At 32.7% G+C, this 288,358-nt stretch overlaps 11 protein-coding genes and 2 long non-coding RNA genes across 13 annotated transcripts; 8 read left to right on the plus strand and 5 right to left on the minus strand.

The window, feature by feature from the left end:
• Positions 1-23,264: 23,264 nt before the first annotated feature.
• On the minus strand, positions 23,265-34,155 carry LOC123661216 (hypoxia up-regulated protein 1). Its single transcript, XM_045596203.1, has 8 exons — positions 33,842-34,155; positions 32,043-32,185; positions 30,158-30,318; positions 29,925-30,079; positions 28,838-29,048; positions 28,075-28,307; positions 26,091-26,202; positions 23,265-25,893 (listed from the first exon to the last, which is right to left on the minus strand). The coding sequence occupies exons 1-8, from the start codon at positions 34,153-34,155 to the stop codon at positions 24,463-24,465; spliced, it is 2,760 nt and encodes a 919-aa protein (XP_045452159.1). The 3' UTR covers positions 23,265-24,462.
• Positions 34,156-39,323: 5,168 nt separating this feature from the next.
• LOC123660838 (forkhead box protein N3-like) lies at positions 39,324-73,493 on the plus strand. The gene is made up of 9 exons (XM_045595869.1): positions 39,324-39,465; positions 49,321-49,535; positions 61,454-61,551; positions 62,529-62,593; positions 68,572-68,853; positions 68,939-69,013; positions 70,117-70,305; positions 71,055-71,194; positions 73,187-73,493. Exons 2-8 carry the CDS (start codon positions 49,321-49,323, stop codon positions 71,184-71,186), a joined length of 1,056 nt encoding a protein of 351 aa, XP_045451825.1. The 5' UTR covers positions 39,324-39,465; the 3' UTR covers positions 71,187-71,194; positions 73,187-73,493.
• Positions 73,494-80,750: 7,257 nt separating this feature from the next.
• On the minus strand, positions 80,751-87,254 carry LOC123660831 (E3 ubiquitin-protein transferase RMND5B). Its single transcript, XM_045595863.1, has 8 exons — positions 86,898-87,254; positions 86,377-86,469; positions 85,879-86,039; positions 85,050-85,253; positions 83,524-83,701; positions 82,879-83,063; positions 81,266-81,417; positions 80,751-80,951 (listed from the first exon to the last, which is right to left on the minus strand). The coding sequence occupies exons 1-8, from the start codon at positions 87,031-87,033 to the stop codon at positions 80,885-80,887; spliced, it is 1,176 nt and encodes a 391-aa protein (XP_045451819.1). The 5' UTR covers positions 87,034-87,254; the 3' UTR covers positions 80,751-80,884.
• A 4,367-nt stretch (positions 87,255-91,621) lies between these two features.
• On the plus strand, positions 91,622-92,879 carry LOC123660832 (prohibitin-2). The gene has a single exon (XM_045595864.1). The coding sequence runs from the start codon at positions 91,730-91,732 to the stop codon at positions 92,627-92,629; it is 900 nt and encodes a 299-aa protein (XP_045451820.1). The 5' UTR covers positions 91,622-91,729; the 3' UTR covers positions 92,630-92,879.
• A 1,018-nt stretch (positions 92,880-93,897) lies between these two features.
• Positions 93,898-94,409, minus strand: LOC123660837. Its single transcript, XM_045595868.1, has one exon. The coding sequence runs from the start codon at positions 94,288-94,290 to the stop codon at positions 93,976-93,978; it is 315 nt and encodes a 104-aa protein (XP_045451824.1). The 5' UTR covers positions 94,291-94,409; the 3' UTR covers positions 93,898-93,975.
• Positions 94,410-97,997: 3,588 nt separating this feature from the next.
• On the plus strand, positions 97,998-139,301 carry LOC123661217 (transcriptional regulator ATRX homolog). Its single transcript, XM_045596204.1, has 28 exons — positions 97,998-100,844; positions 101,183-101,265; positions 107,613-107,800; positions 108,356-108,474; positions 108,606-108,640; positions 111,929-112,120; positions 112,476-112,581; positions 112,887-112,979; positions 113,272-113,412; positions 113,853-113,969; positions 125,058-125,224; positions 126,534-126,697; positions 127,591-127,728; positions 128,203-128,378; positions 129,166-129,287; positions 129,865-129,988; positions 130,111-130,185; positions 130,995-131,139; positions 131,770-131,938; positions 132,319-132,431; positions 133,252-133,360; positions 133,847-134,018; positions 134,669-134,881; positions 135,574-135,730; positions 136,099-136,238; positions 136,963-137,047; positions 138,413-138,525; positions 139,125-139,301. The coding sequence occupies exons 1-28, from the start codon at positions 98,277-98,279 to the stop codon at positions 139,299-139,301; spliced, it is 6,201 nt and encodes a 2,066-aa protein (XP_045452160.1). The 5' UTR covers positions 97,998-98,276.
• On the plus strand, positions 116,673-118,214 carry LOC123660839. Its single transcript, XR_006744254.1, has 4 exons — positions 116,673-116,760; positions 117,261-117,363; positions 117,760-117,863; positions 117,940-118,214. It is a non-coding gene; the product is annotated as an uncharacterized LOC123660839 (long non-coding RNA).
• A 3,863-nt stretch (positions 139,302-143,164) lies between the features above and the next one.
• LOC123660835 lies at positions 143,165-143,773 on the minus strand. Its single transcript, XM_045595867.1, has one exon. It carries the CDS (start codon positions 143,771-143,773, stop codon positions 143,231-143,233), a length of 543 nt encoding a protein of 180 aa, XP_045451823.1. The 3' UTR covers positions 143,165-143,230.
• Positions 143,774-145,150: 1,377 nt separating this feature from the next.
• On the plus strand, positions 145,151-147,844 carry LOC123660828 (DNA repair protein Rev1). The gene has a single exon (XM_045595860.1). It carries the CDS (start codon positions 145,157-145,159, stop codon positions 147,827-147,829), a length of 2,673 nt encoding a protein of 890 aa, XP_045451816.1. The 5' UTR covers positions 145,151-145,156; the 3' UTR covers positions 147,830-147,844.
• A 193-nt stretch (positions 147,845-148,037) lies between these two features.
• Positions 148,038-173,773, minus strand: LOC123660830 (tubulin-specific chaperone cofactor E-like protein). Its single transcript, XM_045595862.1, has 8 exons — positions 173,728-173,773; positions 173,528-173,694; positions 172,806-173,311; positions 172,490-172,589; positions 151,541-151,725; positions 150,099-150,230; positions 149,645-149,759; positions 148,038-149,523 (listed from the first exon to the last, which is right to left on the minus strand). Exons 1-8 carry the CDS (start codon positions 173,771-173,773, stop codon positions 149,398-149,400), a joined length of 1,377 nt encoding a protein of 458 aa, XP_045451818.1. The 3' UTR covers positions 148,038-149,397.
• Positions 173,774-189,955: 16,182 nt separating this feature from the next.
• Positions 189,956-190,839, plus strand: LOC123661218 (DNA ligase 1-like). Its single transcript, XM_045596205.1, has 2 exons — positions 189,956-190,126; positions 190,236-190,839. The coding sequence occupies exon 2, from the start codon at positions 190,255-190,257 to the stop codon at positions 190,837-190,839; it is 585 nt and encodes a 194-aa protein (XP_045452161.1). The 5' UTR covers positions 189,956-190,126; positions 190,236-190,254.
• Positions 190,840-195,326: 4,487 nt separating this feature from the next.
• Positions 195,327-200,992, plus strand: LOC123660833 (persulfide dioxygenase ETHE1, mitochondrial). The gene is made up of 6 exons (XM_045595865.1): positions 195,327-195,517; positions 196,843-196,969; positions 197,119-197,263; positions 198,465-198,679; positions 199,274-199,544; positions 200,669-200,992. The coding sequence occupies exons 1-6, from the start codon at positions 195,513-195,515 to the stop codon at positions 200,707-200,709; spliced, it is 804 nt and encodes a 267-aa protein (XP_045451821.1). The 5' UTR covers positions 195,327-195,512; the 3' UTR covers positions 200,710-200,992.
• Positions 200,993-246,483: 45,491 nt separating this feature from the next.
• LOC123660841 lies at positions 246,484-251,915 on the plus strand. Its single transcript, XR_006744256.1, has 3 exons — positions 246,484-246,496; positions 250,514-250,516; positions 251,780-251,915. It is a non-coding gene; the product is annotated as an uncharacterized LOC123660841 (long non-coding RNA).
• Positions 251,916-288,358: the final 36,443 nt, after the last annotated feature.

Consider the following 288,358-nt stretch of genomic DNA (forward strand, 5'->3'; position numbering starts at 1 on the left):
GTGACCGCAGGGCTGGCTTTGTCGCACCGAAGACGCTGCTGCCCGTCTTCGGCCTGTGTATTTCAAAGAAAGCTGTTGGATGGTTATGCCACCATCGGTCGGCTTTTTAAAGTCCAAGATGGTAGTGGAATTGTGCTATCCCTTAGTCGACTCTTACGACACCCACGGGCTATATTCTTTACTGCCATAACCACTGACAAGAAAATAATATTTTTTTAAACAAAAATATAATTAATAATATAGTGATATTTAATTGAGCTTAAGATGTTTGTAAGTTTTCTAAAATAATTTGATAATTTAATTAAACTTGTAGATATAAGCAGCTAAGCATCGCCCGTTATAATTATGACAACTAAAAATAGTCAAATTGTTTCGACACATCACGTCTTGTTTCATAATTTTAGTGCATAAAAACTCATTAAAATTACTTAAAAATATGAACCATAAAAATCTACTAACTACTAAACCGCAATCGTTAAATCTTCACATGTCTATTGTTGCCTGCTCGTTATTTTTATTCTATTTTTCAACATCATAAACAGGCAAATCTTTATGTGATAACCCTATAAAGTTCTATTAAGATGTCTATTTTATAATGGCTTATAATACGATCTAAACAATTGTGAACCCGCATACAATGAACCTTTTAATTTCCCACATAATTTTTTTCATTAAGTTGGCATAAAAGAAAACGGTTTAAAGCATTTTAAATTCTTTAGATGTGACATTAATAATGACCGCATTGTTCATAAAGAATATTGAAAGGATAATTTTCTTTGACACTTGATCGTTACTTCCATCTTGTGAGAAATATTAATAAGAAAAAAGATAGAATATAATAACTAGGAATTATTATTATTTTAATATTTTATCTAAATAAGCATAATATATTTTATTCTTATAAGCGTTTTTCAAAGTCAAAATAGTATTAGAAAACATCATCGGTAAATAAAATATAGAACAAATATAACACATATACATTCTTGTGTTTCCATATACAGTTGACATCTAAGAGGGATAAGACTTAGTAATACGTGTAAGTGGTTCCAAGTCCCACATGTTAGAGATATCATTCCCGATTCAATTGATCGAATCGACTCGCTTGATTGAAAGTAAATTGAAACTTGCAAACAGTTCTAACAAATGAGCTTCAATAGTCATATAACCAATTTTCGCCCGTATTACAAATATCTGCTTACATTTGAGGCGTACTAATAATCACTTAACACAGTATTCAGTAACTTTCTGTTAATGGCTTATTAAAGATTTTTTAATAAGTGATCAAAATGAAACGGAATCGTTCTAGAATTAAATATTTCAATATACAATTAGTAATAAGAATACATAAAATAATATTATCACTGTATATCTTGAGTAGCCTGTTAGTTTTTTTAGTTTAGTAATGAACCTGCTTTCTTATCCAGAAAATATATTATTACGAGCAGACAAAGCATACTTAAAGACAAAATTTCGTCACGACGCACTATTTAAGTAGTATAAGAAAGTAAGTTTAACTGAGGTAGGGCACAGCAGGAATTTCCTGCTCAAAAATTGGAGCAGCCCGACTGGGGTAGTACCTCGACCTTACAGAAGATCACAGCAAAATAATACTGTTTTCAAGCAGTATTGTGTTCCTGTTGGTGAGTAAGGTGACCAGAGCTCCTGGGGGATTGGGGATTGGGTCGGCAACGCGCTTGCGATGCTTCTGGTGTTGCAGGTGTCTATAAGCTACGGTAATCACTTACCATCAGGTGAGCCGTACGCTTGTTTGCCGACCTAGTGACATAAAAAAAAAAAAGTTTATTAGATACATTTTGAACTTCACTAATGGAACGCTCATAAAGTTTAAGTATCAGTATAACACTGTAATATGGTATCTATTGAACTTTACAGAAACATTGTTGAATAGCTTAACGGATTGTTACCACTCAAATAGCTATAATTGTTATTCTCGAACTATATTTGCAAGGTTTCTCGAGAAGCAACTAAATACCGAGAACCTGAGAATACGAGAGAACCCACAAAACGTTTCAGAATATAACGGCACTTGGTTTACTTTACAAATAAGTAGTGAGATCAAAATTCACAACATCGTTAAAGGAACGTGCCTTAACGCGTATTGTTTTATATACAATGGAATTATTACACTTATGGTACAGCTTGTACGAAACAGAAACTGAAAATTGAATATTCTTGATAGACATGTTTATAACAATGTTTGGATTTTTTTTTATTCTGGTGAAAAAATATGTAATAATCAAAAAAAAAGATATCGGAGAATTACTATCAATGAATAACATTTTTGTTTCCTTCCATCCAATGTTTTATCATCCTGCGAAAAAATATATATCGTTAAAATCGCCTGCCCAGCGTAGTGACTATGGGCATAACACATGAGCTTGCGCCATTTTTGGCGCGAATTTGTGTAGGCCCATAAGTATGCCCTATAAGTTAAAGTAAGAGACACAAACTAACGAAAAGATTTTGCAGCGAAACAGTGACTTCGACGAAACAAAATTTTATGATAATGGCAAAATGGCACTACCAAATATATTATATAAAAGTTAGATTTTTTTGGAATAATGGTATACCTGAACACGTACAAAACCAATTCCACAACTTCTTTTTCCAATTCGTTAGAATCCGTGGCGTCAATTTTAGCTGTGTATAACTTACTATACATAAAATGGGTGGTTTGGTCCCAAGACATTGTGAAATTAAACCTACGACTAAAAATACAAATCCAAAATACCTATAATAACGAATGTTGTAAATATGTTTTTAATTTCATACAAGTTTTAATATGTTATTTTGCTAACTAATATAAACATATATATTTTACATGCTAAGATATTTTTTGTCGTGTCTTCAATTACCATTCATGAAATACTTTTTTGTCAAATTGAACACTTGATAAACAACATAAAATCTCAAACCTATATACAATATATCCTAGCAAAACTATTTATATATCAATATTAACTATTGTTAGAATTGAAAAAGTCAGTAAGCTTAGCTTTTATTCGTGTACGTCTATGTCAATATAAACTCACTGGTAAGAAGCGCGCGTATTGTGTAAAGAGATGATTACATTTGCATAGTAACCGCTGTTAACTAATAAACAGTAACCATAATGTTCATTGAGAGTATTTAAAAACAAAAAAGTTACGTTAATTGCTATAACAAGTTTAGTGAAATCCAATAATCCTATGTATAAGTTTATTTATCTGCTAATTTTAATTGTTTCGTTTATTAGTTGGCTACATATTTTTACATGTCGTATTCACATGTGGATGATTTTACATACTATTGATAAATTATGAAGTTATAAACTCATATGCAAGGACTGCTAATGTATTGGGTAACTCCCCAATTTCACTAATAAAACAAAAACCCTTAACCCTAAACGGAGAGTTTACTTTTATTCGCAAACTAAATATGGTTTTGTAATTAGTTCAATTTAAACAGAAGGCCTGTAGTTCAAGTTAGTTAAGGCAACAATCCCGCAGCAAAACTCGGAGCTAATTTTACCAAGAACAGCAACAAAATACCGCGAGCTTCTGTAACAATACGCTCACGTATTTGTAATTTAACGGCGTACTTTTGCTCACTACCGGTCTTTTCAAATTCACAATATAGCAGATGTAAAATGCTAGAAAACTTCATATTGACCGGACCGGTTGTTAAGGAACGTAGACCGAAACTGAGTTAGAGGAAAATTGTCATGAATTGTATTTCATTCGTCTGCTGAGTCTTCTATATTCTTCAATTTATGTTGAACACTATTCGTATGCTAATTTTTAGACAGGGATTTAATATTTTATGTATAAATAAATTTAGCCACCTTTTCGTATATTTAACTGTCTGCAACATTAGCTTCGTTGAAATTAAAGTTAAGTGTAACAGAACGAAAACATTACACAGGCGTTTAACGCTCAAGACATTAGCCCAAAAACTTTCCTAAATATTCCGAAGAGGCCTTCACGAGCGCTTCCATGTTGATGTTACGGTATATTAAGCAGAAACGCTACAAACCCTCGTCTCCATTCGCAGAAAAAAAAACATTTGTGGAAAATAATTCATGAACTGTCCGATAAACTTTTGCGAACGAACTTAAAGTTACGTTAGTTAGTAGACGAAAAAAACCTCTAAAAATTACGTTTCGCCACTAATTTCGTTAATTTTTAATGTATCTCAGTAAAGCTACTATTATAGTTTCAAAAGTTATACTGTTCAATGATAAATAAATAAAAATTTTGTGCTACACTTGTCTTACTTTAAAATCTCACAATAAGACTCATCAAAAGAATTAGCTATAAGTATGAATGCAAACGATAAAAGTAACAAAAAATATATAAACGAGTCAATAAAGGAAAAAAAATAAAAAAGTGCCTGGAGGCTAACAATTTGTTAAATACTATAAAGTACCGTTACATAAATAATTCGCCTACTGTGAAACAAGAATCAAAGGAATTATAACCACTATGATTACATATACATCAATCATTTAATATTTAGTACCGTAACTTCCAATTTTAAACTTCAGCGTTTTATACTCTAACGTAAATAAAAATACTGGAGTCGTGAGAAATAGTATACTTGCCCTCAGGCTGAATAGCTACTAGCCGATTATTTGACGGCTTTTGTCTTATTGTTATTTACAATTATAACGATATAAGAGACAAAAATAAACCACAACATAAATATCTTTTTTTATGACAGTGAGTTTGTAAAAATATTTCTGCCTTTCTTTAAGTTATTAACATGCATCACTTTTATAAGTTTAGTTCGTACTAAATACATCTATTAATGACAGCATTAGAGTTAGTTTATTAACCGACTTCAAAAAAAGAAGGAAGTTTCTCAATTCGACCGTATATATATGAGTTATAAGTGCCATTTTAGTCTGATGATGGAGACGAAAGATAGTCGAGGGTACTCTTCAATGACTTATAGCAATTACCTGCTGTTTGAACTTAATTCGATTCTATTGATGAGAACTTTGCACCTATGTGAGTTACAAGTGCCATTAAAGTCTGATGATGGAGACAAAAGATAGTCGAGGGAACTCTTTAACGATTTATAGCAATTACCTGCTGTGCGATCATTTGTGTCGCAGAACCAGGTTTGATGATGGAGCCTATAAACACTCGAGGGAACTTTTTCAACAATTTACAGCAGTTACCTTTTGATGTTTGACGACCGCTTTGATATAATGGTGCATGTGCCGTGTCGGCGGCGCCTAAACACCGACGGTCGCGGGTTCTATTCCAGCTCGGAGTGGATATTTATGTTTATATAAATATTTATTTTTGGTCTAGTTGTTAATCCTTGTGGTTCTCCCAACCTAGCCTCGGAGAACACGCTAGGCTGTCAGTCTCGGTTGTTATTACGTACACCTGATAGCGAACTTTACTCATAGTATGTCGACGCGTTAGCGCAGCGGTCACAGCCCCGGCTGTTGCGCTGGCGTTAGTGGGTTCAATCCCCGCGCACGACAGACATTTGTATTGGCCATATAGATGTTTGTCATGATCTGGGTGTTTGTGCTTGTGTATTGTGTATGTTTCCGAACCCCCGAGATAAGAGAAAAAGCATCCTTGTTAGGTCTATCCATCACTAAAAATTGTAAAATAAAATAATTTTTAACAAAAAAAAAAAGCCTTCAAAAAGGAAACTAAAAAGTGAAAAATAAATTTACTTAGTACAAAGTAATTCGTATTTTGATTTAGTTAATCAGAAATGATTAAATAAATATTTTATAACTTTGAAGTTGGTGCCAAGTAAATACTACAACAACCTAGCTACAATAACAAATACAAACAACACACACACAACAAACAAGTACAAAAAATATTATTAGATATGTCAAAACAAAAACAGAATAGTAACAGTATTCAACCTAATAGTCAATGAAACAAATTATGAAAGAAAACTGAATACAACTTACGAGTAGATACTAGAGTAGTTATTGTTTTACTTGGCACCGACTTCAAAATTATAAAATATTTATTTAATCATTTCTGATTAACTAAATCAAAATACGAATTACTTTGTACTTAGTAAATTTATTTTTCACTTTTTAGTTTCCTTTTTGAAGTCGGTTTTTTTTTTTGTTAATTTAGCTGTAGAGTAGGTGAGTGAAGACCTTTAGTATGATCCCGGATTGCGAGAACATAAGGTAAGGTAGTTAATAAGTATGTCGTTTCATACAAAATAAATTATTAACGTTTATTTTAACACGCGGATTACGAAGCCTAATTACATAAAATTACATTACGAGACAACGCAAATTCATCGAATTATATGAATTAATGTACACAATATTAGGCTTTTTAAGGCTTACTTTAAGGCTTCTAACGGAAATCCGTTACAAGGACTCTGCTATCCTTTCCTATGTCACATCGTATATTTGCTTATCATAAGTTTCTTATCTAATATCTTAAGTTGTTTGATTAAGTTAATTAAAATTAAAATTAAATAAAAAATAAACTTACTAGAGGATACAATAAACGTGTTTTTTTTTTCGGCGACTTCAACATGATCTCAAAAAAATTGCACCTACATTAAAATAATACGAAGCTGTTGGAAAAAGAAGTACTACTAGCTCTCGGTCGGTTTTATTAAGTAAAGATTCGCAGGTTCTGAAAGACGAGGTGCTTTGAATTGCTGCTAAATATTACAAATTATGTAAAGCTTTAATCATTGTTGGTTTTAATAGGAATGTTTTTTGTTTTTTTCTAAAATATTATTTAATTTTTTTTTTATTATTGCAGAAACTACCTAAATTTTGTAGTTGTGTCTTTTATCTAAATAAGAACACATTAATGTGAAACTTCTGCGCGTTCGGCTTTGCTGGCGTAAATTAATACTTAACACAAAATAAAAAAAAATTATTCAATTTGCTAATTACTACTACTACTCCCTATGGCGCTGAAACCCCAAAGTGGGTCTTGGCCTCTGAGACGAGCACTCTCCATCTTGCCCGGTCCTGAGTGAGCGGTCTCTTGCCAATTATTATTATTGGCTTGTAAAGCACACAAGTCCACCTCAATTCGATCGCGCCAGCGATACTTAGGTCGTCCAACCGGGCGTCGCATCGGCGTCGGCCCCATGGTCGGCCCGAGTAAATTTTCCTCAGTCAAATCAATTTGTTAATTAAAAGTCAAATGTCGTTGTGGTTTGTGAATTGATTTTTTACGATATAATAATTTGACTGTCTGTCTATTACTATAACAATATTGACTTTAATTCCTTTTTATTGTTACTTAAATATGTAATGGCTAAAATTGCTTGTTCACTAACTGGTAATGGATGTTCAACATTATCAAAAGTTACATAATTAATGTGGGTGTTAACATTTACATATATATTTACTTTACTATTTGGTAAAAAGGTAATTAAACCAGGCCACATTCGGTGTGTTCAATACAAAACACCGAGTACGAAATCGTAGTTATTTTAATTAAAATTTGGCGTGTAAACTAGTCAAAAGTGAGTCTAAACCATTATCAAAAATATAGTTTAGATACGTTTGACGCCACTTATAGAACGACTCGTCAGTAAAGCAGATTATCCAACCATATTTGGCGACTAGTCGGCGATTAGTCGAGGATTAGTCACGCCGACCATTATTTTTCTTATTTTTGCCGAAAAGTATAGAATATTCAACCTCAAAGTTTATCACAATCGCCGAGAAAAAAATACTAATGCCATATAAATGAAATTTGGAAGACTAGACACTTGCAATATACAAGCCTAAGATACGAGATCTGTCATATAATTTCCATTACATCTGTCATACATTCATATTTCAGGAACACTCCTATATATTAATAATTATAACGAATTAAGAATACTAATAAAAAAACTACAAACAAAATATTAAATCAAATAAATTAAGTGAATTTCAAACGACTTACTGTTTTATTTTCAAATACTAGTCTTCGTCTTTAAATAGATATTTAAATGATGACATAAGTACATAGTTATTTTATTATTATTAACTTAAATACACCTTAGGTTAAGAATCACTTCTTTATATTAAACAAACCAAGTCAAACTGGAACATAAAAGATTACAATTATAACAAAAGAAACCATGAAGGCCGTCCAGTTAGCCTTTTTGCCAAAGACCAGTCGGCAAGTCAGACAGACAGACAACCTCATAGTCAGCCTGCCTCTAATTATAATACTGAAACACTACGGACATAATTTACTTAATAAAGGCTAATATATACATATATAATGATTCCAGGTAACTATAAAAATCCAGTATAAAAAGTATTTCCGGTCTGATTTGTTACATCAGAACTTTTTGATATCTAAACATAACTACAGTTTATCCTTTTCATTCGCTTCAGTTCATCTAAATATTATATTGCAAATGTTATCTTTTACATAATTCATGAATTTCTATTAAAATTAATAGGTTAAATTTAATTTGCACCTTTTGAAATTAAACGCTCATCTTTTCAACATTCTGAAAGTGTTCAGAGGTTTATTCAGAACTTTCCTATTCATATTAATTGAGTTACACGTTACAATTCCGTATCGCCAATAAGGCGAGTTTTCATAACTCTTCAAAGCTGGCATACACGTGTGGATGGCACTTAAGCACGTGCTTCGGAAAAAAACTTTGCTAATATTAGAACCGACGGCGCAATTTCGACTCTATCGGTTATACGGCGAAGAATTTTCGTAACTTCCTGTTTCACGGTGGTCCGTTTAAGCCAGGAAAAGTCGAAAGTGGTCTGATTCTGTAAATGGGAAGCAAGTTGCAGTGAAGTGGTTAATGATACTCTGATAACTGCAACGTGGTGGGTCGTGTAGAGGGCAAAAAAATAACAAATTATTTTTAATTTTCAGAAGTTATGTTATTCGGTTATTATATATATAATAAGCAGCATGGATTTAAGGAAGGCAAGTCAACTTATCTTGAAAAAGCTAAACGTCGAAATGGTATAAGTACCAGCTTATCTGAATTACGGACGACAATTAAAATTAATAACATAATTATAACATATCTAACTTTTCAGATAATTAAGCATACAAAAGACTAATAGTATAATACACTAAATGTTAGCAATACAGCATTCAACGTACACCTAAGTACACGTAATAATGTTCTAAGGTATAAAGTATCTAATTAATCGCGAAGATACCCGATGCCTTCGGCAGACATCGTCCTTCAGTGAAACCGTCTCAGATTAATCACGAGGTCTGCGACCATAAATCCTATGAGATATCATCACAATTTATAACATTTAATTGTCAGACACATGTCTACTCGCAGTTCATATTTAATCTCAAACCACTGTTATAAATTTAATGCTCTTAGTTGACATAAAATCCTACCACAATATAATTTATTCAAAGCGACATCAATCATCGCTTTAAAATTTTTCAAGTAACTTCAAATTTTTTAAATAAATGAAATAAATATAAACACAGTTTTTTCAGTATTTTCTTAAATGGAGATTGGTTACAGATGTGCCATTTTCACGGATTTTAGTACTTTGTGTTACCTCCGTAAGTTTGCAATACTGCTGTTATGCAATTTGGCATACTTTCTACTAGGTTTTTGAGGCGATGCAATGGAATATTGTGGCATTCCTCTCTTCTTTCATTTCACGTAGCGTGATTGGCGGTGGATTCTGCTTGCGTATACGTTCTCCTGGTTCGTCCCATGAATGTGATACCGACTTCTTGAAAATAGGCAATCGCTATCTGAGCTGTATGCAGGGAGGCATTGTCTTGCATAAAAACGATATTCTATGCCGATAGCCCATGTCCACTAAAAATAGACCAACGTATTCATACATTCAGAATTTTAGTGACATATCTTTCTGCAGTTAAAGTTCTATTTTCTATCACCACTAGCTCAGTGCGCCTTTGAAAAGATTTACTGCATCCGTACACAATTCTTATCTCCAGCTCGTAAATGATGATTATTTAATTCAACAGCCGTAAGAAAGCGATAAACACACATGAGTTCACGCCAATTTTGGCGCGAACTTGTGGAGGCCTATATCCAGCAGTGAACTGCGATGGTCTGAAGTGATGACAATGATGTGAGTGATGAAGAAAGCGACTTCTCAAAATTGTTGACACCATAGGGATCCTTCCGCGCCGTCTAGCACCATCTTCGGCCTGTTCCTAGTCTTTTGGAGATTGGATTCATGGATCAGTTTCATGGAAATATTTAATATTTTCGATCGACATAAATATTTGCTTTGTTTCTTTTTTATTTTCATAATTATCAAATAAAACCAAAATTGGTTATTATAATCTTCGAAAAGTCTATTATAGCAAATAACAAATTTTGCTATAAATAGAGTTTTAAAAAAAAACAATAAAATTCGAAATGCAATGACAGTTTTAATTGTAACACATTACGCATTCAACTGGTTATAGATTTTACTAGTGAATGAATCAGTGAACATTGAATGGCATTTAGTCAGCCCGTAATGACAGGATTGAAATGATAACATATACATACGAGTATATGAAACAATATAACAATTCGACCAAAATTTTTTGAATAATACATTTGCAGATAATTAGCGATTTACACATAAACATGAATCGGCGAAATATATGTACGCGAATAACTTCCGGACAATTGAACCAAATCAAGGAAGCTAATGCTTACTATACTCTTTTGTAAAATTTATTTAAAACATAATTTCATCCACAAATTCCAAGATATAATCAGTTACAGAAAATAAATTCGGTTTTCGTCCGAGAAATATCAATAGGCGAACGCACAAGAAAATTATTTAAATGTATTTGTCATCAGTCTACGAGTACTATTGTACTAAATATATAAGAATATTTAGAAAAAAGTTAAGTTTTAATAGCAATTGATTCACTTTTGTTATTGCCATGTCGGTTCAAAAATTGGTCACTATCACGTCACATACTTTATTATCACAAATCTCTTGACAATTTCCTGTTATTATTTTTTCAGGATCAAATGGACTAATGTATCTATATAAAAAAGGTAATTCAAAAACGTTGAAAAATCACAAAAATGAAATTCGTCACGATTTTATCAAATGAATATGAAACATTCGAAAACATTCAAAGTACTTCCTCCTGTAAGGAATTTGCAGGTGCAGTTTAGACGGTGACAGGGATTATTATAACAATTTATTGGTTGTTCTCCAGTTATTACCAGATTAATTGAAATATACGGTGCTATAGCGTACAAATAGCAGCAAACATTTTAACCATTACCACTGATTTAATTATTTCGACGAATGTTTTATTTTTGGAGAACTGAAATACCGCTCTTTGCATACAGAATACCTCATTAAGAGGTTTATTGATAAATTCTGATTTCATATTTAATTATTTCAGTTACCTGAATAAATTAAAACATTAACATTGGTCTTGAAATTACTGAACTCGGTGTAACCACTTTTTAATATTTAAACTTTAACAATAAATGAATATTTAAATCATTATACATATTATTTTATAATGTTTTGCAAGATATTGTTACCAGTTTGTGCGGTGAAGTTTAATTATATGTCGAATATCGAAAAAAAAATCTGAAAGCGAATGACATGAAAATGTTGAGACAGAATCTATCAAGCCACAGGTTAAACGACTCCCTAATAAAAGTAGTTTTTGTAAATATTATAGTGAAATAACATAAAATATTGATAAGACAAAAATGTACCTCTTTTTGTTTCAATTTTTAACCAACATGAGGCTATGTCTCACAAATCACGTAGGTATCTTCTTATCAACACTCACCGTGTTATAAATAATCTTAGTGTACATAATTCAACGCGAATATATTGTAAATATTGAAATAAACTAATTTTTTACATTTAGTTCTGGAAACCGATGTCTTGGGTCTACCAAAAAAATATCCTTACAGAAATATCACAAGTTATGGACCTGTTCTAAGCCATTTACGTACATGTACCTTGTAACAAATTTGTGATATTTACACAAAATATCAAGATACCAACGGAAAATTTTCTTTACCGGTGAATGTTTGCAAATATTAAGAGGCGTAAAAATGGTTTTTTTAATATTCGGTTCGTCGGCTTTGTCAATAAAATTGCTCAGTTCAGTAATGAGGTCGATGACGTGCGATCAAAACTAAGGTCAACATAAATACGTTGAGTTCAGCTACCTTCTATCAATGAATCGGTTATGAATGACTCGAGCTCCTGATTATCGACTGACATATTTTTAAAACATTGAGCAAAGCCGGAATTTTGTAAACGGATATTAACATTTAGGATTTTACATTTCCAATTTCGGGATGTAACCGGGCATTTCGCACGATATTCCATTGTTAGCTAACATCGAATGTTTTGTACGATCAGCCAAATTAATTCACGCAACTCTCGACGATCTTTACAAAACAATAGAGTCCATAACTGAGGGAAAGTATTAACGAAACTGAAATATTTACTGTGTACTTGTTTCGTAATTTATCGCCTGGACGCGTTCCGAAAACATTTTGAAAACAAAGACTAGCCGGATGGTTCGGCCGTTCATTCAACATTCCACGTTTATTCGCTAAATTGAGTAGCAATAACTTACAACATTTAAAAATTATTTGATATGTGAGTGAAGCGTAACATAACATTTTATATCTTACATGTCTATACATTCAATATTTTAAAAAGCTACGAGATCTCTCTTTTGTATAAATTTTGAAATAGAATCTCGGTCCATTCACGGAATCATTAAGGTCAACCAACAAAAGATAACAATGCGTCTTTAAGATGCTGTTCCGAGGTTAACATAGGTATTATTCCAGTTTATATGACGTACACGCCCGTACGCGTCTGCACTAGACATACCAAAATAATTTAAAAATAGTACAACAAAATATATGATCTGCTCCTAGATTACTTTGTTTCATATATTGACAAGTCCAAATTACACAATATATGTAAACACAGGCATTTAGTTGCCTATCTTAGGCACAGTCGACCGTGTAAGTTTATTAATATTTATTATTGTATTGCAAAATATTTTATTTACGAACAATGCAGCAGAAATTTGCCTACACAAATAATAATCAAACACAATCGTAAGTTTATAAAGCAGAATAAGTAGCTATTATTTTGCAACACAATACAAATTGAGTTATGTCATTGCGATTGTATTGTGTAAAAAGATGTTATGCTTGAACTTGACACAGCGTATGTACTAGGTATGTAAACGCGTCGGTAAATAAGTAGCGTAATTGAAAGAAATTCTAATTTGACATCTACTCAATAAACTTAAAATGTAACGGGTTTTTATTTTTCATTACTTCGGAAGCATATAAACATAAATAATAATTTATGGAGTCTTTAGATAGTCAATTTAAATATTTCGTAAACCGTATGTAAATATTTTTAGGGTTGCCCTTTTAATGACCTGGCGGTTATTAAGCAACGAAAGTAACTTTAAGCATTTTTTTTATATTTTACAGTATGTACCTATATTGATGATTAATAATTTTTCTGCATCGCAAACGTTTTTTTGCTTTATTTTAAAAGGTAAAGGATAATGTTACATTTTTATACTTATAACTATTTATAGCAATTTAGGCACATTTTTACTATTTAATCAGACTTTATTTATACAAAATATTATACATATTTACAATTCACAACTTAAGAACTAAATATTTACAGATAGTTTTGGTATTGGCACATTTTAAAAGTGAAGTTTAAGTTATATTGATAACAAATTGAAAAGTGTAAACAGTGTATTAGCAAAATAAACACACCTCTCAATTAATTTGCTTAATTTCATACGATTGTATGCGTACTCCAAAACTTGTTTATATAAACTTGATTATATAAGTATTACAACAATTATCAAAATAAAAAGTGATACATTTATTACTGTCAGAAAATGTTGAACCTATCTCATTTTAACGAAAATATATGAAATCTTATAATCGACTTTTAAAGAAAATATGTTAATATTGTACCTACTTTTTTTTCAACTTAAATCCGTCACACAATCGTATCGTATTAATTTTTTGTCGTTTCATCGTCAAATTCGTGTTTTTTTTTATTATGATTATAGATACCTAGTTCATTTTGTATTTTAACAATAAAGTACAGTACAAATCTGACCGAAGGGAAAAATAGTTTCATAAAAAAAAATCTGTAAAATTATGGGCGAGGCACTCATAAAAGATCTTGCCACTATCGGTACAATATTTATTAATATTTCACTTGAATATAAGTTATTTGTTGCAGTAATCTATCGGTTTTGTACCGAAAGCTTGTAAATTAATATGTAAGAGTAGACAGGCAAATAGATAGTTAAATCTAAACAAATGATTAAAAGGCATATAATCCCTGCTGAAAATTCCAATTAAAAAACGATACTCAGGAGAGTAAAGAAAAGCTAAATAAACGCGGATTTATTTTTAACGCCGGCTTATGTACCTAAGCAAGTTTTCAGTTAATGCTTAAAGTTCAAACTGTTCATTCTTAACCATAATAGAAAGTCATGAAAATATTCGTTTAATTATAATAATTATAACCTTAGTAATTATAACCTTAGTAACTTTAGAAAAAATCAATAAATATCAAAACATCCATTGGTTTTATACAGGCAACTTTGATATTAGTGTCTTTATTAAATTATTTAATAAAAATAACTTTATGATATCAAAAACATAAAGACAATATTAAGTGAGCAATAAATGTATGTTATTGATTGCTTCTACATTACGAGTAAGTACTAAGGTTAACGTCCCAACAAAAATTTAACCCTATTCCTGACCCGATGGCACTTTGTTATAAAACAATCGATTATCGTCGTAATTGTATTGATTCGGTAGTTTCGGGCCCACGAACAGCTAGCAAGGTGCGCCCGAGACGATCACGGTGTACTGCATTCTTCCAAGAGGGTCGGGAGGGATTAGGTTGCATTCTTATTTATTCTTACCGCTTTGACTGAAATATCCACTAAAACAACAGGGTCCACTTAACACATCTTTAACAGTCACCACGCCTAACTATTTTCAAACACACACGAAATATTCCTTTTTGTTTTACATCACTACCGAAAAAAAAGTGCTACACAACTAACCAAACACACAAGCGAATGACTGGAGTATAACAAGTAAACTGGATTCATTTGGCTTGTCCGTTCGACGCGGAATGCTATTGTTTTATCTCTTTCTCACTCCAGCCGGGAGATGTGCTATCTCGCTCGCTTAGAGAAAGGCGCCAATGCGCGGGCGCCGACTTCTTCCTTCGGGATGGGATTCAACAAAACAAAAGCTCTATTGAAACAAGTTACTGGTCTTGGAGCTTGTGGCCTCAGGTGGATGTCAAGATAATATAATTTTTCACACACACACTTAGTGTAACACAACTATAATTTGTGAAAAATTCCTATTTTCTTGAGTCAATCCATAGACTTAAGTATATCGATACCTTTGGGTAGAAAGGTCGTATAAACCAAAACCCGACTTTTCAGGAGAGCAGAAAAACGATTTTTTTTTTACATAAAAATTCATACTTTTTTTGTTTTTGAACTTATAAAAAAATGATATATGAGAAAGGTTCTTACAATTCTCGAATGAAAACGGTTAAATCATCAAAGCCTATCTATCTTCTATAGTTTCAAAGTTAGCTTGGATTTACGTCTAAGAAAAAATCAATTCTTGGTTAATACACCCCATGAAAATGTACTTAAAAAAAACTATATAGGTCGTATATCCATTTTTGCTAAGCTTATGGTCACATTTACTGTCGTAAAAACCCATAGATGTAGTTTTTTTTTGTATTAAAAACCATTTATAATCATAGATCAATTGAATTCTGACTAATAAACAATCATGTTACTCCCAGAATTAGTAATAACTCAATTATTATTATTCTAATACCCAATAATGGTCGATTCAAATAAAATAAAACTACCTGAAATACGAAATCAACATTTATTAGGTATATTATAATACCTTCTAAGCAACATTTACTATTAATTCAATAATGGTATAACATATCTAACAGGCTTAACATTTTTAAATTAAAAAAACAATTATAACAACACACTGAAAAGTGAAATAAAAAAATCTACTTAGCCATAAAAAAACAAAAAATATTCAAACTTCTTCTAAATTAAAGTAATCAGGCATTTTAATCATTTATAAAATTATGACTTGATAGTTTTTTTTTAAATTTTTGTACATAATTAACTGTAATTCAATAAATTATTGTATTAAGCCTTTGTTCTAAGGCTTACTTACTAAGTAATTTATTAAATTACAATTAATAAAAATAATTAAAAAACGATCAAGCACTAAACGTGAACAACTTATGTACTAAAAAGTAACTTATTTATTATATAAATTTGTATTCATAATTAGTTTAATATAACTTATGAATTGTTACTATAAATTATTTTAATTATTATTATAAAATATTTTAAAATAAATTATGAATTGACAAACACATTTTCAAAAAATAAATTTAGGTGACAAAGAATACAATTATTTAACAGTCTTGTTTTTTTTACTAAATAATAATTATTTTGCTAACGAATGAAATGTGAAATTACGTAAATACGAAAAGTTATTATTCTTAATAATAAATAATATTAATAATAAATGTATTATTCAATTAGCTCTTCCTCGTCTTCTTCGTCGGTCAGCGTAAGAGAGTCAGCCACATTTCCATGGGGTAAGTTAAAATAATCATGGTGGTACCTTTTTGGTATAATTTTATTATCACATAGACGTTTTAAATCCGTATATTTTACGTCTGATATTTGCAATTTGTTTTTGTAAAGTGCAGTTGGGGACATAGTCATTACCTTTTCATGTGTATCATTGCTTACACCTTGTTCGGGTAGTATCGCACGGCTTTTCGATCTTCCTTTACCTCTACCTTTAGATTTTTCTTTATTGCCAGATTTTTTAAATAATATTACTTTATCAGGTGACGTCTCTTCTTTCATTGAGTATTTAACGTACATTTCATTTGGACTCTTTTTCTTCAACGTAATGATTCGGATGTTTCGCATTTTCAGTGTTTTAGAAGTTTCATTTGTAAATGTCGCAGCAGTTATTTCATTCCAATTGAGAAAATCAGAATACTCCATTACATTAACATTATAAGGCCTAGGATTTTTTCTTGCAGCCTCAATGTATGTATAAGTAATACATTTAACACGTTAGGGCGTATAAGCCATTTACAATTAACGACTATTTTTACGCCCTGATTTAATATAAATTATGGTCATTACATCATAACAAAACTACAAAAAAAAAACATTCGGCTTTTACATTGAAAATTTACCTTTTTTTAGAGACTATGATCGAAAATTTCTGGGTCGTATTAACCATTTTTGTGCGAATTTCTGCATTTCGTATATACAGATCGATAGAGAAAAAAATTCTGAGAAAAATGGTATATATAACTCAATTTGGCCAAAATGGTTTATACGACCTTTCTACCCAAAGGTATCGATATAGTTTTTAATGTTTTTATTTATTGTTTGGTATTTTCAAACATGTAATATACTTAACGTAAAACAAAATAAAGAAAGTCAAAAGACAAAAAAAGTTACTATTATGTCCTTTACTTTAAGTCCTTTAGAGGGCGAAACATTCATTATAATGTGACACCATATAGCCAGCGGACTTAAGACTAAATATGACAATCCTAGGAAAAAAAATGTTATAAAACCTCATAAAACATGGACAAATGCAAACCAAAATCTTATACCGAGTAACGAGATTTATGTAGTATGTATGGAAGTAGTTTGGGAGATATGAGGGAACAGATGAACATACATACATAGGTACTGCTAAAATTATAACCTTTTTTCCTTTTTGGCGGGTAATTAGTGCAAATGTTTTGGTCGATTTTTTTATTATGCCTAAACAAAATTTACTGTTAGATAAGATTTTAAAACACTTTTGCGAATCACATAATTGTGTTTGCTCGCAAACGAAAAAAAAACCGACTTCAATTACATCGACGAGTAATACAACGTAGATCGACGAAAATATAGTCAAGTAACAACGCATTATCAAAGATTACTCAAAAAGTAGTTATCAGATCTCGATGAAATTTAAATGTGACCACATGATAAACTTTGGCTTTCGATTAAATTAAAAATCATTAAAATCGGTAAACCTAATAAAAAGTTATTGCGGATTTTCAAGAAGTTCCCTCGATTTCTCTGGGATCCCATCATCAGATCCTGGTTTCCCTATCATGGTACTAAACTAGGGATATCTTCTTTCCAACAAAAAAATAATTATCAAAATCCGTACATCCAGTAGAAAGTTATGCGGTATAATACAACGTAGGTCGACGAAAAAAGCGTCAAGTAAAAACGCATTATTAGATATAGCTCGAAAAGTAGTTGTTAGATCTCAAATAAATTTAAATGGGATCAATTGGCACACAACACCTTTCGATTAAAAGAAAATTTGTCGAAATCGCTCCACCGAGTCAAAAGTTCTGATGTAACATACATTAAAAAAAAAAAAAAATACAGTCGAATTGAGAACCTCCTCCTTTTTTGGAAGTCGGTTAAAAATCACAAGGTATGCTATTGGACCTAACTTGGAAAGACAGTCAAATTTTTAACAAACCATCCCCGCCAAATTACTATTCCAAATTGTGTTTGTATATATGTATATTTGGCAACTATTTTAGCGCAAATTGTGAATATGGCGGCAAATTCGTGTGAACTGTTGCAAGTTGAATCTCATATCATTAAGAAAATAGTTCCACATTTTTTAAGAACGTTAAACCACAAACATACCTTATTAAAGAGGTAGTAACATTACTTCGTTTCTTAGAATACACTATATTTTATCGTAATCAAGCACAAAACCCAATGAAATTATGACAAAAACTACCTGCATGTACCTTTAATGGTCATCCAACTGTAATGAATCGGTCAGCGTTTATTTGATGACTGTGCGTAGGAGCATTTCTCTTATTTACAATTTTTTAACCGACTTCCAAAAAAGGAGAAGGTTCTCAATTCGACTGTATTTTTTTTAATGTATGTTACTTCAGAACTTTTGACTGGGTGGAGCGATTTCGACAAATTTTCTTTTAATCGAAAGGTGGTGTGTGTCATTTGGTCCCATTTAAATTTATTTGAAATCTAACAATAAATTTTCGAGTTATATCTAATAATGCGTTTTTACTTGACGCTTTTTTCGTCGATCTACGTTGTATTATTATACCGCATAACTTTCTACTGGATGTACCGATTTTGATAATTCTTTTTTTGTTGGAAAGGGGATATCCGTAGTTTGGTACCGTGATAAGGAAACTAGGCACTGATGATGGGATCCCAGACAAATCGAGGGAAACTCTCGAAAATCCGCAATAACTTTTTACTGGGTGTACCGATTTTGATAATTTTTAATTTAATCAAAAGCTGATGTTTATCATATGGTCACTATAAATTTTATCGAGATCTGATAACTACTTTTTGAGTAATCTTTGATAACGCGTAGTTACTTAACTATTTTTTCTTCGATCTACGTTGTATTACTCGTTGATGTAATTGAAGTCGGTTTTTTTTCGTTTGCGAGCAAACACAATTATTATATTATTTAAGAAGTCGATTATAGTACGAACTTTATCTTTGACAATAGAAAATCACAGTAGATAGGTAGGTAGGACATTGATGGATTTTTTGACCTAGTGAATTACGACAAACTACGAAAAATTGTTACTTAATGTCAATTTTTTTCTCTAAACTATAAAAAACTTTTTTCAATGCCATATATATGCATTAGGTTTAAAATTATTTATCGAGAATTACTTACTTAATCACATAATTATGCACTTACGGCTTTTACGAAATTTAGGTTCGAGTTTGATAAACAGGTACCTATTTATTGTTATAAAAGACGTTAAGTGTGAATAAATAAAATATCAAGTGCAAAAGTTACCTTACCTTTACCACTATGTACAGCGTTTTTCCTTTTTTTCTCAAAAAGGAATTCTTACATTTTGTTATATAAATACATTTTTTTACGTGGGGAAAATCCTTCATGGACACCCTTAAGCGCGGGATCACCTTAGGGGAGTCAGACTCTTACTGAATAAAAACCACCACGTGTGTTCCGCCTATGCGCCTATGGCGGGATCACAGGGCCCTCTTATATAAATACATACTTTATCCTAACGCAAGTTTAGATTTCTCTAATACCAAGTAGTTTGTCATGCTATATGATAAAATTTTCAAACCTATTGGTTTATCTACTTTATTTCTTCTCCATTTTACGTTACATTAGCGAAATCACTTATGCTATTTTAGCAGTATTGAAAGAGTAATCATATCCAAACAAATGAATAAATAGAAATTTCAAATATATTATCTACTACAATCAAAAAGTGAAAAGGGAAAGTATAGGGTAATAGATACACCTCATCATCATCATCATTTCAGCCTATTGAAGTCCACTGCTGGACATAGGCCTCAACAACTTCGCGCCAAAAATGGCGTGAACTCATGTGTGTTGCCCATAGTCACACAATAAATACACCTAGTTTTTAAAAATTCATAGTACTGGTATCTATTATGTATTACAATGCCCAAAACTATAACAAACAGTCAAAATAAGATGGAGTACCTAACCAAGAAACGTGCTTTATTGTGTTTATCTCAATCTAAATCTTAACGAAATGCGGTACGTAAACGAAACGTGGGCGGATCCTCCGTGCACAAGTTCGGGAGCTAACACTAGCCGGTTACCTTTTTAAATTCGAACCTATATTCATACATCTTTATAAGTCCAATGGAAAAAAATTATCTTTGTAGTTACTATTTATATATTTTTAAACATATATTCATTAGGTTTGAATTAAGGCTATACATATTTTATTGATAAAAATAAAGGTACGTAAAGTGTATGGTACATTAATCATTTATGCGCATACGCACGCTATGTATCTACGTAACGTGCAATGACAATCTGCTCTAGCATGGTATATCTACTTTTTAAATTACGAGAATTATAACGCGAACGCCATAAGTGTAATGTGGCTATTACAAATGTTTGCTATGAGCGAGGATCGAACCCGCGATCGTTAACGCATCAGCCAGTGAATCAATGACATAGACGCTGTGTCAGCTCGTCTTCTAAATAACTCCTTTAAACAATTAAGGTTTCGTAGCATTATATTTAGACTTAATATCAAAACCAGATCAGTGCTGGTGCAGTACACTCCCAAGAAAATTACATAGGTAATCTTAAATCTATATTTCTTTATAATACACACTATCCTTACATTAAATTCTCTATTGTGTGGTTACGGCAGTAAAAATATAGCCACGCCCTCTCTTTCCGTGGGTGTCGTAAGAGGCGACTACGGGATAAGACAATTCCACTACCACCTTTATTGCATTCCTATGAAACGAAGTTTTGTAAGATTCCTAGCACTGTATTCAATGAGTGCAAAAGAGAAACATCGACACAGGCCGACGTATGAAACAAAAGATTTAGATTTAAAATTTAGCCTAATTTAAAGCGCCGCTCGCCCGTGACGTAGCTACTCGTAAACCGCGGATTCGTCCGAGCTGCGCGTCGTTAGAATAACCTACCTATACGCAGTTGCCGTTCTTATGTATACAAATAAACGTGTTGGCTTTGTCAGTTATTTTGCAGTTTTTTCTTTTAAATAAGTATTACAAAAACACAGAACTATTTGAGAGCAGTATTATTTGGCTGTAATCTTCTCTAAGGGGTGAGGTACTTCCCCAATCGAGCTGTTGAACCTACCGAAATAAATTTTTCGAATATCTATCATTCTAAGCTGTATGGCTACGGCAGTAAAGAATATAGCCACCCCCTCTCTTCCCGTGGCTGCCGTAAGAGTCGACTAAGGGATAACACAGTTCCACTACCACCTTGAAACTTAAAAAGCCCACCGATGGCGGGATAACCATCTAACGGCTGGCTTTGAAATACACAGGTCGAAGACGGGCAGTAGCGTCTTCAGTGCGACGAAGCCAGCCCTGCGGTCACCAAACCCCCTGCCCAGCGTGGTGACTATTCTATTTTATTGGAACAGTCTTATTTAGTAAACAAATATGGCGTACTTCCAACCACAGACAATAGAATGATATTGTAAGTATAGTAAAGTGACACAAAGAGCAAATGAATGAACAAAATTAAGCCATACACGAAAGTAAAATTCATTTAATGTTCAAATATTTAATGATACCATATTGCTAAAACTATCTCAAAACCTAATAATATATTGAATATTTTTGCTAAGGATTAGGAGAGGTACAGAATTACGAAAAAAAAAAATATTAATCGAGCATCGAACATAAAAAGCAACAAATTTATATTTCGTTTATGTGAAATGGTCGGTAAAAAAGACGTCAAAAAAAAATTACTATAAAATAGGGCCGCCTGTGTCTAGAAATAAAAATCGACCCTATTAATATTATTGTCACATTATTTGTATTTACAATGAATAAAAAACCTTGCGCTGGCGGCACACTCTCTATCATCTAAAAAAAGGACTAATAACATTGTACTCCACGAAGCTCTCATTGGGTAAGTCTCATCCTAGTCTCAAAAAAATTCCTGTGAACTACAGTAAACTTTTATGTCATTGCTATGTGGTATACTTTTATATTATATGGGATAGCGTTAAAAATGTTCAGGGTGAAATTGATATTCAGAAATATTCATAATATAAAATAAAACCTTTACAATAAACACTTGACATTTATTACGTTTTATCAGCAGTTTTTACGCTCATCATAAATAAAAAGAAAAAAACTGTAGGTATCTAAAACATAATAACAAATCGCTTTACGGTAACATTGTTTTATAACTTATTAACAAATTATGATTCGTGAATATTTAAAATATAGATATAGAACACGGCCTATTTTATCGCTCATGCTGTTCATTCACTTACTCATTCACGTCTAAAAACATTATGGCCAAATCCCTATTTACCTTATAATAAAAGATCATATTCAAAGTATTAATTATCTGTACTCTCGAAATTCGTATTTTAATAATTTCTATGTATTTAAAATGATAAATTAATATTTCTTTTTAGTGAAATAAATAGTAAGTGGAGTTTTACAAATGTCTGTAAGCTAATGTGTTGTGAAAGTGAGTGATAAATGCAGAAAAAACGTGAATTACGTATTGACAGGTGAAAACGTGAATTACGTATTGACTAAATAAGACAGTTCCAAAAAAATAGACTTTACATAGTAACATCAGAATTTTTATAGGGTTTTTCTATTAGTAAAACCACAATATTTGTTCATTTATTAATTTATTTATCTTTTTATTTGCGACTGGGTATTGAACATATTCCACCTCACAACTTTACATAATACCATACAAACTATTTCTCTGGTACCTAGAACACGTGAAAACAAATTTCACGCAGTTAATACTATTACAAGACAAAATTTACATTCCAAGATCACTCTCAACCATCAAAATAGTATACATTTTTATTTCATTGTTATTTCATTTAAATTATATATATGTAAGCCAGTACCAGAAAAACCGAACTATTCACCCTTAAAATCATTTCATTTATTATATATCACATAAAATTTTACATTAATAAATATAGTGTAATCTCGCGATCATTTTGGGGTCAATGCTGATTTATTTTGAATTGGAGCCACTTTCGACAACTCGAATAACAAACTTAGAGAATAAAAACGTTTTAATAAAAAATCAAAAACGAGACATGTTAACATCAAGCTTATTTACAAACTAAAAATTATTTGTTTAATTTAAGTTAGCACCATTTCACTGATAGAAGAGTCGTCAAAGCCAGTACAGCTGCTGCGACTTTTTCTAAATAACAAATCGAGTTCTTTACTATAATGTAAACGCTACTTTCTCGCATCTTAGTATTATTACTTCATAAATAATCGCGTTTTGGTCAATGAACAACAACAAGTATTAGGTTGTGTGAATTTTATGGATGTAAATATTTGCACTTTCAAAGGTTTATTTTAGCTGGTGTTGATTCATTCGACTTTTAAATAACGATTCGTTGTGCAAATAATTTTTAGCATGTAAATTTATTTTTTCTAATAGTCAATTTATAAGTAGAAAAATAAACTGTGGTTATCCAGTTTGAGATTTTATGTATTGAATTTAATGACGAGTTCGCTTTTTGCACAAATTTATCATTATATAGGTAATTGGTTAATATATTTAATTGAGATATATACTTAATTGAGAGAGAATGAAATTCTTATATATAACACACAAATAATAAGTTACACTTATCAAGTAATTAAGTTAAGCCTCATAACATCACTATTGTTATGTTATAGTTTAATAAATTCAATAAGCTACGACGAGAGTATCAGTGTATACTAAAAATTGTGCTTCAGGTAAATTCAGTACAAAAAGGGAACACACCACACCTAGGTTTCAAAGTAAAAAATAAATTAAAGTAAATAAATTAACTTATTCAAAACATCACTATTATAATTCGGAATGTTCAACAGTTTCTTCACTTATTTGGGGTATTTCCGTTTCTTCCCCACCGGAATCATCTTCAGATTTTGCTTCTGTCACTGGTTTCTCTTCTTGATTTTCCTCAACTTTCTCTGATTCACCATTTTCTTCAGGTTTATCCGCTTCGCCGTTTGATCCTTCCTCTCCAGCATTTACAACGGTCTCAGTTTTGTTATCACTGTCCTTCTTAGCCGGCTTTTTGGGCTTCCATATTTTCATTTTGTTCAACAGGTACTTCACTTCCCTGTCCAAATTACTCATTTTCTCTCGAATGCTATCAACAGTCAACTTAATATCTTCATTCTTTTTCAATGAATTCTGCTCTTCAATGGATTTTTCAAGCCATGATTCTGTTTCCTCGATTTTTTTCTCAAGAACTGTTATTTCTACATCAGTAAATACATCCCTTTCAGAATTTACTTCTTTAGTATAGTTCTTGGCTGTTTTAAGGAATTCTGTTGCACTCTTTATCAGATTACGCATAGCGGCCACCGCATCCGGCCTCTCTCTATGTTCCCAATGTTTATACCAGATGGGATTAGTCTTTTCTTTAAGTAATGACAATTTCTCTTCGTACATTTCGGTTGGCGCTTCGTATCCATCTTCGTAGAGCCATTCAGAGGTTTCAGAGCAAATTTTTTTTATTTCCTCTATTTGTTCAGGAGTGCCACATTCCGCATATTCTTCCATGTCAATTTTCATTTGAGCATCAACAACAAATGCTTCCAAGTTATTTAGAGCTGTTTCCCTTTCCACTCGCTTTTTATCGATGTTATTCAACTCTGTGATCTTCGCTTTTGACAACTTAAATTCTTCAGGAGATAAAGGTTCTATATTTAAGATTTGTTCCTCTGTTTTAATGGGTTCTTTCAACACAATAATCTTAGGTTTGGGCTTCGTTTCAGTTTCTGTAGCATTCTGTTTATCAGTTGATGTTTCATTTGCTTTAACAGTATCATTCTTTTCTGCTTCCTGTGTTTGTTCATCTGGCTTAACTTCAGCTTTTTCCGGTATTTCAGAGTCAGATCCAAACAATTTACTGATAGTGCTACCAATTTTAGACAAAGTGCTATCTTTATCATCTTCCTCAGTTACAGTTTTTTCAGCAACAAACTCTACGTTGACCAAGTTCAAAATACCTGAATCATCTAAATTGAAATGTGCCTTAATACCTTTGTGTTCGATATTTTCTCCTGAATTCTTTGCTAGAGCCTCGCTGACGCCACTAAGTACAACATGGGTTAGATTAAACGTTCCAATACTTTTCAGTTCATTTGAAGGTATATGATCTAATTCAGCATAATTTACATTAAAACTAAAATCACCAGTATGTTTGTTGAAGGTTATCACCTTTTTCTGTGGGTAGGGATTCATCGGACCGAAAAGGGTTCTCTTGATCTGTAACATTATTTTGTAAAATTAAATCTGATGACTAACACTAAATAAAGTACAAAAAATTGGCATTTAGTTATAAAAAAATGAATGCAATAACTTTAAACTTACATATTCCTGAAAGTAACAAAATTGTTTGTTTATTTACTTGTTTATACTATTAACATTAAATAATATCAATAAAATATTTATTTTAAACTCACCAGTTTCTCATTGCCATCGACGTGTCGTGTGAATACAACTTGAATGGGAAGGATCACAGCGTCGCGTACGTTTAAGGCAGCTACCTTGTAACCCGTCGCAAGTGATGCCGCTCTATAAAATAAAAGACGTTTTTTATTTATATTTTTGAAGTACGAAAAATAATGTTTACTTAGTTTTTAACCGACTTCCAAAAAAGGAGGAGGTTCTCAATTCGACTGTATTTTTTTTTTATGTATGTTACATCAGAACTTTTTTGACCGCGTGGACCGATTTCGACAATTTTTTTTTTAAATCGAAAGGTAGTGTGTGCCAATTGGTCCCATTTAAATTTAGTTGAGATCTAACAACTACTTTTCGAGTTATATCTAATAATACGTTTTTACTTGACGCTTTTTTCGTCGACCTACGTTGTATTATACCGCATAACTTTCTACTGGATGTACCGATTTTGATAAATTTTTTTTTGTTGGAAAGGGGATATCCCTAGTTTAGTACCATGATAAGGAAACCAAGATCTGATGATGGGATCCCAGATAAATCGAGGGAAACTCTCGAAAATCCGCAATAACTTTTTACTGGGTGTACTGATTTTGATAATTTTTAATTTAATCGAAAGCTGATGTTTATCATGTGGTTACATATAAATTTTATCGAGATCTGATAACTACTTTTTGAGTAATCTTTGATAACGCGTAGTTGCTTGACTATTTTTTCGTCGATCTACGTTGTATTACTTGTCGATGTAATTGAAGTCGGTTTTTTTTTCGTTTGCGAGCAAACACAATTATTAATATAATGTACGAATACAAATAATATCACAACATAAAAAATTGTGAAATTTTCGTAATCGTTTTAGATTAAGTATTTGGATTTCTGAAATGTAAATAAGTGACAGGTCTCATATAATTATCACGCAATAAATTAACGCTCATTGAACGACGCCCAATAGAACATAAATCCTATCATTTGCTGAAATCGAACGCGTTATTGCTAGGATCATGCCCTTTAGGGTCTACTTCACAATTTGCTGATATATCTATCGGACACATAACTAACAGATAAAATGGTATCTACTCACAGCCTTTGAAAAAGTTGCACTAATATAAGTTAGTAAGAGCCTGTTTTATCGCCTGCTGATAAATTCTATCAGTGGCTTATTTTTCATATAAAATTTATAATCAACTGGTTAAACAAGGCCTGGCTATTAGCCAATGAAGCCTCGGCAAGCCACTTGCTGTGACCACTACATAACTACTAACCCTACATAACACTACATAACTAATAGAGTATTTAAAAACATTTAAGTCAAACTACTTCTACTACTAAGAAACATGTGTAAATTATACAAGTAATACACATGGCGTGAAACAAGTAATAGCCTGTGTACAGTTAGCATTACCCATTACATCACTAAATTAAAAATATTTCACCTAATTTTAAGTTTCTTGACCATTGTATATTTCTCTTAAGATCACGTGTACTGTTTGCTTACGTACTTCTATAGTATACTACACTATCCTATCTTATATATATTCTTCAGTAGTATACTATTACTCAACCAAATGAAGTTTATTGTGTGCTTTGCTGTTGGGTTCTAGGTGAACGAGTATCTCGAGAAGATTCATGAACCTTCACTTAAAGAACTGAACTGAATCATACTATTAGTATAATAAAATTAAGAAAGATTAAATAATAACAATGTAAGATATAGATAGACACAAAAAGTAATGCTAAATAAAAATATTTTCAAAATTACACACTTATTGAAGGTAATATATAGATTCTTTTATTTATAACTACAGTGGAGACAAGCATACGTCGACGCCTACAATACCAGGAGCATTGCAACCATTTTGGCGACCTTAGACCAGACCTTCCACAGGAAACTGTAATATACTCATGATAACCTATGAATTACATTGTCTATGATAAACCTATTTCCAAAATAAAGAGCCTAGACAATTTAATCAGCACGATATTCACCTGTACACAGCACCAAGCGTAGCCGCCTCGTCAGCATTGATAGACCTTGAAGGCTCAAGACCCACTGCGGTTCTCAACACCTCCTGTACAGCGGGCACTCTAGAAGCACCCCCGGCTACAATAAGTCGGGCTCCACTACCAGACCCGGCAGCCGCGGCTACCGCTCGCTGTATCACACCAGACACTCGAGGCCACAGGTCGGAGCAAAGGGCTTCGAAGTCAGCTCTAGTCACCTGTATGTAGAATGCCCAGGGTCAAAATTAGAAAACAAGCAAAAATGACTAGCATTATAAGTAAAACCTGGCATATTACAGACTTAATCAATCTCATCATCATCACTTCAGCCTATCGGCAGTCCACTGCTGGCCATAGGCCTCCACAACTTCGCGCCAAAAATGGCGTGAACTCATGTGTGTTGCTCATAGTCACCACACTGGGCAAGCGGGTTGGTGACCGCAGGGATCGCTTTGTCGCACTGAAGACGCTACTGCGTTTTCGGTCTGTGTATTTCAAAGCCCACAGTTAGATGGTTATCCCGCCATCGGTCAGCTTTTTAAGTTCCAAGGCGGTAGTGGAACTGTGTTATCACTTAGTCGCCTTTTACGACACCCACGGGAAGAGGTGGTGGCTATATTCTTTACTGCCGTAACCACACAGCAGTTAATCTATCATAACATTATATCTAATTCTTTTGTTATTTTGCATCAGGATTTTCCTTTAATTTTTAACTTAAAGTAAAAAGTAAAGACTCAAAGAAAATTACCAAATGTTTAAAGTCCTTGTCATCCAACAAGCTCTCAATCTGTGCATAGTGTTCTGAGTTAGCTGAAAGTACAATTTTCAATCTCTCTGCTTCTCTCAACAGTTTCTCCATAGCCCGAGGTGAAGCCCTGACGTCCCCGCCTCCGTTAGCCTCCCAAGCCTTAATAAGATGCTCCCGTAACCTAAATGTCATTTCTAAACCTCCTAGAGTTCTGCAAATAAAACAAAATATTTTATTTCATATAAGATAAAATACTGCAACTATTCATCTATTATTTTTATTTATTACTAACTGCCCAGATAGGCTCCGTACTGTCAAAAGTTAATAGTAAAATGTGGGGAACATACAAAAAAATAAATTAGCTGAATTGGTCGAGCCATTCTTGAGTTATGCGCTTAGCAACATTGATTTTTATTTATATAGATACATTATATGAATACTGGCCAAAACTAAACTATAGTCATCACAAAAAAATAGGCCCGTTTGGACATATGTCATCGGGACATAAGTAGTGAAGTAACCATACAACTCGGTATTCGATACTCATGACAAATCGATTCAAGTTTGTATGAGTATTTCATCAATTTGATTATGTAGTGTAAAGTGCATTTTATTAAAATTTTGATCAGAAAAATGCACTTTACATTACATAATCAAATTGATGAAATATTCTTCTTCTTCTTCTTCTTTAAAGGCTATGGCTCCATCAGCTTTACATTAAATACTCATACAAACTTGAATCGATTTATCGTAAGTATCAAATACCGAGTCATATGATTACTTCACTATTTACGACCCAATAACAAATGTCAGAATGGGCTTATTATTTTGCGACAACTATAATTATATTTATTCAGAAAATTTGTGTCTTAAAAATTAAATTTGGAACAAGACCTATCTGACAATTCATGACCTAAACAAATCGGTTTTGGAATACAGGAATGGCCTTAAATGTACAGTTAATATTTATATATTTCTATCAGGTCTATTAATTTAATTAATTAGTAGTATACATTTTTCTCTATCTGTTTTATTTATTAAGCTGGTTGGGTTAGCAATCTTCATTTATGCTTAAAAAATGCTTTACCTGTCATAACCAACACCGATGACCTGCAATTGAGGTACTGTTTCAACATAGCCCTTCTCCTTTATTTTAACAGTTTTGTATTCAACAAGAGCAGCCTTAGTGGATGCTGCACCCATATCGAAGAACAAAGCATGCCAAGCCGTTTCATTGATTTCCTGTAAAAATAAAGTTATAAACATATTTATAAAACCATGTTGTCAAATATATCTTAAATAATGTAAATAATTACAAACCTTCCTTCTAAATATGCCATAGTTGATTGCAATTGCTGTATAATCGTTAATCAGTTGCAACACATTCAGACCAGCAAGAGATGCAGCCTCTTTCATTGCTTTTCTCTCAGCTTGGTTGAAATATCCAGGTATGGTGATTACACATTCAGTAATTTGTTGACCTAAAATGTAAAAAAAAATTGTGAATTTTCATTAATTTAAAAAAAATTAACCAACAACTTCATTTATTATTCTTGCTAGAAAACTGCAGAAAATTTTGGGACAAAAGACAAAATTTTATACTATCATACTACGTCTACATTCGTCAAAATTTATTCAATAGCTTTATCATTCAAAGTTATTCAGATGCTCATACAAAATACAGATAAATGTGAAAAAAAAAATTATATTTTGGTTTCTTACCAGTGCTTCAGTATTCAGTGTAAAATAGAAAAAAATTAAAATAAACAGCAATGAGTCAATTACTTTTATTATAAGAATACTAGCTGACCCCGCCAACGTTGTTTTGCCATATATGTTATTAACCCCATTAATAACCCCCTTATATACAAGTGTCCAGTAATTAATGGATAACCCCGCAGGTGCTTGTGGAAGGGCACAGGACCAACCCAGAAACAAATTATAAATTAATCTATCTGCAACGGTCTAGGGTTTATTTAAAAAAAAAGAAATGGAATCAAACAGCATCCGTAACCACAGAGCATTTCACCTCGATCGCCCGTTGATTCAGAGCCTAGGTGGCAAACAATTTGAACGTTTATTATAACACTACGTACCTATTTGAAATTGTTTAAATTATTAACAACACCCTAACCACCCTAAAATAAACTTTCACTGTTTTCGAAATAAAATTCTGATTTTATTATTTGTTTTGGTTATAAGAAAAATAGGGCTAGAGGAACACAAGTAGCAATAACTCAGTAATTTGACAATAAAAAAAATTGAGTAAAATACCATTTAAGAAACTTCATGAAGTAGGCATGTTTTTTAAACTATGGGCCACCTAGGTTCCCCTACGTTTTTTTTATGCCACAGGTGCTCAAACTTTATTATAAAAATTCGAATACACTATTTTTCATTTTTAAGTATTTAAAAAAGAGAAACAGTTGTGGCTAGAAATATTTTGTAATGCACGTTAGCAAGGCCAATTATCCACGGTTATTTCCAGAGAAAATCAATTCATTATTATTGAATTTGCAGCCGTAGTGCCCAAAAGTTTGAACAAAGGTATCGAATTTCGTACTTAATTTTTTTTTTTTTAAATAAACCCTAGACCGTTGCAGATAGGTTATTTTTGTATTTTTTTCTGGGCTGGCCCTGTGCCCCTCCACAAGCACCTGCGGGGTAATCCATTAATTACCGGACACCTGTATATACGACTAGCCCGTTGGCGCAGTTTGTAGTGACCCTGCTTTCTGCTCCGAGGGTTGTGGGTTCAATTTCCACCCCGAGTCTAGGTGTAATATAAATATTTATTTATATATTTATATATGTAAGTTTATTGAAAAAAAATTTAGTTATATACCAGTCGGCTGTTACCTATAACACAAGCATTAAGTTGCTTACTTTAGGAACAGACGACCATATGTGTATGTAGTAGATATCTATTGATATATTTATTTTTTTATTTATAACTGAAGGGTATAAAGAATAGATGTTGGCTAATTCTCAGACCTACCTGATATGAACACAAAATTTCATAAAAATCTGTCCAGCCGTTTCAGAGGAATACTTTAACTAACATTGTGACACGAGAATTTTATATATAAGATATATATATATATATCAGCATGAGTGTTCTACATGATATCTCTTCCCATATTTTTTTATACAAGCCTTATAGTTTCTTAAGAATTAAACTCCAAAACTGTGCAAAATTTCTTACCATGACTAATTTCAGCAAATTCCTTAGCCTTAGCTAGAAGCTGAGCTACGAGCTCTTCAGGTGTGTATTTAATGTTATCTCCGTGTATAAACTCTGGTGTGCCTCTGTCTGTTGGTGCTATTTCATAATATGGAAATCTTTCTCTGAAAAAGAAAGTTTTATTACTAGATCTATTGATTTTTTTTTTTTTGTGCAGCATCCTTTGTTTTATTACTGAAATTATACTTTTGTTCCTATATGCGTCTATTATATATCTATAGTCATTAAGCTCTATAGTCAATAATGTATAAATACAGTAACTACTGTAAAAACATACATTGAACACCTGAAATTGTTTTTCAAATTTGTAGAAACATTAATGAGACAATTCAACCTTGAAATTATTTGTTACTTACTGTACTTACTGTTACTAACACTAAAATCAATGGACATGTGTAAATATATCGTTTTGCTAGAGAGATTTTTGACACAGTTTGTATGGAGCTTATGTGATTAATTTTTACACCATTGCTTTCTATCAATTCAACTCTATTGTTAGACAATGTAGTTAGCAATGATCACAAAATAAAAAATAGGTGGAATTCTGTTCGGAACATTGAGGCATCAGAATAATGATTGTGATTATTGTATATTTATATACATAATTCTAATAAAATATTTATTTGTTAAAACATTTAGGTATTTAGCATTCAGTTTTAAGATAGTCAGGGGCAACAAGTGGGTTTTGTAACCATTGTTATAGTAGATGGACATAATCAAGATAATAAAAAATAAATAAGACCTTTATGTCAATAAGAAAAGTAAGCACATAATATAAATAATATTTAAGCACATAAATAGAGAATAAATAAAATCAACAAAGGTGAGTTTACAAAAAGTATCCTATAACTTTCCAGACTTTCAAAATGTTCCTACTTGTTACTACTATGTTATATAAGTTTAGCATTGAACTATAGGGCTATCATGTACATTAGTATAGTCCCTTGATAAAGATATAAATAAAAAAGCTTTCCAGAATTAAATAATCATTTCAAAAAGTAGTCAAAACACAAATAAGCAACACATAATAGAGTTTAAAATATTTAACCTGTTTAAACGGAGGAATATTCCAATATACTGTCCAACAAGGTTTTCTTATTTATATAAGATTGTGCTAGTGGTCTGGAAGAGATCGCTGTTTAGCGATAAGACCACCTATTGTACATTTCTTTTTGTGGATTGTTTTATAATTTTTAAACTTCTCTTTATGTGTACAATAAAGAGTAAATAAAATTAAATTAAATGTAAGTAAATTCAGAAAAAAAAAATTAAGCAAGTATAAAAAGTATGTTTAATGCCATACTTAAACATTTAGAAACATCTGGAATTTAACAGAAATGTGTACCAAATGTAAGGTTGGTTAGTTTTTTCTAACACTTTTGCTACAAAGCTATGGTTATACTGATCTTAAACAAATCGCTAGTGACTATTAACATCGTCGGAACTGCAAAATCGCATTTGGTAATTATGTACAATCGAAGAGTGTAATTTAACCCTAACCTATCTAACTTAAGAAGTACAACGTTTAAAGACAGTTTCGTTTGACAAAAAAAAAAAAAAAATAACCCTAACCTATCTAACTTAAAAAGTACAATGTTTAACGACAGTTTCGATATACAAAAAAAAAAAAAAATAACCCTAACCTATCCATACACTCCTCGATTGTACATAATATCCAGTAGCTGTTTTTCACATCCGACGTTTTTAATAGTCATGGGCGAAATATAATACCGAAAAATATATACTTGACATTTTCTTACTTGTACGCTTGCACCAGCGGATGGTCATATGGCTTTCCAAGTAAATCCAATAAGTATTTGTAAGCATTCTTTGGAAACCGAACACCCACTGTCACAGCATCTTCCCCAAATGTCCTCACATCATCTCTAAATGCGACCACAGCTGGTGTTTTTCTCTTTGACTCCTTATTCAGCACTATCTCCATAGGAACTCCAGGTGACACGATACCAACTTTCATCCATTCTGATCCGAAATCAATGGAAATCACAGCAGCCGCATCCACATACTGACTTAATAGTAAAGGTAATATCGCCAAACACAATAGTCTACACATTTTCTGTGAAAATTAATAAAACTGACTTAATACCTCGAATACCGAAAATACAATACTTCGAAATTTTAAAGACTGTCAATGCGGTATCATGTTTTACGAAAATTTGTGCACTTACGATAGTAGTAGCAATTTTATTTTACAAAAGTAAATCCACTTTCTCACTCTTATGTATTTCTTCAGTTTAGATGGTTAAATATTAATAATGCTTTGAACATTATTATTTTCAAAAAAGTGGGCCAGATACTTTAGTCCACGTCAAGTTTAACGTGTTTTCTTCTTTTTGGCTGACGACGTTATTGCCAGACGTAAATGTAGTGTCTAGAGCTTTCGTGAACGTTCTTGAAAAATTATGAATTTCATTTATTAAAAAATATTCTGTCTTGGAAAATATATAAAGTTGGTGCCTAACACATATTTTTTTTTAATTTATGTACAGCATAATTAAAATAAGAATAATTTGAATATTTAGATTTTCCTACGCGTCAACCTGTAATGTGTATCCCACGGCTGGGCTTCTCTGCCTTTTACCCATGTAGGAGAAGGATCAGAGCTTAATCCACCACGCTGCTCCGATGCAGGTTAACGGATATATTTTCTACTATGAGTAACGATCGCTATCAGATATACATGATGACAAACGGGGCCGATAGTCGAAAAAATTTAATCGTTCCTGAACTAGTTACATGCTAAAAAGTCTCTAGGACACTACCAACTACACTTAACGACTCCCCCAGTCACTTCTTATGTTGCTGTTAATGATCTCTTTCTCTCCCGGCTAGTTACTATTTCTCCATTCAGTAGAGGAAAGCAATTGTAATAGGTATTCGATAATTGGAAAACCCATGAATCTTCCCAGCAGTTACCGCTAAACAGTCTGCTCGGTATTAAAACAGCGTTTATAAATATTCTAATTAGATTAAAGATGGCCACGGAAATTTGAAATATCCGCTCAATGAACAGTTTGAACTGCAGGCCGAACTCAAAACCCAGTGGTGCACCTTTTCAGTATTCACGTATGTGTACCACACAGACATATAAGACCAGCACCTTTCTTCCTCTTATATGTCTGTGATGTACCACGACTCCTGGTGACTAAGTCGACTTGAGTCTACCAAACTCCTTGGGACTGATGTCATGGCAAATGGTAGCCAAATAACTAGACGTAACTCTTGACAGTATTTTGTCCTTAGATCACACTTTACGCACAATTCCCACACGGGCTTAAACTAAAAGCTGCCAACAGTCGACACTGCGCTCTAATCAATTCTAAAATTTGAACTATTTATTTACCAGTTTCTTATATGATTACTAGCGGACCCGGCAGAAGTTATAATACCCGGAAAACAGCTACCAAATTTGATAGTTTTCATACCGATAGCCGCCTCCTATTGGGTCCGATCGAGATAAAAACTACCCTATCTCCCAAGTTGTACTAAATTATAGACGCTTACAAAATTCGATAAAAATTGGTTCAGTAGTTTCGGAGTTACATACCGATAGCAAAACCACATATCGAGTCCAATTGTAATAAAAACTACCTTATCTCCCAAGTTGGACCAAATTACAGATGCTTACAAAATTTGATATAAATTGGTACAATAGTTTCGGAGTTACATACGGATGGCAGCGCCACGTACCAGGTCCGATTGAGTTAAAAACTACCCTGTCTCCAAAGTTAGACCAAATTAAAGAAATGCCAAATGAAAAGAAATGCTTACAAAATTTGATAAAAATTGATTCAGTAGTTTCGGAGCTACATGCCAATAGCGACGCCACATATCGCGTCCAATTGAGATAAAAACTACCCTATCTCTCAAGTTGGATCAAAATACAGAAGCTTGATAAAAATTGGTTTAGTATTTTCGGAGTTTATTACCCACATACATCGTAACATGAAATTTTTATCTATATATTAATACGTGATGCAAAAACTTTGTACCCCTTTTTACGAATATTGCGCGGACAGAGGAGTATGAAATTTTGCACACTTATAATTTATATAGAGAAGGAACGCAGAATGCTAACATTTTTTAAATTATGCATAAAAATATGTGGCGACATCTATCACGCGAAATACGAACGACTACGAAACTACGTAATTAGAGAAAAACTGACGTATCCTACATCGCGCTATCAGAGTTTTCAAAGTGATTATGTATATATACAAGATCCCGACAACAACCGTCGGGGCGCAGTAGCCCGCCAGACACAACTCCCGTCAGCAGGGCTATTCTGTAAATAACAATTTCGATATCGAGCTTCACCCGAGTGACAGCGCTCACTTCGAAAGCGAACCCACTTCACCTTGGTTTGGAATTCTGTAAACATTCCGTACGCACAAGCGATGTGAAGTGAGTGTCGAATCGAAGAGCGGCAATTTAGAGCTATGTTTATTTTATCGATATTCTTTTCTTATGACTTTATTTTAGAATATGTATAAGAATTCAAGTGTCGAATCAAGTCTCGAATTATGATGTGTGAAGCGGTAAATCCCCTTACAGAATACCGAATTCATACTATTAAATGTCAACGTTCTCACGCAACAGGGTTCGACTCGTCGCCGCACTCACAAGTGTGGCGCTACGGGACTGTCGAGTTTTAATGAATACGAATTTGATATCTCACCGCGGATTCCGCTGTCGAGACACGAAAATGTTCTTACAGAATAGCACTACAGGTTGGAGGATCCTCCCTTTGCGATGGCGGCCGAGAACTTCACAACCTATACCTCCGCATCTCCCAAACTGGTGACCCTGAGCATGAACATCAGCGCAACCTTGATCGTCATCATCACTTCCTCAAGCTTTCGAGCAGCGAGAAGCAGCCAGCATCTACGGCTTCAGCCAGCCAGCACCTACGGCTACTACGGGTATCCTGACCACCAGCATGCAGCGGACGCGCATTCCTGGTCATCACTCACAGCCTTCTCAGCGACTTTGGCACAGCACACTGCACTTCGGCCGGTCAGCAAGCAGAGACGCACTTCTCTCCTGGTCGATGCAGCAGCCAGCCACTACGCAGCACTGCACCACTCCGACTCACTGGAGCATATGCAACATCACCGCAGACAGTTCCGACTCACCGTGAACTATGCGGCATCTGGTTCCGACTCACTGGAACATCACTGGCCCGGCAAGCATCAGAAAGATCTATGGACGACTCAACCTGCTATCGACCTCCGGTCTCGGAGGGGAGTGATGTGGCGACATCTATCGCGCGAAATACGAACGACTACAAACTACGTAATGAAGAATACGTGCAAGTTAGCTTGAAGACTTCTGTGCAATGTGATTGCTGGTGCATCCGCTTGCATGGTGTGCTGTGCTACTTTCAAACAGTTCTTTTCAGAGCTAACAATCTTGTTTCACGAACATTAAAACAGTTCTTTTCAGAGATTATGTAGTTCCTGTTTCACGAACACGTCAATGTATCTTGGTAACGGTAATGGTTAAGGTTATGAACGGTGAAGGTATTTTTAAGGTAAAGGTATCAGTAAGGTTATATGGTATCGGTATCAGGTAAGTTATCTTGTAGCCTCATTGAATTACTATTACTACTTAAGTAATAATAGTTCGATGTGGTATGTAGCCACAAATACAACAAATCAATAAAAAAAATTACACACACTACCATGTGTTTGACACACACATGCATATTATTCTTTTGATTGTCAAAGTCTGAAGTCAAATCATTTAAAAAAAGGTTCTTTATTTTTTAAGTTTTTTATTGTTTTATTTAATTAAAATTTTTAATTATAAATGTTATCAACCGATGCAGAATAAGCAAGCCAGTTTGCACTATTAATATTGTACTTAAGTAGGGTATTTGGGATAATAGGAGGACTTGATCTATGGGTTAAGGAGAGAAGAATAGAGCAATGATCCACCATAAGTTGTAGGAAGAGTTTTAAAGGGAAGAAGGGAGGAGAGAGATGTTGAGGAGACAGAGCAGATCTACAGCAGATTTTGCATTCTGATGACGGAACACTCTTCGCGTCGGCGATCCATCATTGAGGATGCAGAGGTTGGCATCATCAAATATGTCCATCAATAAGGAAGAAAACCCGTCACATGAATGACAACCCCATGCTGTGTGGTGAGTATTAAAGTTTCCCATGATAAGGATAGGGTTCGGGAGAGCAAAGAATATGGAGCGTAATTGAGGATCAAGGTACAAGGGACAAGGAAGGATGAGAAATGTACAGAGAGACGAAAGAGATGTTCAGGGCTCTGATTGCAACTGCATTAATATGAGGAGTTAAGGGAGGTAAAGGGATATGGGAGAAAGAAATGGAGTGCCGGATGAAAATGACACTACCAGCATACCCGTCAGTTCTGTCGTCCCTCAAACAGGAAAAACCAGGGACTGGACAGGAATTGAAACCAGGAATTTAACAAAAAAGTTATTGTTCCGTTCGCAGAGTTATAAAATGAATAAATTTCTAAAATAAAATCCTAAGTTATTCCTTACTACATCAGCTATCTGCCAGTGAATGTCCAGACAAAATCGGTCAAGCCGTTTCAGAGATTAGCCGGAACAAACAGATAGACAAAAATTATAAACAAATGTTATTTTGGTATACGTACCGTGTAAACATCCTTAAGCATTTATTAAAAAGCGGTTATTTTAATATTACAAACAGACACTCCAATTTTATTTATTTGTATAGATAATTAAAGTAGGTACGTATCACACTGATTTTATTTGTATGTATAATATAGTAGTAATAGTAATTCTTTCAAATTTGTTTTACACAAACATTTTTAAAGATTTTGTATAAGAAACCCTAGTTCAATATATCAAATTTAAAACGCTCGTTACTATTATAATATAATGTTTACAACAATTTATAAAGTTGCGTAATAAAAATAAAGTAATATTAATAATAATAATGTTCGAACGAATCTGACCCTATTGTTCCTTTAACCCTTTCGAAGGTTGTCTGTTTTTATTCCATAAACAATGGTAACTGAAGTTAACAATACTACATAGCAGAGCTTAAATATTTGAATAAGTAAGAAATTTATAAGTATTCATATGAGACAACGTCGAGCTTTAAGTTGACTTTTATCACATATGATAATCACACAGGTACCTACCTATAGCATAAGAAAAATATTGAGCTGTCAATAATCATAGTAAAGACAAGTATAGATCATATGTTTATTTATGTAGGTTGTTCTTTAGTTTATGGTTAGATAGATTGGGTGTTAAGTGTTTGTTGAGTGTTGATTTCAAGTACGGAGGCCGCGGAATGCTGTTTATTAGTAATTTATAATTTGTGCATACAACAAACAACTCATCAACAAGGTGAGTTATTAAATTTACCATTCCTTTTTTAATGATTAGACGAATATCGAACGAATTTTGAGATATTTGAAATTTGGTTCATTAATAAAAAGACGACGCATTCATATCTATTTGCGCATTTTGGATTTTGTTCTTCCTATAGGAAATAATTGAGATCGTGTTGCGTCTGTTAACAAAACATGAAACGCTTGGTGTCGTTTACATGTGGTTCTAAAAATGTGTCGAGACGCTTAAGGAATGTAGAGAGGCAGTAGAGCTGGCGCTCCATCTAAATATGGAACTGGTGTCATGCGACTCGTATTTGCAATATCCTCTGAGGTGTAGTGGAAATTCATAAGCCCTCCAGTTATGTAATGGCCCTTCGTATTGCGCGTCAGCACGTGCATACGGCGTTGCACGCTGCGCTCCACGTAGAAGGTTTATCGCGCACGCGGTCGCACTCCGAAATCCAGTTTCCTAGCAACACGCTGTTGACGCCACTGCTGACCCAATGAATACAAAAACACATGGTAGTCATTGTTACATCACACCTACCACGCGTCAGTATTTTTGCGTATTACGTACTACTACGAAATTAGGTATAATTAAAGATAAAATAACAATTCAATAAGAATCTAACTAGGTTTGTTTTCGAATGTTCTGTGCGTGATCTTTGTGCTTGTCCCCCATTGGCATATAGTGGTAAGTAATTTTTTTTTATTGAACCATGATCTTCTTATTTAGGCCATTATTTTTTAAGATAAATTTGTGGCCTTTTATTTAAAAATTTGCTCAAAAAAATCTATTTATAATACCCAGACCTTTGTGTGACCTAGTTTTTCTTTTCTTGTAACTTTTTACTTCCTGAAGGAATTCTAAAAATAATTGTCACCTAGAAAACAAAGCTCCACTATCAAATAACAGTATGTTAAATTTAAAAAAATACTAGCTGTCCTGGCGAACTTCGTATCACCTTATTTTTTTCTGAAATATAATAATAACATAATATATCAAAATAAAATATAGCCTATCTTTTAAGTTGGATCAAACTGCACACGGTGTGCAAATTTGACTAAAATCGGTTAAGTAGTTTAGGAGTCCATTGAGGACAAACATTGTGACACGAGATTTATATATATTAAGATTTATATTAAATTTATCATTCTGTGTATTTGACATAAACTCACTATATTATGTTATTTCAGTATCAGTGATACCAAGGCCACATAATCTTTCTTTGTGATAACTAGGTCTAGATAAATTTAGGATATTGCCATCACATATAATGTAGTAAAAGTTATATAAAATGGTAATCTATATTTTTATTTTATTTGGTAGTTAATAAAAATTTGTACATATAAAATAAAAATAAAAAAATGTTATCAAACTTGCAAATTATATATCACAGACAATATTTTATTTTTAGACCTCTCCTTAATTAAACATGTTTCTTTTTAATATTTGTTATTGTTACTTAAATGTGATTTTTATTCGCGCATAATATGAAGAAAAAGTTATACTAATTGAAGTTTTTAGGGAAAAAGTAAATATTTTGTACTGTACCTTAATATTAATACATCACAATTATTGCTTATCTACCATCTTCGCATAAGAAATTTTGCTGTATCAATGAAGCAATTTTATTACAATTCCAATTTTATTTGAATTCTTCACATGTTTAATGTTTATAATTTTATTTCGATATTTTTTTTTATGTCACCAGATCGGCAAACAAGCGTACGGCTCACCTGATGGTAAGCGATTACCGTAGCTTATAGACGCCTGCAACACCAGAAGCATCGCAAGCGCGTTACCGACCCAATCCCCCAATCCCCCAGGAGCTCTGGTCACTTTACTCACCAACAGGAACACAATACTGCTTGAAAACAGTATTATTTTGCTGTGATCTTCTGTAAGGTCGAAGTACTACCCCAGTCGCATGCTCCATATTTTGAGCAGGAAATTCCTGCTGTGCCCTACACCTCAGTTGCTGTGATCTTCTGTAAGGTCGAGGTACTACCCCAGTCGGGCTGCTCCATATTTTGAACAGGAAATTTCTGCTGTGCCTTACTTCAGTTCATCAGTCATATTTTCAGCTTAGCTTAAAACAATTTTTGGTTGTTGATTCTTTAGTGATTATTTAAACAAATTACTGTATTAAATTCGTTTTAAGCCTTTTTGTTAGTCTGTTGTAATCAGCAGAACTGCAAAAGTGGCATTTTGAATGTTGCAATATTATGGTACATTTACGCCTTTTAAAACATCCATAATTTTGTTACCATAGTCCAATATTCATTACAAGGATAATAACAAGCAATATTAATTGGCTGTTTTACTCATTTTTGTATTATTGTTTTTTAAATACTGGAATGTTGAGGTCTTTTAAATGGTGTTGAAAATGTTTCAATTGTAATTTTTTATTTTAGTGAAACAGGTGTAACAATGTTTCTATTAAATTTACATAGTAATTGCAGACCGTTCCTCGGAGAGCATGTTAAGTTGTCGATTCCAGTTGTTATAAATACCTGATAGCAATCATTACTCATAGAGTAGGGAACATATCCTCCAACCCGCAGTGGAGCAGCGTGGTCGATTAAGCTAACATCCTTCTCCTACGTAAAGAAAGAGACCTATGCACAGCTATGGCATGATACAGACTGAATGCAATTGCCGGCTTGTTTTTTTTATATGAAAATTTGCACCTGCTACTTTTATTTACATACTAGACATTTCTTGCAGTTTCATCTGTATTAGTGATTTCTGCTCTTGTTCTATGATAATGAGCTGACAAAAATGTTTTATAGCTTACGACCCTAGACTCATTTCAATAAACAGACTTTCTCATAGGAAATTTATAATTTGTTATTTGCGCGTCAAAAATCCTTGATAAATAAACTTTTTTTACATTTAATAAAGATTATTTTTTCATACCATGATTGCACAAGTTTTCTCGAGACCGACATTTTATTACCTTCAAGAAACAGAAATAATACAAAGGCGCAAAAAAGGATAATATCCACGTGACTCATTGTCTATGTCCGTGTGAGACACGTATGGTGTGTAAAACAGAATGTTGACGGAAACTACACCGTCATCCAAGTCGTTTGTCGTACTTTTGATTCGTAGGTATTTTGTACCAACAATGTCTATTGACTTCGTTCATACGACAAAACAGATCGATATAATAATATAATTATGCAACAATATATGTAAATACATTTAACGCGTATCTAATTATAATATCCTGCGTAAATTTATTCATGTTTATTCGGTTTTAGTGTTTTTTTAATAGTATGAGAATAGTAAAGATGATTTCGCAAATGTCACGTAGGACCGAGAATACACGCAGGAAGGTTGACATTAAATAAAAAAAATTATACATACTTATGTGTAATTGCGGACATTTATGTCAATTAATAGATGTGGTGGCGAATTTTTTTAAAGATATGGCACCTCAAAACTTTCGCTAATGCAGTCTCAATGTTTTTTACACGGACGGAAGTATTGATTTTATATAATATTACTTGCACTCATAGTAGTTGGTACAGCGCAGCTTCGTATACCAATTGGACAGGTGCCATGTCACTTTCGTATATTCGCTTCCATCACGTTTGGAACGTTTTAATTTACTACACGCTTGCTACTCCTTGTTAATACTGCAGTACATAGACCTCTGCTGCTCGAGAGAACGATAGATACATAAACAGTTTTGCTTAAAAGTTAATATTAAAAATAGCAAAGGTATTATCATTTCCTGCCACGCACGACCACTCTATGAAACCAGCTGCCACCTACGGTATTTCCGAACCGATACGACTTAGGGACCTTCAAAAGAAGAGCATATTCCTATTTGAAAAGCCGGCAACGCGCCTGCTATTCCTCCGATGTAGCGGGTGTCTATGGATGTTGTTTTCACTTACCACCAGGTGAGCCAACTGTCCGTTTGCACGCTTTTCTATATAAAAAAGGCTATGTTATTAATGATGATTTGTAGGTTTAGGGGTTTCGTTACTCAGAAGTAAAAAAGGGGCTAAACTGTAATGTATGTATGTTTGTGTGTACGTACTACAAACAGACAGAAACCGAAATTTTCATTTAAATGTACAAAATAATATGAGTAAATAAAGCTGTATATTTTTAAGTAGTCAGTATTGAACATACTCCCTTTTTGAAACACTGTCGTAGACGTGAACTCTTTCATATGTCGTTTTATTCATAAAAGTTATATTTGGCTTGTAAATAGAGCTGTGGAATAAAATTGTAAAAAATATTTTAAATAAAATGAAGGTTGCAACTAACAAATCTCGTTCCAAGACACTTCTCAGTTACCTCATTAAAATAGAAAGGTGTAAGTTGAGCTCGTTTAATAGAATCGCATCTGATCTCAATATTACTGTCAATATCTACTGACTACCAGGGGAACAGAAATACAACCACATATCATGACTTCTTAGGTACCTATATTCATTAATAAATAATAATAAAATACGTCGTAAGTTAAAAATACGTTTCGTCGCCCGTTAGTTGATTAGCGACAAGAATAAATAAGCATTGTAATAAATTAAAATGTGAAAATTAACATTATCTAATATTTTATGTGCGAAATTGCATTTTCGTCTACCATTTGAATCAAATTAACAAACAAACCAAATTAAAAAAAAGAAAATGTCAAGTTTTTTTTACGTGTCAAGTGATCAACAAAAAGGAAGTTCGTTTTTAACCGACTTCGAAAAAAAGAGGAGGTGCTCAATTCGACTGTTTTTTTAATGTATAGTACTTTTGATTAGGTGGACCGATTTCGATAAAAAAAATAATCAAAAGTTAATGCGTGTCATTTAAATTTAATCAAGATCTGACAAGTACTTTTTGAATAATCTCCAATAATGTTGACAATTTTTCGTCGACCGTCGTTGTATTACACCTCATAACTTTTTATTGTGTGAGCTGATTTCGAATGGTTCTTTTTTTATCGATAGCTGGTTCATGCCGCCTTTAAATTTCATTGAAGTCTGATGATTACTTTTCAATAATCTTTGTTAACGCGTATTTACTTGACTTTTTTTTTCGTCTACCCACGTTGTATATATTACCTGTCGATATAATTGAAGTCGGTTTTTTTTTGTTTGCAAGCAAACACAAGTATCGTTTACTCGGATTGTAACATTTACTGTTTCACATTGAGTTGACGTAATATTTGTCTCGTCATTAATACACAAGATCCGTAAGATAAATGACGTAAACATTTATGATTAAAGTTCTGTAGGTACTCAACTACTGACACATTGTCCTAACGTATTACGCCTACATAATAAAAATACGACATACGTATAGAACACAATGTTAACCTATAAATACCAGTTTAATCTCTGATTTTGCTTGCTTGAATTCTGACACCACTGTGTCAAAATCCTATCTAGTAATCACTCGGAGATTATATATTATTGTAATCTGACCGTAAAGGAATTTAGTGCTATTAAAATTTCCATATAACTTAATTTTTATGATGTTTTGTAACTACTGAGTAAGAGTAAGAATTATTCAAAATTGACTTATCACCTATTAAATAAGACACTATACTTTTAGACGCTTGTAATTGCTACTGTTGTAATCATTCACGTCTTGAAATCGTGATAATATGATATATAGTATTTGATAATTAATAAAATAATCATTGAATAAACCCCGTTTACCAATTCCTTACCAAGTTTATAATTTTTTATCTGTATTGTGTGTGATGTAAATCTTAATTAATGATGAATGTGTACGAATAGGCAGTAAAACGGTAACAACTAACTTCAATAGATTAACATAGTACAGATAGAACACGTTATATTAATCACTTCAAATGCTGTTTATTAGTTTATGATCAATTCGGTCTGCCTAACCTATTTACTACATTGATAAAAAAAATATCGTCAACTATTAAGATACTATTTTCGGAGTCTTATGTTTTCCAACAATTTTTATTTTTCAAAGCCAGATACTATATCTACAATATAGTAAATTGTATTGAAAACTGTCATTTATAATTTAAAGTTTTCCTGTAAATATTTGGTCATATTTTTATTCATTAAGTATATTACCAAAACAAAACAACTTGTTATAAACCGTATCAATAATTCATTACCAGATAACTTATACGTTATATTATTTACTTCCCCAACAGAGAAATAGAACATTCAATGATATAGCTCATGATTAGAATAAAACAATCTTCCTTATTGCTAGTATACGGGGGTATGTCTTCAATATCATAAGTAATTTAGTTCAATTTGTTGTTGCGACTAACCTTATAAACAAATGTGTGTATTCGCTAAAAATGTAATAGGGTATTGATTCCACTGTTTGAAAAAGTTGGTACTTCAAAATGATGATTTTCCAATAAAAAGCCACAAAAAAAATGTATTACGGCAAAATAGCTTAAAATAGCGGGCTTTCATGCCATAAAATTAAATTAAATTTTAAACCTTTCTTATTTCCGCGAAAACGCTATCAGCCATTTTGGTGACGTAATATGGTTTATAACAAAAGTCGTGTATGACGTATGTAAGACCGAACTCGTTCAATACGTCAAAAGTTCAATACCTTATACATAATATACTCTTTATCGTTCAACGTTAACAGCTACAAATATTTGGTGTTTTTGTATAAAATAATGAATTACGATAGTTGGCAATAATGAATTACGATAGTTGTACTATAGCAACGATCGTTAGTGTGTAGTGTCTAGCTGTACAAATACTAGCATTAAAAAAAAATTATTAAGTCTTAATTTGGCAGTAACAAAAGAAATAAAACATAACCTAACACTTTCTAACATTATTTTTCAAATTAGGTATACCTGGCTCTTACATAAAAAAACAGTACTTATAATAATATAACAAGTAATACTTATACAAAGATGTTTTAACATTCCGAAATTCGACAGAACAAAAGTTTAGGTTACATGCAAAAAACTTTGCAACTATCATTGAAACAATTTTTGGCAGATTCGTACTATCTGCTTTTACAAAACCGGTTTGCATTTTAATAAATAGATAGGTACAAATGATATGCTAACTAACGAAAGAGCACAACTATTACTCCTTGAAGTTAAAGTTGATAGATGTGTACCTATTTTAGCTGTTTACAGTACTGACAGAACTTTGCTTTTGCACTTATGACGTCACACCATGGCGGGTCGTGTTTTAAGTCACGTGATATACAGATTAAAATATACGACTTTTAACTTCAATATAATAAAACAATAATGTGCTTTTATGATTCCAAATCAGAATATTTAAGTGTATTTCGACATAAATTTTAATTTTTATCAAATTTTATAATTTATTTTTCACTACCGAAAGTACCCTAGTAGACCTTCCTACAAAATATTTGTTAATATAATTTTATAAAAATAGTTTTTTTAAATTGTAAAACAATCGATTAAAGGAAAAATATGATGCTTAAATAATCCGTGCTAATTTATTTTCTCATCGAATGCCTATAATATAAGTCTGTTCATTACGTTTTATTTACAAGAGGGAGCAAAGAGATCCACCTATGCTCAGTCGCATGAACTATTTATTATAAAAGGATGTCTGCAACCGTTCAATTACATTGCGACACTACGGCTACTTTATATTGTATATCTATATATTTATTACGCTAACAAATATTTCTCCGTTGTACACGATAGATAACGTGTAATCATTTTTCTAACCGTAAGATAACATTTCAGCGTTTATAGTATCGATGTATTACGTAAAGTCGAAAAATATCTACAAGATCTCGGCATCCGTAAAAATTTGTTATATCAAAACGTTGTTACGTTTTGTGCCAACGACTAGGAATGTCAGTTAGTCGGTCAGTGTGCCGTAAATATAGACATGTTAGAGTATAAATATTAATTCGAAATTGTATATTGAGCCGGTGCTATATTTCGGATTGCATCGATTCATATTAATCCTAGCGAAGCAAGGTCGCGTAAAAAAAAATATTTATTGTGCTTTTTTATACGCAATTTGTACTGTTTTACTTTTCAACGTTATCTTATAATTGAAATCCTATTTATATTCTTGTATAAATTTCTTTATACGTAATTATATAATTAGCAAGTGTATATAGTATATACTTGCTATATATATATAGCCTATAAGTAGCAAAATTCTACAAATATGTAGTCGCAATAAAATAAATAACAATAGGTAATCTGTTTTAAAAAAACTGTTTGCTATTGAATATCGATTAAGTATGTTAGTTAGCTACCGCGATGCTCGGCGACGACGAGTCCTGGAAGGCGACGGTCTCCTTCTGCGAGACAGTAATGTCCCAGAAGGAAAATGACGAGCGGGTGAGAGAGAAGGCCGCCGACGAGGCCTCCGTCCGCAGGCGACGAACGGGGGTGCGTAGGAGGCGCTACTTAATACGCCTCCAGTAACGCCCCTGTGCTCCTATCGGGCCAGGATGGGAACCCGGTCCTGCTAGACATGGCGTCGTCGGGATTGTTCAGAGGTGAGCCGGACAGTCTCCATGGAGAAGTCTGGCCTTTTCGCCGAGGCCAGCCTGTCGCTAGAGGGCTCCTGTTGCCTGCAGATCCGGCACCCTCCAATTAAAGCGACTGAAGGCTCCCGCAGGGATTTGGTCGAATTGCATCCCCAAGTGTACCGACATACGGTCTAGGAATGTTTACCCGGGCGTCCTAGATATCACCCGTAAATGGGTTCTCCTGCAATACCAAAAAAAAGTATACTAACTAGCTAAAGATTAACTTTGTTACCAACAAAGTTAATCTTTAGCTTGTTACGGCTCTATTTATAGAGATCGTACGACATTTATTTTTAAAAAGTAATTATATTTTGTGCTAGAAAAAAAGTTTTTTGTTAAAAATATATGATTCAGTAAATTTTTATATTAATTTTGGAAACTGTTAATGTTATTTGTAAATGGAGATTCAAGTTCCAAAAATAACAATTACAACAAAATTTTTGCTTTACCGTTCGGAGTTTCGTTTTTTTTTTTCATTTACCAAAAACTTGAATATTTTAAAATTATTTCAAATTGCTCTTATACTAATAGTATGTTAATAAGTACCTAAATCAATACTCAGTGATGCAACAACTAGTTTGCTGGAAATTGTAAATTAGGTATTTCACGCTTTGTTGGCCACTTGTAATTAAAATTATTTTATTAAATGAAAAAATTTAACATCCGCTAACAATATTATTTTGAAGGGGACGTTTTAAGATTTAATTAGTGAAAACATATTATACAAATAATAATTATATATCTTTTGTATATTTGAAAAGTACTGGTAGGTTTGATTTTGAGTCCCAAAAAGGTTTTGCAAGAATTTTGTGTTCCAGTTTCATTTTATTTATTTCTAACAACAATTTTTATAACGTTTAAACATAAATTCATGCGTATTTTACTGAAGTTCATAGTCAAATCGCCAATAGAAAAATGTTTTGAACATTATTAAGTAATGACTTAATAAGCCCTATGCGAAATTGGTAATCCCTATACAATGATTCAGTCTGTAACGTCCCCTGCTGGGCATAGGCCTCTTTCTCAATGTAGGAGAACGATTGGAGCTAGCTTAATCTGCCACACTGCTCTACTGCGGGTTGTCGGATACAAATCAATTGTATTTTTCTTGGTGAACCAGGGATCATCATACCAGTAAATTAGGTTTCTACTGCTCAACGACATCAATTTAATTATCAAATCTTAGCAATGTATCTGACCGATAGTTGTTGTTTAATACAATAATTATGTGTGGGGCTCGTCCTGACATGCCTGGTTACGCGCTTCCAAGCTTACGCCTGCCTATCATCCGGACAGATCCTCTTTGGTAGCATATAACTAGATGTTTTAAATTATGACAATTGTCACTAGATGGCGCCGATGCGCGGTGAACGTGGAGGCTCACCGGCCAGAGCGGCCCGCGCGTCACTACCGCTCCCGCGCCGGCTCATCCGTCAGATAGCGCGTCACGTGGCCTCAAGCGGCCGCTCTCTTCGACGCCTTGAGGTCTCCGGACGCGTCATAGACAACTTCGACGACATTGACGATGGTTCCGACGAGTCTGATATGGACACCTCTCAGCCTGCGTAAGTTACATTACTTGTTAGGGGTACTGCAGAGATACGTGTAGGTATACCTACAGATTAAGTGTGTTTAAATTTGGATCTAGTTGCTACTAGAATAAAGTTTAGTTTCGTATTTCTCTAGCAAAGACGTGTACTTAATTTTACGCTATCCCATTTTATGAGCCCTTGACAACCAATCTAACTTGTTTTAGATATATTATTATCTAAACATTTTTGAATATCATATCAAAAATTGACCGCTCCAGCGGGATTCGAACCCGCGTCTCCGACTGACCGTGTCGGCGCTCTAGCCAATTAAGCTATGGAACGATGTACCCGCTAGAGCGAAATTTTTGATATGATGATTTTTATTTTCGGTTTAAGCGAACCGTGGCGCCGTCTATAGTGAGTTCTTTACAGAGACCCGTAACTATTCAAAGTTTCATATTACAATGAAAATCTTTGACAGGAGACGACACCATGCTATTATTAATACCTACGATTTTATTTTTGTGTTACCCCCACATTAGGAATTCTAAACATTTTTGAATATCATATCAAAAATTGACCGCTCCAGCGGGATTCGAACCCTCGTCTCCGACTGACCGTGTCGGCGCTCTAGCCAATTAAGCTATGGAACGATGTACCCGCTAGAGCGAAATTTTTGATATGATGATTTTTATTTTCGGTTTAAGCGAACCGTGGCGCCGTCTATAGTGAGTTCTTTACAGACCGCTCCAGCGGGATTCGAACCCGCGTCTCCGACTGACCGTGTCGGCGCTCTAGCCAATTAAAAAAATGTTTAGAATTCCTAATGTGGAAACAAAAATAAAATCGTAGGTATTAATAATAGCATGGTGTCGTCTCCTGTCAAAGATTTTCATTGTAATATGAAACTTTGAATAGTTACGGGTCTCTGTAAAGAACTCACTATAGACGGCGCCACGGTTCGCTTAAACCGAAAATAAAAATCATCATATCAAAAATTTCGCTCTAGCGGGTACATCGTTCCATAGCTTAAGAGGAAAGGGTACCGAAGAGACTTTTCAAAAATAGGTATTTGAATAAAATGTTTCTGTCGCGCTGCATGCCGCTACCGCGCCCCGCGCCATCTCCGCCCCGTTTTTTCTATGTGTGACTGTCGTGTTGTTAGTGTGCGTGCGCCGGCTATTCAGCTATTAATTGTTGACGATATTTTAGTATTCGCATCTTTCGTTTGTGATTGACTACGAGTACATATAGCGCATAGTGCTATTTTTCTGAATTTGGCTTGTTTTATTGAATTTGTTCTGCATCGTATTGCTGTGACTCGGCTTACTATTATTGAATTTCGTAAACTACTTATTATTTATGTTTTATTATTTTGAATTTGATACTCTTTGTGACTTGATACATTACTATATTTTTGTGGGTAATTATCGAAATACTTAGGTACTTTATTTATGAATTAGGTATGTAATTACATGGTTGAGGTGTGTGTAAGAATGGGTAATGAAATACATACATAATTATAGTGTATACATGTAGTACATAGTATAAGTGTAAGTATAGTATATATATGTAATGTAGTACATACACAGTATAAAAATGTTTGCCGTAGTACCTATATAATTTGTAATGTCTCATGTTTGTCGTAGTTATTAATACATGGGTATAGGTTATATATATTAATTAACATATAATTGCGGCGATATAACAATGGTTAAAAATAATATTATAAATAAAAAAAAAAACAAGAAAAGCCGCCTGCGTGAAGAACAACTATTAGAAAGTCAATTGAAAAAGCTGGAACAAGATAAAAATTCACATCACTTCATTCATTTCAATCACACCAATTTCAAACATTATGTACTGTACACTTACAAAAATCATGAAGGCGACTTTTTCAATTATTATTTTATTTATGTTTTTTTAGTTAGGCAAATTACGTAATCGATTGAATTTTTTTAAAGAGTGGTTGATTAACATGACAACATAATAATACACTTTATTGAACACCAACAGAAAATAATAATACGTATCAGATTGATTTTTAACCGACTTCCAAAAAAGGAGGAGGTTCTTAATTCGACTGTATTTTTCTTTTTTTTTTGTATATATGTTACTTCAGAACTCTTGACTGGGTGGACCGAGTTCGACTTGTACGCAAAGGAAAAAAAGCCGACTTCAATTACATCGACATGTAATACAACAAAGGTAGACGAAAATATAGTCAAGTAAATACGCGTTATTAAAGATTACTCAAAAATTTGTTATCAGATCTCGATGAAATTTAAATATGACTACACGATAAATATCAGCTTTCGATTAAATTAAAAATCATCAAAATCGGTACACCTAGTAAAATGTTATGCGGCATAATACAACGTAGGTCGACGAAAATAGTCAAGTAAAAACGTATTATTTATATTACTCGAAAAGTTGTTGTTAGATCTCAAATAAACTCAAGTGAGACCAAATGACACACACCACCTTTCGATTAAAAAAAAATTTGTAGAAATCGGTCCACTCAGTCAAAAGTTCTGAAGTAACATACATAAAAAATACAGTTAAATTGAGAGCTTCCTCCTTTTTTGGAAGTGGGTTAAAAATAGAAACCGATTTTACACGTCTATAGAATTCCTAAGTCAACAAGCTTGAACAGTGAAAGATTTAGTATAAACGAAAGAGGAGTGAGAGGGAAATTCAAGAAGTAAGCTTTCCTCAGAACGAAAACTGCGTTAATTGGAATCACTAAGAAACTTTAATCGTCGTTTTAGATAAGCAGGTACAACAGGATTAAAAAGAATAGAGTAAAGTAAGTTGAGAATATACGTATTCCCGAAGTAAGGAATTGGGTGCCACTCAGGGCGTAACTACTGCCGTATCAGCCGTATCAATGATACGGGGCCCCCTATTTACAGGGCCCCTAAGGTGTGTAAGCAAAAATTAGTAAAATGTTATCCACAATGTCACTTAATCTTGTGCTTCCTGGAAAAAAGAATAAAAAAACTGTCATACATACCTATAGAGTTTTAACTTCAGAAATGACTGAAGTCTGAAAAGCAGTCCCCTTTTATCCGAGTCAAGCGTGCGCCCAATTATTGATAACATTCTGTATCGTTTATTTCGAGATTTAGTTAATCATTATGAACAATGAATTAATCTTTTTTATATAAGAATGGGGCACACAAGCAGACGAAGCCATCTGATTTATAACGGCTACCGTCACCCATGGCCTTTAGAGAAAAGATGTAGACACTAGACGCTTTAAAACCCCCAAACTTTAGCAAGGTCATTCCACACTTTGAATGTACGCGGAAACATTGCGCACGAAGCTCGCACATTGGTTGCAAACCACTGGTGGATACAATTAGCACCACTAGACTTCTTGACATCGAAATAATGCAGAACACGACAAACGACACTGCTCATAGTGCACATTACGCATCGCGTGTTCGCACCGTGGAATGCTCGGTGGTGCTTTTCCCTCATCGTCAAGAGTTGAATTCGACGCAAAAAGAGTGCAAAGAATTTCGCTTACTTTTTCGCATAATATGCCAGAGAGCCTTCAGGTTCGCGCAATGATGGAAGTATAGACTAAAAAAGTTACCTTCGACAGCTTTTGTAAGAAACAAAAGGCATGGGTTCCATTTGGAAAGCCCAATAGTCTCTCGCCAATTCTGCTGTGTTTGAACTTTGCCCTAGCGATTTACTACCTGTAAGACCTGGAGGCAGCGTTGAATCTCTTCTTCAGGTTATGCGCCTGTGAATCCCCCATATAGATGCGGAAGATTCATAGGAATTCACTAATAGTATTGGCCTCACAGGCTGAAGCGAACGATCCCCCGCATCTATTGCTGCAGGTCAAGGCTAATAACTCTCCAGCTTGGAACTACAAGCTCTTTAAATTAGCTTAAAATCCGAAATTCAAAACATTCATTCCATTAAAGAACTCATGAAATTATTACTGATAAAATTCAATAGCCTTGCATCCAATTTTCCGGAGGTATTAACTTGATATTTTTCAAAACTAAAACTGATAAAAAATTACCTAAGGATTTCGATGGAACAGGAACAGCTACAGCAGACTACACTCACTATTGTCTATTCTAGGAGGAAGTTATAACTTATAATCAATAAATATTTATTTTAATTCAATGCAAGCATTTTTTTGTGAGAAATCTTTACCCATCATTTGCCTGCCCCCCCACTAATTTTGATACAGGGTACCAAGGTTCCCGGGGTTCCAAGGAATGCTACGCTAGTGGGGCCACTTGAGTTTTTTACGCAATTCAGAAATATGATTCTATTTGCGAAGTCCAAATACGAATCGCATAGGTACATAGATTCGACCAAATTTAATAATCTGCTCCTCAGTAATGTCAAGAAAACAACTAAGCAATTTTTTACCGATGAAAAAAAAAACAGAGGAGGTTCTAAAGTCGCTACGTACCTATATTTATTTATGTTTGACCATGCATAGCTTTTTACAAAGTATTCCGAAATTGATAAAAAAATATATTGGAAAGAGTAAACCCCGAAGTTGTTTTTCGCCTAGGAGGCGAGGAAGAAGCGCGGCTCGCAGCTTGCTTGGCATAGGCATGGGAAAGAGCAGTCCTAATTTTTTAAACTTTCTTATTGTATTTTTTATTAGTATTACGGTAATAATAATCATAATATACTATTTTGAAATCCTTGTATTGAGCCCTTGTGATACCAAAAACAAACAACACAGTTATTTACCATAATTATCATTGTTATTTGTTAGCGAAACCCTTCGTTAGCCCAGGTTTGCACAGTGTTACAATAAAAACCGCATATACAAATACGGTTTTATTGTAGTTATGAAAAGAGAAATTATTTAATTTTGTTAATACGAATTTTAGAAAATATCGACTAAAAATAACATCACTAGTGTATCGATATAATTGTCGACTATGAGGCATCACTTCGCTGGCGTATATACGTATTGCTTTGACCCTTCCCTCCCCCAGACCTATCCCCCAAAAAGCAAGAAAGGGACAACTGCAGCTCAGACCGTTTTAGGTATATAATTTTTGACCAAAACAGTGTTTCGTAGTCGACTGTTTTCTCCTCAAAACATGGCAATTTTTTAAAAAAATTTTTTTTAGAAAATAAAAGAAGACTTCGGCTATGCCCTTATGTTTTCATTTTTTTGAAAATATGCATATATTTTTTTTAATGAGTGTCTGAAAATGTACAAAAAATTATGCAATATTTCGAGTTTTTGAAGTCTCCTAATTCCTATGATAATAAGAATATGAAAAAAATCAAAACATAGGGGCATGGTCATGGCAGCAAAGAGTTCTATGTCACAAAAATATTTGATCTAGTGTCATTATCCAGGGAGAAAACAGTCGACTACGTTTGTATGGAGAAAGACCCGGTACCCTTTCCTCTTAATTGGCTAGAGCGCCGACACGGTCAGTCGGAGACGAGGGTTCGAATCCCGCTGGAGCGGTCAATTTTTGATATGATATTCAAAAATGTTTAGAATTCCTAATGTGGGGGTAACACAAAAATAAAATCGTAGGTATTAATAATAGCATGGTGTCGTCTCCTGTCAAAGATTTTCATTGTAATATGAAACTTTGAATAGTTACGGGTCTCTGTAAAGAACTCACTATAGACGGCGCCACGGTTCGCTTAAACCGAAAATAAAAATCATCATATCAAAAATTTCGCTCTAGCGGGTACATCGTTCCATAGCTTAATTGGCTAGAGCGCCGACACGGTCAGCCGGAGACGCGGGTTCGAATCCCGCTGGAGCGGTCAATTTTTGATATGATATTCAAAAATGTTTAGAATTCCTAATGTGGGGGTAACACAAAAATAAAATCGTAGGTATATTATTATCTTTTAAATCCTAGAAATGACCTTAGTTTTATGCAATCTCTAACAGTGTCAGAACAGTACGTTACTACGAAAGTACGAATACGAAACTAACTTTAAGTCACTAAGATTCAGAATCGTAGAAAGTGACATTTGAAATACTAACGGAAATATACAACAACGGCCGCTTTATATGATAATAGTAAAATAAAAAAACAAGAAGTGGACTGAGATTTATTTAAAATAATGCGTAATTTAAATATTTGTACACTAGTACAGAATTGTTTGTGTGCTAACCCTTGACCAGATTTCCATTTAATACTCAGTCCATTGATTTTGTAATTATGTCGCTCTGGCTTGCATTGCCTCGGTATACATTTTCTTTATTGCTACAAATTTCTAAGAATTAATCAGCAAAATAAGTACATTTTACTTTCAAATCGTTAACCGGCTCAAGCATTCCAAAGGCTTCTTACTTCCTCTTAACTTCGTAATTTTGAATGTTAGCTAAAATTATTTTCACCATTCCTATAAGTAATCATAAATAAGAAAATAATAATATTTAAAACCTAAAAATTGTAATTGCTACTAGTATATTTGCATTTGTAATATGATTTATTTTCTGCTAACGATAGTTATTATCTAGGATTCGAGGCAAACATACAAAAACAATTTTTTTAATATTTAGTTGACATGGACAACATTTTAAAATAATATTAAAAACATTATTCATTTTAAAATCGAAGAAAAACACAGTAAGATTTCTTTTTATAATTTTATAAATATCATTACGTATACAAGTTTTGTAAATAAGAACTTATTTAGCATTAAAAACCTTTTAATTAGTATAAAAATAATTTTGTTTGCACGCAAACGAAAAAAAAAACCGACTTCAATTACATCGACAAGTAATACAACTAGGGTTGCCAACCATACTTTATAATAAAGTATTTTACTTTATTTTTGGTAAATATACTTTATACTTTTGCATACAAATAAAGTATATGAAAATACTTTATTTTCAATCTTTACTGTGATGCGTGAAACAAGATACTCATTATGGGTACTTAACTATTTAACGGTACACATAAGGTAAAACGGATGATGGAAAGGATTTAAAATTACTGAACGAAATGTTAGATGACAGATGTGGTGTTTTGAATGTGACAGGACAGGTGACAATCTGACATTTGTCACAGATGTCACTACTCACTATCAACGATATTGTAGAAAAATTGACCGTTGGCTTTGTTTATATGCAGTTAAGGAATCAATGGTTGGAAAAATTGTTTGACCTTAGCGAAGATAACTGGCTTTCAATACTCCCTAACGTGTCCTTAAAAAATGCGGTTAAATTTGAAAATTTTGAAATGATAATTATAAAAACTAAATTACAAGACGGATTAAATGTTAAGATGCAGGATATATATTCCGAATGTATAAGACAAAAAAAATCACTAATGATGATAAAAAAATTTCAGTGAAAAGTACAGTTGAAAAATGGCAATATATACTTAAAAATGCACCTGATAGCTTACCAAATATAAAAAAAAATTCTTACTTACTTTCTGTTCCCACTACTTAAGCTTTTACTGAAAGGGTTTTTTTAGTAATGAATCTAAAGTAGCGAGAAGAGAGAAATATAGCGTCAATAAATTTAATTAGAAACGAATTTTTATTTATATAAATTTAAATAATGATTTTTAAACAAGTTTGAAACATTTAAATATAACAAAAAATTGTTAGCATGTGCTAAAGGCACACAAAAATACGTTTTTAAAGCAATAAAAACATAAAATTTGAAAAATACTTTTTTTTTCTTCCAAATACTTTATTTTTTCCTATCCAAACCATTTTATACGTTTTTTTTTGTCAAAAAAAGTTGGCAACCCTAAATACAACGTAGATCGACGAAAAAATAGTCAAGCAACTACGCGTTATCAAAGATTACTCAAAAAGTAGTTATCAGATCTCGATAAAATTTATATGTGACCACATGATAAACATCAGCTTTCGATTAAATTAAAAATTGTCAAAATCGGTACACCCAGTAAAAAAGTTATTACGGATTTTCGAGAGTTTCCCTCGATTTCTCTGGGATCCCATCATCAGATCCTGGTTTCCTTATCACGGTACCAAACTAGGGATATCCCCTTTCCAACAAAAAAAGAATTATTCAAAATCGGTATATCCAGTAGAAAGTTATGCGGTATAATACAACGTAGGTCGACGAAAAAAGCGTCAAGTAAAAACGCATTATTAGATATAACTCGAAAAGTAGTTGTTAGATCTCAAATAAATTTAAATGGGACCAATTGGCACACACCACCTTTCGATTAAAACAAAATTTGTCGAAATCGGTCTACCCGGTCAAAAGTTCTGATGTAACATACATAAAAAAAAAAAAAAAATACAGTCGAATTGAGAACCTCCTCCTTTTTTGGAAGTCGGTTAAAAAATAATAATGACTTCCTCTCGTAATTAAATTACTTAATAATAAATACAATATATGAGACATTGACATTACGAGTACAACGTCCTACGACGTATTGTGTCTCAATTTATGTTCAAATTACGCGTTAAATTCTCTTGACTAAATATGAGGGCTTGCTATCCCTCTATATTTACCCGGACATAGTTGAGGGCGTCGTGTGAACGAAAAATTTCATAACCTGGAAATATCTTTCATAATCTTTTTGTCCACAGGAAAATCTAAGAAAATTTTGCACATATATGGTAATAAATTAATTTAATTGTTTATTATTAAAATATATAACGAAATTTGATAGAAAGGAATCAATATTGTTATCACATTGGCCAACCTATCATATCGTATTCACGCAGTAATTTTAAGCCTTTTTATTATCTAGTCTCATACAATTCGTATACTTTATCATCAATCAATGACAAGTGACCGAACTGGCGCTACGTGATAATACTGTTATATTTTAGGTTACTGGGTAAGGAACTAGATAGAACAAAAAAATGTGATTGATGCGTCTTATACAATATGAGTTTTCATATGACCTATATGTTAAAATTTTATGATTAAAATTAGTATAAGGTGCTTATGCCTAGTTGTCGGACGTAGAGGAATATTTAATAGTTTTTTTTTTCTTGTTCACCGAACTCTATTTTAATTAAATATAGAAATAAAACAAATTGAAGTCTAGAACGATATAAAGCTCTAATCTCAGCAAGGATAGTGTTTTTTTTATTTATTAAAAAATGTAATTTCACACAAATTGCAGCAGAAACGAAGCTTACATGCAATTTTAGTTCACAATAAAAGCTACTGCTGGTTCACCGGCTACGTTGCGTAGGTGTTCTATATTTAACTATCTCTTCTAATGTAAGATTTTTCAAGGATATAACGCTTTATTGTTATTTTCGCTACAAAAAATAAACATTAAAACTTGTTACATACCAAATCACCAAAAATTTTACTGGCTTTATTAAATTCATACATCTGTAAAAAAAAATCTACATATTGCGCTTTTTTTTATATTTATTTGTTTTGCTTTTTATTTTTTAATTACTTCAATTCAATAGATTTTTAATTTGAAGTGAATTGTTTAAAATTGTAACCCTTTTATAGATGTAATATAGAAATGTGTTAAGAATAAAGTCATACAAAAAATGTATAAACATATTAGGGTGGGCTTATATATATATGTATACTTGCTGACTCCGCAAACGTTGTTTCCCCACATATGTTATTAACCCCCTTATCCCCCCCCCCCCTATAACTTAGAGGTATGAAAAATAGATGTTCAATTGATTCAATTCCGCGACACGAGAATTTTATATATTACATTGTATATTTCAGTAAAATATTGAACATTCATAAGGCTTGTGAATTTCTTTATCGTACTTATTAAGCGTTACATGCACCGCATTTTACTAACATGAGAAAGACATTAATCGCATTTTTGCGATTAATTTATGGTTAAATACAAAAAATGTTTTGAAATACATAGTAATATACAGTTCTGAACACATAGTTTATTAACCGATTTTGATAATTCTTTTTTTGTTGGAAAGGAGATATCCCTAGTTTGGTACCATGATAAGGAAACCAGGATCTGATGATGGGATCCCAGAGAAATTGAGGGAAACTCGAAACCCGCATAACTTTTTACTGGGTGTACCGATTTTGATGATTTTTAATTTAATCGAAAGCCGATGTTTATCATGTGGTCACCTTTAAATTTCATCGAGATCTGATTACAAATTTTGGAGTAATCTTTAATAATGTCGGTTTTTCTTCGTTTGCCTGCAAACACTTTTTCTCACTTGTTCTTTATTAAAAATGTCTATTTATTAACCGACTTATATCTTCTTATATATAAAATTCTCGTGTTACAAATGTTAGTTAACATACTCCTCCGAAACGGCTGGACTGATTTTTATGAAATATGATAAAACAAAGTTTGCGGGGTCAGCTAAGTATAGTAAGTATATATATATATATATATATATATATATATATATATATATATATATATATATATATCACTTCAGCCTGTAATATCCCACTACTGGGCATCGGTATTGGGTTTGGGTTAATAATAGGCGTTTATATTCTAACTTCTCTATACTTTATTCTGTACACGCGGACCTTACAAAAGTAAAAAATACAGCAGAGCAATTAATTAATAGACATCTTTAGTCGCCATCGAGGACAAGAGAACAGTGAATGGATACCATATACAAAAATATAAATTAGAGTAGATGGGCACAGATAAACAAATGTTTTTATTGTACTATATCCAACAATAGGCCTATTTCCCCACGTAGGAGAAGGAACTCGGAAGGCTTAATCCACCACGCTGCTCCAATGCGCGTTGGTGGATATATTCCCTACTATGAGTAACGATCGCTATTAGGTGTACATGATAACGACCGGGACCGACGGCTTAACGTGCTCTCCAAGGCACAGTGGGGAGACCCACAAGGACTGCACAAACACCCAGACCACGGCAAACACCTGTATGGCCAATAAAAATGTTTGTCATGTGCGGGGATCGAACCCGCAACCGTCAGCGCAACAGGTACCCATGGCACCGTTGCGCCAACGCGGAAGGAACGGAAAGGAGATATTCCAATGGTGGTACCATGATAAGGAAAGCAGGATCTGATGATGGGATCCCAGAGAAATCGAGGGGAACCTTCGAAAATCGTAGTGGCGACTAGTGCGTTTGTTACTTTTTTTTCGTCTACTTACTTTGTATTTGTATATCGTCGATGTAATTGAAGTCGGTTTTTTTTTTCGTTTGCTAGCAAACGCAATTATTTAAACACGAATCACTTATAAAGTACTAAGTACCTAGTTATTGTCGTTTCTTTACATAATATTTAATTTTCATATAACTAAAACCAATGAATTCTATCATGTTATTATTGTTTAAATGAAAGCGTTAGTGAATGGTATTGGTAATAATGTGTTTAATATAAATGTTATCCTAAAAATAGATTTAAAATATATAATTCAATATCTTTGAATTAATTAGCATTGTAATTGTTGATTGTAAATTAACTTCACTAAAGGGAAAGAGAATGTTTCGCGTTTATTAGCACTGCGACTATTTAATCGTAAATTAAAAATAAGGTGTACAATATTTTCATTATAGATGTCGTTGTGTTACAAAATAGGTCTGATGATATCTGATACAACGAGTCAGTAAAGAGCATAGGACATTGATTTTCCAAATAGGTTTGATTTAATTTCGGTACACTGTGTTTGTTCAGGTGTATCAATTATTGCGTTTGTCAAATTTTATTTGCCGTAGGATAATTTGATATTGTTCTATCGCCCCTATCTCGTAGTTTTTTTATCGTTACGAATAAGTATTAGGCACAATGCGTCTTATATTTTTAGCTATACCTTTTATCGTCTACTAAACCCTTAACAATATTATAAAATTTGATATTTTTAGTCTTGACTTAGTTATTAACCTAACTTCTATAAGCGTAGTATTATACTATACATATATAGTCAGCACCTAACCTTTTAACGCTAAATTATTTTGAATTTAATTGAATAATTTGGATTTCTTCTTTTAAATCGATAAGATATTTTACAATATTCGTTGTTATCACAGCGTGGCATGTGGTGGCAATGCTGGTAACTTACCACCCGCCGATCACGACGACGACCTGACGAGCTTAAGTTGGTTACAAGACAGAAATTTACTTAGAGGTATGTAATACACCCGACGACACAACTTATGTTGGTTACCTTTTTTCATTAATTTCAGACCTTTATGTAATTCCATATAGACAGACATAAAGGAGTCATCCATAATTAATTTATGTTACAAGAAACAACGCGAAAAGTAATTTTTGAAATTTACTTTAATATGGCGTTACATATCTTTTCTTTATTTTATGTGAAATTTTCAATATTTAATATATTACGTCACGAAACTTATGACTTCAAAAATGTCACATTGATAATTTAAATTGGACGTAATTTGCCTTTTACGTTAAATTATTTGAGTTTAAATTATCCCAACCCAACATAACATTTTAAATGTATTTTTGTTGCATATTTATTACTAAAAATTAAAACCGCATGTGTTGTATTACGTTCATATGAAATAATTTCTTATAATTTGATACCAGACATGAAAGATTTAATCTCTAAAAGTCTGAACTAATCTTTCTAGAACGCTATTTGAAGTTGAACTATTTCGCTTGGCTTTGTGCGATTACTTCTTTAACGGCGCAGGTCGCAGAAAGAGTGCTGTGAGGCAATTTAGTTTTATAGCATCGATTTATTAGCTTTGAGAATAGCGTTCTTAAGAAAAATATCTTAACCCTTAAGTAAATAATTTTATTTATTTTTTCTTTATTTACTGTAGAATAGTAAAATCACTTATCAACTGACTTGTAAATGAATATTATAACTTTACATGTTTTCAAAATAACGACAAAATAGTATAAACGAACTGCTGAAAAACTGATGAACCACTTTTTTCGATTCCACCTACGATAATCTTTGAAAGTTAACTCGCTTGTGATTAGCTATGACTTGAGACTTTTATTTTGTTCCCAATCCTCAGTAGAAGCATCTGAAAAATTCTGTACAAAACAATAATAAATTTGGATATAACCAACGACTACTAAATATTACTTTTATACTTCTTATACTTAAGTTTATTATTTATATTTCAGGTATAAATCTTACAAAGGGCGACATGGAAGACACGAAAATGATTAGTAGTCAAGTGATTGTAAAGGTTAGTTATTGATTACACAAACAAACACAATTACAAAACTGTAAATAAAAAGCTTTTTAAATATACGTTTATAGAAATATTTGAAACATATTTAATTTTTTCGTTAAATATGCCGTTTTATCTTGCAATAGATAACGGTTTTATTCACGATTTTGTTCACTGCTCTTCCCATGAGTCTCAGCGTGACTTTGCTCATTACTTGTAACCTTCCACGATAAACAGTTAGTGCTAAATAATTTTTTATATCAATCCAGCAGAAAGAAAAAAAAAAACATTAGGTACTAGTATTTAAGAATTTACACGTAGTATTATTTTTATGAATACAGTTACAAATAATCATCGAAATACTCGTATATAAAAACGACTTGTACCACTACTTCATTCACGATATTACATTTATAGTTACAATCTATCTAATCGGTCTATTTGTGTTAAGAAAATAGTAAGTCGTCATCCAGCCTGAAGTAATACATACCGACTAAACTAAGTAACAGCGATAAGTCACAATTTTCTTAACGCGAATAGACTAGTTTCAATTCAATTCATTCAGTGGTTTTAGCGTGATCCGCGTCTAAGATACAGACAGGTAGAAAGACGAACGAACAAAAATGGAAAATAATGTAGCTTTTTTAGATCGAGTATTGATTAAAGAACGCCGACCGCTAATTTTTAAAATATCTTTATTATATATAGAATTTGAACAGTATATTATCATACTTAGGTATATAATTATATTTATTACAAGTGTATGAGAGGTCGTGACCTATATAATACTGAAAATAATAATGTTGTCCACCTATTTGAATATACACATATTTTATTATAATATATTGAAACATACATCAAACAATTTTTATTTTTGGGCTTGAAGTATTGCAATGTATGTTCATTGTATACGATTGAACAAAAAAAGCGATTTTATATTTTAAAAATTTCCTGTGGCAACTTTTTTTTTTTACTTAGTATAGTAATAAAGAAAACTGTAGACAACGAACTATAATAAAAAATATATTCATAATTAATTATGATTTATACAAACTGCGCCTAGCGGTTACACCCGCTTTATTTAGTACTAGGTGTTGCCCGCGACTTCGTCCGCGTCAATTTCTGTTATTATGATCGCAATTAGAAGTTATTAAAATAATACATTTTAAAGTACTTCTGCGTAAATGATATTTTTAGTTTTATTTTCTTGTGGCAGAAGAACATACTGATTTTCTCCGCAACCCGATCTTGACAATGCGACATAGGTATAGTTTGCCGTGTGAAAAGCAGTCTTGACGTAAATCGATTCCTACACATTTAAATGTTTGCCCCTGTGATTTATTAATTGTTACGGCAAAAGACAACTTAATGGGAAATTAAATTCTTTTAAAATTATAAGATAAATCATTTGGAATAATTGGGATGCGAGGTATAAGCACTGTTTGACCAACTGTTGTATCGGTCAAAACTATTGCTATGATCACGTTGTTGCGCAAAAATTTGACTTGAAGTCGGGTCCCGTTACATAAATTTTGTGGTTTGAGATTTCTAAGTAAAATTATTGGGGCACCTATTTTGACCTTGAGGGAATGTGGGGGAAGGCCACTAGGGTTCAAAGAATTAAGAAACTCCTGTGGGTAATGGACCGCATCTTCTTGATCCATTACATTATCGATAGATGTGTAGGTAACTATATCTCCTGCCTCCCCCTCGCCCGCCGGCCAGCGCAGCGTCTTGTCTTGCGCATCATGCGCGCGTGTTAATATTGTTCGCGTGTTGATTTCAAAATTCTATTACTATATCTTCTAAGATGTTAATTGAAATTAAGTGATGTCAAGGACAATTTTGTTTAAAATTAAATACTCTTAATCAACAATACATTAATTGGATAACTGAGGTAGGGCACAGCAACTGAGGTAGTGCACAGCAGGAATTTCCTGCTCAAAATATGGAGCAGCCCGACTGGGGTAGTACCTCGACCTTACAGAAGATCACAGCAAAATAATACTGTTTTCAAGCAGTATTGTGTTCCTGTTGGAGAGTAAGGTGACCAGAGCTCCTGGGGGGATTGGGGATTGGGTCGGCAACGCGCTTGCGATGCTTCTGGTGTTGCAGGTGTCTATAAGCTACGGTAATCGCTTACCATCAGGTGAGTCGTACGCTTGTTTGCCGACCTAGTGACATAAAAAAAAAATAAGAATTAATAATATGTTGATAAAATTCTTTGGAAAATAATTGGCATTAATGCAATAATTTCGACCAAATTTGATTACCATAAAAATGTTATAGTGAGTCAATCTTAAAAGATACTGTCGCGGACTTTTTTTTAGATCATTTAAAGAGGAATAATTCTTTCATAAATATTTTTTGGGTAACTTGAACCGTTCACGCAGCGCACGCCACTGATGCCTTTAAATATAAATAATTTTCCCCGTTTTTGCAACATTTTCCACTGAGTCTTCGCTCCTATTGGTCGAAGCGTGATGTTATATAGCGCGTTGAAACAAACAAACAAACTCTTCAGCTTTATAATATTAGTTTAGATTAAATACTTGTGATGAATAACGTATTTATTTAGAGAAGGATTAATATCATGTTTATGAAAACACCTTCGCAAATAATGCAATACAATTAACAAACAAACTATTTACAATATACAAATTTGGTTAGTATAAAAAAGGTTATAGTGAGCCAACCTTTAAAGATATGCAGTCGCGGACTTTTTTTTTAGAACTTTTACAGGGGAACAATTATGTCGTACATGATTTTTGCGAAACTTTAGCTGTTTCCTCAGCGCACGCAGCGGAAGCTCTCATAATTATGTTTGCTCGCAAACGAAAAAAAACCGACTTCAATTACATCGACGAGTAACAACGTAGATCGACGAAAAAATAGTCAAGTAACTACGCGTTATAAAAGATTACTCAAAAAGTAGTTATCAGATCTCAATAAAATTTATATGTGACCACATGACAAACATCAGCTTTCGATTAAATTAAAAATTATTAAAATCGGTACACCCAGCAAAAAGTTATTGCGGATTTTCAAGAAGTTCCCTCGATTTCTCTGGGATCCTATTATCAGATCCTGGTTTCCTTATCATGGTACTAAACTCTCTTCTTTCCAACAAAAAAAGAATTATCAAAATCGGTACATCCAGTAGAAAGTTATGCGATATAATACAACGTAGGTCTACGAAAAAAGCGTCAAGTAAAAACGCATTATTAGATATAACACGAAAAGTAGTTGTTACATCTCAAATAAATTTAAATGGGACCAATCGACACACACCACCTTTCGATTAAAAAAAAATTGTCGAAATCGGTCCATACGGTCAAAAGTTCTGAAGTAACATACATAACAAAAAAAAAGAATACTGTCGAATTGAGAACCTCCTCCTTTTTTGGAAGTCGGTTAAAAATGAAAAAAGAATCCCGATTTAGAAACGTTCTTCATTGGTGCTCCGCTCCTATTGGGCTTAGCGTGATGATATATAGCCTATAACCTTCGTTGGTAAATGAGCTATCTAACACTAAAAGAAGTCTTCAAATCGGACCAGTAGTTTCTGAGATTAGCGCATTCAAACAAACAAACAAACTCTTCAGCTTTATAATATTAGTATAAATTCCGTAGTAATATCGGCATAAAAAGAAGCTTATCTGTTATACTGGATATATTCAGCTATCTAATAATAATAATAATCGTTATGTAAATAAACTCACATACATACATCGATATACAGACAACCTAAAGACTACTTAGACAAAAAATCAAAATTACAAGATTACTCCATTGAACTATAACCGTGTAATTGTTACAAATAATTAAATTGGAAACAATTTACATACTATGCAACTAAAATAAAACAAATAATTTACAAAAAAAGAAATAATAATAAGTAAATACCAACATAAAAACAACAATATTAATTAAAAAAAAAAATGTATAAACAAAATAAAAAAAGAAAGAAAAAAGATATCGGCAATCTGCATAGTGATGCATTTATGGGATTACTGAAAAGGATGACGCTCGGCATTTTGTTGGAGAATCAAGATCCTTCAACACCGATTTTTAGCGTCATCCGTAAAGAGATAGGCGGAAAGCAGTTATTATATAAAAAAACTTAGATTTTATATTATAAGTACGATTAAATAATTACAATGAAATGTCAAAATAGCCTATTAATAACGGTAACTACAGCGTGTTAATATCTGAGACAGTCGAAGGTTTGTTAAATCGATATTACACACCACAGTTATATAAAGACACGTGACGGCGTAAGACAAGGAAAGCCGATTGAAGTATCATTAATTAAATTAAAAAACGAAAATTGTTTTCCTTATATCCTACACATTGTAGTTTAAGTAACGATGTATTATATTTGTTGCGCTTACTTGTTGATATATTACCTGACTATTTAAATTTTTAAGCTTCTGCACACATATGTAGTACAACTTAAAACTTTTTATATACACATAGATAGATCATACTTAGTGTATATTTTTATGTTCTATTTTTTTGAATAATCTTAAATAGTAAACAAATATGGCGTACTTCCGACTACAGACAATAGAGTAATATTGTAAGTATAGTAAAGTGACAGAAAGAGCAAATGAATGAACAATATAAATAAGCCATAGACGAATATAAAATTCATTTTATGTTCAAATATTTAACGCTAACATATTGCTAAAATTATTTTAAAACTTAATAATATATTGAATATTTTTGCTAAGAATTAGTAGAGGTACAGAATTACGAAAAGAAAAAAAATATTAATCGAGCATAAAAAGCAACAAATTTATATTTCGTTTATATGAAATGGTCGGTACAAAGACGTCAAAAATAAAATTTACTACAAAATAGGGCCGCCTGTGTCTAGAAAAAAAGTCGATCCTATTAATATTATTGTCACATTATTTGTATTTACAATGAATAAAAAACCTTGCGCTGGCGGCACACTCTCTATCATCTAAAAAAGGACTAATAACATTGTACTCCACGAAGCTCTCATTGGGTAATCCTAAGTCTCATCCTAAAGTCTCAAAATTTTTTCCTGTGAACTACAGTAAACTTTTATGCCATTGCTATGTGGATAACTTTAATATTATATTTGATAGCGGTAAAAATGTTCAGCGTGAAATTGATATTCAGAAATATTCATAATATAAAACCTTTACAATTAACACTTTACCATAAAAGATAGACATTTGCAATATTTGTAAGCATTTTTTTGCGCTCAACATTAAACCAAAACAAAAAGGAAAACAATTAATAACAAAAAAACAAATTAATAACAAATCGCTTTACGGTAACATTATTTAACAAATAATAATTCGTGAAAATTTAAAATATAGTTAAAGAGCATGCCCTATTTTATCGCTCATGCTGTTCATTCACTTATACTCATTCACCTCTAAAAATATTATGACCACATCCCTATTTGCCTTTTAAAAAAAAATATTGAAATGTCATATTCAAAAATATTAGTTATCTGTACTCTCGGAATTCGTATTTTAGTAGTTTTTATGTGTTTAAAATGATAAATTGATATTTGTTTTTAGTGAAATAAATAGTAAATGGAGTTTTACAAATGTCCGTAAGCTAATGTGTTGTGAAAGTGAGTGATAAATGCGGAAAAAAACGTGAATTGCGATTGACAGGGATTTGTTTACAAAATAAGACTGTTCCAAAAAAACGAAATATAAATAATATGTGTTATTAAATGTGAATGTGTAGTTATAAACTAATAAATGTGAATGTGTATCTTAGCTATCGTTAGATCACGTACCTTCACACATTATGTTTTTTCCTCGTTTATCTAATGTTATTTTCTGTACAGATGCACCAAAAAGGTCATTTGTTTACCTTGACTCCAAAATATGTCTAATAAATAAAAATTACAAACATTAGTATGATTTGATTAAATCATCAAAACAGATACAAACAAAAATGGTAGTAGGTAAGACTAATATACAAAATGTTGTCAACAGACAGAATCAAAGACGCCACCGCCGACAAATCGTATCCCTTCCCCTCCCCGTACCCCTTGCAAGGCGCCTCCCTCCCCCCCAGCTGTAAACACCCATACGAAACCCCCCTATTCTTTCTCCTGTCTCATCTTCATGGCTATTGAAGCGGCGCCGGCACGTGCGCTCCCAGTAAAGGAGATCTATGCCTGGATCATCCGACACTTTCCATACTTCAAACACGCACCACAGGGGTGGAAGAACAGCGTCCGGCATAACTTGTCCCTAAACAAATGCTTCCACAAGGTAATCTATCGTGCATTATATATTGCAGTTTAAGGTTTTTAGTGTGATTTTGACCATGTTTCTAATATTGTGATTCATTTTGCAGGTTGCAGCAGCTCCAGGTCTGGGTAAAGGTTCACTATGGACAGTCGATCCACAACACCGCTCGACATTGTTGCAGGTAGGAAGGCATTATATATTTTCCTTTACCAAAATCAATAATTATCCGTCATTAATAAAATAAAAACCGAAATCCACCCACACAAAAGTTCTGAGGTTACAGTATTTGCTAGTGGGACCCAAACTAAGCTACAATTAACTAATAAATAATAAGTTAATCTTATTGGCAATAAAAAATCTCTCTCCATAACTCCTGCTCTTTGATCTCTTTCTCCTTGCCGTCAAAGCTATTTATTACATGATGCAAATTTTCTATTTATATATTATAATAAACCAGAAATGGGCTGATTTTTATGAAATTTTGTGTGCGTATCGGGTAGGACTGAGAATCGGCCAACACATATGGCATATATGGCAAAACAACGTTTGCGGGGTCAGATAGTATATATATATGAATTTATTTTTCACACGGCACATGATCTATTAAACTTTCAAACCCCCTAATTTGAAGGAACACAGGAGTCAAACACCTGTATACTTTGCAAAATGAATAAAAAGAAGAGTTTAATGGCATCGTGGTATCTTGTAACCGTGTATATTGTGCTGCGTGGTTACGGCAGTAAGAATATAGCCACTCTCTCTCTTCGCGTGGGTGTCGTAAAAGGCGACTAAGAGATAACACAGTTCCACAACCACCTTGGAACTTAAAAAGCCGACCGATGGTGGGATAACCATCCAACTCCTGGTTTTGAAATACACAGGCCGAAGACGGGCAGCAGCGTCTTCGGGGCGACAAAACCAGCCCTGCGGTTACCAACCCGCTTGTCCAGCATGGTGACTATGGGCAAAACGCATGAGTTCCTGCCATTTTTGGCGCGAGCTTATGGAGGCCTGTGTCCACCAGAGGACTGTATTAGGCTGAAGTGAACCGTATTTGAGTAACAAAATTGTGCTAAATAACCCACTGTCAAGGTCAACGTTAAACATCATTATATTTATTTACTTATTTATATAAAATACTCGTATTTTATAATTAACGCATTTGAGAAAAAAATGTTTTTGTTAGATAACCCGCTTTTAATGTCAGTGTTAAATTGCAAAGGTTTAACCATCTAGTACATAATAAATGGCAATTATATAAAATCCTTTATATTGCTTGTTCAGGCATTCGGGAGGCAACCAGTACCGCCTGCGGAAGCAGAGCCAGAAACGGAAAAGAACGCGCCCGATCCTCAACTTTTCCCATATTTAGCTCGACGTTTAGCAGACACGCGCGCGCCCCCCGGCGCCGACGAGTACCTCGCCGCCGCCACCGTGCTGGCCATGAAGTACGGACCCGCTGTGCTCGATCAGGTAACATATTGTCAATTGTGTGATGCTAATGCTCAATGGAACGATGTAGCGTTATTGAGCTCCAATGTTTCCGCCTTAAGGGAACAGGGATTTTCTCATTAGAGGAACATTTGTACGCCCACGTACTACGCGCACTACCAGGAATGCTACAAATAGGAGACTTAGCACTTAACAGTAAGGTGACAAGCTCAGGGCCTCGATCTGCGGGACGCCACTCTGTGTTTGCTAATAGCTTAGCGCCGTTCATTACTGTCAGAGTAAATGTCGCTTGATATATTTAATATCAATTCGCTTCAATCAAGCGTTTGATATATTAAATTCAACCGTCCAATGAGTGCGTAACCGCGGTTATAATTTACAATGGTAAACGACGATTAATGTAGAATCATCGTAACTTGTAAATTTTTTCACTTTATCAATTAATGAATTTGTATGATATACACTTACAATATAAACACTATTACACATTATTAGTATACATTCTTTGAATCTTCATATTGTTTACTTCCTATGTACGATATCGTGTCCTGTGCCCAAAGGTTATCTGGAAGAAATCGTTTTTCAGCGATAAGATCGCCTTTGTACATATTTGTTTTTATATGTTTGTACATATTTTGGTGTACAATAAAGAATATTATTATTATGAATGAACGTTGTCTAAACCCGATTTCACTCGGCAACCTGTCAGATGTATTGCCTTTCATATGTACCGCATCGTTGTCATTGAACACTTGAGCGTGTGCCCGCAGCTGCCGCCCGAGGCGCACCTGGTGATCTCGCGGTGCGCGCGCGACGAGCACTCGTACAGCGGCGGCGAGGAGCGGCGCACGGCCGAGGCGCTGCTCAACCTGGCCGGCGTGTCCGCGCACGCGCCCAGCTAGCGCGCCCGGTGAGTGCCCGTACTGACCACTCGTACAGCGGCGGCGAGGAGCGGCGCACGGCCGAGGCGCTGCTCAACCTGGCCGGCGTGTCCGCGCACGCGCCCAGCTAGCGCGCCCGGTGAGTGCCCGTACTGACCACTCGTACAGCGGCGGCGAGGAGCGGCGCACGGCCGAGGCGCTGCTCAACCTGGCCGGCGTGTCCGCGCACGCGCCCAGCTAGCGCGCCCGGTGAGTGCCCGTACTGACCACTCGTACAGCGGCGGCGAGGAGCGGCGCACGGCCGAGGCGCTGCTCAACCTGGCCGGCGTGTCCGCGCACGCGCCCAGCTAGCGCGCCCGGTGAGTGCCCGTACTGACCACTCGTACAGCGGCGGCGAGGAGCGGCGCACGGCCGAGGCGCTGCTCAACCTGGCCGGCGTGTCCGCGCACGCGCCCAGCTAGCGCGCCCGGTGAGTGCCCGTACTGACCACTCGTACAGCGGCGGCGAGGAGCGGCGCACGGCCGAGGCGCTGCTCAACCTGGCCGGCGTGTCCGCGCACGCGCCCAGCTAGCGCGCCCGGTGAGTGCCCGTACTGACCACTCGTACAGCGGCGGCGAGGAGCGGCGCACGGCCGAGGCGCTGCTCAACCTGGCCGGCGTGTCCGCGCACGCGCCCAGCTAGCGCGCCCGGTGAGTGCCCGTACTGACCACTCGTACAGCGGCGGCGAGGAGCGGCGCACGGCCGAGGCGCTGCTCAACCTGGCCGGCGTGTCCGCGCACGCGCCCAGCTAGCGCGCCCGGTGAGTGCCCGTACTGACCACTCGTACAGCGGCGGCGAGGAGCGGCGCACGGCCGAGGCGCTGCTCAACCTGGCCGGCGTGTCCGCGCACGCGCCCAGCTAGCGCGCCCGGTGAGTGCCCGTACTGACCACTCGTACAGCGGCGGCGAGGAGCGGCGCACGGCCGAGGCGCTGCTCAACCTGGCCGGCGTGTCCGCGCACGCGCCCAGCTAGCGCGCCCGGTGAGTGCCCGTACTGACCACTCGTACAGCGGCGGCGAGGAGCGGCGCACGGCCGAGGCGCTGCTCAACCTGGCCGGCGTGTCCGCGCACGCGCCCAGCTAGCGCGCCCGGTGAGTGCCCGTACTGACCACTCGTACAGCGGCGGCGAGGAGCGGCGCACGGCCGAGGCGCTGCTCAACCTGGCCGGCGTGTCCGCGCACGCGCCCAGCTAGCGCGCCCGGTGAGTGCCCGTACTGACCACTCGTACAGCGGCGGCGAGGAGCGGCGCACGGCCGAGGCGCTGCTCAACCTGGCCGGCGTGTCCGCGCACGCGCCCAGCTAGCGCGCCCGGTGAGTGCCCGTACTGACCACTCGTACAGCGGCGGCGAGGAGCGGCGCACGGCCGAGGCGCTGCTCAACCTGGCGGCTACTATTTAGCTGTGAACTTCTGTAAAGTACTCCGAGAGATTTCCGAGTCGGGCTGATTCAGATTTCGAGCAATATATTTTTTGCTGTGTCCAACCTCAGTAACCTAAAAGGTACTATATCTATATAAATAAAAACGAATCGCGAGTTGTGTTGCTACGCACAATATTCGAAAACAGCTGAATAAATTTTGCTGTTTTTTAATTTCCTAAAACTTTGTAGAAGGTTTTTTGTAGTTGTATTAGAAAAAACCTAACGATTATTTTGAATTTCACGCGTTTGGGTTCGCTAATATAGGTCTAAATTTCATCCGTATCTCTCACTGTAACGTCACATGCTTCCAGAGGACGGTCCATCCGGACACACGCCATCAGCTTAATTGAAAGATTTAGTTATCTCAAAATAAATCGTATTTTGTTCTTTAATGAAATTAAGTAAATTTTTTATTTTAGAATATTTGTATTAATTATTTAATTATATTGTATTAGATAAATGTGCTTTAGTTGAAGGCGATATTATGGTTTTGTATTAAAGAAACTTTACTATTTATATTCAAGATATTAATTTTTTTTAATAAACTATATTATTTTATTGCAGCTAAGCAAGGATGATGGGTGATATCTCAAGTTATATCCAGTAGTCATCGGATGCGCGATTGTGGGGACGGTAACATCAAATGTAAGTCTTCCTAAGGAAAGCTATGCTTCTTAATCTAAAAACTTTAATCTGCCTACAAAATTTTTATTTTGCTATGCCGTATCGTTTTTGTACTATATACATAGAAACTTTGTTTATTTAATTTTAAACACTTTACTTTTATCCAACTACCCTCGAAAAACAATACTTTTCTATATGTATGTCATTATCATTATAAAGACCTTTTAAATAAAGTTCTGTGGTAGCATATAATTGTTTAATTCTGTGTGTACTGCTCAAATGTTTTTATTTGTAAAGCGATAATTCTAAGTTATGTATATATGATATTTCATAGTGTATTTATTCTGTTTACCGTCGGGGCAAAGCCTCGGGAAGTGATCGTTGACATATACGTTCATAGAACAAAAAAAAAGGTTTGATATCTAGTGTTTCTCGGCATATTATATTTGTCTATGATCATTAAGTAGTAGGAATATGCAAATGTTTACCATTCTCTAGTCCAAATAATAAAATTCATAAACAAACTTCAGTGATGTATACACAGATGTCTACTGTTATTTTTAAATTATATAAATTATTTCGTTTAGTAAAGAATATATCACGCTATTGAATAAAATAGATTAAGGCTCACTTGTTAAGTTAAGACCTGACTATTTCCATTCTATTTTTATACTTTAATCTGAATACATCACATCTAGAAAATAACTTGCCTTCATAATACAATTCTAAAAAAATACGTAGTTAAATATTACATTTATAAAATAAATAAATTAATATCTCGATTAAAATTACGTAGAGAATTGATAAATAGATGTGTTAATGGAGGTATTCATATAAAGGAATGGAACTGTTAAATAGTTTTCCTGCATTTAGGTTTTCTTTATAGTCGAGCATACATAATATTACTAAGAATACAATTATTACTATCGCAAGTAAAAGTGTTACAATATCCATGTGATTAACTCGCATAAATAATTAAAGTATGGTATACAATGGTAATGTCAACACGGTAGTATTAAGTTAAAATAATTTATTATCCTTAGTTCGAAGTTGAAAATCTTATTCTAAATTGAGCAATATAGGTAAAGTGTGCGCCTGGACACATGTCTGTGTGTGAGCATTTGTGATCTGAATGCAATCAACTATACAAATATATATACAGGGCTTAATAAAATATATATTTTATATAATTATTTAATTATGTCCTTGATGAGCCATTTGTCAATAATATTTTAAAATGGCTCACTTATAAATTTTCCTTTAACACCAAATAGACCCGAGTCTAATGAAAAAAAAATATGTGACTCGAGAAATATGTCAAAAGTAAACCCTCGTTTCATTTGTTAAATTTGTTTCAGTCAAAAATACTGTAATAATTATTATTTCATTAAAGAAATCCCTACAATTATTTCAGTACAGCATTTTACACAATTTTAAACACAAATAAAAGGACCTTGATATAAGAAAAATATCTATGAATATATATCAGGTAAGATAGAAGAAAATATATTTATTAAAACCAATATTAATTTAACTTCCTATTGAACATTTTATATAACTTAGAATGTGTGTCTGTTTACGTGTGAATTTATTAATATTTAATTGGTAAGAACCAAACTTCTTTGTCTACTTAAAGTGATACAGTTATAAAATAATATATAATATAAAAGTATATGATACATAGATATAGCTATAAGCGAGCTATTTTTTGTGTTCATTAGCATGTGAACTGTCGCTTACAACATTATGAAATATCCATAATGTCTTGCATACTCGCATATGTGAAAAAAAATGCTACCTATTTTATAAGTGATTTTTAATAACTACTTTTTTAATTGGCAACATTTCAATATGTAATTAATGAGATTTCATTTTATATGATTTTTATTGATTTTATCAAAATAATAAATAAGCAATAACAATAATTGAATCATATAATTTTCATTCTAAACTTATTGGAATTTTAATAAAGTGCCTCCAGTATGTGTTGCTATTTTATAACTACTTAATCTTTATTCGAATTTTATTATTTAACATGAATAACTTGTACATTTTTAAATCTAAATGCTTGTATCCAAAGATTCATGTACCCCAATCAATTTCTATCTCTTGATTCGTTTCCATGTGAAGTTTAGTGTAATTACGCGTAGAAACATTCTCTAGACTGAGCCATGACTGATTTCTGAAGCAATATTATTTATTAGTAAATTAAATTTGCGTTTTAATAAAAATGCAATGTAGAAAAATTCTTATTATTCTATAAATTATTTCATTAATTTGCAAGACATTTATTTCATAATATTCACAAATACAAAGTAATATATCGTTGTAACACTGTAATTTTTAATTCGCTGTGTGCCAAATTATAAAAATAATAATAATAAAAAATATTGTTATACCGTCAACGAGAAAATCCAAGTAAATAGGTACCAGAAATATGAGTGTATTTATATATTAATTAAAGGAAATATATAACACATACTTAGATTAGGTTATAAGTGATATTATAATTACATAATTAATTCTAAATTAAATACATACATTTTTGCTGTATTTAGAAGCGTCTTCCATCTTACTCATTGATTCTATTAGATTACGCCCAGTCGCAGATGAACGCCCATGTCAATAAAATATGGATTAGATTTTAAGCCAAGGATGTAATGTATGTAAACGATCGCCAGATCACTCCGCTGTGTTTTGTTACGGGTTTCCCATGGACTTTCCTCTGCGACTGTCAACTCACTAGCCTTTCTTTTGGTGGTATAAATGTGTAGATGAAATTTTACAGCAATAATTAGTACCTAATGTAGGACTTCGCTGGTAGATGCTATGTGTATAATTGTGTGATAAACTACGATTTATTAAATAAGGGCTATATTTAAATACATAACAGCACCTCGTTTATTTAATAAACCATGAGTTTATTGATTGTGGATCGTTTAGGAGATAGAGCGAGTTATCACCTAGAGGAGTTATCCACAGTTAAAATGATTTGGTGGTAAATGCTTGTGTGATCAAAATAACTGAAAAGGTTATATCAATAATATGATATTAAAATTGTTGCGGCTCATACTTTATCAGAAATAATTTATCGATTAATTTATTTTAATTAGTTTGTAAGTTGTTATTGATTTTTATAATAATTGGATTGTAAAACGATTCTTCTCAACCGGTAGTTTCGGGTTTGCTTTGTTTTGTTTTGTTTGAAATAATCGTTTTATGTAATTTTATGGCGTTATCCTTGTACATTGCACCTGCATTGTTGGGCATACCCTTCTTTACAAACATTTTTCTAATTTACAATATTTGCAAAAATGTTTTTAATATCCTAAATTACATCGATAATGCCAATATTTGCTAGAAATTAGATATATTTTATGTCCGAACTATAGATAAGTCAAAAATCATTGTTGTTGTTGATAATTTATCCGGTTTTGCGAACTGCAAAATTAATTTTTGCTATTGTTAAAAGTTATTGCCAAATTTTTATTTGTCCCAAATTTTTTTGTCTGTGTACATATCCATTAAATAAATTATCTACTGAAGATCATAACGAGTTTTATTTAACCCCTAAACATAACCGACCAATAAATTAGAACTTGGTGGTAATAAGTAACATTTGATCTATTACATTGAACAAACTTTGTAGAAATATTGAGCAACATATATATATATATAAATGAATTTTTGTCTGTATGTCCTTTATAAAATCGTAAATCTTCGGCAAAGTGTTGTGCGTGAGCCCACAAAGGTATCTGAGTTAGTACGACAAAAAAAGGCGTAGCAACGCGCGCAGGGTACAGCTAGTTATCTATCTATAAACCGACATTATGATCGTCTGCACGTACTTTTTCCCTATCTTCACCGATATCTTCATCTTAAATATTTTTTATTTAAAAGTTTACTCCAGAGACTATCTAGTGTTCATAAAAAAAGGATCTATACCTAAAGGTTACAGTAAAATTCTAATGGAGTCATCTAAAACGAGGTATTTTACATATTAATATTTTGAAATGACCAACCAAGGCGGTGCACCTTGGCTGTAAAGGTGGGTGCGCACCTTTACAGGTTCTGAAACGCCAGCGTTGTGGTAGACTTCCACAACATTACTGATATAGAATATTTTTCACATACAAAGTATGACTACAAGTCGTGTTCTTGTAATAAACGTCAGAATTGCGTTTAATAAACAAATTGTCCTTCCCATGCACCAGTTACTAAAAAAGTTATCTGGTATATACCTAACTATTTATCTACCAGATGTTTCTATTAATAACCCGTGAATCCAAAAGTTATCGATTATTTATTGAAGTGAAATAAGCCATAGACTTGCTTTATCGCCTGTTTATATGTAGGCTTATATTATTTAATTTATATGCGAGTTAGTTTTATCCTCAACTTTACCTACAGGTCTCAGAATTATTTATTTATTTTATTCATTTATTTTGGGAGGAACAACAGCTGAGAAATATAATGTACAAAATGATATAGAAATAAAAAGCTGCCAATAGTTTCCCACTGGTAGTCACAGAATAAGGAAGTATAAAAAAGAAAACTTACTCTACATATTAGCCGTAGTAACAAGAACACGTACAGAGTACAAAATGTGGTTAGTGAAATGATGTAAGTATAGAGTTAGGTGCAGTCAAACTTTAGACACAGTTATAAAACTATACATATGTACGTACAATTATAAAACTATACAATTACTTATTAAGGACAGAATTACTGATAAGGTTCCTTGGAGCCGCACAGCTAGTGTTAAATAGATCGAAGTCAAATTTTTTAGAATATGCATTAAACTTACTACCCAGACAAATGATTTTTGCATAAAGTTTGTGGAAACTAGTGGTGTGTGTACTAACGGGTTATTGCGAAAAAGTTTACTAGGAAGAAGACTGGCTAAACGATCAGGGCAATCTATTGACTTCTTTGTATATTGTGTAATTGTTGGCAACGACCGCCTGAGAGTGATTATCTATATACGAAGGAACCATCTATGCAGGTCACCTCTGATACCGGCCTGATCTACTTGTTTAGAAGGAGTCTGTGGTGTATCCGATCGAATGCTTTACTGTAGTCAGTATAGATTACATCTACCTGAGGGCCATCACCCATAGCAGCCAATAAAAAAATCATTAAAAAGAATTAAGTTCGAAACAGTTGAGCGACCCTTCTAGAAGCCGTGTTGGTTGAGACTAAAAGACCCCTGAAGCCCTACATAAATGTGATCATAAACGATTTTTTCAAATAATTTCGCTAAAATACAGTTTTGAGATAGGCCTGTATTTTATTATTTTTTGTTTACTGCCTTTTTTATGAACAAGTGATATATAGGCAGACTTTCATATATTTGGCACAACACACTCTTTGAGCGAACGTTCAAATAGTAGATAAACAGGGAATGCAAGCGATACTGCACATTTTTTTAGAAAACATCAAATGTGATGTTAGACGTGAGGTGCATTTTACTATCTTTTCATAACATTATAATTTTTTAGTTAGATTTTGCAATTAATTATTTGCGGACCTGTATTTTAGAAATTTTATTTATTTCAATTAATAAAGAATAAAAGAATAACTATTCCGCGCGGAGCGAAGCCACGAACTTAACCATGGATTGGGATTTAGTCAACACTCCAGCAAAATAGTCGTTGAAATTTGTTTCAATCTGAAAATTAGTTAAATATAGTAGTGAGCGATGGGTGTAAAAAATAAACAAACCTATACTAAATTCAATTTATTTAAAAAATTATACAAACAATCTTTACAATAACTCGCGCTCATATTTACAGTGACGACGCTGACTAATTAACCTATAGAAATTTTTTTGATTTTGTTAAGTTTAACATAATAGAACATAAATGAAATATTTGTGTCGATAAGTCTTAAAGAATTTTTAATTTTTTATGTTGTTTATATTGTTCTTAATACAAACATGAGACATATTACTATGATGAAGAAATTTATATCAATTTATTGTATGAAAAATTATTGCTTTCAATATTTTATAAATACTTGAATTATCATTAATTCCTAAATAACAATGTAATAAGAAGTTCTATTTGAGTTTATTATAGATCTGGTATTAGCGAGAAGTATACATCTAAAAAATAATAGTTAATAAATATGAATACCTAATTACATACATTCCACATAATATCTTACAAGTTTTTCTAATGAATGTTACAAACTAAATTAAACTTTTCGTAGTATCTATATAACAATTCGTAATTATATATAGCTGTAATATATAAAGTGTTCGACTCTTAACTGCGTTCCTTTAAATCGGGCGTTCTATAGGCTATCACGCTAAGCATGAAAAATAATTCCTAGCCCATTTGAAAATTTGACTTTGTTTAAATAGACGAGTCACTTTAATAGACTTATTCCACGTGTACCTTTCGTGGGCGCGTAAGCTCGGCTGTAATCTATAGTAATATTATAAAGCTGAAGAGTTTGTTTGCTTGAACGCGCTAATCTCAGGAACTACTGGTCCGATTTGAAAAATTATGTCAGTGTTAGATAGCCCATTTATCGAGGAATGCTATAGGCTACATATCATCATGCTAAGACCAATAGGAGCGGAGCACCAATAATGTTTCAAAATCGGTTTTTTTACCTATTGAGAGCTTCCCCAGTTAGCCCAAAGTAACTATTCCACGCGGACGAAGTCGCGGACAGAATCTAGTTTACAATAAAAACATTCTACGAGAAAAAGGATTCCTCTCCATATACGGTTCTTTAGTTGTATGGGGCAGTTAGTATTGATATTTCATTTTATCGACGCCTTTTAAGACTAAGAAAAAAATGTTATTGAACAGTTATACAGAAGCCCATTTATAATAATAATTATATATACGTTGCCGGTGTAACTCGTTTATTAAGACAAAATAAAATTTAAAAAAGGTTAAGATTTTTTTTTCACCTGAAAGGTGATGGATAACACCTACAGAACCACCACTAAAGGAACGCGGTTTGGAGTCGAACAGCCTATATATGTATAGCTCTAATTTATGCTTCATCCATATAACTACATGTCTATTTTTTGAATGGTGCTATAACTATTAAAGTTTTTAAAATATTTCTTAACGCTGATGATAAGCTATATTTTTTTAAGATTTCTTACTTATTAATTAAAAAAAAAATGTATAAAAGCATGGTAATATTATAAAATTATTTAATTTTTTTATAATTCTACATCCTTTTTTTATTTATTTATATAGTTCATAAAATTGTGCAAGACTGAAACAAGGCTGAACCTTTACGAAAATTAGATTCCTTTTATATGAAATCAAAGATTACATCCTTAACATAATTAATATACAGAAAGTTTGGCCTCTGTTGTCATACAAATAATTTAAAATGAAAAGAATAATTATATTTGTCTGTGAAACACGAAGTTTTACTTCAATTGTTGAAAGGAAGCTGACCTTTTCTGTTCTACGTTTCACAATTAATTAGATTAAATAATATTTACGTATTCATAATCAAAGACAACCCCTGTATTTATCAGTTACAATTTTTATTCTACCACTTTTTCGACTCTTGTTACAAATTCCTTACAAAATGCAAGATACATTGGAGAGCAATGTGAAATTAATACAAGTGTCATCTGTCGTAAAAATTTATGAAAATTTACGAGAAGTATATCTGTCGTGCCTCTGACGGAGACTGTTCCATGGGGCAGTAGGGACACTTCAACCTGTAAAAAGATTAAATTCTGTCATGTTAATAAATAAAAAGTAAAGAACATGTTGTGTGTTATGTGTGAAATGGAGCTAAAGTATTTAAATGATATGGCTGGGCCGATTTGACTTATTTTGATCTTAAAATATTTGTGGAAGTTCAAGGAAGGTTTAAAAGGTGAGAAATATAAATAAAAAGTAACGGAAAAAACTAAAATTGACAATTTAATTTTCCAATACAAAAGGTGGGTAAGTGGTGCGTGAGGGCTACTTGAGGTGAGTGGAGCATTTGGGGTACTTTGAGCGAGTGGAGTAAACACGTCGATCGTACTTGACGCCCATGGCGAGCTTGTTGAGCGCGTCGCGCGAGATGACGTGTCCGCACAGCAGGCGCATGGGCGGGTTGTGCTCCGACGCCTGCTGGCGCAGGATGGGGCACGCGAACACCGAGTGGTAGCCGCCGCCCTCCTCGCCCAGCTCCACCTGCGCGTTGTTGGACCGTTTATTGTGTTACTACAATGTTACCATTCCGAGTTGTGAGTGTGTGAGGTAGAGAGCAGTGACCTCAAGCGGCAGCTCGTCGTCGGCCCAGGCGGCCAGCACGTGGGGGTGCGACATCTTGGCGCGGATGTCGTGCAGCGCGGGCAGCACGCGCGCGTGTGTGTGTGTGCGTGTATGTGTGAGGTAGAGAGCAGTGACCTCAAGCGGCAGCTCGTCGTCGGCCCAGGCGGCCAGCACGTGGGGGTGCGACATCTTGGCGCGGATGTCGTGCAGCGCGGGCAGCACGCGCGCGTGTGTGTGTGTGCGTGTATGTGTGAGGTAGAGAGCAGTGACCTCAAGCGGCAGCTCGTCGTCGGCCCAGGCGGCCAGCACGTGGGGGTGCGACATCTTGGCGCGGATGTCGTGCAGCGCGGGCAGCACGCGCGCGTGTGTGTGTGTGTGTGTGTGTGTGTGTGTGTGTGTGTATGTGTGAGGTAGAGAGCAGTGACCTCAAGCGGCAGCTCGTCGTCGGCCCAGGCGGCCAGCACGTGGGGGTGCGACATCTTGGCGCGGATGTCGTGCAGCGCGGGCAGCACGCGTGCGTGAGTGTATGTGTGTGCGTGTATGTGTGAGGTAGAGAGCAGTGACCTCAAGCGGCAGCTCGTCGTCGGCCCAGGCGGCCAGCACGTGGGGGTGCGACATCTTGGCGCGGATGTCGTGCAGCGCGGGCAGCACGCGCGCGCGCGTGTGTGTGTGTGTGCGTGTATGTGTGAGGTAGAGAGCAGTGACCTCAAGCGGCAGCTCGTCGTCGGCCCAGGCGGCCAGCACGTGGGGGTGCGACATCTTGGCGCGGATGTCGTGCAGCGCGGGCAGCACGCGCGCGTGTGTGTGTGTGCGTGTATGTGTGAGGTAGAGAGCAGTGACCTCAAGCGGCAGCTCGTCGTCGGCCCAGGCGGCCAGCACGTGGGGGTGCGTCATCTTGGCGCGGATGTCGTGCAGCGCGGGCAGCACGCGCGCGTGTGTGTGTGTGCGTGTATGTGTGAGGTAGAGAGCAGTGACCTCAAGCGGCAGCTCGTCGTCGGCCCAGGCGGCCAGCACGTGCGGGTGCGACATCTTGGCGCGGATGTCGTGCAGCGCGGGCAGCACGCGCGCGTGTGTGTGTGTGCGTGTATGTGTGAGGTAGAGAGCAGTGACCTCAAGCGGCAGCTCGTCGTCGGCCCAGGCGGCCAGCACGTGGGGGTGCGACATCTTGGCGCGGATGTCGTGCAGCGCGGGCAGCACGCGCGCGTGTGTGTGTGTGCGTGTATGTGTGAGGTAGAGAGCAGTGACCTCAAGCGGCAGCTCGTCGTCGGCCCAGGCGGCCAGCACGTGCGGGTGCGACATCTTGGCGCGGATGTCGTGCAGCGCGGGCAGCACGCGCGCGTGTGTGTGTGTGCGTGTATGTGTGAGGTAGAGAGCAGTGACCTCAAGCGGCAGCTCGTCGTCGGCCCAGGCGGCCAGCACGTGCGGGTGCGACATCTTGGCGCGGATGTCGTGCAGCGCGGGCAGCACGCGCGCGCCCGCCAGCACGGCGCCCGCCAGCGGCGAGTGCGGCGCCAGGCGCAATAATGCGCACGCCTCGCGCACGAACAGCTCGGCGGCCTCCGCACCTGTGTTACATAAAAACATTCAACCTTATTTCTGTAAACTACGACAGGAGACAACTACGGCAACACTACCATAGAATTTCCTGGTACTACAGATTGATATTACTCTATATTTTTCTTGTTCATTATTGTCTATATATTTTATTCTTATGGGCCTGTAAAAGAAGGTATACACAATCCTTTCTGTTTTTCCGACTCTTATTAAGACAAATCATCAAAAGGCGTGATTTGACGATATGTTAGCGCAACGGTCACAGCAGTGAAACAAACCCACACGTGCATACATTTTTATTAGCCATACAGATGTTCGCTGTGGTCAGGTTGAATGTTTGTAGTTGTGTATGTTACTGGATCAGACAGAGGAGTAAATCCTGGCCGGGGCCGTAGAGTATAAAGCGTTTGTCAAGGTCTACAAATGTATTGTTAAGTCAGGTTAGGCATCAGGCCAGGACAGGGCACACACCCAGCGCGCGCGGGTCCAGCAGCTGCGCGTAGTGCGGCGGCGGCGGCGGCGCGCCGGGCGAGCACCAGGCCAGCGCGCACACGGCCGCCTGCAGCTGCCGCTCGTGGCGCGCCGCGTGCGCCGGGAACTGCAGGCGCGCGTACGCGATGGCTGCACACACGCCCTCCTCACGCGCCAGCTGTCAAGTTCATACGCTTTGTTATTCGACTGACGTAGGGCACAGCAGGAATTTCTTGCTCAAAATATGGAGCAGCTCGACTGGGGTAGTACCTTACAGAAGATCACAGCAAAATAACACTGCTTTCAAGCAGTATTGTGTTCCTGTTGGTGAGTAAGGTGACCTGAGCTCCTGGGGGGGATTGGGGATTGGGTCGGCAACGCGCTTGCGATGCTTCTGGTGTTGCAGGCGTCTATAAGCTACAGTAATCGCTTACCATCAGGTAAGCCGTACGCTTGTTTGCCGAACCAGTGATATAAAAAAAAAATTTCATTCTGTATTCATATACGTATCGTGTATATTTTAAGTGTGGTCGACGACCTTTTGTTTCATTTGTTTTGAGACTATATGCCATAGTGCTCGAAAACTGGACACTTTTTCAACTATTAAATTTGTTGTTTGACTAGTTGTTCGACATACGCTAGGCTAGATTTATTGTTAAACTAGTTCATCAACTGGTTGTTAATTTAATACTTAAAAATGAATTAATTTAATACTAAAAATTATTTACTTTTTTTGAATTTCCTTAGCGCTTGGAATTTCTTAGACTAGATACTAGAGGTGTTCGTTATATTAGATAGCGGATAAAACAACCTATTATTTATGAATAATCATATAACCTATTATTTATGAATTATCATATCACCTATTATTTATTTTACATGGCAAGCGTTATTTATGTTGAAGGATATTTTTATCACTTCACAACTGAAATGTACACACAGCCAAATTGTACTCTGTCCAGAACATCTCACCTTACCTTATAATATATTAGTCCCATATCAAATTCTATTCTATTAGTAACTAGCTAAGAACTATTTTCTTTTCAATGTCCAAAACTAACATATTTTTGAAAACTAATATTCTAAGAATATTATGGTTCGTACTATTATTATTTTATTATACTACACGTACATTACATTTCGGGATAATTTCTGATATCGCTAGCAACAAAAACTCTTTCTGTGAAAATAATAACGTTTTAAGAGTAGCGTGTTGTTATAAAGTATTATTAATATATAGCCGTTGTGAACATCTCCACTAAAATACTATACCAACTCTGTCTCTCCTTATATCATCTTATATGATATAGCGAAATCCTGAAATCAACATCTGGAAATGTCACAATACTCTAAAGCTAATAGAAACATTTGTTATAATCAGACCCCAGACCACAAGAATAAAAAGCTCAATTCATCTTCATCATGTCACCACTGCTCAGTCTAGTATCGTCAATGGCCTACTTAGCATAGATACCATATGATTATAAGAGAACTAAAAGCACGGTAAGACACAAGGTCACAATCACCTTAAGCGCTTGCATGCGGTGTAAGGCGAAGGGCAGCGGCGAGTGCGCGAGGTCGCTGTCCCTCGCCGCGGCCCAGGCGAGCGCGGGCGCGGGGTCGCCGTCCGCCAGCGCGGCGGCGCAGCGCTGCAGCTGCGCGAACGTGCTGCCGCGCTCCGCCGTCACCCCCGCCTCCGTCACTAGCGAGTCGCCCACCTCGTCCAGACCCTGTGTACACACAGCACATATTATAATCTCCCGTGCATAAATAGAGGGCGTTTTTCATACATTAATACCTTTTAACTAATCAGGGATGTAGTGTTATGCATACTTGAGGTGTAAAATGTAATGAAAAATAATTACATTCGGGGCTATACTTTTATTCTCTATACACATTTTGAGTGTAGGATTCGCAAACAAATAATTTCTCTTTGACAAAGACTTATTTACAAAAACCGTTTTATTTTATAGTTTTTTTCTTGTGTATTTAATATTTTAAGTTTTTAAAATAAGTGTTGTAGTAACGGAAAGTAGTAACGGAACATTACTGATAATAATCTGTCTTAATAATATGTCAATGACAGTTGACTTGATGGAAACACTCTCTCTTGGCAGCCACTGAGGTGAACGGTCGTGTCCTTACATTAATATTAATAAATAAGTAATTAGCCTTTTAGTAAATCCCCAGTGTAATAAATATAAATTAATAAATACCACCAAAGACTGTATGAAAGTTTTGTATGATTTGATTTGTGATCTTGCTAGAGATAAACCGGGTAACGTACTTCTCTATAGTTCTTGAATAAGATGATGCACATAGTGATATAATTGTCAGTCTCTAAAAATGACTCACCTGTCTATAAAGATGTTGAGCAATAGCCTGTTCCATAATAGGCCTATTAGCATCAGAGCAAAATGTCTCAGCCTTTGGTGCAACAGCTGCATAGTCAGCTATGAAATGTCTATCAATGGATTTACCAACTTTAGACACTGTTGCATGTAATTCACGGTGCTCTAAAAAAATATTTAAATATTATTATGCACTGCACAGCGTTTAAATTTTAATAGTGCTTATATATAATATGCTAAATTATCATATGTTGTAAAAAATTATAAAAATTATTAATACTTTTATTTAAATGGGACTTTCCAAAAAACATTACAGAATTTTGATGAAATCTAAATTTATTTTTTAAATTTTCTGTCACTAATAATTCAATATTATATATCTTTTCAAAACCAAGTAATTTTCTGAGAAAATATTAACAAAGTAGTCAATATATATAAGTCAGTAATGTAAGAAGAATATATGAATGGTTTAGATATATTTTTATAATTTATTTTCTGGTACCTGTTGATAATTGAAAAACATTCTGCTTAACAGAAGCTGTTAAGTCATTCACAGTCTTCAATTGGCTTTGTGATAGTGGTGTGTCCGAGGGTACTGAAAATTTAAAACAAATATACATTTTAAAATAATTTGAATAATTATTTTACACACGACTTCACAAACAAAACTATACAATAGTAAAAGTAAAACTAAACTATTACACTTCTATGAACCGAGTTTATATGATGGTAGGAAATCAAAAAAATTAGCTATTAGTTATAAAATATTATTATTTCAAAGATTACACTTGCTAACAAAGTAGTGTAGATCAATTTTTCCTTTGGTTTTAAAAACAATGATTTGATAACATAACATAAACATTACATAACACTTTTACTTAAGTCAAATAAATATTTATAAATAAAATAATCAATTTTGCTTTAATTACTTGTTATTTTGCATAAAAAGTCACTAAGTTATATTACAAGAAGTGCCAAATCATTGACGCACAAAGAAAGTCAAAGAAAAATATTTGTACTTACGTTGCGCGAATTCTTTTTTCAGTTCTTGCACCTGGTTAAGTATATCTTCTAAAACCTTCTTCGCATGGTCATTTAAAGCAGTGAATTTAGTTGTAGCTTTGTCTAAATCTTGTTCAACTCCCAGACATGAATCCATTGCTTTTCGATAGTTACACGAAATCACCACTGCTGAGCCGGAAACTTATAAATTTACTTATTTTTCAATATAAACAGTACAGTCTATAAAATTGATACGTTATCACAAATGCTAGATATTGTTACATATAGCCTAAACACCTAAACTTCAATCTTTTCGCTCATAACAAAGATTTTACTTGGTACGTTTTTCAATTCAACACTCTTTACCATTTTTATTTTTAATCTGTTGTTCAAAATTTCAAATATACCATAGAGATTTTACTTTCCATAGTTTCCATAAAAGTTACTAAGTTATAATAATAATACAATAAAGTGGGGAACTAGAGGTCGAAATTCGACCATAACTAAAAATTTAAATTAAAGAAAACCAAAAAATAATGAAAATAAGGAACCTTTTCTTTAATTTTTCAATTTGTCTTCAGACTTTGACAATCTACAAAAGAAATATTATAAGCGTGTGTGTGTGTGTATCATAGAGCAACACGGAGGGGAGAGCCATTGCGTTTGTTACCGTACAAAACTGGCTGTCATTTTTTGTGGGGGGAAATTACACACATGCACACTTTATCTAATTCCCACACAAATATAATCGTCTATCACTACGAAACTCACACATACTTTATTAAAGTCACACTTACATTTTTCACACACAAATAAATACATTCTCTGTCATTACAGTATAATGACACGCCGCAACTACACTGACAAGTTGCTTACAGCCGTGGTTGTACCAACTGTCGATATGCATTATCGATAAATTCAAGTACTCGGTTAGGGAAATAAGGTTTTTAAAGTGGATACAAAGGTAAGATGTTATTATAAAAATAGACTTAATTTATTATATACTACAAATCAAACATCTTCATGTAAAATAAACGATTATAAAGAGTAAAGATTTGATTGTATGTTTGTTAGCATTGAATAGGCTCCGAAACTACTACTATCCATAGATCAAGTAAAAAGAATAGATAACGCACTTAGAACAAAAAAGTGAAGCCACTTTTTTAAATATGTGTGAGTGAATGAAGTGTTGACACTCTTTAAAAAAAGTCCCTGAAAATGTTATTAAATGGGATTAAACACAATTAATTTAATATAGGTAAAATGAGTATGCGAAAATAAAAATCTCTTTATGGTTTTAAATATATTTTTTCTCCTTTTTTGCTTCAAATTGTTAAATAAATCTATTGCAGCCATGTTTTGATTTAATGAATTATATAAATCTGTATCAATGAAAATTGCGTTTTTAAATAATTGATGATTCCTCTGAAGGGAAAGTTCCTGTTTTAAAGACGTCTAACTCTTTGCTGTAATGATTTAATTTTTTTACATTTTTTTAAAATAAAGTTCCTGTTTTTTTAACTTTTCTCTTAGTTTATGTTTTCTAGGTGTATCAAAGATTGAATCTTGGTTAAAGACTAATTTAAGACTCATCCGGTAGGTCCTAGAACAAAAAATTCAACATTAAAATACCTAGTAGTAAGTAGTAGTATATACGTGATGGTACTCTGCGAAGTCCACGTTTTGTACCGTACATGTCAGCTTTATCAAAATGGTTTGAACAAACCACACTAGATGAGGATGGCTGTCGTTGTAGTTCATTTCAGCTCAGTCACACAGCAGCTACCTATTCTATCTATCTCCTATTAAATTATTCGTTGGAAACCTAAAATCATGATATTTAGTAGTAAAATATGAGTAGTTAATTCACAAATTTAAACAGACAAAAACGAGTTAAAAATTCATATTGACTTCAATTTAGGTAAAACATAAAATCACACGATAAAAAAAAAAAAACAATAATGATGTCCACTTTCTACTTAATTATTTTTCTATGATTGCCTACAATTTATTTACCCGCATTTTGGGCTAATGGAAATAAAAATTACTGGTAACACTCCCTCGGTACGTCATTTCGGGGCATAGAAATTATAAGTTTCGAATAAACTCAATATTATTTAGGAATAACAAAAAATATAAAGTTTTGTATGTATTTACGTGTGAAACGATATTTCTTCAGACTTTTTGTTCACTTTGGTATTGTTTTTGCACCATTTAATTACAAAAGAACGGCATTTTATAGGCAAAGTTACTGTACGAGGCCTCGTGAGATACTAACGAAAATGAGCGTAGTTTGATGCATATGTGTGCGTGAGCGCGTGTGTTTACTTGAAGGAGCCGAGTTTTGTGGCTTCACTAACAACAAAGGCCGCGCATTATCTACTTTTTTTTACATCATCTATGCTACTAGCTAACTGGACCGATTCAAAAAATTATTTCACCGTTGAGAAGCTACACTATCTTTGAGCGACATAGGTTATACTATATTTTCAAAAATATTAGGGATCCTTACTAAAACTCCAATAATGTAACTCAAGGGATAAAAAAATAACCTAAAAAATTCCTTACATTGCGTGCGCTGCAAAAACTAATGATAATAGAAATATATAATGTAGTAAGAGTTTGTACAACACATCATTATCTACAATAATTGTATTTGCTCGCAAAAAAAACTGACTTCAATTACATCGACAAGAAATACAATATACGTAATATATACGCGTTATCAAAGGTTACTCAAAAAGTTGTTACCAGATCTCGACGAAATTTGAACGCGACCACACGATAAACATCAGCTTTCTATTAAATTAAAAATCATCAAAATGGGTCCACCCAGTCAAAAGTTCTGAAGTAACATACATAAAAAAATACAGTCGAATTGAGAACCTCCTCCCTTTTTGGAAGTCGGTTAAAATGTATCGCGACAGCATATGTAAAACTATTATAATTATGTCACAATACGTTTAGTGCAAAGTTGTTGTGCCAAACAATGCCAGTCTACAATAAACGATTTAAAGTTAACATACATTTTGAGGAGTTGATGATGTACACGGTGATGTCAACGAATCGGGAATAGGGAGCGTAGCACTAATGGCATCATAAGATGATAGCTTGTCATCTGCTAGATTGATAGATTTGTTGATGACTCTGAAAGGGTGGACATTGGTAATTTTCAAAGTTGATAAATCTAAACTTCATTTCACTACTATGACTAAGGGGAACCATATCTTGATTACCTTGTTCATGAGACAGAAAAAAACTTACGGGACAAAAACAGTGTGGCGTTAGTGTTGGTTTAGTGCCCTGGACTAATCCTTCTATTGTTCGCCAACACTTGAAAGTTAGTGGTATTGATTATATGATCTGAACAAATTATACTATTTTTTGTGGGCGTCCAGGTTAATCTGTTATTACAATTTTTTCCCATGTATCCCTTAAATTTGGATTTTTAGAAAACCTGCCAAATTTTTATATAAAATATTATGGTCGAAGTTCACATTAAGGAATTCTAGTAAAATGTGTTAATACTCGTGAGTACTGTATTATATTTAATTTAATGCAATTTTATTATACAACTATGTTTATTAAAAAAAGCTACAATATAATATTTTAAATAAATCAAAATCTCAAAAATATCTGTCTCCTCTTTTGCCTTAGCCGTTTTTATCGATAACCATCTACAAACAAACCCGTAACAACACTATCGCTCGGCGACAGTGACTTCCCGGAAATAGACTCCGATCAGTCGCTCGACCGATCCGCGTATTGTATGAGGGCGAGCGGCCGGTGTTGGTAAACAAATCAAGTCAACACGACCGATAATATTTGTAATTTTTAAGTTTAAAAAAGGTTTAAAAGTAATATACAAGTAATAATGTTATTAAAAAATAGTTACGTATGAAAGGTAACGCCATGTTTTAGCAAATTTGACGTGGCAGATCTTTTAATGCCGCAAAAAAACAGAACAAATTGGCATTTTTTGAAGGACGTTGATTCAATCGCGCAACTAGATTTAGTCTAGTGATCAGTGCTTCTGCAACTAGTTTTATTGTATACATATGGCCATTTGGCCTTATACCTTGACAGAGAGGAACGCCTGTACATGGCTACTCCCCTCCGTGTTGCTCTTTGGATATTACAGGCTGAAGCGTAAGGTTTTTTTTTTCAAAAAACGATTTCCAAAAAGCAAATACAAACTATCAAATCGCAAAATTTCATATACGAATTCATATTCGAAACGATCGTTTGATTCCACCAACTGTTGATCGTCTACTGCTGTAGAACTAAATTCTAGAGGCCCTTTGAAGAATGGTTAGTTAAAATGCTTTGGTTCAGCGATAGCATGATGTTCTGTTATGCAAATTTTGGTAGATATCGACCCAAATGTAAACTCTAGAGCCTTTCCCTCCAAGTGCATTAAAAGTGCTAAAATAATAAGCACTCCTACGCAGTTTCCTGCTCCAATGAAGGAAAAGGTTACAAGAAAACTAGAAAGAGCTAATCCCAAGTGGATAAGAATAGCAAAGACGTTGTAGTTCCAGACATCTAAAAACTCTAACGCAAGGAGCTCAATAAATTAAGCAAAACCTCGCAGTCGACCTTGAAGGCGAGGGATCAGTGGGCAGGGTACTCAGGCGTTCATTTTCAATATCTATAGTCTATGGTTGTTATAAAAGAGTACACAACACAAAGTCTCATACCCGTATATTCAATGTACTATTGTACTCGGTGGTCTCAAACATATTCATAAGCTATCTGTGGTTCATTTTGCTGATTGTTGCACAATTATTGCGGCGGGTTAGGTTATAAATTCTTATTTGAGTTCAAGAAAATATTTCAGTCGATAATAAAAAATGGCTCAAAGTAAGTTGAACGATATGGCAGGGAAGTTTGCAAAAGGAGGACCACCTGGTCTTGGAATTGGCTTAAAAGTTGCAGCGGTACTAGGCGTTGGAGCTTATGGAATTTCACAGTCCTTATTCACAGTTGAGGGTGGTCATCGAGCGATCATGTTTAACAGAATAGGAGGAGTGCAACAGCACGTAATGACTGAAGGCTTACACTTCCGTATCCCGTGGTTCCAATATCCCATCATTTATGACATCAGATCCAGGCCTCGCAAAATTTCTTCTCCAACTGGTTCCAAGGATTTACAAATGGTAAACATTTCATTGAGAGTTTTATCACGCCCTGACGCTAACAACCTGGCTATCATGTACAGACAACTTGGTACTGATTATGATGAAAAAGTATTGCCTTCAATTTGTAACGAAGTTTTAAAATCGGTAGTAGCTAAATTCAACGCATCACAGCTTATTACTCAGCGTCAGCAAGTATCGCTATTAATTAGAAGAGAGTTAGTGGAGAGAGCATCCGACTTCAATATTATTTTAGATGATGTGTCACTCACTGAGTTGAGCTTTGGAAAAGAATATACGGCTGCTGTGGAAGCTAAACAGGTGGCCCAACAGGAGGCTCAGCGTGCTGCTTTCGTTGTTGAAAGAGCTAAGCAGGAGCGTCAACAGAAAATTGTTCAGGCTGAGGGAGAAGCTGAAGCTGCTGAGATGTTGGGCAAAGCCATGGGAATGAACCCCGGATACTTAAAACTGAGAAAAATCCGCGCCGCTCAGAGTATTTCAAGAATGATTGCTCAGTCACAGAACAGAGTATTCCTTCCTGGTAACAGTTTAATGATTAACCTTCAAGATCCCTCATTTGATGATTTGTCAGAAAAGCTTACTAAGAAGAAGTAACATGAGGCCAAGAAAGAGTATGCTAAAAGCCTGGAGCCAGCACCTACTCTTTCTGATGATGAAACTGCAGTTTTAATAAGCGGTGTTACTTCAGTTGCTATTTAGCATTTGTTTGTCGATGAAGCATTTTGCAAAGTGTATAAATTTATATGTTTGAATAAAAAATATTCTATACGATGCATTTTATGTTACTTAGTTTGTAGGGGTTAGTATGTATGAGAATCAGTTTCAATTAAATTTAGAAGGAAAATGGCCTTTTATTTCAATTTTTTTACCTAGAACAAAGTTTAATAAAGTTTTAATTTTTTGTCTTCACGTGTTTTAGATATTTGGAAAAGTTTTTATTGTTAGGTAATAGCTTATTTTTAGAGTAATACTAGCTGACCCAGCAAACATGGTTTTGTCTATGGTATTAACCTCCTTAATCCCCCCCAAACTTATTACTTAGGGGTATGAAAAATAGATGTAAGCCAATTCTCAGACCTACCCGATACGCACACCAAATTCATAAAAATCAGTCAAGCCGTTTTGGAGGAGTATTGTAACTAACATTGTGACATGAGAATTTTATATATAAGATCTAAACAAAGATGCATATATATGATGAGAGTTAAAAAGGTCAGCGAAATTGACACATATAGATTTAAATATAGGATAAAATGTCTAAAATTTTTTAATCAAAATTTATATTGAATATTTATAACAAACAGTAAGTGTACAGTAAGTAAACAGTGAAAAAGGTAACCTACTTTTCCATGAGTTGAGCAGTAAATCAGCATAACAGATTGGTCTACCTATAATTCCCTTATATATAGGCTATTGCCAAATAGTAAAATATTTGTAAATACAGAATGAATAGAAGATAGATTATAGATAGATTAAGAAGATAAGAATTGAGTCGCTAATCTATTTTTGAATTGCCGTGAATAAAAACAAATCACTTATAAGAAGCTGGCACTGCAAATTATATATTCTACAGGACATTTAATTAGTGGTGTCTATCTCATTTTACATGTTAGCACAGCCTAAGCATAGCGTAAGAGGTAATATCGACAGCATTTCAAGTTAACCTCAAAGAAAGTCACAACTGATGGCTTTTTTATTGTAGCAGTTTCTGAATTAGTTCAACCAACAAATAATTAAATTACAAATTGAACAATTAATTAAGGTTTTGTATATAGTCCTTACAAAATAAAAAATCTACATCAGGATCAAAAATTCAAAGTAGTTATTTTTATTGTCAAAACAATAATTTAAAATAATAAAACTGCCATGAAACAATAATTTATTTTCTAATTAATCGTAAACGGCGCTAGTCTAAATAATCATCATAAAATAGTATTTATCTACTTCTTTAATGCAGATGGTTGTGGACACCTGAATTTAGACATCTCAATTTCTGCTTCGAAGAAACTCATATTGTCGTAACAGAAATATTCAGGTACTTTATACGGTCCACTTTTATTAGGATCTACACCAGGTCCTAAAGTCTCGGTAGCTTGATGAACGACGGCGCTGCTGAGACCAGGAACATTAGCATTTACGTTAGAACTAGCTGCAGGTACAGATGATGCCGTTCCTTGACTTTGATTCGTTCCTTGGGTATAAAATCTTGTAAATTTATTTGATAAGACATTCCTCAACCCAGTTCTAGCAAACATATTTGTTTTTTTTTTTCGGAGACTATATAGTGAGATATATTATTATTACACAATCAAAAATTGCACTTTTTTGATTGGCCAGTCAGGCAGTGTGACCAGATTCCATTTAACGAATCTACTGCTTGTGGGAGTTAAAAACTACTAAATTCTACCAAAAGAGAACGAGAAAATAGGTACTAAAAATCTATTACTACATCTCTTCGCTGTTTTATTAAAAGTTTGTTCGTTGTAACTTACAACGAAGAAGCATAATATTGTTCTCTTGAGATATAAAATATGTATATTATTAAGAAATATATCATCATTACAGCCTATACAGTCCACTGCTGGACATCGGCCTCCACAAGTTCACGCTAAAAATAACGTGAACTCATGTGTTTTGCCCATAGTCACCACGCTGGGTAGGCGGGTTGGTGACCGCAGTACTGGCTTTGTCGCACCGAAGACGCTGCTGCCCGTCTTCGGCCTGTGTATTTCAAAGCCAGCAGTTGGATGGTTATCCCGCCATCGGTCGGCTTCTTAAGTTCCAAGGTGGTTGTGGAATCTTGTTATCCCTTAGTCGCCTCTTACGACACCCACGGGAAGAGAGGGGGTGGCTAAATTTTTTAGTGCCATAGCCACACAGCACTAAGAAATATATAATCCAATACAATTTTATATATATCATATTTATTTCGTTTAAAATATAAGTAGAAAGATGAGAAATATATACAAACACAAAACATCCGTTATGTACACTTATAGCTAAAATAGAAAGTTCAGAACTATGTACAGGAATATTAATTAAATTAAAAGGAAAGTTTTTCAATGACAAAGGCTACTTCGTCAAAACCATCTAGCCTAGCTTCTCTAATGGTATTATTATTTCGAAACCTAAAATTATTACTTGGCCTAAGCCAAGTTTCTGAGATAGAAATTTTTTTTTTTATTACTTACACTTCTGACGTTCCACGGTATTATTATCTGGAAACTGTTCATTTTGAATTATATTTACGATACACTGTACTAAAGGGGTAACGAGTCATATATTTTAATTTCTACTCATTGAATATAATAGATAAAAAATAATTAAATTTTTACTTAATTGCACTTGAATAGTAGATGATAATTAAAAATCTTTTCCACACAAAAAAGTTTACCTTTCACACAATTAAACTATTTTACTTTTATACTACACTACGATAGTATAATTCTTGTAATTCTTGGTGTTTCTGTACTATCAAGAAGGTCGTGTTGTAAAGAAGTTATATTTAGGGTATCTATACACCATGAAGCAGCAATATCTTCCTGCGAGAACGCATTTCGAGTCGGTCAAATTCGCAGGTAAATAATTCTACCTGACGTTGAAGAGCATTTAAGGCTGTGATGACGAAGCTTTTAAAAGCAGCGAACTCCGTAGCAAGAGAAGACGTAGTGACCGGTGAATTCGCTTTTTGTAGATCTTGTTGGAAGTCCTTCATTGTCGTGTTGAATTGTTCAGCCATAGAAGCCAGTAAATCTTTCATTGAATCCATTTCGAAAGGGCCACAGAAGAAAAGTTTCGAAACTATTAGATGGCTGTTATGATGTAACTTAACACAGGATAATATTTGCTGGGAGGTATTGTGAACTGTCAGCACATAATATTTACTTTTCGTGCACTGTAACTTATTTAATTAAATAAAAAATACTTTTTCAAAACAGAGATGAAGTTATCACTTTCAACACCTACCCGCCTTACAATTTACTCATCTAATCTATTTAAGAACCTTTTGGAAAATTTACTACATTGCACAGAATTGAACCACCATTTGGCGTCTGACAATGACGGGTGGTATTCAAGAAGTGTATGTTAAAATCCGGCACTTTTTATTTATAAATACAGTGGTTTAGCAGTACGACTTAAACAATCTTACCTAATTTAACCTTTAGAATAGCTCTTTGTGCTCTCCGATTCAATCGGTTGCGGTGCACCACCCCAGGACATGATACAATAAGTTAGCACCAATTGAGCGAGGGCATGGGAGACAGATCCCAATCGGTTAGCTTCCAAGATGTTTCTTATTGTTTTAAAAACATATAATATAAGAGTTCGTAACCTGTATCGCCCCTAGTATCTGCAGTGAATAGGAGAGTAGTGTCGTCAGCAAAGATAATTATTTTGCAACCAGGTGTGCATACTTAGGTCAGTAATGTAAATTAGAAATAGAGCGTGCCATAAGTCAATGTACGCTCGTCACTGACGTATTCGTCTATTCTGACTCTCTGAGTACGCTTATTCAAATAAACTATGAAGAGGCATTGAGGCACACCTCTAATCGCCAGATTTTCCATTTTCCAGATAAGGAGGGGTACAGAAACTGTATCAATTGCTTTGGAAATATCTAAGAAAGTACCTTACACTTTCTGTTCCCCATCCATCTTCGATATTATAAAGTTGGTAAGTTCATTTACAGCATCAGAAGTGGATCTACCCGCACGGAAGCTAAACTGCCCAGATGAGATAAGATTGTTGATTCTCATTAGACTAAAAAAACCGATCCAAAAGTTAGTGGTGAAGCTTAAGAAATATAACACAAAACTAAAGTCAAGATCTCAAATAATTATAAATAGAGGAAATTTGTCATAATAAAAAAAAGTTAAATAAAACAATGTTATACATATATTTAAGCTCACAATTCGTCTAGTATATTATTAATATATTATAATATTTTGTATAAATAAAATTATGTAGATTATAAAAAAAATCGTCTAGTTAGTAATTCAGGTGGTTATATGGTTTGAGGACTGACTACTAAGCAAATTTAAAAATAGAAAGCAGTGCTAAAGGCTTAAAGCAATTTCATAAAGAACATATTGTTTTAAAGGTTGCTTCGATTAATCACTTGCATCAAATTACATAATTGCAAATGGTTTATAAATAAATTCTTATGCTGATGTTTTTGCGTATAACAAAGCAAAGGAGAGCAAATTAATAAAAGCGGATTTCCTGTAAGACCCTTGTTAGATTATTATCTAAAAAGGACTAGTTCTTACATTAAATCCGCGTTTACTCTCCTTTGCTTTTTTTATTCTATGCCTATAATCTAGCTTTCGCAGTGAGTCTTCGTTGTCTATGGACATTTTTCACGACTGTTTTGGATAGTTTACCTACCTTGCTTATTTCGCCGATTTTTCAAATTAGAAGTCGAAAATGTGTATGATTTGAGGAATATTTTGTACTTCTAAGTACAATAATGTGTTCTGATTATAGTTAAGCTTAGTGTTTCGAATATATCAAGCTAAAACGCTGGATCAGCCATTTACATGAAAGGTAAGTACAAAAAATTGGTACTTAGATATTTTTTGTTTTGGTGTATAATGATAGTTACAGCCTAACATCATCAATCAAAGATTTGATAAACTTTAAAGTAAGCTTCATTATTATTATTATTTAAGTTACAAGAAAATTGCTAGAAATTATGCACGTATTGCCTATACTATATTATTCTTATGTATAACATTGCCGCTATTTTGTAGTATATTTGTGTATAGTTACTCGTATAACCCGACCAAGTACAAGAGGGGTTGAGTGAGTTACGTTCCAAACTATGCAACATACGTTTCCAGTGTTAAATTTCCTGCGCGCTTTAGTACTGGCAAAGCTATTTTAGCTTGCTTAAGGTACTCCTAGAATGAATTGTGGATTAAAATCAATAGACTTGGTTAGTGTAGGATGTAGTTTGATCGAATAATAAAGATTCTAATTGGTTTTGTGTTATTGTGATACGATGTCTAGGCTGAAAGAAAGGTTGTCAATCCATTTTAAGAACACTTTTTTTTTTAGTCTGTGGTTTTATTTCTATATTTTACAATGGAGAGTCGAGGTAGCGCGAATATTCTGTGCTAAAATTGTGTAAATTTCTAATTGAAAACGTAAACAATTCATGTTAATCTTTCTAAGTGACTTATTTCGTGAAATGCTCTTGAGTTATACGTGGTTATCGTAAAACAAACAAAGTTGTGAAATGGCGGACGCGGTACCTGTTTGCGATGTCTTGCGTGAGGCTATGGAGTATTTGTCTAAACTCGGTTCAAACTTACGAGTCCGTTCTGAGAGTCTAAAGGAGAAAAGGTTAAGAAAAGAAAAACTTAAGAATGTGCACGCAGTGCAAAAAGCCGCGGGTAAAGTACTTTTGATTTGTGAATTGTCAAAAAAGTCAATTGAGAATGTTGAAGTCGGTGTCAAAAATATATTAACACAAATCGATGCGTCGCAGGCCTCAGTTGACTGTGAAGGGGAAAGTATAGAAAAAAGTGATTTATCGAAAAGTTCTGTCAAGTACGAGTACTTTCAACATGGATCTCGTACATTAAGAATACGTGATAAAGTGAATATAAAACATTACACTTCAGTTAAAGTTCTGGCTAAACCCATGTCCACATTGATGCAAGAACAATATCCTGTATATTATAACTGTAGATTATATCACGCAAGAAAAAAAGAACAGAAAGACACACATGAACCAGAACCTGATGATACGAGTAATGTGAATAGTAAATATAATAGAAATGTCAATGAAAATTTTAACAAAGATAAAAGAGATGATTTAAGTGAAGATCACAGTTCATCCGAAGATAAAAAGTCAGATGAGTGTGATGTCAATGTTGCAAAAAAAGTTAAAATTTCAAATGATAAAAAAGATGAAACATGTAAAAGTTCACAGACAGGAAGTTCAAGAATAAAAATAACAGATATAAGTAATGACAAAGACAATGTTAACAAAAAACCTGTTGGTGAAAAAAGAAAAAAATTTAAACATATAAAAGTGTTTAACAGCTCTGACAGCGATACTGGGACAAATGAGAACATGGAAGTGAGTAAAGAAAAAGTGAATTCAGACTGTGATATAAATGGACCTGAAAAAGATGGTATTGCAATTAATAGGGATGAAATAAATAAAAATGAGATAGATGACAGAAATTTAGAAAAAAAAGATGGGCAATTATCTGTTACAAGTGAAGTAAATAATCAAGATCATGAAGTTGATATATCATTTGACACTCAAGATATTCCAAGGGAATCTGATAATGTTGAAAGTGTATTGCTTAATGAAGTACAGACAGATATGCCAAAAGATAAAGTTAATGACATCACTTCAAAAACTGTCGAATCGAATGATTCTGTGATTGTGGAGGATAATGTCGGGGATAATAATAATTCTGAGGATAAAAATGAGACAACTATTAAAGATGATACAATAGAATTAGAAGTGAAAACCAATCAAAAGGAATCTTCTCCCAAAATAAGTATGGACAAGGAATCTGCACGTACAGTAGAAAATAATGAAAGTACTGATAATAGTACTGAGAAAGAAGATTGTCTCCATAAAGTTGGTGAAGATGAAACAGATAAAACATCTTCCCAAGTTGGTAAACCGCATCTAGAAAATGAAAGTAGTCAAAATTCAACTGAATCAAGACCATTAATAAAATGCGTCAATATAAATAAATTATTGAGAGAAGATAAAATACCAAAGACAGTATCACTGATTGAAATAGATGATAGTGATAGTGACAAAGATTTTAAAAAGATTAATCATAAAGAGAACAGTAAGCCAAATAAATGCAAAACCAAATTAAAGAAAATTAAAAGAATTTCAGTATGTTCTGATAAGGATGAAAATAAAACAGACGATGAAGAGTACTGGAAACAAAAAAGGAAGGAAGTTAAATTGTTTAAACCTAAAAAGTTTGTAGTAAATGTATCTCTGTTACCCAAGTTCACGACTAAATATTTACATAAAAATCACTTGAAAAGAATAACCCAAAATGGAACTGTTGTGTGTGAAGTATCAATAGATAAAGAAAAAGAAAGTCAATTGGAAGATGATCCTAAAGAATTAAATATATCAGTAGAGGGTGAAAATGTAAAAAATGCTTTGTTGTATGAATCAGATACAGATAATGATGATCGATCAAAACATGCTCTTCTTGACGATTCAGACTCTGATAACCACGCTAAAGATAAACAAAATGGTTCCCACTCGATCAAGAACCAGGAAAACAAATCAGATAGTAAAAAAGTTAGGTCTAGAAAAAATAGTAGTAATAAAAGCAAAAGTAGAAGTAATACACCACCATCTACAAATAAATTAGATGATAAAAATTTAGATAACAATAAAATAAAATCTTCACTGCTTAACGATTCAACTGATGACTCTAAAACTCCTAAGAAAAAAAGAAAATCTCTCAGTGATGAATTGTCCCCACCACCATCTAAAAGGAAGCATATAATGGAAAGTATGCACGCAAAAAAAATGTTACTAACATACTCATCAAGTTCAGACACAGAAGATGAGCAATTAAGAAATGCATTGAAAGAAATAAGACATACTTTACTTAAAGGTAACTCTAGTGATGATGACAATCATGAAAATGAAAAAGACTCTGAAAGTTCATCCAAACAGTGTGCTGTGGAGCCAAACGGGAAGGACAATGAAAATTTAGCTACGGATAATGATACATCTGCTAAAGATACAAATAGTCTAGTTGATGATAATACTGAAGAGAAATCTAATGCATGTTCTGAAAAGGTTAGGAGTTATTGAACTCTATTATACATATATTAGCTTTGTAGTTTTTGTCTAATGTTATTAAAGTTTTTTTTTCAAATTGCATTTGGTCATAAAGAACTGTAAGAAAAATATATTATTGCAATGTATTCTGGACATTGATTTTAACTTCTTTTTTTATCATATTAAATACTCGTACATGAAATTGTAAATACAGTATATCTAGTTGTTCTAAAATTAAAATTTATTCCAAAGCCTGGTCTTTCATTTTACATTGGCTAGTAAAAAGAATAACAGGTACTTTCACATATAATGTTAAGTTGTTGCTTAGACTCAAATAGACGTTACAATTATTACAGATGGGCCGTTCTAAAAGTAGTCCGGGTGATAGCAGCAGCCTAAATTCAGATACTCAAGAATCATTAGAAAAAGACATAGATAGGTAAATATTTTTAATTAGGGCAAGGGAGAACTGTTTTTGTGTATGGAATGTGATTTATCATGTAAAAAACATACATTGCTTGCTCTAAATATTATGAATAATTATGTATGAAGAAAATAGTTAAATTCCACAAAATATTTATTTTGTTAAACCACTGTTGCATGGTGTTTTCATTAAAAACCTATGAAAAACTAAATTGAATTTTGGGTGTTGGTATATGTATTTTATTAACATAAAATAGTATGGGGCAATTGAAAAATTTTAATTTTGTCATCCTTTTATTATATATCCATCATGTTTTATGGTTAGTTATGAATGTGACGTAACACTTTTTTATGAATTAAAAACAATAAACATTAATATAAGTTTTGTCATAATATTATATACATATTTGTAAGTGTTAGATATATAGCCATGCCAAACTATAAATTTTATATATAATTACTAACTGGCTACTCCATAATTTAATGAAAATTTAGTCAAATTATCTGTAGTAGATTATTTTCTATTGATTAATAAGAAAAATGATTAGCACCTTTCAAGGAGTTTCTGAAAAAACACACTTAAAGCACTTTTGTATGATTATAACTTACATCACACACATTCTTTCACCTACCTTTCCTACCCTACCTATAAAGGAAGGGAAAGATGCCTATGCCCAGCAATGGGATATTTCGGGCTGAAGCGTATAAACCATAATTATTAATTTAATAATGATTTTCATATGTTGTCACCACCTAAAATCATTACCAACTCTATGGACATATCTCAGCTGCAGATGGCTTAAAATTGCTTTGTTAAAAAATATTAATTACATAGTATTAAATTTTACATAACTGATAAAGGACGTAGAAATGTTTGCAATGTCAAAATAATCTACATTCAAAACTATTGAAGCTGTAATCTCTAATGTACTGATTAATTTTCCCTATTCTATGACACTTTTATGTCATCATTTGTGACGTTTTGTGTTATTGAATGCCATTACTCCAAGTTAAAGAATGAGAATGATCTACTTAGAAACGACAGTCGACCTTTTACAATGTCAGTGATATACAATCATTCATTCATTCATTCATTCAGATTGATGGATACCAACAGTGCCAAATTCTTTTTCTTTTAAATTCTAGCTTCCTCTAGGATTTGCCAATATCCAAAGCACAAATAAATTCGCCAATATCACGTAGAATGAAGAAGACTCGCAGTCGTACAGTCATCATACCTTGTCCTCTAATGTCACTTAGTTTTTGTAGAGATATTCCTATTATGAGTAACGATCGCTATCAAATGTCGATGATTATAACCGGGACATAAAGCTTAACGTGCTCTTCGAGGCATGGTGGGGAGACCCACAAGGACTGCACAAACACTCAGACTACGGCAGATATCTGCATGGCCAATACAAATGTTTGTCATGTGCGGGAATCGAACCCAAACCGTCACAGTGCTGTGACCGTTGCGCCAACGCGTCATCATTCTAGTAAATATAAACAATCTAAAAATAATAACGTAAATATAAACATCCACTTTAAGATGTCAACTAGCTGATCCCGCAAACGTTGTTTTGCCATATATTTTATTAACCTTCTCAATGCCCCCCCTTATAACTTAGGGGAATGAAAAATAGATGTGGGCCGATTATCAGACCTACCCGTATGCACATAAAATTTCATAATATTTTATTAACTCTCTTAACCCCCCCCCCCTCCCACTTATAACTTAGGGGTATGAAAAATAGATGTTGTTCGATTCTCAGATCTACCCGATATGCATTTTTCATGAGAATCCGTCAAGCCTTTTTGGAGGAGTTTAACTACAAACACCGGGACACGAGAATTTTGTACATTAGATATAAGATACAATTAATTGGACATTAAACTCTTCTATAGAATAGATTTTGAGGTTCTGCTAATTTTTCGTACCAAAATCTACATTCAATGTCGGTGGAAGCTTCGCATTGATTATAACTAATTTCTTCTTCTTCTTTAATTTATGGCATGTCAGCGTCGCAACTGTCCGTTGTACAACATTCTGCCAGTGTCAAGTATGAGATTATGTAAATTACGGAGGAAACTAGTTTTTGATGCAAGAAAAGACAATTGTTTGGGTTTTGTTACCTGCAGACAAATATAACAAAGATTTTAGTAATTATCAGGGAGTTATACATCTAGGGTAGGGTCTAAACATATTTCTACACTACATTTTATCTAACTAGATTATAACTAATTTATTAAAGAGTATTTATGTACTCTGTCAAATGAATAGTAAAAGCATACTTGAGGTTTTTTCTTTTTTGTGTTTTTTCCCAAACAGAAATTCAATCTATGCTCATATTACATGAGACTTCTCGATGTCTCGTGAATATTTCACAATCTATTAGCATTCTCAATAAAATGGAAATGAATAAGTATACATACTTAAAAAGAACATTATTATTGCAGTTTTTTAGGGTACTTCATTAATTTTTAAAATAGTGCCCTATTTTTTTCTCGCTCATTCATGCGTCTATTTGTTGGTTCCTCTAATAACAGTAATACTTTTGGAGCTCATTTATTAGAAATACTTTTATTATTATCTTTATCTATACTAATGTTGTAACATTCTACTTATGTTTCCAATACTTGACTTATAATTACTACTGTTATAGCGCAGACAACAAAACATAAACAACGTAATTCATCGCTCAAACCCAAAAAGCACTAAGTTTAAAGAAGTAATTGAAAGAAATAGACCTTTTTTTGGAAAAGTTAAATTCTGTTTGCTCTTTATAACGGCATAATATTTGGGCATGAATTTTACATCAAAAAAGTTGTAATGACTTTGTACCGGTTAACGCACATTGAGCAATATGATTGTCATGCAAACTAATAACCTCCTTAATTTAGCTTATATTTATGATATTATTATTTGCCTGATGCAGATTTCGAATGTAATTGTTATTTATTTGATGCGGATGACGTCTGCACTTCTGCCTATAAATACTCAAAATAATCTTAATAAACTCAGTGTTAGATCGACTTTCATTGCGTTTCCCTATGACCTTACCTCACATGTCATCTTTCATTCAACCATAGACTGTATAAGTGTATACAGATGTATTTAACAATTTGTATTGTATTTATTATACAAATAACACAGTTCAAATCAAACAAAAATGCCATTACATGATAGAGAACGTTATAACACACAAAACTAAAGAATCGAAGACGTAGAAACTATACCTGAAATATTAGTATCGGAATTAGAAAAGGCTATAAAAAGTTAAAAGATGGAAAAAACCCTGGTCCGGGCAGAATCACAAACGAACTTATGAGAGGGAATATTAAAGAACTAAGCCCAATATTAACAAAGGTGTTCAATCAGTCTCTATATACCGGCTGCGTTCCTAGACAATGGGCAGAATCACACATAATATACACAAAAAGGCCCAAAAGACGAAATAGGAAATTATAGGCCCATTTTTCTCATCTCAAATGTATATAAAGTTTTCGCTAAAGTTATTCTGGACAGAATATCACTCACACTCGACGAAAACCAACCTGTGGAACAAGCTGGGTTCAGGAAAGACTTCAGTACAATTGACCATTTACATACAGTCAAACAGCTTATACAAAAATACAACGAATACAACAAAACTATTTATCTGGCATTTGTAGATTACTCCAAAGCTTTTGCCTTACACACGCACCGCCTTAACCACGTATCCGTATGGCAAAGTCTGGAAGAACAGGGGGTCCAAAATGCTTACGTCAACATCATTAAAAACATTTACAGCGAAAGTAAAGCTAAAATCAGGCTAGAATCTACAGGGGATGTCTTTCCATTCGATAGGCATTCGTCAGGCAGGGGGACCCACTCTCACCAAAGCTGTTTACAGCGTGTGTGTAGTGTGCTAGAACAAATGTTCAGAGAATTGAAACAACATCTTCATCATCTTGGGAACATCTGGGGCTAAACATAAATGGAGCACGATTGAGTCACCTAAAATTTGCAGATGATATGGTTATATTGGAAGAGGACCCACTAATCCTGGAATCCATGATAGTTGACAGAAGTAGAGAAGTAGGTCTAGAAATTAACACAAGAAAAACTAAAATGATGACCAACTCAGTACCCACAGACAACCATCAACAGACAGAAACTAGAGTATGTGGAGGAGTATGTGTATCTAGGCCAGATAATATCGCCAAATGACCAATTGTCCAAAGAAATAGATAAAAGGATCGCGACTGGGTGGAAAAAGTATTGGGCCTTGAAAGAAATCATGAAAAGCAAAGAACTGGGTTTGAAGATCAAGAAGAAGACTTTCGATACGTGTGTCCTACCCTGCATTACATACGGATGTGAAACCTGGGATTGGACGAAAAGCCATAGAGACAAATTAGCAAGATGTCAGAGAAGCATGGAAAGAAGCATGCTAGGTTTGAAACTAACGGATAAAATCAGAAGTGCAGACATCAGGCGCAAAACGAAACTGATAGACATACGGTCATGTGTTGATCCACTCAGATGGAGATGGACTGGACATATGCACCGTTGCAAAAAAGAAAAGTGGAGCAAACAGGTTACAGTTTGGTATCCGAGGAATGGCAAAAGGAGCAGAGGACGCAAAGTAAGAAGGTGGTAGGATGACCTGAAAATGACTTTAGGACCCTGCTGGATAAGATTAGCAACAGACAGAAAGCAGTGGAAAGAGTTGGAGGAGGCCTTTGTCGTAAGGCATACCGAAATAGTTTAGTTATTTAAATTCTTTTTTATTTTCTTCTATACATTGTTTTACTTCATAAAAATGTTGTGTAAGAATTTCTAGTAATATGTAAATTTCGGAAAATAAAGGCTTTATTATTATTATTATTATTGTTGTTTTTTTTTATTATTATAAATACTCAAAATAATCTTAATAAACTGTTAATATATTTTTTGGTTTTTAATTAAGTACATAAAAGTATTTAGGAAATTTAGTATTTTAGAAAATAACAATTACCGTAAAATAAAATAAATCAAACAAAATAATAATAATAATAATAATAATTCAAAATATTAAGTGAAATAAAAAAACGTCTTTAATTACATGTATCAAATTACATAAATAATTAAAAAAAAAAGTTTATTAGTAATATTTTAGTTTTACAAACGTCATATTATACAGTCGTGTGACTGATATTACGTCACTTCCGTTATATATTTTTCTTACGGTTTAGTATCAAGTTTTTTTTAGTTCGGTCGCCCTCAGTCAAATGTCAAGCCTGCCGTAAGGAACTTCGTTCCAATAATTATTATATATATAGGTATATATAAATATATACATAAACATATATATGTATATATATATATAAAGGAATCCCTTTCAATTATGATTTTTTATACGTACGCATGTTGATAGATGGCACCAAACTAACAGATACTTGCACAAAGAAAGAAATATTCAAGGTCATTGAGCAATCTAATGCCTAAAACTACGCGCCAGATACAGACATTTACTCATGATTAATAATAATCCTCAAAAAAAGTGTGTAGGGTACTTATGTAAGCACGTAAGAAGTTATATTTCATTGGCTAGCTAACTTCACGTTGTTAACTTCTTCGTTGTAGCTAACTTCGGGGTGTCGGTTTTTTTTTCGTGACGGTGTGCACGCGCGTCTTATGAATAAATGTAAACGGATAATTTTTCCCTAACGCGCTAAAAGAAGTATAACTTCAAAAAACAATAAATTTTGATACAAAGTGCCATATAGAGTGGCTTACTATGTAAAATAATTGTTAAAATCGGTGAAGTACTTTTAGAGATTAGTCCCTACAAGCAAATAAACAAATTTTACATCTTCATAGTGTTGATTTATCGCTATACTAGCTTCTGCACGCGAAGCCTATAATAGCCTTCCTCGATAAATGGGCTATCTAACTAAAAGAATTTTTCAAATCAAACAAGTAGTTCCTGAGATTAGCGCGTTCAAACAAACAAACAAACTCTTCAGCTTTATAATATTAGTATAGATATACAAATTCTCATAAATGACCGCAATTCGCTTCTGTTTATAGCCCCACTCTATTTTAATATCACAAAATATTTTACAAGGTATTGGCGCGAAAATGAGAAAACACAATGAACAATCATATAGAAATGACAGATTCCAAATTCAAATGTAATATTTTGTTTATTTTTAACTGTAACAGTATTTATGGCCAGACTATGAATATAATAATCATCTCATGGATGACATGAAATTATAAGGGCTGTTGTGACTGCTTGATTGATGCATTCTGTATATAGTAGTGCTCTTTCTCCATGTAGGAATAATGACTAATATTTTAACAATTAATTACAATGCAATAAACATTTGCTTTAGGTTAACGAATCTAAAGTCAATCATAAAGAAGCATCGGCGGCGGCGCTCCACTTCTACCGACCGCACTCAGAGCTCTAATTCCAATTCGCACAAAATGCCCAAGGCACCGCATATCAGCGAGGAAGGCTTTCTTAAAGCAGAAACGAGTTCCGATGCAGCGTCTTTGGCGGACAGTGATGTTGGGGAAGGTAAGGCTTTTGTAGTTAATTTTTTTAAGTACTGCATATTTGTTAGGCGTCGACAATTTGGGTTTTTAAATACTATATATTAATTAAGCACCTAACTGACCATTAAGCAGGATTAACAGTCGCTTGATTACTCCAAAATTTGTAATCAGATCTCGATGAAATTTAAATGTGACCACATGATACACATCGGCTTTCGATTAAATTTAAAAATCCTCAAAATCGGTACACCCAGTAAATAGTTATGCGGATTTTCGAGGGTTTCCCTCGATTCCTCTGGGATCCCATCATCAGATCCTGGTCTCCTTATCATGGTACCAAACTAGGGATATCTCCTTTCCAACAAAAAAAGAATTGTCAAAATCGGTTCATAAACGGAGTTATCTCCGAACATACATAATATATATATATATATATATATATATATATATATATATAAATACGGTCGTATCGAGTAACCTCCTCCTTTTTTTGAAGTCGGTTAAAAATGTCCATCTAATGATCACAGTTGACTCTCCTTCGTTGTGTATGGCGGTACAAATTATTTATTTGTTACAGAGGTAGAAATACCAGCCGTATCTATAGGCAGTCTAAACGGGGACGGTATTGAACATCTTGCTAGAGACGAGCTGCTAGAAGAGAGTGATTCATCTAGCTCTCACAACAAAAGTTCACAGGTAAACTATTATTATTATAAAAGTTTATAATATTATTAGTTCACAATATACACTTCTATGTGTCATTCATATATTTTTATGAATGTTTCAGGTGTTTAAAAAAACAATTCATGAATTTTTTTTTGTTACAGGACGTTAGAAAAGAAAATGAAACTGATGATGAAAAGTAAGTTTAATCTTACAATGTTTATACTTATTAAACATTTAACATTAATACAAAAAATAGTAAAATTCCTGTTTTACGTTACAATTGTAACGTCAAATAGCTACTAGATCGTTCAATAAGTCCCGAGACTAACCTGGAAATGGCGCATATATTAAAAACTCTTTTGATTTTTAAAAAGTACTGGCTATCAATACAAGAATATGTGTCAAATTTTTAAAAATGGAACAATAAAATTATTGATTTTGAAACATTTAAGTGACGCTACGGTTGTAATTTCGATACAATGAAAAAAAACGAGTTTCGCGTGTTGATAAAACATTGTTTTTTAATGGGAAAAAATACCGTTGAAGCACAGTAATGGCTTATAAAATGTTATGCAGGATCAGCTCCCTCTAAAGCAACCATTTGTCGGTGGTATGCCGACTTCAAAAGCGGTCGCATGGACACCAATGATGGGGAACGCTCAGGTCGTCCAAATGAAGCAGTGACTCAACAAAATATTAACCAAGTCCTCAAAATCGTATTGGAAGATCGGAAGGTAAAAGTGCGAGAGATAGCCGAGATAGTGAAAATTTCAGCTGGTAGTGTTTTCACTATTTTACATAAAAATTTGGCCATGAAAAAGCTTTTTTCTAAGTGGGTACCGCGTTTGCTTACAACTAATCAAAAGGAACAACGTATCAATGATTCAGTGCGATGTTTGGCGCTGATGAATCATAATAAAAAGGATTTTTTACGTCGGTATGTAACAATGGATGAAACCTGGATATACCATTTCACTCCGGAATCCAATCGGCAGGCAGCGGAGTGGAGAGCGGCTGGTGAAAGCCGCCCGAAGCGTCCAAAGACTCAGAAATCGGCCGGTAAGGTTATGGCGTCTATATTTTGGGATGCGCATGGAATACTTTTCATCGACTACCTTGAAAAGGGGCAAAATATAAATAGTGACTATTACATGTGCTTATTGGAGCGATTGAAGTACGAAATTGCGGATAAACGGCCTCACATGAACAAAAAGAACACCACTTGGTGTTTCACCAGGACAACGCGCCTTGTCACAAGTCCGTGAGAACGATGGCCAAAATTAACGAATTGGGCTTCGAATTGCTTCCTCATCCCCCTTATTCGCCAGACTTGGCCCCCAGCGATTACTGGCTGTTTGCAGACCTCAAAAAAATGCTTCAGGGTAAGAAATTTGACTCAAATAGTGAAGTTATCGCAGCAACGGAGGCTTATTTTGAAGCCAAAGACAAATCGTTCTACACACATGGGATAGAAAAGTTAGAAAAGCGTTGGAGGAACTGTATCGCTCTTGGAGGAGACTATGTTGATAAATAAAAATTAATTTTATAAAAAAGACCTTTTTTTAGTACTTAGTCTCGGGACTTATTGAACCACGTGTTAGTTTCTTTTTAACTTTGATACAATAAATATTTTATAAAAAAATATAAAAATACTACTAAATTAGTTTTATACTTACTAAATATTTGATATAACTTCAAGTTAATGCATTTTTGTATAACTTATAAAAATGAATACTTTTACCTTCATTATCATCATTCAATTCATCAATAAAGTGTTTTTAACTATCCCACCGGAACTTTAATTTTGACGTGACAACGTCACTCGATGAACATAAATCGATGAACGCCGGCTGCATGCACGAAAAGGATGACTCGTTGTCCCGTTACGCTCATTGTACGCTTGCGCCGCATCTATCTCTCTTCCTCTCGATTGGCTTATGCGTCCGAGGAGATGTTTTGTTATGACATTGTCACGTTAAACTATCGTCCGTAAACCAACATACGGCCGAACTCAATATTCAATCTAGATATAGAGATAGGTAGTTATCATCGACTGCTAATAACTAACTATCTATCCTTTCTAGTTGTCCCAATAATTCGGATAGGGGACTACTATCTCCAGTTAGCTGTACATAGACCGGCTACCTGAGCTCTCCCTTGCATTCCAGTATACGCAGCGTCACAGACGGCCTCAGTTATGTTACATAGATGTTTTGTAGTATTTAAATTTGTCATACAAATTTTATTCATATTAAAGTAATCTTGTTTTATAAAAATATGGACAAATTAATTTTTACACAAATTTTTAATTTAGAATAAATGATATTATTTTAATATGGACTGCACGGTAAATCTAGTAACGAAACGTTTTAACACGACACGACAAGACGCTACGAGGCCATTACGCTTTATTTAATCGTCGTTTCGTTTGAATTTGTATAATTTGCGATCCAAGTTATACCAAATTGTTTGTTTCACAAGGGTCACAAGATGAGTAAAGTATAAGTATTATTTCACAAGAAACTTATTATTTTTATCCAATAAATTGTTGCAAAAGAGCAATATCACTTGAACTGCTACTTGAACTTGAGTCTGCCATTATTTTTCACTCGAAATTAATTTTATTTTAAACAAAGAAAATACTTTTGCAATTAATAAATCTTAGTTATCCCCCGAAAACTATAGATCGGATATTGTTGTTACTAAAGATAGCCAACGTTACTGACAGATAGAACTCTATTATTATTGGGACGCTTACACCATAGATTATACACTTATATACTGGTTTACACTGTCATTTTCATACGAACTGTTATCTCTGGTAAGCTATCCTCCCTCTCGTCGATAGATAGCTTTGAAGGATAAGATTGCCTATCGTCGACAAGTTTATTGGGTCAGTAAAATGAATGATAGATAGATATTTCTGTCTCTAGTAGGACATAACCAGAGATAGACTGAATATTGGGTTCGGCCGTTACAGACAACCATTTTTTTTTTTCGGTATCAAAAGTATCCTATATGTTGACCCAAGCTACCACTATACAAAATTTCATTTAAATCGGTTCAATCGTTTCGGAGTTTATCCCGTACAAACAAAGATAAACAGAAACAAAAAATTTGAAAAAAAAATCTAAATTCGTTCTATTTCACTTCTTACATTCCCCTGATTCGGTTTTTAGGATATTTTTTTCATTGTACAGAAATTCGACCTCTAGAGTTTTATTATATGTATTAATATAGATAAGGACCCAAAAAGTAATTTTAATAAAATAATATAAATAAAATACGTTTAACATACACACAGTTATCTGTTGCTATAATAGATAACTTAATGTTTGTGTTTTATGTAACAGCCGGCATACAATGTCTATTTAATCGACTTCATAAAAAGGTGGAAGCTCGCAGTTCGACTGTATTTTTTTTCCATTATATATTCATACTATGGTAAATAATTCATAATAAATATACGTATGAATAATTCCAGCATTAAATCGAAACGTCGTAAAGCGAACGCGATATCATCCGACTCGGAGGCGGGTGGCTCGCGTAAGAAGGATAGGAGAGTGAGTGACTTCGAAGACTCTGACGATGAGAACTCCGAGCCCGCGAAGAACAAGCGCAAGAAGAAGAAGGGGAGCGAAAGCGACGCCTCTAATGGATCTTCAGTTGAAGGAAGGTACTGTATACTTGTTGAAGGTGTTTTATGAAACGTTCCGTTAAATAATGGAGATATGCATTAGTCCTAGAACACAGCTTTTTATAACTATCTGTATTTACTAAAGTACAAATACATATCTGTATCGTTGTTGCGTTGTACTTGATTGTTAAGTATACATATAGTATTCTAATGTTTACGCGAATTTCACTTATTATAATGAAACAACTTTTTCGGATTTTTAACGGGGTCCTCCCGTGACCATGACTGCTGTAAAGTATCCGAAACGTCGGGCATGTAAAAAACCCAATAAACCGTCATAAAATCCGAAAAAGTGGTTAATAATATGCTAAAGTATAATTAAATTTATCAACAGCAAAAAGAAACGGCGACGAATAAAAAATGTAGATGAGAGCGATGGTTCTGGGTCTGAATCTGAAAATGAGGGTAGAAACAAGCACGGAAGAAAGAACATTCGAAAGGTACCCTTAAAGTGTATATTAAAAATATACATATAAATTGTTTAAGCCCTTTTTAAGCACCTATCAATCACAATTTGAGTAGATCAAGTTTGTTTTTTTTTTCTTTTAAATAAATACAAGTTTCTTATATTGGTAACTTAGACCAATTCTCAAACACTTTTTAATTTAATATTATTTATAATGATTTTATATGTGTATATCTTATTTTTAACAAACATAAAATGCTGCATTCCATGTTATGTCAATAGAAATATGTTTATTAAACTATTAAAATTGTATGAGTATATTAACTTAAAATGTCTTAGGTGATGGGCAAGAATCAACTTGAAGAGGCGACTAAAAAAGCGGCGCGCGAGGAAAAAGAAAGGATTGCTCGAATAGCTGAAAGACAGAAACTGGTAAATAAAAACTTATTTTCAAAAGCTTTTCTGAATTAAAAATAAACCTATATTAGTTTGTGTTTGATTCTATATAAACTATATAAGGTTTAAATTTTTTTTAAAATGATCTATGCATTAGGTATTTATTAAATATGAAAGTATTAAAGTAAATAAGATAAGTGAAAATTAGTTATTGTATTTGTATTTTAAGAGTTCATTGTTTTTTTTCTGCGAAAGTATTTCGTTTATTACAAATTGAAAACATCATAATTTATTAAATTATACATTTAATGAAATGTTTTCATTCCAGTATAATAACTTGGAGTTTGACGAATCCGGTAAACCAGATGAAGTAGTTCTAGATAAAGTGGTTTTAGACTTTGATCCGGAGACCAAGGAGCCTCTGATAGAGGTTGATAAGGGATTGGTCAAGAAATTAAAACCCCATCAGGTATTACTTTCAATATTATTGTTATTCGATTACTATTTTTTTCTTACTTGTTTTAATATTTTTACATACAAAACAAAAGATCTATTCAAACATAATATGTTAACATTTATATTATATTGTTTAATATAATTATATTGTTTTACATATATCTGTTTAATGATAATTATGTATTTAGAAGATTTCCAAAAATTGATTGCACATTTAATTCAATAGACAATTAAAAATAAAGTGTCTATTTGGTAGACAGTAAAGATTTATAAATATAAGATTTTTTTGTTGTATTTTTATATTTTATATTAGAACAGAAAATCCATTTAATTAGCAAAAAATAAAATCTAACTTTTGAATACCATGGAGGTTAAGGTATCTTGTTTTATATGTTAGATAGAGACTCGCCATTGTAAAATATTGTTTGTTTGCATTGATAATATTAATTTCAGGCAAACGGCATTAAGTTCATGTGGAACGCGTGCTTCGAGAGTGTGAAGCGAATCAAGAAAGATAAAGGGTCTGGGTGTATACTGGCGCACTGCATGGGGCTCGGGAAGACCTTGCAGGTATGTTAATATACTTAACATTTAGATTTAGATATACCTGGAAAATGGCAACTAAGTTTGTTTACAGCTAAATCTTAATGCATCTTAAAGTAATATAATATTCGCCTTTCCTAAGGTCATCCTAAGTTCATAAGTTTTTTAATTTTATTAAATCAATAGGTCTCAAAAATAGTTATATCTAATAAACAAATTATCCACTTTATAATATTAATATAAAATATAAGGATACAAAAGACTTTTCAAATTTTCACTTCTATTGATTTTTTTTTTCATAGGGTTTTACTGAGGTTGATTATAAGCCATAAGAAGTTACCTTTTTTAACTTATATAAACTTTAACTTTGTCAACTAATATAAAAGTTATAAATATTAGGGCCTGTTCACAATGTACAAATAAATTAAAGTACCCTATAGCTATTTAACAAAAAATTTATGTGACACATAAAACTTCTAGTTAGTCCTGATTGCGTTTCACAATCAACTTACCTATAAATTTATTTGGCATATAGCACTTTGTCACTTACTGGTGAGAATGTTTGGAAACATTGCACTTCATAGTTCCGTTTTACGAAATACATGTTTTAGGAAAACATTCTGTGTTTCAAATACACATGAAAATATGTTTTAATCATTTAAATGTATGGTTTATACTATTTTTTATACATTTTATATACACACAGTTTGAAATATGTTATCCCTTAATTTTTTTTATTAATCAAAACAGAATATACAATATTTTTTGTATTACTGTGACCGGAACGTCGAACTGTCAAATGAACAAACGTAAGGCCGCTGCCTCGAATTTTGCGGGCAGCAGGGTGGCGGGCCCGTTCTTGAAACCAGTGGACAGATCGCGTGGCTAGATACATATAATAGTCACGGTCCACTAAGCGTCCGCGACGCCCGCGACGTCCATTTTATCGTTCCACCTAAGGCCCGTGGTCGTCGCTAGCGATCGCTCGACGTCGTAGATGACGTAACTGTTCGCGACCATATCGCCCACTAGTCGTGGGTCGTAACGTCTTTTATGTGTAATCGGTTATACGTAGTTTCGTGGATACGCGTAACTAGTTTCGAAACTGCTTATTTTTCGAAACTAGTTATTTTTGTATACAGTATCAGTACGGGACGGCGACGTTATATTACTTTTGTTTGTATTATGGTTATGAAGTAGTTATATGTTATAACTTGTAACATATACGAATGCCGTTACGTACGTTAATATTGATGGATAGTATAATTAAATTAACTTCCCTTCATATTTTATCCAGGCTTACGACTGGCTGCAAAACATGTTATTTAAATTACTTTTTGATTTTTGTATAGTCATAATAATCGATGCAGGCGTATTTAGAAGTTCATTTGATTTTTTATGTACAGTTTTTAATTATTTTTCGAAATACATACATACATACATATAATTAAAAATACAACAAAAAACCCATACTATTTTAGTATATACTTCAACACGAGACAATAACATTAATCGTTAATAATTAATCACTCGTCAACTGTCTTAACTTAATGCTAAATAGTAAATTCGAAAATATTTAAAAAGAAACACGACCGAAATTAAAATTTCTTTAAAAAAACTGTGCGTATTAAAATAAACTTAAGCTCATAGTCAATTGCGTACAAAATCCCATGAGCATATTCGAAAACAAAGATGCATCTATAGTACTTATAGCCATCTCTTTTTATCCTACGCGTAAGCGTTTCTGCGTATTGTAATGATTAATATTAGTAACCTGTTACGTTATTAGGCAAAACGCTTATGCGCCGGTCGTTGTGTCAAGTTTTTGATAAAACTGCGTACGCAAAAAAACTGCGTACGTAAAATAATCGTTACATTCGTACCGGCGAAACTACGTATATGGTTATTATCTTCGTAACTAGTTACTGAAACCGATTACGTTAAATAACGCCCACCGCTATCGCCCACAAAATGTAGGTGGGTCAAAGCTGGCTTTCATTAAAACGGCGGGAATTTAAAAAAAACGACTGTCAATGTCAAATTGTGAATGTTATCTCTCATTTGATTCTGCAAAAACGCAACGATAAATTTCCGGCGATCCATGTTGAATTAAGTTTTACTTCAATCCTCGCGAAATATTCACTCATAACCCCCACAGTTGCATGTTTTCACCATGCCGCCATATTGCGAGCACACATCTGATACCTGACAGCGCCCAAATATGCGTTCCACGTTATGCGTACGATCCTAGGGTATGATCGAATATCGTACGTAGACATGAAAGTAATACTACACCGCTGCCACGCCGCTGTGTCGAGGGCCGGTCCCTTTGCTTTTACGAATAAGATCCCGCCGTTCAAGCGCCGCCGCCGCCGCTCCGCTGCCCGCAAAATTCGAGGCAGCGGCCACAAAGTTGAAAAGTTTTAAATATCGTACCGTTATTAGCCTTGCGAAGTTTATGTCACTGAAAAGATAAGGGAGATATATATCATTTTGATCTTAGGATATATATCACTCATTTAGCTCAGTAAACGACCAAGTGTTTCATCGTTGCTGGAAATTAATTGAAATCGATTTCAACTGTGCTAGTAGCGTTACTTTTCATAGTACCAAAATATTACGCTTAAAATACGAGGTCATCAAACGAGATTCAAGGAAAAAGTCTCCATTAATACTTGCCGAGACATATCAAACTGGAGGAGATCCGAGTTCAGCGCCTGTTTTGACTCTCATTGAAATCAAAGTTAAAGAAATGATTTTGTTGTCAGTTATGGCATGCACAGCAAGTTCGATTCAGATCACGTACCAAATACAGTGGGTAAGTTATAAATTGAATTGTGTTGATATATACAATGAATTCGTGGTAGCTTAACAGTCAGCGTACGCGCCCCTAACTCAAAGGGCGGGGTTTCGAATCCTGGCTGCTCAGGCTGCGTGTTTTTTGCCCTAACGTGAACATTTTTACAATTACCAGTGAAGGTACACATCATTAGGAAACATAAAAGAAATGTGTGTGTCCTGCCAGACTACTGACCTGAACAGACCAACCTGACAGAATACTCTCCATTGCCCTATAATAAGGGGCCAAGCATTACCACCAAATTTTCTATTTCGACACTGGTCTTTAGAACAACCTACATCACAAAATACGTGTGGTTCTTCTGGTCTTGATACAGTGGACACGGAAACACTTGTATTAAATATACAAAATCATGATGATATGTGTTTTATATTATTTAGAAAAAATATACATATCTGTTATTTCAACATAATTTTGAGGATTCTATAAATATACCCAATTCATATATAATGTTTCAGATGTCATAACTTGCCCTGCTTCTGTTTGATTCAGAAAAGATACAATAGGAGGAGAACATCGATACTAAGAAAACACCTGTTCGTCCATTGAAGCTATCTTTGTGTAAGTTTAAAAATTATTCATGATTTAATTATAAATTTAAAATATTTAAAACAAGTGTTAATTCAAAGGTTAAAAAGAATTATCTAACAAATGATTGAAACCACTTTGGTAGACTTAAGTTTTCATTATGGCTTTTCTCATATATTTTGGTTTCATAATATGTAGATGTAAACTTGTGTTTTATGTCATGTCAATAAATATGTGAACAAATTTACTTACACATTTATACGTATTTGTACAGTAACAATTAATATAGTAATATAATATAATTAACTAATAGTTTACATTTTGAAATAAACATTTTTATAGTTTGCCTATATTTTAATTTTTTTTTATGTATTTCTTTTTTCTTTCATATAAATATTTGTCAAAGCTGTTATTTTTTATCTATTACAGTTTACCGTACAGCTTGAAAGAAATTTAGATGTTGAAGAAAACAAGAAATGGTCTCAGTGTTAGCCTACATCTTTAAGATCAAATAAGCATCCATCCGGCTTTGTGTGAGTTTTTAGACAATATTGTACTTTTCCATATTTATATTGTGTATTATTAAAACCATAACTTTGTATTTTTTAGCTATACTAAAACCTAAAAAACTTTTCGAGAAAGTAGCAAAGTGAAATTAGAAATTATTAAATTACAAAAGACTATTTTTGAAGAGGAATTAATCAATAATAGAAAGAAATTCAGCCTTGAAGAAAAAGAAATGGAGCAATGACAGAAAGAATGGGAGGAACAAAAAAGAGGTGGAGCTTCGAAGAAGAAGAAAGGCAACACAAGAGGGAAATATGAGCATTGGAGAAAGAAATAATGTTATAAAAATTAAAAGAATAATCAAACCATTATATATATTTTACTGTATTTTATTTTACATCCATAAAAACTTAGAAACTTAAGTTATCTTAACAAAGATAATAATCATAATAATAATCAGTAATTAAATGGTTTGTTACGTTGTCATCTTGAACGTTTCCATTAACCTTTTGAGCGCCACGCCTCAAAACACCTCCCATGCCCCGTACGTTAAGGCATAAAGTAAACAAAAATACCTACGAAAAAATTGTGTTGTCAAGTTTTTGTTTGTTTTTTATGCAATAAATGACTACTTATATAATTTAGGAATGTTTGTTCTTTCAACCTTTTTCTTGTGTTATCTTGCAATCGTTATATACATATAGTTACAATAACATAAATAAAATGCAAACATTACAAAAAAAAAAATCGTAGTAAAGAACAACACTATTGTATATCGTCATGACGTCACTGTCACGACTGGACGACTACGGCGCAGTTTACCTACGATTTTGAAACTTTCTTAGCTATGCGCTGTGCCGCACGCTGTATATAGATTTCGAATCTTTTTCGAAAATTAACCTAATTAATTTTTATTATTAGATAATTAATAACTAAAAAACGAGTAATAGAAGTTTAATATTAAAAAAAAAATCTAAAGTACTTACCCAAATACCCTTGCCTACTATTTATTTAGAGGTCGGTGCCAGCTTTAATATTATATATATTTAACGCATGTAAATATTTCTTTTAAACTAAGGCTGGCACCGACCGCACCGATTATACTAATTGGTTTCATCGGATCAACTACTGAAGTACTTTGTTTTTCGCTTAGGTAGCAAACAGTACTAAACCAGTACTAAGTATCCTACAAGTATACTAAACCAGTAGTGAGTAAAGTAACGGCTACTACGGCACTAAAGAATTTAGCCACCCCTTCTCTTCCCGTGGGTGTCGTAAGAGGCGACTAAGGGATAACAAGGTTCCACAACCACCTTGGAACTTAAGAAACCGACCGATGGCGGGATAACCATCCAACTGCTGGCTTTGAAATACACAAGCCGAAGACGGGCAGCAGCGTCTTCGGTGTGACAAAGCCAGTACTGCGGTCACCAACCCGCCTGCCCAGCGTGGTGACTATGGGCAAAACACACGAGTTTACGCCATTTTTGGCACGAACTTGTGGAGGCCTGTGTCCAGCAGTGGACTGTATAGGCTGTAATGATGAAGTAAAGTAAGATCACGTCATTCGAATTCACGACACTAAAGCCGCGGGCCTGGCGCACCCAAGCGTAGGCTAACTTAATCACAGAAGAAAAGCTTTTATGACAGTCGGGGTTAGAGATGATGTTGATGCTGCTATCTTTGCTGCAATATTTGCTCTTAACCTTAGATAAAAAAATGAAACAAAAAATCATTTTTATTTGTCATTGCATATTATTAAAATCATCGACGCCTTTCGAAATGCGACTACTTTTTTCGCTATTCGCTTATGATGTCACCAGGGTGTCGTATATCCTTGACAACGGCGTTTAGTGAACGGATTAATGGTGACGCGCTAAGGATGCGCCAGATTTGAGATATCAAAATTATTATGGCCGTTCAAAGGGTTAAGTTCGATTTCTGTTTCTGTAAAGTGAGATTCAATTGCAATGTTGTGCAAAACTGCACAGGCAACAATTATAGGTTGGACACGAGAAACATGTAATATATATTTTTTAGATAATATGTACTGAAAATCTATTTTTCCATACACCATAGGTCCGTTCCACAACATTCCTGCTTCTTATTTGTGATTCATTATCATTATGTATTAAGATGTTCTGCTGATGTTATTGGCTTTGGAGCGGTGTTAAAAGATAGTATTTTCGTCCTCTTATCACCAACAATTACACTATTACCAAATTCTTTATTCATAAACTTTTGTTTGGTCATGACCTGCCCCAGGCCATCTAGCTACAATATCCATTTTTTTCAAATTTGCACTGACCACAGTTTAAACATTAAAAGAATATTGAGATTTTCTGTCCCTATAATACCACCATTATCACTACCAAAAAACACAATTTTACATATTTTTTTTCATAATTAGTTGGGCTTGCATTTGACCACTATTACACCTGACGTTAAGCGAGAATGTGGTCTAGGATGGAGTACACTTACCTAGAAGTAGCCTATTCACTCGCTACTTAAAGATCCCCAGATTGTAGCTATCCAGAAAAACAGACGCTGGTAGAGAGTTCCATTATTCAGCCGTACGCATCAAGAATGTACTAGCGAATCACTTAGTGCGTATAGTGGGTATGTCAACCACATAAGCGTGGCGTAACGCTGTGAGTCTGGTTGTTCGAAGGTGGACATAGTATGAGACACCCAAAGCTAGCTTTTTTAAACAAATAAATACTGCAACATGCTTTGTTGCATATTTACCTGGCGGCTTTATAGGTACATGAGTACAATCAATGGCACCGATCAAGCCTTGGAAATCTTGATATATCTTAAAACTCGTGTTGTAAGTTAATAACATCTGAGAATTAAACACTTACTTAAAAGGATGTCCCAACAACGGTATCATGTTATGTTAAGGTTTTTTTTTTTTTAAATAAATAATTTTTATTATTTTTTATTCTAAATAAATAATTTTTATTATTCTTTTTTATCTGAGAATTAAACTGTGGTCCTAATTTTGCAATTGCTTTGGAGACCATGTTCACAATCCGACTAGCAGATGCTTTACTTGTACCAGTAAAATCACCGACAACATTGAGAAAACTTCTAGTTGCATAATATATTAATTTCAACAATAATCTATTCATTGGTGATATAGCACAATTCCTGAAACAAAGAAATAATATTGTCGTTTTTATTTATTTATTACATCTGCAAATAAATTGTGTTAGTCCTTTGACAAAAGAATAAAAAATAAGGTAATAAAAAAAAAATACCTTTCTTGGTGTAAAAAAATTGGGTAAGGCTTTAGATTAAAAACTGTCGAATTATCTAAGCTTAAAATTTGACCGCTTATCGGCATAATTTGGTTACAAAGAAAAAAAATAATAACCCTAACCTATTTAACTTCAAAATGCGGTTCTTAATCTAAAGCCTACCCGAAATTTGGTTCACAATTAATAAATATACGTAATTTACAGCATGTTTAGTAAGTCGAAATCTTATCCTAAAGTCCGTATCATCCAAGGCTTGCATATAATTAATGCGTTGTCGAAATACAGGTTTCCTTCTTAGTCTATTTAAACGATACATCATCATCACCATCACCATCACTCACTATCGCCATCACCATCACCATCACTCACTATCGCCATCACCATCACCACATCAGGTCCTACGCAGCACGCTTCCCGCGACCCTGACCAGATTGTCGGTCCACCTCGTGGGGGGCCTGCTAACGCTGCGGCGCCCGGTACGCGGTCGCCACTCGAGAACCTTTTCGCCCCATCGGTGTTCTTCGAGCTATGTGCCCTGCCTATTGCCACTTTAGCTGTGCGATTCTTCGAGCAATGTCGGCTATCTTGGTTAAACGATACATAAAATTATCTAATTCGTGTTTTAATTATATCAAATATTTCCAGTTTTCAAATTTTCTAACACAAATCAACAAACCTTACAACAGAAATTGATTGAATCACAGTTGTTAACCACGTATTATGGCTGTTAAGTAATTAACATGGCGGATAAATCTACTATTGGCCAGTTGATCTGACATATCAATGATATAATAAATCTATGGATCGGCCCTACCTATACAAAAATCGTATATACCGACACAACATTTTTGGAACTGCCATGGAAATACCATTTAAGATTTTCTTTAACCCATCTATTATCATCGATTAATGAAAAAAAAAAAACGGTTCTTGATTTGTTGAGACTAAAATAATTTAAAAAATATTTTAGGGTAGTTAGCTAAGTCGAAAGTCGACTTTGTGTATCTTTAATCGTAACATAACGTAAAACACGTCTAGTTCTACGGCTTTTAGAAATATAAATAATAATTTGAAAAATTAAACAAAACGCTTTATTAAAAAATCAAAAAATAAAGTAGAAAATCTATAATATAAAAATGAGTCGCTGAATGTGTTGCTAAGCGCAAAACTCGAGAACGGTTGGACTGATTTCGCTAAATCTTTTTTTTAAATATTCCTTGAAGTACGAGGATGGTTCTTACGGAGAGAAAAATTCAAAAAAAAAAAATTAAAATTTCCTGAAAAAGTCTAAAAACAACACTTTTCTATACTCCCATACAAAAGATTTGTGATAATACTTAAAAGTCACTGTTAGGCGATACGAAGTTCGCCGGGTCAGCTAGTAATAAATAATTTTAAAACGGATACGGATACTTACTTTACTATACTTACTTTATTATAAAAGTTCCTATATGATTTTTTAACCGACTTCCAAAAAAGGAGGAGTTTCTCAATTCGACTGTATGTTTTTTTTTTTTTTTTTATGTATGTTACATCAGAACTTTTGACCGGGTAGACCGATTTCGACAAATTTTCTTTTAATCGAAAGGTGGTGTGTGCCAATTGGTCCCATTTAAATTTATTTGAGATCTAACAACTACTTTTCGAGTTATATCTAATAATGCGTTTTTACTTGACGCTTTTTTCGTCGACCTACGTTGTATTATACCGCATAACTTTCTACTAAATGTACCGATTTTGATAATTCTTTTTTTGTTGGAAAGGGGATATCCCTAGTTTGGTACCGTGATAATGAAACCAGGATCTGATGATGGGATCCCAGAGAAATCGAGGGAAACTCTCGAAAATCCGTAATAACTTTTTACTGGGTGTACCGATTTTGATAATTTTTAATTTAATCGAAAGCTGATGTTTATCATGTGGTCACATATATATTTTATCGAGATCTGATAACTACTTTTTGAGTAATCTTTGATAACGCGTAGTTACTTGACTATTTTTTCGTCGATCTACGTTGTATTACTTGTCGATGTAATTGAAGTCGGTTTTTTTTCGTTTGTCTGCAAACACAATTATTTTGTATAATATCAATATAATTTTTAATTACGGATTTTATAAGTAGCAATCTGTTGCTTGCATTGTGATCTGCGTTAAAAATGTCTCCAGTTTCGTAACATTCCGTAAAAAATCTGAAAATTTTTAGGATTAATTTGGTTATTCAGATATTGCTTGATACATTTTTCTGTCTTATTTACAATTTCAATGACTCCAGACGACGCATGTTTATGGCCACGAGTTTTCTTGCTTATAAGACTCCTCGAATTTTCTTCACCAATCAAAAGCGCCAGACACATCTCACAATTTATCTGCTGTGATAATTTACGAGTTACAAAACCTGACATATACTCTAGAACACTGTGTGTATTCATCTGTTTGGCCAATACAACCTAAATATCCAACGTATGTATCGTACACATCGCTGTCATCTTCTGGGATTTCTGCAAATTCGCTGGTTTGCGATAAGTGGTTTATCGAAGTTATTGGATTTGTACTGGAGCATGTTAATATGTTCATCTTTTAATTTGTTGCAGAGGTATACAGTACCCAAACAATACGTTCTCTTATCTCATCTCTTCTGATTATTTCAAAACTTTTTTTTTTCATAATTTTATTTGAAGGAATGTGTTTGAATGAATCTGAAATTAAGTTGTAAAAAAGTACCTATGTTTTTTGCCATGTAAAATCTATGATGATGATGATGATGATGATGAAACAAATAAGTCAAGTTTCGATGTATAGAAATTATAAATTTACAGCTTCAAACCCAATGCAAACCAGTAGCACAATCTTTCACTGTCTTTGAAAATGTTATTTTGTAATCAAACACTGCATATTAACCAACAAAATTAGAAAAAATTGTTACTAACGTATGAAAAGTCAATGTGGGTTGATTATTACGTTTTCTAACACTGCACTGTTTTATACAACACGAAGACATAATATAGTTTTAAGCAAAGCCTTAACAAAAAATTAAAACTTCTTTGTATGCGTAGTTTTTGAAAACTTATAAAAACACTACGAGCGAACACCAGCTGATAGCGCATCTACCTCAGAAGTCAGAACGCCTACTTGACAATTGACATGGCGGCACCGGCATGTTCAAGCTTAAGTCATAAAAAAATGTTGCCAAAATTTGAAAAGATAAAATATTATCTATTTTTTAGGAAGCATTTATTAATTGCATCGTTAGAACGAGACAACATGATAATTCACGTATATATGACGATTTCATATGTATATATATAATGTAGCTATAGTAGAATAGGGCCTATCCATATATTTTTCCCCTCAATGTGACATATAGTTTACTGCGTACTTTATTTCCCAGCTAGTGCTATTTGTCAATTGTGAAACGCAAACATTGTCGTTATTCGATAAATAAGTTACAAGTAGCTTATTGGGAACTTTATTTGGACATTGTGAAACAGGCCCTTAGTGTCTTGCAGTACCTAAATTTTATAGAAGATAAATGCTACTGCTTTAAATTAGTGTTGTTTGCCTGTGGTGAGTAAGGTGGCCAGAGCTTGCGATGGTGAGGGTCGGTCTATGGCAAATTGCTCGTGATGCTTCTGATGTTGCCGCTCTCCATAAACTTACCATCTGGTGGACCTTATGCTTGTTATCCACCCTGGTGCTATAAAAAAAACACTTCGGTAGTCTGTAATAATAATAAAATAATTTGTAGTAATAATAATGTAATTAATTTTTTAAATTTGTAATAATAAAAGTAATAAATTTGAAATATGTAGCTATACCAGTCGGCTGTTACCTATAATACAAGCATTAAGTTGCTTATTTTAGGAACAGATGACCATGTATGTAATAAGTAAATATTTACAACATACACATGTTGTAAATATTTACTTATTTATATTATTTAAAAAAATCATTTTCCAGGTGGTGTCACTGACCCACACACTGCTGACCCACAGTTCCCTCACAGGGGTGAACCGAGTATTGGTTGTGTGTCCGCTGTCCACAGTACTTAACTGGGTTAATGAGTTCCGTATATGGTTGAAGCACACCGTGACTGACTATGAAGTGGATGTCTACGAGCTCTCTAGGTTAGTTTTATAGTCAAAATAAATATATCAAGATAGATAGCTACTCAAAATTCATTAATTTTTATCTTTGGCCTAATGATTTTGATCCGTAAAAGTAATTGTAGATTAGCATTTTTTTTCAAGAATGTGGCTATATAAATGTATGTACCTACAGGTATTTTTGAAAATTATATTACCATAATTATTATTTATATTGTTATGTCTACGCAGCGACAAATTTATAATTTTTAAGCCAACATGTATTTATGGATTGTCCAGGTGGTACCAGGCAAAGCAAAGGCGTAGAAAATTCCAAATAAATTTCATCATTTTATAAACCGTAATTTTTTATCATTTCGTTCGAAGTAATATTAAAAATCACTTTAACTATTGTCAGACACTTTGCATAGTGGAAAACCATAACCAGACGCCTCAAACTTTTGTAACTTAACTTACATCACAATATATAATTGTGTTTGCTCGCAAACGAAAAAAAAACCGACTTCAATTACATCAACAGTAATACAACGTAGATCGACAAAAAAATAGTCAAGCAACTACGCGTTATCAAAGATTACTCAAAAAGTAGTTATCAGATCTCGATAAAATTTATATGTGACCACATGATAAACATCAGCTTTCGATTAAATTAAAAATTGTCAAAATCGGTACACCCAGTAAAAAGTTATTGCGGATTTTCGAGAGTTTCCCTCGATTTGTCTAGGATCCCATCATCAGATCCTGGTTTCCTTATCATGGTACCAAACTAAGGATATCCCCTTTCCAAAAAAAAAAAAAAGAATTATAGAAATCGGTACATCCAGTAGAAAGTTATTTGGTATAATACAACGTAGGTCGACGAAAAAAGCGTCAAGTAAAAACGCATTATTAGATATAACTCGAAAAGTAGTTGTTAGATCTCAAATAAATTTAAATGGGACCAATTGGCACACAAAACCTTTCGATTAAAACAAAATTTGTCGAAATCGGTCTACCCGGTCAAAAGTTCTGATGTAACATACATAAAAAAAAAAAAAAAAAATACAGTCGAATTGAGAACCTCCTCCTTTTTTGGAAGTCGGTTAAAAAGCTGAATTTCGTATATGCTACTTGGGTAGCTATTAGAAGATATTTCATCAGTAGCAGTAGTAGAAAGTTTTGACAGTTCCAACCCATGGCCAGAGAAACATTTAGGTTGACCGTGAGTGCGAGCGCGAGGCAATATATCTGAGACTGAGATTACGAGTTAGATGTTAGGTCACGAATAGGTTAGGAAATATAAGTGTCGGATGTCGGCGGCCGGCAGTAAGATGGCGGTGTCTGGCGGCAGGTACAAGCAGAACTCGGAGCGCGCGTGGCAGCTGCAGCAGTGGGTGGCGGGCGGCGGCGTGTGCGTGCTGGGCTACGAGATGTTCCGCAACCTGTCCGCCGACAACGGCAAGAAGTTCAAGAAGAAGATGCTGCGCAGCTTCCAGGAGGCGCTCGTCGACCCCGGTACTTTATACATGTACATTATACATACACCAGCAGCATTGGGTGGGTGGCTCTTTCTTTGGCTGTTCTCCAGTCCTATTCTCTATATATATATTAGCTGACCCCGCAAACGTTATTTTGCCATATATGTTATAAAGCCCCTTAATCCCCCCCCCCCTATAACTTAGGGGTATGAAAAATCGATGTTGTTCGATTCTCAGACCTACCCAATATGCACACAAAATTTCATGAAAATCGGTTAAGCCGTCTCGGAGGTGTTTAACTACAAACACCGCGACACGAGAATTTTATATATTAGATATGTATATAAATATTTAAAACGAGTGTGCTTTTGACCACACAACTGAAGTTGATACTAACAGGCCTGCACTGTGTCTTAGATATACGAAATGAAACTGGCTATCAGAGAAAGAGGGAAAGAAAATGTGTGCTCACATCTCTCTCTTGCTCTCGTTCGTCTCGCCCGATCACATTTTTTGTAACGCTCTCGTTACGCATTCACCAGCTTACTTCCCAACTCAAACGTGCGTAAAGAAATTTTACTTCAAAAAATTATTTGTATCAGGCACCGATTTATTTAGGTCACATCAGGAAATATTCTGCTGAAAATCTTGAGCAGCCCCATTGTACCAAGTACTTTAATCTTGGCAGAATCACAGGCCGTAGTGTTCTAACATTGTGTTCCTGTGGGAAGTAGCGTGTGGGAAGTGGTGGAGTGTATCCAGAGCTGAAAAGGGTGGGGGTATGTTCGGCAATAGGCTTGCCCTACTTCTGGAATTGCAGGTGTCTATGGTCTATGGTCTACAGTAACTACTTACTATAATAGATATTAGAATACAACATCTCACAATATACTTAGTAATAAATGTTAGTAACGTGAGGTTCCGTCTCAGGTCCGGACCTGGTGGTGTGCGATGAGGGTCACCTGCTGAAGAACGAGAAGACCAGTCTATCACAAGCCATGAACCGCGTAAAGACCCTGCGTCGGATCGTTCTCACCGGTACACCGCTACAGAATAACCTCAAGGAGTGTAAGTACTTGTCCATCATATCTAATCTGATGATCATATAACACTGATAACAATGTAAATACTTCTGCAGTTATTTTGTGTTTAATATTTTATCCATTACATGCTATTCACTTATGACATATGTTTAATAACATTTTTTTTTATTGAAAAATATTAATCATATGATACTTTTTCGTAAAATATATCACATTTTGGACAATAAAATAGACATTGTGAGAAATCCTATGTATCTAAGAAGAATACTAGATATAAGTTTGTATTTATAAATTGCTACAGTGTGTCAGGTACAAAAATTACCGTCTTAAACATGACAATTAAAAATTAAATTTTAATTGCATTTATTCCACATGATATGTAAATTTATACCTTACGTAAGATTGAATTTAAAAATTATTACAATAACATCTTATTTGGAGTTTACACCTTATGAATCGATTTTCTTATAAAGGTCCCCACCATTTGTTTCTTTCGCAGACTATTGCATGGTACAGTTTGTGAAGCCAAATTTGCTTGGGAAGTACAATGAGTACTTGAATCGTTTCGTGAACCCCATCACCAACGGTCAATATACAGATTCCACGGAGCATGATATTAGGGTTATGAAAAGGCGATCTCACGTTTTGCATAAAATGCTTGATGGAGCTGTGCAGGTAAATGTAAAATTTAACTATAGGTAAGGTTTTTTTGCAGGTACAAGCAATTCTCGTCGAATTTAGCTACACATATAATGACATACTTTGTTAATCTACTTTATTACACCCGCCCGTAGGGAAGATAAAAATCATTTTTACAGCTTAGTATTGACAAATAGAAGTCAACAAAATTTCCAACAATATGACAATGTAATGAATTTATATGTATGTATTTTACGAACTCTGAATAATTATTCAGAGTTCGTAAAATCAGGCAAAAAGAAGCTGTACATTAGACCTTGGATAGGATTAAAACAACTGTATAAATTTTTACATTTTTTTATATAGCGTAGAAATTGTATGTACTTATGTAATATAATATGTGGCATAAACTGAATGCCTCTCGCTTGCCTTCAACCAGTTTATGTATCCGTTATATTTTTGTGTGTTATATAGCTGACCTGGCAAACGTTGTTTTGCCGCTAAATGCTATTAAAAAATAGATGTTGGTGGTATAAGGGTGAAAATTTAGGATTGTATGTATTTTTCAATGTCGAATCATAATAAAATAAAAATTAAAAACTTTTACCAAAAAAATTTAAAAAATATATATTTTGGGTTGACCGTCCTTATAACCTAAGGGTTTAAAAAATAGTTTACGACTGATTCTCAGAACTACCAAATATACGCAAAAATTTTATAAGAATTGGTCACGCCCTTTCGGAGGAGTTCGGCCCCTAACACTATGACACGAGAATTTTATGTATTAGATTATGTCTTACTACATATACTTCTAAACTCCCAGCGGAGAGACTACGGGGTGCTGGCACCTTTCCTACCTCCGAAGCACGAGTATGTCCTGTTCATCACACTCTCGGAAGTTCAGATTAAACTGTATCAACACTACCTGGATAATTATTCCAGACGGTTAGTACAATTTCATGATTATATCGATTTTTTCAATTTCTTTTGTATCTTGTCCTAACAATAACTACCAAAAAATATATATATATATATATAATTTGCTGTTGTCTCGTCCGAAAGTTATGCGCATACATGTACTATATATTTATATAAATATTATTATATATCTCAGCCTTTCACAACCAACCTAATAGGTCTTTTTTTATGACTGGAATATATTGAAGTTAATGGTTTACTGATATCCTTTAAAAGGTATAAAATGGTATATATATGGTAACCTATTCTATTTTAAATGACATATTTTTTATATAATATTATAAAGCTAAAGTGTTTGTTAGAACGCGCTAATCTCAGGAACTACTGGTTCGATTTGAAAAAATCTTTCAGTGTTAGATAGCTCATATCGAGGAAGGCTATAGGCTAAATATCATCACGCTTCAAAATCGGGTTTTTTTTTTCAAGTATTCAACGCGGACGGAGTCGCGAGCAATGGCTACTTTTTATATAAGTTAAAATATTAAAAGTAATAACCACGATTAATGTTATTCTTAATTTTCTTGATTTTCTTTTGCATTTACAGACCTTTACCAGGCAAATCTTCAGGATTCCTTTTCCCTGACTTTCAATCGTTACAAAGGATATGGACACATCCTCTCGTTCTTAAATACAACTCGGACAGATATGAAATTATGCAACAAAAAAAGGTATATAATTAAAATTAGTGTCTTTTTATTTATTTATTTTGATACCTAATTAACTTTAATTATCACTGTATAAGATACAAAATTATACCATCTATATCTACATATACTTCCTTATATTTTAGAGGGAAAGAGAAGAAGAAGAAGAAGATTCAGCGGGTTCTTTAAATGACTTTATAGATGATGAGTCTACACCCGAGGTTAGTAAATTTATTTTCTACTTTTTTTATATACGTTAATGGGCACAAAAGCTTAGCGATTACCCCATGGTAAGACGATACCGTAGCTCATAGACGCCTGAACATCATGAGCATCGCAAACATGTTGCTGACTCTAAAACACCGCACAAAATCATCATGTTTTAAATTAATAGTTTAAGGGGTTGTCAAAGTTCTATTGTTGCTCAATAGTTTTTAGTACATTCTACTGTACATCTTTAACATTTTGAAATTAATGTGTTATTTTGATGCGGTGTGGTTACAGTATTAAAGAATATAGCCACCCCTTCTCTTCCCGTGGGTATTGTAAGAGGCGAGTAAGGGATAACACAGTTCTACCACCTTGAAACTTAAAAAACCGAAAGATGGCAGGATAACCATCAAACTGCTGGCTCTGCAATACATAGGCCGAAGGCGGGCAGTAGCATCCTTCGGTGCGACAAACTCAGTCCTGCGGTCGCCAACCCGCCTGCCCAGCGTGGTGACTATAGGCAAAACACATGAGTTTATGCCATTATTGGCCTGAACTTGTGATGGCCTATGTCTAGCAGTGGACTGCGATAGGCTGAAGTGATGATGATGATGATGTTGATGTGTTATTTTGACAATTTTAATTCGCGTAATATACTATGATCTGTCCAATTACAAAATTTAAAGCGATATTCCAAGATCATTTAAAACACTTAACAATAATATACGCTAAATTTTCCTTCATCATACTCATCGTTATGGAAATCCAGACAACAGAAAGTTATGTTAAATTGTTTATAATGTAAATCAATTTCCCACAGGAATCTTCATATGACGACTCGTCGGATAGCCTATCAGATATGAGTGATGATAGTAGAAAAAAAGATAAAAAAAAGAAAGTGGGCAAAAAGAATAAAGTAAAAGATAATAAAGTAACAACAAGACGGGGTACGAGGGCGAATCCAGGTACAGGTATGTATACATTTTATGTTATTTTATAATTATGTTTCTTTATGGTGTAATTGTGTACACTGGCCCGTTCCTGCATTGAATTTGTATTCTGCTACAAAATTGGCCTCGTATTATATTGGCGTAAACGTATACGGATTACCGCACTCTCAAAAATGTAATTGTTTTTGTGATCGAATATTAATTTCAATTAATTCAATGTTAGATCGACTTTCACTGGCTTTAGTTCACCTCTTTGTTCTTCTTCATATGTCATCTCTCACTCAAATATAAGTATAATCATTACAATGTACAAAGTAAGGATATAATAGTGTTTTAAAATTACTAAAAGTTAATTAATATATATGCTGTAGATATGATTTGTATCTTCACTAACAGTGAATGTATTATCAATTTCGGCAGTAGTATTCGCGAAATTTTCGCGCAATCGATTGCTCGATTGCTGATTGTACCTGTCTTAAAGAAGATCATATCTAAAACTACTCAAAGAGTGTCGTATTCCTGTGGTTAATAAGGTGACTAGAGGTCGGGGGTAGAATTGGCAACGCGCTTGCGGTAACTGCTTAGCATTATGTATACCAACCTAGTAGTATAAACGAGTATAATATGATCGTCGTTTGTGTGCAGTGGAGGTGGAGGCGGAGGCGGAGGTGGAGGCGGAGGTGCGCGCTGAGAACCCGACGGAGTGGTGGATGTCGCTGGTGAACGACGACGACCTCGAAGACCTGCGACACTCGCACAAGCTGGTGCTGCTGTTCGACATACTGCGCCAGTGCGAGGCCATCGGCGACAAGCTGTAAGATACCTATATGTTCTCCACACTTGTTTAAAAAAATTAAATTCTTTTCATTGCTCAACCTGCCCAGAAACTATTTTGGGCCTCAGTGGTGGTGGAAGTGAGGCACGGGTGAAAATATTATATTGTCAGTCAATTATTATCTCTCCAGATTGTATTTATTCCTTGCTCCAGGGGCGCTAAACCTTCGGTACTCATTAGTACATATATTAAAATTCCACTATATTTAGGTAGGTTTAAAGAATATTTATTTTCTCATTGAAAACACAGTCACATGAGAAACTATCAACATATTATGTGGGTAAAAATACAAAAATTAATTTTTAATTAATTATTTATATTTGTTCATTTATTCCAGTTTTTTTTTTCTTTTATTCCAGTTTGGTATTCTCGCAGTCGCTATATTCGTTAGACCTGATAGAACATTTCTTGAGTAAGGTCGACGAAGCGACACAAGAGGGACGTGTTGATGAAAAACTTAATGGACATGTTGGTAAGTCGTGCTTATTGTTTATTTTATTCAATTTGTAAATCATGTGAATGTAAAATACCTAAGACACAAATTACTTGTTCTCCAAAACAAAACATGAAATTAAATCAACTTGTACTCTAATACAAAAAAATTAAGTTTCCTTGTCAACAAGGAACTTAAATATCTCAAATTAAACTTTCGATTTTGAAACAGTCTTCATTTTATAAATTATATTTTTTATCAATTAAATAGCTCTGTGAAATATTAGTAATCGTTTTAATAATAATTGCACGAAATTAAATGATACGTAAAGAACAAGATGCTTAAAGACAGAGCTATATTTAAATTTGTCTTCAAATACCATTAAAAAGGCAGTTTTATAAGCTACTAGCTGACCCCGCAAACATTGTTTTGCCATATATGCTATTAACCCCAATTATTCCCACCCCCCCCCGTATAACAACTTAATGAAAAATAGATGTTGACCGATTCTCAGAACTACCTGATATGCACACATAATCAGTCCAGCCGTTTCGGAGAAGTATTATAACTAACATTGTGACACGAGAATTTTATATATAAGATTTTTAGTGAATTTTTTGTTCAATCACGATAAAATATAGCCTATGTCACTCCTGAATAGTTTAGCTTTCTGTTAGTAAAAGAATTTCGTAATAGGATCAGTATTTGCGAAGATTACTCCCAACAAACAAACAAAGTTAGAAAATTTACCTCTTTATAATGTTAATATAGATTTAAAACGATTGGATGAATGAGCAACGAAATGATTGAAATTTTTTCTACATGTTTTTTTAATTACAAATTTAATGGGTTTTTTTAGGGTCGTGGTCGCCTGGTGTAGATTACTTCAGATTAGACGGCTCGACGTCGTGCGAGAATCGATCTATTTGGTGCAAGAACTTCAACAGAGAAGACAATCCTAGAGCCAGGTAATTTACATGTACATTACTTACTATTCTACAGATTATAAAATGGTGTGGTTACTGCCGCGATTAACACATTTCCTGTAAATATAGATTAAATATAACAGTGACTATATAATTTTATGTAAACAGTACACAAAACTAGAAGGTGTCACTAACAATCAAGATTAGACCGTCTATTTTGTTAACCAACTATTTTGCGACACAGTTTGAAATCAATTTAAATGAATAAATCTAAAAAATAATATCGAACAAAATCGTTTACTTTATTCAAATAGACTTCAAAATCGCTTTAGAATCGTCATTTTACAAATTAAAATCATATTTATTTTTTTTATAAATTAATTAAAGTGAAAGTGAAGCTACTACGGATTCTGATTGAAGATTCTGTAGAGAAAAAACGACAACATATTCCGAAATTTATAATTTTTTTAACAGTACATACAAACACATATACACAGATACATATCTATAGTAATGTCGCGTGTACAGGCTGTTCCTGATCTCAACACGGGCGGGCGGGCTGGGGATCAACCTGGTGGCCGCCAACCGAGTGGTCATCTTCGACGTGTCGTGGAACCCTTCGCACGACGTCCAGAGCATATTCCGCGTTTACCGCTTCGGGCAGAAGAAGCCCTGCTACATTTACCGTTTCCTTGCTATGGTAATATTACACTTACTGGTTTACACCTAATAATACAAAACACAATCGCCTAAAGAGATTGTTTCTGGCCTTATGTCATCTTGAACGGAGTCGCCATCTAGACCTCATTGGATGTCTGTGTAATAGAGATGATTAGTTTGAATACTATTGTTACTAAAGAGTTATTAAAATTGCTTCAATATTTTCCCTAGCGCTATAACTAGCTTTTTTTAGTAGACTCGAGTTTATATAACTTAGGCTTACAATATTCAAAATGTATCAACCGCAAGTGGCTAATTGTGCGCATCGACATGACAACTGCGGTAGCGACAGTAAGACAGTTGATATAACGCATAACGAACGAATTTAGCCACCCCCTCTCTTCCCGTGGGTGTCGTAAGAGGCGACTAAGGGATAACAAGGTTCCACAACCATCTTGGAACTTAAGAAGCCGACCGATGGCGGGATAACCATCCAACTGCTGGCTTTGAAATACACAGGCCGAAGACGGGCAGCAGCGTCTTCGGTGCGACAAAGCCAAATATTGCGGTGACTATGGGCAAAACACATGAGTTCACGTTATTTTTGGCGTAAACTTGTGGAGGCCTATGTCCAGCAGTGGACTGTATAGGCTGTAATGATGATGATAATGATGATAACGAACGCACCAGGGCACGATGGAGGAGAAGATCTACGAGCGGCAGGTGACGAAGCAGGCGATATCGAAGCGCGTGATCGACGAGCAGCAGATCGACCGGCACTACGCGGAGAACGACCTGGCCGAGCTGTACAAGTTCGAGCCGCGGCCCGCCGCGCCGCGCGAGCTGCCGCCGCTGCCCAAGGACCGGCTCTTCGCCGAGATGCTCAAGGAGCACGAGGCGCAGGTACGCTTCTAGAACGTTTTAAATTACATGCTTATTATTGTCGACTAGCCCGTTGGCGCAGTTTGTAGTGACCCTGCTTTCTGCTCCGAGGGTTGTGGGTTCGATTCCCACCCCGAGTCTGGGTGTAATATAAATATTTATTTATATATTTATATATGTATTATTTATAAGTATGTTTATCGAAAAAAAAAAATATATAGCTATATACCAGTCGGCTGTAACCAATAACACAAGCATTAAGTTGCTTACTTTAGGAACAGACGACCGAGTATGTATTGTGTACACATTTATTTATTTATTTATTTGTTACTAAAATTATTTCAAACGGGATATTTACCATGTCTCGTGATCGAGACATTCGTAGATCATGTCGAAATATCGAGCTCTGCAAAATAAAAGTAAAAAACTATGGATCTACTACAGTTTGGAACCTGACTTACAAAAAAAATATAAATACAATCAAAAAAATCCAGTCAAAAATTTTAAAACGTTTGCGATTTAGAATTGCCAATTCCGACCATTCGAGCAATAAAGTCCTGGTGAGTATCACCCTATTTAAAATAACTACTTTTTTTGACCTATGCACGCAATAGTCTTATTAGTTCACACGAGCGTAACGCACACATCTAACGTCACACGCTCAAACCGCACTGTATGTACGTACAGTTGAACTCACATGTGTAATCTCATAGATCTACAAGTACCACGAGCACGATTCGCTCCTGGAGAACAAAGAAGAGGAGACTCTAACAGAGGAGGAGCGCAAAGCGGCCTGGGAGGACTTCGAGAACGAGAAGACGCGCCCGCCGCCCGCGCCCTTCTCGGCATACGCGCTGCAGAACGGCATGAGTGAGTACCTTGCGATATATAGTCTAATTTCCCGTGTATAGTCTACTTACCGAGCCTTTTAATATATGTTTTCCTGGTCATTTCGATCCCATCGACGCCGAGTTGATGAAGAATAATATCAAGAATATAATAAATCTAGCAAGTAGTGGAAAAAAATTTGGCGACAAGAGACTTTAGCCCAATGGCTATTTACAAATTAAAATTGTTACTCATATTAAATAATAAAGTTGTTTTTTCTTTCCTGTAAGTCAATCGTCAAACAAGTTTTAGACCAAAAATTATATATAGTATTAATGTCATATGTCCCAAGTTTACAGCTGCCAAAATCTGAAATTTGGTTACTGTATAGAATTACTTAATTCTTCCAGTGCCGGGCCTGTTTGCCCAACAACAACAACAACAAATGGCGTTCGCAGCACTGGCAGCGTTGCTGCGAAAGGACATGCCCAACATAACAGAGAATCAGATACGAGATATGATGCCCTTGTTATACAGTGCCAATCCTGCGGTCAGTATTACTTGATGCAAATTATAAGTTCCGTGTTGCCATTTGCAGTATAAATTTACTTGTGACTTAGTGGGTTTTTTATAGTTTAATAGGAATTATTAAGATACTACAGATACTGTTTGTAAATGGTTACATTTTTAGAAATATATGAAATTTACTGTCATAAATGAAACGTATGTTTAAGAGCAAGAGATATCTAATTTACTATAATAAAATTTTTATAACATTGATTTTCAGTATCTTAAATTTTAAATAAAAACTATTTTAAGTTCTGTTATAAACTATAAATTAATAGAACACATTCAAATGTTTGAAATTTATTTGTTTAGATGTTCGGTGGATATGATTATGGCGTAAGTTGCTAACGATATTTGTATAGATCTTTTATGTTTTACGTTTATGTACGCCAAGTCTATATATTCCTTAGAGCATGTAATTTATTTCTATGTTACAAACATATATATTATACATACATGTGTATACTACTTAAAACAAAATATAGGTTACCGTTTATGAACTACTAATGTGAATTTAAAAAAAACATTTTCAGTATTTAAATTTATATAATCCTCATTGATTTTGCATAACTTAATTTATAAAAAAAAAAATACTGTAATTTGAACAAAGATAACTCATATCCGCTTTTATTTTGTTTTGAGTAGTAAACTTTCGTATGACTAATAAGTATCTGTGTATATTTATATGTAAAGTTTTTTGTATACAGTTGATGCAGAAAATGGGAGAAATGTACAAATATGCCAACCCAAGTATGATGAATCCCGGAATGATGAATCCAGTTATGAATCCAGGTAATTATTTTATTTCTTCTGTTAAAATGATTCAATATTTAAATAATAAATTTAATCTATATTAATATGTTATTATTAAATAAGCATTAGTCTAGTAATTAGTCTGTGTAAAGGTGAAAATATGATTCTTGCTTGGCATTGTAGTATTGAATATCATTATTCCCTGGTTGCTTAACGCGCTTTGTAATGAAAAGACAGCCGATATTGACGCTTAGTTTTTTTTTATTTTGATGTTTGATTTTATCGTACTTTGAAATACAAAGGTTATCAATACTGAAAGAATGATTTCTTTCTTCTAGTTACCTATGTATGTGTTTTTGTATTTTTATAGGTATATATGTAAGTAAATGTATATGTATTTATGTGTGATACTATATATATTGCGTCCCTTCCTTCACAATGCTATTTCTTTGTCCAAAGGTTGCCTGGAAGAAATCACTGCATTAGCGATTAGGCCGCTTGTAACTTATTTTTGTTGACTTATTCGATTTTTGCTATCTTTAGTGTTGGTGTGCAAAAGGCGGTAGTAGTAAAATATCCAAACAATTTCATTTATTACTTTTCTAAAATGTTTGTATGTATAAACTAATGTATTAGTCACTGCTACTTCTATAATATATTTATATACACTTATTTGTACTACTACTGTTCCTTAATAATATATAGGTAGTTATGTATAATATTATGTGTATATATGTGTATGTATGTTTGTATGTGTATATGTTTATATGTATTTATGTGTGTATTGTATTTATATATTTTGATGTAATACGTTGTGTAATTTTTAGTATAGTTAATATTGTTTGTAGTATGTGTATATATGTATGCATGTATGTGTGTATATTTGATTTTCTTTTATTTTAAGTCTGTACACCCGTTCCGCTTTTTAACACCATCTCCTACAAGCTGGTTGTCTGGAAGCGATCGCTGTTTAGCGATAAGACCGCCTGTTGTAAATTTCTTTTCGTGAATAGTTTCATAAATTGGAAACTTCTTTTTATGTGTACAATAAAGAGTAAATTATTATTATTATTAATGTATAGGTATTTACACTTTATCTGGTTTTATTAGTTTGCAGTTGCGCTAGGTCATAGTTAAAATTTTAAATAATTTGTGCAATTATTTATCTCCTTCTAAGTGAACACTCGTTCTTGTGGAAATAAATGTATTAAAAAAAAATTTCTGCATTTTGCTGGCAAAAAAATAAAACAGAAAAATCCAAATAAAACTTAACGACTGAAGTAAAAGTTCTTTAGCTCTATCTAACTTATATCTCCTTCTCAACTTCCGTCCGCGCCCGATCACACTTTTCGTAACGCTCTCGTCATGCACTCACTGGCTTACTCCCCTAATGTACATGTACAGCTGGAGGCGTGAGCGGCGGGCTGGCGCTGGGCGGCAGCAGCGGGCTGCAGTACGAGCCGCCGTGGCAGCGCCAGCAGCAGATGCGCATGCAGCAGCTGATGCAGCACCAGAACGTGCGTCGCTCTCCGCACTAGCCTAGCGGGCCCTCGCTTACACTCCCAGCGCTCCGCTGTACTGCTCTGTACACCGGCGGTCGGCTTTCATTCCTGCTCGAGATTGATATTGGTTTCTGGGTTGGATGTCTATTCTTGTCTCTCCGCCGAGCCTCGGATGGAATGTTAAGCTGTCGACCCCGGTCGTTTCATAGATACCTGATAGCAATCGTTAATAATAGTAGGGAATATATTCCAAACTCGCAGTGGAAAAGTGTGGTGAATTAAGCTCCAACCCCTCTTAGAAAAAGTAGACTATGCCCAGCCGTGGGATGTAACGGACTGAAATATAGTGTAATTCAGTGTAATTTTTATGTCTGTGTTAAATCTTGTCGACTGGACCACTTTGATTAACTTGATTACTTTTAGAAATTTTGTGTCGCTTAGCTAACGACTCCGTACGACGATAGACGCTCGTATAGACTATGTTTAAATTTTTTTTGTCATAGTAAAGTTTTGAATTAGACCACTCGTGCACGTCGCACTTAGAGAACGATCGAGCGGCGTCGTTAGTTAAGCGACAGCGCGTCACAATCGCAACTAATTCCTACTGACGGCAGATGGGCGCGAAGTACTACGCGGGCGGGCTGGGCAGCCGCGACCCCGTGGCGATGGCGCTGCAGCAGCGGCAGGCGCGCGAGATGATGCTGGGCGAGCGCTCGCGCCCGCGCGGCCGCCCGCCCGCCGCGCGCGCCGACCTGCCGCCCGCCGACGTCGTCGACCTCGACTCGGACTAGGTGAGTGCCGCCTCCTGCCACATTGCTACCCGCGCCGTACCGTACAACATAAGTAAACAAAAAAAAAAAAAATAATGAGAAGTTATCTGTGAACACACATAATATATATATATATATATATATATATATATATATATATATATATATATATATATACTAGCTGACCCCGCAAACGTTTCTTTGCCATATATGTTATTAACCAGCTTAATCCCCCCCTTACAACTTAGGGGTATGAAAAATAGATGTTGGCCGATTCTCAGACCTTCCCGATATGCCCACAAAATTTTATTAAAATCGGTCGAGCCGTTTCGGAGGAATTCAATGTTTAACACCATGACACGATTAAAAACTAGACCCTCTTGCATTTAGTACGGCACCGTACTATACGTAGCACTAAATAAGCGGGCAGGTCGCCCGTGCCCCGCAAAAAAAGGGTAAAAATCACCTTTATTGAAAAATAAAATAAAAATTGTTTATAATTTATAAATTGTATAATTGTTTCAGATGCCTGGTGCATAATTGACCTATGTGTACAGTGAATGTTAAGGTGCTATCTTTTGAGCCCAGTAAGCTGAACATATTGTGGTGTCAAATGGCTGGACCAGCTCTACTCATCGGCATATTACAAATAGATGTATTTAATCATTTTATAAGTGATTTTAACTCCATACTAAATAATCGAATAGGTACCTTCAGCTTGCGTGTCGCTACCACATATCATGAATCTCATTTTGTTTTCCATGTATACTTGCCCGTGATACAAAAAATGCGTACAAATTAATTTCTGTGCGGTGGCTGCAATTACATATCAAGAAACTCCTGAACGGTACAGCCTAATGTGAATCCTAATATTATTCGCACAAGAATCAATTTTTCTAATTAGTACGAGTAACATGTTAGTTCTCAAAGAAAATATAATTATCATTATAATGGAAGAACTTTTTGGGATTTTATCTCACTTACTTACTTCTTTACTTCCAGTGGCGCTACAACCCTTTGTGGGTCTTGGCTTCTTTCTTCCACGATTTTTTTCCACTTGCCACGATCTCTGGTGACCCTCTCCCAGTTCTTAAACTTGCCCATTGTCCTTAATTCCTCCTCTATGCAGTCCTTCAGCCTATTGCAGTCCACTGTTGGACATAGGCCTACACAAGTTCGCGCCAAAAATGGCGCGAACTCATGTGTTTTGCCCATAGTCACCACGCTGGGCAGGCGGGTTGGTGATCGTACTGTACCGTTATAAACTTAATAAACTGTGATAAAATCCGGAAAAGTTGTTTCTTCATTATAATGAGTGAAATTCACATAAACATTAGAAAACAGTACGAAAATATATCATTTAAAACATTTTCAGTTTGAATAGATACACAGACATGCTTAAAGGAGAGTAAATACATAATATAATAATATAGATAAAATTTAATGTAAACAACATTGTAATTCTTATGAAGTTATTTTCGAATAATAGATGTAAATATTGTATTGTATAAGACATTCATACACTTGATTCTTACTCTTAAATCATTTCTGTAAAGCAAAAATTGAAACAATTTATGTGTTACACAAAATATTGAAATTGTAAGCGTTCCCATCGGCATTTGATGAAATGATTCAATTTTGTCAAACTTCCGTGGGCAGCTTTAGTGTCAGCTTGACAATTATAACTATATCTCTCAGTACAGGAAATTAGGAGTAAGCTATGATATGTCAATAAATTAGTAACTTCTGTGTGTTTACCATCTTAATGTTGGGACAAATACTAAAGTATGAATATTACATGTACGAACATAGTAAAACACATTGTAGAACTGAGTCTCTTAAGGTGTAATGTAACTGTAATATTGAAAACTTGTCTGTATATATACTGATATTGGTGTTTTAATTTTTAGCCTTGCTTTACCGTGATAACTTCAAGTTTATTATTTTTGCTCTCTATTTCAACTATACCAAAATTTTTATATATTTGATTAAAAAATTAATACTCTTCTGCAATTTTGTGAAAGAAATTACTTATAATTTGATAAGCAAAACATGTATAATTAAAGTATAAATTATCATTCCAAAATTATATATTTAATGAATATGTAAAATATATCTTACTTCTTAAATTGTGTCCACTCCCTAATGTTCGTAAAAAGAAATGATTGTTGTACTTTACCACGTAATAGTTGATGTATAACCAAGTATTTTATTTATTAGCCTGGCTAACAGGTGTTTTAGTTGTGATATTGGATAATCTTAAATTTTTGTATACGTTTTATTTTAATGAGTCACGATTGTGACTTTAATATTACAATTAATTATAATAGTTATTATATTTTTAGATTAATAATTATACCAGTATAATAGTTATAAAATTGTAATGTTTCATTTACTATTAGATTAATTTAAATATGAAGACATTTTGAATGTTGATTTTTATACATTTTTCTTAGATTTTATGCTTAACATACTTTACTTAGTTTTACACAAAGTATAATAAATGAACAGTATTTCAGTAGTGTATAAGATAATTTTCTATCTGATGTATTTAACTGACTTATTTTCGTTCAACAAAAAGTAATAGAAAGTGTTGACATAAACATGGAGATTGATATATAATTATGAGGACTGCTCTATGAGAAAGTAATGGTTTTCTTATTTATGTAATATATAATTGTAACTGTAGAAAACTTCCTATTATTTTGTAGTACAATTGAAGTATAAATAAATGATTTCAAAATGTGTAATAACAATAATTTATTCTTTATTACCCTTATTTCTAAAAGTTAAGTCACAGTTAATTTAAATGAAAAATAATGAATACAGACAAAGACTTTGTGCTTTATGTGTATTACAAAAATTACCTATGATTACCAATATTGGCAGCTGTATATGGCAAGGCTAGACAACACTTGCTGCGTACATCAAGCCCGTAGCGTTGGGTTTTGTTAATCTTAGCTTTAACCATGCTATAAAATGCAACACAAATGATAGTTTTGAAGCATTTGTCACTTATTTCACTGGTTTTTAACAACAGAAGATATTCAGGATTCAAAACTGATGTAACTTCAAGAATAATATATTTCAAAAGTAATAACTTGGAACATACTAACCCACCTCAGTATAAAAAATGACAACCACAGTTAAAAACAAAATTCTAGGCCTATATGTGAATTTCTTTAAATTTCACTCTACATAATTATAAAAAGTAATTAATAATTGTGTTTGCTCGCAAATGAAAAAAAACCGACTTCAATTACATCGACGAGTAATACAAAGTAGATCGACGAAAAAATAGTCAAGTAACTACGCGTTATCAAATATTACTCAAAAAGTAGTTATCAGATCTCAATAAAATTTATATGTGACCACATGACAAACATCAGCTATCGATTAAATTAAAAATTATCAAAATCGGTACACCCAGTAAAAAGTTATTGCGGATTTTCAAGAGTTTCCCTTGATTTCTCTGAGATCCTATCTTCAGATCCTGGTTTCCTTATTATGGTACTAAATTTGGGATATCTCCTTTCCAACAAAAAAAGAATTATCAAAATCGGTGCATCCAGTAGAAAGTTATGCGGTATAATACAATGTAGGTCGACGAAAAAAGCGTCAAGTAAAAACGCATTATTAAATATAGCTCGAAAAGTAGTAGTTAGATCTCAAATAAATTTAAATGGGACCAATTGGCACACACCACTTTTCGATTAAAATAAAATTTGTCGAAATCGGTCCACACAATCAAGTTCTGATGTAACATACATAAAAAAAAAAAAAAAAAATACAGTCGAATTGAGAACCTCCTCCTTTTTTGGAAGTCGGTTAAAAATTAAATCTAAAATAATGTAACATTTAGTTAAAAATATTACTTCAAAAAATTATGTAGTTGCAATTGTTTACTCTTTTTTATTATTTATATGCATCACTTGGACATGCTCCTTACATCAAATATTTAAATTAGGAATACCAGTCTTTACACCAAGAGTCACTTCAAGATATTTCAATAATCTGCGAGCAAGAAACTGAGCATCTTCAAATTTAGAAACACTTCCATTTAACATTTCAAGTCGGTTTTCTGAACAGAATGTAATAACTTCACTTGCGTTGATAGCCATCGCATTAACAGGAAGGTCACTTGCATTCACAATTACAACACGGCGAATTCTAAGGTCGGGATGAACCTGTTCAAGCACTTTTTTTGCCCATTCTATACAGAATATTCTACTCGTATCTATTGCGATCACAACAAAGTCTATCGCTAATCGGCCTGTTAAATCTGATTGTCTCACGATATCTTCCAGGTTAAAGGAACGTAGTACCACCAACTTCCATCTATAGTTCCCTTTTGTATGAACATCAATAATTGCTTCTGATAAACTTTCAATAATATCTCCGTTTGAAGAAAGTACTGCGACAGTTAAACTATTTTTGTAACACGAAGGACCAACCCAAGGAGCAATAATATAGTGTTCTTCATAGTCTGACATTTTATTTTATTTATTAAATAAATAGCACTTACAATAAGAACTCTACCTTGTTTGATGTTTATGATTTGAAATGTTCGTTAAGTCTACAATGACATTTACGTTTCGTATTATAATTTAGCGAAGTGGCTATAAGCTGGAACTTATTTGAGAATTTTTAAATGTTTGAACATTACAAACATGCAAACTTTTTTATCACATATTTATTAATGTATTTTCAATTATTGCTAGAATGTATTTTATTAAAAAATAACTTTAAAAAATAGAAATGCGTCAAACGAATAAAGCATGAATCGAATAAAAAATTAATACAAATAAATAAATGTCATTATTTAAATTTTTATACTCCAATCCTTTATGCTTATGTTCAAGGGAGTTCCTCATTTCTTTCCTCCTTTTTCCTCTCCTTCTCCTTTAAATAATAACATTAATAAAAAACCATGGTTTTGTAAAGAGAAGATTTATAGCAATCGGAAATATTATACAGTTATTTGTCGCTTACGATTTGGACATTGCCGACTTAATTCTCATTTACATAGAATGAACATAATAAGAGACTCGCCGTCATGTAATTTTTGCAACGCCAATGAACCGCAAACACTGGATCACATTTTCTTTTCTTGTTCATCTTTTGGCATTCAGCGCCTTGTGCTAATTGATGACTTAAGTAATGTATATAAGAAGATTGAAGACGTACCGCGCTCTTTAACGGAGTTATTGAAGAATCCTTTGAATTATAAATATTTGTACAAATTCATAACGAATACTGTACAAGAGATTTGACGACAATAAATATAAAAATATTAAAGACTGAAGACTTTAATAGAATTAGTCTTGAATTAGACCGCCGGATTCGACATAATATTTTAAAAATATTAATTTATAAAAAAAAAAAAAAAAAAAAAAAAAGAAAGAAGAAAAAGATACATTCAGTTATATCCTCAGAAATTACCTAATAGAAAAATAAAAATATATATAAGTATTTATATTTTAAAGAAATAAGATTGAATAGGCTTTGCCTTCTTAAAAAAAAAAAAAAAAGTTATACTGAAAACTTGAAAAGAAACACGTCCGAATAGGCTGTATGGTCTTAGATCTTTGCCTGTCCCGAAAGGCGACAAAATGAAAAACAAACAACAAACATAAATAAATGTCATGTGTTAAAACTCAGATTATTAAACAAAAGGTAAGTGTCAAAAATACAGAGTTATGAAATATTTGTATTTTAGTTTAGTACATTTTTTTGTACTTACATAAAATAGTTACGAGTAATTATTAATTTACTAAGTACATATTTTAATTATCCGTGATAGTAATAGTATAAATCCATATCACTTATTTGCCTGTTATAAATTATATAAGATTTTAATTTGTTTTAAATCTAGTATGAATCGTAGAGATGAAAAATTTCCTGATAATGGTTTTGAAGCTTGGGGTGGTTATATGCAAGCGAAAAAGGCAAAATTGGAAGAACAATTTTCTGCTGGAATAGGTAAAGAATGTAAGCAGTCTAATCTATTTAATGGGATAAGTATATATGTAAATGGGTTTACAGTACCACCGGCGGACGAATTAAAAGAATTAATGGCTAAACATGGGGGTGTTTATCATGTTTATCAAAGAAGTGACGATTTTATAATAGCATCTAACTTACCTGATACAAAAGTGAAAAATATGACATTAACAAAAGTAGTTAAGGCACAATGGATAACAGATAGTATTGCAGCTCAACGTGTGTTGGATTACAGAGACTATTTACTATATCAAAATTCTAAATCCCAAGCAAGACTTAATTTTAATCAAATAGCTAAAGTTGATGTTTTACCAAAGTCAAAGGAAAAAATTGACCCCTTTCCGAAAAATAAAATTTTAGAAAAAATTGATAATAATGAAATTAGTAAATCAAGTATCTCTTCAGAAATATGTAAAAGAAATGAAGTAATTATGAAAACAGCAGCAGATCCCAACTTCATTTCAGAGTTTTATAATAATTCCCGGTTGCACCATATTTCACAACTCGGAGCATGTTTCAAACAGTATGTAAATGATCTCAGAGATAATAGTAACTTTAATTTTGTAGTTCGTAGTGATCTTAGAAACAGCATACTGTCACTGACCAATTTGAATAATAGATTAACAAAATCCAATTTTCATAATGAAAAAATAATTATGCATATTGATATGGACTGCTTCTTTGTATCTGTGGGCTTACGGAAAAGACCTGAATTAAGGGGCAAACCTGTTGCAGTTACTCATTCAAAAGGTGGACAAAGTCGACCTAAGAGGTCGGGGGTTGATAGGATAACTGAATTCAACTTGTATAAGCAAAAGCAAGCTAAAAAGATAAGTAAAGCATCTGGAATCCCAGAAGAAGATATTGATATTGAGACGAGGGTAGACAATATTAGTGAAGAAGACAGTCAATTTGGATCTATGAGTGAGATCGCTTCTTGTTCTTATGAAGCAAGAGCAAAAGGCATATCTAATGGAATGTTTATGGGAGCAGCGTTAAGATTGTGTCCCGATTTGAAAACTATACCTTATGATTTTGAGGAATATAAAGAAGTGGCATACACTTTGTATAACACAGTAGCTCAATATACTTTAGATATAGAAGCAGTGTCATGTGATGAAATGTATGTTGATTGTACTGAGTTGTTAGGTGATCTCAATGTAAGTGTATATGATTTTGCAACAGCTTTAAGAGAGGAAATAAAAAGTAAAACTGGTTGCCCATGTTCAACTGGCTTTGGCGGAAACCGCTTACAAGCTAGACTTGCTACAAAAAAAGCAAAACCAGATGGTCAATTCTTTCTAACATCTGATATTGTTGAGAGCTTTATGTTCCCTATTAATCTGAAAGATTTACCTGGTGTTGGCAGGCAAACATCTCATAAATTGGAGTCTCTTGGACATATGACATGTGGATCTCTGCAAAGTGTATCATTAAATTTTCTTCAGAAGCATTTGGGTAATAAAACTGGACTACAATTATATGATCAGTGTCGAGGTCATGACCCCAATCCCTTAGTGTATCACACTGTTAGGAAATCGGTTTCAGCAGAAGTAAATTATGGCATTCGTTTTGAAAATAATGATCAATGTGAAGATTTTTTGAGACAACTATGCATTGAGGTTCAATCTCGAATGCAACAGTTCAAAGTAATGGGAAAATGTATCACACTCAAACTTATGATTAGAGCTCAAAATGCTCCTGTGGAAACTGCGAAATTTATGGGGCATGGGTTTTGTGATGTAATTAATAAATCGACTAACTTGCCAACAGCTACTAATGATGTTACCACAATAACAAAAGAGGTTATATCTATATGCAAAAAACAAAAACTAGATCCCAAAGAAATGCGAGGAATTGGTATTCAGATAACAAAATTAGAATCTATTAATACAAAACCAATTATAGGGTCTTTAAATAAATTTTTGACAAATAAAACATCAGTTAAAATAGAAAAACCAAAATTAGATATTCGAAAACCCAAAACTGACACAAGAGTACCAACAACACCAAAAAAGCAAAATATAACGTCGCCTAAAAAACGATCGCCCATAATAGGTAAAATAAAATCGCCCATATTGAAGAGAAAAGGTAGACCTCCTAAAAGTACAAAAGTTCAAGCTTCTACCTCTCACAACTTAATAAATAGATTTCTTCAAGGACAACTAATATCTGAAGAAGTTAATGTTAAAAAAGAGATAAAAAGAGAGGAAGATGTAGTAAAAGATAAACACAAAGAGGCGGAAGTAAAACAAGAAGGTTTACTTGGTCTACCTTGGGATAAAGTAAGGGAATTGCTAAGAGCATGGTTTGATAGTTGTCAAATGCCTAAACTTTGTGACATTAATTTAATATCCGCTTATATGCGCGAAATGGTAGTAAATAAAAATATAGATAAACTTTACATCTTAGTTAATTTTATGAGAAGAAGAATAAAGGAAATTAATGACGATATTTGGTTTGAGGTGCAGGAACACGTTATGGAAGAAGTACAAAATGCAATGATAGCTGTTTATGGAAAAAAATTATGGATAAATGATAATTAATAAATCTTATAAGAATTTTGGATTTTCTCTTCTCACTCTCACTAAATACTTTAATAAACAAACGACGATTTTTTTTATCCCTCCTTGGTGGCAAAGCATACGGCTGGGCTTACCTGATTCTACCCAATTTGACAATACAATATGTATTTAACAAGATTAGTGGGTTTCTAAGGGATATTACGTCCTAAACAAAAAGAAAAAAAGCAAATATAAGTAATTTCCTTTATTTCGTATTTGCTATTAATACTAAACAGTTACATCAAATGAATATTGACATTTGAAATATAACATACTGCCCATTTGCTATTTGTAAACTATTAACTACAATACAGTTCTTGTTTGGCAGAGTAGTTATTTTATTTTCTGCAAGAAACGAATAAAAAAAAAAAACATTAAAATAAATCATGTTATTTTGTATGTAAAATAATTTATCTCCAATGAGCTGGTAATTCTTATTGTATTTAACAACTAATTATAAGATTGCAAAATGGCAGTTAGTATCACTTCGTGTTAATAATAAGCATTATTAATATATATTCAATGGCCAGTTGATCGCAATAAATTACACATATAATCGGATACATTTTAATATACATTGAATTGTTACATACAATCAATAATTCAATCCTGAATGTTGCCATTCGATTATTTATAATTTATTATCACAGATGCTTATTGCAAAAATAAAAAAAATTCAAATTGTGAAAAAAGAAAAGTAATCGTGCAAAAATAGTCTTACAAAGCTCTCAGCTTCGATATTTACTTAAAAACTAATTGTTTTGTGACAACAATTAATTGAATTTATAATACACAACGATAATTAATCATTTAAAACTTTTATTATACAAATAAAATGTAATATATTAGTAGGTACAAGGTTTCATTACGTAATACATAGTTTTATAATAGGAATCTATTACATACATGTTTAATTTTCTTAATAAAACGACCGTCAATTCGTTCAAGATTTTTTTTCAACTGACTATATGCATACACTACACCATAAACCTTCTTTACTAAGATTAAGTAAGATGGAAGAAAGTATTAGATAAACTGTATTCCTTTTGAAATAATCTGCTTTCAATTTTGTAGTCAACAAAATTGTTACTGAATAAAATTGAAAAAAAAAATATCTACAATAAGCTCCTATGTCAAGAAATACAAACAACCCACATAAAAACGTTACAAGTCCAGAAAAAAGGAAAGTGCCTCTGAAAGCAATCTGTCTTGCCCATAGATCAGACAACAATTTTTTAATACCTGAGACAAGTTTTGGTAAAATTTGTTTTTAATTACTTTGTAAATTTTATAATTTAAAACGTCTTTATACATCGTATATAATTTCGAATCGAACACCATTACATTTATTTTGTAAAAGTTGCCATTCGCCGAACTTAGAACCTTAAGGCTTGAGTTCTTTGACTCAGGAATTAACTTTTTGGCACCACTAATTTTTAATAAACAATGTTTCCTCAAGAAGAATTTAATAATTGCCGATATTTGAAACAGTTTTTTACTTTATTAGATATATTGGACAAATGACGGCAGTTTTAATTCTTTACGTTGCTTCATGCAGTCGAGTTAACTGAAATCGAGTGTTTAAGTGTTAGTTTGGAAACTATGATTATTTCGTCGCCTGATCTGATGTTGTATGAGTATAGCTGCTTCGTTGGGAATCTCATCTCCTCAGGGCCCTGGAAAATAGAATAAAATATTTTTTATATTTACATATATAGTCTTCTTAATAAGTTGCAATATTTTAATATTTTATTTATTTAGAAAACGGAAATATTTCCTTTGTCATTTTTGTTTAACAAACGTACTTACTATTTGCATATCTCTTAAATCCTGGTCGACGTAAAAAAGTCTCATTTTGGAAGCGGGAAATCCTGCAAGTCGTTCCAGTTTAGTCTTGAGATCGGACACGGTTCTGTAATAAAAAATACATACTGTTAGTGTATAGGAAATGTTACAAAGATTTATAAAATGCGAGGTAAAATATACAGATATGCTTCTCACATATTACATTGCTTTTGTGAACTCAAATTTCGTCGTCTGAATTCTAACCCAAGTGATTGGCGAGATCTGTATTATCAACAATTGCAACACCAAGATGGCAAAGTTAGTCATCAAATAACCGAGACTGGTCAAGGGCTCTAAGACTGGTCAAGTGGTCAGGCGTGTAGCATTCAAAAGTAACGTATTAAATTTTAAGCATAAAGCAGGTTTAATAGTTTTTTTCGTAAAAGTTACTACAAACGAAAACTACCTGTAGACATCAACGGTTCGAACTTCTCTGGTGTCGCCGCAGGTGAAGGTGATCTGCACGCGTTTTTCCGGCCTCAGGTCTACTGATACTAGAGGGTCTAACTTTCCGTGTACTCCCACCAGCTCCCAATACCTGAAAAAGATTATAGGTATAGCATTTTTTTATTGAGAAAGGATAATTTTCCTGTAATATAAAAGTGTAAAAGCATTAAATTTACTGAAATTTACACACATGTTAATTTTTTTAATTATATATATGAATACACTTTAAAATTCATTGTAATTGTATGTAGCAGTAAGAAAATAGCGAGATAATACACGAAAGATGCTTTAAGAACTAATAATGCTTTTTTGGAAATGTAATTATTTTTGTGACAGGGTGAGTTTTCCATTAATTAAAGTTGACCTTTTGTCAAGTTTTTTGTAAGGATTTATCATTGTATAGGAAGAAAATTGTGGTTGCAGAAGTTGATTAAAGCATAAATTAATAGTTTTATCATGCTTTTTATAACTTCTTTTAATCGCATAAAAATGTCAAATTACAAAATAAAAAGCACTCTTCACTTATGTTCGTTTAGTAATCGAGGTTAATACAATTTCACATAATCTGCCACCTACACGCTCCTTATAAATTGGACCTTCGCCTACCTTTCCTAATCAAGACGTGTCCTTTCTCATATTTTCTCGAATAAAATGTACATTAGCATAATCATAAATTATAATGGAATTGCGTTAACATTTGGCTTCAGTAAACATAACTTATAAATTGAACTCTGTGGTTATTAAGTTATTTTTAGCCGAGGCAGGGCACAGAAGGAAATATGCTGCTCAATTTCTGGTGCAGCCCAACTGGGGAAGTACCTTACAGAAGATCACAGCTAAATAATAAAGCTTTCATTTCTTTGATTGGGGGTAGGGTCGGCAGCACGCTTGCGATGCTTTTGGTGTTATTAAATGTCTAGAAGCTACGGTAATCGCTTACCATCAGGTGAGCCGTACGCTTGTTAGCCGATGTAGTTGTATAAAAAAAGGGACATCAATGTCTCAAAAGCTGACAATTGAGAATTATTAACCTTGCCAAGATAATAAAACAATCTAATAAAGGTTTTTAAATAATAGTAAAAGGTAAATATGTCTAAACAGACATTATGAATTTTATTTTATATATTTTACAATTTTTATAACTCTTAAAAATTATATACGTAAATAACATCCAAAAGAACTGTATGCCACACGGAGCAACAATTTGAGACAGTTTAATTATATTCAATAAAATACATCAACTTGTATTTTATTGACTTTATACGAAATTTTTCCTACATCGATTTAGGTGCGTAGCTTATCAAACGGTATCAGAGTTTAATTAACAAAATTTAAACCATATTATTCAGAAGCTATTGCTATATCATGATATGTGTCTACTTATTCTTTGTTTTTACTTACTTGTCAGGCCTATCAGACTCCGGTTTCTCCATATAATATCTGATGAAGGCGCGCTCGGCTGCGTCTCTTTCCTCCGGAGGGACCGTCCCTCCTCCATTCAGTGTTCTGACGTGCGGTAGCCGCGCCACCAATAGTAACCGACGCTCGTGCTCTGTTGACTCGAATCGCTCCCATAGCGGCCAACCCTGGAAGTTAATTAACTTGCCTGTTAATATAAATTTATAAGACATTATATATACGATTGATTATTAGGTAATTAGAAAAAGCCAGGTAGACTTAGGTGAATAGTTATTAAAAACATTGGTCACATAATTTGTAATATTTTTTTTTCTTAGTTTGTAGGACTAATCGTTTATTAGAAAAAGCGAGAACGCATTTATTATATATTCTTAGTTTAATTTTTTTTTTAATTTGTATTAGTACAATAGCTAATAAATTGAACTAAATTCTATATAATTGATACTTTATAGTAATAATAATATATCATTGTTGTTTTCTTTCGTTCTTGATTTGAAACATATTATCAAAAAGGATACACACATTTATTCAAAATGTTCATAAATTAAAATTCTCGAAACACATCTGAATACTGGCTGCAGTAGTGCTATTCTGTAAGAACATTTTCGTGTCTCGACAGCGGAATCCGCGGTGAGATATCAAATTACTATTCATTAAAACTCGACAGTCCCGTAGCGCCACACTTGTGAGTGCGGCGACGTGTCGAACCCTGTTGCGTGAGAACGTTGACATTTAATAGTATGAATTCGGTATTCTGTAAGGCGATTTACCGCTTCACACATCACAATTCGAGACTTGATTCGACACTTGACTTCATGCACATATTCTAAAATACAGTCATAAGAAAAGAATATCGATAAAATAAACACAGCTTTAAATTGCCGCTCTTCGATTCGACACTCACTTCACATCGCTTGTGCGTACGGAATGTTTACAGAATTCCAAACCAAGGTGAAGTAGGTTCGCTTTCGAAGTGATCGCTGTCACTCAGGTGAAGCTCGATATCGAAATTGTTATTTACAGAATAGCCCTGCTGTAAACAAAAAGTGTTTACAATAATTATTAGCTTTTGAATAAAGCAGTCACGCCTCTCATGCACTGGACGCGATGGATAAGGATATCTACTTATAACAATTACACAAAAAAAGTAATGTCTTATTGTATACGTTTTTTTGCTCATCACAAGTCTTTGATACTAGTTTCCATTATAGGATAACATTTAAAAAAATTCTCGCCGTTGGCCTTCGACCAGAAAGTACGCGCGATCACTCATACGTCTGGTAAGTATATAAAAACATTATCTATAATATGGAATAAGTTTACTTTGTAGAGAGCAAAATTAAATCAACGTTTCTTTGATGATCCCTCCCGGATGTTTTTAAAGATTTTATACGTACGTACAAGTCACGTCAAATAAAAACGTACGACGTGTTTACGTTACGTGTATATATTTTTCTATGGTATAAAACATATATCGATAGTTTATATTGTGTATCTCTTAATCATCATTAATATTAACATAATTGACTGTCATTTTTCGACATGTCTATATTTAGGTACCAATAATTATTCCACAACTGGGTATATAGGACTCTTTCCTCATGTAGGAAGGAGCAGAGCTTAATCTACCACGCTGCTCCAATGCGGATTTGCGGATATATTCCCTACTATCAGTAACGATCGCTATCACGTGTACATGGTAACAAACGGGATCGACAGCTTAACGTGCCCCCCGAGGCACGGCGGGGAGACCCACAAGGACTAACAACCAGACCGGAAATAAATATTTATATAAACACAAATATCCACCCCCGAACAGGAATCGAATCCGCGACCGATACCAATAATTAATAAATAATAATATTTGTGTCAAATATAACCCTAAATGATAACACTAGATTATGAAGTTCGAAAATGACTCATTTAGGACCAGCAAATCTAATTGAAATCAATTTATTGGCACTCGTATGTACATATAATTTATATTGAGATTAATGTTCGTTTGTTGAGATCATTGTTCAAAAATAGAATTCGGTACAAACGTTTGCGAATTTATAGCTAGCTAACTGTCCGGACAGACTTCGTTCTGTCAAAAGTTAATAGAATTTTTTTTTTTTTTTTTGTTATTAAAACCGTCGTGGGCCTTAAGGAACATACAGAAAAATAAATTTACCGAATTAGTCGAGCCATTCTCGAGTTATGCGCTTAGCAATATTCATTTTTATTTATATAGATTAGGTATTTATTGAAGTAAAACTTCTTTACGCACGCTAGACTTGGGGAGTAAGCTGGTGAATGCGTGACGAGAGCGTTACGAAAAGTGTGATCGGGCGAGGCGATTGGAAGTTGAGAGGGAGATATATTTTAGTAAAGATAGAAAGAGAGTTACGTTTCATATATAGGGCAACTAAATAAGTTTTACTTCAGTCATTTTTTTTTGTTGGGTAAATAGTTCGCTTTTCCTTTTAATGGTTTTATGAAACCAGCAAATCAATTGTGCAATAGTGATTATATAAATAATTAGCTGACCCCATAAATGTCGTTTTGCTATATATATATATATATTATTAACCCCCCTTAATTCTTCCCCCCTATAACTTAGCTGTATGAAAAATAGATGTCGGTCGATTCTCAGAACTACCCGACATGTACACAACATTTCATAAAAGTCAGTTTAGCCGTTTTGTAGGAGTCTGTAAGTAACATTGTGACACGAGAATTTTATATATAAGATTTTTCACTGAATTTGTTCAATTACAATAAAATATAGCCTATGTCAGACATGAATAGTGTAGCTTTCTGTGAAAGAAAGAATTTTCGTGATCAGATGAATATTTACGAAGATTACCCCCTACAAACAAACAAAGTTAGAAACTTTACCTCTTTATAATATTAGTACAGATAGTATAAAAAGTATATATAGATATACCTATTGCCTTATATCAATAGAAAGATTTGATCAAACATCAACATACATAATAATAAAAGATAATCTTTTGCTTTATTAAGTAAACATATCATGCACATATATTCGTTCGCAGGTAATGAAACCCTTGTTTGCTTGTTAAAGTTATTTGTAATGTTTTGTCTTTTATTGCTTAAATACATAACCCATAGGTATTTAAAGTGCAACATGGTTCACTTTACTTGACTTTGTTCGCCCTTGATTTTCTGCAGCTATCTTTTGATATTCAGGTGATAACTGATATTAATATTTTTTTCCAATAAAATATTAGTTGTCGCCTTCGGAATTCTATTCTTCCGGATCAGTAGATGTTTTTGAGATAAAAAGTAAGCATTAAAGTTGTATTACTTATGATATTAGGTTAAAGGTGTACAAACGATCCCGAGGTATGATCCGGGGTACATGATTCCCAACAGTTTCGACAAAAATACTAGCGCTATCTTTGCAATTTCTGGGCTAACGTCTTCCCCGTACGTCTTACGTAACGTCTTCCGTCCCCCTTTGCTCGGTAAACCAATAAAGTGTCAAGGCGGTGTGACCACAAAGCGTCGATTTATCTTATATATAAAAATGAATCGCAAAATGTGTTGCTAAGCGCAAAACTCGAGAACGGTTGGATCGATTTCGCTAATTCTTTTTTTAAAATGTTCCTTGAAGTACGAGGATGGTTCTTACGGAGAGAAAAATTCTAAAAAAAAAAAAAATTTTTTAATTTCCTGAAAAAGTCTAAAAACAACACTTTTCTATACTCCCATACAAAAGATTTGTGATAATACTTAAAAGTCAATTTGAACTTTAACACCATACGATAAAGTTTGTGTTAGGCGATACGAAGTTCGCCAGGTCAGCTAGTTATAAAAAATATTAAATAGCTGTCTTCGATCTAAGTTAAGCCTGAAATCAATGTTAAATAATTGAAATCCTTTTATGAACATGTAAATGAAAATTTTACCGGTGGTCTTTATTGATATTCAGTAACATTTGAATTTCGTTTTGATCTTAGATATAATAAGTCTAAAGATATAAATCAAACAAACAATAATGGCATGACAGTTTATAAACACTTAAATGATTTATCCCAAACTCTTTCAATATTTGCTCTTACTACAATATTTTGGATATAATAGCGCATTTCACTTAGAGGGTATATTTTGGACACCTTTCCCCTATATTATATTTTATTTCATACGATTACTTATCTATATGCATTATTCAATCCGTTTAGACATTCTAGGTGTTTGAATAAAATTATCTATCAATCAAGTTTTTGCATTTATAATAGCAGTATCTAAGACTAGGCAGTTATTACAAATTCTTGGCAGTGCCTTTGATTGGATAGCTACGTCATTCAAAGTAATACAATCTTAGGTATGTGTGTAACAAAATAAAAACGATTGAGCGTAACAGTTGCCGATCAGTTGTATGATTCATAAAACTAAAGACAAAACGTCATCAGATATATGTAAAAAGATGTAAGTATATTAAAATATCCCTTTGTTTCTCGCACGCGAGCGTTCAACCTTGCTATCTCGTTTTGACCGAAAACGGAACGCGGAAAATGCGGTACGAAACACTAGTATGCATGAATTAGAATCAAAGGAATTGTGATAACCGCATTTTAAAAATTTTATAAGCACTCGATATTAAATTAATTAGTTGGGGATTTAATGTGTAACCTTATGTTTTTTTTTTAATACGGAAGTATAACAGAAAAAAACTTCATAATTTTATTTATTTGTATAAGTAGATAATATTATATTTGGATATTCGTTTAACGTCTATCTATATCAATAAAAATTAATAGTCGAACTTAAATTAATTCTGTTTTTTTTGTTATTGCCAGGACAAAATTTGTATAAAACAAAGAAAAAAATCCATTTATATACCAAAAGATAATGGCGGTAATTCGCAGGGTGAGTTAGTTTTTAAGATAATTCAATTTTCAAAGAATAGCGGAACAGCTACATACTGAACGTTTTTCCAGGCGAAATTAGGTACATAATATTAAAAGTAGGTGCCTAGGCATAAAAACTTAATTGTCTTGCATAAAAGGTAAGATATATGAATGTTGGGTAAAATAACAATAGAAATGGGAGAAGAAAAGATCCGGAGCAAGTACAATTTTTATAAAACAATTTAAAAATGCAGGTTCGCTGTGCTCGTATACCGCGTGTGTAACGTGCAAACATTTTTGGGCTTGGAACAATAAAGTTTTCAAATTTGAAATATATATTTATAACGTTTTACTTAAGCAAAAGAAAAAAAAAATTAATAAGAAGTAAAATTTTGATATAATTTGTGTTGTTTATCCAAACCGACTGTTATATTTTTAGATTAGTGCATATTTAACAGTAACGTACAGTATAAGTTATAGTAAAAGTAAAAATAGAGCAAGATACAATAAAAAGAAAATATAAAGTTGATACACACGACTTCGTCCGCGTGGACATTAACAAAAAAGTTATTGTTCAGTTTGCAGAATTATAAAATAAATTTTCTAAAATAAAAGTAGCCTAAGTTACTCCTTACCACATTAGCTATCTGCCAGTGAAAGTCCCGTCAAAATCGATCGAGCCATTTTAGAGATGAGCCGGAACAAACAGACAGACAGACAGACAGACAACAATTAAAAAAATAATATTGGTATATGTACCGTGTATATGCATTGGTAAAAAGTGGTACATCCATAGTGGTATTTAGTAAAAAGCGATTATTTTAATATTACAAACAGACACTCCAATTTTATTTATTTGTATAGATTTAAATTTCGATCAAAACCGAATTGATTATATGAAATTAACCGGAAACATCTGCATCGAGCACGTCCCTCGCGTTTATTACTCCGAACAGGATATACAAATAGCGCACACGCATGGCCACCCCAATTTATTACTATTGCTTGAACATAGTCCTGCATTCGAGTACATACGAATTTTCACACATCGCACCCGCTCCAGTACCACCTCGTAATGGTACCGCTTTGTGTCATTACTTTAAAGATAATATATGTTTAATATACACACACGGTCATCTGTTTCTGAGGCTACTTAATACCTGCGTTTTAGGTAACAATCGACTTATACAGATACACTTTTGATTTAATAACAATAGAACATGTAGGTAACTATTAATTGCACCTACACTGTGAACTGTTCATGACATGTTTACTGCGAACTGCGCAAAAAGGTCAGTGAACTCACTTTTAACAGAAATGTCTTATTAAAAAAAAAAAAAAAACTAATTTTTAACTAATTTTGTTTTCATAACTCAATCATCATTACAATTAGTTCTTATAAACACTTTCTGCAGATGATATTTAATTTTGTTTTTATTAATCTATAAGCTTATATCACGAAATTGTGATTCATTATAGGATGTTCGTAATAGGTACATGTAATACGCAATTACAAATTTAATGCGTAATTTCTTTGCATAATAAAACCATTAACGAAGACAGATTACTTCGTAAAATCAATTCCTGGTACAGGTCTTACATTTACTACACTGGCGACAGCTTTATTGTTGTGTAAATGGAACGAAATAGATATGTCTAAGAAAGTACGGTTGACCTAGCTATTAAGGTAATGCATGCATAGGTCACAACACCGAGCTGGCCAGCGGATACTATCTAGCGTTCTAGAAAACTAGTATTTTAGAATCAATTGTCTTTGCACTTAAATATTAAAGATCAGTTCTTGTTTTTTAGCGCAAAGGCGGCGTTATACGTAAGGCTTTATCCGGATAGAGCCTTACGTATAACGTAATCCAATAGGTAAAAGTTTAGATAATATAATTATTTTTCACCATTCCACTTCATTTTATCAGTCAAACGTTTCTACTTCGTATCATGTAAATTGAAAAGTTGTAGTTTAATATGACGTCGAAAATGTTCTAAGAGCCAGTATCCATTCTGCAATCAGTACCATATTTTCGAGAAAAACTAAACTTTATTAGCAACTGTTTAAACAGTCCCTGATTGCTAGTCTAATTTTAGACGTATTTTTGAAGCATGAACATTGCACTACATTAGTAAATAGTGCATCGCAAACGAACCAACGTACCCAGTTGTCGAGAACAACAGTATATGAAAACAAGTCTACTGTGCAGTGAGACAAAAGACATGAGTTACTTCGAGACACGTAGGTATTGCCTTTCGACTCAAAGCCGGGGATTTATTATGAGGGGAGTTTTTAGGTCAAGCCACTCGATGTTAGTTGAACTATCATAACGATCCTTCCTTGATTCCTTTGCGGTGATATCAATCAAATTATTTAGTTTATGTGGATTTAGTTGCGTTGTATTTCATGTAAAATATGACTATATTAAACTATTTATAATAAACCATAGTTTTTTAAAGAGTAACTGTCGAGTTTTGTTGCTGATTCTTCACTGCTGAATGTACAATTCTAAATTGAGCTTCACTTTAACTTCAATAAATTTTAATAAAAAAAAAAAAAATAGAATTCTAATTTGCAAAATAACGATTCGAAAGTGCTTTTGAAGCCTACTTGTTGCTGTATAAAGTAATTTTGACTTTGTTTTCATTTTTAAAAATAGATATAACAAGTATCTAATAGCTAATTATTTCACGCCTCCGAATGGGGTTGTGCTTTACTGCCACAAAATGAAAAATTCGGGACGAGCTTACCCCCTAAACCTCTATATTTTTATAACAATGTATTAATATGCTATAAAATACACACTTTTATACAGAATACACATCAAGCTATAAATTAAATATCATTTTAAGTCTTTTTTGAATACTATTATAGAAAAAAGAATCGATTAAAAATTTAAAAATATTATGTTTGACGTCAACGTTTTGGATGTACGGATGTTAGCGAAATAAGGCGAGAACCACTGGACGAAATAAGCTGTTTTTTTTATTATGTCTTGATAAACGAGCTACTAGAGGGCGCTGCTAGGTGTAAGCTGCAGACAATAGTTTTAAAGTGGTGTGTAAGGCGTGTAGTTTTGGATATTCCTAATTTTTATTAATACGTTTTGCCGCCATCGCACATTTGTTTTTAAAATTGGAGTATGTATTAATTAATCAAAGAAATAATTAGTTTTAAAAATATACTTTAGTACACTCGTTGTAAGTAAACAAAATATTTACAATATAATATCGGCAAATATGAGATATACACAGGATTTTAATTTAAGTAAATAAGTATTAAGCTTACCTTACATTTGCATATACAAAGCAAAGATAAATTCCGGGAGAAGACTTCGCATACTAATACTAGCGCGGGCAAATATTTACACAACCCGAGTTTTTGTAAAGAATATAAAGTACTATAGACCTTTACGTCTTTATGTTTAAGAAACACAAATAATTAAACTTTCTTGAAAAGGGTTTCATTAATATAACCAAAGTTTAAATTATCCTAATTCTAAAAAACAGCTTGAATTGACAATAAAGGTTTTATGAGCGTAGCTGTAAACCTTAATCAACGTTTAAATATGAAGAGACTTAAATTAACTTTTAGAGTTTATGATGCTAATAATTCATACAATCACTGAGTAATTAAAATTTTAATGAAACAAATGTATCTTAAATTGGTAAAATCAAAATTATCTTAATTCAAATAGGCTTCAAAAGCACCTTCGAATCGTCATTGTACAAATTAAACCTTCAATTATTTTTAAAAGTGAAGCTACTACCAGTTCAGAATGCAGATTTTGCAGAGATGAATAGACAAGAAACTCCGCCGTTACTCTTTGAAGAAAATATAAACTGTGTTTTTATACAAATTTGGTTATATCATGCTTGAAAAACAGCGTCACTAAGGCCATACATCCTTATCATCCATGTAAGCTTTAGCTATTAATTTCTTTTTAATACAAACTTCAAATTTATTCTCAGACAATTTTATTTGTAAGATGTAATGGTATTTATTGGTGTCTAAGATTAATAATTATTATTTTACTATGTTATAAAAGAACTCTCCAATATTACGTTTTAAGGCAACTGTGTTTAAGGTAACAATCAACTGATACACATATTAACATTGTTTATATTAACCGCTAATCCTACACATATAAACATAACACACAGGCTTAGGGCTTGAAACCAGAGGGCTCTGAAGAGGAATACAGAGTCACTGCTAAAGCCAAGTCAGCGTCAAAGGGCCAGACTGATCATATTATGATGAAAACTTTCAAATATTTCAAACCGTTTCTACTGCCAATTAAAGTCATTTGAATATCACTGCAGGGCGTAGGAGTGAAACGAACACCGTTGATCGGTCAAACTGACTCACGTGTACCTCATAACCGGTTTCTTTGAACTGCGGGTAATCTTTCAATTTGCTAAAATATTATTCACACTTTAAATCGTATATGGGCTTCCTACACGTGTGTATTACGTTTTAAAATACTTAAGTAGTTTTAAATTAAGTTTAACTAAAAGCTATGTTTTATATTTAAAAAAAAAAATACTACGCTACATTAATGTTTACATTCGTGTATCTATCTCAATGAATATTATTTTATTTTTGAATTCAATTTATTTTAAAGTCTATCAAGATACAATAAATACAAGAATATTGACGCTGATAAAACAACACAATCTTTAGCGTTTATTTGTTATTGTTATTTTTTGATCCAAAAATTCCTAACAAAATTATCTACCCTAAAAAAACTTGAACATTTTTATTTTATGATCAATGTCCTTCGCAGCATAGATAACAAAGAGGTATGAATTATTAGTGATTATTAATGTCAATAACTTAATAAGTGATATATATCGTCTATTCTTCTTTGAAGTTGTAACTATTTCAATTTGTAAATCATGGTGATAATCGTACTGTGAACGAAGCATGTCGGTTCGGAACACCTAGTTCAATTGTGCATACTAAAAAGTCAAGGGCGTTAAAGTTACGTCACTATACATATAAGTGCACGTCCCTTGAGATTTGTAAATATTACGTAACGCGATACACAACTACATCATCTATTGTGAATAACAGAAAATTAAAAGACAGAGTACACTTTTCTTTTCGCTTACGCTACGCTTCAGCCTGTAATATCCCACTGCTTGGCATAGGCCTCTTTCCTCGTGTAGGAGAAGAATTAGAGCTTAATCCACTGCGCTGCTCCAATACGGGTTGGCGGATATATTCGCTACTATGAGTAACGATCGCTATCAGGTGTACATGATAACAACCGGGACCGACGGTTTATTGTGCTCCCCGAGGCATGGTAGGGAGACCCATAAGTACCGCAAAACGACAAGGATCAGATCACGGCAAACACCTGTATGGCCAATAAAAAAGTTTGTCATTTGCGGGGATCGAACCCGTAGTAACAGCCAGCGCAACAGCCATAAACCAGTGCTGTGACCGTTGCGACAACGCAGCGTTTCTTTTCATTTTAAATATAGTAAAAGATAAAAGATGAAAATGTATACGATCGAGATCATCTTTTGTTACTTTTTGTTTCCGACCGATTGTTTCTAATCGAACTGGATCCGGAAAAAAAGAATACAGAGCGTTCAAAATATAAAATGGAAATATAGTTTCAAGTAAACGCGAATGTTGCTTTTGGTAAAATATATCGTACACAATAAACACCAATCAAAGTAGTCTTAGGAAAGCGAATATTTTCCCAATTCATTAGTGATTTGAATAAAAATTGGACTCTACAAGGTTTATGTTTCACATTAGCATAGTAATATATGTGTTAACGACACAATTGACTTTTTTATGTTCATAATAGTTATATAATATATAGCGAAATATATAAATTGTCAACAAATTTTTTTAATTAAAAAGGCATATTTTCACTGACTAATCACGTAAACTACTAGCTAGCTAGATTATAAATAGCAAACTTTAGATAAGAAAGAATTACAGTAAAATTCAATCCATCTGTAAAGGTAGAGTAGAGGGCTATAGTTTAGTATATTTTTGAGACCCTAAGTGGAAAAAAGTTTCATAGACATATTATAGTTTTTATATATGATTTTGTCATTAGACTGTATATTAACACTACCATACCTACAATACTAATTTACCGCGGGTAAAAAAAGGGCGAAACTAGTATAATAATAATTACGCTACCTATAGTTATTTGTGATAATAATGATATGTAATGTTTAATTTTTATAAATATTACTTCTGAAATTCTAAAGCAACGCACCAAACGTCACTGTAACAACGTTTATATACGGATACGTTTCGTACAAAGCGATAAAATAATTAACGTTTACGACCTTTTTCGATTATTCGTTCAAGGACGTTTGTTAATTTTATAGCACGCTCCGAATGTCTACATTTGACGTAAATAGGTCAAGTTCGTTTTAGCTCCTAGACCGCTCTTTACACATAACAAACATAAGCATACTCACACACACGCACACACACACACACACACACACACACACACACACACACACACAATATGCAAATATCGTAATAAGAATTATAATAATAAATTCCCACACATACGTTGGTACATATGTTTTTAATTAAGAGAACCAAACGAACGAATTCTCATATCAGTTATATCATTCTAAATCAACACTTCTGTTATATTAAAATGTATATATTTCTAACCGACTTCCAAAAAAGGAGGAGGTTCTCAATTCGACTGTATTTTTTTTTATGTATGTTACTTCAGAACTTTTGACTGGGCGGAGCGATTTCGACAAATTTTCTTTTGATCGAAAGGTGGTGTGTGTCATTTGGTCCCTTTTAAATTTGTTTGAGATCTAACAACTACTTTTCGAGTTATATCTAATAATGCGTTTTTACTTGACGCTTTTTTCGTCGACCTACGTTGTATTATACCGCATACTTTCTACTTGATGTACCGATTTTGATAATTCTTTTTTTTTGGAAAGGGGATATCCCTAGTTTGGTACCATGATAAGGAAACCACGATCTGATGATGGAATCCCAGAGAAATCGAGGGAAACTCTCGAAAATCCGCAATAACTTTTTACAGGGTGTACCGATTTTGATAATTTTCAATTTAATCGAAAGCTAATGTTTATCATGTGGTTACATATAAATTTTATCGAGATCTGATAACTACTTTTTGAGTTATCTTTAATAACGCGTAGTTACTTGAGTATTTTTTCGTCGATCTACGTTGTATTACTGTTTTTTTTTTCGTTTGCGAGCAAACACAGTTATAAATAATATAATAGTAAATATATATAAATTAAACAACAGTCAAGCTGCGATACAGCACGTATAAGTGGAAGTTTAAATTCTGACCAATATTAGGTTTTTCAAATGCATTGTTTTATCTATGTATTCGTTTTGTATGATTATTGCGAAATTTATTTATAACTACATATTTATAAAACAAAGAAACACTTGACCTTTAACTCAGTTGACTTATCGCGATTTTCTAAAATAATCACTGTATTAGGTAGACCAAGTTAATAAAAACGAAATATTGTTAAAGCGTTTCATCAGTTGCCGTTAGCTATCTGACGTACGACGGTATACAACAGATACAAGTTTATGATATATTTTTAATTTTCGCCATCGAATTTCCAGTTGATTTATGATATATAATTATGTTACCCGAGGTGAGACAGGGCCTAGTGACCTATTTTACCTCCTGCGGTTAAAGACTATTAGTAGCTAATGCGAGGGATTAACTTGATCCTTGATTGACAGGTGAAACACGTCCAAATCTTAATGAACCATCTAACGGCATGATAAACATTACGATACAAACTGTACTTTTATAACAGAATCATTAATTTTATTTTAATTTTGTAAAATAGAAACGTGTTCGCAATAACCTTAGATCGACGTCAGATTTGTAATGAAAAATTGTGCAGCAGTCTCTTGCATTCTAGGCAATTAGCTGGACTTAAATGACTGCAACATTCTTAACGGGCTTATAAAATGAGACCTTTATAATTTATTACTATTAAATAAAAAAATAAATAGTGAATTAGTGATTGATTAATTAATATACCCTTTTATATAAAAAAATATTGAAAATTGAAAGGAAAGTAAACATATGTATTTAACAATATTATTATTAGTTATTATAAAAATAATCTCCAGTTAAATAAAATTAGTATGAAGTGTATCAATTAAAATTTTGACGACGTAATTATCTGACATTCAATTTACATTGAATTAATGTACTCGATTTTTTTGTCTGTAACGAAACAACGTCATATTTTATTATACCTGTATTAAATCATATTTAACAAAAACATCAATTCTTAACTTGCAAGTTACAAATAAATACACATCAAAATAATCCAGATTATGACAGTGAACATATTTTCTGTAGATTATTTTGTTTGATTTTTTAATGAAACGTTTAGTTGCAGACTGCAGTGCTAAACTAATTCATTCTTTTAATTCGAATACGTATGTGAAGTAAAGAATTAGCATCTCCTTTTTCGTTATTGTTGAAACTACTTCATTGCATTAATCTATTCTGTGTAAAGGTATTAACGTAATGTTTACTACATTTGTCTTATAAGGCGATATGCAATTCTCGAACTTCCTCGTCGAGATGAGCATTAATCGTGAAAGGTACGAGGAAGGTCGACTAGTACACTATTCCGTGAGAATATATTTGAAACATGATCGTTAATTTGTATTGAAATTATGTATTTAGGCACTTTAATACTGCATTAGTATTATCAGTCCTAGTTTGTAAGAAAAAAATTAAAGATATTTAAATAGATTCGCCAACCCGCACTGGAGTAGCGTGGTGGGTTAAGCTCTGACCCTTCTCCTAAATAAGGAAAGAGGCCTATGTCTAGCAGTGGGATATTACAGGCTAAAGCGAAATAGATTCGAAAAAAAAATATCTATATTTTTTTGGTAACTATCGCACGCTATCTCGCTATTATACTAATTACAGCATCAATCTTACCTATATTATATCGACATCAGTTCACCTATGAAATATTACGTTAATCCGTACCACAGACCGAAAACCTGATGATAGTAGACACATGTAATGTAGAGTACCACCAAATAATTATAATGTAATGGAAGCATCAATATAGCTTATAAGCTTTGGCCAATTTTCATTTTAATTTCAATGACTTATAAGTACGTTTTCAGAGAACACGGCAGTTTTATACATTTATACATCTATTTGTATGTATAGTAAACGTTAACGAACTGCATAGTGACGCATTATTTCATTTCAACGTGAATCAGCGGTCGAACCCCTTTGCGATCCTTTTACGGCCGAACCCAATATTCAATCTAAAGATAGAGATAGGTAGTTATCATCGACTGCTAATAACTAGCTATCTATCCTTTGTAGTTGTCCCAATAATTCGCATAGGGGACTACTATCTCCAGTTAGCTGTAGATAGACCGGCTACCTGAGCTCTTCCTTACATTCCAGTATACACAGCGTCACAGACGGCCTCAGTTATGTTACACAGATGTTTTGTAGTATTTAAATTTGTCATACAAATTTTATTCATATTAAAGTAATCTTGTTTTATAAAAATATGGACAAATTAATTTTTACACAGACTTTAATTTATAATAAATGATATTATTTTAATATGGAATGCATGGTAAATCTAGTAACGGAACGTTTTAACACGACACGAAAAGACGCTACGACGCCATTACGCTTTATTGAATCGTTGTTTCGTTTGAATTAGTATAATTTTTTTACAAATCAAAATTCAAATTATACAAATCATTGCAAATTATAGGTACAATCATTCACCAAATTGTTTGTTTTATTCACAAGATGAGTAAAGTAAGTATTATTTCACAAGAAACATTATTTTTATTCAATTAATTGTTGCAAAAGAGCAATATCACTTGAACTGCTACTTGAACTTGAGTCTGCCATTATTTTTCACTCGAAATTAATTTTATTTTAAACAAAGAAAATACTTTTTCAATTAATAAATCTTAGTTATCCCCCGAAAACTATAGATCGGATATTGTTGTTACTAAAGATAACCAACGTTACTGACAGATAGAACTCTATTATTATTGGGACGCTTACACTGTCATTTTCATACGAACTGTTATCTCTAGTAAGCTATCCTCCCTCTCGTCGATAGACAGCTTTGAAGGATAAGATTGCCTATCGTCGACAAGTTTATTGGGTCAGTAAAATGAATGATAGATAGATATTTCTGTCTCTAGTAGGACATAACCAGAGATAGATTGAATATTGGGTTCGGCCGTTATTTTACATCCCATTCAACAATGCAATGCCTACCACATGCCTTTATGGTATAAGTTAAAAAAAAATATACACTTTTTTATCGTAGTCGACTTTAAGGTTTCCGCATTTTACGGGCACGCTACCGAGTTTGTATTTTATTTTTGCTGCAAACTTCAACCCGCGATTTAAATTTTTTGTTTCATTTTTAACTTTACCAATTCAACAGTTTAATATACCTACATACACTATGACTGCTTATTTACACCCTTGAAGGAAAGCTTCCATACTAAAATATCTTAATATCGTGTATAAAGTCATTAAAGTCTCAGTCTGGGTGTAATATTTGTATTTGAATTTCTATGTATATTTATCGCAAAAAAATATAGTTATAACAGTCGGCTGTTACCTATAACAGAAGCATTAAGTTGCTTACTATAGGAACATAATTATATAACAGATTTTGAGTAGGACATATCCTGCTGTTCTCTACCTCAATACTTATATGAAATCATGCTGAATTGGATAAAGATTGAGAAATGAGGGTATTTGTAAATTTTTAAATAAAATTGTTCCAGTGGCACCGGAATCTGATTTAATATGTGGTATATGCTAACAAATTTCATAATATTACGTAAAACTATTGAAGCTCCATGGCTGGTAGGTTTTAAATGCGTGTCATTCAGAGCGAACATCATAAACTAACTAACGCAGTAACACTTTCACGTCGCCAGTACCGTGACGGTGTGTCGTAATTGTTTATTCTAAATTTATATTCCGATTTTAAGTTTAATATATTCATTGAATTGTTAAAATATGTAGAATAATCAATTGTTATATAAGGATTTTAAGATCAAGATCATGCGTTATCTTTACAATTACGAAATCGATACTAATAATTACGTAAAATATAGTTAAAATTGACCTAGTTATTTTCCTAACGTTCATTGAAAACAACTAAAATGTAAACAATAATTAATGTGATGTTATTTTATGAACTGAGTTTGTTTCTTCGTAGCGTTGTAAGTTTTATACAATAATAAATAATGTTCAATAAATAATTTTATTTTTGTCCGTTTGTTAATCTATAATTTAGAATTTTTATTAATTAATTGGGAATATTATTTGATATGTGAGGGCTATTGGGCATTACGGATCAGCTGTATATACCAGCTGTTGAAAACAATTTTCGGTGACCTTTGCGTAAATATGTCGTTGGTCTAACGCCAAGTATTTATAAATTCTTTAATATTCATTTATTTTTCTTTATTTAAGCAGTTTTATTACATAAGGACTATGCCACTTCATAGGAACGTTACACAATTAATATTCATTGCCTGTAGCGTTAAAAACCCTTGTTTTAACTGTATTATCAAAGTGAAACTCAATGCAAAATTCAATTAATACTAATACAGTACATAAATATAAAGTTTTAATGAAATCGTACAAGCATGTAGCACTTTATATTTATAATACCACTAATACCAGCAACTCAAATTGATTCGCCTTGTACAATGCATTACGTTAGCATTATATTAGGCTATTAAAAAAAATTCTTTAAAACTGTATTAGTAACTGCACAGGTTACACATTATACACACAAGCGTATAACACATAAATGATTTACACAATGTTGAAATAATATGCGAAAGAGAGTTACATTCAGTTGCGCAAGCGCAGGCCGGCGCTAAGTAGAACGGTACTAAATCCGGAAGACCTTAACCCACATCATCTCGCGCTCCCGAGGGACGTGATCGCGTTACGTTATACGTACAATGTTTTAATTAATTTCAGTACAGTCGGGAATAGAAGGTACCTTACTAACATTACTTCCGTTTGAAGCGTACTCTGAAATAAATATTATTCTAAGTATAAAAATAAGCGTAGAGCGTTTAAATTAACACTGAATATGTAAGATGTTAGGATTTACTAGAAAGTTTAAAGAATGTTAATCTTACGTAAGTTTACAGACTTATAATTTTTAAAATAGTATTTGTAATTGAAGTTATTATATTATACTTCTTAAACATTTTTTATGATAAAACGAGTTTCTATGTATGAATGCATGATAATCCGTTTACTTTATCGGTAGTAATGGAAAATTTGTTTTGTAGTAGTTTGTACGTATGTATCTTATAAAAATATAACTTTACAATACAATATATACGTGATGTTATTAAAATCCATATTAATTTATTAAGAAAGACTTGACAGACTCTAAATAGTACTCGTACTAGCTAACTAAACAGTCGTTGACTGTCTATAGAACTATGGAGCACTTTAATAGTTTATATAATCGTTACGTTTATTGAAATTTAACAATTTTCTTATTTTAAAGTTAGAACGTGATAAAAAGCATTAGAAAATTAAACAAAATAGAAGAAAGAGAATTGTCTATTCGTTCTTAAATTTTAAGCATAGAAATTCGAATTTGGCGATTCACTTTTAATTAGAAATGTAGAATTTTTTATTCTAGTTTTTATATATAACTAGATCGGCAAACAAGCGTACGGTTCACCTGATGGTAAGCGATTACCGTAGCTTATAAACGTCTGCAACAACAAAAGCATCGCAAGCGCGTTGCCGATTCTATCTCCAATTCCCCCCAAGAGTTCTGGTCACCTTACTTAACACCAGGAACACAACACTGCTTGAAAACAGTGCTATTTAGCTGTGATCTTCTGTTAGGTCACGGTATTACCCCAGTCGGGTACCCATTAGCAAGAATCTGATTTATCTTTGTTTAAAAATAAATTGTTGTCTGTATTATTATTATTTTTTATTTGCATATTGTGAAGTAAAAAATAAATAAATAAAATAAAATATCGTTACAAGTGTACACGAGACGATCAAAACGCATAAGCAATGATGATGTAATGATTGGCGCGAGTGATTGAGTATGCAGTTACATCTTGCAATAATAATAGATACGAGACACCTCGCCTATCACTAAGAGGACTGATTAGGTAAATCTATTTTATAACATTAGGAGACAAGAGCTTGTTTCACTGGCTGTTTAAAAAGTCTATCTCATACATTGTTATCCTCAAATTTACGAAAATAATTCGGAAAGAAAGTAATAAAAACAATTGACGAAAACAACAGTATTTTTTACAGACTATTTTCTTTGCGGACCTACTGAAGAGTGAGAGTGAACTGTACTGTAACTGTTCCACTGCTGAGACAAAAACCGCTTCTTTTAAAGGACTGGAGCCCGCCAAGATGCTTTACTGGTGAATGGACATATTTTTCAAAACTTCTTTTTAAACATGCAGGTTTTAGTTCATTTTGATTACTGAACATAAGCTTATATATAGTTTTAAGCCTTAAGTTACTTTAATTATCCCTTTTAAAAAATTGATTCTCTTTCTGTTATTTAAGTTTTATTTCTATAATATTAATACGTGAATAAAAAACTTTGTACCCTTTTTTTAAGAAAATTGCGCGGACGGACGAGGTATGAAATTTCGCACACTTATAGTTTAGATAGAGAAGGAGTGCAGAATGCTAATATTAAAAAAAAAATACATTAAATCAATAAAAAACATTAAACATACTACCATGTATTTAACACACTCACGCATATATAACTATTCATCACTTCAGCCTATGGCAGTCCACTGCTGGACATAGGCCTCCCCAAGTTCGCGCTAGACATCCCGGTTTTCCGCAATCCTTATCCAGCCTACATCGGCAATATTAGGTAGATCTTCGGTCCAACGGGCCGGAGGACGTCCCACACTGCGTTTGCCAAGACGCGGTTTCCACTCTAGGACCCGTCTGCTCCAACGGCCATCGGTCCTGCGACACAGATGACCAGCCCACTGCCACTTCAACTTGCTACATAGCCCGTTCCATTGCACGTTGAGCGACTTTAAATTTGTGGACCAGTCCCTTCGTCAGTGTCCACGTTTCGGCTCCGTATGTTAACACAGGCAGGACGCATTGCTCATATATAAGTATTACTCTTTTATTTATTTGTGAAGCCCCTGGTTAAATTATGGTCGAATTTCGACCACTGGACGACCACTGGACGACCACTAGTCTTTATAAAAACTTATTAAAAAAAGAACCGATAAAAGCAACAACGTTGTGTTCCAAATTGTTAATAATGTGTGTTTTTCTTAAACAGGCTAAGAGACGTGAACTTTATATGTGAAGAGATTACGGACTCTACTCCCTGACCCAAAGGGTCAGGAGAGCTGAGTCGGGCGTTCTGCGTGGAAAGGTCTTAAATACAAATTGTGGTGAACACATGTTGAATGACCTGGCCGGATTTATTATTCTATAGATATTTCTGTGCACTATTTTCTAAAATTTTGCTTAAAGAAATATACGTGCTTTCGGCAGAACGAGCGTTCGAGAGGATAAATATAGTTCGTATAGTTTTGGTAAAAAGTTGTATATTTATAAATTTATTATATAATACGTAACAATGATCGAATATATAGAAATTGAGGTCTGATTGACCTTATGCTTGGTAAGGTGCAGCTGTCACGTCATATTATCATTAATATTACTAGTTTGTGGTTACTGTGGACTTATCTATTAGTTATCTTTTTTATAAACACACTATTTTTATTAAATTAAACCATTCATCATCATCACATATTTGTAATTGGCCGTAACTTAATCATTGTTTTTTTTTTATATTTGTAATTTAGCTGTAAGTTTTCGAAATTTAAAAATAAAATAAAATATGTTTATTTATTTATTTTATACCTTTTGCATAATACACAATTGAAAAAATACATAGTTACATTTGTAAGTAACACAGCTGCAATAATTGCAACATGCGGCCTTATTGCTAATGCAGCGATTTCTTCTAGGCAACGAAAGAAAGAAATTATGAGAAGGGGCGAAAGATATATGAAAGAAAGAAAAACAAATAAATAAAATATATCTAAACATAGTTTACATACTTACAAACAGACATACATACTTATACTTACACACATATATACACAAATATACATACACAAATACCTAAAAATATAATAATTAATGAGTCGACTAAAACGGAGGGAAACAAAAAGACAATATTAAAATCAAATAATATAAATAATAGTAATGCCATTATTCAGTATAACACGCTGCAGCCTGTAATATCCCACAACTGAGCATAGTCCTCTTTTCCCATGTAGGAGAAGGATCAGAGCTTAATCCACCATCCTGCTCCAATGCGCGTTGGCGGATATATTCCCTACTATGAGTAACGATCGCTATCAGGTGTACATGATAACAACCGGGACCGACGGCTTAACGTGCTCTCTGAGGCACGGTGGGGAGACCTACAAGGACTGCACAAACACCCAGACCACAGCAAACACCTATATGGTCAAAACAAATGTTTGTCACGTGCGGGGATCGAACCCGCAACCGTCAACGCAACAGGCACAATCCATAGCTGTGACCGTTGCTCCAACGCGGTACATTGGTATATTTGGATCTTAATTTTAACATTTTAATAATAATTGAATGTAATAAAAAACAATTATATACATATATTACGAAATCACAGCGTAGTAATAGTTGGAAGGTAGTTTTAGTAAAACGTAAAATAAAAATAAAAGTGAAATTGAAATTCATAACGTCTAACCTCGAACGAAATCCGGTAATTGGTTCACAAATATAATAAGCTGTAAAAATATTTTAGCCATGGTTACCGGACCGGTATTTCAAAATGTTTACAAGATCTAATGAAATCGCAAGGTTTTCTCTAACTAACATCCGTGAGCTCGGTCGACGATTTAGATAAAATCAGTCTACAGCTAGTATAAATACGAGTATAAACAAAAAATAATTTTATAGATAATTTAATTACTTACTTGCACTCTTAAACTCTTGAGGGCAGGAAACTTGGCAAGTCTGTCCACTTCGTCCCACGTCGATAAGCACGTGTTGTTTAAATTTAAAAATCGCAGGTGCCTGCAGATATTAAACAATGTGTGTCATAATGAAGCACCACTATCATTTGATCATGCAGGTCAAGTATGTCAATGATAATTATGAAATAGACTTATCACGCGCTGATGAATTCAACATTGAAATTTAGTTGATACCTCATGTACTTTTAATATTTATTCACGTTAAATTTAAATTAAAACTTATTTAGACAGTGTAAACAATTTAATTAATACTCACTGGAAGGCGTCGTGACTCTTTTTGTTGCCGTTACTATCATCATTGCACTTATCACACGGATCTGGCTCTAAAGTTGTTATGGGGCACTCGTTTACTAAAAGGGATTCCAAATTAGGGAAAGCATAGCCGAGTTTCGAAACTTCCCGCCAGCTACTAATCGGGTTTCCGGAGAAATGAAGTTGTTTTAGGTTTTCGTGTATCGGTTCAGTCACGTCGATGTTAAGCCGAGTGCATCCCTCGCAAAAGTCATTTTCCTCGACCTCCTTTCCGCTCAAATTTACATAGGAAAACTCATTAAGGCTCAAGTGCAACTCTTCGAGAGCTGGCAGAGCCTTGAGCAATCCGTGGACACTCGGCCAGCGAATGTAGGTAGAGTTTAAAACGAGATTGCTGAGGCTATCCCAGCGCGGCTGAAGTGCCTGCGCGGCTTGAAGTTGTGCAGACAGACGGTTGAAGCTTAAATTCAGAAATCGGACACGCGGTGTCTGTTCCAGTACCGCAAATACCTATAAATGATGGTGTAAGTGAGCCCGACTTGAGCTATAATTTATGCATAGTAATTCCTGATTGCGGATTATATAAATACGGAAGTTTGTGGTTGACAATAAAATTGCATTCATAATTACGCTATAATTATGTCGTTAAATTACATTTTGCACTATAAAAGACAACGTTTGTATGTTATTTATTACATTAATATCCTAAATGTTTACTTCTCTTACCTCTTTCCAATCAGTCAATTTGTTATGGGCAAGATCCAGTTCAACGACGTCAGCACATTTGTCAGCTAAGGCACTTGAGTCCCCAGCACAGTCTATGTCGCAATCGTTCAGTACCAAAAGTGTAGGAACGCTGAGTCTAGGCGAGCGTTTGGGCACGAAGATGGCCACTGGCATATCATCTATAGGCGGATGGGCTTCACCCTTCGCACCATATTTACGCTCTAATGCTTCCAGAAGCGACGGCATTTTAACCTGCGAATCCATATAACATTTTACTAACTCTCATACCCACTTAATTATGACAAAAACGAAGATAAAATATCAAATATTTTATCATGCGAATATACCACTGTTACTTATTGATGTATTCCTGAACTCGAAAGTAAAGTCAGGTATAAATTTTAATACAATTTAGATTTTCATTATAAACGTACATGATGCAAGTTTCCTTTGTAATTATTGCACGCGCAACAAAAAATATATTGCAATTTGCAATGCTGTCAATCAAACGTAAAAAAGCGGATAGATTATTTCATATTATTACCATTAAATTGTTAGGTTAAAGGGTAAGGTTAGTTTATGATTACTTATTTGAGTAATATAATAACAAATTTATAAATGTGTTTAATATTTTATCCTTTATCCAATTTAAAATGTATTGTTACTTTATAATAAGTAACATAATTATATTTGTTATCAAGGAAAGTATTAACTATTATATTAGCTGTGCCCCGCGGCTTCGCTTGCATTGAATTTTTTTAAAGTATCCAATGTTACTTCTAATACTTCCAAAAATATGTGTAAAAAGTTTCATGATGATCAAACCAAAACAGTATCATCAGATCAAAACAAACTTACATTCACATTAATAATATTAATATTAGGGATTAGGGATGATGCGTAAAATGTTATGTACTATTATATGTACTTTTAAAATTATTATTATTTTATTTACAATAATTGATTTTTAGTTTTTCTTATAATAAAAATTCCATATCAGATCGTTGCGCTTGTTTTAATGATTTTTTTACTAAATTGTGTTTTAACGATTTTTTTCATTATTATCATTAAAAGTGTATTTCCTATCTCTGTTATCTAACTGCGTCACATTATCATTGATATTTTAGTTATATTTGTAACAATAACTACTTTCATTTTGTATTTAATGTATTTACAATTAGATGTGTATTTTTATAATAACCGAAAAATTTTCATGATTGTAATAAACATTGGTATTATATCAAAATAATAAATAATAGTTTAGAAAAACTTAAAAAACACGCTTTTATAAATAAACCAATCTAAAAAGAAAAATCATCGATCCTAATTAGGATAATTGAATAATCTTATCAAATTGTGTATTGTCATCGGTCCTCGATAAGTCAACTACCGTTGAAGACGTCTTTATGTATGTGGTAAGTCTACTAATATTATAAATACGAAGCTTTATTAGAATGAATGGATGTTGTTTCTCTTTCAGGCAAAATCTACTAAACCGATTTTAATAAAATTTCGTACGTAGATAGCTGGAGATCGAGAATAACAAAATGGCTACTTTTAATCCTCACATGTCCACAGGATTAGAAATAACACAGGTGCCACCGCGAGGCGCAGCTTTATCTTAACTATAATTGTCAATCATTTTAGAAGGGTGAGGGTATAGCAAGATATACATGAGGTCGTTTCGTGACTTAAGTCAAGGTCACCACTTGGTAGTGTTGGTACTTTATGAGCCAAATTAACTATTTGTTTTATTTACAACCCATATTTTATGAATTGCGACCTTACATGTAATGTGAAAGTAAGCTATGAAAAACAATCAATAAAATTTACAATCATATTCGAACAAGACAACGTTTCAATAAAATATTGTTTATAATTTCGTGCAATAAAATCTATACAAATAAATATATGTAATTGATTGATTTACGATTGATATTTTATTTTAGAAATTTATTTATTTTATAACTCTGTGAACTGAACAATAACTTTTTTGTTAAATTACACGCGGACGAAGTCGCGGGCACATCCCATCACTTCAGCCTAATAGAGTCCATTGCTGGACATAGGCCTCCAAAAGTTCGCGCCGAAAATGACGTGAACTCATATGTTTTACCCATAGTCACCACGCTGGGCAGGCGGGTTGGTGACCGCAGGGCTGGCTTTGTCGCACCGAAGACGCTGCTGCCCGTCTTCGGCCTGTGTATTTCAAAGCCAGTAGTTGGATAGTTATTCCGTAATCGGTCGGCTTTTTAAGTTCCAAGGTGGTAGTGGAACTGTGTTATCCCTTAGTCGCTTCTTACGATACCCACGGGAAGAGAGGGGGTGGCTATATTCTTACTGGTGTAACCACACAGCAAGCGGGCACATCTAGAATTGTTACATATTTTGTGCTTAAAAATTGGAGTTATATATAATTATACAATTATATGTTTAAAACTGACCAAAATGAAATTAAAAAAGATTACATAGTTACAAACTTAGAAACGAGAAAGCATTCCAAATAATTATCTATTTTTCGAAACGAATTTCATACAATTTGGTTCATAGTGGGAATAATTTTGATACTTTTCTCGATATTTTACTGGTGTAGAACCAGTGCAAATAGCTAGTTTTCTTATATTTAAATTAAAACCCTTAATTGCCTGTCTTACGAGATGCAGACGACGCCTAAGAATTCAATTAGTGTGTCGACGCGAGCTAAACAATGGACCGGGTTCACGAGATATTAATCTCATTAAAGAACCAGCTCCATAAACCTTGATAGTTCTTGACAATCTATTCTTATAGCTTATAAAATATATATGTTTTATTAAAATAAAGTTATCTCTATATATTAATACGTGAAGCAAAAACTTTGTACCCCTTTTTACGAATATTGCGCGGACGGAGGAGTCAGAAATTTCGCACACTTATAGTTTATACGAGTATAGAGAAGGAGTGCAGAATGTTGATATATATTTTTTATTATGCTTAAAAATACATTAAATATATAAAATTATATATATGTTACTCATAGTGCTATATATTTGATACACGCACATATACTCTTTAATTTATGGTTAGTCAGTGGTTAAATTATGGTCGAATTTCACCACCAGGCGACCACTAGTCTATATAAATAAAAATGTATCGCCGAAATGTATGTTCGCGCATAACTTTCAAACGTTTGCAAGGAATTAGATGATTATTTGTTTTCTTTTCACCATTATGATCAGTACAAGCTGCATCAGTTAGTTTTACATATATTATGTGTATGATATGTCTATAACTCTATATACATTTATGAGTATTTTAAAAATAATAAGCTGTATAATTAATGTTTATTATTTACTGTACTCTCAAACCATTAAAATATCAACTTTTTTTACCATTAAGCTAAATTATGATTTCCTTAAGTTTGTATTAACACGATAAAGCTAGCTTTCTTATTTAATAATATATTTTAATTTTTTTTTTAAATTTCGCATTCCATATAAATAAAACATTTTTTTAAATTAACTTTCTGTATCAAGTTGTTAACGAGTTCATAGTGTAAACAATGTTTTTTGTTCTAATATATACGTTTAGGTTATAAGTAGAATTTTACTATGTCCCGACTCCCTATGACTAAAGGTTTTCTGGTAGAGATCGCTTTGCTAGTGATTCAACCACTGTACGAGTACATTTGTCTTTGTTTATTTCTTTTTTTTTGTTTTAGGTGGTGTGCAATAAACCTTTTAATAAGCATAACCTTTTTATCTACTGGTGAACCCCATCGGAATTGAATGGGTTGAATTTAGTTACTAATAAAGTATTAAAGACAAAAAAGGTCAAATATGTTTTTGTTATCACATATCTCTACATAGAGTGGTTTTGGCGTATCGTTATCTGTCAGTTATTTTAACCTATAGATTTAAATTACCAATCATAATGTGTAAAAGCATGATTAGTAGCTGAGTGAATATGAATAATATTTATTTATTTCAAAAACTTTGTCATCATAATAGAAATCAAGGCTTACTTGGGAGCATTAAAGAGTTCTTTCATTGGTTTATTTTGTTTAATGTTACTAAATATAAAACCAGTTTTAGTTAACTAAAATCAGTTCTAGGAAGTCAGGGAGGATTTTTTTACTACTATCCCGGCGTATGCTAGTAACAAACAACAAAGTCCCAATCGTTCGATTTGCTGACGATTACTTTTATATACCTTAGCTTAATTTTGTGACTCTACCTTCAAATGATTAAAGTCTTAATATTTTTAATTGCCATTTAAAAATAAACAGTAACTGATTCTGAGAAATACGACATCGCGGATATTTAGTCAAGGTTTTGACGGACGGAAAAATTGACGGACTATGAAATAATTTTCAGCTACAACATTAGCTTAATAACGTTGTCGCAGTATTAAAATTGACTTTTTTGTGATTTGACTATTAACCTACAAACATGGTTTAATTAACACACGTAATTTTAAATGTGCAGAACACTACAGCAGATGTTGATACTTTGATAAAGAGTATATATTTTTCATAGTTTATTCAATTTAACTATGGTGATTACTTTATAATGCTAGACGAAATAATTAAGCGATTGATGAATTCCTTTATCGAAATATCCAAATGTATATAAGTATAAAAATTATAGATTGACTATTCGAAATTCTATCATTTTAATACATTTTGATTTTGAGTCGTTGACAATCGAATTCATTAGTCAACCAAAATATCATCTACGCTAAGATTAAGAAGTTTGCCTTTCTTTTTAGAAAAAAACCTCACAAATTACTCCACATAAATGATATATAATTTTATAGGTAATTGCTTGCTCTACCGGTATCAACAACTAAAGCTTGTATTATTGCTTTTATTTTTGTAAATTAATTTAAATTATATATATGACATGACAACTTTAATTTTTAAAGAAAGTCAACATGATTGACGGTCGGTATATTTTTTGTAAATTTCAGGCTATTTTTTTTCCTCAAATCAACTCGGGTGAAACCGCGGGGTCCAGCTAGTTTTATCTAATCTTGGTGTAAGGTAAAAAGTCATGTGCCTATTTTTAAAGATTTTACGTTTACTTAATATTTAAGTATTCAATACAACATTAACCCTCCTTGAATTTACACAATAGGTAATTAATACCAATGTAACTCAATAGTTCGCGCAAGTTTGAACACAACTTTGTATACCTAATTATGATTTTATCCTTTCATGCTGTGATTTCTGCAAGACGCATTAATTTTTTTGTGTATGTTTTATGCAGAAGACTTGTAGATATCGTAGAAAAAAATTATTTACATGGGTTAAATTTAAACTTAAAACCTTTTTTTAAATGTTTTTTTTTAAATATTTGAGGTTTGAATAAATCTGCGTATTTCTAATCCATTTTTACAACATTTCTCAGTAAAAGTGTGGATGTTAGTCTCATCTTTGCTCAACTGGCTCATTTAAAGAATAAGCCTGTCCCATCATATATATCGACGCATTGCAAAAAAAAAAAAACGCTAAGTTTTATTCTTTACACCCCGTTGAAACGCAGAGCTCATATTGTATAACAGAAATAGCACCTTTTGAGACACAAAGCAAGAGTCATAGACTGAATAGTACTTTCAGCTAGATGTCGCGTCGTGGAAAACAAAACACGTACAAATCGTTTGTTTTGCAATGCGATGGAGCCTATGTTGTAATAAAAATGATGATAGACTGTGTATCTATATATTTTATGTAGGAGTGATTTAAGATATTTGGCACGGTTTCGTACTTTGGATCTAGTGTCTAATAAATGTCCGTGAATGATTTATCTTTGTTTAATAAAAGGTTATACAAAATATATACGTACATATTTCTATATAGTTTGTATTCATTTAATAATAATAAACGAAAGCAGGTTTAATAAAACACGCAATTAAGCCTTTAGATTCAAAGCAGACCTTATATTCATCTGTTGAAAATTTTATGTGTTTAGTTCTGAGAAAGGAAAGAAGAAGAAATCTCACTATTTTCTTACAACCTGTTTGATCTTTAAATCAACCAATTTATAAATATTTTAAAAATATAAGTAATACTACTTCATTATTAACTTGTGATTAATATGAATAAATTGGGTAGATAAATTCGATAAATATAATGTCTCCGTTATGGAGAAAAAAATATCCAGTCTTAGGCACTTTCGTGGTGACAAAATTGTTGCAAGAACTTTATATATGGTTATTATTGCCTTTATAAAAGGCAGATTTCAGAAAAATCTAAAAATATATCATGTCACAATGCTAATCACAGTAGTTCTTGTTTTTTTTTTTTTTTTGTATTTACTAAATTCATGAAATATTTATTTACCTAAGCTGCAAATATTAAAATGACAAAATTTGGATGAATGTCTGTTATACTTTCACGTTCTCAACTGGTGGCTGGTCTAGAATAACATAGAATATTTTTTATCCCTAAATATTCACAGGATCGTCAGTAAAATATCTAAAACCGCTGTGCCTTCACAGCAACTTCTTCATAAATAAAACAAAGACGGTCAGTGGGTCAATTTTATAAAGTAGCGCTACATTAGGAAACTAATAAAATATGATACTGGCTTAACTTAGGTACGCTAGATCTAACTTACTGCGCATTATTTGACGCGGAACTGCTACCACTGGCTTTTTCTGTGTGCTATCCATTAGATGGTCTTTGCGTACCGCACTGTTCTTATACTCGGAGTAATCTTTGACATATTTAGTCAATTATGTTAGGGTTTTAGGGTAACAATAACAGTTATTACAATTAGGGATCGCCTATTAATCGCGTGAGGTTCAAAAGGAGATGGGAGGGGTTTGAAAAAACACGACGAAATATCACATGGAGGGGCTGTAATGAGATATCACGTGGATTTATTTTTCATCGCGCGTTCAGATTTTTAACCAAAAAAAAAAACTACCAACAAACATCCTGAAACCGAGATATCTGACTAGGAATTTGTATCAGGATGCTTAATTTTTTATTTAAACGAAAATGTAATACTATATTAGTCGAATTAGGATTATAACAGCTGTAGTCAACCGATTCTTGCTAGATTATACCACAGTTCAAAGCGTTCAGACACATTAGATATGTATCCGATCGCAAATTAATGAATAAATACTTAGCTACTATTGATAAAAAAAAAAAAATTATATTCAAATATAAATTGACTAGCCGAAAGCATACTCGATGGTGAAATGATGTCAGCACGTGTTACTGTCGGAAGATAAGCACTAAAAACTGTAATAAACACTGGCGTGGTTTCCGAAGTCTTATTTGTATTGATGTCATACTAAATAGAGAAGATAAAAATAATGCCTATTTTGTACAGCTTGAAATAGTTTCTAGAACGTAGGTTTAAAAAAAAACGTACGTTTAAAGAGGTTTTATATTCAATGCAAATATTGGGAACGACGATAAAGATGGAAGGAGATACAGTTTACCATAAATATAGTCGACAGATTATTCAAAAGCTTTATATAATTTATTACGTTTATTACAAATACATAATAAATACAAAGTACAAAAATAACAATAATACTAAGTATCTAAAGGAAGTAATATACTTTGAAGTATCAATAAAATAACAACGATTGGAAAGACAACCTTACTATCCAGAAACAAATTTTAGCAAAGATGATGAATATTTCATTATATGATAGAAGATATAGTATACTAAACTTGTATTTTAAACCATTATAAGATAGAGATCAGTACTTTCTAATTATTAAATAAACAAATTAAAAGCTAAAGATAATTTCATTAGTTTCTTACAAGTATTGTGTTTTAAATTAATCTGAAAGGTTTTCTTTCTGGCGCTGGCCTTAATGTTATTCAGGTTATCCAAGGTCCCATAATAATTTGTTTTACGATAGCATTTTATAAAATAATAACTTAATGTAATTTTTATTATATCTTTTAACGATGTTAAAAATAAATTTAAAAATAATTTTAACGACACTTCACAATAATTCGTTAATATAAATAATTTATATAAAGCCACGGATACTTAGTTGACTTATACTACCAGGATTACAGAAAGGATAAGAAGCTAAAACTACTTTTCTCGTAGTTTTAAAGTGTATGTTGTTTTTTTTTGTAACTTTTAACTGTTACATGTTAGTTAAGTTTACGTAGTTTCTTCTATATAAACGTGATTATATGATATTACGCGATTTCTTCTATATAAAGGTACAAAAAGCTGGGCTACTGGTTAATAAAAAAGAAAACAAAACCTCCAACATGTTGGTACGTTGCCAAGATGTTGTCGTGAAGTTGACGATAATATATTACTTTGTAAAATATATTAAAATTTGTCGGACTGGTTATAAAGTTACAAGTACAGAGTTAAAGTAAATAAACTGTATACATAAAATAGAAAAAAAATCATTGTTTCAAAAGAAATAATGATGAACCAAAAAACATCACGAGTAAAAGATAACGAAGAATTAGAGATCATAGGATTTAAAATAATACATAACGATATATAGTATTAAATCAAAGATAAATAAAAACTAATCTGACGTAGCTATTAAAAGTAAAAGCGTGTGAAACCATGAGACACACCTATAGTTAAGTATTAGCATATAGCGGTATTGGTATTAAATCTTGCACAACACTCAGGGTGTACCCCGACGCGACGTCGGCGTCGGAGGGCGGCGAACCTTAGCGTCTAGTCTGGGGTCTGCTTAGACCTTTGTTCTATGCTTTGGCTTTACTTTAGCCAATCGATAACTATATCCGTATGTCTATATTGATATAACTAATATAAGAAATATCAAGGCCCTGTACTAGTTAAGTCACAGATAGTTATCTATAGCAAATAAAATTATCTGATAGATCTTTTCTGTTTAGCACATAAAGGCCAGTTTATCTTTCACATATTTATGTTTGCATCCTGTAATACCAAAAGATGTAGTTTAGTAGTTGAAATAAAACAGGCCTTTTCCTATTTTACTTTCTGCTGAGAGTCTTTGATAACTTTATCATTGATCAGATACTTATGTTCGAGCAACTAGTGTTTGTAGTGGCACTGCACTCTCACAATAATTACGGAACTTATTAGTATTATATGTATGTATTAGCTATACCCGCGACTTCGTCCACGTGGAATTTAACGAAAAGTTATTGTTCAGTTCGCAGTTATAAAATAAAAAAAAAAATCTAAAATTAAAGTAGCCTAAGTTACTCTTTATTACATCAGCTGCTAGTGAAAGTCTCGTCAAAATCGGTGTAGCCGTTTCCGAGATTAGCCGAAACTAACAGACAGACAGACAAAAATTATAAAAAATGTTATTTTGGTATATGTACATTGTATACATAGTACATACATATGATTTTAGTAAAAAGCAGTTATTTTCATATTACAAACAGACACTCCCAATTTTATTTATTTGTATACATAGATATATAGATGCATATATAAGATGCAATGAATTCCGTCACCGCGTCTGTCTATATCTTTAAGTGAATTCCAAAAAAGAGAAGGTTTTTAATTGAGATCTGAGACAAGTACCTTTCGAGTTATATCAAGTAATGTGTATTTACTTGACTATTTTTTCGTCGACGTACGTTGTTTTATATCGTGGTACTTTTCACCGGGTGTACCGATTTCGATGATTCTTGTGTTAATCGAAATATTTATATTTGTGTTGCGTGTTTTTGGACCACCACATAGAATTTCATAATACATCTGTTGTTTCGAGGTATTTGCTTATTATTTAAACAAAATATTCAACTAATCATCAGTATACATCGTTTTAAAGTTGAAAGGAAACAATCATTTTGGCTGTGCTGTGTGGCTACGGCACTAAAGAATTTAGCCATCCCCTCTCTTCCCGTGGGTGTCGTAAGAGGCGACTAAGGGATAACAAGGTTCCACAACCACCTTGGAACTTAAGAAGCCGACCGATGGCGGGATAACCATCCAACTGCTGGCTTTGAAATACACAGGCCGAAGACGGGCAGCAGCGTCTTCGGTGCGACAAAGCCAGTACTGCGGTCACCAACCCGCCTGCCCAGCGTGGTGACTATGGGCAAAACACATGAGTTCACGTTATTTTTGGCGTCAACTTGTGGAGGCCTATGTCCAGCAGTGGACTGTATAGGCTGTAATGATGTAATGATGAATCATTTTGGAGCATTATCATTAGCATAAGTATGAGCAAAAAGGTGAAGGTTATATTTAAATATATAATAAAATTGCCAACAGATGTTTGTAAATAAGAGACATATAGGTAGGGTTGCCAACCATACTTTATAATAAAGTATTTTACTTTATTTTTGGTAAATATACTTTATACTTTTGCATACAAATAAAGTATATGAAAATACTTTATTTTCAATCTTTACTGTGATGCGTGAAACAAGATACTCATTATGGGTACTTAACTATTTAACGGTACACATAAGGTAAAACGGATGATGGAAAGGATTTAAAATTACTGAACGAAATGTTAGATGACAGATGTGGTGTTTTGAATGTGACAGGACAGGTGACAATCTGACATTTGTCACAGATGTCACTACTCACTATCAACGATATTGTAGAAAAATTGACCGTTGGCTTTGTTTATATGCAGTTAAGGAATCAATGGTTGGAAAAATTGTTTGACCTTAGCGAAGATAACTGGCTTTCAATACTCCCTAACGTGTCCTTAAAAAATGCGGTTAAATTTGAAAATTTTGAAATGATAATTATAAAAACTAAATTACAAGACGGATTAAATGTTAAGATGCAGGATATATATTCCGAATGAATAAGACAAAAAAAAATCACTAATGATGATAAAAAAATTTCAGTGAAAAGTACAGTTGAAAAATGGCAATATATACTTAAAAATGCACCTGATAGCTTACCAAATATAAAAAAAAATTCTTACTTACTTTCTGTTCCCACTACTTAAGCTTTTACTGAAAGGGTTTTTTTTAGTAATGAATCTAAAGTAGCGAGAAGAGAGAAATATAGCGTCAATAAATTTAATTAGAAACGAATTTTTATTTATATAAATTTAAATAATGATTTTTAAACAAGTTTGAAACATTTAAATATAACAAAAAATTGTTAGCATGTGCTAAAGGCACACAAAAATACGTTTTTAAAGCAATAAAAACATAAAATTTGAAAAATACTTTTTTTTTCTTCCAAATACTTTATTTTTTCCTATCCAAACCATTTTATACGTTTTTTTTTGTCAAAAAAAGTTGGCAACCCTACATATAGGTATAGAAAACTTCATAAGATTAATAGAAGCAAAAATAATTATTTTAAGAATTCTTGTCTGCCTAATTGTATGTTTAAACCTATAGAATAAATAATTTAGCAACCTACAACAGTTTGTCGGTCCGCCCGTCTGTATGTTTCTTTTGCAATTGCGGAATAAGGGCAGAACGAAATTGGAAGCGGTTTTCGCAGTTCTGATATTGTATGACTAACTCAAAATCTAGTTTCATTTTGATTTTTTTAATGTCTCTACTATAAATATAGAGACTAAATCCGTGATTAAATATATATGTCTCTCTGTTTGTTTCCATAAGCATCTCACACATAAAAGAGCCGATACTATCAAATTATCATCATTCAAAAAGTCCGTTAAATCAAAGTCGACACGGGTAAAATCGCAAGGGTGGACTAGTATTAAGCAAAAAAACCGAACATAAATAAGTATTTTTTAGAAACGCAATTACTAATCGCACGTATTATAACCGAGGCGTGACAAAATCGTCCTCGTGTCCTTCGACGCAAACATTAAAAAACCGCTTGCGAACACCGTTGCGATAAAACGAATACTGTTACGTATTGCGCAGTAGATAATAAGTAAAATAATTATTGTTTCCGCATCTTGAGATATTTTGCCATGATTTTGCGTCGCAAAGTTTTATTATTATTATTATTTTTTGTATATATTGAAGATTTAAGTAAAAACATTGGCGTATGTTTGTACATGTGTGATTGTGTGTACATGTACGAGTATGAGTTGGGTTCCCATAAATATTCATATAAATACTTAATCGAACTTATAAAAATATACGAGTATTAGATTATGTGGAATGTGATGCAATATGTGACTTCATATAATGTAGTTAGTATACTACGCAATTTTTTCGTTAATTATTTCCTTATCTAGGCCCACGACTTCGTTTGTGTGGAATCTATTTTAAGAGTAAACACATTTTTCGGGCTTGTATTTTATAAATTGAGGTGAAACAGACCCTAATGACTTATTTTAACTCGTACGGTTAAAGCCTATTAGCAACTTATGTAAATTTTATGAACAGACCCAAAACTTGTAATTTAACGATGTAAGTGACATTTTATCTTACAACTATTATTTATATATAATTGGAATCACTTATTCGACTTTATTGACAGAATTTTCCAGCAAAACAAACATTAATACTAATAGTTTATTGATCAATAAAAATAATGTTACTCACGCACTGTTTACAAACTTAAAAATAACTATAGTATTTTTGTTACGTTTTAAGGTCTAAACATTTTCTTTGTTTTGATGACGAAGGGAAATCTAAAGGGATAAATAGTCATTAAAAATATCAGAACTTATTTTACTCAACCGTAATACGTTATACGTAATTGTTATAGTTTTTTGACACTCATATAATATTGTCTAATATCTATCCTAATATTATAAAGAGGAAAGATTTAGTTTTTTGTTTTGACCAATTTGAAATTCCTTCACTGTTGGGAAACTAAACGATCCGCGGGCGATATAGGTAATATTATATTTTCAAAAAAAAAAAAATAGGGAAAAAATTATTTTGTTAAATATCCGTGCGAAGCCGGGGCGGGATGCTAGTTTACATTTATTTATTACAAAACTATAAACCTTGAAATATATATTTTATATAAATCCCTAATTCATAATATGTAGTAACATATTACTTGCAAATAATTACAATCACGAGTCAATTGATAACTAAACTAACGTAGGAAATTATTTTTCCACCTTTTTTTTAAATTTTAATTTACATTTTTACGCTAAAAGTGTATGTTTATATTTTCGTTACTTGCAATATGCATACAATACAAATTAGGCAATCAATATAAAAAGGGTAATTAACTAATTAGAATATAGTTATATTCGTCAGTAACATCAGTATGGCGACTGCCTAATATTCCTTAAACATATGACATGCATACAGGCATTATACCTAATTGTTGACATCAAATAATTCGTCAATATAACCTTAGATTATACACGCGAAAATTTTACTACATAAACTAAGTTTTTTCATTGCAACTTTATAATTGGATTTGCTTATAGCATCTTAATAGGTAGAGACATAGAATATCACGTATTTTAGTTTTTATCCCGAAATTCCGGTCGGATCGAAAGTTACGCATTTACAATTGCGTGACACAGCTAGTTCATTATAATTTTGAAATAATTACGTGTAGTTGATTGTACTTTTCATAGTTAAGTACCTTGACGTTTGTATACAGAGTACACATAAAAAAGTAGAGAGCAGACAGGGACATTGTATACAATTTCAGTTTCAATATAAATAATGTATTACCGATACGGCTTACACGGCTGCTAACTTAAATTCGCTATGTTTGAGTACGTATTGTTATTTTAATCCTTACATAACATTTCCACGTCTCTACAAAAATGCTTGTCTATACTTATATTGTAAAGATGTAAAGTTTCTAGCTTTGTTTGTTGATAATCTTCGCAAATACTGATCCGATCATGAAAATTCTTTGACTAACATAAAGCTACACTATTCAGGAGTCATATAGGCTATGTTTGATTGTTATTGAACTAAAATTCATTGAAAAATAATAGTATATGTAAATCAAGTCGGAGAATTGCGAGCGAAATGAAAACTTTACTATATATTTGCATCACAAAAATAATTAACGCCCAACGAAGTGGGCACGGGTCGGCTAGTATAATATAGCCGTTATGGAACGAATATCATAACAATACTTAGTAAAAGACATACTCACATAGACATCGTATAAAGCCATACTAAGTTACTCCTTATTAGATCAGCTATCTGCCAGTGAGTCCCGTCAAAATCGGTCCAGCAGTTTCAGAGATTAGCCAGAACAAACAGACAAACAGAAAGACAGACAGACAAAAATTGTAAAAAATGTTATTTTGGTATATGTACCGTGTATACATCGATAAGCATTTAGTAAAAAGCGGCTATTTTGATATTACAAACAGACACTCTTATTTTATTATTTGTATAGATTATAGATCGATAATAAATCTATATAAACGAACCTTATAAATGAACGAAATAATAAACAAAATTAGAGAAATGGATTTCAAGGACAATGACAACTATTTGAGTTGAATCATAAGTTATTCATGGTAATGTTTGTATACCAAACGCTAACACTCATAGCAATATCCTTGAAACGTCACAAAGTTAAAGACGAAAATAAAGTCGCACAAACGGCAGTCGTTCCTCATCGTATCTTTTGTTATTAAAATTTGAATATTATGGTTTGTAAAACTAAAAAGTACGTACACAGATCCGACAGACAGAAAAAATACGCATTTATTCTTTGCTTACTTAGGTACTAATTCTATTATATTTACGTACATTTTGACTAAAAAAGTATTGACTTTTAGTACTAGTAGTGCACTCCGGAGTGCATAAAAGAGTCTTTAATTAATTTTATAATATCATTAAAATCTGTTGCTAAAGTAATAGACGAGTTGAAACAAAGAAATTATAACGATGAAGTAGTGAATCGAGTTGATTTCGCTAGTAACGTTTGCAAGGACGGCTCTCTATTTCTGAACGGGCATTATGAAATACGCGGGAGTTTTACGCTGTTATTTTAAAAATGAAAGTATTGATCTTTTATTACTAACTGAAGTTTCTTTTTGAAGTTGTTTTGTTTAAAAAAATGTTTTTTTTTTTTAATTTATTTTGGAACGTAGAATGTAGATAAATAGGTCACATGTGAAATCAATGTCTGACAACCCTTTTTACTTTTCTTTAAGTTTCGCTAAATATTCATATTAAATATTCTCATAGGTTTAATTTAATAATAAGTAGCCAAAAATAATAATTGGTAAGTAAACAAAAGTAATACCTATTTGAAATGAAACATTCGTGAGACGTGTATCATTTTTTTTTACTTTTTGTAGTTGATAAAATATTAAAAAAAATATTGCGTTTAACAAAAATATAATTTTTCAGTTAATTAAATATAAATTTACTTTATTATCATTACTTCCTTATTATTACCATACTTTATTAACAATTTATTAGTTTTTTGCCAATGATTTGTATTCAACTTTGTAATAGAATAAAAAGCTTGTTTTCCTACACGATTGTTCCAAATTACATACTGTAAGTAAACATAAATAAAAATAGAATTACTTACGTACAATGAAATAATGTACTTACGGTCACAAGGATTAGAGTAGCTGTATACTCATTTATATATTAAAATTAAAATTTTCTTATTCACTCTTCTCATAACAATGGAAATATCTTAGTAAAACACTTAAAATGTAAATAGTAAAGAACAAAAACCAGAGCACACGTAAACAAAGATCAATATTATTACACTTATATTTTATACTACTGAAATACTAATCACTTTCACTATAAAACTTCAATATGCTTTAATTTGTATCAGTTTTCATACTTTTCAGATTCGTCTTAGATTTCCATACGTTCTTCCAAACGCTCTGAAATAAAATGACAAGTGAATGTTTACATCAATACATTGCACAGACGCAATACCAGTTTTCACCCACACATACGTTATGTTTGTGTATAATGGGCAATTTTTTATTTCATTGTCACTATGATTTTTATGCATGTCCTACCCAGTTCATAAGGTATTTCTTATACATTTAAAGTGTTTAGTTTAAACGTATGTTTTGTCTTTGTAGTAGACTTTATTGGCTTTCGGAATTTATACAAATTATTAGTGTTACTCTATTTTTTAAATAAAAATACTTTATTTATGATTACTCAATCGTTATTAAACCTATGTCCCTCCACACACTGGCCATAATGTTTTACCTTAAAGAATGTTTTTAAAAAAGCATGTGATGGAGTATTATATCTCCAAAGAAAGGAATATTTATTTTAAATTGATTTTAATAACACACGTTCGTTTATTTTAATATTAAACAAAATTAATTACAATTAATTTCTAGGGCACAAAATCTAACTAGGTGGAAATTCCTATTGAGTTACGCTATTTTCTTACCTCTCTTCGAAAACTACCAAATAATATCCTTTTCTTTTAAATGGAAACACTCTCAAACAGTCTGATTTGTCCGCAATTTTGAAAGCAAAGCGTTATATTACAAAAACTAACGGCTGGGCGAGAAGACGTGTTGCAGTGTAAAAATTTTGTTCCATTTAAAAACGTAGTTTTCTCGGGTGAATTGCATGATTTTATGTATTTGCTTAAAAGCAATTGGTTTCCTATTGTGTTTATTCCTAAATTATCGCTAAACAAGTTTAATTGCAAGTTTAACATTGAATATTTAAGTAATAGTTTTGTATACTCACACAAAACGTTACGTTCCATTGAGAAATTTTGTAACTCAGTGGAACAAATTGTAACTCAATGTAAGGGTAAAGGCGCGATACATGTACGTAAAATTAATATTTTTCACTAAGGAGTCATAAAGTATTATTACGACTTTTGTCCGCGTGTTTTATATAAAAATATTACTATATTACTTAATAATTTTGTTTTAGACAATAAAGTTTTACAAAAATGGCTTTGACACCAGCAGAACGTATGAAGAGGTATCGAGAACGACTAAAACTAAATCCAGAAAAATTGGAAAGTATTAAAAAGAAACACGCTGAATATGTAAAATCTAAAAGCAAAACAGTTAAAGATCTGACGGAGAAGGAAAAGGAAAAACAACGAAAAATTTGGAGAAATCAGAAACGTAAGCAAAAACAAAAGAAAAAACAGCTTTTAGTTCAGGAAGAAAAAGGTACTAAGAAACAAAAAATAGCAAACCAAAGTAAATTGATTAAGAATTATAAGACTGCTTTAAAAAGAAACCAAAAATTGACAAAACTAGTAAATACCTATAAAAAAAGACTTTACCGTTTAAAAATTTCAACAGAAAAAAAAATTCAGACGCTTGAAAAAGACAACTTAAAATTGAAAGCAAGAACAGAACTTTTAGAATTAACTTTAAAAACTTCTTATAAACAATGTCAAACCGTAAAAGAAAAACAAACATTAAAAAATGTTGTTCTAAAGGAGAATATCCAGAGCATAATTAAAAAAGACTTTCGTGTCGAAGCTGCTAGGATTAAAAGGAATGGTAAGAATAACAAATAAAAATAAAACCGAAAACAAGATACGTAAAGAAATTGAAAATTTTTATGTCAGAGATGACGTAAGCAGAATGACTGCCGGAAAAAAGCAATGTCGTACATTTAGAAAAAAAAAGGAGCAAATTCGATATCTCACCGACACAGTTCGTAATTTATATACAATGTATCGTAAAGAGGGAGGAAAATACAGCCTTTCAACTTTTAACAAATATAAACCTTTTTATGTACTATCCCCTGCCGTGCAAAACAGAGAAACGTGCTTGTGCATCAAGCACAACAATATGCAGTTGATGTTTTATGCTTTGAAGAAATACAGAATACTAAATAACTTCAACACTGTTTTGGAAGTTACAAAAAATCTATGCTGCGACATAAATTCGAAGAAATGCATGTATGAAGAATGTAAAGAATGTAAAGACAAGACTATTTGCTACGAGCCTTTGGAAGAAAAGAAAGAAGATCAGGTTAAGTGGAGTCAATGGGAAGTAATTGATCATAAATACACGAAAACGGAAAATAAGAGCACAAAAGAATTAACAACAAAAAAAAACGCTCAAATTGCAAAAAGTAGGAAGCATTCTTGATCTTAGGTCTTGTTTTGAAAAAAATCTAAAAACATTTAAAATGCATCATTTTAACTGGATTTACCAGCAAAAACAGTACCAAAAGTGTGTTAAGAACCTTCAACGACACGAAGCGCTAATTATTTGTGATTTTTCGGAAAATTACGCATGTAAAATGGGTGAAGAAATACAAGCAACACATTTCGGGGCCAGCAAAAATCAAATCACGTTACACACCGGTATGATTTATTGGGCTAAAAAATCACTTTCGTTTTGTACTATATCGGACAACAATTCTCATGAACCTGCAGCGATATGGGCACATTTGCTGCCAGTAATAAATGAGGTGAGAAAAATAGATAATTTAACAAAAGTGATCCATTTTTATTCAGATGGTCCTACGTCCCAATATAGGCAGAAAAAAAATTTTTATTTGCTCAATTTATTCACAGAAAAATTAAAACTTGACTATACTACCTGGTCATTTTCCGAGGCAGGTCATGGAAAGGGAGTAGCTGATGGGATCGGAGCCTCTGTTAAAAGAGCGTTGGATCGTCAAGTCGCATTTGGCAGGGATGTTGAGAACGGTTCACAAGCATACGAGCATCTTTCAAAATGTATGAATTTAGTAAAGATCATATACATACCCGAAAATGACATTGAAAATATACAAAAACTTGTGCCACAAAACCTCAAAACGATTATTGGCACTATGAAAATTCATCAGCTCTCATCTTGTTCACCAGGCCTCATCCAGTACAGGAATTTATCTTGTTTTTGTGGCACTAATAGGGGTTTGTGTAATTGTTTTGATCCAAAAACACATGCTTTTAACAACATATCTTCCCTGGAAGTTGCTAATTCCGAGTCTACAGTTATTGATATCTCTGATGATGCTGTAACTGACGGAACAAACTGTCCCAAGTATTCACTAAACATTAAAAAGAAAGAAAAATCTTTTCCAAAAGTCGCCAAGAAATGTAATTCTAATTTTGAGGTGATTACATTTGCAGCTGATATTCATGTTGACAATTTAGACTGCTTACCAAAACTTAGAATTCCTGATGTACTGACTTTTAACAAGGAAAATGTGGACATCAATCAAGCTGACTTACCAATTCTCGTGAATTCTGATATTATGAACATAGATACAAATTTGCAAAATGTTGACGACGTCATATATGCTCATGATAATAACTACCCGGCACACACCACACCAGAAGATTTAGATGGGATTGTAATAGACTTGATGCTGGATGAGGAAGAAAAAAAACTCATAAATGCTACTTACGACCTCCCCTATTTTGATGCAAACGACGATGCGACTACGACACCTAGCACGGACAATACTGCAGACCGTAAATTTCAACTATTGTTTGATAATTCTATAATTTCAAAGCCATTTGAAACTGACCATGTTGCAGACAAAACTTTTATCCAGATGAATGATAAATCGGAAACTCCGAGACCAAGAAATAAGCGTGTTTCAACGGTAGCATGTTCCTCTGCTGAGCCTGTTCTAAAAAAAGTTAAAATTGAAATATTAAAGAATAGGATATTATTAACACCAAATAAAATGAAGATCGTCAAAAGTAAAACTGAACAAAATGCAGTAAGTTCAAGAGCACTTAAAACGACGATTAAACGCACTGTGTCGTGCAACAAATGTAAAAATATTTATCTTTTTTATAATTGCATGACGAAATGTTCTAAATGTGAACTATTCTACTGTGGAAAGTGCATCACAAGTTCAAAATTAGAAGTTGATGATGTTTATGTCTGTGATACATGTGTGCAGAAGTGAGTAAAATATTTTTTATAATGCCTAGACGAGTTGGCACGAGTAGGTATGAGTAGGTATGGCCTAAAACCTAAGACTGATTAATTATAATTGTAATGATTCGAGGATTAGAGAATAAGTATTAGTTGATCTTAAAATAACTTTATTATTTGAAGACTGATAGAATAAGTAGGTAACATCTTATCTAAGTCAACTGTCAGGTTGTTTGTGCAATAATAAATTAAGAGATTTTATTTGTTATTGTAAGTAAAGGATTTTTTTTAATATATATAATTTGATTACTTTTCAGAATTTAGTTAGACTAAGAACATTGATAAAAATGAGGCAAAACCTACGTTAATTTTGTTTGTTTAATTTTTTTCTAATCAATTTTCTTTATGAGAAGAATAAAATTGTTTTTGTTAGTTTTAAAGTTGACTTTTATTTTTATAACTTTAAATCTATAGTCATTTTGGTAGCCATAGTGAACATTGCCTTACAATTTTGTTACGTTCCACTGAGAAATTGTCCTCTACTTTAGTAAGTAAATAATATTAATTTGTGTTATACCTACGTTTAGTACGACTTTTTTACGATTGTTATTTAATATTAGAAGATGTTGGTTTATAGATAATTATAATATTTGATATTGAGCTTTTTTAACTTAATAGCTATGCGAATTATAATAGTTAGGCCATATCAGTAATGTAACTCAAAGGAATTACTGATATAAATACTCAGCTATCTTTCTTTCTTTTCTTGGTTTTCTTTGATGATTACTGAAAAGTACTTTATTATTTCTAAAATAAAACCTTTCATTTAAGCATACTGAGTTATATTATAGGGTTTATAATGTTTAACATTTCGTAACTCAATGGATTAATAACTCCCAATAAAGCAAAGGAAAATTCAGTTATTTCATAAAATATTGATTAATTTGTAGATTTTCTTGCCTTTTTACGTACTTTCCTTGTTAACATATCAAACTTAGTTATTTTATCCTCACAAATACGAACTTTTTTTTAAATTAACCTTTTTGCAACATCGACAACAAAATAAAAAATTGCCCTAATAGTGAAATATTGACTAGTATAGAGGGGGGATGGAAAAGGTCAATGACGTTACCAGATAAGAAATGATAGTTTCAGCATAGACAATTAAATCGTTATGTACCTAATATGTAAAGAATTGTGCTTGATAATAACAGCAAATTAAAATCCTTCCTAATTCGTATAATAAATAATAATACATTTTAATTCGTATAATAAGGAATAATTAGTCTACATATAATAAATTTTATTTTGTTATAGGAACGTACATACCAAAGCTCAAGTTAGTTGAGATAGTTACAATAAATTTTAAAAAAGTTGAAAGATTTTACGAAAATTTTACAGCATTTTTACATTTTGGTTATCAATAAATCACTGAAACAAATTTTATGCCAAATTAAAAAAGATACGTTTTCGGCCAGTGCCATAATTATCATTGATATAATTATGTTTTTTTATCACATAAAAATATACATTAAAGCTAATATATATATATATATATATATATATATATATATATATATATATATATATATATATATATATATATATTATGTTGTAATTGTAGATTTAGCTTTAATTTAGTACATTAGTAACAACTAAGTTAACCGAAGAGATAATTTGCAAATGTAGGCGACATTATGCAGTAACGTCCGTTGAACGTATTTTGTGATATAATTTCTATACTATGAGGAAAAAGTTTCAGCGGGTTTGTTGGGCTTAATACTACTGTAATGATTGGCATTCAATGCACAAATAACATTAGGTAGGAAAAACCTTCGGATATTAAATCCATAATCAGATCCGTAACCAAATCGAGTTTTTCCCATATTGTCACACAACTTCTTTTTCAATCAAAATTAGTAATATATTTTTCAATCTCCAATGTTTATTTGTTATAGTAATTTTTATATACTCTTATGTAATCTGTATTCTAATTTTTATGTCATAATTGTGTCAAAAAATTGTCTATGGTATTTAAGAATCAATCATATCATATATTTGTAACCTTAACTTTTTTTTAAGAAGTGTCCTACTATAAAAACGTAAAAATGTACATCCTACGAAGAAAACAAAAAAAATTTACGTACACTTTATATATATTTTAGACAGATATTTTACTTTTGCGCTATATTTTAGTTTTAAGTGGTCATTTATAAGTGTCAAATTTTTGTTGCTTTTTTTTTACCTTGTTATTATTATCTGATAGAAGTTATCACTGCAGGTATAATTGGCATAAACGTAGATAAATAGCGATTTATGTAGTCTTTGTCTGAAGAACCGAATGAGGTAATTATTTTAATATATTTTTTAAAGTAGTAATTATCAATAGAAAATTTCTTCATGACGTAATTTTTGTTATAAATTTTGTTCTTTACGTTTCTACGTTGTGGATTGATTGATTTATTTTTATAATATGCAATTACTAAAAAACTTATTTGTTATTATTGTGTTATTTATTTTGATTGTTAAAATTTGATTTCCCTATTTTATTAAAAATAGTCAATATGATAAGGTATGAAGTATTTACAATGTTCAAATTAATAACTAATTTTATAGTTATTTATGACATATGCAATAGTCAGTAACTAAGATGTTTTACAGTGGTTTTCAATAATGTATCTATCTGCATTTGTTTATTAGAGATTTATAAACTGTAAATGAGTTGTAGATGTATATATAAATTAAATAAATATTTTTAACACACACACATGGTCACCTGTTTCTAAAGTAAGCAACTTAATGCTTGTGTAACATGTGACCGTCATAGCTAAATAGTTTTTTTTTTTTATAAATATACATGGAAATAATACATATATAAATATATAAATACAAAGATTTAACACACACTCAGTTGAGAGTCAAACCCGCAACCTGTGGAACAGAATACTACAAACAAATGTAAATAGTCTATTAAAGTTGGAGTTGAGATTTGAAATATTATAATATACTGAAATTCACAGTCATCCAAAAATAATAAAATTAAAACTTTGACCTTCTAAAGTTCAGTGGAAGACAGACAAGATACATATTTTGATAGCTGATAATTTAGTTGTAGTGTTGTTGTGTGTAATTTATTGAAGTTACTATAAGCTCAAGTTTCAATTTTTTTATTAACTTAAAATAAAAATGTTGTATAGGTAGGATTTTTTTTTATTGTACCAGCTGACCCAGCAAACTTTTTACTGTAATATTTATTTCGAACTTTTTTTAATACATACCTTAACAATAACAAACATAAAAAATAAAATTATCCAATTAGGTGCAGTCAGGAAATTATTTTTACATACAATACATACAAATTACAAATACTTACTTTCAGCTCTAAAATGATGCAAAGATTAATAATACTTTTTAGAGAGAAACACTAAAAATAACATGAAATATTTACATCAATAAAATTCAGTTATTAAACACCCAGTTAACATTGAATGATCCGTAATTTATTTTATGTTGTATAGTGAACAACAAGTAGAATAAAATACAAACAAGTAACTCACATTCATAAAATAATATAACTTATAACAATACTGTCATTGTAAACAATTGACGTTAATTGACTATAGCTGCTACTGACGGTATTTTTTATTTCATAATGAAAAATTTGTTAACAGGATGACATCAAAATTATCATTATGCACATTAAGGAATGTGGAAAAGCTGTTTTTAGTGTCCCATGTCGGGACAGTGAGGTGGATGTCAATAGGGATGCAGAAAGGTTCAAATTTCTTTTTCAGACAGGTATGATATTAATGTTGTGATTTTATAATGTCTTACTCTAATGCAGTAATTATAAGTTCTTAAGTGTGGTTTGTTATCCTAACCTTGTATGAGTAAGTTTGCTTAATCCGGTACTAGGTGTTACTTAAAAATCATTATTATATTTACAGTTATTTGATACATTGAGCAGCACATATACATATTTGCTAGGTGACATGAAGACAAAGGAAGCTGTCTTGATTGACCCCGTACTGGAACATGCGGAGAGAGATGCCTCTCTGATAAAGGAACTGGGCTTTAACTTAATTTATGCAAGTATGTTCTAAATATATTTATTTCTGAAGTGTGTTATATGTGTATATCTAATATCTATACAAAATAATTGAGGTACAGCAGGATATATCCTGTTCAAAATCTCGAACAGCCTATCTAGGGAAGTACCTCAACTTTACAGAAGATCACAGCAAAATAATATTGTTCTCAAACAGTGTTGTGTTCCTGTGGTGGATAAGGTTACCAGAGCTCCTGGGTCAATTGGGGGCACATATGGAAATTGCTTACCATTACCATCAAGTAACATCAGTTAAGACTAGTTGTACATTTGTTTGAGAACTAGTTGTATAAAAAAATTATGTATCTCATTAATGCAAGAATTATCTTAGGTTATCTTCTGTTTTTTTTTTAATATTTTAATTTAAGGCAGAATTCATGAATACTAGAACATAATATTGTAGGTATTCATTCAAGTAATACTTTTCTTTTTTAATAATGTAGATACATATTTTTCACTAAAATAATGTGAATTCTTATTATTAAATATTGTTACCTAATTTCACAAGTTGTTATCACCTTTAATTAACATGCTGTTAGATTTTACTGTACTTTTGATGTAAGTACAATGTTTTGGTATGTATTTTTTTAGGTAATCTAATAAATAAAAAAATTAAAATAAGTCCTCAGCAACAGTAGCAGAAATAATTATAATATCAATATAATCTGTTACATTAAAGTAAACATTATTATCCATTAGCTATTCCCTAGCAAGTAATTGTTTACCTTAAAAATTATACTTTACATATAAATGAAAATTATTACTAAATTTGTACAATAAATATTATGCATTTGTGTTTTTTTTTTCATTAGAAGACTGAATAATAAAATTTATAAATTTTAAAATATTTAATACTCTAAAAGTAAAAATGTTTATTCTAAATGTAACTTTTTAATGCCTATTTTCATCATAGTAGTAGAAAGCAATGATTGAAGCCAGATGTTTATAGCATTTTTTGAAGTAAAACTTCTTTATGCACGCTTGACTTGGGAAGTAAGGTGGTAATGCGTGACGAGAGCGTTACTAAAAGTGTGATAGGGCGAGGCGAACGAAAGTTGAAAGGGAGATATAAGTTAGTGAAGATAGAAAGAGAGAGAGTTACGGTTGGTATATTACTGTAAGAGCTAAAGAAGTTTGCCACTGCAGTTGTGTGGTCTAAAGCACACTCGTTTGTTTTGTTCTCAGTGAACACTCATATGCATGCTGATCATATAACTGGAACGGGGAAGCTGAAATCACTTATCCCAGGTTCAAAGAGTGTGATAGGCAAGGCGTCTGGAGCTAAAGCAGATATACACCTAGTCGATGGGGACTCGGTTAGCTTTGGAGGTCATAAGTTGTTAGCAACTGCGACTCCTGGACATACAAATGGATGTCTTACATATATTTGTCATGAACAGGTGATTTTTTATTTGTGTTAATAGTTTTTTTTTTTTTAATTTGTATGCTGCTTGATGAGATTGATTGGGATAGTTTTTGTATTTATAATATTTTGAATTTGGATGAAAATAAATGTCTAAGAAATTTGTTTTAATTATGATCATAATTTCTTTTTTATCTGGATGTAGGAACTTTATATTTTGAATCTGGTGTACGTATTTTATTTTGACGGGCTATCTAGAAGTAGGACTATTTCGACATGAACAATTATAGTTAAAAAGTAATGAAGTAATTTTATACACACTTAAATACCGCTTTTATAAAAAAAAATGTTTGTGTGCAGCCTTCCCCAATGTGCGCACACGTCACAAAAACATTACTTTAGATTTTTTGTTTTTTTTTTCCTTTCCATAAAAAACAATGCGAACATAATAATATTTTTTTATTTTTGTACAACGTACTAGTTGTATAAAAAACAATTCAATCGTAAAAATGTAATCTCCATTATTTTTCCTTAACCCGCCAAAAGAAGTATAACTGCAAAAATGTTATAGATCATATTGAAACTATTTTAACTCATTCTTGATTTAAAAAAAAAAAAACGTTTATTTTAGGGTATTGCCTTCACAGGCGATACGCTATTGATCAGAGGTTGTGGCCGAACAGATTTTCAAGAAGGCTCATCAGAATCTTTATACAATTCAGTGCATACTAAGATATTCACTTTGCCCGACAATTACACGCTTTACCCAGCTCACGATTATAAAGGACAAACCGCAACAACTGTATTAGAGGAGAAAAAGTATAACCCAAGGTTGACAAAGCCTTTGAACGAGTTTATTCAGATCATGAACAATTTGAATTTACCATACCCGAAGATGATTGGTAAGTTTGCTTTTGTAATTTGTAACATAAAAATCTATTGTCTGGCAACTAACCGCGATATTTAATCAATACTTTTTTAAAATAATGTAAGTATATAGAGAACACCTGCTTCACAAAGAAAGACTTTTATATCACGTTAGTGCTTCATTTAAATCATATGCTGTAAAAGGCCATATAGATCTATATTAAATAAAAAAGATATTTAAGGTATTTAATTGGATAAGGATTAATGCTGTATTGGTTAAAATCGCTTCGAAAATTAGCCATTATTTGTCGTAAAAAGTAAATGACAAATAAATGTTATTGTGGGATATCCATAAGAGATAGACATATACCATAGCGGAGTTTTCTGTAGACCTTTTCAATGTGTACAATACTTAGTACATTATTTTGATAAATCTCGTAGGGTTCAGCCTGCGTTTGCAAATTAAGCGAAAAAAAAATTATTATTTACGACATAACATTAGAAAACTCAAAAATAACAGTATTTCTCCACTATTTAATGGATGTTATTATACATATAAACGTTCCTCTTGAATCAATCTATCTATTAAAAAAAACCGCATCAAAATCCGTTGCGTAGTTTTAAAGATCTAAGCGTACATACATATGCAGGGACAGAAAAAGCGACTTTGTTTTATACTATGTAGTGATGTTCAGAAAGTAATTATGCTGAATCGTGTTGTGGTGAGCTAAGTAACGACTTATCTTTTCAATTATCAATGTCAATTATCAATCAACTTGTTAATTATCTGCTTATTGAATTTTCTATGTAGGTACTAAGGTCCGATACAAATAAAACAGTCGTTATTAATTTTTTTTTTATCATTATGCCAAAACGGTTCTATCACAAATTTCTAAAAATATGGGTTCAACCATCCTGTGTTGTCCCATGTCCCTGTCCATTTTAAATGTCATTAAAACACATGCAAATCAGTAATAAGTTAGAATTCTTCTCTGTAATATTTAAGCTTTTTGTGGTATAACCGTCGATTGATGGTATCAAATTATTGGATCTCACTTTGATGTTCTGCTTAGTGAACTATTCCTTATTATTATTATGCAAAATATTTGCACATACCTACCTATAAGCAGTGTGTATTTATTGTTGTATTTTTTTACAGATAAAGCGGTGCCAGCAAATAGAGTATGTGGATTGTATTGACAAGAAATCAACATTACTTATATTGTTATATAAACTCATTTTCGTTACCATTTAATAAAAATATTTATAAAAAAATTATTTCGTAAAAAGGGCGTAGTATAAGCTTGTAAAGGAAGATTATATGTGAAAATGTAAAATAAATTACTACATATATTTATCTTGAACTGTTACCTAATTTATTGTTGAAAGTAAAATATTGTCTATATATTGAAAAGTTTATTTAGTAATAGATGAATTTATGTACGCAATCAAATGTTCCATTAAAAATCAAATTAATATTTTATTAAGTATATTTTATTATTCGTTATAAATTGTATTTTCTTAAATGTGTAATAAATTTATTAAGCAGCAATGTAAATATTTAATTTTTTTTCCTTTTACATACACCAAAAAAAAAAGGTAAGTTACATCTTATTAGAACAAATAAATACTCGAGCACTGTATTTATTTTGGGTCATGATGATGAATGAGAATGAAAATCTAATGATAACACAGGTAGGATTCGGATCCTCGGTGAGTCTAATTTACCACAGACTTCATGTCTAACTGTGATATCGGTAACAAAAGACCAAGCTTTTAGAATTTAAAAAAGAATTGATCCTACAAAGGGCTGGCTCCGACAGAGTACCTTCCAGTTTCGATAAACTGTGCGAACGCCTTGGCTTTACTACTTACAATTATTTTTAATAGGTTTCTTGGCTCTAGTGTTTTCCCATCGGCTTGGAAAAGTGCCCTTGTAATGCTATTATTCAAATTTATTCATTTTTCTCTTTTTTGTATTATTTATAATATTGTAATATTATTTTTATTGTGATTCTCATTATAAAATTAAATTAAATTTTATTTTCATAACGTTAACTTATTATGTATTGTATTTGTATCAGTTTTGGCTCTTAATGTATTAATTTCGTATTGTTGAATTAATTAAATTTGGTTATTCTATTTTATTCATATTTTTTTTGTAACATAAATTTCTTTGATTTTATTATATCAAATCAAATTATATTGTAGTTTTAATCTTAATTTTTTCTATGGCATTGGTTTTAATGTTGAATTTATTCATAATTTTATAATTGATAGTTTATTATTAATCTTTCGTATTAATTTTAATTTTGTAGTATCAATTTGAATTATATCGTATAATTATTAATTTTGTTGATTAATTTAAATTGGATTATTTTATTCTAAAATTTATTGTAATCATTTAATTTTCATTGATTTAATTCTATATGTTTTTGTAATGAAATACTCTCATGTAAGCTGTATGTGCCTATAATTGAGGTAACACTCAATTGTTTGTACCCTGTGCTACTGATTATAGTGAATTTGTTAGTGTCTACCTTGTGGGCGCATTATAATAAATAAATAAATAAATTAATAAATAGATAATCCAATAGTATCTTTACCATCATCTTAAAATTTAATAAAACACGTCTCTTTAATTTATGTTAAAATTACTCGAGGATAATTCTTTGTTATATCATGTACCTACATCCTTGCACGAAAAAAATGCCCACTGCTCGTTGAGATGGGATTCTTATACATTAAAGGCAATTTGTTATACTGATATTTAGAGATCGGTAAACTAGGTACCTTTTAGCATTATTTGTATTCATATTAGTATACTAATACAGCTAAAAACGTGATATTTGGAACAAAAAAACAAATGGGGTTAGAAGCACTCAGTGTCGTTTAAGCTCCTCACATGAACTCAAATCATGCTAAGTTTCTTCGAAATTATGTTATGCGCGACAAAGATACTGACAAAATAAAAAAAGCTACATACAGACAGCAATTGATTGTTTCCAGTTTTCTTATAATTTATAAGCATACCTATATGTATTTTCATTCTAAGTCGCTATATCTATATAGCTTTTTTTTTAAAGCTGATATCTTCACATTGCTAATAATCAAAATGATCCGTTATAAAGACTTATTTAATTCACTTTTAAGGTAAACTTACGAATTAAAAGGGTCTTATTAAAAGGGGTCTCAATATTTAACATCTCTCATCTTGTTAAAATAAGCCTTGCTGAAATTGTTCTCAACTCACCATCTGTCGTAGATCTGTAACGTTGCGCGTAGGGTTTTTTCTACGTAGTGTAATCACTGAATTTTCATTCAGTTGACTTAGTAAAATGACGCTAGATGTCACTAAAAGAATATTGTATTTTAGTTTGTAGTATTTCTGCAAGGTATAAAAAAAATACACGCACATTCTTTAATGTACTTATCAATTTTATATTTACAAATACAGTTAAATATGTGTATATAATAATCATTTTTTTACTTTTGTATGTTAGTTTCACTTCTTTATGTTACTTTATTATAGTTAGTTTCACGTATATTAGGTTACTGCCAGTTTTTAGAACCATAAATCACAAAGGTAATTTGGCATAAGACCTAGAGCTCTGATCCAAGTTTGATTTCTGCATTATAAATTTTTTGATTAAATTACATAGTGTGCACTTATTTACAACATTATTCAACATCAATACATATTAGTACCTATAATATAATTGTGTTTGCTCGCAAACGAAAAAAAACCGACTTCATTACATCGACGAGAATACAACGTAGATCGATGAAAAAATAGTCAAGTAACTACGCGTTATCAAAGATTACTCAAAAAGTAGCTATCAGATCTCGATAAAATTTATATGTGACCACATGATGACCTCCTCCTTTTTTGGAAGTCGGTTAAAAATACAAAATATGGCTGTAAAATACGGTTTTAAAGATTACCTTTTGTTTGTAAGTCCAGCCTCAGTCGGCGATTTTACTTAGGTCGCCTCATACTGCCTTCGCATAGCCAGCATTCGATCTCCACTCGTCTGCTACAGCGCTTACCGGCAGTCCGACACAGGTGACCGACCTAAGATCACTTCAACTTGCGGATTTTACGGGCGGGTTATATCGTTTATTTCTGTTCTCTTCATCTTATATCGTTCTCTCGCGGATAATCTTATTTCTGATTATATCTTTAAGAGACACTCCAAGCATAGCTCGTTATATTGCACGATGAGTGACTTTGAACTTGTGGTCTCATCATCAATAGCCGCGATTTGGAACCGTAACTGTCTTGAAACCGTCAACAGAGGTAATACACATCGATGTCTTTTGTCTTCGAGCATTGCGGAATTTTTGAAGCCTCCGCATAGACACAGATGGTAGCATCTGTCACCCAGCACAACTGATTTCTCTTATCGGTGACCTAGTTCTATTGTATGGCCTAGGTAGACGTTAATCTTTCCAGATTCGAGAAAGGTACCATCTACTGATACCCGTTCCGTTTGACTTGTTTTTTAACATAACATTGGTTTTGTTTAAATTTACACTGAGAATCCATCTACCGTTTAATATTGTCGCTTAATATTTGACCCATCTTCCCCAAAGACCCCGCAATGATGACCATCGGAAGAAAAAAGGCAGAAATGTATTACTACTTACCAGACTTACGCTGGACACTTTGACGTTAAGTTCCCTCCTATCCAGGGTCTTAAAAATACCTTCCATCACATTGGTAAATAAATAGTTTTGGATGATATTACATCCCTTATTTTATCCTTCGATTGAAGACTTGTTCGCTGGTCTTGGATTCGGTTGTCGTCGCAGCGAAGAGATATAATATTTTTTGTATGTGAGCAGCAGAGGCATTGGATAGAGTCTTCTGTTCTGGCGATGCCGCTTGAAGAAAAGATATCTTTCACCTCCGCCTCATAAGATCCAAGGTTTTCTAGAGAAAGATTAGACACTATTTTACTGTTTCGTCGGAGGAAAGTAACTGCAATCAGTTTAAACACCATATTCAACAAGTTGTTAGTCATCGCGTCCATGTTGAGTTTTCTAGTAAATTTAACTGATATTGCATTTCCCATTGGAACTGCTATGTTTAGCAGAACTACTTTGTTTTTGTTGTGTCGGATGGTACGTTTCATCAATCGTATTCGCTCATTTTTTATGCAAATATTCAGAGTGCCTCTCAGTAGTGGATAACCTCTACCATTATTTAACCAGTTAACCTATTAGCCGCTGAGATATATTTGAATACAAGTCTCTTATCCAATTTGGTTTAATCTGTCTCGTTCCTCCTCACAGTGTGGGGGCTTAGCCATTCCAACCGCCTCTGAGTCTCCTTTTTGAATAAGAAGTTTATCATAAAGCCCCTCCTACGTAGTGATATTAACTAGCATCTGCCCCTTGCGATTCCTACACTCTAATCCGTTGCGGTCTTGTACTCTCACTATGGCGCTGTCTCCCTAAACAACATTTTAGAAGCTCGAGTGATGTCATGTACCTATATAGATATCCTCGTTAATGGCCTTGACTTTATCGTCAAAGTGTCGTATTGAGGACTTCTGATTTCAACATCATTGCGTCTTGTGTATCACAAAATCGACGAATCCTTGGGAAAGCCTTTCTATCACCTTCACAGAAGTAAGAACCGACCGACCGAGTTTAGAATCATATTGTGTACTCGATCTCGAAGAGATCGCTCTTTCAGTGATAAGACTTATTATTTTGTTGTTTCTTTTAATGGTGTACAATAAAGAGTATTAATTACCTTCACACTATGTAACAAATACGAATACGGACCAAATACATATTATTGAACAAATTGACATAGTCCGTATAGTGTGCGGTGCGGCAAAGATATCTACATGCCCTATACACTAATTAAACGCAGGAGAATTAGTAAGGCTTGTTTAATAATATATTGTAAAATAATATATTGAAATGATATATTGTAAAGTATAATTTCGCTGAAAACATGAAAATAATATTCGTACCTATACCGTTAAGGTCACAAGCAAAGTTTTGCTGGTAAGTTTGACATTTTGCCAAAGAGAGTTCGTCATGTCCCCTAGCGAGGGTGGGTCGGTCGGTCGACATTAACACTGCTGCAAACACAAAGGCAGAATTATTAATGGCTGCCTTGAGCGTTCGTTAGTTTTGTATTCGAACTACCTAAACTTTAGGTCCTAAAGCATAGCTTATGACATCTAGGTTGTGCGAAAATGAAAGTTATCTAAATTTACAATTCGCTGACCATGTTAAATATATTAGTACTGATAGTTATTTGCTTAAAGAAATATTTGTCATAGACCTCATACTTCTCAGTGATTTAATATCCTGAAAATGATTTTTTGATATTGATTTAAAAATTTTAAATTACATCGTGTAATGTATATGGGTATAAACACATTTTTTTACAACTCGAATTAAATTTTTTGTGTAGTATAATTACAAATTCTTCGACGCGTTGGCGCAACGGTCACAGCACTAATTGTTGCCTTTACCGTTGCTCATTGCCCACAGAAGACACTTGTGTAAGCCCTACAGACGTTTGCCCAAAGAGTAAAATAACTTGCTTATACAAGCTGTTTGCCGTTGTATAGACGTTTGTGCTTGTGTGTCGAGTTCGATTCTGGACCCCCGGAAATAATATTAAATCCTGTTGAAGACCGTTGATTATGAGACGTTTATTTACCAATTTATTTATTTATTAACTTCTATATATTCCGTAATCCGCAGAGATAAACTTTTACTTTAAAATTTTGGTGGCATTGATGAACAGTTAAAAAGTTGTTAAAAATGTTTTTATATTGTCAAAAAAAATTTTACCCAGTAAAGTATTTTCTATTAAGTTCAACTTATTATTACGAATATATTAAAGGCCACAGCTATAAGCTTTCTTTTAAATAATTGTGTTTGCTCGCAAACGAAAAAAAACCGACTTCAATTACATCGACGAGTAATACAACGTAGATCGACGAAAAAATAGTCAAGTAACTACGCGTTATCAAAGATTACTCATAAAGTAATTATGAAATCTCGATAAAATTTATATGTGACCACATGATAAACATCAGCTTTCGGTTAAATTAAAAATTATCAAAATCGGTACACCCAGTAAAAAGTTATTACGGATTTTCGAGAGTTTCCCTCGATTTCTCTAAGATCCCATCATAAGATCCTGGTTTCCTTATCATGGTACCAAACTAGGGATATCCCCTTTCCAACAAAAAAAGAATTATCAAAATCGGTACATCCAGTAGAAAGTTATGCGGTATAAAACAACGTAGATCGACGAAAAAAGCGTCAAGTAAAAACGCATTATTAGATATAACTCGAAAAGTTATTGTTAGATCTCAAATAAATTTAAATGGGACCAAATGACACACACTACCTTTCGATTAAAAGAAAATTTGTCGAAATCGCTCCACCCAGTCAAAAGTTCTGAATTAACATACATAAAAAAAAAATACAGTCGAATTGAGAACCTCCTCCTTTTTTGGAAGTCGGGTAAAAATGAGTATCAGAATTCGGTGTTTCATGATTAATACCTTGTAAAATGGAGGATGACCAAAAAGAAGTATGAAAATTATAATATGTACCTTTATTGTCTTAAAGTCAGTAAAATTTTCTTATTTGCCTTGTTACTTGAACTGAAAAAAATGGTTCAGTCAGTAAGTTAGTTCAGCCTATTGCAGTCCACTGCTGAACATAGGCCTACACAAGTTGGCGCCATACATCCCGGTTTTCTGCAATCCTCATCCAGCCTACACCGGCAATCTTACGTAGATCATCGGTCCAGCAGGCCTGAGGATGTCCCACACTGCGTTTGCAAGACGCGGTCTCGACTCAAGGACACGTCTGCCCCAACGGCAATCGGTCTTGTGAAACAGGTGACCAGCCCACTGCCACTTCAACTTGCTAATTCTGTGGGCTATGTCGGTTATTTTCGTTCTTTCGCGGATAGTCTCATTTCTAATCCTATCTCTGAGAGAAACCCCTAGCATAGCCCGCTCCATTGCACGTTGAGCAACTTTAAACTTGTGGACCAGTCCCTTTAATTTTTGAATGGTTATTCTTGAAAAAAATATTTTTAATGTCTTGCAAGTAAAGTTCAAGAGTCTTGCAAAGTGCTATGTTACTTATAAGTACATATTATAATACGAGTTTTTCCTTTGTAATAATCAGCTATGTTCTGCTATCTGCAGTATTATTTTTAAGATTATTAGTGTGATGTTGATAGTGTAATTATTGAAGCTTAAAAACAAGAATACTTTAGAAATAATATATTAGTACACGTTATACGTTTTAAAGTTGCTGTTAGAGAAATGTAGCGTGTTTTATTTGCTGCCACTTTTTATTAGGGAGATATCACCATTTCAAGGGGTGGCTATATTCACTGTGCCCCCAGTCTTTTGGCAAGTTAACAAATATTGGTTGAATAAGCAAACTCAGGTATTGTATGACATAATATGAAGTCCATTTAAAGAACTGTAATATATATATGTATATAACTAGTTACAGTTGCTAAATAAAAGTGGATACTTTTTATTAGATAGAATTATTCTAAATTAAATAGGAATTTATCAACTTTTTAAAGTTAAATACGCAATAAAAATGCTTGCTTGTACTTGTAGATTTTTCTAGATGGAAAATACTGTAGCTCCTATCCTACCTTCGTCTATATGACCTTACACTTAGAACTGCCATTTTTTAATCTTTATAAATTGGTACTGGCGTTAACTGCCCATTATGTTAAATTTATTGAAACTCTAGCCGAGTACTTCTTGTTATATGTCAATTTAGTATGGAATTTTTTTAAAAACTGGATACTTAGCATTAATTTCATTAAATCATAGTATAAAATGTGTAGTAAAAATCGATACAGGTACTCCTATTATAGCACAAATTTACCGCTCATTTAAAATAAATAGTGATTTTGTAATTTTGTTATTTTATTGCTTACTACACAAATATAAGAAAAATAGTTAGGTGTGAAATTACACACCTTTGAAGTAAGTTTTTCAAAAATAAATTTTATAAAACGTACTAGCTGACTCGGCAAACGTTGTCTTGCCGCTAAACGTTATTTAAAAATAGAAGTTGGTGGTAGAAGGGTGAAAATTTAGGGTTGTATGTATTTTTGAACGCCAAATCATAATCATAAATAAATAATTTCTCTAAAAATTAAAAAAAAAATAGGGGTGGACTACCCTAAATAGATGTTGTTTGATTCTCAGACCTACCCAATATGCCCACAAAATTTCATGAGAATCGGTCAAGCCGTTTCGGAGAAGTTTAACTACAAACACCGCGACACGAGAATTTTATAGGTATATTAGATATTTTAAATAGTAGATTCTTTGTTAATTTTAAGATAAAATACAAAATATATTTATTCAAATTACATTTAATAAAGTTTATGAATAATGTCGAAAGTACGAAGAGATATGTAATTTAATTCTGAATTCAGCTACCCATTAGCAAATTAACTTCAAGATTTACCTACGTGTAACAAAGTTTATTCGTCCTTGAGCAACTCGGGTTTAACCTCTACTTAGATATTATGATTTTTACCAATTGCTTGCACGTGAACAATTGAAACCATAATTTTTTATTAAGGCCTTATTGATATGGAGGTTATTTTGTATAGCTAATATGTTCTTTTTAACCTCTTTGTTTTATATAAGTATGTATTTAAAATAGGCGTTGTTTTTGTTTATTTCAAAACTAAATAATATAGTAATAAATTGGTAGGTATAAGATTTTATACAATCTGAAAAAAAAAATTTAAAATAAGTAAAAAAAAGTGTTAAAAATTTTGTGAAGCTGTTTTAACACAAACGAATAGATATTGCCATTGCCACCTTTGTCTTACGTAGTTATAATAATATATGGTACATATAGATACGTGCATAATTATGTTTGCTAACTAACGACCAAAACCGACTTCAATTACATCGAAAACTAATAAAACGTAAGTAGAAGAAAAAAAATTAACAAACGCACTAGTCGCCACTACGGTGCAAGAGCAGTCACTCGAAAAAGCTAATTACAAATTATATTTTGGTTGATATTTATTATCATTTATTGTTAATTGAGATTCGCTTGTTCCAAGTTATTCGTTAACTTGTGGTTGTATCGATCGATGAGTGACTCACAGACGCAGTGTGCAGTTACACAACTGTTACTTAATAGCGGGGTGGGTTTTTGAACCGCTTTTGTAAATTAAAGTCATATGTAAATGTAACATTTTTATTACATTTAATATGTTTTTCTATATTTGAGAGTTTTGTCCAAAATTATTTATTTTTATCTGGTTTCGAATTATACCTACTTACAATAAGTATCGTAAATAATTATATAAGCAATATTAATTATACTTACAACATAAACATTAATACATATAATTATAACTTAATATAACTGAACAAAAATGAACGAAAAAGTTTGTTTGTTTCACTATAAGAGTGTCAGTTGTCAGTCATGTTTTTATTATTATTATTTTAATTAACCTATTGGCTGAAGAATATTGAAGTTCATTTTTGAAATTAATAGAAGTTGATACGTGGATGAGGGGTTATTTCTTTTATAGTTATTATATCGTTTACAGTTTAGTAGAGTGTATGACTAGCCCGTTGGCGCAGTTTTAGGATATGAGTTTGGAGCAGTGACCCTACTTTCCGCTCTGGCGGTTGTGGGTTTGATTCCCACCCCGAGTCTGGGTGTAATATATATATTTATTTATATATTTATATATGTATTATTTATAAGTATCTTTATCGAAAAAAGTATATGTAGCTATACCAGTCGGCTGTTACCTATAACACAAGCATTAAGTTGCTTACTTTGGAAACAGACGACCGTGCATGTTTTTGTGTAGATATTTATATTTATGTGTAGAGCATTTTTATATCTAAGTTACCTACTAAAAGAGTAAGTATATGAGATATATATTTTTGAATCTAAGCGTTTGTCAGGAGAATTAAAACAAAAAGAAATCAAACAATCAAAGACAAATTTGACTTTCTCGGAACTCACAATAAAACTTTAATATCAGCAAAGAACCTCACACTGAGGGTACCTGTGCACAACACAAAACTTTATAAAATTTCACATTCTGTACAGATAGTTCAACTACGGGGTACGTTGCCACTCAACAAAAAAAGTTAGCTAATTTTTTTGTCACTTTGCATCACGTTTACTTATTTTATCTTTTATTTTCTTATTAACTTTGATAATTTGTGATTACATATTATGTATGTACATATTCAGTATGTATTTATTATGTAGGGAACGAAAAAGCACCATGTTTGCATACATTATGTATTATTTAAAAATAATACAGATAATTACACTGCTGCACTTATATTTTCAATGCGTATTTTCCTCTATCTAAACGTTGTCTGGAAGAGATCACTGCTAAGCGATAAGACCGCCTTTGTACATTACAAACTCTATGTTTAAATGACTGTTTAATGAAAATCCTTCCTGAGTGGTTTGCAATAAATTATATTTTATCTATCTATTAAAAAAAAATATAATAGTAATATATTTTCGAATCTAAGTGTTTATCAGAAGAGTTAGAATAAAAAAGTTGATATCTTTAGTAAAATTATTTATTGAGAAAGATGAAGGGTAAAAAATAAGGGAAAAATATAATTAGAGCATTGATTATAGAAATATTTAATATGTTGGTTTGATTAAATAATTACATTAACTATCTAGCTAAAAATAAATATAAGGCATTATATCTAACATGCTATAATTATTCTGCTTAAGAGTAACTTAATTCCATTCACGTACTTCATCAGTTTATTTATAGCCTACATTTAGCCTTAAATCGATAACTTACACGTAGTGACGCAATTTAGACTCTGCAACATAGTTATATAATTTGTTAAAATGTTAGGAATAAAAGATTTCATTACATATTTCATCATCATCATTATCATCATCATTTCAGCCTATCACAGTCCACTGCTGGACATAGGCCTCCACAAGTTCAACAGCTCTAGAGTCCAGCATTTGAAAGTGCGCGTGTTTCGCATTTAACAGTTCACATTTTTTTTAAATGTTAATTCCATCTAGAAATATATATTATATTCATTACTGCACTTTAACAATTTAACATTTGATTGTTTGTTTTCAAGAACTCAGCATGTACGTACTTATTCTACAAGATATCTAACATCTATCTAAAGCAGTAGGTAGTTCCTAACCTTTTAGTAATGAGGAATCATTTCTCAAAACGTATGTTCTGTCACGTATTTTGGAGGTAAAACCTGGAGGACTTAGAGCCATTTTTATCGCAGGGGAACCCATTTAGGGTGATATACAGGACGACCGGATAGGCAGTTGTAGACCGTAAGTCAGCCTCAGCACTTGGAGGTGTAACACCGACCAAACCCCTGCGGGAGTTCACTCACTCCGCACCTCGCTTTCGCGGACCACTTCGGATACTTCCACGGATCACTGGTTATGAACCATTGATCTAAATGAAATCCATCAATTCAATATTCAGTTGATACGGGCCGATTGTTGGGTCAGGTAGTAGTTTATTAAAAATGTTGAAATATGCTCGTAGACTTATTCGTGGGTCCAAAGCTTATAATGGTTGTGAATTTTTTCATTATCACAAGCGCTTCCTGAGATAACGAATATAACTTCCACACTGGCAGCCTGCCCGCGTCTTCGCCCGCATTATTGCAGAGCTGGCTAAGTATGTCAATGGTTTATGTACTTAAATCTTCAAGTAAATGGTCTCCGAATGAGCTATAAAAATCATTTCAAATGTATTATAGTTTTGTATGAACTTACATTGTATAAAAAGAGAAAATAGGTTTTATGAATCTTATTTTTAAGCAAATACAGTGTTTTATTAGAAAAATTCTTCTTCTTCCTCTTCTTTAGGTTAATGGCTTTCAATAGTGTCAAAAAAGCACAGATGATTTCGCCAATGTCACGTAGAATGGAGAATACACGAAGGAGATTGATCGGTGCGGTCGAGGTTACCTTTTAGAAAAGTTCAGTCTTATGCACTATAAATTTTGATAAAGATAAGGGTTTTGTCTCAGATCAATCAGTAAAATTTTTTGACATTCGTTACCAATAAAAAAAAATTTAAGTTTAAAGTTTGAGTTTTGATAGACGTTAAACTTCTAGATCTTAGGCTACTATACATAAGTATACCCTTTTCTTTAAATGAAAATATTTCCTTGTGCTATTAAATATATTTATTCTAATTTACATAATTCGAGACAATAGTTGATTTTGTGGTAGGAAATCTAATTTATAGCTAACCTTATTTTTAACACCCAACACAAAAGTATTCTATGTCTTGTTTTACTTTTATGATAACTAGATATATAAACAATATATAAGAAACGTTTTTTAGCAAAAATATGAAGGCACGTAAAAATTTCGTTACTAAAGCTATGGTGGTCTACCAGACCTTACGTCGGTACTATGTAACTAAAATAGCACGTCCTTACTTAAAGGTTAAATAAAACGAGTTTTTTTGCGGCGGTTTTTAGCTATGTTTGTTAAAAATGCATTGAGAGTCCTTCCATAAATCTATAGGTAAATATAAAAATTTCGTGTCACGATATATGTGGGCGATAAACTCCGAAACTACAAATTTTCATCAAATTTTGTAAGCATCTGTAATTCAGTTCAACTCGGCAGATAAGTAGTATTATCTCAATTGGACCCGGTAGGTGGCGCTGCTATCAGTATGTAACTCCAAAACTACTGAACCAATTTTTGTCAAATTTCGTAAGCATCTATAATTTAGTCCAAATTGGGAGATAGAGTAGTTTATATCTCAATTGGACGCGGTAGATGGTGCTGTTTTTTTTCTGTATATATTATATTATAGTATTTACGGCATACAATGGAATTTATGCTTGCATCTTTTTTAATTAAATAGTAAAGAATTAATAAATTAATTTCATGTTAATGAAATCATTCAAATTCAAATCGTTGATTTAAATAAATGTACAAAGCGTTTCAGCGATTTTAATACGACAGGTAACTTTTAGAAGTCAAAGCGTCCAATGAATCGATTGCAAATTAATTAGGTACTGTCATATCACAAATTGTAATCTCAATGAAATCAATACTAAATAGACAGCCCCATTCGTCTCTCAATGGTGAACGCAAATTAATAATCATTAGGTTCGTGTGGTACTTTCAAGAAACATAAAAATATATTTGACACTTCTGCCATGTATATATCTACAATATAATATATACTGTTATTATTTTTACACAACAAAGTGCCAAATTGTTTTTTAAGAGTAGTATTATTTAGCTGTAATCTCCCGTAAGATTGAGATGCTTCTACTACTTTTCCAGTCAAGCTACTTCAAATTTTAGTCTTCATTCAAATTTCTTGCTGTGCCCCAGCTCAATTAATTTTGTTATAAGGATAAATAGTTAGTTTTTTGGTAGAACGCGCTCATCTCAGAAACTACTTCGAATTTGAGAATTATTTTAGTATTACATGGGTAATTTATCGAGCCATATAACAAGCTGTATAGAACACGCTATACACGCCTTACGGAGCGAGGTTTCAAAAAAAAAAAATCTTGTGGCATTATAGACATAGTCAATATTGCTTCTGAATGTGACCGAAAGAACGGGTGATTAATAATTTAAGAAATTCAAATTGGTCTTTTTAAATTGCATCCTTTGGTTTTGTTAAAAGAGTGATGTTAACATAAATAAGTCGCAGTTTGCGCATTGAAATTATACATATTCTAGTGGAAGCTGCCAGGCGAGGGGCTTTAGCATAAGGCAAATAGGCATACATTTGCCTGTATTTGCGTTACTAGAAAGAGATATTTTTGATGAGCAATTTGTTTTTCTTTAAAATTCTTACTGTGAAACCAAATTATAAAGTTTTGAAAAAAGAAGGTAAATTAAGTGTTATTGCAACTTATGGCATTACGTTTGTATGCATTAATAATACAGATTTCGGCTTACCTACAACTTATATAAACAAAAATATCAAAAATGATAATTTGAACAATCAAAGTGATAATAAATAATATTACAAAGTAAAATCCCCAAAGACTCTCATTGTTAAAGATATATTTACATGACGCTTAAAATTATATTAGAAAGGTCGTAAATATTTATGAAATTGGTGTCCAAAGTTTTGAAAACTTGGGTTGTACGGAAAAAGACAAATCCGAGAGATCCCTGGCGGCGACAACCCACCCTCTTTCAATACTGCCTCAATAATAAAGTAGTTAAGGCCACTACAGACGAAAGACCTTCACAGTATAATGATATTATAATTATTCATATAGATTTGAAAATTATATTACACTTGTTTTTGAAAATAAATAATTATAAATTGAATAATATAATAGTATCTGAAAATTCCCAGTTTTCCAGCAAAAGTAATATCATTGAATTTTCTGTATTTAATCATGTATAGCAATATTGAGAGTATTATTAATTTTAATGAAATAAACCTTACTATAAATTGAATTAGATGTGAAGATTGATTATATATATATATTTGGAGTATATATTATTAATAGGACCATTCATAGCATTTCTTTTATTTATTATAAATAGATATGACGGTTATAACTAAGTGAAAAAATTACGCGAATGTTATTTTATAAAATTAATGCTTTTAGATCTCTTATTTTTTCTCTCTGTTTGATCTGTAAAAAGAACACCTCACCATACCATAAATTGTAGCTTTTTAAATATAAAATAATGCACATTAAATGCAGGAGTCCTTAAATATTGTAATGGTTCTTAAAGATCGAATGACGTGGCCCGACTGAAGTGGCGCGTGCTACCATTCGACTCACATGCAAATATCTGGAACATTCGAGACAGCTTGCGCAACAGCGTCTAACTGCAGTCGCTTGCTTTTTAAACATACGGGCCTCTATTTTATTGTTTAAACAGACAATAGAGTTAATATTCTATATTATGTATTTTTTTTTATGTCATCACATCACATCAGCCTATCGCAGTCCACTACTGAACATAGGCCTCCACAAGTTCGAGTCAAAAATGATGTGAACTCATGTGTTTTGCCCATAGTCATCACGCTGGGCAGGCGAGTTGGTGACCGCAGGGCTGGTTTTCTCGCACCGAAGATGCTGCTGCCCGTCTTCGGCCTGTGTATGGTAAAGCCAGCAGTTGGATGGTCATCTCGCCATCGGTCGGCTTTTTTAAGTTCCAAGGTGATAGTGGAACTGTGTTATTCCTTATTCGCCTCTTACGACATCCATTTTTTATGTAAACAAGTATTAATAATTTCTCTTAGTTTTGTATTCCTTAAATTTTTTGAATATGGATGTTTGGCACTCTTTCACGCAAAGAATACTGAATCGAATTGAGAAAAACTCGGTATGTAGATAATTAAAGATCAAGAATAACGCATAAGCTACTTTTTATGCCGACGTTTCCACGGGATCGAAAGTTAAGCTTAACTTAACCAGCTGGTAAGCCCTCAGGGTACAGTTAACAAGTAATAAAAATTGTGATACAAATACTAGCTCCCGTTTCGCATTTTTAGTTTATTATGTGACACAGTCGTATATATGTAGTCTTCTTTTACCACCAACTGACAAAGATTATCTGTAAGTTATACACATAATATAAATAATAATAATAATAAAAAAAACAATAAATAAAAATGGAAAACCAATTTAGAACATTGCATAAAAATACAAATAAAATTCTGAAAACGTAACGATTAAATAAAATTCACGCGTTTGATAATTTGTCGAACAGTCCAACGTCTGCCGGGTTAGCTAGTAATCAAAAAATAGTTCGATTTTGAAATTCACATATGCATACAGTTAGAATAATGGAACTCAAGAAACATCATATTGACATAACTGCATTAGTAGATTACCGAAAATGTCAAATTATTATATTACGAATGGCTCTACTGATACAAGTTACGAATTTCGTGACATGTTACTTTGAGTTTTTTGTTGTGATAATTGTAATTACCTGGTTAAATATAATTATTTATTACTAAATATTTTACACATACACTACATTTTTTAAACATAACTATTTACTACATATTTAGTAATTAATATTATTATTAATTCCCACATATTTTTTCATTTTTTATTAAAATCATGGTTACTAATGTTTTAAATTTTGACCCTGACTTAAGCGAGGAGCTCCTGATCAAGCTGCAAAGACTGCAAAATACTTGCATTCGCTTCATTTATGGGCTGCGCAAATACGACCATATTTCGTCCTACCGGTCTCAACTGCAATGGCTGCCGATTAAAGAAAGGCGAAAATTGAGAATTCTCTGTACCCTCTATTCTGTAATTTCCAACCCTTTTGCTCCTTCTTATTTAAAATCTAAATTTAATTTTCTCTCTAACACTCATTCTAGGGATCTTCGTTCTTCTCTTAACCTTACTCTATGCATACCTTCTCATAAATCTGGTTTTGTGTCTAATTCTTTTACAGTTAATGCCATCAGACTGTGGAATGAGTTACCGGTCAACATCAGGAACTCTCCTTCTCAACTTTCTTTTAAAACCCAGGTTAAAAAGTGGTACCTAAAAAAACTCTGTCAATAGCCCCTCCTTATTTATCTTTTTATTCTCCTCATCTTAGGCTTACACTAAATATAACTTCATGTCATGACATTTCTTCGTGTGTTTACTTTTGTTTGAACGTATTTTTTTTTTCTTCTCTTTTTTTATATATTTTGTTTGTAGTATGTATATATGTATATTTATGTATTTATATGCGTATGTTTATTTTGCTTATATTGTTTTATAGTCCTACCTCAACACTTACTTTTACTATTTTTTTACGCCTTAAGGTTGACTGGTAGATAAGGCTGTACGGCCTTAAGTCCGCCTTTTGCGCAACGTGTTATCTTGATGTGTTGTTATGTTGTTTTTTTTTTGGAGTTGTGTAATAAAGTTTAAATAAATAAATAAATAAATAAATAAATTTTTATTTTCTACGACAAGTTACTAACAGTAGTCATATTAATAATTAAAATATTTCCTGACTAATTTTGTTTGATATACCAACTGGACACTACAGTAAATTACAGGTGACTAATATATACATACATATTAATTTATTGTACATAAATTAATCATATCGTAAGTCAATGAAAACTTTATAGTTATGATTGTAATTTTATTGTAAATGTGATTATCAATTATCGTCGAAAGGCCATTGACGTTAACACGCTCGTTATAGCTGTCAGGATATCTGGCAATTAAATGCTATTTACCAAGACAAGCCTACCCATACAGCCCATATATTTATTTATGCATTAACAAAAACTTAGAACTAACATTACAGTAACCCAATGTGTTAGTTAAGTTTATCACAACAAGTAACATTAAATTTAAAAAACAATTTAAACAATTCAATAAAAACAAAATAATCAAAAAATATAAAATAATCAATGAATAATCAATAAATATAAAATAATCAATAAATAATCACACTTAAAAAATTCATAAAATTCATAAAAAACTAACATATAATCTACATAAGCCTATACGTATTAATTAGTAACTTAACAGTTTCTAATTATAATTGTAATAAATACGTGAAGCAAAAACTTTGTACCCCTTTTTTTCGTACACTTATAGTTTATATAGAAAAGGAGTGTAGAATGCTAATATTTTTTGTAAATTTTGCATAAAATATATATTAAATCAATAAAAAAATACATGACACACATTACCATGTATTTAACACACACACGCATATTATACTCTTTCATTTGTTGATTGTCCAAGTCTGTAGTCAAATTGATTTTTTTTTAAAAAGGTTCCCGATTGGTAAATAATAATGTTATCCATTCAACGATTATATTTTCTTTTTATTATTTACATTATTGTCTTACGATACATTTGTGTAATACATTTACATATGTAAGTATGAATGTTTATATTAAAATCGTTCAAAATAAATAACTGATTAGGAAACGGTAGAAATAAATTTATTTTTAAATTTTTCTGTAACTGTTTTGAGGTACATATTTCTGTAGTAAGTAACGTAACCAGAGATCCTGAGGCTGCCCTCTGTTGACATCGGGAGTAGACTCAGTAACGCGCTTGGGATGGTCATTGTATTGCAGGTGTCCATAAGATACTTTAACCCAACCGTACTCAACCATTTTTTTATAGGAGCCACAAACATGTTTCAGTCATGGTGTCGCGGGCCGCAAGCAAAAACTATTTAGGTTTCAATTAAAACGAAATTCCAAGTTAATAATGTAGTTAGTTTATTAATGAAAAGAGATTATACGATTATATAGATTTTTACGTATTTTAATGCCATTTTTGTATTTATGAACACTTTTTAAAACTTTTTTAAGGTCTGGTTTAGCGCTACATGCTATCCTTATTACATCTTCCTGATGAGAGTCTGTAAGTTTGTTTCTATAAACGTCCTCCTGTGTATTTCATTTTTGAAAAAGACGATTCGCACACATCCGTAGATTCAAAAAATGTTAGTAGGATTTGGGCACATCTTTGGACGTTTTTATACTTTTGGGACTCAAAAATTCTACATATTCTCTATTTTTCCCTTTTTTTCTTTAAACAAAACTTCAAGATTAGTGTCGTTTTTAAAATCAATGAACTCATCGAACAACTCAGAGTAATTACAATTTGTACCGTCTCAAATTTTTGATCCGAACGCCCGTTTTCTAGTGGACACAAAATTTAAATTGGTTTACAATAAATTGATAGCTTCAGGTGGGCCAACAACAAGAGCCCGACGGGCCGCATGCGGCCCGCGGGCCGCAGTTTGAGTATAACGGCTAGCCAGTGTGCCATACGCTTGTTCGTCACTTAGTAGTATTACAGAAAAATAAAAATAAAAAGAAAAACAGTACTCTTAAATGTTACTGAAATAGGTAAAATTAAGACGAAATCCACATGCTTTATATTTACTAAGAAGTATTAATTTAATCTCATATAATTATTACTCTAATCTATAAAATAAATATAATGTAAAATTAATTGACATATTTTTGGTTACAGTTTAAGTGGAAAAACCACGTTGACCTGAATAAGTTGAATATATTTTGACGAACAGGTCAAACGCAATACTCCCTGTATACAAGAATATGCTAATATTTTATGTATTTATTAGTATTCATGTTTTTTATTAAACATAATTCAATTAGATTTGTTTGTGGAAATTTTAATTTATACGAATATCTTACATTAGACGGACTACACGTTTATGGTAACTGATCGTCAATATACAGGTTTGTTAAAAGAAGGTAATATAATTAATTAATATAATTCTTCAATCAGAAGGAAATTCTGAAGATGCGTATGCGTATGCTCAGTTGCGTTACATCAAATGACTGCTACATAATGTCACAATATGATCCAAACATGTAAGAGAAATACTAGATTTCTCAAAATATTCTCATACCGCTTTATTGTATTCGTTTACGTAATAATAAATTTTCGACAGAAAAAGTTGATTACTTCGGGTACGTAAATTAAGTCTATTTGTGAATATTATCATATGGAATTGTCGGGTTTAAACGGAATCGTGTGGCAAGCGTTAAACGTACAATAAATTTGCATGAAGAGCAAAGGGACGAAACCAATCAAATAAATAACGTGAATAAGCTCTGAACAGAGTGTTTGTTAGAAGAGAACCGTAATAAATTTGATTTTTATTCGAAATCATACGAAATCTAAACTTTACTTTTTAAATTTTCATTGTTTAAGGATCGATATCCCAAATAAGGGTGCAAAGAGCTTATGTACAGTTTTTAACCTTTATCAAATGTGTTAGGGTCCATTTCAGCTTTAGCTGATAAAGTATATCTTACACATAAGACGCTCATTAAAATTTTACATTTAAGCTTCTAAATAATAGTTGATGTGTCAAAAGCGATTTTATTAGCAGGAGGCAAAATTGATCCGTAAAGTCTGTTTCATCTCAACTCAATAAACTACGATTTTTAGTTTCCCAGGCTGCGAATAATAATATCTTAGAGATAAAGTAGAGTTAAATGGTGAAACAACAATTTTTTTATTTTTTTGGGGACCATTGTAATTATTAAGAATCCCTAACTTTATAAAGGCTGTTTTAGTAAATCTTCTATAATGGTCTATTGTTTTGTAAGTGAAATTATTTGTTACTTTTAATATCGGGGCTTGATTAGATACGAAAATCTCTCACTTGATTTACAAAATGATTTGTTATTGCCTCTCCTATCAAGTTAGCTGTTTTAAAGTATTATGAATCTATTATACCACTGTTGGGCAAGAATCTCTACTCTATATTAAAATACTGTTGGAGCTTGATCTGCTACGATGCTTTACTATGGGTTTGCGGATAATTCCCCAGAAGCAATGACCCTTATCAGGTATTCAAGTTAGCATAATTTACGTGCGAACCAGAAAGACATATTTATATACTCGTAAACACATCTACTCAGCAAAGCACGAAATAGAGCTTCTTGTACCAATGCATAGTTGTCATAAATCGTAGGAGTACCATTATTGGCACTCCAGTAGTTTACTTGGGGCGTCTTGATCCTCTTATGTATTTCATAAAGTGCATAGGTATAGCGATGCAATAACGCCCGCTTACCAAACAAAAGCATTTCAAGTGACATAATATGTCATATACAAAACAATCAATTATAATAGTCACCCACACCCACATAACGAACAAAAGTAAATAAATGCCTTTAATAGTTCATTTAGCATGTTCGCAAGTAGTGTAATAATTTTTTATATACTTATTTGGATTTTACATAGGTACGGATAATTAGAATTGAAACACTGACATTTTACGGATAATATCGTCGATGGAATATTATTTACCTTTCACTTAGTTTGTTTTTGGTGAGGCAAACGGAAAATTTACACATCACGGACCAGAACGTTTTAGAACCCTTTACGCACTACCTTAAGATACCTTCCACATAAGGATAAGAGGTAACTTTCATGGAAGTTCTATGTAATATTTACTCATTAAATGCTTTGTGAGTGGCAAGTGTTGAAATTAATTCAATCTTTTGTATAAAGTGTTTGAATTGTTTTTTATTTTATTTTAATCAGTTTTTTTTATTCTATTATTTGCTGTAAATACATTCACAGGATCTCTGGCTTTCTTACAATAAAGGAGCAAAATACAACTCGAGATCAGTGTGTATGAGACCAGGTTTATAATTTGTAATAATTACAAAATATTCATTTTTGTGTCTTTAATGACATATAAACCTATTATTATTAACCGACTTCTAAAAAGGAAGGAGGTTTTCAGGTCGATTGTATTTTTTTTTATGTATGTTACCTTAGAACTTTTGACTGGGCGGACCGATTTCGATGATTATTTTTTAATCGAAAGGCGTTGGTCACTTGGTCCGGTTTTAATTTAAATTATAGCTTTTCATCGGGTATACTGATGTTGATGATTTTTATTTTAATCTAATGCTGATAGTTGTTTTGTAGTGCTATTTAAATTTGATTGAGATTCAATAACTATTTTTTTAAGTAATCTTTGATAACCCGTATTTACTTGACAAATTTTTACTTATGTTGTACTACTTGTCGATATCGTATTTGAAGTCGTTTTTTTTCATTTGCGAGCAAATACAATTATTACCTAACTTGTCAATTTCTAATTTAAGAAATAAGTTTTATTACTTTATTTATTTCACAAAAATACATTAATCTACGTATTAATAACTGTTGCACGATTCACGAAACCATTTCCATAACTCGCTCCTCTGAGGATAATAGTATATTCAGCAGGGTTAGCCTGGTTTTAAACTCGTGATCTTTCATATAAGATACTATTATGTGGATGTGTTATGCACTGGACTATCTCGCCGCTATCAATAATGTCTGCAAATTAAATTGAAGTTTGAATAATCACAGAAATTAGTCATAATTTCGTACTATTAGAGATTAGAAGTAAAGTTAATTATTATATCAATCAAACTAAACAAAATAAATATACCTAAGTTTGCCAACTCTGTATTTTAAGGAAACAGTACGCAATAGCCAGTATGATATTTTTTGGAAAAAGACATTATAGAAAAATCGGTCAAGAGAATCGGTGTTTTTGTTTTTTAAAAAAAACCTGGAAAAACTAGGCTGTTAATAATCGTGCTAAGATTTAGCTCATAAATCCTAAATGTAAACTCCTAAACCAATCTGAAGGATGTTGTTCTCACCTTGGTAGTGTTGAATTGCATGTTATATTCAATATTTATGTTATAATTGATGAACTCGTATTAACTAATATTAATCAACGATCCAGACAAAGATTGTAATTGAATACGCCACGCTGAGCCACTACGAATTTGCGACTACACCTTTAAGTAATAGTAATTCAAATAAAATTTGTTTGCTATTAAAAATATGTTGCCACATCGTAAAATTTTTATTTAAAAGGTCTTATATTTCTAATTCCAGTAATAATATTATATTTAATAAAAAAATAATTAATTATTTAGTCAGCTAGTAAGTCTAGACGCACGTCTTATCAAGGCGACTATTTCGCAGTAAAACTCGTTTTAATGTGAATTTATGGTATTATACTCCTTTCTTTTATAAGAATATATATTAAAAGAATTTTAATTTTGAAGTAAATGACCCGGTGGTGTGGATAAGGATACAAAGGACGGACAAAGGCGGCGTGATTGCGGTGATAGGTATCCCACGTTTCTTGGGCTTTGTGCCAGCCCCAGGCACTCCACGACATGATATATCACCTAGCAAATTTGAAATTGTATATTAAGCATTTGATACCTTTTATTCTTATATATACCCTTTACCTAAATTCCAATAAAATCGATTTTAAATATGTTATTTTTAAATGGATGTTCTTTGACATTTCTAGTTCATTTTTAAGTAATATAACCGATGATTCATTTAGTGCAAAACTGTTCAAAATTCAGCCGATAGAAATCGGAGCAATGATTACAACGAATCGCATTTATGTGTTATGTGTAATTAGCGGCTATTGATAGCGGATTTAGGACGAATATCGCGTAGCTTTTTGTTAAAAACTGATGCCTCATCATCGGGAAACCCAGACAGGGTAGACGAAGACAGCATTCGTGATTCGCTTCGTTATAGACGAAGTCCTCTTTCGTTGCGTTTTAACAGCACCACGCATGCGTCGTGTCGGTTCAGTTCTCCTTTTCTAACTCACTTAGCACGGTCTCCGTCCCACTCGCTCCCGGGAGGGTCGATATATACGACGCTAGGTACGCGTACTGTGTCCTACCAAACGACTAGTACGCAGGTTTCTGGCGTCTAGCACAAACGTCAGTAACGAGACGGGAACCGAGCAATTCACCGCGGCCGCAATAATGTCGCGTGCCGTGCTTTTTATTAGTGTTTTTACTATATTTTTGGACGCCCTACACGCTAGCCAGGTAAGTTTAGTATTTATGCCGTCGTGTTCTAGGGTATATTCTGGGATGGAGCACTGCGGCGTGAAGCCGGGGCCAATAAGTCTAAAATCGATTAACGCGTTCGGAAATGTTTTCAAGTCAGGCGTTAAATAGCGTAACCGGCTGTTTTCAGCTGCGGATACCATAAAAGTTTTTCGATAGTAACACCTACTGTATAAGGTTTTTTTTTTTTGTTACTTTAATGCAGAGATTGCGTAATATAAAAAGTAATACATTTTAAGCCTGGTACATTCTTATACGTTGGAAGAATAAGTTTAATACTGTAGGCAGATGTTATACAATTCGTTTTATTATTTAGTTAAGTCAAGTAGTTTTTTATTAATTTGAACACCGAAAAATTGTAATTATGTGTATTGCGTCGGCAAGAGTAAATATGGATATTTAGTAATTTTTATATAATTATCTACGGAAAAACATAAACTAATATATAAAAGAGCTTAAAGCCTAAATCAAAAGTTTTTAAAGTTAAGGTAGTCGCATTTGGATAAACAGATAAGTCAACCCTTATTAGGCTTAAAAAGGAGAGAAAGAAAGGCTTAAAGAACCCTCTAAATTACATTAAATATACATCTTTAACTTTAAAAGCATTTAAATAAAGTATTAAAATGGTCTAAAAACTATACCAAGTAAGGAATTTCAATTATTGTTAATTTCTCCTAATCAATATGAGAATGAGAGAAATAATTTAGTACTGAATGAATGGTGATTGTCTTAGCATATTGGATGTGAAAATAATTAATTAAAATTTTCTCCTTTTACAAATTTGATTGCCGTCGGCAAAACCGGATCCTTGTTCGTACAGATTTTAAAATATCCATCTTTTGATGTTCACAGTCTGCAAGCCTAAAGAACTTCTCTTAAGTTATTAAACTTAAATAAGAAAAATTATCATTATAATACTAAATTAAGATTTTTTTTTCATATTTGATTATTTTAGTCGATTAATATCTTGACATGTAATAATGGATTATTTACCAAATCTTATTATTATGACAGAAAAAAAAATTATGGCAATTTGAAGATGAATAACTATACGTAGTATAATAAATTATACGTAGGCAATATTACAATATATTTGAAGTATAAGTAAGATAAGTATTAAAATATTTTAATCATTTGTAACGATAAAAAATATGTTTTGTATTTTGTTATTTCATAGTTACGATATAGAATTTAAAATTACCTTAAAATGTACGCAATGAGCAAGCTACTTCCTACAGCTAGATAATACACGAAAATTTATTTTTGGAACATGGAAAATTATTAAATGAAAACTAACTGGAAACTTTATTCGATTTTACATTGAATTTTATGGTCCTACCTACCTACCTACCTATGCAGCAGTAGTCATAAGTCAAACCACGATGCTTAATTACCAATAACCAACATTAATAAATATATATTCTAATGCAAAAATAATTTGACCCCTACTCCGGAAGATGATATGCGCTTTCAAAGAAATATGGTATTTTATAAAGTTATATTTTTTTAGACTGCAATAAATCGATAACATCATCGAAGTGTTGCAATAAAAACTGAATAAAACCTTACAAGCAACGAAAACTGGTCTAGAGTTATAAGTATTTGTCAGTTCACGTATTCGTAAATTATTTTATATCCGCTTAGTACATACATTTCGAAAATCCTTCAAGAAACCTCTCATGTAACACATAAAATGAAATTATACACTCGTTTCTGAACTAGTAATAAAATGAGATCTAATATATTCTGAGAGAAATAGAACAAAAGACAGTGATCATTGGTAGTCGAGCCACGTTCGCTCGGCGAGACTATATTGATTACGTTTCCACATAACTTGAACTATATTTACATTAAATATTTCTATAAAATGAAGAATAAAGTATTCGTAAAATATGAATATTGCTTTCACATTTAAAGATATCTTTTTTACCGTTTCTTTTTTTTTTTTGCACAATCGTAACTAAATTAAACAAAATATAATGTAAAAGGAAGCGCGAATGATATTAATACAAAACCAGGTTTTTGTGTTTTCAGTAAAATTTAAAAATGACTAATAAAAAAGTATTTCTACTTATTGTTTAAATAAATAACTACTATAGATTTTCATTCTACCTATTATTTTTATTAAGCTGAGTTCACTAATATTTGTTAATTTATTTTAAATACATATAAATGAAATAAAATATTATTATAAACATTTTAAATCGGCATTCGTATTTTTATTTCTTTGTACGTCAACTCTTTGCAAAGCTGTCATCACCGGCGGACGAGAGCTTTCGAAGCTTTCGGTTCGAAGCGTCCGGGTAAAAGCTATATAAACGTTTTTGAAGTACGAAAATTGATTTACCAAAAAACTCGTATCTTAAAAATTAAACGAACTGAAAGTATAGGAAAAAAAAACAGATTTTTTTTCTGTGTTAAGAGCTTAACAAAATAATCAATCTATGTATTTAAAGGCTTAAATACGATTAACTTTAAATACGATTAACTTTAGTTAATTCATTTATATGTAAGCTAGATAAAATATTGTAATAGAATACGTATGTCTGTCTATATATTAGTGGCTTTTTTCCATATTCTGGCATTATATTTAAATTAAAAAAAAACTGTTTTATGCCACATATTAGTTAATAAAAAATCTTATCTCCTTTTTGTTTTATCTTGATATTGGATTACAACTAACAGTTTCAGCTTTTATTAAGTCATTACGTAACTTCAGCCATATGACCACGCAGTGTCTGGTTGTTAGTGTTAGTAGATCCTAAACTCTCAAGTTTTAGTGCGCATTTACGAGCAGACCTGTGTGCCTAGCTGTTAGCCGCTTTTAGTTAAATAAAGCTACTGACTGTAGGGAGTGTATCTTAAACTGTTTCCGGTGCAAGCTGTTGAATACGACGTTCATGTGAACGTTTTGATGTTGTCTCTGATTTTACTAACTCGAGTTAAACTCTTCATTAAACTTGTAAATAAAATTATGTACTTAAATCTATATAATCAGTTTATTAGAATAAGAAATAGAAGTTAGTTTAAAACAATAATAACAGGTGATTTAGCTGAAATCTATTTTTATCCGACTTCAAAAAAGGAGGAGGTTACTCAATTCGACCGTATATATATTTATGTATATTCGGGCATAACTTCGTCGTTTATGAACCGATTTTGATAATTCTTTTTTTGCTGGAAAAGAGATATCCTAAATGTGGTACCATGATAAGGAAACTAGGATCTGATGATGGGATCTTAGAAAAATCGAGGGAAACCCTCGAAAGTTATGCGAATATAACTTTTTACTGGGTGTACCAATTTTGATGATTTTTAATTTAATCGAAAGCCGGTGTTTATCATGTGGTTACATTTAAATTTCATCGTGATCTGATTACAACTTGTGGAGTAATCTTCGATAATGCGTATTTACTTGACTATTTTTTCGTCTACCTACGTTGTATTTTACTTGTCGATGTAATTGAAGTTGGTTTTTTTTCGTTTGCCAGCAAACACAATTATGTAGTATATAGAAAGACGATATTGTATCAAAGCCGAAAGGCTTAGAAAATCTGTTAATATGCAAAAATATACTTCGTAAAAACTAATTTATGTTCATATATTTTGTTATATTTTCAATTGTTAGTTAAAGCGATGCGGTATATACCTATATTATTTAGTTTTGTTGATGTATTAATATAAATATTATTTTCAAACAATAAAAATATATAATAAAGAGATCTTGTTCTTGAAATTTGAAGCTTAGTATAATTTAACAAAATGAACAGAACATCGTTTCATTTATATAAAAACACATTACTTGTGCCTTGAAAAATGAAATAAGCTCCACATAATTAATTGGCAGTGTTGAACGTGTCAAGCACATCGGAGGCATTAATGAGGGCGTGGAAAAAGCGCTACTTTTGAGGAGATTCATGGAATTTATTTAAATAAGAAAGGCTTTTCGAGTAAAAACATGGGGATAATATTATTTTTAAATTATCCGTATTATATTTAAATTTACTGAAAAGAAATAATATAATCTTACAAATGTTTACAAGATATTATTTCGATTACAATATTACTAACATTGTGTTTTATAATTAATTGTTAATTATTTTTATAGTAGACTACACGTGCTTCCTACTTTTGCTTCTGTTGTCATTAATGACTACTGTCACTAATGACTACCACTGTTTGTGCTTTGAGATTATGTTTTAAGTAAATTTGAATTTTATTGACGAGTTACTTAGACTTGAGTCACTAAAATCTGCAATTATTGATAACAAGCCACCCAGTCTATATCATGTTAGTACAGATGACTTATTCCTTAATTAAAAGTTATTTTTACATAGACGTAGGCGTTTTTACGATACTGTGTAATCAACGTTACAGTCTTTCCAGTGTAATCATTAGGACTTGATCCCCTCCTCGAATGAAATTTTATTCAACAAATGGAGCGTTAGAATAATAACCACAAAGTAATTCTGAGTATACGCATTTAATAATAATAAGACAGATAATTTCGCTAGACGAGAAAAAAATATTGTGAACTTGAAAAAGAAGAAAAATTCCAGATAGGCTTATGAGATTAAATTCCTTTTGTGAAACAAAATAACAATTTTTATAAACGTAATTTCAAATTTAATGATTTAAATACAGAGGGGTAAAAATTTTATATTATGATGATTGAAACGATGAAGTTTGGTTTGTGATTAAAGTTCATACTAATATCTTTGAAGTATGTCCTTACGTAGATACGTATCTGTATGTGTGTATATGAACACGACTGAAAACACTCTATGCAACACTTATTTCTCACTTCAAATCTATAGTTATTCATTCAGAATACACACTTTTAATTAAATTAAATAAGTTATCAGTACGTTAGCCGTACAATAATTAAACACTAACTGCTTCTTCAATCAGAAAATTAGTATTAACTATTCGGAAGATGGTGCCTCTGTCTTAATGCTCTTCCGGTACTTCAACAAATAAAAATCACAGTAAGAGCTATACAATCTTATAAAATTACTAGCTGACTCGGTAAACGTTGTCTTGTCGCTAAACGGTATTTAAAAATAGGGGTGGTGGTAGAAGGGTGAAAAGGTGAGAGGTGGTGTGTGGGTTGTATGTATTTTCAACGCCAAATCATAATAAAATAAAAAATAAATAATTAATCTAAAAATTAAAGAAAAAAAAATTTGGGGTGGACTACCCTTAACGTATAGGGGGATGAAAAATAGACGTTGTTCGATTCTCAGACCAACCCAATATGCACACAAAATTTTATGAGAATCGGTCAAGCCGTTTTGGAGGAGTTTAAATACAAACACCGCGACACGAGAATTTTATATATTAGATTAGTAATTTTTTAAATGATAATAGTATTTATTGTGTAACTATCCTGCAAAAGAGACAACAAAGATAGCGACTGACTAATCGTAAATAAATATTAACCATTCGGAAGCCGGTGTAACCATCATTGTACTGTTTCGGTATTAAACAATAAGATTAATATCGACACAAAATCCAATATTTTAATAATTGTCAGAATTACTAATTTAAATGCTAACACGTGCTCGTATAACTCGTACATTATAAATGCGCTGTTGACAATGACAAGACGTTATGTCTATCGTGCCTGCAATTATACAACGTCATTCATACTGGAACATATAATTACAAAGAACATTACTTCGACTAATGGGTGAGGTATTGAGTATGGTACACATGCATATTTTAAGGAATTCTTTTTATAACATAGTCAAAAGATGTAAGAGAAGAATCAGAGCTTAATCCACCACGATACTCCAATGCAGGTTGGCGGATACAGATATTTACAGATGCTTATGAGAACTTAATTTTTGGTGAGAAACTTGTGTCACTTCAGAACTGTATTCAATTATAAACTTCATACTAATTATAGCACTATTGTATACAATATATCTAATGACAATTACTGCTCACATTTAACTAATACTACTAATTTTAAAAGTTGTTTTTAATCTATAGCTAAGTCTCTATAGTGTATTTTATCTGTGCCGCTTTGTCTGGTAGCTTGTTTGATAAGAGCAAGGGTCACATTTAGGCATTCTTCGAAATATTGTTGAAACAAATAATAAAAAATACACGTTTAATAAAATTGTATTAAAAGAAAATATTTTACAGTATTAATACAACATATGTGAAAAGTAATATGCTTCTAGAAGAAATACGACTAACTTTATTACAATTTATCGAAGTTTTCACGTTACGCACGCCCGAAATGAAACTTACTTTGTAAACGGGCAGTAAAAATGACAGTAATCGTTCAAAGGAGGATAAACTATTTTCAAAAAGCCTTAAGAATTCCTTTTAAAAGTTTGAATAGAAAAAATAGTTAAATATTGTAAATATTATTATATATTATTAATAATGAATGAGAACCAATTACTATTTAAATAAAATTTACTTTTTCTATAAACATGGGAATTACGTCTTTCAGTATAAATAATATTGCATTTAAATAAATTGACAGGAACATAATTCGTCGAACGTTGCTTAATATTCTCCAATGTTTCTTTTAACCAATGGTTGTAATAAGATAAAGCAGTAGGAGAAAAATTAATCTTGTTTCCCATTATATGAAATCGGATTTACTCCAGTTAAAGTAACGTTATTTTTACTGTCATTGTTAACAAAAGTCGGCTTTTATGAAACTCGGTGTGGCGCAACCAAAATGTATTTATGATTTATTATCTAATGAGTTGCGTCATGACTCTTTTACTAAATTATAACGAAAGATAATATTTTTGTTCATTTTCGATGCTTGAAATTCCGTATAAATACTAAATAATTATATTTTTTCTAGTAATTTAAAAGTGCTTTGGGTAAAAACTAAAAGTCAGTCTGTAAGTTTCTGGTCTCTTGGCAAGGCTCTTGCTCTGTTATGAAGATAGATAGTGAAGTGCTACGCACCTCCGTGACAGATTGTCGGATGTACATGCTTTAAAATTTCCCTTGAGGAAATAACCGCTAAGAGTTCACTCGCACTTCAGTGAGGATTACAAATAAATTTGAAACACAAACATGTTTCATTTAAATTTGTGCTGTGCTTTTATGTATTTATACTTTCAATGGATGTAATAAGTGGCATAAGTTGTAATGCTGTGGAAAATACCAAAGGTAGTCCTCTAATCCCGGTCTATAATTATCAACAATTTATTAATCAAAGTATTGTATGATTCGACATGCTTAATTTTATTGTTAGCATAAAAACCATACTAAATGAATCACATGTCTTTGCTTTATAATATTTATACGGATTATTATAAAAAACTTAAACTATAAATGTAACTTACAGAATCACAAAGGCTTACTTTGAGAATTTTCTTCTTTTATAGTTGTAAAAGTGTTTTAAAAATTTACTTTACTGTTGTGTGAGAAAAGGGTGTAAAGCTATACATATAAAGCGTATCGACGGCTTTTTCTAGTCGAACTAGTTTCTAGACAAGTTTTTGTGCACCTGCAATGCGCTTAATTTGACCTCTTGGCGAGATGAGCTCGGTGATAAAAGTATACAAACACGTAAAACTTTTAACACTAAGCGTATTATTTCGAGATTATTCTTAGTATCGTTTAGCTCAAATATTTTTAATGGCTTTTCGTTATTTACTATAAAAAATGTGTACATAATTTCGTCATAAGGACAAAACAAACTACTTTACCTTTTTTTAGCTTATATTTTTATGCTTTGCCATTCGATGGGTGCCGTTAATAATTCTCAAATTAACTTTACCGTTAATATAGCGATAGCGTTTGATCTTTAAAACGATTAAACTCTAAAACGGCAATCTCTTTTGGTTATCAAGTAACTTTCAGTTGATTAACGGGCTATCCTGATTTTAGAAAGGAAATAACCGTCTCCTGAATCTAATATTTCTTTGATAGACCTTCTTTTGTATGGTAATAACGACCCAGGATCTTCTAATTACACTATCTCAGGTCTGATAGGCTTATTACTTTATTTTACGAAGCGATTTCCAAGTTACATAATGCAATAAATTCCCTACCAAGAGTTAATATTATGAAGTCGCTATGATAACAATCAAGAATAGCTTACTGTAATTGGATAAGGGGGAGTTAATCTGTTTTTCGAGGTAAATTGGTGAGGTCCACAAGGAAAATATCCAAATCGATCAACTTAAACTATATAATTTTTTTTGAAAAGTGTAAACTAATAATTATTTACCTGTTAAGTTATATAGGAAGTAAATATATAATAATAACTTAAGTTTTAATAAAAATTCATAACTTGATTCTACATTTGATAGCGCACAATGAAATATGGAGCGGTTCTTTAATGTTTAATCTCTATCCGCAAGATGGAACCGTCCTAAGCCTTGAGATGTAACGAGCCACGAAATTAGCGATTTGGGAATAATTTACACTGTACCTTTATTTTGTGAGAACCCGCGAGAATTTGAATATCACATATAAGAAATATGAATTCAAGAGTGGGAATTATAATAAAAAATTTCAATATAATGTTTTTTATTTAATGTTACCAACACGAAAATTAATAATATGTTATATTAATGTGAAAAATTCGTCAAAATCTATAGTTATTACTAAACAGTAAACATAGAACGTTAATGAAATTGAAATCCATTTTTAGTTTTAATGTTGTTTTGTAACAAATATCAACAAACAATGAAACACACACACAGACAAACGCGCGCACACACACACACACACACACACACACAAACACATACTCACACTTACTTTATAAGTATTACAATAAAATTAATAAATTAATTAATAAATTAAAATTAAGTAATTTTCGTCAATAATCTTACATAACATTGACAAAATTAGCAATATACTATAATTGATACAATATTGATAAGCTAATTATTATTTGACCGTAATCTTAGAAGATCTCTGTATATCTACATCCAAGCATATTTGATATAACTTTATGCTCGCCGGTTTCGCAGCCCGAAGCCTCCTTGAGACGTATTCAGCGGAACTTTACAGTAGTTTGCATGTAGTCTTTTGTTCGCAAAGTGCGCTTGGGAAGATACGTATGAACGGAGTTGGGCGAAGAGACTATTTTATGCCCCCATACCACCCTTTCACAATGATATCACAATTTACCTACAAGGCGCTCGCGTTTTGTTCGGACTCGTAATTTCTATTCTAGTTGCATTCATTGTCGTCTTATTGTTTGACGTCGGTAGATAAAGGTCCCTTTTAATTGGCACCATTTCGTTTTTAAGATCTTTTTTTACAGAAAGCTATTTTCGTATCGTTTACGGCGTAATGGACACGGAACGAGGGAAGAATCTACTTGGTTTCGGACATAGAAGAAACGTTGCATTTTAAGAACTCATAAGTACATGACACGAATTCGTAATTTTGTATTTTAAGTTTAAGGATACACTTATGCAACAATAAAATAAATGAGTTTATCTAAGTAATACTCTACTACTATATTAATATATGCTGTGTGGTTACGGCATTAAAGAATATAGACATCCCCTCTCTTCCTGCGGGTTTCGTAAGAGGCGACTAAGGGATAACACAGTTCAACTACCATCTTCGAACTAAAAAGGCCGACTGATGGCGGGATAACCATCCAACTGCTGGCTTTGAAATACACAGACCGAAGGCACAGCAGCGTCTTCGGTGCGACTAAGCCAGCCCTGCGGTCACCAACCCGCCTGCCCAGCGTGGTGACTATGGGCAAAACACATGAGTTCACTCCATTTTCAGCTCGAACTTGTGGAGGCCTATATCCAGTAGTGGACTGCGATAGGCTGGTGTGAAGAAGTAATACTCGAAGGTGAATATATACGGACTAATCCACCGTGCCGTGGCTTTACAGACAAAATTATGATTTTAATTTTAATAAATAACGCCTCGCACTCAATGGCCCCACTAGGATTTACTCCTGTGTCGGTAGTCCGGAAACACACACAATACACAAGCACGAAGTCCCAGACTACGGCAAACATGTGAATGATCAATATAAATGTTTGCCATGTGCAATGATCGAACTCGCAACCGCCAACGCAACTAGCCAGTGGTCTGATGCTTGCGGTTACATGTCTTACAGATCAGATTGCAGATTTTTAATTTTTTTGATTCACTACATAGCTAATATGATGATAAAATTGTAGCTTTATGGATATAAATCTTTTTTTTTATCTTTTTAGCTACTCTTTTGTTTTTATGTTTATTAACACTTTAGTGTTATTAACAAGCAAGTAAGTAATATGAAATGTAATATATACCATAATATGTGCCATATAATTCAAAGTGGCTACACAGAAATTACGAAAATAAATCTTTTTCTCTCCCATCTATGATATAAATCATTCTTTAATATTCACGTTGTAATCGCGGTATTGAATGTACCATATCATAGCACGTCAGCATTAAACTTTTCTTCGCATGTAGGCCACAGCTGCCTACACCATTGTAGTCTAAGAGGATTACTCGCCAGCTTCGTTGAAACGTGGCGAACATCATTTAAAAGGATTTTTCAAAATAATTTCTCTACGTTTCACGTGCTGCTACACGGACTAAAAGTTTTACGTAAAACTGTCTTGGATCACGTTTTGAATGTGATCGAATGAAAATATCCTTAAGTTGTATCATATGCACACCATACTTGACAAAGATACTTTAAATAACTGCAATTATAAATACTTATTGAGCTAAATATATATAGATACTTTATTACTTTGGATGTGGAATAATAAAATTAATAAATTCGCCACAACAAACAACACAAAACGCCTTACTTAACATAACTTATGATAAAACATTTTAAGGGGCTAATACGAAAATTTGTTCATTTATCAAACCTGCGACTGCTAGTAAAATAGTTGCACTAACCACTGAGGATCGTTTTTATAACTACTCGTCTTAATTATTACTAAGGGTGTGATGGTTGCTAAGATTTTATTTATGTACTAGCTGACCCCGAAAACGTTGTTTTACCATATATGTTATTAATCTCTTTAATCCCCCTTATAAATTAGGGGTATGAAAATAGGTGTTGGCTCATTCTCAGACCTACCCGATTATGCACACGAAATTTCATAAAAATCGGTCCAGCCGTTTCTGAGGAGTATGATAACTAACATTGTGACGTGAGAATTTTTTATATAAGATATCATTAAATATTTTCTTTAACTTAGTTCTTGGATTCTAATCAAACAAAGAAAATAGACAAATAAGCCGAATTGAAATACTTTTACAAAATATTTAAGTTTTGATGGTTATTCAAGTAAGATAATAATAAAAGATATTAAACAATTTATTTAGTATGCCAATGTCACATGAATCGATTAAAGTATAACCAAGGACAACGGTACAGGATTATCTAGACCAAACCCGTTCTCATTTTATAAGATTACTATCTATTATCGAGTACCGTCGGGAGTGTTTAATTAATCGATTTTATGCTTTACATTCAAAGTTATAAAGGCTATTTTACAGAAAATACACTATGTCATTAGTTTAATAAAAACAGCTACGAGTAAGCTATACACTATGAGATGCCGATGTAGTCTAGACGGTAAAAAGTTACGTTTGTAGTATGTTTTTGTGATGGTTCCCAGGCTCAATCATTGGCGTCACCTGTATGACTTGAAAGACTTGTTAAACGATTTTTTTTATTCTTACGGTAATACTTATTAGAAATCTTTACTATAAAGACTTTTTTATAGGTATTTAGTTCCTAATAAATTTATTTATTTATGTATTTACTAATTAATGGCACATTTGAAATTACATAAGGAAAATAGCCACATTCTAACTAAAAAAAAAAAACTGCATAGGCAGACTTATATTTATATAATTATAAGATTTAAGCATATTATTTTTGTAGTTTGTTTTTATTTTATTTCTAAACTATATGGCGATTCCTTAAAGGAAAGTTATTACATTTGAAGAGAAAGGAATTATTGGGCCTACAAATTAGTTCGATCCGTTTTTAAGGTGTAAAAAAAATATTAATTTGAAAATGACGTAAATAAACCGAGTAATTGCAGTAATGTTTCATTAAAGCTACTTCTTTTCCAGATCTCTCAGTTAATTTTCGAATTCTATTTCGAAAAAAATTTCATCTTTCGAGACCTTCTGAAATTTTATCAATTTTTTAAAATTTATTTGAAAAAGGTGAACTGTTGACCTGCTAAATTATGCAGCATCCTTTGGAACAATCACTAATTCTAAAGAGATATATCCGGCAAACAACAGGAATCGTAAAATCTTACACATACCCAATATTTAACAAGTTTTAAGAACTTTAGTAAGAAAATAGCTTTGTCTTGTCTTTCCTCGTATTCAGGTAATTTTCTTGATAGACCCAGTTCCATCGCATTAATTATGATTCTCTAACGAATGTATGTAATAGAATCGCCAGATTTTAGCCATAGATAATAATATACAATAGGTACCCTTTTGGTTCCTCCAGATACACAACATTACCTTCAAAACGTAGATATTTAGCTTGAGTGTTGATACTGGAATTGATAACAATAATTGAAGGTCTTAATGTAATCTATTTTCTTCTTAGAATTATCATAAAATATCCACTTTTCATTTTTCTTCACAATAAGATAAAAAACCGTTCTTTTTTGCTTTTGAAGCCGTAGTTCACAAATGACAAATCGTCTTCCTAACGACTCTCAACTTCAGTTCATAAGGCACGCAATTACTTTGCATCCAAACTATTCCCATGCATTTTAATAATAGTGGAACTGTTTATTGTGTCATTTCTAGTGATTGTGAAAGATTCACTTGTGCTTGAATCAGATTTTCATTGAAATCGAATTTTTTCAACACTAAAATCACCACTCTTAAAAGGTCAAAACTTTTTTGCGTAATTTACATAATATATCATTTGGAACATTGTTACTGTAAGGTTGATTGGTTGAGATGCATTTTATTAACTTCAGCTGCACTTTTGTTTAAAGTGAAGCGGTAAAGCGGAATCTTCAACTAGCGCAAAAAAATATTATTTACAGATGTGTAGTGTCAGAAACTACTGCAATCTTCTGTCCTTAAAAAACAAACATGACAATAAAAAACAATATTTAGTTATTTTTAATGCATTGTTATTACATGATACATTTTAAATCTATATATAATAAGTAGATATTCTTAAAACGTATTTAAGCCACAAGACCTATATCAGATATAGCTCGAGGCTTGCTCGTCTTGCAATAATTTCGTTGTAGCAATATAATACTCCGTAGCAGTTAATTGAGTCAGCGCCACAAAATGTCCAATGGGGCAGCAAATACGGTCTTCTGCTCTACTTGGCGTCCTTACATCGGCAGCTATAGGAGGAACTAATCCTTGAAATTTTATTTCATAACGAGGCCCGTGAAAAATGAATTTTGAGGTTGTTCACCGCTCGCAGGAGGGTAAATTGAGGTTGAATAATTTACTTTTCGCTGCTTCTTATTGCGTGCTTATTTGCCTCTCGAGTCAACGAATTTATTTTTGAAGAGAATCAACTTGACGTTGTAATGGTATTATTATTTTTTCTGTTGTTATTCTATATATCCGAGTTTATTTTTTTTGTATTGTCAAATAAACGATAAAATAAAAACATTATGAAAATATTTCATTTTGAAAGACATTCGTTTAGTATTTTTTGTCTCGGAAAAAAAAATAAAAAAAAATATAAAAGATCTTTTGAATAAATTATTCATAAAGTTTATTGAAATATATAAAACAGTTAAGTATGGTAAATACTTTTCTCATCTTAAAACGTTACGACTGTGTACTTATTCAAAAAGATATGATATTAAAGACAAGAGTTACAGTAGGAGTTTATAGAGTACATAAAGTAATGTATATAGTGATAGACAATATCAATAACAATATTGTGGCTCAACAAGGCTTTCTTATTGTTAACGAGAAATTTCTACCGGGAAACCTGATACATATCTGTACTAATTTCATAAAGCTGAAAAGTTTGTTTGATTGTTTGTTTAAACGCGCTAATTTCAGGAACTACTGATTCGAAATGAAAAATTACTTTTATGTTAGATAGTCCATTCCCCGTGGAAGGCTATAGGCTATATAAAAACTGGGTGTGCCCTGCGGCTTCACCCGCTAGTCTAGGTCTTTTTTACTATATAAAAGTAACAATAATATACTGCACTAGTTGTCTGATTTTACCCTGTGTTTAATTATCAAAAAAAAGTTTGTACTTAAGTGCCTATTGTTTATAATATATTATAATTTATTATAATTAAGAAATGAAACGCCTCACGTTGAAGAAGTATTTGATATCTGTTGTAAAAACAAATAGTATACAAGAACTAGATTGATACAGGTATATAGTTCTATTACTTAATCTTAGTATGCTATAATTAACTAACATTACAATAATACTATCTCATCAATTATATTATATAATTGCAAATGCCTATCATTTTAGGTAATTAATCGATAAATTCCACAATTATCACATCATAACACATAATACGTCATTAGTCCTACAATTCAGTTCACTTTAACGTAGACGGATTAACGTGATATATCTACTATAGACAATCCCTAACTCGAAGGTTTGGTATTTACTAAGAACATACAGAAATCCCGTAGGATGTGTATTTAGCTGGAACACAGCTTCTCACTATGTACCGGTAGAGTGGCTTCTAAGATTCATTGGATAATCTGCGGTCTCTATAACACTAGTACGAGATTTCTGTTTGATATCTGTCGATTGCAGTAAACGGTAGCAATGTGGGTTCGATTTTGTACTGAAAATTACAATTGAAATATATTTTATTAATTGTTTGAAGTAATTAGAATGAAGTTACAAAAATATCAAATTTGGTTGAATTTTTTTTGTAATATCATATAACGCAAACATTTAGCCATAAATCGACTTTTGTGTTAACTTAAGCATTAACTAGAAAAATATATACAAACTTTATAAATTTTAATTTAAATGCTTAGGTTAAACCTATTGCTAAAGGTAAGTAAAATAATATTTTATATACGCGATGCCTTACTAAGGTAGGACCAGTTAACGTCTGTAGCACCTTTTCGTAGTTTCGTACTATGAGTAATAGAGTAATTTGTTTTTCATCCTTAACTTTCTTAAGCGGAGTAGTATATAGCTAATAAAATGTAGCAAGTATTTACGGGCCACGATGATATCTTAGTAACAGTTAGGCTGACTAGCAAAAGTCAAACTTAAAAATACATCCCATTTATAGATAAAATACGAATATAGGCAAGAATATACCCAAACGCTAATATGTTGAACGTATTGACCTCGTACAGAAAGGCTGGATAGGTAATTACGCTATTCAATTAGAAAAGCAAATCACCCCAGCCGGAGCCTCCAATCATACCCGTGTGTTAGTTGGAACCGAATCAACTTCCGATCAATGCGAGTATGAGAGATCGCTCGGGTTCTATAGACACTCCAACGAGTTATACATACGTATATGTGTTTTCTTTTAGATGGTATATACTAATTGTATTTCAAGTTTCCAATTAATTATGTTGTTCTAGTCGTTGCTGTGTTTTGCTCTTGAAAATAAATAACTAAGTTAATTAATTAAGTGCTTATTTATTTTTTCTTATCTTTCTATATAATTTATTAAAAGAAGCATTGGCGGAACATATTTTTAAACAAAAAATATAATAGTTATAATTTTTTATTCGTTTTAATTATAATTTTCTGCGACATTTGACAATAATATAAAGTTTCTGAACTTAAGTTAAGCGAGTATCAAAATAATTTTATAAATTGTTATAATGAAAGAAATTTTACGAATTTTATCGTAGTTTATTAAGTTTTTTAGATGCCTGAAGTTTCGGATACTTAACAGCAACCATAGTCACGGGTGGACAAGAAGTTAGGGGTTTATAAATTGTATTTTTTTTATTATTAACTTTGTTATATTAATTAAAGTTACTCTGAAATTAAGTAGAATAACCATATTGGGGTTTTTGGTGTATGTTTTTATTATTGAAAGCCTCTTCCATCGATCCCAAGTTATTCAAACTAGAACCAATCTGTGCACGGCCGCCCTATTCTCTGTTCCCTCAAAAAGATCTTTACAGTCTTCTTTAATTTTTATTCAGTAACTTGTATTGTGTTTCCTTAGCGACCCCGTCTAAGACTTTTCTGTATTTGGGACAAAGAAAAATTTTCGAGAATTTTATAAGTTTTCTTAAACGTGCCAACACAATTTTCAATATAATATATAAACCTTATATTAAGTACGAATATTCAATGTTATGATTATAAATAAAAAAAGGGTACAAGTGATTAAAAAAGATAAAAAGAGAAATGGACTGTGTGAAACACTAAGACAGTTGTATATATTTTTTTATAGATTACTAATATTTTTTTTAAGAATTAACATATATTATATTAATTATGTATATACCACCACGACGTATGTAAATATAAAAGGTACCGTAGAAGTTTTTGAGTTTTCACAGATATAGGGCCCGTTTTCGTTAGTTAGTTAGCGGTTTAGTTACGAAGATACTTTAGAGGGGAAGGTGGAGTAGTCCATTAGGACCTATTTTCTTTAGTTGATGAACTACAACTTTTAGATTCGTATTTTCAGATAGAAATATCTAATAAATATATTGAAATTCGACGGTAAATCAGAATAATATATCATATATTTTTATCTATTGGATACCGTAATCTGTCAAATAGCGTTATCCACAACAACAATTTTTTTTATATTTCATAAAACTATCGTTAAAAGCTGATATTGACATCGACAATATATTATAAATATCTTATAACATACACACACGGTGTTCTGTTCCTATGGTAAGCAACTTAATGCTTGTGTTACAGGTAACAGCCGACTGTTATAACTTTTTTTTTAATAAATATACATAAAAATAATACATATAATTATATATAATATAAAAATACAAATATTACACCCAGACTCGGGCGGGATCGAACCCGCAACCTGCGGAACAGAAAGCACAAACTGAGCCAACGGGCATGTCAAAATATTATGTCTAAGCGTATATAAACAACACGCGCTTTATTTTAATAATGTTATTATACTTTTAATAATGAATCATTATTTCATGTAAAATTATAAAGGTTTTAGACAATGTTTTTATAAAGCTTTTTGTTACGTAAGTTATGACAATTTTAAAGTTTTTCACGTGTGTTGCGAATATTATGACCCTACCAGACACAATGATACATTACGCCTCCATTAAAAATTACGGTTATGAAAAAATACGTTATAATGTACTAAGCTAGTAACTCTACCTTTTACATCTATGACTTAAAACATTTCAAAACGGATAGTAACAAAAAAAATTGAATATACTTTAGTTTTATTTTAATATAAAATTAAAAATAATAATTGTGTTTGCAGACAAACGAAAAAAAAACCGACTTCAATTACATCGAAAAGTAATACAACGTAGATCGACGAAAAAATAATCAAGTAACTACGCGTTATGAAAGATTACTCAAAAAGTAGTTATCAGATCTCGATAAAATTTATATGTGACCACATGACAAACATCAGCTTTCGATTAAATTAAAAATTATTAAAATCGGTACCCCCAGTAAAAAGTTATTGCGGATTTTCAAGAAGTTCCCTCGATTTCTCTGGGATCCCATCATCAGATCCTGGTTTCCTTATCATGGTACCAAACTAGGGATATCCCCTTTCCAACAAAAAAAGAATTATCAAAATCGGTACACCCAGTAAAAAGTTAGTGCGGATTTTCAAGAGTTTCCTTCGATTTCTCTGGGATCCTATCATCAGATCCTGGTTTCCTTATCATGGTACTAAACTAGGGATATCCCCTTTCCAACAAAAAAAGAATTATCAAAATCGGTACATCCAGTAGAAAGTTATGCGGTATAATACAACGTAGGTCGACGAAAAAAGCGTCAAGTAAAAACGCATTATTAGATATAGCTCGAAAAGTAATTGTTAGATCTCAAATAAATTTAAATGGGACCAATTGGCACACACCACCTTTCGATTAAAAGAAAATTTGTCGAAATCGCTCTACCGAGTCAAAAGTTCTGATGTAACATACATAAAAAAAAAAAAAAAAAAAAAAAATACAGTCGAATTGAGAACCTCCTCCTTTTTTGGAAGTCGGTTAATAAAGTATACAAACTCTTAATTTATAACCGTTTTTCATTTTAATAATTTCATGGACGGAGTTCTCAAATACGCTGGACTCTTTTTTTTTGTGTACATACGATGTAAGAATATTTAATTAAGCTATTTATCATAAGCATATAATTAATAAAATAAAGAAAATTACCTGTAGTGATTTTCCTAATGATGTAGAAAGGTTTCCTCTCCTACATTGCTAAAAGGATATAATTACACCACGCAACTTCACTGTAGGTTTATAATGGTCATCATAATAAACAAGGTTTTAAAAAAAACTATCTGAGACAAAATATTTTATATATGTGAAAAATATTAAACATAAAAAAATTAGTCAACTACACACAACTATGTAGGATATGTTATTGTACACACTAACTACCCGACATTTATACGTTTAATTTGTGCCAGAAAATAACTAGTATCTTTAGAAAATCTTAAATTTTCATAGTTTAGATGATAGTTTATTCCATTAGCGAGGAACTAAGCTTACTTATAACGTGATAAGATACGAAATCTTAATAATAGACGGAGTACTATAACGACAATGGGCCGTACTATATGCAGAGATAGTAAGGTATTCAATAAAAGCATTCCAATGTTAAAAGCTGAAGTATCTCCATTATAAACCTAGGTCCTTAAGAGGGCAATGATGCGTTCGTTCACCGTCGCAACCTAATGGCATTGTAAAAGTTAATGCGATTCCACACGGCGTGATCTCTCTGATGGATTCTGAGACACGATTGCTCCGGACTAAGCGATTGTTGATAATCTGCAACGTCTTCTAATGGATGAGGTTTCTGGTTTGGTCTAACGTATGGAAGATATTGACAGTGTAGGCTTTGAAGATCGATTTAAGATTACATTGAAAGGACACTTGAAGGGATACTTTTAACGATGGATTTTTTTCATTGGAATAATGTTTATTTAGTTTTAGCAGATATAAAAAAAAAAAAAAACAAACATAAAACAAGTTATATATTATATAGGTTTGATTTAAAATTTCAGTATAAGGGTTTCACTTAGGTCTTAATCGTTTGTGGCTTCTGTGTATATTCCGACATTTCTAAATATTAACGAAGTTATTACAACAACCGTAGCCATTCAGTCGCTTCGTTTCGGAACGCTCGTCACCGGTGGCTTTAATAAATTTATCTTGTCAAGGGGAATATTAAGCAAGTTTAGGAACAAATTACGAGAACAAAGTTGGTCGCACCTTACAAGTTCGCGCGTAATTACTGTGGCGTTTACCCTAATGTCCCTTTCGAGCTCAAGCCATTTTACTGCAGAATCCAAGCCATATCAAGGTTCCGTTTTGGCGCAAACGAGCATAGATAACATTTTTATTACTTGACGTGCTGCCAGAACTGTTTTCTTTTGAATCAATAACGTGTTTTCTGGGCTCGAGGGTTATTTCGTCATTATGACGTAAAAATTGTTACCATACCCAAAAATTAGTACTAATCTCTGGTACAAGGTATTCGAATCTGTTTGACTACCTTTTATTATTGCTCCCAGAACTATAAACTTTCAGTTAAAACTACTTTTGTACTGAATTACTTCGTCGTCTCTCTCTTAAAGGTTTATTGGAAAACTACAGCTACCGTTTTCCTACATTGCCCATATTTTATTCATCACGTATTCAAGTTTATGTAAGCTCTTTTTATTAAAAGACTTTACAATTTATTTTATCCAGGTATTCGAAGTCTTTTAGAGCAAAAATGTCTGAATGATTTAGAAAATTAATTAATTTGATTTTGCTTGAATTTTAATATAACTGTATACGTACGGAACGTAATACTATCGTTTGTTTGTTATATGTTTGCATTTTACTTGGGATGATTTATATTTTAAGTATCATCCTTAAATGTAAGAAAAGAGATGTAAAGAAGGATGAACCTGCAATGAGAGGCTCTGTACCAGGCGCGCAGTGGTTATAGGAGTGTCACCGGCGCTGCTGTGAAACGGAGCATGTAGGTTAAGGGCCCTCCACGCTTTGTTAGCGCGCTCTAATCACTGCCGGCCCTCAGCGGCACGAGACTTGAGGGCTCGTGGCGCACTAGCGTTTTGTGCATATCCTCTTCGACCTATCCTTCCACTCAGTGTTGCCTAGCACCTGCTGTAGGATCAGCTGTAGGAATATTGTGTTACAATGCGTTTTGTCAGATATTTGATGGAAGCGCTTAGTTAATTATTTTAAATATAATTTGCATTTTTTGTAATTATCTTATGCAACTTATATTCATCAATATTATTATCAACTATTATTCATCAATTTATTTATTAAATACTAAATTAATAATATGTAAAACCATTTTAATTATTATAATATAACTTAAATTTAATAATATTTTAAAGTATTTTTATAAGAGTACTCTTATATATTTACAGTCGTGTTATTATACATATGTACCTATGTATATATATAAAGATGGAATTCAGCAATAATTAAAACGACGAATAAAAATTTTCCCATTGTTTTACAAAAAATAGTCTGAAGATTGGCGTATTTTTTTATTGTTGTGGGATTGTACTTCGTTAAAAATAACAACGTGAAATGGACAGATTTTAAAACCAATACTTTAATTGGTATATAAAGAAACGAGAAACATAGTGTCTCAAAACATAAAGGTTTCCGACAAGCTATTAATGAGTTTGGTTTATTTGTCCTATGAGTGGGGGTTACAGGGGGGGTTAGAGGTGGCAAAACTCATTTCCTGGCCGTCGACGGAAGCCCGAGCCGTCCAATAAGCACGGAAAATAAAAATTGTATTCAGAAATGACTGGCCATTTTTAAACCCTAATTTTGTATTTCCCTTTCGCTGGTTTAAATGTAATTTGATTTTATTAAAAAAAGTGTCTCTTTCTTCTTTTATCTGTAAAACTTCTAACAAGTTAAAAAAAATTATCTGCATGTAACTTGGAATAATATTATCTTATATTTATTGAAAGTTATTAGCATAATAAACTGATAATAGACAGGGCAAAATAAAGAAAATAATATTCATAAATTCTTAAATAGAATTTCAACTACTGTGCCTGTAAAATAAGACATGTTATTATCAGCCTACGATAGTGGCTTACAACCAGGTCGTCCTGGCACGTCTCCAGGCTGGTTGGCAAACATATGTAGGACATCAAGTTTTAACATAACAACGCCCCTTGTGTCCTATTTTATATATATTTTTGTTGCCAACTTATACTGTGGTTTTGTTATACGAAATACTATTATGTTACCGTTTACAATATATCAGATACATTATATTATTTAAAAACACATTATATTTTTTTATATGACTTACATTGTATAAAAAGCATTAAAAAGTAAAACAAGAACGTTAGTACGATGTATAATGGTTTTATTAATAAATGCGGTTTAGAAGATACCGCGACGAAGAAAAATTTTATTCGTTTTTCTGTCTGACTGAACTTGTTTTAACTCTTCGATTCTTCCCGCAAAAAAGAATATAAATTTTATATCTTAGTTTCATTTGTAGCTGTGAACCATTACGAGTATTCAAGGAATCGATATAAAGTCTTTTATTTCATTTGTTTGTGTGTTTTTCCTGTGGCGACTGCGTTTGCATGAAGTAATTGCAACGCTGCAACATTTTCCGTGATCTAGGAGAATTAGCTGAATATGGAACAAAGAATATTTAAAGGGTACGAAACTCAAAGCGGGTTTTGTTAAAGGAATATTGAAAATGTTTATAGTTTTCAAAAAGATTAATGTGTTAAAATATACATATTTGTATAACTATGGTGATTAAGAACTTCAATTTTGGATTTGAGATCTCATTACTTCAGAATACGTTTCATGTATGTTGATTGTTTACTTAATTTAATGAATTTCTTATTGAAAAATTTTCAAATCTGTAATTTTGTCTCTTTGTCAATTGGGAAATTAACATGCTTATTAGTAGGTATGTATAAGGATTAAGACTGAATAAGGATTTGAAGGGCGTAAAGTTTATTAAATAAATACACCCTTACGAAATAGCAGAACATAATTTTTTTTGTCGATAGAGTAAGCTATTGTGCTTTAAATTTTATGATATTGAAAATTCAAGTTATTTTGATTGGTTCGATTTATTTTAAGTCGAAAGTTTTCCCTAGAAACGGATTTTTTTGTTTATATAAACATTTGTTTCTGTTCTGAGCGCTCGGTGGTCCATGGTGTATCTGCCGTGTGTCTTGGCATCTACGTAAAGTGATTGGTGCCGTTTTTTACAAAAACATTCGAGAATTATACTTGATAGCGATATTATATATAAACTCGCACTAGAGGAGTACAATAAGTTCTAAGCCCTCACTTAAATAAATCTTCTCTTTGCTAAGGTTCTTCAGTTTTTGCATTAAATATTAATAATGTTGGTGACTTTTTATTTGTACCAAAATTAGATTTTAATATTTTGTAATTAATACCAACAAAAATTATTAGATATATCGATTGAAATAGTACTTATTAATGACGTAAAAGGGAAACTTTGCTAATATAGAATACCAAAAACGTTTTCTCCATTATATCAATACGTTTCTGTGGTTACGTAATTATTTTTAATTATCGCAACGACTCCGTGTCGGTGGTCGTGAATATTCATTCAGCAGGAGATCCTGCCGTTTTTCTAGAGGCTCTCTAACCTAATTTTCAGTAATGAGTTGTGGAGATGCGTATCTCTATCAACGTAGGTTTTAAGCAAATTAAATGATGTCTTTGTCACGGTTTCTTTGCTCTTTCCTTTGATGACTTTGATGAAATGAATGAGATTTACTTATGTGGTTTTAATCAGGACGCCATCTTACAATTAATGACGTAAATTCAGGGGACAATATCTATTTATATCTGGGCAGTATTAGGTTGGGGAAAAAGTTTCTTCGTGTTTTATATTAAAATTCACGCTAAGATTTATTTATATTAATTGTAATATATATGTGTCATTTTGTTCGATAACTTGCCACCAACACGTAGGTAGTGGCATAATTCCGTTGCTGTAGACATTTTGAGACTTTATATATAAAAAAAAACCGCGAAAAATATTTTTGATAGTTTTCTTGTGATGTTAATTTCAAACTACCTAAAGAATTATTAAAGAGACCGAAAACAGAGCTTAATTTGAAGGTGCAAGATCGCAACTTCATGGTGGATGCATTAAAACTTCCCAGTCAAACTTTCTCAATTATTGTTGAGAGCTAAAAACGTAAGTGGTCGGGTGTTGTCGTGAGGAAAGACCACACCTTTTCTGTTGATTAATTTTGGCAGCTTATTCTTAATTTCATGCTTAAGTCTTATCAACTGTTGATAGTAGAAATCCAAATCGATGGTATTGTCCGGGGGTAAAGATCATAATGAATTCCCTTTCAATCTCACTATACACTCAATATCACATAATTTCGTCAAGCCGGGTTTCGCGATAGTCTGTAAAGTTTGACCGACGTTTGACTACGATTTTTTTCGTATATTTTTAACGTAGGTTCACCACTTTGAAAGAGAGAGAGTTACGTTTCCTAAGTTTTACTTCAGTCGTGTGGTCTAAAGCACACTCGTTTTTTATTTACTTTTTAATTTTCTTTGTAAAATGTCACCTTTTCATGCTATTAAAATCAAGTTACAAACAATACAACCAAAAAGATTTTATTGCAAATTTTTATTAGAAAATACGAAAAGACTTCCCCGACCTTATATGTATTTAGCGTTGTTTAGATAATATAAGAAATATTAAATTTTATTACGAATAAATAGAATACGCTAAAATCAGAATAAAATATTGTCTGAATTGCATAGTGCAAACATTGCGCAATGTTTTGAACTTTTCACTTGAGATTTCGAAATTAACTCATAAATAAACAAGTATTATACAATAAATTTACCATAGATTTACATTAGGATATTTAAAACACTTCAGAAACGTCATTTAAGCACATTTAATGTTGCTAATATTTAAGAAAACTGTTTGAATTTTTCTTACATTACAACGCTTTGCGAGCATGATTTCCCCTGAAGTGGCCATTTCAGATTTCATCCGTCAGATGGATGTGTTGTTTTGCTTTTTATTGTAGCCATAAAAGCGAGGCGTGACCTTAGAGCTCACGCTCGAATTATAATTTGAGGATTTATGGCTCTTTCTTGATTAATTTAAGGATTAGTAATGTTATACTGCTTGAGAAATCACTTACTTTGCGAATGTTAAACCACAGGAAACTAATATCTTTTACTTAACAACTATGATTATCACTTGGTAAGTTTAAATCTTAAGTAAATTTAATCATTGTCAAAAGTAATTTCTTGAAAGCTTAGGTAACTGGTATGGATGAATATTGGATCTTTATATACGTTTGTAGTCAATTTTAACGTAATTACTTTGTGATAAAATTATAAGTCTTTACACTTTCCTTTTTTTATTTTATTGTAATAAGTTATGCCTTTTCGTTCAGAAAGAAACATCCTTAAAATTTTTATTTAGCATATACTACTTTTTATTTGAAAATAGAATTGTTCTAGATTTATCCTATATTTATTTTGTTTTTGTGTTGATATTTTCAACAATTCCTGTTATCAAAATTAAAGCAAATATAATGTAGCTATTTATTTTTTACACCTTTCTTTAAAAATATCAAAAATAGTTCGTTACATATATTATTTATATAATGTTATGATCTATTTACGTAAAACGAACGGAAGAGTGTTAAAAAAGAATAGTTCCGTTTGTAACAAACGAAATGTGGCGGTCATTGTCCACGTACTCGTATTTGCATTGGATGACGAAGTAGTGTTTGAATTACTCACGTGAACATACTGCGTTTTAACGAAAAAACAGATTTCATACTTGTTCGAACTCCGTTTGAATTATTAAAATAAATATGAAACCTATCTTTTTATTTCATATAAATTTTTTATAAATTAATTTCTTATTCAATGTATTCACTTTTTCTATATTAAAGTATAATTATTTATTGATTTAACAAGATTCTTTAGAAGCTAAAATAATATGCTAATGTAAAAAAGTAATTAGTAACGTTTATAACATAATACCAATAAAAAAGTTCGAATATAATTTTACATGTTTACAAATAATATGTGCTTAATTATGTTTATTACTTACATGTGGGTAAGGAAAAAATTAATCTCTATTTGCTTATTTCTACCTAAACGGTTGGTCATTTAACGTGAAATAAAGGCCGGGTGCACGGAATCGACCCCATTTGTTAGTTTAGGGTTGTTTTGTTGGGCATTTGCACATGTGCCGGCCAATTGACTTGTTTGATTATGCTCTGGAACTAGTGGAGCCGTTCGTTGTTTTCACAGTTATTTACTTCGATTTACCTGATTTTGCCAGCTTCAAAGGTGATTGATTAATCAGGATTTTTTTTTGGGAAAGATTTTTAAGCAGTATACTGCTACGTTAGCTTAAAATAATGCATTTGTAAATTATCAATTTTGGTTTTATAAACTGTGCTGTAGAAAGCCTTTGTTTTTTAAATCGTTAATAGAGTCCCGACAACAGCGTTTAGAATTCTTTTTTTTTTTAACCATATAGACTAGCGCTTGCCTAGAAGATGCCTATTCACTCTTGATTTAAAGATACCCAAGTTATAGTTCGTTGGAAAAATGGAAGCCGGAAGGGCATTCCAAATTTTTGCGGTGCGTATTAGGAACGAAGAAGCAAATCGTTTAGTGCGAGATCGTGGGATTTCAACCACATAGCGGTGCAGATTCATGCGATGTCTTGCGGTTCGGTGGTAGAAAGGTGATGGTGGAACCAAATTATATAGTTCTAGAGCACACTCTCCGAAATATAATCTGTAAAATACCGACAAACAGGCAACCTTGCGCCGATGTTCGAGACTTTGAAGTCTAGAGCGAACCAGCGATTTGTCACCGATGAGTCTTCTGGCGCGTCGATCCACAGAATCCAAAGCAGTGAGCTGGTACTTGGCAGAGCCATCCCATAAGTGGCTGCAGTACTCCATACATGATCGAACTTGTGCTTGGTAGAGAGTAAGAAGCTGTTCCGGTGTGAAGTACTGCCTGACTTTATTGAGGATGCCAAGTTTCTTACCAGCAATTTTTGCCTTGGATTCTATGCATTGTCCGAAGTTCATATTAGACGAAATATTTATGCCTAGAAGATCAATACTATCCGTGATCGGTACAGATACACCCCGGAAAGTCGGAGCTAATGGAAATGGACTCCGTTTAGCAGTGAAAAGACACGCTTGTGTTTTGGAAGCATTAAATTTGACTAGGTTGGCGTCGCCCCAATCGGATACCTCATTCAAAGCCAAATTCATGCGTTCAACCAGGGCTTCTCTATGCTCATCAGTTTCAGCCCCACCAGCTCGGGGACCGGACACGTATCTCTCCGTAACAGTGCTGTCATCCGCGTATCCAAAGATACCGGGCTTGAGGAGGTCATTTATGTGAATCAAGAAGAGGGTTGCAGAGAGAACTGATCCCTGAGGGACACCGGCATTAACCGCCATCAAGTCAGACGAGGAGCCATCTAAGACCACCCGAAATGATCGCCCACTCAGGAAATCTGATATTCAGTCACACAAGCTCGGGGGTATTCCGTAAGCTGAAAGCTTGCTCAATAGGCTCTCATGCCAGACCCGGTCAAATGCCTTCGATACATCAAGATTCGATACTTCGATACTTCAATTCTGATGTAACTATGTGCTGATAATGTTTAAAAAACTATGAATAGTGCGTGATTGAGAAAATCTCAAACGCATTACTGTCTCTACCCGTGCTGTCAATGTATTGCCGGGAGTTCCGGCTACCTGAATGACCGTAGCATCATACACTACTTTAGAGTATAATTATTTGGCTTGTGATATTCTGTAAGATTGAGATACTTAATCTGAGAGCTGCTCCATATTTCAAGCAAGATATTTCGTGATGATATAGCACAGATGCACAAATTCAGACAAAATGTCAATTTTCTGTATACATATAATCCCAAAGACACTAACAGCGCTGTGACAGCCAGACAGATTAACGGATAAGCAAAGTTAAAGAAAGAGAGTACAGGGCGTTATCACATAGACTATGATATCAATTTTCTTATGTTATTGATATGCAATGAAGTTTTAATGTCGATTTAAACGTAAACATAAGTGATATTCAAATTCCGAACATGCGTGCAACTTCCAAACTTTCATATAATGTTCTTACATATCTTAAGGGACACAAAGAGTAGTAAACGTAGTTTCAGGAACTCGAAGTTGACGGGTCTCGAGTTATAGGATATTATCGAGTATAAAGGAAGAAAAGAGGCTCTTCAATAGAAAGTACTTTGCTGCTCGCGTAGGAATTAATTACGTTTGTAAATTCTATTTCCCATACGTATCTTTGTGATATCGCTTTTGACGTAGCATTTATTAATTTTTTTTTTTGCGTTTTATCGCACAGGCACGTGTTAACACTAAAGTTGTTATTTGAATTTTCTTTAAAAAAAAATTCGTATGTTACCTAGATGTTTTCTATTTTAAAGTCGCTTTTATAACCTAAGTTGCAGAGAAATTTTCTTCTTATAATTCGCTTCTAATGCAAAGTAAGTAGCAAAAGTAAAAAACCAACCAAGCGCGAATCGGACTCGCGCACCGAGGACTCCATACAAACATAAGGGTTCCGTTTTTCCTTTTGAGGTACGGAACCCTAAAAAAGTAGTAGTAGTAGTAGCGTCACAATAATAAGCTTTAATTAAAATTTTATAATTTATGTCATAAATACGAGTATAACCTGTATAGCTAATATGGTGTTTTTAGTAAAACTTCTATGGTAAAATCCATAATCAAATTATTTTTTAAAAAAATAAGTTCATAATATTTATAATTTTGTAATGTGCTGTGTGGCTACGGCACTAAAGAATTTAGCCACCCCCTCTATTCCCGTGGGTGTCGTAAGAGGCGACTAAGGGATAACAAGGTTCCACAACCACCTTGGAACTTAAGAAGCCGACCGATGGCGGGATAACCATCCAACTGCTGGCTTTGTAATACACAGGCCGAAGACGGGCAGCAGCGTCTTCGGTGCGACAAAGCCAGTACTGCGGTCACCAACCCGCCTGCCCAGCGTGGTGACTATGGGCAAAACACATGAGTTCACGTTATTTTTGGCGTAAACTTGTGGAGGCCTATGTCCAGCAGTGGACTGTATAGGTTGTAATGATGATAATTTTTTACATTTAATTTATTGCGATTCACCGACTGCCCAATAGTTTAAATATTATAATATCAGGTATAATTATAAAATATTGTTGTGTTCACAGAACACTCAAAGCTTTATTCTCAAAAATATAAAAAAAATATATTTTTTGTAATAAAGAATATAGCGTATAAAGATAATGAATATTGTACGAGCGTTTGTATAAAAGATGCTGCAATGCGTCTCAGTTTTCATCGCTGTGGTTACGAGCTGTGTTTAAGGGTGTGTTTGCTATCGTCGAACCCGCTGTCCATTGTTTCCTGGTCATTAGTTTGTTTTAATGCCGCTGGACTTTAATTACAAAAGTAGTGCAGTGAGAACTTATTTAAACACTTATTTTGTTGTTATTTTAATTCTGTAAGTAATGTATAAAATTTTAATTAAGAAAATATTGTTACTTCGTACAACAGGTGTTTTAAATTCTTAAAATGTTGCTGATTAATAATTATTACTAGTTTTAGAGACATTAAAATGTATATTTCGTTAAAGCACAGACAAATAATAAATTAAAAATATTTTAGGGTATGTAATTGAAGTATAATTTTACATTTATTCAGATTACCTTAATAAAGGCATAAAGCGAGTATTCGGTGTACTCTGTGAGGTGTAGCGCCGCTCAGGTTCGCACGGTATTTTGAGCGGAAAATAAAGCGTTTACGTGAATATTGGCTTTGTGAAGTGCCTTTGAAGCCTTTGTTTAGTAAAACTGCCAATCTGCCATATATTCCTATTTATTAAACTTTACTTAATGTACCATGCATTTACAATTTGATATAAATATATATAATTAATTTGTATATATGTTTCCTATTATTACTCATGATAGGAAACACGATAGATAAATTATTTGCTAAAATTCAACTGGGTAGACAACTGGCCAAGTGGGTGAAGTATTACGCTTTAACCTTTATCTATGGAAAGATATATATTCACCCAACTCTGTTTATTAATTATTTTTTAGTACTATCCGGATAAGATTTTTAGAAAGGAAAATTTATATTTTTTTACGTAAAAATATATAGTTGTAACTAAGATCAACGAATATAGTTAAGAAATATGTACTAGTAAAAATCAGCTATCTTAAAAATAGACTCGTGTTTCTCTTTCTATCAATCAGTAAAGAAGTTTGATTTGAAAACATTCTTGTAGCAAAACTTTATTCTGTAAAGTAAGATCTGAAATTTCCAATTTAACTTTCTCCTATTACCTCTAAAGTTTCATGTTTTACACTAAAGTATATCTATTGTGAGTGAAAGTTTAATTAGTATTATTTAGTGTTTAAAACGTTGTTAAACTTGTTCTTTTTTTATAAGCAATATTTGTACTATTATTTTTTACATATTAGTTAGTATTACAAGGAAAAGGAAAAGGTTCCGTACCTCAAAAGGAAAAAACGGAACCCTTAGGATCACTTTATTGTCCGTCTGTGTGTCAAGCAGGAACGCGTGGAAGTATCAAGCTGAAATTCATATCAAATACTTAAGTCTACTCTCCCTGAGAGCTGTAAAAACCCAACTTCTAAGCCAACGCAATCAAAAGATACAGCCTTAAATTTTCGACACTCGCAAGGGAATCAAAATCGTTTTTCCCGTGAACTCAGATTCTTGAAATTTGGTACGAAGCAACGTCTTATAGCACAGATAAAGGAAAAATTGCGAAAAGCATAAATTTTTAGTTACATAATTTAATAAAAATATTTTCGCACTCGACCGGTTTTATTTTCTTTCAATACTAAAAATAAAAAAGTGTTTTATGTTGTAAAGCATTTTATTTATAGATATAATTACCGATATTTTGAAGACATCAATGATTTTTTTTGAGAGTTGTTCAATAGCCCGACTTAGAGGGTGTAAATATTAATATCAATATATTCATCAAACGAACTGGAACGAAATCCAGATGATTAAAAAAAGTAAAACGAAATCTTTGGTGTGAAAATCGTGTTTTTCAAGTACCTATAACGCAAATTCATAATAAATTTTATCGACAGATTTCTCGGTATATGAAAATTTTCCACGTTCCCTCCATAGAATCGATTGTCACGAAGAAAATGATCCCAGTACGGTCCTGAGTGAGATAAATGACATGCTTCCTTAGATAAGGGAGAGAATATTGAATATATGTTCACGTAACATACATACTTTGTGTTACGTGCCTTTTATATAGAAAATTTTTAAATACAGAGAGAGTTTCTAAAGTTACCAGTGATTTTTATATAGATACAACATGTTACCTAATTTGATATTCAATATTTAATATTCTTTCCGTGATGAAAAGTTTACCCAACGCAAATAATTACTGTTTGTATTAATAATTATCAGTATATCATTAGAAAAAATATAATTAATATGTATTATATTGGAACTATATATAAATTAGACTGATCATATCCTGCAGAATATGGAGAGAAAAAAAAAGCGGTAACTAATTAAAATCTTTATTTAAATACGCTGCATTAAGTTACACACACACACACATACACACACACACATATATATATATATATATATATATAATATTATTACGAGAAGCAAAAACTTTGTACCCCTTTTTACAAAAATTACGCGGACGGAGGAGTATGAAATTTCGTACACTTATAGTTTATATAGAGAAGAAGTGTAGAATGCTTATATTTTTTTTAAATTGTGCATAAAAAGTACATTTAATCAATAAAAAAAACCATTATACAGACTGCCATGCATTTGACACACACGCTTATTATACTTTTTTGTTGATTGACAAAGTCTGTAGTCAAATTGAAAAATTTAAAAAAAGGTTCTTTATTTCATTATTTTTTGGTTTTCTTTAATTTAAATTTTTAATTATGGTCGAATTTCGATCTCTGGGCGACCACTAGTAGTATAAATTGAGTAATATAATATGTTTAATAATCGTGTATAAAGTTAGTTTAGCTAAACCCATATCACATATAAGCTCCACAGCGTTAGAGGAAATTAGATTTGAAGCAATTAAAAATACAAGTCGCCCTAAATCATCTAGATTCAATCTAGTGACCTAAACAATTCACAAAGTCACATGATCTCACGCGTCCCGGAGGAGCCGACTCGTCGCTTTGCGAATCAATTACCCGAAGACTATCTCAACTTGTTTGTGCTGACGAGACATTTTCTCATTAAGGTATTCGGTTGGACATTATGAGAATATCCTTCTGAAAATTCCCCAAGAAAACCCTCCTCACGAACCACTTAATTAGATCCATGGGAACTTTTAACTGTTCGTCTAATTCAGCCTTATTAAGATATGTGTGAATAAATCTTTGTTATATTTGCTTTTCAAGTCTAGATGTTTTCGGCTGAATACTAATTATAACATTTGATTAAAGTTACTTTGTTAGTTTTGATATTTCTGTATTAGAATTTCTGTAAATTTTAACTAATTACTTGGGTTAAAGTTAAAACCATATGTATGAAGAATTTATTTTAAAGAACTTAATTTAATATAACTTATAATTTAATTTAATATAAAATAAATAGAATGTTCTTATCTTATATACATAGGCCTCTTTTATTTTCTTTTCGCTAATTGGAGAAATAAATGAGTAACTACGTAAAAAGTTTTTTCTTTGAAGCAAGATTAAATTTTTCAAATATAATTCTAAAGAAAATTCGCAAAAGGAAAAGAGACCTTGAGAAATAGTCTAATATGCTTGTCCAGCAAAAAAATATTTCAGTTTTTTAAGATAAAAAAACTTCTTGAATATTTTCAGTAAACAATTTATAATTTTTTTTAATCGTGTCTCATATTTTTACTATAAAATTTTGAAGCCAATATTTTAGAAATTATATTTCATTTATATTAATTATTTTGTAATTGTATACTTTATTATAGATGAACTGGCTAAGTTTACCAGATTAGGGCCAAGCATCTAAAAATAGTGAAATAAACAAGAGTGCAGTCGTTTATCGAATGTAATGCAATATTTAATGCACATTTAAAAGCCTCATCAAATAAATTCGACTGACCCACATGCTCCAAAAATCTTGGTAAAGTTTATTCAGCGGATTCACTTATCCCGCCATGACTGCCCTAAGCTCTCATTACCGGCGCTTTGAGACTGTGTACTATCTCGAGAGCGTCCCTGGCACACTGCCTCGTTTTCTATAACTGCCAAGTTAAGGTTGCCGTTTCGGATAATCTGGGGCGAGTTTTAAACTTGTTACTGAAATCATTAATGGGGACCGTTGTTCATAAACCGAGCGGTTTTGTTTGAATGTTTCTCTGAAAGCGTCGAGGTCGTTAATTTTTTTTAAATTGAGTTGCTTTATTTTAAACGTCGTAATCTACTATTCAAAGTCAGATGCCACTTTTGAAATGTACAGCGACTTTCGTGTCAAAAATTTACTTTTATCATGTTCGACTGATGCCAACCCTGATACTGACTGACTCTTGGGAAAACTCGCGCTTTGAATCAAAGGCCGTCATTTGAAAAGACACCTCGCAAAAAGAGGCCACAGCGGTCTGATAGTTAGAATATTTGCTTTGATATTCAATATTACTCCGGTTAACGTGAAAGGAGTTATTTTCTCCGAAATGCGAGCGAGTTTAATAAATACGAAGCGATAGCCACTAGATTTAATAAAATAAAATACGGTGCTTTTTTCATTCGCGTTTGAATCATTCAACTTTTATAAGGTAGTATTATGTTTAATAACGTATTTTTTTTTATCGCATAATATATATTTTTTATTCAGTTCACCAAGCGTTTTAAAAATTAGGTTCTTTTGTTTATTAAAAAAGGATTCGTTTTATAAACATTTATGGAATCCAAATGTTAACATAATATTAATTTAAGTAAACAAATAAGTAAAATAGAAATAATACTAAAAATGTTTTGTGAAATATTCGAGTTTAGATTAATATTTGAGTTTAGAATTCAAGAAAAATAAACATTTTAACGGTTCGAATTTCAAACGACATAAAAATATTTTATCGAAAAACATACTATATATTAACTATCGTCAGTAACATATTTATTAACATTCACATTTTTTTCCACAAAAAATCCGATCCGATGTCGACCCATATCAACATGATCATATTTTAATAAAATTTGTAAATTAATATTATACTAATAAGGGAATGAAAAATTTACAAAATATTTCACAAAGCGACGAAGCAGCGATGATTTTATTTCAACAATTAAGCTATTAAGGAGATACTCGTTGTTTGAATAAATATTTTTAGCGAAAAAAGGCCAGTAATTAAGATTATGTTCATAAAAGGGATTACGGCGAGCGACAAGAATTTAAGTTAAATTTTTGGATTTTCGTTTGGAGAATTGAAAACTCATTTTCTTTATTTTCCATTGTATGGTTAGTTCTTTGTTGATTTTTTTTTAAAGTTAGTTTAGAAGCTTCTTTGTTTCTTATATTTGATAAAAGTGACAATTATGAAGATAATTAATTGCAGGCAAACGAAAAAAAAACGACTTCAATTATATCGACAAGTAACAACGTAGGTAGACGAAAAACTAGTCAAGTAAATACGCATTATCAAAGATTACTCCAAAAGTTGTAATCAGATCTTGATGAAATTTAAATGTGACCATATGATAAACATCGGCTTTCGATTAAATTAAAAATTATCAAAATCGGTACTCCCAGTAAAAAGTTATGCGGATTTTCGAGTTTCCCTCGATTTCTTTGGAATTCCATCATCAGATCCTGATTTCCTTATCATGGTACCATGCCAGGGATATCGCCTTTTCAAAAAAAGAATTATCAAAATCGGTTCATAAACGACGAAGTTATCTCCGAACATACATTAAAAAAGAAATATATATACGGTCGAATTGAGTAACCTCCTATCGAATTGAGTAATTAAATACATATGAGAAATTGTTCGAATCGCCAAACCTCTAATTTTGTTTTATATAGAACTTTGGCGAAGCGTTAGCGCAATGCTCACAGCGTTAGTTTATTGGAGGTTCGATCCCTATTCCCCGGACATAGCATAAATTTGTATTGGCCATACAGATGTTTGGCGTAGTCTGGGCGTTTGTGTGTTGTCCCAGCGCTTGCAAACTTTGAGAGCTATGTAGGTGACCTTCGTTCGTCTACGGATTTCATCATTCCGGACTCTATCTCGTAGCGAAATACCCAGAATACATTTTAGTAAACAGGAGCAATTTTCTAACAAAATCTGTCGGTTAAAAAATGTATTGCGTAATGACAATATGTAAATTGTTATTTTATTGATAGGTATCAAAATTATTTTTACTAAAATATATGAAATGAGGTTGATGTAACGATAGTACAAAGTTAATAAATATTTACAAATAATATTATAGTGTTTAACATTTCATCAGCATTGGTATCTGAAATAATTGCGGCCACTAATATTTAATGAACGTAATCAATTACCATTACAGGTAATTGATCTAGTGTGGATAGTTAACACCGGGTGATGAGGGTCAACTCGTTAACGACTGACATTCATAAAGAGCGTTGAGAGGAAATAACTATAATTTATTTAAGGCCTGTATCATCATTTGCTGGTAAAGCTATCTAACGTATACACTGTACAGTATCAGATGGGTAAATGTTTATTATGTCTTTTAGTTTTTCACCTTCAATTTCATCTTTATCTGGTTAACATTTCTCTTTGCAACCCGTAAATCCAAAAACTGGTAGTATATTAGTTGAGGTTAAACAGGTCCTATATCCCTAAGACCCTCTTTTACTTTCTATTGAGAAAGCTTATAAGTAATTTACATACAGGAAAAAATTACTTTATTTTTGAGAAATAAAGCTCATGAGCTCACCACTAAATAAATGTACGAAATGTGCGTAAAACCAAAAGATTTTTTTAGCTGACAGATCTATAGACGGAGAGGTAGTTATACCTCTTGAACTTTGAGGTTGATGGTGAATGTTGTTTTGTTCCTTGCTTGTAGCGTATACTAATTATACAATGGTACAAAGACTCAAGTGTGACAAAAAAATACATAATATTTCACCCGCTCGTGACTCTGAAATGATTATGCCGCTTGCCACTCTTTCATTATGCCGCCTTTTCGAGTCTTATCTCGAGGACCCTTACGCCTTCCTTCCGAGTTTATCATCGGAAGTGTTGGTACTTCATAACTTTTAAAATTTTACAAGCTGACGCCTTTGATCTGCTCGAAATAATTATATTATATGTGAATGTTTAGTATCGGATTTCTGGTAACTTCTGTAAATACTTTTAAGTTAGGTGATTCTTAGACAATATAAGATTTCGTAACACTTATTTATATATTAACAACTAAAAGAGATAGTTCCTCGTAGTACCATATGTATGGTTTTTACCATATTTAAGATTTTTATTGAACGTTTGTTATTACCCTTTCATCTTTTTTATCTAAATAAAAATATTATGAGACTGGTATGAAAAATTGATTGACAATGTTTTAATTAGTTTTGTTGAATATACACTTCAGTCAAATATTTAATAATAATATAACACACACACGGTCGTCTGTTCCTATGGTAAGCAACTTAACGCATGTGTTACAGGTAACAGCCGACTGTTAAAGCTTAATAATATATAATGAAAGAATACGACATATACGTTTTCTATCATCATTACAGCCTATACAGTCCACTGCTGGACATAGGCCTCCACAAGTTTACGTCAAAAATAACGTGAACTCATGTGTTTTGCCCATAGTCACCACGCTGGGCAGGCGGGTTGGTGACCGCAGTACTGGCTTTGTCGCACCAAAGACGCTGCTGCCCGTCTTCGGCCTGTGTATTTCAAAGCCAGCAGTTGGATGGTTATCCCGCCATTGGTCGGCTTCTTAAATTCCAAGGTGGTTGTGGAACCTTGTTATCCCTTAGTCGCCTCTTACGACACCCACGGGAAGAGAGGGGGTGGCTAAATTCTTTAGTGCCGTAGCCACACAGCACACGTTTTCTATAAATTGTTAAAATTATTATATAATAATATAAACTCGTAAAATGGAGTCCACATAATTATCACGTACGAAGGTCCAGTAACATCATGTATCTTGTTCACCGGAGCATAATTACAAATGCCGCATGTCATTGTCGCGATGTTGATTTGTTACCCAACGCATTACGCCCTAGAGGCTTATCACAGGACTCCCTCTCCCTTAACCGTGAGTAATCACCCTCTACCCGGTTACTTCCCTCATTTATTTTATAGTCTTATCGATGTGATAAGAAATTGAGGAGAAAACGAACGGATTACTAACATACACATTCCAATTATTCAATGTTTTTATGCTTCATTTATATGAGAGTTAAAATTACTTAGGAAATTCTAGGTGCATTTCATTGCTTTACTACAGTTACTTGTGGGCTACTCATAATTTACTTATATAAATTACATTTATATATATATATATAAACTATTAGTATTTAATTTATAAAATATTATTTACGTACATACATTTATTAATATACATTATTGGTTCTTCCTTCTGCGATTTTTATACTGAAAGTAGCTGACCCCGCAAACGTTGTTTTGCCATATTATGTTATTAACCCCTTAATCCCCTTATAACTTAGGGGTATGAAAAATAGATATTGGCCCATTCTCAGACCTACCCGATATGCACACAAAATTTCATAAAAATCGGTCCAGCCGTTTCGGAGGAGTATGATAACTAACATTGTGACACGAGAATTTTATATATAAGACTTATTTTGTCATTATATAGAAACGATTTAGAAAGAATTTACCGCGCATGATCGAGGTTTTAATAGCCGTGATATTACATACAGTCTCTCATGTAATTGCAGTTACCGATATTAAATAGCTTAAACAGTACATGCATAGTTAAACATTTTTTGTTTCATAGTAATTTTTGCGTTAAACTAAGCTAGGTATGTATAATTTAGATTTCCAGCCATTACTTACCAAGTTTTAGAGCAATCAGTTCATTAACCTTTAAGAGAAAGAGTTCATATAATATTCATCGTTATAAACCTATGTATAACGAAATGTAATGTGTAATTTTTTTAAAGAGTTTTTATTATTTTTAACACTGTAATATCTAAAGCACCACAAAACTTTGTAGTTTATACGAGTACTTTTGTTATTCATATCATAACCGCAAAAATGCGGTAGCAAAACGAATCTTGCACGTAATAAATGCTCGGTTTTGTCGCGATGACATAGTGAAATTCTCTATTTCCACAAAAGTAGTTTTAAACAATATGTATTTTTTATCTCATGAAAAATTCTTTTTGTGGATTTTCTCACAAGTTTTTTCCTTTGTATGTCCACAGTAGGTATTTTGCGTTTTCGTTTTAAAATTACGTTACTTTAAAAAAAGTTAAGCTACATAGTTCCATCTGTATAATCCCACAGAGGTCTCCAAGTTTTCTACAAAAGATTATGTTTTCTCTGTATAATATTTTTTGATGCCACGTACGATATTAGGTGCTAAAAGCTGTGGCTATTTTTTAATTACTATTTTAATGTGAAGGATAAAAACTATTTGATGTTACCATTTGCTATTTTTACTTCGGGTGCATGACTTATACAGATTACTACTTTTTGACCCTCACTTTTTTTCGCACTTAAGAATTTCACCGGTCCCAAGACGATATTTTCGAATTGATCATCATTCGACGATCATTTCGAATTTCGAATCGATTGTCAACGGTACGCGACAATTGTAATTGAAGTTAAATTGACGCATTTTCAAACACTGCGTCAATGTTTTTGCTTTCAGTCGTGTTTTCTCTCAATCGTTGAAGTACCTATTGACAAACTGTCAAAGAATTCACAACTATTTTTCGACTACCTACGTTGAAGATGTTCTTATTTTATTACTTTGTAAATTGAAGTATTTTTTATAACAAACAATTGTAATGTTTAGCAGTATAGCATTATTCTATCTATGTAGACAGTAAAAAGTTTGTACTTTATGGTATCAGAAAATTTCTTTCAAAGTCTAAGTAAGCGAGACGAGAACATGTGTTCGAAACGTATTATATTTGACATAGACAAATGCGCTTTAAAACTTACATGACAGGTACAAAAGTGGAACCAATTTCATTTGACTATTTGCTATATTTCATAATGTAATTCGAGAATGTTCTTCGTTCATACCGACAGATTGCAAGTGTTAGGATGCAATGCGGTCTGCCTCCTGGTATGATATACGCCCCTATATTTTATGATGCAGTCTAGACTAACGCTATAAAATTTTATAGAAGTTACTTCATTGAATTTCATAAATAATTTAGAATTCTATTGTTCTTATTGTATCATTGTGTGTGGCATACGTTTAAATTATTTCTAATGAAAAGGTCCAAATTAAACTTTAACATTACAGTTTAGGTTTGTTAATATGTTTTATTTTTTCAATAATAAATTCGGTATCCATTTTGTTTTAATTGATGGTCGGCGCCTAAACTCAAATAGATCGTACCTAAGCACTTCAAATTTGCGCATTTAATATTTTCAATAAAAAATTTCCAGTAATAGATGATAATTTCATTGATCATTTATAGTTGAATAAAATAAACGCCCTATTCCAATGGGCTCCACGGCACATAGTAGGTTCTATTTCGAGATTCAGAAACACATACAAAAATAATAAAAACACCGAGAATACGACAAATATAATTTAAAAATAAGAAAAAACAATGCATCACTACGTTTCATGAGTACGTGACCATTTTGTTTCTGGCTCAAAACGGGACATCAGCTTTTTTCGTTAATTAGCATTTTTTTTTATTAACCGACTTCAAAAAAGAGGACCTCAATTCGACTGTTTTGTATATGTGTTGCGTGACAGGTTTTTTATTGGGTGTACCAATTTACATGATTTTTTTGCCTGTCGTGTGGTCCTATTTAAATTTGGGCAAAATCTGACGAGTAGTTTTTTGGTTATTTTATTAACGTGTATTGTTATATTGTATTATACGTTAAATTTGGCTAAGTGTATTTAACAGACAATTTTCGCGTCATTTCAAAAAACGGGACACTTGCGTCCCACGTTTAACTTTCAGGACACCGGGACACACAACCGAAAAACGGGACGGTCCCGGTCAAAAAGGGACGTCTGGTAACGTTAGATATAAGCAGTTACCGATGAGTATATTGACGTCCACTTTCATCCTCTAGTTACATCGCTCACGGCTGTCACTATAAATCTATTTTAACTGTGAATTGTCCAGAGCGCCTTTAATTTACGTTCCAACGTGTTTTCGCTTTGGTTACTGTTGAAATTGAGAAATTTTGGCCTTGTTCGGGCAATATATTGTTAACCTTGTTACTGGCTCTTGTGTGTGGCCAGTCATCGTTTATAATACTCGTTAGTGGATCGTCAAAGAAATTTTGTATTTCCTGTTTTTAATATTAAACCGTTAAATTTAGTGCCAGCGTTTAATAACTTAACGTAATTATGTGATACGTTTTTGTGTGGCGTATCTTATGAGCCTTTTCGTAAATTTTATAAAAATTTTAATGAGTTTATTTTTCGTATTTAGATAATTGTTAGGTAAAAATTCAAATATAAAAACAAAAAAAGGCTATAATAAAAGTAATTTTTATTTTTTTTATTTAAATACTCATAATAAAATTCTAACTAGTAATTTTTGTGCGGTAAGAATGTTTTGGATTATGTTCAGAATTGCATTTCAATCTGAACATCTGAAATATCTTAATATTAAGAATTCGACAAAGATACTGATGCTGAAAAAGATAAGTCTTTCATTTTTGTTTGTCAGTGTCATAACCATGGACGCGCCTAAACTATTGAATGGATTGTAATGAAATTTGGCATGATTTAGATCTACATAATACGCGGTAGGACATTTTGTACACTTTTAGAGAGTATAAATGTTAAAAAGTATAATCATAATTGAGTATTTTACTGAAATCATAATTAATATCTATTATCAATGGTCGTTTTTGCTTAAAACGCTAATGAGGATATAATCGCGCCTTAACGAGACACATACGTTTGTACTCAAAATGATAGGTACAAAATAGAAACCACATTTGGTCGGTGGACTCACGTCTGCATTAGGGATACTAAGATAGAATAATTAGGTCTCTTAGTGTAAGCTGCAGTAGTGTAACAAGTAAACGATCAGTAATAAAACTAAAAATCGGAATAACAAAAGCATGGGCACTTTAAGCCTGTGGACATAACTTTATTTAAAAAAAAAAAAAAAAAAAATAGAAACCACAGTACATAAATGAGTCAAATTGTACAATATGAATACGCATTTCCCTTTATATTCCCTTATGAATTGTCTTTGAACAATTAAGAGAAATAAATTTAATTAATTCAACTCGTAATTAAAATATTTTCACCTCTGAAAACGCCTTCACAAACTTTGTCTGTAATTAATTTTCCGGTGATACATTCAGCGTACAAATTCTAATTATTTCAGATTTAAACATTTTAACGTTCATTCAAAATATACTAAGGATCTAAATGTACTTCAATGAAAACTATTTTCGGTTCAATTTAAAAGTTACAACAGAATTGTTCACATTAAAATAACTAGTGGTAATACGAAAGGTACTAAGGTAATAGAAGTAATTAATATTTTTTTGCTTGTAAAAGCTAGAGATAAAAAGCTGTATTTCAAAAGCATAAGCAACAAAGTTTTTATGTCAAACACGTGGTAGGCAAAAAACGTGCCATTATAAAGCCTAAAGAGACCCCATTCCGTTGAACGCCACACCTCTGCTAAAAATCTCCCATTTCCTTTTCTTACGAAAGTGTTGAGGTGCATAGATTCGTGCACTAAATGAGAAATTCCTGAAATGTGTACGTGTTAGGGTTAGGGATGTCTACGTAATGTAGGTTAATATCGGTAGTTTTATGTAATAGCTTTAATTTTTGCAATGTTTGGAAGCTAAGCGTTTCTTTATGGGTATGAGTGAATGAGGATAGGGATATGAGTGCGTACGTATTTCGCCTAATCGAACAATAACGAAACTACTAGTAATTTTAACTAGTTATATATGATATTTCGAAAAAAAGCATATATGTTAATTATTAATATGATTTTGGTATTAAATAAAATTTCTCATTCTGGTTAAAAACTTTATTAAAAAGATAAATTATCGCGAATATAACCCCTGTATTGGATGTTTATTACCGTTATAAATATTCGGCTTTATCGAAACTTACAACCCGTTTCACATCACTAGTATGCCGTAAATACGGAGGGAATATTTGGAGCTTTAATTAGAGGTACGGAATAATATGGGGTTTATTAAAGTCTCTTGAATTTTTCCCTCACTTTCATCCCGCGCTCGGACTTAATTATTTTTATAAAGCCAGCCATCGTAAAACTCTTGATATTAACTAAATAATTTATGTAATAACTTAATTTACTAATCATATTTAGAAAAATGTGTAAATTAAATATTACAATAACTAAGCATTACAGTTATCAACAATGTAAATGTTATTATTTGTCAAACATTTTTTCTGTACATCATTAACATTCTGTACACTTCTAGAACAATTTCGTCAAGCGAATTATTTTTTTGGCTTTGCAAGTATTCTGGGCAAATATCCGAGTTACACAAAACAAAAAATTACAGGCATCGGATATGCGTGGAATGTTCTTTACCTAGAATATCTCAATATTGGACCTGAAGATAAATGGATTGATCCGAGCCGCACCGACCAACTCTTGACCGACGTCAAAGTCGGGTATTTGTGAATAAGGTATGTTTTATCGGCAAATATCCCGAGCGACGGTTAAGTAAAGTAAGAGAATTGCACGGTTTAGAATTAGTTTCATGCTGCCAATATTATATAACTCCTATTTATGGTATTAATTTATACTTATAATTTATTAAACTTTCACAATTACTGCGTACGCTTCTGATTCTAGAGGACTAATCGCGTCATTTTGGAGCTCCCGATATTTTGGCAAAGTTGCAGACGCCACTGTCGGGCGTTTTACTGGGTGTACCGATTTTTTGATTTAATGATTTTTAATTTAATCGAAAGCCGATGTTTATCATGTAGTCACATTTAAATTTCATCGAGATCTGATTACAACTTTTGGAGTAATCTTTGATAATGCGTATTTACTTGACTATTTTTTCATCTACCTACGTTTTATTACTTGTCGATATAATTGAAGTCGGTTTTTCTTCGTTTGCCTGCAAACACAATTATTACTTTTATGTTTGTGTATTGATGTAAATTAAAGTCGATTTTTTTAATTTTCGAGTAAAAACCACTATAAAATAAAGCAATGAAAGTATAATATATCATACGAAGTACAAACTGACAAAGGTTAAAACAAGAATCACTATGAAAAAAAAAATGATATTGACCAATGACCTGGTTTCCCACATGCTCACTGTCGTCGACTGTTTATCTGTATGAATATTTTCATAGACAGGCTGACGCTCAAACAATAGTTTTTATTTCAGGTCGAAAATATTACATAGGGAAAAATAGCGTAGTTTTATAGTTTCGTGTTATGTTATTTAATATGGTTTATTTTATTAGATTATTAAGGAATCAATGTGATAGTAATTTATTTATAATTTTAAAAAAATATTTATTTTTTGTTTGTTTATAATGGATAGACATAAAACAGCTAGAGCGATTGTAAAAATTAAATTAAGCCACACATCATATGTTCATGTAACCTATCAAAATTAATTATAAAATTATTCTAACTTTGGTTTTTAATAATTTACGACACAATGCATTAATTTTGTTTGCTCGCAAACGAAAAAAAAAACCGACTTCAATTACATCGACAAGTAATACAACGTAAGTAGATGAAAAAAATTAGCAAACGCACTAGTCGTCACTACGACTTTTGAGGGTTTCCCTGGACTTTTCTGGGATCCCATCATCAGATCCTGATTTCCTTATCATGGTACCACACTTGGGATATCTTCTTTCCCACAAAAAATAATTATCAAAATCGGTTCATAAACGACGAAGTTATTAAAATTAGTTAAAATTATATATACAGTCAAATTGAGTAACCTCCTCCTTTTTTGAAGTCAGAAAAGAAAGTGAAGAAGTGAAGAAATATTAAATGAAATTTAAAAAGAAAGAAGTCCTGACTCACTCGTTATAGTTTCCACATAGTAATATGTTGTCTATCAAGTCACTGATACAAATAAGTTAGTCTTTGTGTCCGTTGTTCACGAACCTATCAAAAAGACATTAGGTATTATTCCTAGGGGAGACAAATGTGTTTTATTTGAAAGTCGCAGCTACATCCCACTCGATAATGGACGTTGCAGCGAAATGCTTCACGAGGAGGATAGCGTGCGTGAATATATAATTTTCTAAATTGTCAGTCTGGATTCTCAAGTCACAATATCTATGTACTCGTACTCGTATATTTGAAAATTTTCCTGGAATATGTATTCAAATTTTTATGATATAAAAATATTATAAGCCGTGTTGTATTCCTTGAAATTTAATATAAGATGACTGGCGTTGACTGTAAAAGGTAATATATATTTTCATTTATAAATAAAAATAAGACAAAAATAAATAAATAAACTAACATAAATTATTTACTTATTAATGAGATCTGTATTATTAAGAATTTCGAATGTAAAAAAAAGTACCAAAGTATGTCTTTGTACTGTTTGCAATAATTTAGGTACTTACTGCTAGGTAAATTTCACCCACTGAATTGGAATTTTTGATTCAACGGGAAAATGCTGATAACATTCCTGCCACCATTCCACGGGCGAATGACTTGTAAAATATTTTTGTCTATTAACTATTGGTTTAAGTTTTAGTTTGTATTACTGTAACTTGGCTTTTTTGTTTGTAAATATTAAGTATAACTTGATTTGATTTCAGAATCTAAATTCGAATTTTTTCTAACATTTATTTTATTAACTAGCTGCCCGGACAGACTTCGTTCTGTCAAAAGTTAATAGTAAAAATTATTTTTTTTGCATTTTTTGTGTATAAAAACCTTCCGTGTGCCTTAAGAAACATACGAAAAAATAAATTAGCCGAATTAGTTGAGCCATTCTCGAGTTAGGCGCTTAGCAATATTCATTTTTATTTATATAGATGAAAAAATTGACATGAGATGAACAGCATTATTAAATTGTTTCAAAACATGTTATTATAAACAAGTGCCAGAATTAGATTGTAAATATTTGCTTATTGATGCGTGGGCATGGTTCATTCTAGATATAGCTTAGACGGGAATGCTCAGAACCGGTCTATTATCGACTTCGCCTCGTTTAGACAGTGTGGGAGTAGGGTTTTTTAAGGTTTCCATAGAATTAATTATACTTGTATAATAAGATGAAGCAGATATAAGGTTTATTTATTACATTAAAATTAATACATCAAGTAATAACTCTAAATTTTTTAAATTGGATAGAATTGTAAACATGTTATGTATTTTCTTTTTTATCTTTGTATCATAGAAGTATAGTACAAAGGCTCAGGGATTTCTCGACTTACTTGGTATTAGTCAGAAAGTAAATATTATACCTAACTTTAAGATAATTTTAATAGTATTGATGATAATATAGATTTTCAGTGATGACACCTATAAACAATATTATTAAAAACAAATTACGATCACGCTCATCCTTCACACAACGTTGTTTAACTGTCAAATTTACTAAAATAAGTAAGTTATAATCAATTAGTCTGAGATCAAATAATTTTTTTTATATTAAAAAATTAGTTAAAACTCGTATGATATCATCTATCAGCAGCCTCCCTTTATAGTATGCTATGCCAGATTACAATTATACCTTTCATCAGTTACGATTGCGTTCTTTTTTCTTAGTGTTACCATTCAATATGTTCTCAATGCCATCGAAGTGTCTGACAGTTTTTTTTTGTTGTCTCTCTTTTATTTATTTATTTATTTATTCTTAATGTACACCAAAATACAGACACATATAAAGAAAGACACAATAGAAGATGTACAAAGGCGATCTTATCGCCAAATAGCGATCTCTTCCAGATAACCTTTGGGTACAGGACACGATACAGTAGCAGCGGTTAAGGTGTGCAAAAATTAAGGAGTAAAGATCAATTATAAATAGGTAAAAACTACGATATGATAAACTTACATAATTATTAAAAAAAGAAAAAAAAGAAAAGAAAAAACATATAAATAAGTAAATATTTTAGTATATAATGTATGAAAGTCATATATACACACATACATACATACATACATATAACATACACATACATAATTACATTGAGGCATACATATATTTACATAATAATATGCATAAAAAAAATAATTAGATACATAAAATATACATTAACAATAATTATTTACAAATAATAATATATAAATATCATATAAATAAATGTTATTAACGATATGTAGATAGAAAATGTTTTTTAACACGTCGTTTAAAAATATCAATGGACTCTGCTTGGCGAATGTCTCGCGGGAGGGCATTCCACAGTTTTACGGCCTTAACACAAAAATATTTGCTGTAACATTGACTGTGCGATATAGGATGTTTAAGTCTGTTGTCACCCTGAGAACGAAGGCCCAACGTACTGGGCACGTCCGAGCCAAGAAAAGTAAAACATTTTTTTAGGTATGGGGGAGTAGTGGGATGGAAAAGGATAGAGTAGAGAAAAGATAGAAGATGTAAGTTGCGGCGTTCTCTTATTTTAAGCCAGTTAAGCTGTGCTCGATAATCTGAGATATGATCGTACTTTCTTAAACCAAATATGAATCTGATGATCATGTTTTGAAGGCGTTCAAGTTTATTAAGGAGAGTTTCAGACAGGTCAGAGTAGCAGACATCAGCGTACTCAAGAATAGGGAAAAGAAGTGTGTGGGCAAGTGATATTTTAGTTTTGATAGGCAAGAAATTTTTCCACTTTCTCAATGTGCCGATTGCAGCATATATTTTGCGACTGATCTCAGCAACTTGAGGTCTCCAAGAAAGTGTGTTGTCTAGAATAAGGCCTAGATTTTTGATACTATCATGAAATTCTAATTTCGAGCCACCAAAACAGACAGGAGGAAGATAGGAAACATCTATTTTGGATATCTGTATAGAATTACCTATTATGGAAATTTGCGACTTATTAGGATTTATCGACAGTCCATACGATTTACACCAAGAACATATAACTGCAAGTTCCTGGTTAACACGACCAATTGCTGTAGCCATATCGTCAACAGGAGTTGTCAGATAGATCTGCAAGTCATCAGCATATAAATGAAAAGGAAGAGAAAGAATATAAGTTAAAGAATTAATAAATATGGAGAACAGAAGAGGGGAAAGAACACCACCCTGAGGTACTCCAGCTCTGAGACGGCTGCATGAAGAGAGCTTGTCAATGGTTCGAATTCTTTGTGCGCGATCATAAAGATAGGAACGGAACCAATTAACAGCATCTGGTGAGAAATTTAAGTTTTCGAAAATTGCGAGGAGAATGTCATGGTCAACAGTGTTAAATGCGTTCGAAAAGTCTAATAGAACAATAACTGTGACCTGCTGCTTATCAATCCCAAGCCTCATGTCGTCACATATTTTAGCAAGAGCCGAAACAGTGCTGTGCCCAGGGCGGAAACCAGACTGGAAAGGACTGAGGATATTATTCTCATGTAAGTAGTGCGTTAGTTGCTTATGAACGATTCTTTCAAGAACCTTGGACAAGAATGGTAGCACGGAAATCGGTCTATAATGAGTGTGTGAGGAGGGGTTGGAAAGCTTAGGAATAGGAATGACATGAGCAAGACGCCATAACTCAGGAAAAGTATTAGATGAAAGAGAATGATTGAAAATATTGCAAATGATAGGAAGAACTGTGTTTATAGATAAAGTGATCATTCGTCGGCTCACTCCATCACAACCAATGGCATCCGATTTAATAGCCTGGACATGCTTGTAGACATCCTCTATATCGACAGAATGAAAACGGAATGGAGTATTATTTATTTTTGACCGAAGAGAAATTTCAGCAATAGTATTGTCTCTAACACTAGGAGTCAAAACATCAACAGTGGTGAAATAGTTGTTGAGTGTGTCAAGATCAGTTGATTTACAAATATTATCACGTTGCCTCCCAATCCCTAATGTGTTCAGAAACTTCCAAACATCAGAAGTACTTTTGTTGTTTATGGAATTATTTATAAAATTGCGTTGTGCATCTCTACAGATTCTATTGCATCGGTTTCGTAGCTTTTTGTATCTAGTGAGATTATCTTCAGTAGGGTTAAGCTTAAATTTCGACTTGGATGTGTTGCGTTTAACCATAAGTGCCTTAATATCTTCAGTTAACCACGGTGCAGGGAGATGTTTAAGTTTGACTGGACGTAAAGGAGCATGAATATCAAATAATTGAGTTAGAAGAGAATTAAAAATATTAAGTTTATCACTTACGGCTGGAGCGCTTAAAACACTAGTCCAGTCAATACCACTCAAGTCACGCTGAAAAGTCTCAGTATTAAAGTTCTTAAAACTTCTTCGCATCACAACAGTTGGTTTTGGTTTGGGTGCACGAATTTTATAAGATAATTATACTAAGTCATGATACGAAAAACCCTCAGCAGGAAATTGACCATGTAAGTGCACTCGTTCCGGAGCCGAAACAATCATCAAGTCCAATTGCGACGGCACACAGTTCGGAAAAAAATGTGTTGCGTTGGTAGGGAGAAGACAAAGGTTCGCACTGTTAATAATATTTTTTAATCGATGTGCACGGTGATCATTTCTTAATATACAAGTGTTAAAGTCACCCATAATAATTGTGTGATCTACACATAAAGTATACCTTTCCAACAAGCTCTCAAATGTATCAAAGTAGCTAATATGCATAGAAGGACTATAATAAACACCAAGTAAGACTTTGAGATTACCAAAAAGAATTTCAATAAAAATATGTTCAGCAGATTCAGAGTACTGTGACGGAGATTTGTCAAGAATGGAAAATGAAATGTGGCTGCGCAAATAGATCGCAACCCCTCCGCCACCCTTTCCAGTTCTATCGTTTCGAATTAAGTGAAAGCCTGGCAAAGCCTACGAGGTAGAAGGCAAATTTGGTTTCAGAAATGTTTCGGAAATTAGTATAGCATGTATATTCTTGACATTAAAGCTTGCTAAAAGATCGTGATAGTGAGAAGGTATACTTTGCGCGTTTATGTGAACCAGGTTAAAATTTTTGGAAGAAGTAGAAAAGGTAGAATCTAAAAGTGAATCAAGTGACAAAGACATACTATGGAAGCTATCTTCTGTTGTAGTGGATGCACTAAGGGATGATACGCCATCATTAAGATTACTAATACATTCATCAATATCATTCATTATAAAAAGTATAATATAATAATAAAATATAAATGTATATAAATTTATATATATATATATATATATATATATATATATATATATATAAATATAATATATTAAATTAATAATAATAAAAATACTTTTATAAGTTAATATACCAAAATATCAAAAACAAAACATTATGTTACCTACCGGCAGTAAAAGTACTAAATTCAACTAATTCTAAATAGTACAAAAATAACATGGAAAAATTCAACTACCAACAATATTATAAAATAACAAAGTGAAACTTTAAAAGGAACATTAAAAGAAATAATAACTATTAACAAAGAGACATGAAGAATTCTAAACCTAATAACCCATAAAACAGTTTATCTGGGTATACTATACACTACTATAATAATATATTAACTAAGGCGGACCTTTTGGCGGGCTCTTTGTACCTCTTCATTTATTTGTACTTCAAGATCACCATCTTAGCGTCTTTACTTCTTCTTTACTACTACCATTTTCTTGTTATCTATTGTCACTATATTCTTCGCCACCATATTTCCTTTATACTCATGACTTCAAATGTAAATTTCGGTTCCGCAAAATCAATACAGCCATTTTTATAATAATTAATTTAGAATTAGTTTCTGGAGTAAATATTTTTAAACTCCAGTAAATTATAAGCAACGTTATCAGATGGCGAAAAAACAGATTGCGGAGTTAATTTATGTAAATTAATTATCTTTCCTTCCCTAAGCTGGATAATGTTTGTGATAGGCACGAACTGAAATATCTTTAGCCCACTGTAGTCTTATATTGCAATTACACTAAAAAGATTTATTATATTATCTCGATTACGCTCAACAAACTCAGTCTTCACAAAATTTATATTATTTTTTTTGTCGAATTGCGTAGAACTGGTATCGTCACACTAGCTGTGCCCGCGGTTTCACCTGCGTTACTTTGAGGGAAAAAACCTATAGCCTTTATTTTATTTATTAGCCTTTATTAAAATTATCCCGTTTAAACAAATGAACAAACAAATTTTCAGCTTTACAATATTCGTATAGATGCAAAGTATGAAGCCCAATCAATCATCAATTAGATTTATAATTTTAGAACTGTTAATAAATGAATCAGCATGTTATGCCCCACTGCTGGGCCATGGGCTCGTTTCACTATGAACTACTGACTAGAACTGATGGATACCCTTTGATATTTTCCCTACCATAAGTAACATTCTCAATCACTTGTCTGTGTAACAACCGGGACTGCAGCTTTTCTTTCTCTCAGAGGTGCAGTGCACAGTGTAATCTGTATCATGTTCCTTATAACTCTTATTCCTTATAAACCTTGTCATCTGAACAATTTTACACATTTATATTTTGTGACCTTCAAATAAATCTTCGATCACGTAATGAAAATCATCTAGAAAGGTGTGTTTACTACACAAATGTTAATAAAAAAAAGAAACACAATATCTATGTCGATAACAAGACGACAGAAATACGTAAAGGCGTGGGCTGCGCGTGGGTAGAACTTAAATAACAAGTAGGACCGCTACTTCGGTACTATATTATAAGCATTAGGGTCCTTAATAAGAACTTAATCGCCTTAGTGTTTTGATACCAAGCTTTTCAGAAAATGAAAATATAAGAAAAAATAATAATAATGACTAATGATTGTGTTGTCAATTAGGGTAAATATAGTTAAATATGTTTTACTTCGATTGTCACTTGTCTCAAAAAAAAATATAAACATATATATCTTTAAATTTATAAAAAATTTAGTATAAGGTGTGAAAATTTTCCTCCATCATCTGTGTTTCCTGTAACATACAGATTGTGAACCTAAAAAGATTTCGTTAAGCCGTTAGGCACGTATATTTAGTCATTATCTCTACATTACAGACATATTGTGGTTTGGGACCATTATATTTTCTATTCTATTTATTTATTTATTATTATAATAATAAAAACGGTTTACACCAGTTACATTAATTACAAGAGAAACATAAAACATAAATATAAACACAGCAATCGGATAATTATACAACAAATAAAACTAAAAGAAAAGAAAAAGAAAATTGAAAAAGAAAAATACAACAGTCAATACAATAATTATACATCTCGCTGACCAAACTTCATTACCTATGAATCATTTTGCCTTTTTTAGAATATAAATATGCACTGTTTTCGATTTTGCACACCTACAAATGTAACGGATGTAGGATTTGCTGGTAGAGAATATTAGAGAATGTATTAAACTTGGCTTTTATATAATTAAACTAGCTGTGCCCGCGGCTTCGCCCGCGTTGAAATTAGTGTGTCACAAAGTTTTCCCGGCAAACTTCCAGTGAAACTCTCATCAAAATCGGCTTAGCCGTTCCGTAAACCTTCTTCTTGCTAATGGTGGATTCCTCTCTCTAATGCTGAAACCGCATGAAAATCCGTTCAGTAGATTTTGAGCGAATCGATCACATACACTTTTGGGGACTTTGTTTTATAATACACTAACTGTTGCCCGCGACCACGTCCGCGTGGTTATGAAGATATGCGTTACTATTAAGATGTTTAACGCAAATTATTTTTTTATTTCAGCCACTTGAAATGCTTATCAAACTGAGTAACTTTTTGAAAGGCACAATTTAGTATAATTTAATAGTTATTTTTATAAAACCTCTCTATATACCACATTTTTAGTTTTATTTTCAGGCTGTATATGTCTCATACAAACTATCAACCCCCTTAGCGGTGGAATATCGTAAAACCCGTTCTTAGAGGACGTCTGCTAACTAATCTCCCTGCCAAATTTTATCTTTGTTCAACCTGGATGGATAGACCATCCAGCGGTTTTTGAGTTCTCGTGATGAGTGAGTTAGTTCCTTTCCTTACTTCCTTCCCCCCGACCTTCCGACCCCCGTTTTATCCCCTTAGGGGTCGATTTTTAACCGACTTCCAAAAAAGGAGGAGGTTCTCAATTCGACTGTATTTTTTTTTTATTTTTTTTTTTTATGCTGTTACATCAGAACTTTTGACTGGGTGGAGCGATTTCGACAAATTTTCTTTTAATCGAAAGGTGGTGTGTGCCAATTGGTCCCATTTAAATTTATTTGAGATTTAACAACTACTTTTCGAGCTATATCTAATAATGCGTTTTTACTCGACGCTTTTTTCGTCGACCTACGTTGTATTATACCACATAACTTTCTACTGGATGTACCGATTTTGATAATTCTTTCTTTGTTGGAAAAAAGATATCCCAAGTTTAGTACCATGATAAGGAAACCAGGATCTGACGATGGGATCCCAGAGAAATCGAGAGAAACTCTTGAAAATCTGCAATAACTTTTTACTGGGTGTACCGATTTTGATAATTCTTTTTTTTATTGGAAAGAAGATATCCCTAGTTTAGTACCATGATAAGAAAATCAGGATTTGATGATGGGATCTCAGAGAAATCGAGGAAAACTCTTGAAAATCCGCAATAAATTTTTACTGGGTGTACCGATTTTAATAATTTTTAATTTAATCGAAAACTGACGTTTGTCATGTGGTCACATATAAATTTTATTGAGATCTGATAACTACTTCTTGAGTAATCCTTGATAACGCGCAGTTACTTGACTATTTTTTCGTCGATCTACGTTGTACTACTCGTCGATGTAATTGAAGTCGGTTTTTTTTTCGTTTGCAAGCAAACACAATTATCGTAAAATCAGTTCTTAGCGGATGTCTACGCCCTATAAGGAACCTACCGGCCAAATTTCAAGTTTATAGCTGTTATAGTTTCGGAGATTTTGTGATGAGGGAGTCAACCTACCATCCCCCGTTTTAACCCCAAAAAGGAGTTAATTTCTAAAGATACATTATTTGGACACCTTCTCACCATCTAAAGAGCGTACATTTTAAATTTCAAGTATCTTACTTCAAAAATATAGAACTTTCATACAAACTTCCAAGCCCCGTTTTACCCCTTTAGGGGTCGAATTTCGTAAAACCCGCTCTTAGCAAATGTCTACGACCCATAAAGAACCTATATGCCAAATTTCAAGTTTGTAGCTGTTATAGTTCCGGCGATTTCGTGATGAGTGAATCAATCTACCATCCCCCGTTTTAACCCCAAAAGGGAGTTGACTTCTAAAGATACACTATTTGGACACCTTCTCACTATCTTTAAAGTATACATTTTAAATTTCAAGTCTCTTACTTCAAAAATATAGGACTTTCATACAAACTTCCAACCCCCGTTTTAGCCCCTTAGGGGTCGAATTTCGTAAAATTCGTTCTTAGCGGATGTTTACGACCTATAAGAAACCTACCTGCCAAATTTCAAGTTTCTAGGTGTTATAGTTTCGGAGATTTCGTGATGAGTGAGTCAACCTACAATCCCCCGTTTTAACCCAAAAAGGGAGTTGATTTCTAAATATACATTATTTGAACACCTTCTCATTATTTATAGAACATACATTTTAAATGTCAAGCATCTTACTTCAAAAACATAGAACTTTCATACAAACTTCCAACCCCCGTTTTACCCCCCTCCCCCCCCCCCCCCCCTTAGGGGTTGAGTTTCGTAAAATCCGTTCTTAGCGGATCTCTACGCTCTATAAGGAACCTATCTGCCAAATTTCAAGTTTGTAGGTGTTATAGTTTCGGAGATTTCGTGATGAATGACCTTTCGCTTTTATATATATTATAGATAATATATTGTGCAATAAAACATTACTTAATAAATAAAACAAAGTAAAAAGGCACATAAGTACACAGACGTAACTTAGATACAAAATAAAGCTCAGATCTTTTTCAGTCACTTTTGCAAGCGTCGTGTAAAGTAAATCAACAGTACTTCATTAATATTTACGCTGGATTGTAAGATTGTCGCGCGAACACTGCATCTTCATATCATTCATGCATATGAGAATCTGTGACGTGAAGTATTCGTGGGAACTCGCTTATATTTCGAGATAAAATCAGTTTATCAGTTACTTGTTACCTATTCAATTTTCGAAATAAGTATTCGCAAGAAGAAGAAGAAGATTCAGTTTTCAAACTTGGTTGTAGTATTTTTAAGTTATTCTGATAATTTTACTATAATTCTTTAACGATTTCTTTAAAATTCTGTGAATAAAATTCTCATTCAATATAGTAATTCAATTTAAATATATAAATTCTATTTCATATAGTTTTTGTTGTACCTAATAATTTGTCTTTTTTTTATCGTGTTGAAGATAACATACTATCTTAATCCTATTTAGAAGAATACATTGAACATATTTTGATGTAACGAAAGTACAGACATCCTTACGATGCTATATGCCCGAAGTTATTGCTCACAAAATAGGAGCGATAACTCGTATAACATCAATACAAGTGAAATCGGACAGGACTTCTAGTTACTAAAAAAAAAACAAATGAATTGAAAGTGGCATGAAAATAAATGAACGAATACTTTTCACGGAAGTTTATCTCAAGAACAGTGACGAATTGCTAGTAAAATAGCTCTGAAGGCAAATCGTCAAGAAGTATGTCATTCATCTAAGGCCTCTAAGGGCTTTAGATCTCACCATTACGTACGATTTTTATCCTTTAGGCTGAAGGGCTATCAAACATAAATCATATGGGATAGAGGAACGGCATGTTACTGACCAAAGATTTATTTAAAAGGGATCTATAACTCTAGCTCCGGGGACCGACATCAGAATAAGGGATAATATATGCTAAATATTATTCCTACAACTAAATATTACTTTACCTTCGTGTTGGTATCGTTTTATTTGACGCTTTAATTGCACTACTGTACTTAGAAACATTTCCGTCTATTATTAGAAAACAATGAAGATATATTTGATTTTAAAATTCATAAGATTAGTTTTTTTTGCCTTTAATTCAGTGTATATTTTACTACAATTTATTATACAATCGATTTCTTTATTAAGGTAGATACCAATAAATCATCAAATTAGTTTTTGTTCTACGTACTTCATTAAATTATAGTGCTGCTTAAAGCGTAGGTAACATATTTTATTTACGACATTTTTTCGTTTTCAAGGTAGGTACGTTTGACAAATCATAAGACTGAACGAGGTCACGGCGCTAGCACAAACGATTAAATTTGAAAAGACCCAATATGTGATTCAGTGACTTCCGTTGAATGGAATCAGCTCGGTTATTGGGTCAGAGCATAAGTACCTTGAAGTAGTTTATACTGGTTTTCATATACTCGAGAACAAAGATGTTGTAGGTTAACTCATAGCTTGAGAATAACTATTTATGAGACACAAAATATATTGATGTATATAAAACAGTCTGTCAAATTGCTTTGTATAAAAAACGACCTATTTTTCTAGCACGTTCGTTATCTTTTAACGAGGCAGCATACAAAAGGCGTTTGACGAATTCATTTTAAAAGACTTTGTAACGTGTGTGCTCTCCACTACATAAGTCGAGCGACACAGTGGCGTCTCCGTAACCTTCAACTAGGTTTAGTTGGAAAACGTTTCAGTCCAGTCACGCGAGCCTTATACAATATTACTGAAGTGGCCCTGACTTCGTGCGTCCTTCAAAATATTTCTTATTTAATTCCAAAGACTTAAATTAAAACGTTAGATTTAAATGAAAATGTAAATTGAGTTAGAATAAAATAATTAAAAATGAAGCAAGCTACTAAACAAATAACGTAGAAATTAATTATTCTTAATGTAAGGTGATGAGACTCATGGTGAATACTTAAATGCTATAAATGAAAGGTAAATTAAATTTTGTTATATTTTCGTCATAATATTCTTGTGGTTCTATTTACTAGGGCTAGAAAGCAAACGATTTTATATTTTCTGTAGCTGTGCTGGATTTGTGTTCAAAACTCATCCAATCGTCAAGTAAGAGCAAGACCTGAAATACTATAACTTTTATCTTTCAGAGTGATTCTCATATTCTCAGTTTTTTTAGTGTTTCTCTTTCGTTGGTATTCATACGATTTTACTGTATATATATACACTTACTACTTAATATGACGTATACAATAAGCTCAAAGAGTTTACTTCTGCACCATCTTCTTCTCACGAAGTTCGGCGATCATTTTGGTAACTTGTACCCTTGATATGGCGTCTCTGAATAACGAACGGGTGCTTTTCCCAAACTATTGTCGTGGATTTTTTTTGCCAAGATCTTCCTCTACGATCCACCCTGCGCTTGCCTTGGATCTTGCCCTGGATAACAAGTTGAGGCAACTGGTATTTTGAGTTTCTCATATTCACTCTGCACCATAGTCACAACAGTCTTATTTTAAAAGTTTTTGGTAATTAGACTGTTCATCAATATCAATCTTACGAACAATAAGAATTGAGTAGGAATAAAGTAGTTTTTGGAGAAATAGAGGAACACAAATGCTACAAACGACTAAGAATTTGTCAACTATCGAATGACAAATTAATCATGGTATCGTATAACATAAAGACCATGATACAAAAATCTACTTAGCTGTTTCTTACGTTTAATACAGTTAGAGTATTTTTTAACACAGTTCCACTACCACCTTGGAACTTAAAAAGCCGACCGATGGCGAGATAACCATCCAACTGCTGGCTTTGAAATACACAGGCCGAAGACGGGCAGCGGCGTCTTCGGTGCGACAAAGCCAGCCCTGCGCTCACCAACCCGCCTGCCCAGCGTGGTGACTATGGGCAAAACACACGCGTTCACTCCATTTTTGACGCGAACTTGTGAAGGTCTATGTCTAGCAGTGGACTGTATAAGGCTGTGGTGTTTTTTTAACCGACTTCATAAAAAGGAAAAGGTTACTCATTAAATTAATATATTTTTAATGCATGTTCGCGGATAACTTCTTCGTTTATGAACCGATTTTGATAGTTCTTTTTTGTTGGGAAGGAGATATCCTAAGTGTGGTACCATGATAAGGAAACCAGGATCTAATGATGGAATCCCAGAGAAATCGAGGGAAACCCTCGAAAATCGTAGTGACGACTAGTGCGTTTGTTAATTTTTTCGTCTACTTACGTTGTATTACTTGTCGATGTAATTTAAGTAGGTTTTTTTTTTGTTTGCGAGCAAACACAATTATATTAAATATATAATTTGAAAAATATAAATAAATTGATATGTATAACATACGTGGTCATATTATACTTACAATATAACACTATAGGACTTTGACGGGAATCGAAGTCACAACTTTCGACCGGTAAGCAGGATTGCTGATAAGTGCCTTAAAGGGCCAGTCAGTATAAAATAATTTTATTATAAATAAATTATGATTTACGAATAAATAAGTATAATAATAAGCGCTTATTACTAAAAGGGCGTGGCATTTAGTCGTTTACAGACCGGTAAGTACTCAATCGACCTTTTACGCCCTGATAGGCAAACATTTGCGTGAATTCATTAGAATAAAAATATTTAAAATATCACAGCTAAATGCGATTTATTAAATATTACATCATATATTATATGAAATATATGATGTAAAATCAATAAGTTTCGTCTTTAGAACATAATTTGCTATAATAACGTCTTTAGCTGGTAGAGGAACCGTTGATAGCCGGTAGCTAAGAAGTAAATGTAGCTTTGTATTCACAGTATTTTTATGTATTCGTCAGTATATATTCGTGGTTTTATGAAACAATCACGTAGCTACAATAATCAGTACATATATAGTAATCTGTCATAACATATAAACGTGTTACGGTAAAATTTATAATAAAAAAATCTTGCTTTATAAAGCCATCCTGCCTCGTCTGAGTATTAAGGTAGCTAGAAGGAAAGGGAACAACAATAAAATTGGTTTTGTAATAACATAAACAAAAATGTGTATTATATTACGTGAGAAATGTATGTAAGGATCAGACTATATTGATAAAAGTAAAAACTTAGAAAAGAAACTCGTTGAATTTCTCTTTCTGTAATAATCCATGTGGGTAGTTCGAAAAGCGTAATCGGTTCACTGAGCGCCCAGTGAGCCATTAGTCCCCTAATTGGACGGGTATCTTAGTTGCGCAAAGACTAAATGCTAATTATTCATTGCAGAATCTTCTCTTTAAGCAAAGCAATAATAAAGTAAATATCATAATTTATACTAAGGTCTCCTTGCCGTAGTAATTAGTCTGTCTGAGTCTTAATTATTTCTATAACTAAATAAGCATCAATTTTGTATAAATCCACTTCCAAGTCATCACGGCTTTCAAAATATCATTGTTTTTGGGTTTTATTCTTAACCTAATATAGAAACTAAATGCAAAAATATTCAACTTATCCAACTCTATTGAGTAAAACTACTGTCTGTGATGTCATAGGTGTACATTAAAGGGCCCTCACTATCAAAAGGGACCTATTACCTTCCTTGTATCTTGAATTGACGTCCATCGACGTCAGCTGAACAATATGAGCACGTAGGAGCCACGATCATTTACAAAAGAGTCTTGCGTGTGAAGAATTTTGTACTCAATTCCAATGACATGGAGTCCATTTTACGATAAATAATTTTATCGTCGTCGGATATGGCTATATCTTTTGAAATCTTTGTTCGACATGTCGATTTCGAATGAAGCTGAGCCATCTGCACGGGATAAATAAACCGCCTCAGCGCCTTCTATTTGCATTTCATCAAATGTATGTCTTCGTTTTGAAAATATTTTACGATGAACGACGTAGTGTTTTTAAAACATAAACATTGATTTATTACTTTCTTGAAATTGGATGTAACAAGAACGGGATAATAAAAAAATACAGTATTTACAAAAAAAAACGAACGTCAGAGGAAAAATGTTTTAGAAAAAAAAAAGGTTTTAACAGCAAAAAAATTAATTAATTTTTAGCCCTTTGTCTTTTATGCATACAAAATGGAAAGTGTCATTAAAATATGAAATTTATTTAAATATTAATATATCCAAATTTAAATTGGTTTAGAGACTAAATGTTACTTTAACTTTTTTTAACGCACACCATAGTACTCTTGGTAAAATGAGATTTCCATAACGAAATTGTAAAAGGTTGTTTTATCGCAGTTATATCTTTTTAGGTCAAACGGGGCGTTAGAAGTCACCACAAACGGTCGAGGACTTTTTTGACTTCTCGAAGGGGAGTTGGGCAAACTTTAGGCATTTTCAGGCCAAGAGAACAAACCATTTAGGGAGTTTATAAGTTTTTTTTTGTAGGGAGAATCTTTTCATACTTTTTGTTACAATTTCATATACATACTCGTACATATATGATCATCGTTGTATTGTTAAAATACAGTTGATAAAGGCAGTGAAAAATGTTTTATGAATTATTATTTTAAATTTTTAAGATGCAAATGGCAGCAGAAAAATAAAAGCTGGGTTTTCAGGTTCTTTGATATTACTAGGTTACCTAATTCCCTTTTAATAAATACTTTGCATGATTTCTTATAGAGTCCGAGCACAATTAATGATAGTTAACAATTTGTAAAAGTGTAAGATTATATGATTATAAACCTATCGATTCTAATGCTATATTGGTTGAGTATAAGTTTTTTTAATATCAAGTAGATCCATACTCTACAAAGTTCATTTTCATTCATTTTGTTTAAATGTGAACTTATTTATGTAGAAAACACCATTTAAGTAAAGTGTAGCGTGTCTTTATCTAATGCCAATAAAATAGTGTTCTCCTTCAGAAGCGAACTTTCTACACAGCCTTGTGAGACGCCTCGAGGGAATTGCTTCAGGGAAAAACTTACGTATACATTGAAGCCTTAAACAAAAGCAATAAGGTTTAATTTACTTCGATACTAGCTATCAATTGTAGCACGACGTAAATTGAACCTTCGGTGAGTGTAATTAGGCTCATAATGAAACAATTTGTTACCAATCGAGTTCTTTATATCTACGACTGAAACATAGCTGGAAGGAATTTTATATGATGTTATATATCTAAATAAAAAGTTTGCAAGTATAGTCCTTACGTGTGTAGGTATTAGATCTAAATTTGTGTACAATGTTTCTCTATAAGTCGACGCGGGTTCTGTTGTTCGTAAAATATGAGCCGAGACGCCGTCTATGCTAATGTTTTTTATTGCGTGTGTGTCGAATGCACGATTGTATATGTGTTGTATATGAGAGCAATGTTTGTTGTAAATTTCTTTATTTTGATTTTCATCTTCCATTGCTGGTAATATGAATACATTATTGTTGATTTCTCTAAAATGTTTGTTCATTGACGTTAAAAATATAACATGTTTTGATAGACGATTTAAAATGTATTGACACTACAAGAGGCTGTATTTTTCAATAAACAGTTTACAACTTAATAACAGTTTAGATAAAATACATACTGTTGAATTGATTTTATTTTACAGATCACTTTGCGAGTTCATTCTCCTTTAGCTTTTTTTGTTTCATTGAATTTTTCAACTAATTAAATACAATCTACTTGACAAAGTTTTCATTATAAGATCAATCATTACAGCCTATACAGTCCACTGCTGGACATAGGCCTCCACAAGTTTACGCCAAAAATAACGTGAACTCATGTGTTTTGCCCATAGTCACCACGCTGGGCAGGCGGGTTGGTGACCGCAGTACTGGCTTTGTCGCACCGAAGATGCTGCTGCCTGTATTTCAAAGCCAGCAGTTGGATGGTTATCCCGCCATCGGTCGGCTTCTTAAGTTCCAAGGTGGTTGTGGAACCTTGTTATCCCTTAGTCGCCTCTTACGACACCCACGTTAAGAGAGGGGATGGCTAAATTCTTTAGTGCCGTAGCCACACAGCACTTTATAAGATCATTTCACCTTAATAGATTTAATTTAAATTGTACAATTTTTGCAGGTTATTACTAAATATAAATAAATAAATATACGCACGCTATCGTCTGTTCCTAGGGTACCTACTTAATATCTGTGTTTAAGAGAATAGCCGACCTGATATAGGTACCTACATGTTTAAAGCAAATATAGGTACATATAAATAACATACACACGTATATGTATAAATATCTTTATGTTACAAAAAAAACTTCTCAATTCGAATTTTAAAATACACTTCAGTCAAAAAAAAAAACGCTACCCACAACGTATCTTTTATCTTGTAATTACAAGTGGTACAATTCTACCCGCTTATGCACAAACACGCTACCGCTACTGTAAATACACGGCAATGATAGCCATTATGGTAATAGCGGGCTTTATGGGGGTAATGGAAAGAAATATGGCATAAAATGAGTTGCTATTTATCCCTTATAGTTTTCCGTTCCAGTTACAATAAACATTTGAACGCCATTGTGTTTTGTATTGTGTTGTTATTAATAAATATGCACATACAAATTATTTATTGTTACTATGGGGAAAATATTGTGATATGATAAATCCTGAAATTAATATGAAAATTTGATTGGTTATAGTGTCAATAGCTACTTTAGCCACAAGTAGCATTCGCTAAAAACAACGCTACGTCACATAGTAGAGATTGTGTAGCCAGATATCTAAATACATATAAACTGCACGTGGCATCTAGTAAAAAAAAAAAAATATATAAAGAAATACTTGCTTTTACGGGAGTACGTAACACAAAATGGATTTAATGTAATGAGTTGATAGTTGTAGATTCTATAAGTATAATATGGGGCTTACTCCACTTTTCATTTGCTTTGATTGACATCGGAGAAATAACATAAGAAATTAATTTTAACAAAGGTATTTAAGATTTACAGAATATACGATTTACAAAGATCTTAAATTAAATTTATTTTGTTGTTATTTGCTATTGTGGCCGTGTTGAAGTAAGTTTGTGTGCCGTAGCCCAGTGAGCATTAGAGCCAGGCCTCGGAACTGAAAATGTCTACGCAGTATGAACTCGGCCAACTCGAATAATTTTCTTAACAAAATGTTAAAAATACTAAAAAAGACTACAAAAGAAATTTATATTATACATTTTAAGTAATTATTTTAAATGTATAGTTTGCAATTGTACTCGAAAGTTGAAGTTGATAACGATATATAACAAGGGGCCTTATTTCTAAAATAAGTTAAAACTAAAAACTTTTAAAACACAAGCTTTTATTTTAAATAGCCAAAAAAGAAGAAAATAAACTTTTTTTTCAAAAGCTTGTGTGGTTTCAGAATATTTGAGAATTTTTGGGTTCTATTACATTACATTAGTGGCTTTTGTATTACATGTTAACTCTGGCTTTAGTGCTTTATACACAGTTTTTCATAAGTAGTTTTTTAGGTAAAATAGCACCAAACATCAATTTATCCATATATCAATCAATTCTGATAAAACTCTCCATTTATAATATTTGAAGAAGGATAAATGAAAATCGTTTTTAGCGAATATGTTCCGCTGTCCGAAAATCGTCATAATCAATCACAGTTGATTGAGGTCCGATACTTCTTCATAAACGTGAGGAAATAGCCTTTTCCCAGAATTAAGCAAATTACCCTCTGTAAAATTACAAATCACGTTAATTTTTTAATTTTCGCTATCTAAAATAGGGATTTGAGAGTAATAAGATTGTCCGTAAATAATTTAAGATTGCTAATAGCCCGTTAATAGCGTGCCATTTTATAATACCTAAACCGCAAATGTAACTTAATGAATTATTTTAACACATTCTTTTTAAAGTAGAAATCTAGAGTATGTTTTTATTAAGAAAATTACATTACACTTGTAACCTCAAACAATCCTTGTAAAAATTACATTCACAAAGTTTTTTGTATAATAAAATTAATAGTCATTTTCTTACTACTTGTCCTGTGAACAATGTCATTTATGTTAACTTAACAAAAAGCAACCTAGGCCAACTTAGCATTTTAACGGTATTATGAACTCATTTCCACCGCTCTCAGCGCCTGTTAAAGTTTGCACAAAGTAAAATATTTCATAGCTGAATCCTATTATGAATGGAAACACTGCTGTCCGTTTCTACTGACAATATGAAGTCATTTTCACCGACAATTGTTTGTTATTGCTATCATAACTCGCTAGTGCATTTTAGATTTACAAATCTCTAACGTTGTTTCTATGTAAGTACCTGTCTATATATTAGACTGAGACTTAGGTTAAATGGATAAATAAGTAATCTTATATATCAATTTAATTAATTGGGTTAATAACATATACGGCAAAACAATGTTTGCGGGGTCATCTTGTATTATATATAAACAATAATACGTAATTAGAAAAACAGTAAATAGTAATAGTGCTGTGTGGGCTACGGCACCAAAGAATTTAGCCACCCCCTCTCTTCCCGTGGGTGTCGTAAGAGGCGACTAAGGGATTCCATGGTTCCACTACCACCTTGGAACTTAAGAAGCCGACCGATGGCGGGATAACCATCTAACCGCTGGCTTAGAAACACACAGGCCGAAGACGGGCAGCAGCGTCTTCGGTGCGACAAAGCCAGCCCTGCGGTCACCAACCCATGCATTTTTGGCGCGAACTTGTGGAGGCCTATGTCCAGCAGTGGACTGCAATAGGCTGGAATGATGAGAAAAATAGTAAAAATGAGTTTTCCTAGCCCCGGCTTCATCCCAGATCATCTCAGATGTGTTAATGTTTAATTCTAAAACACATACTCGTACTTTGTTTTTGTTAATAAATGTTCCATTTTAATTATTTTAGATAAACATTGTCATATATAATGAAATTCTTTTCAATAGTTTTTAATAGCTTAACATAGTCTGAAAGACTATGTAATCACTTTGAAAACCAATTTTGACTTAATTTTAAACTTTTGAATCTTTTTATCATATTATAATTAAAATTATTCTTTCTTTTTCAGGTAAGTGCTGAAAGAAGTTCTCGAAGATTCTACGAGTTTTTAATTAAAACGTGAAAGGGAACAATCCAAAAAGAAATTATCTGTTTAATTTAAAATAAAATGTTATCTATGATTTTACCGAGAGCTCTGTTTGAAGGTAAAGTTATGAATTCTTCTCAAAAACTTTTCTTTTGTTTGAATATAAAAAATAGCATCAATTGTTTATATTCACAAAAAGATAATAAATATCAAAAATTTAACTGTTAAATATTTTTTATAACCATTGTATAAAATATGCAACAATAATAAAAATATGTGAAATTCTTTGTCATCAAAAGTTCATAAAAATAGAATACACGTTTCAATGCTAGCAAACTTCGCGTATTGCAGTTTCCGTGTTATGCGAATGTCGGAACATATTTTTTATGTTATGGCTTTTATGGGAGGAGCAGCGAATCGCTCCTTGGAGATTACGCGCTTATGGCACTGTTGGGAGAATCGTCTGTGAAACTGTTCGCACTCGCTCCTAGACACTTATCGTACTTTTTTATTTTTCACACATCAAAGATAAAGTTTTCATACGAGCTCACATGTAGGATAAATTCGTACTGAAACGAAAAAAGATAGAACATGAAAGGAGGTTTTATTAAATTTCTTTTAAAATTTCGTTGTATGAATATTCAGTTTATGGTAGTCTTTTCTAGTATGATTTCTTACCTTTTACGTACCATTTCACGTTTTAATATAGCGTAAAATTAAACTCAGTTAAATATAAAAAGAGTTCATGCAGAGATAATAACTGTAAACGGTAAGATAATTACATTATTATATAAAATTAATTAAGTAGAACTACGCAACTGCGGTTGTAAAAAATAGCTTTAACCTGACAATAACAAATGGGTGTATTAACAATAGGGAGAAAGTTGGAGGCGGACGCTTTGGGACAAATGGCGAACGATATAAACGTTTATCGTATATCGTGTGCATTAAAACTCCCGTAAAGAGGGTGAACAACCCCAGGGGTTTATTAAGCCATTAGCAATGAAATAGGACGGTGTGTCTCTCTGCAATACAGACCACATAAACAGAACAAATAGAAACCGA

The sequence above is a fragment of the Melitaea cinxia genome, chromosome 16, assembly GCF_905220565.1.
Source record: "Melitaea cinxia chromosome 16, ilMelCinx1.1, whole genome shotgun sequence".
Taxonomy (NCBI): domain Eukaryota; kingdom Metazoa; phylum Arthropoda; class Insecta; order Lepidoptera; family Nymphalidae; genus Melitaea; species Melitaea cinxia.

Excerpts from the sequence above, each read along its gene's own strand:
- LOC123661216 (XM_045596203.1), bottom strand. The coding sequence starts at position 34,155 with ATGTGTAGACTATTGTGTTTGGCGATATTACCTTTACTATTAAGTCAG. Across the intron at positions 26,203-28,074 it reads ACGCTTGGTGCTGTGTACAG|AGCGGCATCACTTGCGACGG; the intron begins GTGAATATCGTG and ends TTTATTTTATAG. Across the intron at positions 25,894-26,090 it reads TCGATGGCAATGAGAAACTG|ATCAAGAGAACCCTTTTCGG; the intron begins GTGAGTTTAAAA and ends ATAATGTTACAG.
- LOC123660838 (XM_045595869.1), top strand. The coding sequence starts at position 49,321 with ATGGCGCCGATGCGCGGTGAACGTGGAGGCTCACCGGCCAGAGCGGCC. Across the intron at positions 62,594-68,571 it reads GTAGTCAAGTGATTGTAAAG|ACAGAATCAAAGACGCCACC; the intron begins GTTAGTTATTGA and ends TGTTGTCAACAG. Across the intron at positions 69,014-70,116 it reads ACCGCTCGACATTGTTGCAG|GCATTCGGGAGGCAACCAGT; the intron begins GTAGGAAGGCAT and ends TTGCTTGTTCAG.
- LOC123660831 (XM_045595863.1), bottom strand. The coding sequence starts at position 87,033 with ATGGATTCATGTCTGGGAGTTGAACAAGATTTAGACAAAGCTACAACT. Across the intron at positions 83,064-83,523 it reads GCTGGACCCGCGCGCGCTGG|GTGCGGAGGCCGCCGAGCTG; the intron begins GTGTGTGCCCTG and ends TATGTAACACAG. Across the intron at positions 81,418-82,878 it reads ACGACGAGCTGCCGCTTGAG|GTGGAGCTGGGCGAGGAGGG; the intron begins GTCACTGCTCTC and ends AACAACGCGCAG.
- LOC123660832 (XM_045595864.1), top strand. The coding sequence starts at position 91,730 with ATGGCTCAAAGTAAGTTGAACGATATGGCAGGGAAGTTTGCAAAAGGA.
- LOC123660837 (XM_045595868.1), bottom strand. The coding sequence starts at position 94,290 with ATGTTTGCTAGAACTGGGTTGAGGAATGTCTTATCAAATAAATTTACA.
- LOC123661217 (XM_045596204.1), top strand. The coding sequence starts at position 98,277 with ATGGCGGACGCGGTACCTGTTTGCGATGTCTTGCGTGAGGCTATGGAG. Across the intron at positions 132,432-133,251 it reads AAAACTTAATGGACATGTTG|GGTCGTGGTCGCCTGGTGTA; the intron begins GTAAGTCGTGCT and ends GGGTTTTTTTAG. Across the intron at positions 137,048-138,412 it reads GAATCCAGTTATGAATCCAG|CTGGAGGCGTGAGCGGCGGG; the intron begins GTAATTATTTTA and ends GTACATGTACAG.
- LOC123660835 (XM_045595867.1), bottom strand. The coding sequence starts at position 143,773 with ATGTCAGACTATGAAGAACACTATATTATTGCTCCTTGGGTTGGTCCT.
- LOC123660828 (XM_045595860.1), top strand. The coding sequence starts at position 145,157 with ATGAATCGTAGAGATGAAAAATTTCCTGATAATGGTTTTGAAGCTTGG.
- LOC123660830 (XM_045595862.1), bottom strand. The coding sequence starts at position 173,773 with ATGCCGTCGCTTCTGGAAGCATTAGAGCGTAAATATGGTGCGAAGG. Across the intron at positions 173,695-173,727 it reads GCGTAAATATGGTGCGAAGG|TGGCCATCTTCGTGCCCAAA; the intron begins GTGAAGCCCATC and ends ATGATATGCCAG. Across the intron at positions 172,590-172,805 it reads AAGAGTCACGACGCCTTCCA|GCACCTGCGATTTTTAAATT; the intron begins GTGAGTATTAAT and ends TAATATCTGCAG.
- LOC123661218 (XM_045596205.1), top strand. The coding sequence starts at position 190,255 with ATGGCTTTGACACCAGCAGAACGTATGAAGAGGTATCGAGAACGACTA.
- LOC123660833 (XM_045595865.1), top strand. Across the intron at positions 197,264-198,464 it reads CTTTAACTTAATTTATGCAA|TGAACACTCATATGCATGCT; the intron begins GTATGTTCTAAA and ends TTTTGTTCTCAG. Across the intron at positions 199,545-200,668 it reads ACCATACCCGAAGATGATTG|ATAAAGCGGTGCCAGCAAAT; the intron begins GTAAGTTTGCTT and ends ATTTTTTTACAG.